At 42.7% G+C, this 288,358-nt stretch overlaps 3 protein-coding genes across 10 annotated transcripts in view; 1 reads left to right on the top strand and 2 right to left on the bottom strand.

The window, feature by feature from the left end:
- Positions 1 to 61,520: 61,520 nt before the first annotated feature.
- MCFD2 (multiple coagulation factor deficiency 2, ER cargo receptor complex subunit) lies at positions 61,521 to 66,038 on the bottom strand. 2 transcript variants are annotated; one of them, XM_054821194.1, is made up of 4 exons: positions 65,897 to 66,038; positions 64,990 to 65,138; positions 64,116 to 64,275; positions 61,521 to 62,955 (listed from the first exon to the last, which is right to left on the bottom strand). In XM_054821194.1, the coding sequence occupies exons 2-4, from the start codon at positions 65,130 to 65,132 to the stop codon at positions 62,824 to 62,826; spliced, it is 435 nt and encodes a 144-aa protein (XP_054677169.1). In that variant the 5' UTR covers positions 65,133 to 65,138; positions 65,897 to 66,038; the 3' UTR covers positions 61,521 to 62,823. The 2 variants fall into 2 exon arrangements, with proteins under 2 accessions (XP_054677169.1, XP_054677168.1); XM_054821193.1 differs by lacking the exon at positions 65,897 to 66,038 and adding an exon at positions 65,401 to 65,711.
- A 1,279-nt stretch (positions 66,039 to 67,317) lies between these two features.
- On the top strand, positions 67,318 to 241,090 carry TTC7A (tetratricopeptide repeat domain 7A). Of its 6 annotated transcripts, none has more exons than XM_054821187.1 (21): positions 67,318 to 67,483; positions 70,202 to 70,365; positions 72,012 to 72,180; positions 89,063 to 89,193; positions 90,886 to 91,007; positions 98,041 to 98,119; positions 101,428 to 101,588; positions 102,027 to 102,090; positions 112,071 to 112,208; positions 112,608 to 112,691; positions 124,075 to 124,179; positions 135,001 to 135,118; positions 137,797 to 137,868; positions 140,307 to 140,364; positions 143,724 to 143,796; positions 150,378 to 150,538; positions 181,567 to 181,683; positions 185,608 to 185,705; positions 191,876 to 192,010; positions 203,523 to 203,725; positions 238,773 to 241,090. In XM_054821187.1, the coding sequence occupies exons 1-21, from the start codon at positions 67,327 to 67,329 to the stop codon at positions 238,992 to 238,994; spliced, it is 2,631 nt and encodes an 876-aa protein (XP_054677162.1). In that variant the 5' UTR covers positions 67,318 to 67,326; the 3' UTR covers positions 238,995 to 241,090. The 6 variants fall into 6 exon arrangements, with proteins under 6 accessions (XP_054677162.1, XP_054677164.1, XP_054677163.1 ...); XM_054821188.1 differs by having other exon boundaries at positions 67,326 to 67,483; positions 137,797 to 137,829; XM_054821191.1 differs by lacking the exon at positions 67,318 to 67,483 and adding an exon at positions 67,976 to 68,074.
- A 41,892-nt stretch (positions 241,091 to 282,982) lies between these two features.
- The window catches only part of CALM2 (calmodulin 2), a 13,384-nt gene continuing 8,008 nt past the window's right edge, over positions 282,983 to 288,358 (bottom strand). The window contains exons 3-6 of one of the 2 annotated variants that reach the window (XM_054820163.1): positions 286,438 to 286,581; positions 286,254 to 286,360; positions 285,334 to 285,469; positions 282,983 to 283,909 (exon numbers count right to left, since the gene is read on the bottom strand). In XM_054820163.1, the coding sequence (XP_054676138.1) occupies positions 283,881 to 283,909; positions 285,334 to 285,469; positions 286,254 to 286,360; positions 286,438 to 286,581 (416 nt within the window). In that variant the 3' untranslated portion in view covers positions 282,983 to 283,880. Of the gene's footprint in view, positions 285,470 to 286,253; positions 286,361 to 286,437; positions 286,582 to 288,358 lie in introns of both variants that reach the window. The other variant, XM_054820162.1, reaches the window with a different exon arrangement.

Genomic DNA, 288,358 nt, shown 5'->3' with positions numbered 1-288,358 from the left:
TTGTACCATGTTTGAAAAGCCTGAAGTAGTACAATTTTTTTATTACTTCTTTTGTTTTCTTCCTCATATTCTCTCCAAGTCCAAATCACAGGGCACACGCATCTCTGTACCCTATTGTCTTACTGAACAACTCATCCCTGTTTTCAGCTCAGTCGCTGCCTGTTTAACTCCTGTGTTGCTGGAAATATGTTGTGGAACTGGGGAGAGTTAAACACTGCTAATTGCTTCATATCGTAATCATGGTACTAGCTTTACGTGTGCTTGTAAAAGCTGGTGAATACACATCTAGTGCATTTCTGCAGTGTGTGCGTATAGCAGTCTTATCTTCTGACAAGCAAAATCTCTCCCTCTCTCTTACCTTCTTTTCCACCTAGCTGTCTGTTGGCCACAGACCCCCTCCCCAGGGTCCTCTGTGTTTTTCCACCAGAAGAAGCAGGAACATGCCAAACGTGGATAAAATTTTGGGATGTGAAGCTTCTATGGATCGTGTATGAACTATTAAAGGAGGGGTTTGGTTTTGCAGTTGCTTCCCGCACCCTCCCCCCAAAAGGCTCACAGTTTTTTACAATAGTTTTTAGATGCAAAGGCTGTGTCAGTGACAAATATCAGGTCCTTCCTCCAGAGCATGTGGTTCGGCGATCTTATAAGGATTAAATCGCAAACAAGAGCTTCTTTTTTGGAAACAGACCAACTATTTTGCTGAAAATATTAAAAAAAAAAAAAAAATTCAAGCTGGACAGAGCCATTGTGGTTGATTCAAACCAAGTGGTTACAGCCTGGCAAAAGGAATAAAATGAAAGCAGGGGCTGAGAGCAGAAAGCGATGAGTATCAAGCTCCATGATATTAAAGAAATTGGTTGCGACAATGCTTATTCTGGAGTGCATGAAAACATTCAGCAGTAAGAATCCAGCTGGGCAGAGAGGCAAACATCCCCCACTCTTTTCTGGTAGTTTTGTTTCCTGAGGGACAAATCTATTGCCAACTGTGATGAGTTCAAATAAACTGCTCTTGTGGTAATACAGGTGGTATTTTTAGTGGGCACAAACCAGCCTGGCTGCAGTCAAAATAGCAGCTGCCCAAATTTTCTTTCCTGTGTTCATTGCAGCTGGTGTTGGTGACACTCCATGTTAAGGGGGAAAACCCAGAGGAGCGTAGCATGGCATTGCTTGTTTTCCTCGTCTCTTAATTTTCCAGGCTGATAAGTGTGGTGGAGGAGATGCACGTAACAATTAATACTAAGGTTTGTCGCTGGAGAAGCTCAGCTACAGAATTTCCCTGCAACCATGAGGACTCAATTCAGCCAGAAAATCCCAAGGCAGCCTCTGCATTGGTGTTTGAATCAGCACAGGCCCACTCTGGGGAATTCTCCTCTCTGGCAATGGTGTGTCCTGGGTTGATCCACCTCCAAACTCATGTTCACCAGTGTGGTTCTCAGGCCACCAGCCAGCACCTGTGAATCTTGCGTGGGCATGTCTCGGGGTACTCTTGTTGTGTCCAACAGCCTGACCTTCTTCTGTCTTCTTTTTTCTTCCACATAGCACTTTTGTTTTCTCTGACCATCACATTTCTTGCTTCTCTCCAAGCTATCAAACCTCTGCATCTCACTTTCCCCTCTTTGTCCTTCTCCATACCCAGATCCTGCTTACACTCACTTTGTTCCCACACAGAGAAAGGCAACGCAGGACAGGAGGCCCATGGAGCTGTGAAAATCACTATCAAAGTTGTTATCCAGGCTATGAACTCACCAGGTTTTAGAAGATAATGAAACATTTTAAATACAATGCTTGGATAGATCGGAGGTGAGTAGTCACATAATGGAGGTTTTTGACTTTATTTCAGGTAGTTTGCTTGGCTCTCAGCTATCACTTTTCCGATCCCCAGTAACGCCTACCTCTTACTTCATTCTCAAACTTTCCTATTTTGCCCATGCTGTTTGCTTGTTGGGTTGCTTCAGCTGGGAGAGGACCTATTTACACTCACACCCATTGGACAAGTTTGGTTTTTCCAGGAGATTTGCCAGTTGTGGCTGAAATGTCTCAACCCTGAGTTGAAAACCCATCAAAAGCCCTTCGAAGCTGGTAAACACAATGGCCTTATCCCACTCCCAGACTCTTCTACACGCATTGCACTTCAGTGAAACCATCTCTTGTCAGACCAGCGATCCAGCCTGCCCGTGTTTCTGTTCTGCAGACACAACCTGGGGCCTTTCTCCATGCTCAGGGTCACAGCTGACACGTCCTCCAGACCCTCTCCACAGAACCCTCCTGCCCTGCTGAATCCACTCGCACCCGTGTGATTGTAGTCGCTCAGAGATTCAAACTTCTGCTTTAACAAAAAAATGAGTTGATTCCTGGTGGAGAACAAAAAATTACCAAAGCTTTTCATTTTGACTCTGTCATCTTTTTCTGCCCTAAGCGCAGTCTTAAACCTGAAGCACCTCCAGTATTTAGGAGAGCGCTAGAAGCAGCAAGAGAATGCAGTGTGTGCCCTGAAAGCAACAGAAAAATGGATCAGACTGTTCTTAAATTGAAAAGACTGACCAAAACATCCCAAAGAGGCATGAAGGCACTAATGAGTCACACCCCAAGATGGGCTAAATAGTAATAGAAAAAAGTTTGTTTCAGTTCCCCGCTGGGGCGAGAAAGCTGATTCTTCACTACCAACTGCTTTCTTTTCCCTCTTCAGTGAGTTACTAGCTGTAATTTATGATGAAATAATTCCTTTGGGAAATTATTCCTTTTGGGGAAAGAATGATGAAAAGGAAAAGAGATCCTCCTCCCTCCCCATTCATCAAACCAATGAGAATAGCATTCAGAAAATTCTGATATCATGAGACAGACTAGCCTTTGCTTCAAATTTTGTTTGGCTGATTATCCTGGAAATGGATTGAGCAGCGTTCTCGAGTCTTTTTCTTCCTTTCCCAATGAACATTAGCAAAAAAGAAATTGTTTTACTATGAAAAACAGCTTACATTTCACAGGTGACCTTTTCTTTTTGGCAAAAAGATTTTTGCCACATCTTTTTGAGAAGGCAGCCTTGCGTTATTTATGGTAAGCAGTTTACCAGGACAAATTTAGTTTAAATCAAATTCTAGCAAAAAAGTCCAGCTTCTGTGGCCTGAATTCAGTGCTGTCATGGTTGGATATACCTTAGCCAAGTCAAAGGATTGAGATTTTGGAGCAAAATGTACCAAAAGATGAGGTGAGGACAGAGTTCTGGCATCCACAGTCAGAGTCTTCTATGTTGCAAGAAATGGTGGGACAAACTTGTTGAATCCTAATGCTACTGTGACTGTGTTTGTGCTGTTGTATGTACGTCAAGGGCAGAGTTAAAGCTGTATGGGTGAGTATTTTTACCAAGCAGTCGTTAGGAAAAAACACACAACAGCAACCATAACTCTGCTGAAGTTAAGGTTTCTTGGTAGGCAGGAATGTATTTGTGACTCTCATTAATAAGTTCAGCAATGAGTTCAGTGTACCTGCAAGATAAATTAGATGTCTTCCTCCATCATCCAATGTTATGGGAAGCTATTTTGCTGATACAATGCAGAGAATGGAAACTTGGCTAACTTCGGGTCTGAGGTCCCAGACTAGAGAGGCCGATTAGCGGCCCTGCAGCTGGCATGTTATTGTATGGTATTAGGGAAGATGAATGATGGCTGTGTTTGGGCAGATTTTTTCCATAACTTAAGAGAGAGAAAATCAGCTCATTGTTGATCCAGATTTTGTCATAAGTAATTTGAAAGTTCTCTGTGGGTTCATTTGGAGTCAAAGAGAAAATGCAGGTTGATGTACATTGGATTTTAGTGAGAAAGCGGTGTTTTACGATCATCCTGGTCCCATGGGCTCACCTAATAAAGCAGTTCACAATTAATTTGCAAGTTTGGGGGGAGTTCAATCACTCTTTTCTAGCTCATTAAAAAAATTATAAATTACGATATAATTACATGCACAGCAATAGTTCAGTCCAAGAGACTCCTTGAATGCCATTAGGAGACGTGTCGTATCCAAATGCTGCCAATGTTAGCTAAAAATTTAGAAGCCTGAGCCAAACTAAGACACAATTTTTCCTTCCTTCCTCCTTCTATTTTTCACTCCTTTCCTCATCACTGCAACTAAAAATAATGTGCCTGCTTGCCTCATTTGCTAACTAAAACATGTATACCTGCTTGTTAAGCTGTAATTTTAGCTTCACTTTGATTGATAGATCAAGTAGGAAAGGTTTGAATTTTCGTCTTGTACAGACACATTCAAATTGCTTGGCAAGGCTTGTTAGATGCATTGCCTTTGTAGTCATCATGCAGACTAGAGCTTCCCCAGTGACTGAAAAAAGTTTAAAATAATTTAATGAATTTTGGGTTCTTTCTCTTTTATTTCCCTTTTTGTAAAGTTCGTGCTTTAATAAAGCACTGGATGTTTTGGAATGGTGAATGCATACCTTCTGAGTGAAGTGCAGCCAGAGCTCCAGCTGCAGCTCCCTTCCTATATGTGTTGCTCAATAGGCTTGTGGGAACTGATGGAGCAGACTGCTGGGGCTGCCAGGCGCGATGGCTCCCCTGTTGTTGCTGGCTTGGGCCCAGTTTAATACCTTGCGTGTAGCTCAGTGTAGCAGAGATGTCGAAGTGGTGTAACTAGAAAAATGCTGCTTTGAGACGGGACCCCTAAAGCCCCATAATTATGTTAATGTTTGTTCTAATTGTACACTCTGGAGCATCACGTTAATACCTGAGGAAGCAGACACTTTCTATTTTTAATGGCTTCATGCCTACTTGAAGCCAGTGGGTCCAGTGCTTTGCCTGCCTTCTAGTCCATAAAGGGTCTGGACGCTTTGCCAACCATGTGCACTATTGCCCGTTGTGGGCATAGAAAGTACTCGCGTGACTTCTAATGAAGTACTAATACTGCTGTCACTGATGGCATTTCTTCTTTGGTAGAAGTGGTGGGGACTGTTTTTTGGAGCAGAGTTGCCTTGTGTTGAATTCAGCCTGGATAGGCGTGGGGGACTGTTTAGGTATGAATTCTTCCTGTATAAGACGACCAGAAAAAGGCAGAGAGAGAAAAGGCAAAAGCCAAGTGGTCCAGACTGAGTCTGAAGCCAGTGTTCACTTACCGGCACTTCTGAATAATTAATGCAGAGCAACTCTGGCAGGACAAAAATGTTCCTGCTGGGTCAGGGTAATGCCGTGTAGGTGACTGTGACTAGTAGCAAATGCTTAAAGAAGGCACATCAATGTACATCCTTTCAGCAGTCAGAGGCTCTAACCTCAGCATCTGGACCATCATGGCCCAGCAAACAATGGACCTACCCTCCATCACTGTATTTCATCTCTGGAATTCAACATAACCTTCTCACCACCATGACGTTTTGTGGCAATGAACACTAGGACTAATCCCATTCCCTTGGATACAGGAATGAGTTGCACATTTAATAGTTCATTGTATGAAAAATTATTTTCTTTGGCTTTTTTTTAGACTTGCAGCCAGAAAGTGTAACCAGACACTCAGTGTTTGTTTTACTAGGGGGATAATTTTTTAAAAAATCAGCTTCTCCATCAGAGGCAGACTTTCACCCAGCTCTGCTGATGAGAAATCTCAATCCACTTGAGATAAAATTAGCTGGGAGATTGTAACCTCTTGTTAGCAACGTGGGTAGTAATATCCTCAGAAGTTAAAACCAGATTTGGAAGAGAACATCTGCCCAAGCCTCATACTGTGAAAACCAGCTCTTAAAGTGAAAAAAGCTTTCAATGACTTTTACTGAACTGGTGCAGTTGAACTAGAGGGAGCATCTCTGTGTAAGCAAGACTAATTTGTTGCTTTTTTTTTTCTTTCATTAGGTTTTGTCCTCTTTGAGTATGCTTCTGTGGGTACACTTTAGTCCTCTCTGGGTACACAGCTGATGTCTCCTTGCATGTGTCTTTAAATGCAACAGTCATGCAAGTAAATAAATCCTGGTAATAAGTGGGTGAAATCACAAGTCAGATCATTTCCCTGCCCCTATTTCTTTGTAATCAGAAGATGAAGTCACTCCAGAAAATGCAGAGGAGGCTCTGCTATCTGTGGCATGCCGTGCCTGCAGTTAGCACACATTTTAAATCACAGTTCTAGAGCTTATTTATACAGCTAAATGTCATGTGTTTAAAAATAATGAGTTTATTCAGAAAGAAAAATTATCCGCAAAGTGATTAATTAATGGAAGGAGACTCATTCCCAGTGTAACAGCCAGCTAGAATTATTCCAGGCCTCCTCTTGAAGTCAATTACCTGTTGGAAAATCTGTTCACTCCACCAAGTTGGTCCAAGTTCAACAGCTAGAAATAATGAAGCAATGGTATATAGCAAGAAACAGTAAATTTTTCATAATTGTTTGTGCATCTCATCGTAACATGTCAATCGCATTTTAAGACAACAACCTGTTTTGGGAGCGTAAAGTTAAAAATAATAGGGTTTAGACAAACAGTGGCTTAGATGTTTTTCATAGTAAAACAGTTTTCTTTTTGCTAATGTGTGTAAGCCTTCCTGAAAAAGCAAGTGACAGTGACATTCTTAAAACCACATGTAGGATTTAACACTCGGTATCATAGTTGCTGACTTTTCAGCGTCTTACCTCAGAATGAATGTAATGTGAAAGAAAATGGCTGTGGCATAGAGTGCTATCACAAAATTGCAGTTGCTGCTCTTCAAAATCCTCACCTCGGCTTGCAGGCAGCTGTGATGGATGCTCTGGTCTCCCAGGAAAGATTCCGTATTGCTTCTTGCCTGGTCTTTCAACTGATACGTTTGCACAGGCCCCAAATGAGCAGGATGAGATGAACTATAACCACAGTGAACGGCTTTGCTGGACTGTGACAGCAGCTGGTTTTGCTCTTTGCTCCCTACTTCCAGAATTTCATAGTGGAGTTATAAAAACACATTTTACAGTGAAACTTGGCAAAGTGTCAGCCAAGAAAAGATTTTTCCCTAGTAATTTTAAAGGCATCAGCACCGTCACTGTTAAGATATTCTAAGAAACAGAGGATGGGGGAATAACAGTATTTAAAAAGCTTGATGTTTCATGTTGATGCTGATGGGGAGATGTCATTTGTCTTTTGTTCATAAAAAGATCCGAGATCCAATAATTTCAAAATATTAATGGCATGCTACATAAGCATCAAATGAATATATTGACTAGGGCTGGGACTGCTCTTTTCCATTGGATTCATAACATGTCTTGTGTAGTAAAAAGAAAAAAAATAATCTAATTGCAGTTATTTATGCAGTTGACAGACCAGAAGGGCTCCAGTGGAGTTGCTCTTCCCTCTGAAGTAAATGAAATGCACCTTGTAAAACTTTGTAATTACAAACTTACCCAAGGAACTGTTCTGATCTTCAGGGTAAGTACTACAAGATTTGTAGGAAATGCGATGAAAGGGGATTTTTTGGGGGGGGTTGGGTCTTGTTTACAAATATACTGAATTTCTGACACAAGCTAGCAACAGTTCAGCCAGGAAATTCAAAGCCACACTTGACTGTGCATTATCAGCTCATTGTCATGATTTGTCTTTCCACTTAAAACAGTAAAAGCCATGTCAGACATACAGTAACTGAAAATTGCTTGGGAAGGTTTCTTTAGGTTTTACCATGAGGTTATTTGAAAGATGTTTGGGTGGGAGTGTTGATCTTGTGCAGGAGGAGTGTTGATCTGCTTGAGGGTAGGAAGGCTCTACAGAGGGATCTGGACAGGCTGGATCGATGGGCCGAGGCCAACTGTGTGAGTTTCAACAAGGCTCAGTGCCGGGTCCTGCACTTGGGTCACAACAACCCCACGCAATGCTACAGGCTTGGGGAAGAGTGGCTGGAAAACTGCCCGGCAGAAAAGGACCTGGGGGTGTTGGTCAACAGCCAGCTGAATATGAGCCAGCAGTGTGCCCAGGTGGCCAAGAAGGCCAACAGCATCCTGGCTTGTATCAGAAAGAGTGTGGCCAGCAGGACCAGGGCAGTGATCGTCCCCCTGTACTCGGCACTGGTGAGGCCGCACCTCGAGTACTGTGTTCAGTTTTGGGCCCCTCACTACCAGACAGACGTTGAGGTGCTGGAGTGTGTCCAGAGAAGGGCAACGAAGCTGGTGAAGGGTCTAGAGCACAAGTCTTACGAGGAGCGGCTGAGGGAACTGGGGTTGTTTAGCCTGGAGAAAAGGAGGCCAAGGGGAGACCTTATCGCTCTCTGCAACTACCTGAAAGGAGGTTGTAGCCAGGTGGGTGTTGGTTTCTTCTCCCAAGTTACAAGTGATAGGACAAGAGGAAATGGCCTCAAGTTGTGCCGGGGAGGTTTAGATTGGGTATTAGGAAAACCTTCTTCACCAAAAGGGTTATCGAGTGCTGGAACAAGCTGCCCGGGGAAGTGGTTGAGTCACCATCCCTGGAGGTATTTAAAACTTATAAAAGACACATAGATGTGGTGCTTAAGGACATGGTTTAGTGGTGGGCTTGGCAGCGCTAGGTTAACGGTTGGACTTGATGATCTTAAAGGTCTTTTCCAACCTAAATGGTTCTATGATTCTATGTTTTCAGTATTAATTCGGGGTTGGGGCAAATATACCAATTATGTTTTCTAGCTTTCCTTTGGAGGAGAGAGGTCCCGTAGTTATATAACATCAAGTAAAGATCTCCTGAATTGTGTGTGACCAGGGAAAATGAGGCAAAGAGATGCCAGAGAATAGGTGGTAACTAAGAGGCAGCTGTTGGTTTGGAAAAGCATCAAGTGGGAGCCAGTGGGGTCTGGGCTGGCGGTGGGGCAGTGCAGGGAAAAGATGGAAGTGGAGGGAGATTCATACATATTTAATATCTTCAGAGGACCAAAATCCTCACTTCTGCTATGGGACATAAAGAATAATTGCCTACTGTTCTGTGGAACCACTCCTCCTTCATGCTTTTCCTAAGATCAGAATCCACCCCTGTGTGACAAAGTTGTTTGTTTTGAGATATTTTTAACTTATGTTAAAAAAAAAAAAAAATATTGGTGCCATTTTTTCTTTTCTGGTTGTGCCTGGAAGATTGGAAGAACCCTACTGATTCACACTGAGGTGATGCACAGCAGCGTTTGTATTCTGAGGAGGGGGAAGCGAAACAATCACACATTCAAAAGAAAACACGCTTAATGAATCCACTTACATTAATTTGCCACCAATAGAGATCCTTAGTGACAAAATGGATCATTACTCATGCAGAGATTGTGACTAAAAACTGTAAAACACATGTTCTCTGCAGTAAGCATCAAGTGAGACAATGCCACGCAGGCTCCTGTGATTTATGGTGCACCATTTTATTGTTTTCTAGGCTTGTACCTGATGAGAAAGGAAAGACCCAAGAGATGGCAAAGACCACCTTCTGTTTCATCTCCCAGATTTTTTTGGTAATGTTTGAAAGAAAATTTCTGGGGCAGATGTTATTTGTTTTGCAGCCATGTGTTTCTTAAAATATACAAGAAATATACAATGAAGAACAGCAGTGAAAAAAAAAAAAAAGACTACAGAATGCACTTGAATATACAACTTACTAACTGCTTTTCCAATAGGACTGTGCTTTTAATAATAGTCTGCTTTTGTAAAGCATCTCTCAGATGTGGACTTCAGAATGTGGTAGACAAATTGTCTCAACATGTCTGTGGGATAGATAAGTACTATTAATCCCTTTTTAAAGAGGGAGAAAGCTGAAGATCAGAGAGCTGAGAACAGTTTTCCAGCTTTGGTGTTACAAAAGGACTGTCAGAGGAGAGAGTATTGTCTTAAATTCCACCCCCTAAGTCCGATTTAGTCTTTTGCCTTTCCAGCAGAAAGTTTGGTATAACTTTATCTTTTCTGGTCACGGGTTATAAAATGGGCAAAGGCAGGGATGGGTGTGAGATATGGCTGGTCATTCCTGAGAGGTACAACATATATCTGAAGTTATTTGTACGCTCCTAAGTTAAACATTTCATAAATATGTCAGAATGTATGCAGCCTTTCTTAAAGTTCCTCAGTCTGAAACTGTTTAACCTACCACCATGTCGCTTGTCTAAGTTTACCGAGTGTGGGCAAACTCCCCAAGAATGTACGGCTCTCTTAATGTTAGTGGGGTTTTTAAATATCACAGGCATGCTAGGTATTGATTGCTGGGCACGTGTAGTCAGCAACCTTACTTCGTCCGGGTTCTCCAACGGAGACTTCAGAAATACAAGGGACTAGTAAGAAAGTTAAGTTCATGATGAAAAGAGAAACCACGGCAGTCTATGAAGGCTAAAAGTCTAAAAGCAATTTTCAGTCCTACTAAGTCTTAGTCCTTGTATAAAATTGCCTATATTGACAATTCTTTTCTCTGCCCACACGTCACTCTTCTGTAGAGCTGAACAGAGAAGCTGGGCAACAGGACACAGTAGTTTTGAGTGTTCATTCTCCAATTCTGGATGCCTAAAAAAGAAACTGAACATGTTGCAAGTTAGTGGGAGGAGTTGCCTTGTCTTCAGGAGTTGTCAAAGCTCAGGAGGTGAAGAGAGAATAACTTGATTTTGAGTGTGTGGTCTCTTTCATAACTAGTTTAGGTCTCTCTAGCGCTTTTTAGGAGCTATGTAGTTCCTTCCAAAGAATGCTAAAGCAGAGGCACCAGAAATATGAAGATGAGCCATCAGGTCATTAATATCACTAAGAGAAAAATAAAAGAATTAGCAAACTCTGTGATGGGCAGCCACAGCCAAACCAAATACCACCTCTCTGGAATTAGATGTGCTGCAAACACCAACAGCCTGCGATAATATGACCTTTAAAAACCCATATGTTTCATAAATGGAAAAATGAACTAAAGAGGCTGCTGGTGAAGCTTTCAAGAAGCTTAACTGCTCAATCATACATTAACATCGCACGAACTTTGCCAGACGAGCCAGGAGGCAATGCTGACAGGGGCTACATGTTTTCCTTTTTGTATAAACCTGCAGAAAAGCTGGTAGCCGTGAGGAATGCCCACTGTAGGGCACGATAAGTGATCTTTCTGGTGCTTGTCAGAATTGCTTTTTACAGTATCACGTCGCCTTCGGTGCCAGCCCCAACTGTCGGCAGCCGGTCCGGTCGCAGCGCCGGTGTTTGCCACCACAGGGTGCGGGCATGGGTGGAAAAGCCCAACCAGGGAAACGGAGCTGTGCCCGTGGAAAATGGGCAGCAGGAGGGGAGAGCAGACTGCCGGCCTTTCTTTGCTGCGGAGAGGGTTATCTTATGCAGGTACATCTCAGCAAAGCAGGTGGGCAGGTGAGAAGAGGTGAGGCGCGGGTAATAGGTTTTGGGGAAGGGGGACGTGAGCCATGTGGCAATATTCAGTGCGTGGCTTTGCTGTGCCTGCCGGTGAGGCTGGGGGCTTTGCACGCAGGAGCAGGGACCACGAGTTGCAGCGGCTGCAACGTCGCTCTGACAAGCCGTGATAAATGCCAGCTTTGTCAGCGTGCGTGGCGAGTTACCAGGAGCTCGGCGAATTCCTGCACTTGGAGAGCCTTGCGCTAGGAAGGAAAAATGAGCTGCGAAGTAATAATGATAATAACAGGACTCAATGAGGCAGATGTAATCCACGTTTCTTCAGCTGAGCCTGGCTTGCAGCACCAACGCTGCTTGACAGAATTGTATTCGCGGGGATCTTGTCAAAAGTTCATTTTGACACACAAGCTATGGTGTGGCTCAGACTGATCTACAGCTAAAATATAGCATCTTTTCCTCAAAAGTCATATTTACAGAGTACTTAAGTGAGGCAAGTACCTCAAAACAATTGTCCCTGAGAATTAGTAGTTTGGGGAGGGTTCTCACTCATTTTTAAAATCTCTGAGTACATTTTCGCTCTTCTGGCTTACTGTCAAGAAACCTTGGTAGTGCTGAGCTTCCCGCAAATACGCATTTGTGGCAAGCCCACTGGAGCCAAAGAATAGCAAATATTGACCCTCTTGTGTCAACAGAAAAGCAAGTGCAAAACTGTCTGTGGGCAGATCAAGTTTCATTTTCAAAATAAACATTTGGTGTATTCTTTCTGCTTTCAGCTCAACTCGACATGTTGATGCTAAGAGGCTGAAATCCCTCCTGCTGCAGCTTGTCTCTCTGCAAGGCATTGCTGACATGTCGTTCTCTGGGATTCTCAGGGTCCAGCCAGGCACTGGACACATTTCTTCTTCTGACCCACAATGCCATCTCTCAAACCATCTCATGCAGCTTCTTTGGGGCACATTCCTGTACCCTTTGGATATTTTGGAAAACACCCTTGCAGGGCTTGGGCATTTCTCAAAGTGATCTGAAGCTGGCAGATTCGCTACGCTTCACTACACCCTTTGAAAAAGAAATGTCTGTAAGCTACGGTGAAATCTCTTTTATTTCAGTAAGATTAAGGTAGAACACAAGCAGAAGTATTTATTTACAGCATGCACAGTAGGAAAGTGGCCACAGATTTTCATGTGAGTCTTAAACGGAAAAAACCGTACACGTGCTTGGACCTTTGAGAATTCATCTCGACGTGCTGCCTGGCTGGTCATCTCCTGACTCATCCTTTGCGGGGGCTTTGCCCGTCTTCTCCGGCTGTGGCCACAGCTCTCCAACAGTTCTCCCTCGCATTAGCTGTCACCACAATGAGCAATCCTACCACCTTCCTGCCCCTACCCACAGAGTCCTGCCCTGCCACCTCCTCCATGGTGGCCTTGGACATGCTGGTTGGGTTGCACAGTGGTGGGTGTTAGACCACCCATCTATGCTGAGACTTACCTTTATTTTTTGTTGTTGTCAGGTTACCTTTCACTGGATCACTTCTTTCACCCTGTGGATTGTGAGGCTGCAGGAGTACTTGGGTCGACACCAGCAAAAGGGCAGGTGAGGGGCAGGAAGGAGCGGTGGCCACTGGGCTGGGGAGGGGACCACTGGTGCATCCTGGCTTAAAAGTCTCTCTGAAATCATGGCTTCACTGTGAGTGTTTCTGCCTGAAGCATCTCCTTGTTCGGAGCCAAATATTTGGTGTCCATCCGTCAACAGAGATACTTGATACAATTGTCTAAATGAGTTAGATGCGTGTAATCCCTGACTGGCTCTTGACTGAGAGCAGACGTGACAGTGATTAGCCACTTTGGGACAACTTCTCATCTGAGGAAAGATGGATATGATATGATAGATGGAAATCTCAGAGGTGTGGGAGCCAGCTGCAGGGTGAGGTTCAAACTAAATGTGTGGCTTGAACTCTCTGCCTAATCCCAGAGACCTTCCCCTCCAAATAAATGTGAAGCGCATTGGCAGCTGCCACGTGCCAAAGCTTGCACAGACTTATACTGCTGTCTACTGAGCAGTGTATGTACAAACACAAGCATCAAATCCTCACAAGATATAAATTACAGTTCAGCACATATAATTCCATTGCCAGTCACCTAACCAGCACATCTTTCAATGCTCGCTTTGTTTTCCCACTGGACAAAGGCACTGCATTGATTTTTACTATATAATTATAAAATGCCAAAGCAGGTTATTCTTCTGATGGTCTTTCCATGGGTAGCTGAAGTCACATGGGCTCCTAAATCCTGTTCTTATGGAAATCTGGTAAATCTGCTTTAGTTTTTGCCATCTAGACAGTACCCACCAACATCGTAGACAAGATTTGCCAGTGAAGCCTAGGGAACTATGATGTGCATCATGATTTTTTTTTCGCCTGAGAAAATGCGTGCTTTGAACCCAAAAGATGAAATAAAAAATATTAAGGGTAGTGTGAAGATGGCAATTTAAACTAATTCCACATAAAGTGATTGACCACAATAAGGTTTGATCAGAAACAGAGCTACCCTAGCATTTTGTTTCAAACGTGTTGGATTCACAGACCCTGGCAGGAAAGATCTGGAGAGGAGTTTTCCAGGAATCGCAGCCCTCAGGAGGCTTGTTCAGGTTCACAGCAAATTAGCAGATGCAGACGTCTGCTCCGTTTCCCCAAATTACGCAGGCTAGGAAGCTACTGGGGTAATGGCTCACGTAAGGCAATGCAAGTCAGAGGTCTAAACTAGCAATAACCTCTCAAACAATGGAACTTATATGCACAGGGAGACAAGTGCATCTCGGTGACATATGTGTTGTTGAGGCTTTGGAAAATAAATATGAAATGCCCAGAGCATGTGAAATGGAAGATGATGATCAGAAATTTCTGGGTACATAACTTTTTCTATCTTAAATAAGTCAAAGTGAAAAGGCAAATGCTGACCCAAAGGATGCTACTGGATAAATGAAATACTAAAAAAATAGGGAAGTCACAGGGAATTAAATCAAAATTCTGGTGAAGCCGTAACCTGCGTTGCTATAACAGACAAAAGAGACCTGAACATTTGTTGAAAAAAAACCCCTTATTTTCTTCTTTCTTTGCAAAGCTTCAGCTAATGAGTGACTCAGCCTTATATAAAAGTCTGGATGGGGCAAAATAAACGTGAGTCACTATAGCAGATTTGCAGATTTTCCTTGGGACTCTTCCTTACAGGATCTTTGTATTGGGAAGAGAAAAGGGATAGGGAAAGACTTGCATCAAAATTCATATAGCTATAAATATGGATGAGATTATGCAAACCACAAGGAAATGTCATTTGCTTCCTTTCGCATAAATGTGTGGCAAGAGCACATACAAGGCAGTCTTCACAGGAGAAGCAAAGTGTAAGACTGTGGTAAAGAGAAAGACCAGAAATACTACCGACATGAGGTGTGTGAAGGTATGACAACTGGACAGTGAATTTCATTGTTTCAGCCATTTGGCAAACGATCGATTCTGCAGTTGTTCAACGTCTGATGCGCACAGAGACCAGGCGTGGAACGGGTGGCCTTTGCGCTCTGCTGGAATAGCCACCCATGTCTGAGAGCTGGGTAATAAAACTAATGCTCCCAACCAAGGCGTATTTTATGAAGCCAGGATAGACACTGAATTTATACTGCTTTTGAAGCTTGTTTACCTATCTGAAAGCTTTGGAGAGTGACAAACCTCTCGTTTCCTTTGTTCTGGTGCTCTCCAAAAGTTTTCCAATTAAACAGTTGTCCTTTCCCTTCCAGTCCCCATGTTTGGGACTTGGAATATCTCTTTATATTGGAAAATAATCATAAAATGGCTTGAGCCACAACTGAGACATTCTCTAAAGCTTCTTGGTAAAGGAAAAAAAAAAAAAAAAAGGCAAAAAAAAAAGCGCCAAACCCAAAAAAGGAAGGGACCTTTAGGAGGGTCTCTCCTCACTGCCCAGCTGATGCAAATCTGTTCTCCTTGAATTGGGTGATTCCCATTTAGCTTCATATGAAATCTATTTAGTGAATAAATAGATGTTACTTTTATATCTCAACGCTGATGGCAAATTTTACTTGTTTCCTACTGAAAATCACAGTCTCCTAGGGCCAAATGGCTGGTGCTTTTGTCTTTGCCTCCAAATTAAAAACGATGGTCTTATTCTTTCCAGGAGAGCTATCAGGCCTGCTGGGACTCTGCACAAATCACCTCAAATTAAAATTCCTTGTCAGAAAACAGCTATGGAAAGGCAACATCAAATCAATCTGTCATGAAGATAAACACCTGGCAACAAAATTAGACAGAAGAGGGTAGCAGTCAAATAGGAAGTGCCATTTGGAGGATCCTGGAACAGACTTCACTCTTGGTTTTCATTTGCTTTCTGACTCTGAAGAGCAAATGAAAATGTAACTGGTAAAATGAAGTTCCTAGAAAGAAGCTCAAATTCCAGATGGCTGATACCACCCAGGCACCAGCTGTGAGGAGGTAATAAACTGCTTTTAAAAAGAAATAGGCAGTGCCAAGCTGCTATTGCTGCACTTGGGGTTTTGTGTCTGCTGAATTCATCTGGTTTTAAGGGCCACACACATCCAGGGTCTGCACCATCCCTGGTATGAGTATCCTCCTTCTGATCGCCATCAGACTATGTAGCACGTACCAAAAGAAATGTGATTGTGGTAGGAGTGAAACTTTTGTCAAGCAATACCAAGGAGCAGCCAAAAGTCATTTGGGTACCAGATATGTTTTCCCTGGAGGCAAGAGCTCACAACGCTGCAAGAGAGAATCCACAGCAGTCTCCACAAGGTGAGAGGTTGTTTTATCCAAATTTCGCCTCATTTTAAACAATTGCAGTTGTTGGGGTTTTTTATATTGACAAACTGTATTGAGTGTGATGTATAGGGATATCCTATCCTTTGGATGGTAGTTGATGGAGGCAAAGAGCAGGGAAGGCGGGGACTGAGGAGCAGGCAGGAGCTGGTTGTGCAGAAGCATCTGGCTGTGGCCCAAGGAGGTGCGTGGGCAGCGGGGGGAAGATGGGTACAGTGAACCACATTGGCTGTGGCACAGGGGAGAGGAGACGGCAGAAGCTGAGAGCATGGCACACCGCAGGTAGGCTGGACTGGGAATGGCTGCGATTCCAACAGCTGAACTTTTCAAAGGCCTCCTCTCTCAGGAGCAGCACCTTATCTCTGGCTGTCAGGCGTCAGAAACAGATGAAAGAGCCAGACATTCAGATCCCTCTCAGCTAATAAAAGGTTTTGGATAGCCTTTAGCTCACAGTGGGTACAACAGTCTGTTCCTGATGCTGCTGAACCATAAGGAGTCTGTTTCGGTGCTGGTTGGACCTGTACCTCCACGTAACTTAGTCTGGAGACTGAGCTACAGGCTCAGTGCCGGCTGCACACCACTGTGCCAAGGGTCCTACGTCCTGTGGTCGCATTTGGAGCAGTGCATGCAAGTACCTGGTGACGCAACTGGTGACATAGGAGATGAGTGCAACAGCTAAGCATGCACAATTCTATGCAATTGCACATGAACGGGTCTATCTCTTGTGTCTTTATCAACCACAGCTGGCTGTAGAAAATCAGGTCTCTCTGAGTTCCTGGATTTGCTAATGTTAGGTTGCTATGAGACTATGTCATGCTACCAAGGGATCAAAGGTATGGGACAGAATCTAAGAGCAGCTGAGATGAACAAGATGGTGAGGTTTCCTTGCTGATGCTGTTGTCACAAAAAATACAAAACTAGCTACTGCTTGAAAGGATGCATTTCTGCCCCTCTGGCCAGGTCATATGGAGCCTGAAAAAAGTAAGGTTTTGAATAATTATACATCACATAGAGTAGAACTTGCTCTGTTGTTCTTTTAAAAAGGTTTTCTTTGTTGTTCCCTAAATTAAATAATTAATGTCAGTGTTTTCAAAATAAAACTTTGCCTTTCCATTTTGACACAGCACTGTTAAGCATAGAGACTCGTGTCCGTCCGTCCCGTCCTTCCCCCCCCCCATTTACTGGGGGGTTTTTGAAGAAATTTTTTAACTTTTGTTTTGCATTTGTAAGTCTAACCCTTTTCATTTTAATTTGAACTAAATGTTTCAGGCTGACCTGAAATATTGTCTGGTTTTCCTTTTTGCATTATCTAGAAAAAGTATTTTTCTGTTCAGCTCCCCTCTGTCTTTCCTTGGAAACTTAAAGCTAACAATGTTTGCCAGCTTTAAGTGAAAATGAGTAAATATTCATTAGTCATTGGGTGAGATCTTTAACTGGCTTTAAGCATTATAATCCTACTGAAGTCAAACAAATCGGACTCATTTATACCAGATGGTTATCTGGACCTCCAAGGCGAATGAAATCAGTATCATGGATTAAAGTTACCATCAATACAAGAAGATCTGTTTGCAAAATTACATTTGTGCTTCCTCATAGATAAACTTTGTCCAAGTCTCCATTAGTAATGTTGTCACCTTCATGCTGCAGATTATGGTTCAAACTAGCAATAGAAGGCCAGGAGGTTTTTGCTGGAGCAATACTTCAGCCTTTGAGCCCAAGATGTGCACCAGTATTCATGTGACCCTGGATTTTAAGTAGTTTGTTATCATCTGTTCATTTTGTGTGTTGGTGCCAGAAATGTGTATGAAGAGCCGAATGAAACAAATTGGGGATGGATACAATAGCAAAGAAAAATAACTGGTTTTTTGCCAAGGAAGTTTATATAGCAGGGGTACTTTGTATGGCCACCAGAATGACCGCTGGTATGAACAAACTGGTGAGGAAAGACTTCCTGAGGTATTGCATTTGCATAAGCAAGGAAACTGTTGCAGCTTGGAAAATGAAACTTACAACTTATGAGCACAAAGGACTTGAAGTCAATATTTTGTTCTCCTTAGTTATTTAATAATGTCTTTGACAGTTCCTCTGGGTTTGAGGAGATACAGATTTTCGGGCTGGCAGGATGCAATGGACTAGCTGATTTCCAAAGCTGTCACTGATCTTTGATTTATCTTCTATATTTTCCTTTTTGGATCATCTAGTACCATCAAGCTCTTGCCTGCCTTGGCTCGGTATACAGCAGCCTGTCTCCAGGGTAATTCCAGGATGGCTTGTCCTGCATCATCTTAAAAGAGGCTGCAGCCCTGCTTCTGTCTTGCCCTGTTATGAGTGAGTTTTAAAACCTAGAAGGACATTAGAGTTGTGCCTGGACCTTGTGCTGGTGCACATGTTGAGCCCCACGCACTCTTCCTAAACTTCTGTTCAACCTGTGTCTGTAGCAGATGAGGCACTGACTTCGTGTCACTTCGAGTTGGTGGTACTGGTGAGGACGGTTCTTGCCTGTTTGAGTCGTGTGAGCCTTTCTTTCACTGCACCATTCAGCCCTTTTCTGAATCTATGATGTCAGTTATTTACATGCTTGAAATAATTTAAAATGACAAGCACAGTGGAAACTGCCTAGGATGTATAATTTGCTGTGAATTATTTCAAATCAGAGAAGAAAGCGAAGAATGAGGACTCTTGGCTGTCGTATCAGCATGGTCTCCATATGCCTGTGTGAATTTCATGGACAAATCCCTTCATAAAGACAGAGTCCTGTGCTGCACTGAGGATCCCTTACCCCTTCTCTTCCAAGGAGCACAGTAGAAGTCCTTTTAGCAGGGTCACATGGAAGCATCCTGGTGGTTTCAGGCATCCATGAAACAAGTGTAATCACACTTGCCTGTCTTCCAGGGAGATCCTCATGTGAGAAGAACTAACTGTAGCACAGCTATAGCATATAGCTATACAGCTGACATAGAAAAGTGGGTGAATAGTTGTGGGGCAGATTTTATTTGAACATTTTGGAGCTGTGTTTGTTAAAGACAATGACAACTTCTTGAAGCGCGCAGCAAAAGCAAGAAGGATTTGAGGTCTTGTTGTCGTTGCTGTTCTGAAGTGCTACTGCTTCCTTATTCTTGGGGAACGACAGAGCCAGCTGGCATAAATATCCTTCACATCCCAGGTTTTTTTTCTATTTTTTTTTCCCATTTCCTCATTTCACTATACCATCCATCTACGCTGAGCAAGCTGAGTAATGAGACTCTACCAAAGCACACCAGAGAGTGAAAAGCAGCTCTACTGGCTTTGGAATTATTTAATGTTAAGCTGTTATCAGGATATGTTTTTTAAAAAGAGTGTTTTCCTAACAGGCCTGGTACATAAAGAATTTCTGGCTGAATCTGTAAATTCCTGCGGGGAGATGTTGATCCTTTATCTAATGTTTGTTTTATCTGCTCCCTACCAGAGCATATTGCTGGTAAGTAAGTAGATTGCTGTCATATGGCCCTAAATAGTTGCTTCATAGAGGAGTTCTGCAGCTCTTTGATAGGGAAAAAGTATTTATTTGTTTCTAATAACATCTATGATCCTTGTAACTTGTTTGAGGGAGGTTGTTTTACCTGTAAAGCCACTTACACAGGTACTGTTTTTCCACTTTCCAAATTCTTCAGCTATATAAAGGGAGCCAAATTTTGTCATGTTCACTTTCTTTTCTTAGGTAAAGCACTTGCTGAGATAAAGGAAATAGTGATACCAATCTGGAGTAACTTTGGGGAATTTTTTTTTTGTAGTAACACAAATTTTGAGAAACACGTGTTAGAAGTGCAACATTACTCTGCCTGCTTCACCTTGCTTAAAAATCAGCAAAGAAGAGTGTAAGACAAAGGAGCACTGCTTCCAGTGGGATGGCGAGCAGAAGTTTTCCTGTGGGGGTGGATAACTCTGGGTCCGTAGCACTAGCATAGATACTGGATGAAATACAATTTTAGTCAGCTTTGTAAATATTCTTGTAATTCCTGCAGCCCACATGGAGTCATGAGCCTGAATTTGGGAATGGCTGGACCAGTGCGTGGTGCAGGGGAAACAGAAGTGTCTCATGCCATCCTGGGCCAGCCCTTCCCGACTTGAAGGTGACCTGGCAAAAGTCACTTTTTGTTGTTGTTGTTGTTGTTGTTGTTGTTGTTGTTGTTGTTGTTGTTGTTGTTGTGATACAGGCAGGTCTAGAACACTTTTGCTGCTCTGCTCGCAGAGTTACAAAGCTCAACCGGCCCAAGGAGCAGACAGCGTGGGTGAAGGTGCTGTTCCTGATGCAGGCAGCCCTTTGATTTTTAGAAGCTGCTGCTCAACCCCTACTTGTGGTCAAGAGCGTTCTCTGGAACATGTAGGATAAACAATGCTTTTCTTAACTTTACTGGTTTACCAGCTGTGCTTGTGTTATGGTCTCCCCCCAGGACGGGCAGAGTATCCCCAGAGGACTGGCATATCTGTACTGTACCTCCTGAAGGGGAATCTTGGGCAAGTGATGATGGCATGCTCTGCAGCCTCATAGCTTCTCCTCCTTGAAGAGATCTTCAGGTGCTAATTTTCAGGTAAAAGACTGCATTGTGTGGTTTTTGCTGAACCAGGCTTCAAGCAGAAAATATCAGAGTGATACTTTGACAGCGAGAGTGACAAAAAGACAAAGACATTCTATAAAATGTCTGTGAAATTGTCTGGTGGGGGCAAGGGGATTATAGCTGTAATATTTGGCTAATTTTGCTATGCTACTTCTCTGCTTGCTGGCTCCCCAGTTCCCCTGGGAAGCCACAGTTGTCACAGGAGGACCCTGAACGCCTGGACCCGGGCTGATCCTGCTCTGTGGAGCAGGGGGAGCAGAAGGGCTTTGCAAGGTGTGCACCCTCTGGGATCAGTCCTGCTGAGGTCAGGGGAAATTATGTCCATGGCAAGAAGACTAGATCTTAATGTGTTTCAGAGGTGTTATCTTGTACAATTATTTCCTTACAGAAACTGGTCTTAGTCAGTGCTCTGCTGTGTGTGCCAATTAACCTAAGGCTTGCTCTTGACAGGGCATGCTGGCTTGTACAAGTCTCACTACCTTTCTGCTCTAAGTGGCTGATTTCACAAAGGAGAGCTTTTGAAGCATTAATAGCATTTTTTAAGAAGATCTTGACGAAGAAAGAGTAGTCTCTTAAATATCTGCCTTCCCAGTATCCTCCAGCAATGAGGACACAATCTTAGGAGTTATTTAAACTTATATATTTTTAATTGCATCTTCTAGCTGAGATCTTCAGTACAATTCCTTTCAAGGTGACCTTTGCACAGCTGTGTTGTCTGGACAAGCCATGGTGTCACTGTTAATAAGGGCACTCATTGGAAAAATAGTATCACCCATGTTAGGTCTGCTGGCATCTTGTTAAAACTGCAGTGGCTGGGAAGGTGTTAGTATAGCTGTGCAATGAAATTTTGCTCCCATGGAAGGCACTGGTAAAGTTCCTACTGTGCTTAAATTAGCCAGGGCTTCCTTGTTTAGTCTTTGATTGAGGCACATGATGTGAACATCGCAAGTGAAGGCTACTGGTCTTCCTTTGCGTCACGCAATTTAGATACCGTGCTTGTTACTCTCCTTTTGTCTTTGACCAGAAAATCACCTACAAAGTTCCTGGGTGTAAAATTAATGTGTTTGTTGCTCCAGAGTCTACCATACAATCTTAAAGATTGATATGGACGCAGAACTAGTCTTCTGTATTGAATGATTTTATGTACCAAAACTACCTCAGAGCTGGTGTGTACCAGGTGGGGAGCCTGCTTTCCCTCAGCTGCTGTTTTTGGCCGGCCATTTACCTCTAGGTAAGGCCAGTGGCTATTGGAGAGGTTACCAAATCAGAATAGTACCTTCCCATGCTTTGTATTCCCATTGACAGAAAAAAGTCAATATCAGGAAAAGTTTTTGCCCCATAGGTTCCTGGTGGCTCTCCGAAATGGTTGCCAGCTGATGGCTGCTTCAGAAGCCGCTGTGAAATGAATCGGTGATTATGGTTCAGTTCCTGTTGACAAGCGTCCACCTTACAACCTCCGCAGCTGGCAGCCTCGGTGGCAGGCACAGCAGAGAGGTCCAGGGCTGAAGGAGCAGGAAAAATAAACAGCCTGCTCATAACAGGATGTGACCGCCCTGCTTCCATGATTCATATCCTGAGCAGCATCCCCTGGACCGCCGCAGCCCAGCGACCGGGTCCTTGGCCCACTGGTTTCTCTTTGAGGTCCAGGAGACTTTCTGATATTACTGCTATTTATGAGGAAACTGCTTTTGGCCTGGTTCTTCAGGAACTCCTGCTCCTGGCTCTCCCGTGAAATGAAAATTTCTGCCTCAGCGAGGGCTCTCAAAGAGGCTTTGTAGTGCTGCTGGCATTACCTGGGATTTTGATGTAAGTCATTTAAAGTTGGAGACTGCCTCATCTTACAGTATTTCCTGTAGAGCTGGACTGAGCATTCATCAAGGAGAAATGTGGCGAAGTTTCTGGTGAAATGTTTATCCAGTGTCCACTTGCCCACTTGTGCAAATGTCTCCTTCCCCCTACGCCACCTTCTCCCTCAGCTTTTCAGTTTAGTGTTTTCTGGCTGCTGAATCATTAGGGAGGTTTGTTGGGGTGCGTTTGGGATGGCACACCTCTGGGAGCACCGGGCTCCCCTCTAGCTCACTGACACGTCTTGCTTTCCTTTTCAGCATCTGGGTGCCTTCTGGGTAAATTTAGGTTCCTTCTGAACAACCAGAAAATTTCCAGCTGCTACTACACAAATTTGTCTGCCATCTCCATACTCTTCCTGAATAGCTGTGCTCACTATTTACAACCTAGGGAATGTGCTGAGAAGGAGGAAGGTGGAAGACATTGTAACTGATGCCCAAAGAAAATAAGTGTTTATGGTATCCTCAGTGTCAGAAAAAAGCAACTTTCTCTGGTGCATAACTGCCAAAACACAAGTTCTGAAAACATACAGTTGTCTTCTTCCCAGGTCTCTGCAACCTGGAAAACTGAGGTTTCATCCATTTCCCTGAACATAAATAATATTGTGGTTATTTTTCTAACTGCTTGCACTTCTCCTTTTAGAAAGACCAAACCCTTGCAGCTCCCAAGAGGATTCTCTGCACCTGACAACAGTGTTTATAGCCTGTTTCCTTTTCCATAGCTAAGTTTAGCTCTTGATTTTCCTTCGTCTCATCCCTCGGGCAGGTCTCACAAGTAGTTAAGCTGTTTGTGTTTTCTTCCTGCTTGCATCAAGAAGTTTGTAGAAATAAAGCGCAAGCATTTATATCAGACTGATGGGCAAAGTATCAAAAGATAAGAGAAAACCAAAACTCCTTTCTGAAGCTATCGTGCCGTTGAAATAGTCACAGCAGAAAGTGACTCTGTTGAGGTTGAATTTATTCATCATCACAGAAACCTCTGCAAGAACTTGAATTTCTCACGTATCTCACGAAAGCTCCTTTCCCAACCAGTTCCGTGCCTCTGACTTGGCTGCTGACCTGAATTCATATCACTGTGGTGTCTGTGTGCACTGAAGATCTGCAAATAGCCAACAAGAAGGCAGGCCTGCCTTCAAAATTTCACACTCTGAATATATGACAAGGTGTAGCAGTCAATGAAACTAACAGCTGTGGAAAGGCCAAACTGACTGTAATAGAGCAAGAGGGAGTGAGGAAGGAGAAATTAAAGCCGTTGATTGTCAGTCATGGGCTGACCTTGACATCTATCTGTCCATTCCTTCCCCATAGGCAATGTTTTGCAGGAGAAGCAGCAGAGAGGAAGCTTTGAAGAACACTGCTTTGAGGTACATTGGGAACGGATGGGGGTGCTGGTGCATGAGAGCAGGAGGCGACTGTTTGCTTCTGGAGCGTTTGGCAGGGTGCTAACCCAAACCGATGAGGCTGCAAGGGTGAATCTCACGGTCTCTGCAGGGCTGCGGGGTCTGCCCAGACCCTTGGGGAAGGCTAGGGCCCTTGTAAAGTGATTGCATCTGCAAAACCAAATAATGGGACAGATTCTAGGGTCATGAAAAGTTCACGAACTCCTCGGTGTTGTTGCGCTGTGTGGGTTGAAAAAAAGCCTGCCTGGAGCAGAGCAGCAGGTCAAGAAAGAGTTGAGCTCTCCCAGCAGTATCCTATCTCCGATAATCTTTTTCTATGACATTAATTTCCTTGGGTGGAAGATTAAGCACTTTTAAAAGAATTACAGTGATTTTAGTTTCTGCTGTCCTTGCATATTGCTGCAGTTATCAGCGCAGTCTCTCAGTTGCCCTACCTGCCCTCACAGAGCCAAAAAGGTTAATAACAGTTCAACCAAAAATTTCTAGATCTGTGTATGTGTGTGATACGTCAGTATCCCATAGAATGAGCATGTCTGATATTTAGATGGAATTAATTTCATACCCCTGTCTGAACAAGGTCTGGTCACCACTTATCAAAGACCTTTCAAGGTGAATTTTAGATGGGACTTGTACTGGCTTTTTCCATTGGGTAAATTCCACTTCACTCGGACAGGTTTCTCTAGTGGGTTATTTAATAGGCAAGGAAGTGTCTTAAAGGCTGTGTCGAATTACTGAAGAAAAATGTATCTGATCTGTGGTCAAGGTGCTAAAAATCCAAGGCAGCATTCAGACAGACATCCTAGCTACCACCTGAGCTAAATGGATAAACCCAGGAACTTTAATCCCAAAAGCAGAGATTGAGCAAAGGAGGATTTTTATTAATTTTTGTGATATCAAGGCATATACCCTTTTTAGACTGTATTCCTTGAAAGCAGGGGCACCACAGCCTGCACTAGTGCTAGAAACACCCCTAACAGCTGTATTGCTAGAGGCCCTTAGGTTAGCGTTCCTGCAAGTCACTGCATTGTGCCACGTGGATCTTACTCCGCTTGCCTCCAGCACACAAAGGGTGGCCCAGCTGAGCTGCCTGGAGGACCTCAGTCACATGAGATGCTCTGACGCTTTCTCACCAAGAGTTTTGAAGCTCTATTAGCTGACACTCCGAACTGATTGAGTTTAATGAGAGTCTTTCCACTGACATCATGGCTTTGATTTATACCCTTAATACATAACGCATTGTTTCAAATGTGAGTCTTAATATCCTTATCCAGTCTGCAGCTCTTCCAAGTTAAATAGGAATAAACAGAGAGAAGGGAAAAAAAACCCACAAGACAAATTTAAGAGATTTCTGTGTGTCTGCTAGAGGCAACTCTTGACTAATGCCAAGGAACAGCGGGAAAGGGTGTCTTTTGCCTAGGAACTCAGAGTCCATGGGACTCCGCAGCCAGAACGTTTTGACGATGAGTTATTTTCTATCAGAAAAGGCAACTGAACCTCTCATGCAATAGTTAGACCACTAAGAAGGTTAATGGACTAAAAACCTGGTGTGTTTATGTTAATGGAGTCTGTCAGCCACTGTATTTTTCTTCTATTTTTAGTCTGGTTTTCTAAGGAAATGAGGCTTATACATTGCAGTGGCTGTTTGTCCATCTGTTGGTCCCCCCCGCAACTTTCAAACTGTCAGCAAATTTCAGCTTTTTTTCTGGGAAGAAGGGACAGCATCTCAAAGACATTACCTTTTTTTATGAATTTCATGAAGACTGGTGGAAATTTTCCAAAAGCTTGATTAACGTCCCCTGAAGGCAAAGCTGAGATCATTCAGCCATTGCCCTTTCTGTTTGCCCCGACATACAAAAACCATCTGCCCTGTCGTCATGTGAGTGGCTTTAAACCAGCTACAGCACGGGCTGTTTCTTGCTCACCCCAAAGCAATGGAGAAGTAAAGGTTTTGTGGGAGCCAGAGATGTCACTGGGGACTTGCAAGAGATTGGAGGGGGAGCTGCAGGGTGTCAGATGGGAAACAGAAATAAGCGAGACCAACGTGGTGAATAGGTGATGGCAACGTGGGAGGGATGGATACCTAGAAGGTATCATGCGCTGACGGTTTTTCAGGGACGTGACTATTTTTGAAGGACGAGCAAACATCAGAAAATCTGACAATATTGTGGCGTGGAGGAGGACTGAGGGGTGCAGAGTAAGCCCAAAGGTGTAACGTGGAGGGGACACTGGGCTGTAGTAGGCTAATTTCAGTGGTAGTGTGGGGGTATGTAACAGAAATCCATAGGAAACTGTTTCATTAGTTCAGCTGCTCACAGAAGAACTTGTTTTATCAAGCTCTTTGTTGGCAAGGTTAGACTAGGGAATGACTGAAGTTATTCAGAAAACATGCTCTCATGATTTCTTTGGGGCTGTGCAATTGTACTGATGGAGATAGCGACTCTTTTTCATGATAAATTATGGCCAGAAAGCATACCTACCCTCTGCCGCCTGCGTTCCTCGCAGCACCCACTGGGTTTCTTTGATTCCAGGACTTAGTTTTTCTTAAAAGGATGATTGTTTTGCTGTGCCCACGCCACTAAGATGGAGCTGCGCTGATTAAATAGAGCCTTTGTGAGCAATTCCTTGGACTACGTGAGGAGGATCCTTCTTTACAGCTATGTGAAAGCTTATACTTACTTGGATGGCAATCAACACGCCTTGGTGGATGAAGCATTGGCCGTCTGTGTATCATTAAGGAGCTCGAAGAGTCAATTCAGTCCAGACAGTAAACAATGAATTGCTGACACTTTCAGCTCTGCTGGGGCTCAAAAATACCAGCGCGCACATCTGAGCCGTATCAGTGGAAACACACAAGGATTAGATTCTTTTGGTGACGGCTGCATTTTTATTGTGAATAATCTGATGGGAGCCTGATGGTGTCCAACGCATCCATTCTTGCCTTGTGATTCTTTTGCCATCTGAAATGTTGTTAATTTTAATGACATAATTATCCTTTATATATTCAGTTAGACATGTGGGTTTGGGTTTTTTTCCTTCTTTTTTTTTTTTTTTTTTTTTTGAGTTATAATTAGTTTGCCTGAGAGGCAGCAGCTTTAATGCTTGGGTAGTTTTCTGAGAAGCTGGGACTGAAAGAAGCTTTTGGGAAATGACAATTATATGTCCATGGTTTTTATTTGGTATGCTTTATTTTAGTCTTTGTCTAGGCTGAAAGCTCTTGTTGACTGGCAGAAGATGGAGTGAATCAGTGAAATTAGGCAATTTCAGTCGTCCCGTGTCCATCCCCCCCGTTCCCCCCCCCATTACCCCCCCAAACAAAAAACATACGAAGAACTTGTATACTGACTAAAAGTGAAGTGTAGTTATTTTGCTGGATTTATACAAAGTACTGGCAGGAAAAAAATTAATACCCCTTCCCCCCTATCCTCCAGGGCATTGATTGAATTCACATGAAATTTTTTGTTGAACTTTTACAGAAGTTTATCTCAACAGAAAATTTTATAATAGATGTTTGTATCAAGGTAATTCTAACAAGATGAAACTATTTAGTCAGTGTATCCTGGAAAACCGAGGGGAAAAACTGAAATGGCTGTTGGCTTGTAAATGACCTTGAAACCTTCTTCTTTATTCCCCTTTCTGTGGTCAGCCCAAGGTGGCCCATGCCTGTCTCAGTGACCTTGCGGTACCTCACCAAATCCCCCTGGGGACCGGTGCATGTACACGGATGCATAAGGACTCTGCAGTGACTTAAAGCACTAGTAAAAGAGAACATCTATGGAAACTTCTCAGAAATCACACAAGTTGTTACCTTTTGAAGCTTGATACATGCGGTTAGTTACTGATTATTGCATTATGCCCTGGCTTCACATCATCATTAGGAAAAAACCAACAGAGAATGATTTTCACAGGGTTTGTAAAGCTCTGGTGGGGCTGCACCGAGGTAAGGGCTCTCCCAGCACCAGCAGAAAAATCCTGTGGGTTTGCCTGTAGTTTACAATGCCATTCTGCAGCAGCAAATCTGAGGAAGATGCTTAGTTTTGAGAGCATCTGAGAGGTCTCTTATGTTCTGCCTGAGAGGCAAGTTTCATTATTATACTGAAATGATTAAGAAAAGCATTTGCCTTCGGAGTCAGGCTGGGGGCACAACTCCCCCCCGCCCCCCCATCTTCTCGCAGTGCAGGGAGGAGCACTGGCTCCTGCAACGCTGGAGAAAGGGGTCTTCCCTCCCTCACCTGGGGCGGGCTGCTTGCCTGCCTGCTGTGCTCCTGCAAGAGAATCGAGGAGGATAATGTGCAGCTTTGCTTCTCCCCAGCAGCTGGTGCGGCCACTGCGGGACCCTGGGGGGAGTCAAGCACTGGCCCCCGACTCTGCTCCCCTCACTGCTCTCCCCGCTGGGCTCTGGCTGCTGGGGAGTAGCAAAGGGGGCCCCCGAGGCAGCTGGGGGAGCATCTTGCTTGAAATAAGAGGGAAAGGAATCAGTACTTGTTCTAAGTTATTTTGCTCATCCAGTGTCTCCCAGCTTCAAGCTACACCAGGGCAAAGCCAGGGTTTCCATCACTTCTGGGAGACGGTAACTAGTTTCTCTCCCAGAAAGCCCATAGCAGCTAGAGTTGGAAAAGCCCTTGTCGGTCCCATTGTTTGTCTGTCTCTCTCTCTCTCTCTTTTTTTTTTTTTTTTTTAAATAGTATATTTGAGAATGATGTGTCCATGCTAGTTTTGCTTGTCTTTTCAAAGGATTTCTAATCCCTTAGTTTAAATGGAATATTATTCCCAGATGGAAAAGCTCATGTACTGGCAAAGTCAGTGATACAATTTGTTTATATAGTTTCAGTGCAACTAAAAGGAGGGGGGGGAGGGGAAAAAAAGAGAGAGAAGAAAATTCCTTCACCATCTCATACTTGTTACTTATCAAGTTGTGTGCTCTGTCAGTAAAGCTGTGCTCTTGAATGGTCAGGGTTGGTGTGGTCTCAAAAGGCTGTTGGTAGGGAAGAGGAGACACTCCGGCTTGGAGGGAGGGTGCTACATAGTTTTCATTTTCTGCATGCATGATTAAAATTAAAGGAAAAAAAAAAAAGATCTTGGCTTTAGCAGTGGGAACCACACAGATGTGAACTGAATGGAAAGCTGATTTTTTTTGCTTGTATGGTCACCGCTTCCTGTGACCTGAAGGATAGATTTGTCTCAGAGTTTTCTGCAGCACAAGCAAAGACATTAATTACCCTTTTCAGAAATAATGGAAGAAAAGTACCATGTTCAGTGTTTCACGGTATGCTTTACTTTAGATGAGTGTAGCAGCTTTCCAGAATCTCAGATCTGTTGGAGATTTTCTCCCTTCCTTCCTTCCTTTGAAGCTGAGGATCCCAAGCACTTTCCCAAACTGACCCGTGCAGCCTCTCATAAGGCCAGGTAAGGCACACGCTCGGACCGTGAGCCCTGCGTGTCAAGGGGAGGAAAGCACGTAGGAGCCATGTGTGCGTTTACATACTTCATTTGGTAATGAGATTCACATAAGCCATCTTCCTCCCCAGTCAGGGGGCTCGATACACATACGTGTGTAGCCAGATATATTTCTGTTGCGTGATCAAACGCACATCAGGTCTCTATGTATTTCCTGGGGAGGAAAGTGGGCAGCCAGGCAAGGGTCCTTCTGGGGACCCAAAGGCCCTGCCAGCTGCGGTGGGTGCCGCAGGGCAGGTATCCTTGCCGCAGGGCTACACCTGCCAGAGGGTATTTCTGTAGCTGTCTGTGCCTCGTTAGCCCACAGCCCCTCCTTGTGTGCGTGGGCTCGTATTCTATTCACGCTACCTGGCTTTTCCCCCTCACAGGCTGTGCAGGCATCAGCAGGCATCAGCTTGCTGCTAATTGCCTCCTTCAGAGACCTCCCCGCTCCTCCGCACGGGCACCGTCCGTGTTGCGGCACGGAAAGTCTTAGCCTGAAAAGCCAGGCGCCTCACATGGTGCCTTAGCATGAGGCTGCCGGGGTGAATAGACCAGAGTTTCACTTCCAAAGAGCTAAGTTCAAATTTTGGGTTCGGTCATAGAGGGATTTATGTTTAAAGATCTTTTAATCCCTTGGGAAACTTTTCAGTTCCCGGGGATATCACTCCGTAATCACACCCTCAACCTGGTGCCGGGTCATTCTCTCGCAAGACAGGGCTTGTTCAGGGACTTTTATGGATTTTTGTTTGCTTGCTCCCTTTTTAAGTGGCACTATTTTCCAGCTTAATTTGGGGTTGTTTGTGAAAGGTGTCTGCTTTCAGAAGGTTGCTGAGAGTTTTTTGGTGTAGAAGTTGAACATCCTTCCTTCTGGTTAAAAGGCACCCTGCACAGGAAACTGTAACTGGGAGAGGCAGCAAGGTGTGCAAAGGAGAACAGGGAGCATGGGCGGCCTGAGCCACAGTTATCGTAAGACAGTCAGAGGAATTTCCAAATCAAAATATTTTGGATTTTGCTTTTTACATGAAGTATCACATTTTCCTTTCTGGAAGGAGGGAGGAAAGTATCTGGTGGTGTGGGCCAGAGCTGATGTAGTTACCTCTTTGCTTGCTTTTGCGTATCTCCCATGCTCAGGAGTACAACTATGCTTTGAAAGAGGAGTTCACCCAGAAATGTAAGGGATCGCAAATGCATCAGCTGCTGCCTGCACCTTTACATTTCAGTTCTGGACTCAGCACTCCCCTGTTTATGATACAACAAGAATACATTTTGTTCTGCTCCGGTAGCAGCACTCGATTGAGTGTTACTGGCTTGTTAGGAAATTAGATGATCTGTCTGAAGCTTTAGGCAAGGGACACATCTTTTGAGCAAGCATGGAGTGTTTGAGTGATGCCAGCAATAACAATCTGTAAATTACAGATGAGGTGCACTGAACGAGCAGTGTGTTATCTCTCTGAATGCTTAAATTTTTGCATATTTTCATAACTTCTTTAAAGAAGGCAAGAGCTGGACTGTCAGCACTGATTTTAGTTTCGCAGTGCTATGGCTTTCTATTTATAATGGACATGAAAGAGGTCCTGAAGGCAGCGTGTCTTGTCAGTAAATTAAAAATTCCCTCATATCTGCAGTGTTTGCTTTAGTTTAAATATTTGTCATGGTTAATGAAAGATAGCTTGAGAAAGCGGGAGAAAAGCAAGTTTCCCGGGTCACATCAATTTATTTGTGTTGTCTTCCTATCTGTGGCCAAAAATACAGTCCTGTATGAATGGCTGTGATGCTCTATGGATGGCAAAGTGGGTAGCGGTCCATTGCTAACGGGGATTTCACTTCGTGTGGTTATCTAGCAGCCTTGGATGTCAGTGTGGAGGGTCTGGCCTATCTCATTCATAGCAACTGATAAAATGTAAAATGCCTACCTCGTATATGCTGATTCTGTGCTGAGGTAGTTTCCTGATGTCGTCTTTAGGTGGACAGGGAGACATGCCCCGTGTGCAGAAAGGTGCAGGGTCGAGCTCTGACCGTGCTTCCAGCTGCAGAACTGCCCACAGTTCCCTGGTGCAGGAGGTGTGTTGTTGCAAATAAAAACCAGACAAGCTCAAATCACGTAATAAGCATTATAGGCTTCTCTTATTTAGTTCATAATGTATACCTTTGGGCAACATTCAGACTCTCCAGTGCCTGCTAATTAATTTGTTTTCTTATACTTTACTGAGATTTGGATTGGCACCAAAGCCCAAAAGGGATCAATCTAGCTGTCAAAAAGTGAATGTCTGTAATGAGCGTAAGGTGTGGATGGAAACCACACAGTTGTCACACAGCAGCTATGACATAAAAGATGCTATTTCTTCCATACTGTTTCCCATAAGGGACAGAGATATTCTGGGAGGGCAGAAGATGTGATTACAGGAGACAGCTACATGGAAACTGTCATCGTATGCTCCCCGCACTGAAATGGAGGACCGTGCAGGAACAAGGCTGTTTTAGAAATATTTTAATAAATATTAAGTTCATGGATGAGTAACAAAGATATGTAAGCATTAATTAAACATGGCTGGCTAGCCTGTGCAGCATTGTCCACTTGAGGAACACAGGATTCAGAGTGGGAAGCTGAGGCTTTTCTGCTGGCCCTGAAACTGGTTTTCTCTAACATCTCAGCAAAGTCATATTTTTCCACTGACTTTATACACTTTGGACGAGCAACATGTGCCTCATCTCAAAACACTGTTGTTTGCTAACATAACCTCCAGACCATTGTCAGATATTGGTTATAAGTTATAATAGGACCCTGGGGTGAATAACTATGAAAGTCTCAGATATTAATTCATCATCATTGGTTTTAGGCTCCTGGCCCTTTGCTGCGTGACAGCGGATTTTATAGCCCTGTAAAGAGCCCTGTATAGAGACTGGCCTTCCCTTTCTGTGTCTGGGACTTCTCCTGCCAGCCTCGGGCAAGCCCCGGTGCTGAGGGCTTGCCTGCCTGCCTGCTGCGGCGCTGCCCTGGCTGCCCCCACTGCTCCCAGGCACGCGCTCCCGCCTGGTGCCGGGCTCCCGCAGGCAGCATCGGCTGTTCAAATAGCTTGGTAATGAACTCGGGGGCAGCCACTCTGTAATAAATTAATCTTCATGAAGTCTGATGACTGTAGAGAGTAATCCTAATGCGTAGCATCTCTCTCCGTAACAGCGCAGCACCACGGGGGGCCTGTGTCTCAGGAACCCTTCCTGCTCCCTGTGGCCAGTTCACATCGTGAGCTCTGCTCAGTTGCTCTTGCAACATCCCATCTTCCCCGTGACGCTTCAGGGGTTCTGTGACATCTTCAGAAATGCCTTTGAAAAGGTTGAAGAGAAGTAAGTAAAAGATTGAAGAGAAGTAAGTAAATCTATGCTTTAAATAGGTTGCATTCCTGAAAATGGCTTGAACAATAAAGCAAATGAAGAGAGTGCGCAGGTGACTAGTAGATGGTGAAGGACAAAAAGTAGGAGGCTGATGGACAGCCCATTCAGCTCCTGCGAGTCCTCCGGCTGTGTTGAGCAAAGGGTTGTACTGCTCATTAAGTCCTGCAAACTCTAGCGAGGCAGGCACAGAAACCAACACCTCAAAGCTCCTTGCAGCCAGTGGAGTCGCAGGGAGGTGGTGACGGTCATTTGCGTGATTGATTTTTTTTTTTCCAGTCCCCATTGTGTAACTGCAGAAATACCAAGCTGTAGTCTTGAGGCCTGCACTGGAAATACAGAGACAGCCCTTCCCTGGGATGCAGTGGGAGGTGTGGGGGCTGCCTCCTGCTCCCTTTTAGTAAGAGAACATCTCTACAGCTCCCCATACCACCTTCTGCAGAATGACAACCAACATATGACTTGGGTTTGAAATCTCTGCAGCTGATGGAAAAACAATTAAGATCTCATTAAAATTCTATGTAGAGCGCCAAGAAAAGGAAGATAATGTCAGAGGAAAGGTGATACGTAGGACAGTACGAAGAATTCTCTTAAGTTAAGCCTGTCATTAGGCAGGAGCACAGAAGGTGCTAATTGTACAGTGCATTTCATTCATCCCACAAAGTATAATTAACACTTTCCCTTCTGCCTTCCCCGTCACTGAAATGAATGGATTCAATACATATGCTCTCTTGTTAAGGCAGGAGTGGTTGTGTCCTGGAGCCGTATGTGCAGAAGAATTTTACTGCTGGGTTTCTTCACCTCCTGATTGTTCAACAGGAATCATTATTAGTCATGTGAGGGCATGCTGATTTCGTTAATCTCTTTGTGTGTCTTCATCTGTTGCTGTTACAGAAATTATGGACCCAAGATGGGGAAGATTGGAACAAGCATTGGAAATGGTTTTCAGGTAAGCACATGCTTAAATACTGTAGGGAAGGACTTACCAGGGATCGTTCTTACCCTGAGAGTGTGTGTGTAGATGTGCTGGCGGGGAGGGAGCACAGTGCAAACAAGCACTGCTTGGTCCCGTGTGGGCTGCCAGCAGCCTGGCAGGGTACTGAGCATTTTTCCTCAAGATTTATTTCCAGGCTGATCCCGCCGTTGACAGAGAAACCAAAGCTCTTGCAATGTGTGGACTCTGACCTGCGTTGCTGCCCTGATCGCTATCAGTCCTGAGCAATATTATTGTGACAGAGCGACAGCTGCTTTGCAAAGCAAATCGTAGCCTCGCCAGGTCCAGTTTGAGTGTTTGCACACAGCTTCCCGGCCTCCCACACTCCTCATAAAATTTAACTAGAGGTGAGAGTCTTCACTTCCTTTTAAACTGGAGAAGATAACGTTACATGATACTACGCAGCTGATGCTCTCTACTCCAGTGGTGACTGCATTTCAAGGCTGGGGTGAAGTGATCCATGTCCACGTGGCCTTTCTACTTCAGAGAAATAATTCAGATTAATTAGTTAAAGATTACAAAGCACTCTGACGTTCCTGGCTGAAAATGCTATTTCTAAGTATAATGATAATGACACTTTACTGTATCTGATACTTTTGCAGAAGTCTCTGTAAGAGAAGCTATGCTTGTACAAGCTGGTGTGCTTGATGTTCAGCTGAAGTTCTTCATCCCAATTCATGTCAGAGACAGCCCAGAGAAACTCTTTCCCTCAGTCAAGGCATCTTCAAAATTTTGGGCAGTTTGCCTTAGGACACTGTGCTCATGATGCCTATAAATGGCTCTGAGGCTTGCTATAGCTATGATGCGAATGAGGGAGCTGCACAGTTACACAGCCACTTCACTGCCCTGCTACCCCACTGTTCGCATTACACCGTGCGTACGGCTGAAGGGGGCCCTTTCATCCCTACAGTAGATTTGCTTCTCGTTGGCGCCTTGGGCATACAAGAGTAGGCAGTTGCAAAATGCCAGCTTATTTTCAGCATTGTAGACACCTGCTACCATTTCCATAGCATGTGGGCTCTGAAAGTGCCGAGTCAAATTCCTCCCAAATGTTTGCATGGGCTCTTGAGACAAAGGTTTAAGATGTCTTTGTCTCTCTTTGTCCTTTGACGCAGCCTGAGACAGCAGCATCCTGTCCTCAGTCCCACCATTTCCACTGAGGTGTGAGCAGCCTTAGCTGCTGGTGACCGGGGGACACCTGTATACTCACACCTCTCCTGTCTTGCCCAGTCCTCGGTTCACCTGTCAGTCCCATCACTAATGTTTTTGGGTCGTGCATTGTTTCCATATGCCCCCTTCTGACCCGCTATTGTGTCCAGTCCAAGTTGGCACACGAGTAATCTGTGACTGAAATTGGGCTTGAGGGAGAAAGAAAAGAATTCACAGGGCTAAAAAGGGTTATGTCAGAAGCAAGGTCTCACGTTTCTTGAAGCACTGAGACTATTCCCAACCTAAGCATGACGAGCTGTACATGAAGTAACGTAGGAAGGGTTGTCATCTTTGAGCCCATCTACCTGTGGCTGCATGGTCATTACTTGGACTTCACCCAACCTATTTTCATTCACAGATTCTTCACCACCCATCTATGAAGCTTATGTTCCTCTGAATGAACCAGAAGCTGAAAGGTAACCAAATACAATAATCAAGCAGGGGGAAGTAGGGAAGGAGATTCCTTTGGCACTTTGCTGAAAGCTAAAATGGATATGATTGCTGATGGTAAGAGTAATTGGTGTACCAGTAGGCCCAGTGGGACGTGTGTGAGGTGTGAGCAGGGAGATGTAAAAGCACGCAGGCTGCCACTGTAGGAGATGTGAATGCAACTCAGTCACCAGTGAGGATCTCTGTTGTTTTAGGGACAGGACACCATCCGCTTCCAAAGTTTTGGAAGCATTACTGATTTCGCATGCCTAACAGAAAAAATTTCTCATCCTGGGCACCTGAATCCAGAGGCCTCTTTTAAACCTTGTTTTGTTTTTCCTGGTTGAAATGGAAGAAACATTTCTAACATGCAGTCCATTCTTACAGGCACATTGACTTGAAAGTTAATCATAGTTCTGGCCCCAGATGGTTACAGTGCATCTGCTTCTCCATCTGTGGGAGTCTTAAAGGATACTTGATAGCTGTCCAAATAAGTGCTTAGAAATCATATCATATAAAGGCAAAATAACAAGATGGCATAATCCAGAATGATCCCAGAAGAAATGGAGGTGGAGTAAGTGTTTCAAGCCCTCACATGTGCTCTAGAGATTTCACCTAAGACATAGATTATTGTATGGCATGCATAAAGTGTTACTCATAGTAGATATGCACTGAAGATATACATACCTATTTCCATCGGGAAAATGTTATAGAATGTCCTGCTTTGCCGTGGACAGGAATCTTACAATTAAGTAACATGAAAACAAATGTAAGCAAAACATTCTTCAGCCATATTCTATTCTATTCTGTATTTCAGTGTATTGAAACTTGATGTGGCTGTCTGTAAGTAAGCTTGTTTTGCAAATTGGTTTCAAAGCAGCCAGCACTCTTTTCCATACCAGAAGCCTTTGATAAGTCAAGAAGAATGGTGCAAACTATTTACAGTCTCCTTCTGTCTTCTCTGTAATCCCAGGCAGGATAAATATAGAAATCTCTAGGGCTGAGATGTGAGATGCAGTATTGATGAGTAAATGTGGAACAGGACTCACTCAAAACATCATTAGGTCAACTGGTGAATTAAGATGGAGATGGAGCTAATTGAAATCCTGTTTGGGGAGGGGGGAGCTGCTGGGTCCCTTGCAGGCTTGTAGAGAGGCCAATAACGATGAGGTCTGAGACTGTGGGAGGTATAAAGTGACGTGAAACTTGATCCAAAGCTCAGTGAAGCTGAAGAAAATTCCCCATGGTGCATGAATATTGCATGTGTTATAGGACTTTCTTTTTTTTGAAGAACAATTATCTCGAATGCAGAGACATAAGAATTCCACTAAACCTCAGTCTTGTTCTGCATGAGGATTACAGAGGATAAGAGGGGGGGGAAGGAGGTACTTTTCCTCACAAGATGAATATGATGATAAAGATAATTTCTGGATCATTCCCCAGAGTCATATCCTAGGGGCCAGAGAAGTTGTAAGGCACTCTACATTGAGTCGCAAGATGTGAAGAAGGAAGAGAGCCGGTGTGCCACACCTGCCATGAGGAAGCAGAGGAAGAATGAGGGAAACAGGCATGAACCCTTGCCTCATCCTCACCACGTCTGCTCAGGAGAAGCAAGCCATCGTAGGGGAGTCAGCAAACTGCGTGTCTGTCACGGATGCAACATGCTCCCTCTCTCCTCGAACAAGCCATGAGCACGAAGTATCGTGGTGTAAGTAAAACTTTTAATGAAGGGTGAGCTTTGTACAATTACACATATTAAGGCCCTATAATAATAGTTAATAAACAGGAATCGTTTGTTTTGCTTTGTCATAATAATAATCAGTGGCACTTGGGAGTGGTTCTACTGTCACGGAAACTCACTGCTGCAGCCTGGAAAACTTTCGCTTTCTGATAAGACTCAAAGAAGAGCTGCTAACTGTGTATATGATCCCCGGGCAAATGATACAGCAGAAGTTCATTGAGCAATATGCCAAGTAGGTGCATGGAAATCAGCAAGTAGTAATACACTGCCATGGGAATAAACACCACAGTATGCAACACCACTGGGGACAAAACGTTAGTGCAAAATGCGTGTGTAATACTGTGAGCAACCCTAAGGGATAAGCATCAGTATTTACAACACTCCTTAAATTACTAATGCCACAGCAATTCTGTATTAAAATTGGTATTTGTTGTTTAACACATGGCTGAGCACTTATTTACAGTTTGTTTCCAACTCCTAAATGAATTGCAATTATTCTGGCAGTTATTAATTGTGTAAATTGACATGCAGGAGTTTATCTCTCAGTATCCGATCTGGTTTTTATGGCTGCTATTTTACTGCACTGTGATTGCTCTAGGATTGGCTTTGCTTGCCAATACTTACCATTTAAAAACAAATTTTAATATATTTGTTGGCTTAAATGTAATGTCGGGGCAGGGTTTTTTTAATTTGTGATTTGGGGATTTTCCCTCTTCATCTTCCTGAGTTTTTTCTATTACTTTCTAATGTGGTTGCTCCAAGTCCATGGTATATTGATCTGTTTCATATAAAAGGAATAACAGCAATTTTCCCTGACTAAGTGACACCACTTGGTGATGTGTCTTCTGTTTAGGCAAGAAGGAAGAATCCAAGCAGGAACAACACTTCCCAGTGAGGGGGGGAAGTGTCTGTAGTACATCATCGTAGCACTGCTATGAGTATCTCAGCCTAATGGGTCTGGGGGATAGGAAGAGCTTGCTCTTTGCTAGCATTGTGTATCCTCCTCCCTCAAATCACTTTTTTTCCTGGAGGGATGCCCCCACTGTGGAGGGCAGTAGTCAGAGCCAGAATCAATACCGGAGATCAAGGAAACAACAGGAAATGGGGTATTACTAGTCTGCCTCCAGCAGAGTGAGATGGTTGGGATTAGCTGCCTAACTCAAGGTCAGATGCTGAGAGAACATTAGAGGCATAATTTCTGGGGAGGAAAAAAACCCAACTTTTTAAGCAAAGGGCACAAACCCAAATGGAATACATTCACATTGCCAATTAGAAAGTTTCTAATTGTCAAAGCAGTGACAATCTAGATCCAGTAAGATAAATGGGAGGAAGATACCTGGCTTTAAAGTGGAGCTGGAGCAGATAATCTCAAACCTTTGTGGACACTGTGTCTCTGATAGAGCCTGGACTCAATAACTTGCCCACACTGCCACATGAAGGCTCCCCTGCGGCATGATGAGGACCCGGCGCTTTGTGCAGTTTCCCACCATCTTGCGGTGACAATGTCTGGCAGAAAGGATTACCCAGATCCTACCTTGCAAGGGTCTTGGGCCTTTCCAAAGGGCTCTGACATGTCTTGGTCAAGAGCAGGCTGAATTTATAGTCAGCCCAAGTTGAGGTTGAGAAAATCTGGCAGTCAGATGCTGGAGATCTTCAACCTCAAAGCACCCTTGGGAGCACGCTAGCAGGTAAAGCATGGACAGACCGTGACCCCCAATCCTTTGTGACCTTTGCAGTGGTTAGTTGTGGTGAGCTGATGTTTTGTGACCTGCTGGTTTCTATGTACTTTCCAGTTTAAAGACTCTGAACTCTGTTCAGCAAAGCACATAAATGGCCTTGGGCTTTGCTGAAGTGTGAAAAACCTCAGACTACATTTCTGCAATGCTGTGTGAGTGTTGCTTTACTCCTGGGCCTCTATCCAGCCACGCGCCAAAAATTCTGTGAGAAACGGGATCTTGATGTCAGGGTAGAGTGGCTGGTGATTGCCTTATGATTTGGGGTGAGCTGGAGCTTTGATCATGAAACCTCACACATTTGAACGGTGAGGAGAAAGGAGAACATGCAACATTCTTTTAAAAGGTTGCGGAGTTCCTTAATATCTATTCCCGGGAACCATGTGGAAATCTTACTAAGCTACCCAAATGCTTTCCAGAGCTTTTGCTGCACAGAAGCATCCTCAAAGCTATATTACAGGCTTTTGCTTATAGCCAAAATTGTTATTATTTCCAATAATAATGAGCTGATTGATTACTGCCATCAATTTCTGGCTGCTAGAAATGACAAAGAAAAAAATATTTCAATTATTTTTCTAATGACAAGATAGAAAATAAATAAGCCCTGCCATTCTGAGACCAAAACATGGGTTAGGCTACTCCTGAAAACTACAGCATGGAAAATTATACTTTCAGATACTGAAAAATTACTTAAAAAATATGAATTCGCTGTGTAAAATTTAATAGAGTAAGTGAACATAATCCTAGTGGCTTAGAGATACAGAACAAGCCTGTGATATAGTGACTAGTAGCAGCCCTTTGGGTAGATATTGCTTATCTCACAGTATGTTGATGTCTCCACTAGGCCTGAACTTGTTAGACATGACACTTCAATCTCAGAGTAGATTACTGGTAGTAACTTTTTACCTCAGGACATACAAACTCCATCCTACTAACTTCACCATAGATAAATTTTCATGATACGTATGAATTCCCTATTGTGTACATCAAAACCTGATCATGACTGGAGCATCAATAAGCAGAATGCAAGAATGTTTTGTAATTCTTTCATACTGTTGGGCATGCTTTTCTTTCTCCGCATTTATATATATACTTTTTATAAGGGAAGGAAATAGGTAGAAGTCTCATACTATGCTGGAAGACAAGAAGACATGAGAATTTTTGATCTAATGTGGTGCAGAATAGCCTTTGAGTCTTGAATAGGGCCGTACTCTTTTGCCTTGAGCAGAGGCAGACTCAACAAAGGAGCACTGGCATTGCAGAAATGATTCCCACCAGCACGAGCTGCCTAGGAAACATGGGCTGAGGAAAAGTGTTACAGAGAGAGCAAGAGAGAAAAGAGGGAATTTTAAATGCCTGGAGGAAAAAATATCAAGAGAGCAATATGCCCTCTTCTGCTGAAGGTTTAATCAAGTCCGACCTGAGCCTTTTAGCCTGAGGAACTTTGGATCCTGCTACCCAAATGACCAGTCGTGTGCATTTGTTTCAGAAAAGCTTGCCTAGTTGTAGAGCACTGCTGATTGCTTGGCGGCTTTAAAAAAGAAAGGCTCTGTTTCAGCGTTGAACTCCTTCACTGGTCAGTCAGTGTGGCTCCAATGAGGGATGAAGGTGCAAATCATGAATAAGGATGGCAGCAAGGAGGAACCTGGTCATCTTCACTGAGTGTTTTAGAGAGAGAGTGGTTTGTCTGAGGATGGAGAATGTGAGGTGACTTGGAGGCAGCAAGAGAAACTAGCCCATGTATAAAGCTGATTCCAGATTCTTCTGAGAGGAACAGAGTGGCAGGGCAGGAGGAACCAAACACAGGTGGCAGTGTTGGAAATTCTCATTTGTTATAATGAATTTTTTTCTCACTGGGAGGGTGGTGCAGCACTGGGATTGATGACCAGAGGGTCTGTGGGATCTCCAACCTTGGAGATACCCAAATCTTGACTGGATGAGGCCCTGAACAAACATGACCTCAGCAGGCCCAACTCTAGGCAAGTGGTTGTCACAAATAACCTACAGAAGTCCCTTCCAGCCTGAATTATTCTGTGATTCTGAGTCAGATCCTACAGCTGGCAATGGAAGGACCTTGGCTATCATGCTTGAGGATGGGGCAGTGTGAGTCTCTGACTCATGACTAGGCTGGAGTCGCTGATGAATTCAGTGTATTTCATGACTTTATGTCAAATTTTATGGGGAGCTGGACAGCTGCAACCTTTTTGACTCTGCAGGGTGAGAAATTATTTGCTGACTCATATCACTAATAAATGCTGGTATTGGTCCTGTCCAGCACTGGCAGCTGATCCCGTTGAACTTTTCATGATGTTTTTGGACCAGGAGAGGAGATTCCCTTGAAAATGCTTTTTCCATGCATGCTTTGACCCAAGCTTCCAAAGCCTCCAGTTCCCCAACTGAAACTTAGTCTGCATGAAAAAAGCTTCAAGCAAATGACAGCCGGGTGGATCAAAGTGAATGCTCTGGGCTACATGCTGCTCTTGAGGGATGCTCTGGGGATAAAGCTGTCTGTTGGTTCTTCATCGCAATGGTAATGCTCTAGGTTGCAGTAGATGAGTTGATGGATTGCTGTTTATATCAACATTCTCTGCTGGAAAGCAAAATTCAAGGATTCTGGTATTTTATTGGCTTTATGTGGGAACATGGTCACTGATGCCCATAATTCATGCTGTGGTATGACTGGGACTCTGGTATGTCACACAGCATTTCAAAGTTGAGAGCGACATCTTCAAGTATTAAGCTTAGCTGTAGACATGTTTTGTTAACCATATGATGTACCTGTAACAGCTTTTTATAACTGAAGAATAAGAAGCAGACTTCTCATTAGCTAGCTGGACAAGTGCCACTAACAAAGGGGCAGACGTACTTTAATTCGGACAAAAATCCCTATTTCAGTTATATACAAAATACGGAATTTCATGGAGGTGTGTTCTCCTTTGCATTTCCATAGCACAGGAAGGAGGTTGGAGGCACTAACAACAGTACCTCAGATTGCTGCTGCAGCAGCTGCTTCTATGTTTGTGCCCCAAAATCTTCTCCTTGTCATGAACGAGTGCATGTGTGCGCACTGCGTGCAGACTGTTTGATCACTCCTGTCATGCATAGCCTGGCAGAGACGTGGTGTTTCCTACACGAACTGCCATCTCTTCCCAGCTTGTGAGTGAAAGGCTAAACATTAAGCAGAGACTAACAAGATTCCAGTTCTGCAGCACATTTTAATTTTCAGCAGTTTGTATTCTGCCATATACCCAACACTCTCTCCTAAGGGAAAAAAGCAACATAATTAACAAGATAGAAGGAAACAGAGTACACTGAACAAAATCTATTATTGTATTTGTCAGAGGAACTATTTAGAAAGAAGGCTTTTCACAGTATTATGTATAGTCCAAGTTTTTTTTAGTTGGTTAGGGGTTTTTTTGTGTTTGTTTTTTTCTTTTTTTTAAGAAAGCACTATTTTAGAGGTTACATTTTCAGAAGCCATTGGCTTTTAGCCATTTCAGATACATAGTGAGAAGGGAGGAGACAGTAAGAACTAAAAAAAGATTATTATTTTTCCCTTTACCAGCAGGAACATCCTCATCTGAGTCCCATTAGAGAGGTAACTGCCTACATTAATAAAATAAACCAATATATAATCACTACCAGTCTTAATGCGGGGGTTGAATGACCTAATTTAGTAACTTATTTATGCTGTGTTTTAGTAGCGTGGCCTCTCTCGTTTTATCTGAGTAAATAGAAGAGATGCAGATGCTTGCCAGAGGTTCTGAGTCTCATAAACTTGTCTCTACGGACTATGCCTTATAAATTCACCGATCTTCACTTACTGGACTCAAGCTTCAAAGCCAGCATGAAAGCTCGAAATGCAATATTTATACTTACAGATCCAGTTGCTGTAACTCAGATCAGTCAAACAGCAAGAATGAGCTAGAGGGAGAAACAAGAGTAGCACATAAAGCACCTCTTTTATTAATAATTTTCCACTGGTTTACTGAACCTGTCTTCCTTCAGCGTCTGAGACATGGTGAAGACAGTTATCTCACTATCCTTGTAGAGGCATTTTCAGTCTCTTACAGACCTAATTACCTAATTGATGGACAGCTAGTTCAGAGATGAACAGGACTTTTGCTCTGTGGTTTGCCTGTCTTTCTGTGGTTCCCTTTCAGATTTCTGTATTTTTCCTGTACGGGGGAATCCATCTCCAGTGAAAGGTGCCTGTGTGCTTTGGAGTGCGTTTGCTGAGGATGATGAGCAATAGCTGCTGTGTGTCAATAGTTGTAAATAAAAGCAAATCCGTGAGAAAATCCAGTAGCTAATCCAGTTCTCCAAAAACAACCGATGGAAGTAAATAAGGCAAAGCATGTCACCCTTCAGCCCCTGCCCCGGGAGGGTTCTTGGGTGAGGGCAGGTAACGTTTGTGTCTTGAGCAAACCCCGGAGCATGCCGATGGCTGGTCCGGACTCATGCTGAAGCAACTGGGCACGGGCCACCAGCAACTTGGAGGTCAGCACGGCACCTGCGTGAAAGGTAGCCGGGATGCTGGGGGAGGCAGAGACACCACAGCATCCTCCTGTGCCTGACAGCAGTCACAAAGCTTGTCAGGGGAGTGGGACCCACCGAGGGCGACTGTTCTCACCACTGCTCGGCACCAGCTCTGTGCCAGTGGAAGAAGTGATGACATCTGTCTCAAGACTTGTCTTTTTAACACCCGCACTATAATTTCTTCCTCTTCCAAAATGGATTCATCTGAAGCTCTAACTTTCAGCTGGTTTTCCATGAGCTTATTAATTTTTTGAGAATGAACTCATTTTTTCCAGTTGCCTTCTTGATTAGTCTAATGAATTTTCCTCCTTCTCTTCCCATCATCAAATACACTTTCCCAGATCGTGGGGAGGTTCTTCTCTGACACAGAAGAGGTTTTAAATGAAGAATTTAAAAGTGCCTGCTGATTTAGGGGTTCTCAATATTTCAAGTACTAGGTTTGAAACATTGAAAAGTGACAGAAAATGCTGGGTACCTGCCCTCTGATCCTGATACTATTTATTTGAGGTATCCTAAATTGGCATACAATAGCATCACTCTTTTTTTGGCCCAAAATTTCTCTCAAACATTCAAAAATTTCATTCCCAAACTTCTGCCCCAGATCAGAAGATTGACTGAAAGTTGCCAACTATCAGGTTTAAAACAAACAAACAAACAAATACTTGGATCTTTTTAATTAGTTCCTGTTTCTTGAACTTTCATGGTTCGTGTTTTCAATCTGATTCTTTCTGGCTTTTGGAGAGAGATTTCCTTTTTGCCTTGCTTCCTAACTAGGCAGGTTGAGGAGTTAAAAAAAAATAAATGCACAACTGAAGGAGGTTTCCAGAATGGGTTGTATCTACCTGCAGCCCAGGTCTGAGCACAGAGCCTGGATCCTTGACTCACCTTGACTCTCTACATCCAAGCTAACACCAACAAGTCACTGTACAGGCACGTTGGCAGATCTTCTTCTGTGCTTACCTAATGCAGATCTTCTTCTCCCTTTCTTTCTTCACAGCATCTCCTGTGATCACACGTGAGACCCTGTGGTGCCCAGCTGCTGCTTTTTGCCCAGCCGTTCTGCAGGTCTCCATCATCTGCCTTGGCATCCCATTGCAAAAGGACTGGGGGAGGTAACTGCCATGCTTCGCATACGAGGTACGAATCGTGTTACTTTTTACCTGTCCTGCTTAATATAATTCACGTATTTCTAGCTTTTAGATTTATTATTTACTCTTGCTAGAAACCAAGGATGTTGATGCAGACTTCCTTGCTCCCTAAACCTGCACACCCAAAGGCACGGTGAGTTTTTACCAAGCGTTCCTTAACGAACACCCCAATATGAGAAATCCTCCTACAAATCCCACGCGAATCCATATAATCAGCCCTGCCAATTCACTGCAGACTTCAAACAGCCATAGACAGGATTCAAAACAGTTAATTTCAAGTAGCTCATTTTCTCTCATCTCCGCACAAATTTCTGTCATGTTGCATTACATGTAAACAACTCAGAAACTTAATGACATGCCTTTCAGTCAAAAACTAGTATGGCTTTTCAGTCTGAGCAGATTAATTGCAGTTTTTAACAATATAAAGTGATGCAGTCTGATTAGAGTTTCTATTGTTCTTTGGGATAAAATATTTTATGTGAATGTAAAGCCAAGTTTTCTGCTGGCACGACTGTATTGACTTCTGTGGAAATTAAAATACACATGTAAAATCCATTGCACGTCATTGTTTGTGTGCTGTTATAGTAAATACATTTTATAAGCTTCTGTAAATTAGATGTGCTAGATCAGATTTCAGACCCTATGGAAATGGCATTGTCAAAGAAATGAGACAATAGAAATATTTTGCTTTGGAGGAGATATTTCTGAGTGACTCTTTTAGCATTTTATGGTTTTGAAGGGGTTTCCTACTTCCATTCTTTTTTCACTGCCCTTGTTTTCTTCCCAATATATTGCTCTTAAAACCTGCTTGTCATTCTCTTTAGTTTCATTCCTACGTACTCTAAGAGTTGTTTTTCTGTTCTTGCTACAGGCCTTGCTCTGCTGGGTCTCCAGTAGACCCAAGCCCAGAAGCCCTGCAACACAAGTCCTGCTAGTTGCCAACAGAATTAATGTGAGGAACTGCCATGAAACCTCTCTGAATACATCCCTCACTGAGCGGAGCATCCCTCAACACTTCAGGAGGGGATTTTCCTGTTCCCTTTTTTTTTTTTTTTTTTTAATCTCCAACTCCTCTCCTCTCATTTTTTAAAGCAAAACATCGCAGAAAAGGAATTCAGGTGGATAATTAATGCATGGTTTGCTTGGGGTTTTTTTGGGGATGTGTGGAAAATCTCTCTGAGGCAGATATACTAAGGCATAGCTGCTTGGCTCAGTCGCTTCCTTTGAAATGTTTTTTGTTTGTCTGTTGTTTTGTATAAAACCAGTTTAGTTTAGTTTTCTTTGTTTATTTTTTCAGTTTGCAGAATGCCGTGATTGGGGGTGATCACTGCTCAGTGAGGTCAGAAGTTGTTTATGGTGTTCTGAATCCCATATAACTGCACTGGGGGGGGGAAACTGAAATTTTTTTGACAGGTGTGTGGGCTTGGCAATGCAATGCTACCCTGTCTGTGCTGCTGGACTAATAATGAAGGTCACAAATAGTCTACAGAAACTGCCAATGTCTCATTGTTTTGTTTCCTGTTGAGTAATCAGGAGTCCAACAGGGTTTCAGCTTTTACAGGACTAGCGTGTTTTGTAGGAGACATTTTTAATGCAATATTTGCAATATTACATTACGCTATTGCACTACTGCCTGACACTGGGGACCAAAGCAAAAGCACTAGATGGAAAAGTACAAGCTGCTGCACTTTGAACTAAAGCTGTGCGTATTGGCACAGGGGAGCATGTACTTCACATCACCAGTGGGACCTGTTACATATAGATCACGTTAAACCAGGCTGCAGAATTGGAGATGTTTAAATCAGCATTGTAAAATCCTGAAAAAGTGTAAAAATGAGGAAGAACCCCTACATTATCAAAATATGGAGTCATTACTTTGACATGTGTAGAAAACCTTTCTATAGAAATAGATTCTTTATCCCTGTCCATTTCTGTAAGGCATCCTCTTCATTTCATGTATCCACTCTGAGAGGGTAGAGGCTTTTAGTTTTTGGTAGGAGGGGTTTTGAAAGAAGCTGTTTTCACTCTGCATGTAAGAGTATGGTTGGAAGGACAATTGCTGCAAATTCTTCCATTTCTGGGTATGAAGATCCCCAAAGGCAGCAGCAACCACTATTGCTACCCTTGTGGTTTGTCACTTGGGGGTTGTTTTTTTTCAGTTTTATTTATCAAGCCTATCTGCTGTAAGCCATCGCTCCTTAGGCAAGTACCTGGAGTTTCGATCTCAGATTGCATGCTTGCACATAGTTTTTGCTTACTATAAACACCTTCAGATGAAATATTACTTAATTGTTCAATAATTATATGCAATTTTAGGACCAATTAATTCCTGTTTGGGTGACTTTAATTACTTTGATGAAAATTGAGGCATGGTACAATATGTTCCTCCCATGAGAATGTTTAACTGTTCTTAAGCCAGAGGCAGTTGGGAATAAAACAAAGTCTCTGACAGAATCACATTTTCATAAAAAATAATAAAAAAAAAAAAAAAGGCACCCCTCATAAAGACTTTTTAAAGGGAAACTTCAATGTTGGCTGAACATTACTGATCATTTGTGCAGCTGGATAAACACAATTCTTTTACAACTGTGGTAGGCAGAGCATGAGGGTACTGGGAAAAAATGTGACTGGATATTGAATTTTCCTTAACTGAGCTTTCTCAAAGCAATGTGGGTTAACAGGTCATGAGGTGACTGCATAGGCAGAAAAGATCAGACAGAAATCAAAACTAAGATGGATGGGTTTTTTTAAAGCCACTGTGGTCATCTCCAAATCTTGCCAGTCAGGAATTGTTCCTGGTAGTATAAGCCAGACTGAACCAGAACATTCACTTGTCGCAATCAGTAGCTTGAAGTATCAGTAACTCTGAAAACAAGGGATTATATTTTCTTCTTTCTTCACATTCTGTTTTGTCTACTGAATGGGGAGTGGATCATTAGAGGAGCACAGGTACCTCTGCCTCTGGCTTACCCACAGCCTCCACCAGTGGTGACCAAAAGCTGTGGTCACCTAACCACCCTCTGAAGTCCTGCATGAGGTACCCATGAGTGCATGTCTGCAATGTGAAAACCCTGCTGGTGGGCAGCACTCAGAGCTGTCATCAGCAATCGGTCCTTTAGGACTTCTTCAGGCAAGCGGTGCAAGCACAGTGAGGATGGGCACTGTTCCCCTGCCTGTGCTGTAGAAGTAATGCAGATACATGGGTGAGCTCAGTTACCCCACGTTTCAGGCCAACATCTCTCACAAGCAATTCAGGATCAGCTGCAAAGACATGCAACTCAGACTAATGAGGAGATGTGTACAGGAAGCCAGACTTACTGTCTAGTCTTGGAAAAATCAGAATATAATTTTCTTTTTTTTTAATCAAGCATTTTTCTTTAAAAATAGATAAGAAACATTTTTTGTAAGAAACATGGGAATTATTGCTTAAAGTCATCATAATAATATCTAATATTTGTAAGTCTCAGTAGAAGTTACCTGTTGACCATGTTAATATATTTATCTCGTTCTAGCACAGTAAAAGATGGAGTTGCAATTCCAATGAGTATGAGAAGGGCCTGTTTGGAGCAGTTGGGTTTATACCCTCAAGGAAGAAGTTGATGAAAGGAAAAGGAAGAAACAGGAGTACTTTATTGTTTCTGTACAGATTCACAGATCTGTTTGCCATCAAATCTAGTATTGTAGTGGTGACATGGACTTGTTACAGCCAAAAGCAAAGAATGCAGAAAGGGGGTTTGACCCTAAAGCTTGAAATACTCAAAGTTTTAATGTTTTGAGTAAGGTGATGATCCAAAGCCTATAAAGGCAGAAGAAAAACATTCTGTGGCTTCAGTGGGCATTGCATCAGGCCTTCAGATGACTAGCAATCAGCAGACTTCATTCTGTAATTCTGTATGAAAGAAGCGTTGGTTCTCCAATGTACAGTCAGCTGAGGAGAAACAAGACACTCTGTGTCTTTGCAACTTGCCCTTCTGGTCAGCAGACATCCCCGTCACTGAAGGCGATGGAGATGTTCTTGCACAACTGGTGGAAAGGCATCTAGCTGTGCTTTGCAACTCTGCTTCCCACTAAGCCATCACCAGAGAGAGAATTAGTGGAGACCCCATTATCACATACCCCAAATCTGAACCCTGTGTTCTATTTAAATGAGCACAGGAAAGAGTCTGAAGACTCTATGACCCCGGTGAATTGGGGGATCGGTTTTTCTAAACTGGAAGGCAAATGTCGGAAGATCAGATTACAAGTGTCTACCCGCGTGTTTTCACTGCATGGTGGGTCAGCTGGAGTTCAAGCTCTGCAAATACCAAGGAGGTGGTTCCAGAGCAGTAAGCACTTCAGCAATGCCTAGCACTGGTGGTCTCAACTTGTGAAGCATTTCATAACATGTCTGAAAGCCAAAAGCTTCTTTGACTGCTAATTTAATAAAGAGCGAACCACTGGGTAAGTTCCTGAAAGATAGACGAAATCAGGCTAATTTGTTATATAATCCCTTTTTAACGTGGAGAATTAAGGTGATGGCAAGATGACTACATGTTTAATTCTCCAAATAATTACTGGCGGGTATTGACATTAAAGATGGGAGAGAGCAAGTTAATTTCTGCTTGTTGTTTTCAACACGTGCCAAACTCTTACTTCACACCAGTGAGGAAAGGCTGGAAGTTGTGTGTGTTTCATATGCATGAAGTAACAGTTGGCACAAATCGCTGAGGGAAGAAAAATAAAAACCACTAAAGCCCAGAAACCCAAACTGTCACTTGCTGACAATTTTTTGACACTCTCTGACAAAAAAAATAGTAGTAAATGAAGGCCTCATAAAGAGCATTCCATGTGAGTAAACCCAGGTGTCTGGTCCTCCTGAAGGCAAGTGATGTGCTGAGAAGGCAACGATAGCCTCAGTTTTCCAACCTCCTCTTCTCCCTCTCTTGGGAAGCACTGTCATGGGCAGTCCCAGCGTGGGACAAGAGCAGAGCAGGGGAGGATGACAGCGCTTGACTCAAGTCAGTCCTTTCCCAGCCATGAAAAATCTGTTCTTCCCCATTGCTAGGAATGGAGGCGCTGGGGTTCTTCATGGCTGCAGCGTCTGCCCTGCTTGGGACAACTCCACCATGTGGATCAGGATAACGGAGCTTACATCTCTTTACCAACACTGCTGGGTTTGCCCCAGAACAGCTGGAGGTAGCTATATCTGCACAACCTGCCTGTAACTCATGTGTCTCCACATAGGGCAGGGATATCTTTGGCATTTGGGCCATGGCTGCCAGGGTCCTGGGGGCACTAAGGGGCACTAATGTCCCTGTCCAGCCCATGTCAGCCCCCCGGGCCCGTCAGCCCCTGTCCCAGCAATGCCGCGGCAGGGCTGGGCTCCAGCTCCTACAGCCCTGCCTGGCCATGGGCCCTGCTGAGCCAGGTGTACCCATGGGCCCATATCCCATCCTGTCACTGGCCCACATGGCACCCTGGTAATGGCCATGGGTTACATGAGTTTTCTCATGTATTTTCTGTTTGAGACGATGTCCTGTCATCGCAGGACTAGATGACCATCTAAATCTTCTTTGTCACTTATTTAAGTAAATATGTAAGTAAGTATATTTAGAGTTATAATATGTATAAGATATATGGGATATAACGTACAGAAAATGTACTGTTCCTCTGTGGTTTCCTCCCACATCACTGTCCTGTGATATCCCTTTCTCCTCATTCTCTCTACCTTGATGTCTACAGGTAAGAAGAGGAGATGAGGATAAAGTCACGCAGCCTGGAAAGCAAGGGATGACACTGGACAAATTAATATCAAGAGTTAATTTCAGCATGTTTCCTATTAAATCACTCTGGAATCACACAAATAGATACTTTCCTCCTATTTTGTTGATGACTAGAATATTACTCGTAAGTCAAAGCTTGCTTGTTCAAATCACTCCCTTATTTTATTTTTAAAGAAAGAAACTGTTTTTGCAGTTTGACATGTTTCTTGTTTTCAGACCGTGTTGATTTTCTGTGTGGTTCACTCTAGGCTTCTTACGAGTGACAGCTTATTATCTCGCCTTATGAAAATCATGCATGACTTCTGGGAGCCGTCTATCAAAAGGAGAGAATGCACTGAGAAGCTGGTAACTTCTCTCTAATTATCCGGGTCGATGGTTGTTCAATGAACCTATTAACTGCCTGAAGTGACTTCCATCTTTACAGGTACCCTTCTGCATGGTCTTTCTCTGCAATGTTTAAATGGCAAATGCTTCCTCTATGTAGTGTCCCAGTCTAACTTCACCTCTGGTCTGATGGTTCCTAAATGCAGCTGGATTCACTCACGTTGGACCCCTTCCTGTGCTGTTGGTGAATGTAATTAAGCAATGGCTGTAGGTGAACGTTCCCTCCTCCCCTTATCTCCTGTCCTCTGACAACTGCCTTGGTTCAAGGTTTATGCCTTTCAGTGAAGCACTTAAGCACATGCTTAGCTTTAAGCACATCGTTCTTGTCATTTCAGTGCACAGGGATGGATTTAAGTGCCTACTCATAGTTCATGGCTTGCCAGCACTTCAACAGTTTCCTTTGCAGTGGCCGGATAAGATAAAAGTTAGGAGCCGGCTCTGACAGTCCTGAGCTTGGGGAAATGGTTTGCTTTCTGGTAGTGATGGGCAACACCATTCAAACCTTTCATGATACTCCAAACTAGAGATTGATAGCTGCAGGTCCAGCTCCTCACTGAGGATGGAGGAAAGGTTCTCTCCAGAAACCTAGGTCTGACCTGCAGGAAAATGGGAGAGGGAAAGATCCTCCCACTTACTCTGTGGCCCACTGGTAGCACCATGCTCTGCTGGGGCAGGACAACCCAGCAGGGAGTCGAGCCTTTGTGCTGTGGCCATATCATCTCAGTTCCCCAGCACAGATCTGGTGGAGGCAGCTGTGCCCTATCCCTTCCAAATCCTATTCCACCATCCCCAGTCACCCACACAGACCTCTCCTCTGCTGTGCCTCCTCCCAGGATCAGGTCACCCTTAAGAGTCAAGAGTACATATCTTTAAGGGCAGCTCAGGAAGCAAAAAGAGAGAGGAAAAACATCATACATGTTGTTTAGGGTCTGACTGAGCTAACAAAGTCTGAGCACCTTGTTCACACTGGGATTAAGTGCTAAGAAATAACTGATCACAAGAATAGGAGAAAAATAAATAGGCCATATTCATCTGAATGGTAGAAATCATCTTTGGGAGTGGTGCCAAAATGAAATGGGATGTGTTGAAGTGTGGCCAGTGATAGACTCCAGTTTTCCATACAAGTTACAACACAGATGAGTTCAGATGCTGTACCTATTCTGGGAGGAGGGGTTGTAGGGGCAGCGTGTATTAATCTGTCTCAAACTGAGACTTTTCAGAGAGTTTTTAGTTGGCATTTGGAAATATCTGTGGAAGCTTTACAATCATCTCATTTTGCTTGAATTGGTGAGCATTAGCATTTGTATTTATGGCAATCAAGAAGGAGTTTGGCTTAGGACTAGTTGCCACTGGCTTCCCACGGATTAGAAAAGCCAAGCTAATAAATGACCTTGACCAGATGGCAAACCTCACTCTTGTCCCCCTGTGGCTCTATTCCCCAGGGGATTATATCCAGCCAGTTTCCAGCCCAGGCAGCTGCTGGGAAAGAGTGGACCACTATGTCCACCAGAGCTTAGAAGAGCTGTAACCAGCTTTATTTAAAGGGATTTTTTTGAACATATGATAGGCCACACTCTGCTCTCAGTTATACCAGGTAAAAACATGACATGAGTTGCTGGCCCTGCTCTGGTCCTTTTGTGCTGCTGTAGCAACAAAAAGAGTCAGAAAACTGCACTCACCAATGAAGCGTGAAGTCATTCTGCAAAGGAGTCATTTGGCTTGGGCAGCCCTGTGCCCTTGCTCTGCTCCCCATGCTGCCAGCACAGCTGAGCACCTCTGGGAGTGCAGTCACCCAAAAAAGTCTGGGTCGTTAGCATGGCCCTGGCAGGTCTAAGTGGCATGGCTCTGCATGCTCTGTGCTACCTTGTGCTGGCAGCCATGAACAAGCTGCATTTGTGCCCCTATGCCACCCTGATTATTAGTGTAGCCATCAAGAATGGCTAAAACCAAGGAAAAAACTGGGCAACTTTGACATGGGGCTTTTAAGTTAAGTAAGTAACGATGGACAAGTTAAGTTGAGGTGGAAGGACACTAGTCCTTGGGAATCTCCCTTTCTGAACGTGGATGGTATCTTTTGTGGCACTGCTTTGGATAGCCATGTTGTACAAGCTCCCGGCTCTTTCGACATCCAGTGGACCATCAGACAAAAAAACCCCCACATTGTATGTCATTCTGGGTATGTACTTGCTGTGAATTAATACAAAGACCTATTCATCATGCCTAGTGCTCACATAACTGACAGATTAAATCACTCTCTGGCTGTGAAGATGACAGTGGCCCAATAGCTAATGCTGTCTAATAGTTTCCATTAGAAAGGCTTATTTCTGATTGTTTATAATTTTGCCAGGCTTCAGCTGCTTGAGCTGAAATTTCCCATGCCGTATGTCACCACAAACTGAAGTTTTGTGTGTGGAAGAGGGCCTAGATGAATAGTCATGGCATTTCCAAGCTCATGTATCACTGAAAAGTCACTTGAACGCAAATTTTCAGAGAGTAACTGTACATTTCTCCTTTCTTGAGGGAGCAGGAAAAACATCTGGAGTTAGATGCTCCCCAGTGGTTGGTGCTCAGGCTGAAGTTGGAGTCACAGTTAAATAGCCTGAGTGCAAGACGTTCCATGTCCAAGGCTCTCATCTTGGTTAGCATTCTTGACGGTTTTAACCTTTTCCAAAATGACCAATGTCTTTTGAGACTGTACTTTGGTTAACTGACATACTTAGTCCCATATTGCAACCCATGTTGTTGACAGAAGTTGTTTTAAGCAGACTGAGATCACGCTACCAGGGAGCAAAATTTGGGAAGATGGCATCTAATGGCTTAAGTCTGAGTACATCTCGGGTTTGGGTATGTATGATGGCTTCATAGCTCTCCTCTGCTCACCCTTTACCTATTCCACTGCTGTCCAGTTGTCGTATTTCTGACCTGCATTCCTTGTCATATAGGATCAGGACCAGTTTTTCAGATCTCCTTGCTGGTCTGAGCACCAGGCTGAAGTTGCTAGTTCCTGGAGATCAGTTAGTCTGGCAGCTTTTAGAATTAATTTAATTTGGTCCACTGAGTGTTTTTTTTTTTTTCTCCACATTTCCAAACAATACTGGGAAGAGCTTTCAGGCTGAACTGAGTTGTCCCCAGGTGAGGTGGTTGTCTTGAGAGGCCATTTGGTGACCAGAAATAAGTGGCATGATTGCAGGTCAGGAGTGGGATGGGGTTTAGCAGATCTAAAGTAACTTTGAATATAATACGCTGTTTCTGGGAGTAGTATCCGCAAATGACAGCTCAATTGCACATTGGGTGGAAATGTGGTCTCTGATCTGCAGCCTGTATAACCCTTTCCCTTTCCCTACAGATATTTTTATTACAGTGAGCTTTACAAGCCCCTAGAAAGGACTTCTAACTGCCACAGGAATCTGAGAAGGCTTGTGTAAGGTCTTTAGAGGAGTTTTTCCTTAACTATTGCACAACCCAGAAAATTTCCAGATCACAGTAAAAACTGTGTGCACTATGTTTTCCCAAACTGGGCATCAATGTGGATTGTAGCAGCTATTGGATAGGAACTATCTGGAGGCAGACTTCATAACCACCCAGACTATTTTCATCTAACTACCCCCACTACTGGACCTTCAGATGATTTAGAGCTCTGACAAACCTGAGTTCCCATTAAACTAGATAGCTTGGGTCCAATTAGTAACATTATCCCAGGAAGACAGCGTCCAGGATGGCCTGCAAAAAATATCTGACCATTTACGGTACTCTGCTTTTAGAGTGGGTTTTGCAGTTGTGCTGTACTCTGTAATGGCATTGCCGTGGTTTTAGCAGCACCTTAGCTGGCTAATTTAAAGCTAGTTCGGGATGTCAATGCCATACTGCAATTTTATTAAGGTCTGTGGTAGAGACACATCTGCAGTCAGAAATTGTCATCATTCTGCAGTGCCAACGTGGTGTAATGCTCTGCACAAATGCTCCAGCCAGACCTTAGGAAATGAATCTGGATCCTATAAACGTTTTAGTGGGACAAAGCAAAAATACTTGCATGGCCTGCCAGGTCTTTTTAGGTAGTACTTCATGTGGAGGAAGTGGTCTTTTTCCCTTGGCGATAATAAAAGCACTTTTTATTTTTGCTACAATGGAAACATGCATTATATAGATCACACTGAACAGTATTCAGTAAACTGCAGATGTCCTTAAGTTTCCATTATAAACTTGATTTTATTCCTATTCCTCACTTTGCCAAAATTAGCCCTATACACCTACAACTTCACAGGCATAATCTTATTCTGGGACAGATTTTTTGGAAGAGTTGAAGGAAACTGGTCAAGGTGTTTAAGAGAGATGATGGCTAAAAAAATGAGATCATCTGCTTGGAGAGTTTCCTAAAGACTTTTTGGCTTGTCATATCCTGAAAATTCATTTGCCTAGAGATTCAAAAAACATTTCAAATCTGTTGGTCTTGGCTAGAAATGGTGCCTTTGAATAGTTTTAGGCTGTCTGGTGACAGAATTATTTGGTTACTGAAAGTGGTTCCTGCCTCAGTGTGTGTACGTATATGTGTTATGTGTTCTTTGGAGATCTTAACTATTCAGTGCCAATGTGCACATAGATTTATGGTGGCATATGTAAGGCTTCTAAACAGCTCTGCGTGTATCCTAAACAGACATGTTCCTTCTCTGAGACTCGTCCTATCTGCATGTACTGCTGTCTAAAATCCTCACCCGTATGTTTCCTGACTCCCACTGCAATCCATGCTGAAGCTGGCAGCATGGCTTTACAGTCCCTTCTGCTCAGTCCCTGGAGACCTCTCCCAAAGCGAACATCATTCAAATCTCATTCTACTCATCCCAGTGCTCTTTCCTGGGTCAAAAAAGTCATACTTGCCATGATTTGTGCCAATATGTCAGTCTCTGATGGCTGTGAGCCACACATGATGAGACTTAAGTCAATATTATTTTTCAGCATATATGTTTTGTGGCTTATTTCTGGCTTTATGACAAAATAAGTTCTGAGGCATAACGTTACTATTCTTAAAGAGGATTTATTTCAAAATATGTGCTTTGGGCTTTCTCATAATTAGGTCATTTTTTAAAGACAGTTCTTGAAGTGTGACCAAAACCAGAGGCAAACAGATTCAGTAGACAATTTTCAGTGTCTCTCACTTCAAGAAGAATGTGACATCTGGAAACGGTATAGTTGCGCTATACCACCGCATTAATGCGGTCTCCTGGGATCACTACTTACCCACTGCATCATCCCCTTAGCTTGTACTGAAGGTTATAGTGTAGCAATGTCAACAGTAAAGTCTGCCCAGCATGTACCATTGACCATGGGACATTGTCCATGTCCCATGAGTCCTTGTTTTTAGTTAATAATGTTGCCAGACTTTGATCATATTTAAGCCTTGATCTTTCTGAGCTCCTGACTTTAGTCAGTTTTGTTGTTGTTGAAGTCAAGTCCCTGACCTACAAATTGCTGGAGACTGCGTGTGTATTTGGGAGAAGTATAACACCATACATTCTCTGTTTATTATTCCATCAGCATCTGTTCTTGGCCACTATTTGAAGCAAGCTCTTGGGTTAGATGGACCTTTGTTTTGACTCAGTGTGGATACTCTTACACTATATTCCCAGTGTAAACAAAAATAGTTGACTATTTGCTGAAAACAGGGCTAGGAATTCACTTTGTTGTTGTAAAAACTCTTACCAGTCTTTTTACTATTGCTCTTTTTTGTGGAGAAGCTTTGGTATCTCTGTGCTCTGGAGCTAGGACTTGAATCCTAGGGAAAGCATTATCTTGGAGTCAGGGATATACTTTTTATACTGGTTCAAAGTGTTCACTTCTGGCTCTTGACAATCACATTTTGAATGTTCTCAGTAGATATTTGGTAGGGTTTTGCAGTTAGGTGCTGTTGACCGTGAGCATACCCTGACAGGACTGAGGAGGACATTGCTGGTTGCAGACTGCTCTGCCACGCAGCACAGAACTGAGTGCAGCGGGACTGTTCAAATGGGCATTGTCTTCTGGGACTGAAGAACTGCCTGATTGGAAGGCAGAAGTGATGAACAAGTTTTCAGGGGCTTTCAGGAGGAAAAATGGGTTGATAAGAAGATGAGATGTAAAACTGATATCTAGATGGATTAGGGGAAAACTGGAATATGGCTGGCTCAGTAAGAGTCTACAGAGATGATAAGGAGAAGAGGAAAGGCTTTCAGCAGGGAGAGAGAAGGATGGTCTGTGATCTTAGAGAAGACTTCTCGGAGCTCTGGAGCTGTGGAAACCACCATGAGGGACTTCTCCTCCCGATACAAGTCCACACAGATGGTTGACAGTCAGACTCACTGTCTTTCACTGGAGGGGATCTGGAGAAGTCATTAGCTCCACCTTCCTACCCCAAGACCAAGTTACAATCACATAACCCCAAGCTAAGGTATCTTATCGTTGATATTGAAGTTTTGTCCAATGTCTAAATCTCCCAGGCTGTTTGGTTTATGTTTTTTAATGTTTTCTTCTTCCTGATCTTTCCACCAAGTACATATTATTTCCTTATTCTTTGCAACGGCTTTTAAGTTGAAGACTATTAACCTTCCTTCTTCTCAGTTGTTACTTCTTCAGCAAAAACCCCCACATTTCTTGCAATCTTCCCTCACGTTTTCTGGACCTCTGTCCATTTTTGCTGATCTCCTCTGGCCTCTTGCCAACTAGTTAATATCTTTCTTGAAGTGCAGCGCACTAAACAGTGCACGGTCTTCCAGGTGAATCTTTAACAGTGTGGATCAGCCCACATGGACTCTTTCAGCAGTCTTTAAGACCCGTTAGACATCCCAATGTGAGGGCTTTGCCATTCATGTTCAGCTTGTTCCAGCGTAGTCCTTGGATTTTTCTCTTGTGAACTGGTACCTAGACAGTTATGCAAGTACAGACGAGTATTTCTGTGTCAGCATGGTATTTTGCACTATTGCATTCCATCCATTTTATATGACTTCTCTAAATATATCAAGAACATTTTAAATTCAGATCTTTTAGCATTTATAACATCTGCAGTCCTTCCTTGCTCCATCTGCAAGTTTAATAATCATACTTCATATTCCATCTTCTATGCCTTCAATGAAAACATCAAATAAAACTTGATAGGGGATCGAGGCCCACAGAATTCCTTGCAAAATGTGTATTTTGATAGGTTTTGATGGAATTACCCCGTGGACACAATTATCCAACCAGACCTGACCTCCTGCCCCTTCCCACAGCAGTTTCATTTAGATTCACTTCATTATAGGAAGTACTGCTAAAGGCCTTGCAAAAAATTAAATAAAATAAATAAATTCAAGCTCTGTGATATCTGCAGCCATTACTTCAGCCTCCCTTTAAGACTCCTAGAGTGAAGTTGATCAGGCTCAGGCAACTGGAAAACATCTAACTTAACTGGTTACTCTCTAAGCAGGTTTTGCATATTTTAGGCTGACACTTTACTCCTTTTTCCTGGTAGTAATTGCACTGTCTGCCTGCTGTTGACCTTTTGAGTAAAGATTGATGAAAAGGGGAGGAAAAAAAGGACATTAAACTCTTTGGCTTCCTTAATGTCCTCTGCTGATAGCACCCCCCATCTTTGAGTAGTGGTCCAAACTTCCCTTTGTTTTTCTCTTACAATCTTACCTGTAAAATTTCTATTACTTTTGGTAAGTTTTGCTAGTTGAATCTTGTGCTTTTTGTCTTTACTAACTGTATACAACCCTCACCTCCCCCCCATGAATGAAGTATTGTGCTGCGGTCTCTACCAGCTGACCTAGTTTCTACTTTACAGATATCGTGCTCTCTCTCATGCGAGCGGTCAATTAAAAGGTTGGGAATTAGCTGGCTTCTGCTGAATTTCCTTACTTTCCTCTAAAATGGCATAGGTTGCGCTTGGTTTCTTATTAGCATTTCTTGAAGGAACTGACAGCTCTCCATAATTTGTTTTTCCCTTAGATTTGCCTCTTATGAGATCTTCCCTATCCATTCTCTGAGTTTATTGACATCTGCCTTCTTGAAATCTAGTTTTGTCAGTCACTCAGTTGGATCAAGTGGCAGAAGTTGACACTATGTTCGCAGCAGTACTTATTTCTTGTAAAATGTCATATCTGGCAGTAGGCTTTGAGTCAGATGTTACACTGCCCTCTACCTACGTGTAAAACTGCCGCTCAGCTGAGGAAAGTAGTGACAATTGCAATATGTGTTAGCCCGTAAGATTTAGGCTGCTGTTCAGAATTTAGCATGAAGAACGGGAAGAAAAATGTAACTTCAGAGAAACCTTCTGTAAGACATTAATAACTGCCCTTATAACTGATCTCATTCAACGTGGACAGAGGATCTGTGCTGGTGAAATATTTAGAACACAAATTACTTGTTATAACAAATAATCCAGACTAAGGTATGCAATGATCCTTGCCCTAATTTGTGTACTAAAAACTTAGAACATTATGCAGCTGTTTCATGGTGCAATGGGCAAACAGTGACACTGTAATGGGAAAGAGGAAGAAAAACCACTAGCCTCCACCTTGAGCAAAAGTGGCTGATCAGACCACGCTGGACCTATGCCTCACAACAACAGTGAGAGCAGCTCTTACTGAGAAAAACCAGTAAGATTTCAGGTCCTACTAAAATGCATTAGTATTCTTTAATGTTGGTTGAGACCACTGTAGATACCTCATGGACCCTCTCATAGGTCAACTAGACATGGTCAAGAAGTTAGGCCAAGCCTGGTGCTTGTATTAGAAAGCCTTCCTGTTACACAGTTATTTTTACTGACACTATTACAATCTTCAGGTCAAGTTGGATTACCTAAACAATTAAAATTAATTACCAGTAACGAGTCCCAGCTATGGTCAATTGTTATAGCAGGTGTAGACTCATGAAAATGTGGCCATCATACCAGTGGTGTAAGACATGAGCAAGTATTGCCTATAATCAGTGTAGGGGGTGATGGTATAGAGAAATCCAGGTTGTTGAATCACTCCGTTACATACCACAGGGAACGAATGTGCAGTGTCAATACGCTATCTAGTGGCTGTATCGATTATGGCATTATTCCTGAATTCCTGTTCTGCTTGTGAATTGTAGTATTAAAAAAAAAACAACCCACTTTAGATGAAATCAGGGTTTGTATTCTGTAACCATTGTTCAATAAATCTAAGACAGTTTGAGGTTATAGGTGATTAATTAAAAAAAAAAGTAGTAAAGTCTGCATGACTGCAGACAAAGCCATTGCTGGGAAGCTCTAGGTGGTCATTCTGGTCATTAACAGCATTCTCACAGGGACTGGACAAGTCATTAAGATTTTTCTCCTTCATATACAGACTATGTTCTAGATTAGTAAACAAAAACCAGCTCAGTTTAGGAGTGTTTCAAGAACAAGTTTATGTTATTTTCTTTAGCTGCTAGATTACGCACTATTTTGTGAGCAGATAATCCAGGTACTTTAAACTGGGCACACAGTATACAGTAAGTATACAGTAATGCAAGGCCAGATGTGTTCTCTAACGGGGAAAACTAATCCCCATCCCAAGATCATAGACTAGGAAGAGGTGAAGATCACACACAACAGCATTCTCCCAGTTTTCCATTTCTGCCAGGGACATGATGGACCTTCAGTAAATCATAAACCCCTTCTGCTTTGTTGTTTATTTATTATCTGTGAAATGGAGATAGTGCTGTTCTACAGAAGCTAAACCAGCTTTATAGTTGATGAGTACTGCTGTTTTAAAGGCCTTATTTTCTGTATTATATATATGACATATATACATACAGTATTTTCTATGACCTGTACCAGCATATTTAGGGTACTGCATGAGCTACAACTAGCACACAAATTAGTTGTGTGTGTTTGTTTTTTTTTTTAAAGTCTGACTCACCATCGTTCTCAGCCATTTTGCACTTTTCTACTTACTAACAGAGAAAGTTCCCTAGACAGCTGTTAAACCATTTATCTTTAAGTGCGCTTAATTAAGTATGTGTATTTGTTTTAGGAGGCTGAGTAAAGGCATGATGATGCAGGTTTCAGCTTGAGTAGTATTTCTCAAATTGTTCTTTCTAGTAAAGAAGAAATTTTGTTTTGATCTTTCTTCATGCATCCTGAAAGGTGCCACTTTTGTTCTCCATTTTTGGTAAATAATCTCTGTTTATACATACTTCTGACGCCTTAAAAACAAATTTAAAATAATTGGTAAAAAATGTCATTCCCATTATCTACATTCATCATAATTTTTCCTGATACAAAGCTTCCATGGTGCATGCCATTTGCCATATACAATAGCAGTTAATAACTGTGTATATAAATGTAACATATGTATATAGATGTGCCCCATAGGTGGATGCTGGACTAAGTTTATGGACTGCACTTGATAAGAAAACCATGATTTTTAAGAGCAGTGCATAGAAGTTAGTTCCTTGTTTTTGCTCCTTCATCCAACATAAATCCCAAACTGAGAAGCTTATGCAATAAGCACGTAAGAGTTGGCAGGTCTATGGGCAACCTGCTTTAAAAGCTCTTCTCCCCTCTTACCCGCAAGCATTTTCTACACTACTTATTCAACATTCACTCTAGATTAATTATCCTCTAAACAGGTTTAAAAAAAAAAAAAAAGCTTTAACTGAAAGAATAAGGTTTTTTTGGATGACTGCTAGCAAGAGCCAGGCTTAAAAATACATCAGAAAAATTAGGTACATTTCTCACTAGGACTTCCAACCTTGCGTGTCTAGCTCCAGAGTGAATGAACCCAAACTTCTTTTTATTGCTTGTACAACCAGCACAACCCTGGCTGCAAAGGTATCAAAATAAATAACTGGTAAAGAAAAAAGTCCGACACTCAGGATTCATTGCACAAACATTTAAACAGAGGAAATAACTTTTTACAAATGTGTTTCTCTTGTATAAGAATAATTTTGTACAGAAAATAGCTCTTTATACATTTTACAGAAATACAGTAACATTTAGATTCTCTATTAATGGATAAGGATTTAATGCAATTTAAGATCTCAGTTATGTTTTAGAGTCACCAAATATCAATAACACAGCAATACATCACTTCTCTATGATCCTTAAACTGCTTGACTTATGAAGTACTGAGTCAAGACAGTGAAAACATTCCTAGAACCACGTTAATTTGCACACACTCAAGTATCTTGAAACTGTTAGTTATGAAATACCTCCTGAAAGTAATACCATAATTTAAGTGTCAAGGAATATGAACTTAAACCTTCACAAGGCAGCATTACTTGCTCACTTAGATCATCCTGCTGGCTAATACTGTAAAAACCAAATTGAACAGAAGCTAGTTTACTGTTAATGTGACCTTCAAAACGAGATAGCAGAAGCTACTCTAGTAAATACTATACAGCATTAATGCAACATATAAATGTAATAAAAATACTTTCATTTTCTTAAGAAAACACCACAGAAGGTAGAGGGGAAAAAAAAATCAGTAAATTAGGATATAAAAAGTAAATCTGTGAAGGATGAGAAGAAATTGAAAAACACATGTATATATACTTTATGAAAAACGTAAGGGTATGCTAGGAAGTACATGTATTTTAAAATACTCAGTTTCTTCAAAGACCGTGTTGAAGTCCATATGGTATCAAACATAAGCCACATTCGAACACTTTTCCTCTACAATTGCTGTTTCAAGCACCTGTACTTATATGCGTATTTCCTTTGAAATTAGTGGGAAGATAAGGACATTTATCCTTGAAATACAACTGTATGTAGTAATCTTTTCTTGCTTTCCAGGTATTTTATAAGTTTAAATAGAAGACGTAAGCAAACAAGTACTATCTATAACCCAATCAATGACAGAAAAACTGGAATTTAGATTGTTTATGATCTATTTAGTATTCATACACAGCTGCTTAAGAGTTTGTCAGCTGTACCCAGTGTGAGTACTGTTGACCCTTCCATGCTTCAAGATTCACATGTATAGCTTCGTTTAGTCAAACATGGCTCTCGCTCTGAGTTAGCCAGTCTCTTAACACATACAACTTTCAAATAATTTCAGCTGGAACTGGTACGCCTCTCCTTCTCACAGCACAGAGGTTGATATGAGACAGTAATGAATCACATTATACTGGTTCACATTTCCATGTAGTTAGAAGGAGAAACAAGCCCCCTGCAAAACCTTATTCCAGTGATTTTGCAAATTCTGCATAGTCAATGTATCCATCATTGTTCTTATCATCATCTCTTAAGACATCATCTATTAGACTAATCAGCTCTTCTTCTTTCATTGCCTGGGTATGCTCACCACCTTCCTACAAAAACAAAACCACATTGAACAGTTTAGCAGGGTTTCCCATCCAGTAACACATATGACACATTACTGACCACGAATTTTTTGTTAAGATATTCATGTTTTATGCCTAATTTGGCACTATGTTTTATGTAATCATTTATACCAATGTAAGCAACTTTTACCAGGTGCAAGCTATGAAGTCCAAGTTGTCTGGACTTCAAAACAAGCACTCTGTATCTAGTTAATATTCTTAGCGAAAAGTTCTAAAAGATAAATAGCACAGTGTATAATAATGGATAATAATCTAACAGATGTATTCTTAATTTGGATCTTGATGCAGTATAGACACTATAGTTTCTATCGAGTACAGAAACATCTTCCTGTGCATCAGAACATACAAAATGCAGAGCTTGACAGTAACAGAGTAGTGAAAAAATCCAGCACGGTAGCTTAAAGTCAGTAAAATTCTTACTATCGCCCCTTGTGACCAAAGGGGAATACAAACAGGTGCCTTTGCACAAGAAAGAGCAAGTCATTATTCTGTTCTCGGCTAGGTAATTTTTGCCACAGGTGTATGCTATTCTGAATTCTAACTTCCAAAAGGTCAGTCTGAGATAATGTGTTGGCATGGCCTTCCTAAGGATTGTATCTTTCTACTTTGTCCTTAAATGGAAAGAGAATTTGTGTTTATAAAAAGAAGGCAGAAGAAAACAAAGGCAGACCATGACTGGTTCCGCTAATACTAAGTTTGTGCAAGAGGTCTCTTAGAGTTTGTGTATCCTTGGCAGTAACAGTTTGGAGTTGAAAACAGCAGCTTTAAAACCTCAAACAGCATCGCATCATATGTTACTTCTGTGAACCCTCATCAGCATTATCCCACTTTGGATGATTTCCCCGTCCCCCTATCCCTGCCTAGGGAAGTATCCCCTCTGTCAAATCACTTTCACTTTACAGTCCTTCCTCACTCTAGAGTTTAAAGTACAATGGAGACTTCTTGAAAACTGCCATATGACATGAAAAGCTGTGACAAAAGTTAACACATTTATGAATCAAACCAAAAAAGAGGGAAAAATAATCTTTTCAGACAAAACCATAACTGCACTGAAGTTGTGTTGTAAGCTGCTTTTAGAGAATCACAACTGTTCCCAAACACACATGCCGTTAAAAAATTCCACCTACCTCTTTGTGGACATGTGATATAGCAGTAGCAAGCTCTAACCCATCTAGCAAATTATTGCCATCGTAATCATGCATTTTGAAGTAATGAAGCTGCAACTCTTGTGGAGACATCTCAGATTCTGGTTTCTCAATAACACCTTCCAAATGTTCCATGATGTGGCTAAGAAAAAAAAAAATCACCAAAATCCGCACCACATCCATTAGTTAATATTTAATGCTCTGTTGACATCAGATTTAGTCTTTGATCAGGCAGTGAAGAACACACATAATATTGTATCTCTAAAAGCACCCTAGACAACTGAAAGGTATTTTTTTTACTGAGATGAAGCAGGTACAAAGGTTGGTTGTTACAGGTGCTGCACCGGCCTCTAGTACGTCATATAGCTATTTCTCTTCCTTCTGGCCTACTTAGCAGGTTATCAAAACAACTGCAGCAGTGCCCAAAATCTCCTTTTGGCTGTCTTCCAAAGCACAGGAACTGGAGGAAGATATTTCCCAGTCAAACATGAAGTATTCTAGGGAGTTTTATTTGCTGCTACCACTGTTTTGTCTCTATAAAGAAACAAATGAAAAAAAAACCAAAACCTCTACCTGTTCAGAATATGATTTTGTACGTTGATCTAGGTAAGCAGGATTTCTGTATGAAATTCTTTATAGTGTGAGTAGGGCTAAAGGCTCCAGAGAGAACTTCCTAGGTCTCGTATCTCTACAAACTTATCAAGTGAGCATGTATCGTATCTGACTCCAGCTAGTCATACAGCATCCTAAGAAAAGAGGGTGCCCTAGGCTTAAGTCCAACTCACGTAACAAGACTTAAGAGATAAGCAAATCATTAAGAAGTAAAGTTTACATTTTTAGAACATTGAACACATACTCTTTATCTTGTACCAAGTTCTTATCAAGGCGAATATTTGGATGTTGACTCTCTCCTACGTGTTCCTCAGCTAGGGCAGAGATGAAGAATGCAGCCAGAAAGCAGAACAGCAGACGCATTCTAAAAATCCTCATGGACATCATGTTCTCCTACAAAAAGTAAAACACACACCCCCCCAAAAAAACAAACCAAAACAAACAAAAAAACCAAACCAAAACAGATGAAAAATGCAATCAACTTTCATGAGATTTACAGATTGCTTAGAAATAACCCCACTAAGTTAGAAGAACTTTTTTCATTTTGAGGACTTAGCATGCAGAAAGCCAAAGAGCTCCAATTAAGAATTTCAATGAGGGTGTCTATTTCAAGGAAGTACGCAGTAACTTTCCAAGAATTACTTTTTTTCCTTACAGTGAACGTGCACAGTTTAGCCATGCTTGTGTGTCCATGTAGCTTACAGTCAGCCAACGCAGACCTGCCCCACAGCTGTGGGAACAAAGGTCGCTAACGGTATCAAAGGGGCTACCTCTAATTAGCAGATCAGCTATTCAGGGCTGTGCATGCCCTAAATAACACGCAGCTTTACAAACGCAACGCGCATGTCACAGGCAAGTGAAACGCCAAAGCGCTTCAGTGGGGTGGGGGGCGCAGAGCGCCCTACCGAGGGGCGCACAGGAGCCGTTTGTTGGCTTCGGCTTCTCACGTTTTCTCCCACGTCCAGCAGCGCCCGCTGAAGCAAAGTCCGGTTTGCAGCCGGTTCGGCACAGAGCGGTGCCGCGCTGTCCGCCCGCCTCCCGCCCGGCAGGGCCCCCGGGGAACCCCCCTCCGCCGCCCCCCGCCCAGGCCGCAGCACATCCCGCTCCGGCCTCGGCTGCCGGAGAGGCCCCGCCGCCGCCAGGCTACGCACCCTCCGGCGGATGGCCGCCGCGCCGTCCCTCCCGCGGGCTCCGGGTGCCGGGCAGGTGGAGTCGAGCTCGGGGCAGGCCGGCCACCATCCCCGGCGTCACCTCTGACCCGACGCACCCGCCGCGCTCTCGCCCCGCCCCCCTTCACCATTCATTGGCTGCACCTTTCGGGCGGGCCGGGGCTACGTCACCGTTCCTGAAATTCCACGTGGAGCCCCGGGACAGGTGGAGCGCCCCGCCCACCGTGGGGCGGGGCCGTCGGCGCGGCCCCTGAGGTGGGCACGCGGCGGCTGCGGGGGTGCCGGTCACCGCCCGGAGCGGGCAGCCTCGGGCCCTGCCCTTCCCGCCGCCCCTCAACGCTCTCCGGTGAGGAGAACCCGCCGCCGAAGGGCGTACCGTTAGGGCCCGGGCGGCCCCCCGCGGAGCCGAGAGGAAGAGGGACAGTGGTGCCAGCGCCGGGAGGGTGGGAAGGGGCAGCCTAAGCCCGGTGTGTGGCCGCTCGTGAGGCCGGCCCCGGCCTCTCCTACTCTGCGCCTTTCCCGTGGGGCCTCCCAGCAGCCCCTTCCACTAACGACCCGCTGCGCTTTCCCCGCCCTGCTGCCGTTTTGGGAACGGCAGCGTCCTGTCGCCATTACCCTCTGTAGTTTATAAACTGTTTGTTCTCTGTGCTTCCCCCTCTCACCAAATGTCGTTTTTATACTTGACGCCTAAACGGCAGTTGCTTTTGCCTCTCAAGGTTACAACCCTCTGAGCAGACTCCAACCCTGAGAAGCAGCGTGGGCTTTTGGCCCGTTCCCCATGTTCCCGCACTAGTGGGTTACTCGCGTGCTGCAATGGCTATTGAAGGGGGGCTGTGGCCGTTGGGAACAGCTGATGGAAGAGATATGGGGTTCAGGTGACTTCCAATGGCCACAGGAAGGGAGCAGCGCCTCCGGCCCTTCCTGCCGAGGAAGGGAGCCCCGGGGCCCCAGTGGCGGGGCGCGTTGGCTCTTTGACTAGGACATTGCAGAGGCAAGGCTGGTGTTCCTCAGGCTGCAGTTCGGCTGGACTTGATGATCTTAAGGGTCTTTCCAACCTAAACGATTCCATGACTCCCTGGTTCTGGGAGGCCCGTGGACCTGCTGCGTGTGGCGGGATGAGGGCAGTTGGGTTGGTGCAGTGCCCCTGCCATAAGTGCCCTTGGCGGGGCTGGTACGATGGCTGCCCCTGCGGGGGCACGGCTCTCTGGCCCAGGCGTCAAGTGAAAGGTGGCAGGGAGGGGTTACCCGTGAAGGAGCCGCCGTCCCCGTCGCAGGCCTGGGGCGGGTAGCCGTCACACCCGGCTGCCCGCCCGGAACCGCGGTCCCACGCACGCTGCAGGCGCCTGCCGGGCGCTGCTGCCGGGGACTCCCTGCCGGGCCGGCGGGCGGGGCGGGGCGGGCCCGGCGCTAAGATGGCGGCCAAGGGCTCCCACTCGCACGTGAAGCTGGAGGGGGAGATCGAGCGGTGCCGCGCGGAGGGGCAGTGGGGGCAGCTCCGGCACCTGGCTCAGCAGCTGCTCCCGCCGGCACGGCCCCCGCGCAAGGCGGCGGGGGGCGCACAGGACGCGGGTAAGCGGTGGCGAGCAGGGTGGGGCAGAGCTGCGGGGCGGCCGCCGTTACCGGACCGCCCGGACGTGGGGCAGCGGCGGGGACGGCTTGTCGCTTCGTGCCGCCGCCCGGGGCTCGGCAGCCCGAGCCCGGTGGGCTGATGTGGGCGGGAGCTGCGGCTGTCCAGTCTCCCGGAGCTGCGGGAAGAGGGCTGAGGAGCGCCGGGGTGCTGGCGGAGGGAGCGGGATGTCGCCCGGTGTCCCCTGTAGGCGCCCTGGCCCCGCTGCGGGAGGGAGGGCGGGAGAGATGCCTCTGCTGCGGCGGGAGCCCGGGAGACGGCGTTCAGGAAGATAACTCGCTGCTTCCTCTTCATGTCAGCGCTTCCGAGCCCGTCGGGCTGCGAGGGGAAATGCGGTGCTTGGGGCTGTCGGTGGGAGTAAGGGGCAGCAGCGCTTGCTCGGTGGCAGCTGTCCGGTCGGGATGCTGCCCTCACCTCCCTAAGCGCCTGGAGGCAGGTGGCGGCGGCGCTCGGTGCCTGCCTTGGATTTGGGCCGTGGGCAGGCTACCGACCGAAACTCTCGGTGCTTGGAAATGTCCCTTTTCAACTTCCCGGTACGGGCGGTGCTGATTCCCTCTTGTTCCCTCCCCACCCCTATATGGATGTCCCGAAATTATCCCTCTACTTTTGTGAAGGGGGCTGCTTTATTTAAAGGCTTGGGCTCATCCAGGTATCCTTTCACATGTAAGACAGGTTTCATAAATAGCGATGTGTTCTTACCTTTTTTCCTGCTACAACACACTGCCCATTTTTAAATGAAATGAGCAAGGTAGCCTAACTTAGAAATGTAAAATTCCGTGTCCGTAGTCAGCAGCAGTAAGTTGTGAAGAGGACCTGATCCTAGCCACAGCGCTGGTACAAGAGGGTCTGCTGTTGAGGTCAGACGAGCTATTTCCTATGAATAAACCCACTTCTTTAGATGAGTGGGTTTAGGATATGGCCCTAGAGTTAATTGAAGCTGGTTGGACTGCAATCAACTTCACAGTAGGAAAGTATGGTGGGGGGAGATGTTGGCAGCCTAATACATGCTTATTTATGAGGCTTTCCAAGCATATAGGTGATGCAGATTGAACCCCATGTTGAGAACCACACGGCCAACCTTTGAACTTTAGTCAGGTTTCAGCAGCACTTCCCAAGTGCAGAGATCATCATGCAGTTTGGGGGCATTAATAGTTGAAGAGTTCATATTAGTTTGTTCCCTTGTAATTAAGAGGCATGACAACAGTATAATTGCTGTAAAAACATTATTTGTTAATTTGGTGTTATGTCATCATAACTTGCTAGTTATGAAAAAGTAATGCTTTTGTTGTTGCTACAGAACTTTTCTTCCAGCAAGGGACTAGTTACAGTTTTGTGTTTCTAGAAACAATAATGTGTCTGGATGGGATTTTTTTAATACTAGTATTTGCTTTGAGCGATTGTGTATATTTATTTCTTAATTGTATATGATTTTATCTAATTCCTTAAGTTTGGTTAAGAGATTAGTGACTACCCGAAAGCTCTTCAGTGTTGTGTAGAAATGACTGCTTTTAAGGTTGAGGGGGGAAATATACTTGAACATTTAAACTTCCAATTTTATGTGCATAGACTCTGTTCATGCAAGTTAGTTGTAGACCTGCAATCAAGCAGGAGGAGCTAGGGCTATAATTTGATATGCAGCTGAACACTTAAGCCACAAAAAAAAAAAAAATCTACAACAAAAAAACCCCCACAAGTTGATTATTAATGCCATATGTAATGTATAGGTAGTAAATGGGGATAAGTTGTCCCATGGACTGGAAATACAGAAATAGATACACTATCATGTTTCCTGTATTCTAGAATTTCAGACTTTGAAACGTGAAGTATATATGAAATGTAGGGCTTCGCTCTTTGATTTGCAAAGATTTTCTTACCCTGCTTGACCCACTACGCAGCTGATTGAGATACTACTTTTATGAATAAATTAACTGCAGAACTGGACCCATCTTGCAAGAACTCCAAATACACTGGCAGATGAAACTTTTTTTTTTCCAGCACATGATGCTTCATGCTGTATGCAGTGCTACTATGTATGTTTGAGTTTCTTTTCTGTGGAACTGTGAGCAGGAATAGATTTTAATGCAGAAGTAATTTTATGTGACATGTCAGTTATGTCACTGGATCAAGCCTTGTGTGCCTTCAGTAATGGATGTGTAAAATGTGTGTAAACTTTCTTTTTTTTTCTGTGAACTTTCAGGAAAATCTTAAAAGTTTCTGATGTGGTTACTGTTCTGCAGTGAAATCCATAGCTTATCTAGTCTGAAGCATGCATTTCATGCTTGTACATTTGTAAATCTGAAGCATGCACTTAAATGTTTGCAAAGATTGGTCTTATACTTTTGAAAGTGAGTTTTGTGATGAAAATTCTTAACTGGTATATTAGTGACAACACAAGAATGAACTGTGCTGTCAAAATTAAAGGATTCATTAAGGAAAATCTTCAAGTTAAAAGGAAATGTTTCATTTTTTCATAGGAAACATACTGCTTCCAATAGCTAGTAGTTAATAGAACTTTTTTTCCTGTCTGCTAGTTCTCCCTTCCCCCCTCATTTGAGTTACTGTTTGTGTGTCTCAAAGGTGTGTTGTTTTGTTTTTGCAATGTTATTTATCAACAGTACAGCACTAAGTGATGTTTCTTGTTGGTTGGTATGTGCTTTCAGAGGACTACGGGAGCATGCTGCTTGCAGAGGCTCTGCTAGAAGAATGTTTGAAGGAAAACTTTGCCAAACTGAAGGACTCCATTCCACTGACAGAGAAGAATGAGCCAAAACTGAGTGAAGTTAAACAGTATCTGACCAGTATCTTAACCAGAGGAAAGCTACGAGTAAGTGGGCTCTGTTGTCATAATTCCTGCTAACTGGATGCTTCTTTCCTATGATTATTAGCCTGATACAAGGTGTTGGTGTTGCCTGGTCATGTCCCTGTATGTGCAGTGCCATATTGGAGGCATTACTAATGGACTGGTAGTTCAATACCCCTTTGCAGCGTCTTCTGTTGGGAAACTTGCTTTTTTGTACACAAACGAATTATGTGATACAAGTGTATATCCTGTTTGGGTTTTTATTAGAAAGAAGCAGGATAAATATTTAGGAATTCTCTGGGTTGCTGTCAGGCTAGCACAGCTGAGTGACCTACTGCTACTCCTGGTCTGAGGGAATTGTGTACACCTGGTCAGCTCCAGATCAGAGGTAAAATGTGCCGCAAGCTGCTGTCGGGCACTTAAGGTTGTGGTGTGAGTCCAGGGTTACAACCTTGCATTGCTTTTAGTCTCTGCCAGAGAAGTTAGGCAAAGTTATGCTTTTATTTTATTTTGTGGTCTGGATGCATGGTTGGTAGCTGCCTGTCAACTCAGCTGCAGAGCTTTAGGAGCGTTTTAAGACTCTGCCTTGATCGCTGCTGCTGTGTTGGTGTCCTTGGACACACAGCTGCATAACTGGCTTTAAAAAGATGATGAATTACAACTGTCTGTTCTAGACTTGTATTACTTTTGGTCCTTAAACTAACAGGCTAGTTAACTTGGAAGCGTATGTTATACTTTTATCACGTTAATTTGCAGGGAGCAAGTGTGCAGTGGCTTTTCTGGGGGAGTTCCTTGTTCTTAACTTCTTGAAAGTCAGCATGTTTAAAAAGTAAAAAGGAGAGGGAGAGGAAGGGGAGTCCATCCAACCCTCTTTCTTCATAGTTTAGCCCCAGTAACAGCCAGAACCACTGAATTCTTCCAAGTCTTGGTGTTAAGTTTGGCTGTGTGAATTTCCATTACTATTTCTTTGTTAGTGGTGACTTGGCTAGTCATGCAGCGTTGACCTTGTGTTGACTGTATGTATTAAAAAAACTAGTAGGAAGGCTTAGGAACCTTTTCATGCTTTCCAAAGCATAAAAAGGGTCTGAACGTACGTATTTTACTGAGGTGTTTTTTGTTACACAGATTTGTATGCATGTTTTCAATCCTTAAGAAACCAAACAAATCTTAGAAATAGCAGGCGTGCCTTCTGTTTTTTCTCCTGTTGCCTGAAAATTTTTTGATAGCTTAAGAAAATTTGGGAGCTTTCTTGCTTTTAAATTAAATGTACAGAGGAGAGGGGAGCATTTGACTAAAAAGCGATGCTTTCTGCCTTTTAAGCAGGGGAGTTTCTTGGTGTGTATGTAGGTAGTTCTGACAATGCCAGGCTTTTATGTGCTATGTGAGGCTGGTGAATCAATAGAGTAGGTCAGCTGAAACCAGAGAGGTGGCTTGTAAGCTGGGTATTTCCAAAGTAGCTGCCTGACCTTTGTTGCCTGCTGCTCTCATCAGAGTAGCCCTAAGATCTCTAGACAATTAAATCCTTCCTACTCTGGCTTGCAGAGCTAGCAATATTGAGAGGAAGGCATTATGAATCTGCTTAATTTGTTCTGAAGTACCTCATTCTCGCTGTCTGTTTTTTTTTTACCATGTAAACACTCTTTTCCTCTCCCCCCCCGCCTCTGTTTCAGCCTAAGTATATGACAGAAGCTATGCTGATCCTAGGAAAGCTTCATTATGTGGAGGGATCCTACAGAGATGCCATCAGCATGTATGCAAGAGCAGGAATTGATGACTTCTCAACAAAAGATGAACCTCTGTACGTGCTGCGTTTGGTAACTGAAGCTTTCGTTATTAAAGGTAAAGGACCACGTATGCATATGTGAAGTGTGCTGTGTTTAGGCTGAAGTTGAAGGTGTTTCTCCAAGTGATTTGATTGGAGCAGAGTTGGGGCAATGTTGTACGATTTAGAAAATCCTACTGGGTATGGTCTATGTAGTTTAAACTTAAAGGCATTATGGAGTCTTAGTCCATGGTTTTTAAACTTGGCTGGCTTGTAAAGAAAAGCTTGAAATTTGAAATCTTGTGGTAACTGTTGGCTGTAAGTCAGCAACACACTTGAGCTTGTGCATCCATTTTGGGAAAATCTAAATCAAGCACTCAGCTGAATTGAGGCCTATGCTTTCTCTTAGAAAGAGTTCATCTACTTGTAAATTTAAATGATTCCTGTGATTAAATCAAGGATGATGTTTCCAAGTTTTAAACTCTGGACTAACAGAATATGTGCTTTCAAAGCAGGTAGTATATTTTTGCAATGCATGTCACACAGTATCTATCAGACCTTATGTACAAACAGGAATCTCTCCGTCCCCCCCTTGTAATTCTACAGACATTGCACTGTTTGAGAGATCCTAATACAAACTGCCTCTACAGGTAGTGAAATTGCATTTCCTTTTCTAGTGGGGGGGAAAGGAAGACCCTAGTCAGTTTCTGACTTGGGGGGAAAAAAGATCGGTAATCTTCTCCTTCATGTGCTTTCAGTTCCTTTATAAATGTTGCTCAAGTACTGCTACCTATCTACTGCTTTCTACTCTTTTCAGCATGTCCACCAGCTAATTAGGTGAATGAGAACTCTGATGATCAGATACCTTCAACTGGTATGTAAAAGAGTGAAACCAAATCAACCCAAAATACTGTTTGACTGGGCTGCTAGTATTACTGATAATTATTTGGATGTTTCGTGATCTCACACAGTCACTCTGCTTTTTTGAAAACCTGTTTGTGCTGCTTTGCTTGCTTTGATTTTGTTTTCTGTGGCACTGGCTGAATCTGCTTCATTAATGAGCTTTTGTGGAGCAGAACTAATTTACTTGTAAGTTGCACTAACACTTGCATGGTGCAGAGGAGCGAGTAACTGCCAGTGCATTCACAGCAGCGTATCTGAGAGCAACTACTGGTGCGCTCCAGAGTCTGAAGGAGATGCACTATCCTCACTGGGAAATGGACTGGATAAGGCCCTTGGTGAGGTGTGAATGTAATGATAAGGTGTGCATGAACACTGATGGAATGACACTGTTCCCGTAAGGCCTCTTCTATGGTGTTGACTACCTCACTTGCATATGAAGATGTTGGGGGTGGAGGTGTTTGCTGCAGAGGATCAGGCCATCATTTTTTTTCCCCATGTGGTTTAGTGTGGAACCTAAATATTATGTTGCCCATGTGTTTGTGTGTAAACCATAAGGAGTCCCTGCCATTGCAGAGCAACCTCTGTGTTATTACTCTTCCATGTTTTTTTTATCCTCCATGATAATTATTTTCAGATTGGCCAAGATGTCAAGGGTATAGTAAGTCACTCAGTGTTCTACCAAAGTTTCTGACAGAGATAAGTCCAGCAGAGTGGAGCTTGTCCAGCTGAGTTTGGAGAGGGCAGTCACTGCTAGGATCACTATTCCCTCTGCCGTGTGCTCGACCTTCCAGTCTTAGAGAAATTAGCCCTTACATGTTAGAAATTTGTACAGGTAACTATGGCAACAGCAGTGTGGATTTTAAATTTTCATTTAAAAACATGTCTGTCCAGGTTACCTCTGCAGGGCAAGTAACAGCATGGAGTTCAATTCTTTAAAATGAATTTAAAATTAATTTATACTTTATGCTAAAGATTTTTCTTATTCCCCTTTTTCATTTGTTATTGCTGCAGAAATTTTGTTGATCCATACCATATTATTGCCTTTGGTTGAACTACTGTTAGCTTGTGCAAGTTGAAACTGTCCTTAAAGACACTCTTGAACATTGCTGGTAGTAAAATTTTTGCAGGGATCATCTAGGCAACAATCCAGAAAAGCCACAGTCATTTCTTCATTTCAGGGCAGAACTTAGGTTCCCCGCTTAATTTTTTTTATTCAGATTTTCAGTAATGAGAGAAAGCAATTGGTTTAATAGAATATCCCTGTTCATCCAGCATTAGTTAAACACCAGAACTTTGTATCACTTCTTAGTATGAACCTGAAACCACCTTATTTTTGTGTAGCTAGGACTGCTGGCTTGTGCCTATATGCAGAATGGCGGTGTAGGCTCTCAAGCAGTCAGGATTATGCTGGAAAGGTCACGGAAGAAAGAAAAGTCAAATCAAACACGCTCACACTTATCCTTTTACTGTTGGAAACAAACGAAAATGTAATGAGAAAGAGATGGGATACACTGGGAGGAGCTGCATAGATGAAGTCAGTGGTAGAAAGGAAATATGAACCAGCAAAACTGAGTTTGCTTTTTTTTTTAGAGCACTGCTTGAGCTCCAAAACACTGAAGGTTGGACATTGAGCTAAATCTCTGGGGTCTTCCTCTGAAGGTCCATAGCATGTAGTAGGTTGATAGCATGGTAAGAAGCAATATGGATTTGCGCCTTTGTGATTGGACTGTAGAAGTTGAACAGGGAAAAATTTTCTTGCTTGCCTTGCTCAGTAGACTTCCAACCCAGGTGAGTATCAAGCAGTAAATGTTGCAGTTCTTCATAAATGCAGGGACTTGAGCAGTTGACAAGTCACAGGAGAAGTGGCAGAGAGGGCAAGACTTCCAGTTTCTCAAATGACTGCTTCTGCTTGCCCTGTTTCTAAATCCACATGTTGTGAGGAGAGGATAAGTTCTGTGGGCACTGTGAGCGTAGCTCTGACAACAGTTTGATTTTTCACGATGACTAATTTCAACCTTTGTAGTTAGTTAATAGGTGGTTGGTCTGTACTTGTCTTCTTCCTCCCATCCTCTCTGAAGTTAATTCTTCCTTAAAACCTCTGCTCAGTTCACAGTACTGCAGGTAATCTCTGACGCAAGCAGTTCTGTCTGTTGCATAAAACAGTATTGTGTAAGGAAGCTTGCTCTCATTGTGCTTCTAATTCACTTGGGACATATTGTGGCTTCATTAACTGGCATTGTCCATTCAAAACAAGCAAGCAAAAAATACTTCAGAACAACATGTATAACTGCTGGAACCCATTGGTTTCCCTCTGGCTGTGCTTGCTGCAGAAACCCTGCTAGAGATCTCTCTCTGCTTCCAGTGGATAAAACTTCCTGGTAGTAGGGTAGCCCTTTACAAAGCAAATAATAGCTCTAGCCAGGGCTTCAGCATACCTAAACTCCAAGTTCTTAGAAAGGCTTCTGTGTCATTGCAATGTTTGTCACGCAGCCTTTCTTGCTGTGCTGTGTGAGAGCATGGCCAGAGCTGTGTTAACAGGAGAAGACTGTTGCCAGCCTGTGTGATGAAAGGCAGGGCTGATGTGGCGTGCGGGTCTTGTGTTTGTAATGCCTGAGAGTCCCTTTGGCTTGCCGCAGCGCTTGTGGGCAGGACGTGTGGTATCAGAGCTGCTGCAAGGGGAGTCAGCCCCGTGCGGAGGAGCTCCCTGTGTCTGTCAGACCAGCTGTCAGGCCAGGCTCTGGACTTCCTCCACCTGGAGGGGGGTACCCTGGAGATAGGTAGCTAGCTAAACCTGTGCAGTGATGACACAGGATTGCAAATGGTACCTAGCTGGTTTTCTAGTGAGTTAAAGCTGTAATAGTCCCACTGCCTTTTTTTTTCCTTTTCTCCCAGTCCATCCTGCAGTAATTTTTGTACTGTTATTGGCCATTTTCAGCTTAGGGTGGGTTTGATTTGTGCAGCTCCACTCTGAACATTCTGTACAGTCAGAAGTTGGCGGTTCTGGGGTGATTCATCACTTCTTCAAATAGCGTCTGACATGGATGAAGTGCATGGTATTGTACAATACGGCCTCCTCTTTGGTGACTAAATACAATTCACAGGGCAGGCTGTGGACTAACTTGTTCGTGGGTGTCTAAAGATGGATGAGATGAATCCCTTGTAAATCTGTTTCTAAAATTGTTTTTGAAAACTTTAGAACAGAGATCTATTGTATCAAAAGGCTGCAGCGTGAGCTCGGCCTTTTTAGATTTTAGAAAAATCCATGTGGAAGAGAACAAGGTGATACTGTGTCTGTAAGCAGCCTTGATCATAGTCTGTGTTTTGTTATAACAAGTCCAACCACAAGTTACGTGTACAAGGAAACAAGACTTCATTAGTTCAGTAGCTCAGAGCAATCTGTATTTTATTCGTGAACCCATTTAAGTAATTTAAAGATGTTTAAGATCTGTAGTGTGACACTTCTGAAAAACTGTAAGATCATGAGACAAACACTGCTGGATTGAGTCACTGGTCTGGAGAGCCTTCCTAAGAGCTGTCTGTGAGTGCTATTGCTGAAAGCAAAACCCCAAATCTACTACATGAGGGTTTTTCCTGAACTGGATAATGCTAAACAGCCTGGAGCCTGCATCCAGGGTTCTGGGTTCAGTCCAGCTCTTTGTGGGTTTTTAAGGGTTTTTGTTTGTTCGTTTTTAGGACAAACTGCTGATCTTACGTGTGTTCTTGTTTCTCTTATGGTTGTATCCTTTAAAACCTCAATGATAATGAGGTCAGTATTGCTTAGAAGTATATTGTTCTGCTTTCTCCCCATGTGAAATCTTTGTCTTGGGTTTGTAATACTGGAAGTGGTTGTTTGGAGGTTATGGTGGTGTCCTGAGAGGAAAGTGCTGATATCACACAGAGATAATAAACAGAAAAACTGACCTTTTACTCAACTAGTTTGAAAACTACCCATTTGGTTTTAATCATGATTTTAAATTGACTAGCTGAAGCCTCGGAATTTGAATAATCTATTTTAAACTTCCTTTGTGCTTGTGCCACTTAATTTCTTATTTTGTTGGTTTGCAGAACTATTAAAACCATGTAGGTTTGCATTCAGTAAACATAAGTCTGGTATTAAAATTGTTCATTCTAGCTAATCAGAGGATATATCACCCACTTGTTCATACACCTCATTGGAGTCTTTAATTTTGACATTCGCTCGTGTGTCATTCATTTTCTAATATAGTTTTCTACAGGATGATTAATTTCCTAGGTGAGATTTGTATTCAGCTGCATTTGTTTGGAAATTAGAACAAAATGTACAGTTAAAAATAGCTTTATTGCAAAGCTAAGTTCTGATAAATCTACGTTTTCCTCCTCTCTCTAAAGAATTTGATTAAGAAAATCTTTTCAGTTAAACAAATGAATTTCACTTGCTACAGACAGTTTTAACTCAGTGTTTCTGGCAAGTGTTCAAACTGGTAAATTTCTTGTCATGTGTGCTTTGTTTTTAATTTGTAGATTAAAATGGGAAAAATAAGCTTTCCTGTTTGGTTTTATTGAGTCGAAGCTTTGTTGGTTCATCAGCTTTGAAAAGATAATCATTGAACTAAACTAGTGGAGAGAACTGAAAGGGAGAAAGAAACGTGGGATTTTTTTCTTTTTTCTTTTTTTTGTTTTCCCTGGAAGAGAGCGCCTCTATTTTAATGACTCATTTCAGTACTTCATCAAACTCTTATTTCAGATCCTAAGTCAATAATGTCTCTGTTCAATTTTTTTACTAAATGGTCCCAGCCCTATACTGCAAGGATATATTCCATTCAAGCAATGTTAATGGGTTATTGTGTGTTATGGGCTTAACCTAAGCAGCCTTACTTTTAAATAGAGTCCTTCTGAAAACAGAATTTCCAGTTAGCTTCTCTTGGATGAGATTTTTGTCCACTTAGTTTTTGACAAATGCGATGGCAATATCAAAGCTATTGAGTGTACTGGAATACAGACTGTGGAACGATTTTAAGTGCCAGTAGTTTGAACAACGTCAACTACAGATAAACTGAGTTTGGAAACATTATGTAGCTTTGTAGGATCATAATTTATTTAATAATCTTCTTTTGAATGTGAATTTACACTTCTAACTTGTTTTTGCAGGAAGCATTTTTTACAAACCTGTTAACAGGCTATATGTGCACTTTCTGAGCCTGCCCCTCTTTTCAGAGGGCATAATGTTTTGCAAGGTGCGTTCTCCTTTTTCCAGACAAGTATTTGGAATACTGTTCTGCCTCTTGGATGCCAATTCCCACCCCGTGGTTATGCATACTCTTATGCTTAGGATATTTTCCACAGGCTGATTTTTTTAAGGGCTCTTGAAGGTCACTAAGAAACACTTTACTGTAATACCTAAAAAGAGATAGGGTGGAGAGATCTTACTATGTAAGGACATACCTTGTCTTATCAACTGAGACAAGTGTAGGAAATGGATTAATGGAAGGTTGATGGCTTTTTTTCCATGTTCAAATAAATAATTTTCTTTATGTCCTCTCTGGGCACTAATGGGGCAAAGTAAAAGCATGTTGTAATTGCACATGTCAAGATAAAGATGATCCATTTCTGTATTATTGTTCCGTAGCCACATGGCTGCAAGGAAAATATCCAGATCTGCTAGTGGTAAAAAAAGAGGAAACCCAACTCTTTTCCCCCTCCCTCCCAGCAACACCCGACCTGCCCCCCCCTCCCCCCCCCAAAAAAAAAAAAAAGCTGAGTTTTCATCCTGCCTGCATTGCTACTACTGACTGACACAGGGGCAATGTGCTATAATGCACCATTTAGCTGAAATGGGCAGTAGGTTGTAAGGGACAGGGAAAATCCTAAGAGCCTGAATTTTCTCCCTACCTCCCCTCATTAGTTTCAGTGTCAATCATGATGTCAGTTAGGTACTGTTGACATCATGGCATGCTTACTGTAGGCTTTTACCTGAGAGTCTAAATCTTCTCTACCCTAATCATCCTGTTTAAACCAGGAGGGTTGTTATTTTAAAGTATGCTGACTTCCCTGGGGCCCCAACTCACTGCTGTCTGGAACCTGCCCACCTTGGAAGCTACAATGCTGGCTGAGGCACTTGAATTCCTTGTAGTGTTCAGGAGGGCAGCTAAGACTTTCCGAAAGACACCACCAGTGTTCATCATAGTCTTTAGGGAAATTTGTTGATCGTGAAGAGCCAGAATTTTACTAGGCACAAAGTTATTATGAGAAAAGCATAGGTTTGTGTGAAAATTGAAGGAAAAATTATCTAAAACTTTTCTTTTACTTTATTTGTGCAATTATATTGCTCTCAGTGATAATGAGCTTCATGAAGATGATTGACACTTGGCAGTAGGCAGCTGTGTTAACCTATATGTTGCTTTTGAGATGATACACTGGCTTGCAGTAGTCTCCTATTCCTTAACTGCTGTTTCTTCTACTGGCAGCTACTCGGTGAGGTTACTTTTGTCAGTATTTTCAGCTGCTGCTGTGACTAAGTAGAACTGCAATGGAAGAAAAAATCTGTTTGTTTTTTCTTTTTTTTTAATTTTTTTTTAAATTTTTTTAAAAATTTTTTAAAGGGTCTGTCAGGGACAGGGCACAAATTCCTGTATTGGAATCCTTCTCTGTTGACTAAAATGGGTGAGATTCGTATCTCTGAGCATTGAGATCTGTGGGGAGATGGGTTCCTTTAAACATATCCTAAACAACAAATCTAGTTTTCTTGCTTGACCATTAGGAAAACTGAGTTCCAGCCACAAGGATGTATGATGCAATATGACTTTAAAAAACTGAGTAACTGAGGGTAAGTCATTTTGTTGGCAGAACTTATTTTCACTTTTGCTTGACAAAACCTGCATCTTTCAAATGTTAATCCACATCAGAAAGAGAGAGAGGCTTTGTTCTATACCTGGTATACACTTCAAAGTGCTAGTGTTCGTAATTCTGCCAGCTAGACAGGAAGCATGCTGTTTATTCATGTTGGCATCAGAGTAGCTGTCTGATAGGCAAAAACCCCGGTTTGTAGATGCTGATGTCTTGATAAAAGGGCCTAGTATTAGTATGTCTTACTTGGGTTTTCAGAATAGAAAATTAAGAGTTTGAAGTTCCTCTTATGTTGTGACAGTGATGACTTGAAGCTGTTGCATGTTGGTGAATTGTGTGCCTTGGTGCCACTGCTTTCCAGCTTGGATATGAAAGAGTTGCCGAGCCCAGCCTTGATGTTCTTGGTGCACTTAGGCTTTACTGTTGTGCTCCATGAGCTCTTCTCTGGTGTTGGATAGGCTAGTTTTCTGTTGGCATTTTAGAATTAGTGTTTAGCACGATCTGCTATGCACAAATGCAGCATGGGTGTGGGTTTTTAGACTTCTGAGGAGAGTTAGCTGGAGGCCACTAAATGCAAATAACTGAAATCTAGAAAGTGGAAAAAGAAAATAACTTCTTGTTCCATTTGTTCATTTGATTTGGTTTCTGTGATGGTAAAGTTTTGTTAGTGTTCCGCTCCCTTCTCCACACACAATTGCAGGTGCTGGTTGCACACACGCACTAAACCTTCTCCACCTCCTGCACTATGATTCAGTTCTCTAAAGTTGTGGGCACAGCAGCATCAGGAGACACAAGAATAGTTGCATGTGTTTTTCTGAGGAAACAGAACAAGGAATGCACAATGTTTGTGTGCTAACATGAGACAATAGGGCTACACTCTTATTTCACTAGAAGACAAATATACTCTCAGATGGCCTAAGCTAATGGTAGCTTTTAAATGGCTATGATGCTGTCCCCATGCGGGCACTGTGTTGTGTTACGTGATATGTATCCAGTGGCTATGGGAAGATTTCAATGTTCTGGTTTACCCTGGAGTAAGCTCCAAATGTCTTTGACCATCTTTTAAATGACAGGACAACAAGCCTGTTAGTCCTCGCAGGCTATGTCTGTTCTAACAAATTTTGAATAGAATTGGCTGGAGTGCTTGATATGAATGAGCATAGTAAACCCTGAATTACCCTCCCTTCCCTCCTGCTCCCAAAGTACACATGAAGGTGGAGCAGTCTGGTTCAGTGACTGTAGCTAGAAGAGAACTTTCTCATTGGTCATGCCACCTGGCGGTGATGCAGATGAGCTCAAGGTAAATAAATCCCAATGCTTGGTCATCAGCACCATCTTTCCCTCTTGTGGCCCATCCACTTTTCTGCTTCTGCCTGTTGTATTTAGACCAGGGGAAAAAATGTAATTCTTGCAGCATGCCGTGGAAGTTTATGCATGTGGATGGTGTTGACAAAGTCCTTTAGATGTGGGACTGTGAGAGAATGCTCTTCTCGCCTGTGTTTGCTGTGCCCCAGAGCACTGCTCCAGCAGAGGTATCTCCTTAAGTGCAATCAGGTATGTCATGGAATGGAGGTGGCCTCTTGTACCAGGACATTTAATATGTTACAGCAGTGGTCCCCAAAGTGGGCTGCGTGTGCCCCAGGGGGTGTACAAGATGATCCACTGGGGTGCAGGAGTAAAATATGAGAACCTTTATTAATGATTTTTTTTAAGAAAAAAAAATATTAAAATTAAGCTTTACTGATGTATTGGATTGTTAGTGGTGCCGTTGCTCAGTCTGTATGTCAGAGAGTCCCATGTCATATACAGCCCACAGAGTGTCTTGTGAAAGGGTGGGTGTTCCACAGTGCAGAGGGGCTCACAGGGGCGCCCTCCCTTGCTTGTTCACTTCTAGTGTATTGCAGTTCATGTGTGCCTGGATAAGTGGATTTACGTATTATCTCAGTTTAACTAAACTGACCCTCGTGAGATAGACAAGTAGCTTAAAGATTCCCTCAAAGAAACTGCGGCTTGCAGGTAATGCTAGTAACACAAGTACATGTGAACAATAAGAAAATGTCAGAGCTGACGCTACTCCTAGCATGAGCTCTTCATCAGCCATGTTACGAGGTAAAAGCAATGAAGGTGTAATCAGATCTAATCAGTGATACTCAATTCAGTACTTGATCATTAAATGTAAAGATTTTTTTTAACCTTTTGGAAGCTTCTTTCAAGGTTTCTTACGTGAGAGCAAAAGATGAAAAACCACATACCATTGGGGAAACACTTGTTCTTCCTGCTGCAGCAAAATGGCTGAAATAATACACAGAAGGCAATATGGCAACAAACTAAAATGCATTCCTTTGGAAGACACATGGAAGACATTGCCAAAGACTTGAAGAAACAAGTATTAGAACAAATTACGCAGTGTAGGAGGTTTGCTGTACAGCTGCACAAAAGTACAAATGTTTCTAGTATGTGTCAGCTTAAGGAGTTTGCTAGATTCTGGTTCCGTAATGAAATGCACTAAGAACTGCTTAGCAGCAAAGTGGGACCGAGAAGTGCACAAAGTGCTGTACGATATCATCAATGGGGTTAACTTTATAAACACAAGCCTTTTAAATAGAATATTTACAATACTTTGTAATGAGATGGGGAGCGACCATGAGAATCTCTTGTACCATGCCAAAGCTCACTGGCTGTCTCATGACAAAGTGCTTGAAGAAAAGTTGTCACACTTAAAGATGAATTATGCCTTTTTGCTTTTACAAAAAGTCTAGTGTTCTGAATTTGCTGACCTTTTCTGTGATGACAGGTGGCTGTCAGTAGCATGCTACCTAGCAGGTATTTTTGAAAAAAATAGACACATAAATATGTAATACATTGTAAAGCAGTGTATGTATAAAACTATATACATAAGTTGGGTGTGTATGCTCAATTTTTTTACTGATGGGGTGTATGATCAAAAAAGTTTGGAGACCAGTGTATTACAGGTTAATGCTAAGGTTCAAAGGTCTACCATGAAGCTTAGGAGCAGCCAGCTTACAGGCAGCAGGTCTTGATATGCTGAGAAACACGAGGTCTTTGGATTAAGGTTGCTGATTACTATTATGCAGTAAGATATGCAGCGTGATGCAGAGCCTGCATGGCATTGATCAGCGGTAGGTGACTGAGGTTGCATCTCAGGGGAGTGCTTGCCACCTTCGGGCTTCACAGCAACTCAATCAAAAAGCTGTCCTAGTTTTAACAGTCAGCTTTGGCTGTAATTACAAGCCTAACCAGATAGAGTACATAATTTCAAAATAATGGGAGTAACATTGTTGGCATTGGTTTATTGCATCTAGTGGGAAGGCTGGGAGTAGGGGTCTTGAACTCTGCTTTGATGCAACTAAGGAGCCTTGCACAGGTTACTTAGATTTTCCAGCTTCATTCCCCACTTATGGACAAAATGGTCTTCAGATAATTTTATTAAGCTTACTGGAATTTTCTACCTTTCTACCTTTGAGACTTTTACATGAAAAATACCCCAAGATTATAATGGATTTCAGTGAATATACAGGCCTGTTGTGTAGCAATAATCCTGTATAACAGGAAGCAATGGTGAAAAAAATTTGTGCAGCTTTCTTACAAAACCTCCCCCTCACCTTTCATGATGTGCAGTATGAATGAATGTGTTCAAAATTAAGGGCTTCTAGGCCTTTCTTCCCCCTCTTCTTTTATTTGCATTGCAAATAAATCCTGCTGAAAAGTCATAACTTAATTGCTGAGTAGATGAGTGTCAAGACCCATGATGTGAATTATTTAAACTGCTGTGAATTGAGGCAGAAGTAATGCACAGTGCTGGGTTTTGCCTATGTCAACCTAATTCTGACTGCTGCTTTGGCTTGTTGAGGTTCAGGCTATTTTGCTTTCCGAGACACTGTAATGTAATAGGTTGATTGAGGGCTGGGCTCTTGAGTTCAAACCTTAGCTGGCAGGGCAGGCTGGTCATAATACCATCTTTAAAATGGTTTTGTTGTGCTTTTGAATTTTGTCTTTGAAAAGTGTTAGTATTCTGCTGAACTTTGATTAGTCAGCGTGCATAAGTCGGAAGAGCTAGTCTTAAAAATAGTCTTGTTTCGATGCTAATAGATTTTCTAGAGCCACACTTCTGAACTAGGCTGATGGCTGCATGCTAGAAATAAAGTGCACCCTCCCCTTGAGGATGGCTACCCGGAATGACCTGGTGTTCACCACAGAGTGAGAACGTGCACACAACCAGTTTCCTTGCAGCAGTTGCTATGCAATACGTTCACACCTGACTTGCCTCAAGACAGATTACTTATCTTCCTGTAGCTAGAGTAAAACTATTGCGAGCACTTAGCTTAGCAGCACACTGGCTTCTGGCCTGCATGACCTGTCTGTGTGGCACTGGAGCGTAGGTGCTGTAACCTTACTCTGCAGACTGGGGCTGATGCTGTTGGCAGGGCTGTAAGTTCTACCCTAAGCTGTCTTTTGCTTCAAGTTGCAATAGCCATGTTCAACACGAGTGTAGTACCAGGACACAACATGAGAGGTAGGCTTCATGCTCTGTGTGCTGTTGTGTTTCTTTGATTCCTTCCTTAGATTGCCTGGTAGCTCTGATGCTCCTGGGCTATTGGGTTTTAGCAGCTGCAGGCTAAAACTGTTGGTGAAAGTAGTGTATTGCTGCTGACCCTGAATTCTTGGACCTATGAACCCGCCATTCCCCAGTTGTGTAAATTCATCCAAATACAAGAGGCTGGAAGCCTGTGTAAAAAGGAAAATGAAAAGAACCTGTGAGTGGATTGGTATATTCCTCCTACTCAGAAGGAGGAATGCTGCTATTTGGTGAACTAGTTTATGAACTGGAGGAACAGAAGAAAGCCACCATAGGCTCCTCTTCTTCCTGGTGGTTGTGCAGTCTCCATCTATGCACTGAGGCTTTCAAGACTGGGCCAGTTAACACCCTGAGTTGGCCCTGCTTTGCACAGAAAGCTGGACCATGGACCTCCTGGGGTCCCTTTCAGCATGAATTTTTGTCTCGCTTATGTTGCTGAGAATCTGATACCACATGTCCATGTGCACATGTATGTTCCAGTTCTGATAACATCACCTCAGAGCATTGGAGCTACATGATACGTTGTCTTCTTTTGGCAAGGACTGAGTGAGGTGAAAGTGGAAATAAGCCTTCATAAAATCTCCCTGTTCAGGTTTCTATAAAAGAGAGCAGTGCATGTTGGCTCTAGGAAGAAATTAGTTCATGACACGTCTTACAAACCATATGGATTTGGTGGGTTTTTTTCTGACATAAAGGCAGATTAGTGTTAGCAAGGGGAGAAGGCGGCACAAAGATTATAGAGAGATCGAGAGCCAGAGATGAATCTTTGGGAGAACTAAAGGAGGTGAATGGAACCCTTATCTTTATGCTGGAAAGAAAAGCAGTGTTTCTATACATAGAAAGTTTGTTCTTTTGAAAGGGATAATCTGGAAGCATGTGTCCCTCTTTAAATCTTGAGCTTGGGCCATACTCTATTAGAAATCTGTATCTTCACTATATAAAATGTTCTTATGGTATATATGTATGTATATATTTAAATTTAGGCACCCAATTCATATGAGGAAAATCTTAGCTTAGATTAAGTTACAAGTTGGTATTATCTTACCTTAACTGGTTGTGAAAAATACCCAAGTCCCTTTACCTTAACCAGCTACCAAGAAAGCATATGGCTTTATGCTTTACTCAGAAGCTAATTCTGTTTTAGCAAGAGCTACACTTTTCTTGCTAAATCCAGTGTGGAAGTAGCATGCATTTTCACGGCTTTCTGACGCTTTTTGGGAACTGAGTTGAATTTAAAATGTATGTTGTGCTACAAAATTATTTCTGTGCTTATAACAAGGCAGGGAGGTGGGGTGGAGAAGAGTTAGTGGAATCTGCGTTCTCAGGACTGGAGGAGTTGTAAACAGTCTTGTACAACTGCACCTTGAGCAAATCTGTAATTGGGGCTTTGCACTGCGAGAACTGAATTGGTGGCTGCAAGAGTAGGGAACTTTTGTTGTTGTTCTGTTCTTCACTTTGTCTACTGGATTTGCAGTCTGCTTGCTCTAATTTTTCTTCTCATTGCGTTTCTGTGGTAGGGAAGAATAGCCCTGTTTGGATTCTGTAGAAGATTTTATACTCTGATGACATCAGGTCAGTGCATATGGTATTAGCAGAAAGAACCATGACTAATGTCACGTCATGTGGGTCATTTTTCCTTTTTGGCCTTTACAAGTAGAGAAATGTGTGCAATGTAGCATAGTATCTGTTCTGATACACTGTCTATTGCTCTGTACTTACTGTGGCAAGAAACCTTTTTGGAGATGTTCATTCCGCTGTCTCTAATCAGCCCCAGCTCTGTTTTTCTGACCCCATGGATGGGCATGTTTGTTGTCAGTACTTGGTGCTGGCAAAGGCTGCTTGCTTTCCTCCCCCATGTCAGAGCGGAGATAGTAGCTCCTTGCAGTGGGCTGTAGCATGTATGTAAATGGCTTTTTATCAGCCCGTTCTCTCTGTGTGACATCTCCCACGATAACCACCCCCACACAGACTGCTAGGATGACTCTTGCAGTTTGATTAAATGCTGCATGTATATGAATGTCAGTGGACTGTACTGGATTTCTTTCAGTGCCCTCAGCCCCACTTTGCACTCAAGGGGATGGTGACTCTGAAATGCAACACTTGTTAACATTTATTTTCAGTTAAGGGGAATGACTAGAAATTCAGAGGTAGATGAAACAGAGACAGATCTTAGGAGAATATTTGTAGGCTGTTCTGGCTTCAGCACTGGATGGTTTCTTTTTCTGTATAGAGAATTAACATCTTCTTTTCCCCTTCATTACATAGCAACAGGGTTAAGAAATAGAAGGTTTGAAATAATAGGAAAACAACCCATGATATAAAGCCAGGGACTTTGTAGAGAGACTGGAAGACAAAATATGTTATATGTTGGATGCTGTACAAGGTGTATGTCAGTAGAAAGGAGAGAACACAAAATGGGCATTGGTTAAAAGCAGCAAAATGATCATCATCCCTGTCCCCCTGCCCCCAGTGTCAGTTTGAAGTAAATCCACTCCTCCTGCTCTACTCGGGTCAGGATTTTCAAAGGTGACAGATACTTATGCATGTTCCTCCAAGATACAGGTTCTGGAGAGAATGTGCTGTGCACTGCTGACTTGGGAGAGGGCGGAAGGAGTGGGGAGCCACCTCCCAAGCTTGCACCAGTGGGGCATAGAATCATCGAATGGGTTGGGTTGGAGGGGACCTTCAAGACCACCTAGTTCCAACACCCCTGCCGTGGGCAGGGACACCCTCCACTAGACCAGGCTGCCCAATGCCCCATCCAGCCTGGCCTTGAACACTTCCAGGGATGGGGCATCCACAACTCCTCTGGGCAGCCTGTTCCAGTGCCTTACCACCCTCATAGTGAAGATTTTCTTCCTTACATCTAATTGAAATCTACCCTCTTTCAGCTTAAGGCCATTACCCCGTGTCCTATCACTACATGCCCTTGTAAACAGCCCCTCTTCAGCTTTCCTGTAGGCCCCCTTTAGGTACTGGAAGGCTGCTGTAAGGTCTCCCTGGAGACTTCTCTTCTCCAGGCTGAACAAGCCGAACTCTCTCAGCCTGTCCTCATAGGAGAGGTGCTCCAGTCCTCTGATCATCTTTGTGGCCCTCCTCTGGACTTGCTCCAACAGTTCCATGTCCTTCTTGTATTGGGGGCCCCAGTGCAGGACACAGTCTTCTTCTCTCAACTGACTGAACTAACTGCTTGTGTCTGGCCCAAATGTAAGACATGAGATAGGGAAACTCCTAGCAGAGTAACCAAGGGGACAAAACAGAAACGTTGAACATGAGAAGTAAACAAAGCTAAGACTGCCTAGGAACCTCAGTACCGCATCGTTCATCATGCGGAAACCTGGCTCCCCATTGCTGCCTCACAGTGGTTTGTTGTCAGACTCCTGAAACAAGCTGTGCTGAGGTGCTGTGCCTTCTGGGACTGTGGGAGCCCAGGAAAGTGTGGCTCCTGGTGTGTGCGGTGGCTCCTCACGTTGAAGAGAATCCTTTGCTGTATGCGACAGCAGTCTAAATAGCTTCCCTGGAGAGGCTGTCCAGACAGCTGAACTCTTTCTTCTTTTGTCACCTCTGTGGGTATGTGTCAGGAACACTAGGATTTTGTGTTACATCTTACACATTTTTCATTGGCATTAGGGAGTGTTGTTATATACAAAATGTATTGGGAAGTACATGCTGAACTGTTTACAACCTGTGTTGGGCTACTGGGCATCAGTACAATTTTGTTTGGTGTAGAAGACCTGAGTTTCCAAGCAATGCTGTATTGTAGAGAACCGGTGTGGCACAAGAACCTATGCTGATCAGAGTAAAACTGGTATGTGGATGTGTAGTCTCTCCACGTAGATGTAGAAGTATAAAGGGTGTCATAGTGTGATGCCAGACAAGGATCTGATAATAAAAGATTTTCATGTAGGGAGAATAGCTGTGGGTCTTCAATTAACATGCTCTTTATTTGTAAGTGGAGTTGGATGATGATACAAGAAAGAGTTTTAGTAGTATAAAACCCAGGGTTTTTTCCTTTCTTTGGAAAAGAAGGTGATCTTGTGATTAAGAGTCTCTTGTGCCTTGCCAAGAGCTTGCTGTGTATCCATGTGCAATTTGCATGTGCTCAGATTTTCCAAGAGAGGCCTTAGATTTTTCCAACTTTGTTTTAGTATCACTTTCCAGTAGGTTGATTTTTGGGTTTTGTTGTTGTGTTTTTTTTTTTCCCCTCAAACCTGCTGCTTATTGAAAGCTTCACTTGGAATGGTGGATGCTTAGAAATTCTCAAATCCAGTGCCAGAGCGTTTCCAAAACAACACTTGCATTGAAGCACCCAAAGTCTATAGCTGTCTCTGGAAATACAGGCCTTAATTTCTCTGCGTGTTCATCCCTACCAGAGGGATTGTAATGTTCTTTCTTTGTAAAGTGCTTGAAAGGCACGATAGAAGTGTGCAGTGGCACTGTGTGTTAGAGCAGCATGACAGAAATGCCTTGCATATGTAGGAATTATATTTTCCTGGGGGTCTTTTCCTGAAAGTCACTAAAACAAGGGGGAAACCCATGTACGGAAAAGAATTCCTGTCAGCTGGTAAATGAAGGAATAACATGGCTGTACTGCTGTTGGTGGGCTCCAGTTAAAGAAGATGTTGCCATTTTTGCAGGTCTGTCACTGGAGCGCTCAACCAACTCAATTGCCTCGCGTGCTCGACTGTGTGAAAGGGAGGAAGAAGTCATGGCTTGTTTTGAGACAGCGTGTGTCATTGCCCAGGTGTACTTGCAGGAGCTTGAAAAGGTAAGAAGAAATGCGCTCAGGGTGTTACCTGGTGGCCTGGGTGGAATTTCCAGGGTTTTGACAGCAGAAATGATGGGGAAATGCCAAGTGGTCATAGACAATAAGAAGTACGAGGACAAGTTGGAAGGTGCGAGGTGTCTCGGTATAAGCCGTTGCAAAACAGCAGTTTATCTGGTCTCTGTCTGTTTCCTCTGAGAATGAGGTCTGGAAACCAGTTTTGCCTGTGGTAATGCACTCAATACTTCAGATATGCTCAGGTTGTATCTCAAGTTTAACTTACTAGAGAGAGACTACAAACTTTGCATAGCAAGTGCCAGCATGAAGGAACCCAAGACGTTTTACGTATCTGCCCTGTAAATGATACACAGCAGAGGATATTGAGATTCCTAATGCTGAAAGTAATAAACTTTTTGGGTCAGCATAGCAGTTTAACTGTCAGTGCTTCACCTCCTCCAAGTGAAACTGGAGGAACCTAGATCATTAGTAGCAAGTAACTGCTTGGTCAGAGTTGGCTAGGATGCTGAGTGAGATGAGTACTCTGAGCCCTCCACTGAGCTGTAGTATGTGCCACTGATTTGCTGAGCACGTGCTTAGAGATCTCTATCTCTGTAACTTTGCCCAGCTGAGTTTAACAGGGCACACTGTGTGCTTCCAGCGCCCTTCCTTTGCCACATGGTATGCTTGACACCAGCAGCGCTGATGGCAATGCATGTTACCTGTTCTTCTGTAACTTAATGGCCTTTGGCCTTCTGACCAGATATTTCTACTCTTCCCAGCAGCACAGGTGTGTACCTGTTCCAAGTTTTGTTTTTAATTTAAAACAAGAATGAATTTTTGTATGTGCACTAAGCTCATCTTTTGAGAATGCCAGCTACCAAGTTGTCTGGTCTGTTTCTTTGTAGGAAAAAGCTGAATGGCATTTTTTATTTAAAATTAAGTACTGTGCTTCCCTTGTGGAAGGACGAGTTCCTGCCAGTACTGGGCACTGTAAGTGTTTTTACTGACAGCTTGTATCTTCAAAGAAGGGAAAGAGTTTGAACTGTAATTCATTCATCTTCTGGACACAGAGACAAGGATGCAGGATTAGTGATACATGTATTAAAAGTCCATAGGCCTTCTCCAGTCCTGGATGTAAAACACTGCTTTGGGGAGTCCACACAGAGCAACTTTCAGCAATGAAAGCTGTTTGTTACCAGTAAGGAAGCAAAAGCAAGAAGGGTTTAATAGGAGAAACAGAGGAAAGGCTAAGGTTGTTCCATCAGGATGCCTGATAGCTTACTAACTCTTAACAAGTATTTATGTTATGTTAAACTAGACTTACCTACTCAAACATTGCATTAATATTTCTGTGCAAGATGCTGGATCTGTGTGATTGGAGTAGTACTTCTGAAGCCGTTGGTATTAATGTGTAGCTTTCTACTTACTTTGTTAAAGGTTGGAAGGTAATAAGGGATGGTGTTTCAAAACTCAATTGCATGCAGAATATTTCGTAGAAGCCACTGTATAGTTTATTTTCAAGTTGACTTTGAAAGGTTTTTGAATAGCTGATGAAGGTAAGTTTTCAAGTAGTCTGAGCAGGAATCCGATGGCAGAAGCTAACATTTTATTGCTGGAGATGTCTCTGGCTTATGAGGAACTGGCTAGTTTAAACAGTTGTCTGTAATCCCAGATATTTCTTTCCTCACCTCACAGACCTTAAACAACACGCATTCAAGGAGTATCAAGGGCAGCAACATTACCTACTCTGAGTTTGAACTTTCCTTCTTCCTGGAAGCAGCTCTACAGAGTGCCTACGTGACTCATTTAAAGAAGGGGTAGGTGGATGCAGCTGTTAATAAAAATAGATCATGTTGCATGTCTTGTCCCAGAACAGATGAAGTCTTACTTTTGTGTATGTGTTCTGTTGTGATTTTTTTTTTTTGCTGCTGGCTCACCTCAGGTCCCCTCAGTGTCCTTCACTCCCTCCCATTTGTCTCTCTCTGTCTCTCAAGAGTCCTAAACCTCGTTTTTCCAGACCCACAAGTAGGGTGGAGTAGAACAGTTTTGTTGTCTTGACTCATCTCTGTTCCCTGTGGAGATGAGGAGAGGTTGACTGTAAGAGAGTGTGGAATTTATACTGCTGTGTACTTTTAAAATGTTCAGCCACAGGGCCTGGTTTAGAGCTCTGTGAAGTGTGAAGGGTAGTTTCTTTCATTTATTTATTTGTTTGTTTTATTTAAGGTCTTAAATGTCCCAGTCAATACCCCAAATCTGTGTGGTTTTACTAGAGAGAATGCATGTGGGAGCGGTGCTGCTCCAGGGTATTTATTATGCCTCTGAAATACAGCTCCCAGTGAACCTTGGAAGGGCAAGAGGTATCTGCAAGCCTATAGTGAATTTCACCTGAGGAGAACCTTCTTAAGAACAATAAAAAAAGACATTGTAAATGCCCACTTCCAAAAGCTATTGGTGAGGGCACACTGTTCCCTAAAACAGGCCGTGTCTTCAAACCATAATCACTTCTGTTTAGCTGATGAAGAGATTGCCATGTAGGAAGAGTGTCTCTTCACCATGTGTAAACAGTACTTGTAAGAATCTGTCCTTCCCTAGCCCTGTTCTTGCACTATATTACCTCATTTATTCTCAAGTAATCAGATACTGAATTTTTCACTACTCTATGTAATATTGCTGGTCAAAGTTTTAAAAACTTTAAGCAAATGGTCTTTGAAAGTATTTAATTTTGGCTGGTTTTTTTACCTTCACCCCCAAAGATGTTTTTATCTCATTTTCTTCACTCTTCCTGCTGAGTAAGATGGAGAAGAAAGCAACAAATGAGGGGAGATTGAAAGGAAGAAAACTAGAAGAAAAGAATCCCAGCAAAAATCAATTTAAATCCTTCTGGGGAAAATTGATAGCATTTTTTTTACTTTGGAGGAGAGGTTCTTGTTGTTTAGGGCTTTTTTTGCTAGTTTTTCATCCCCCAAGAATGACTTTAAATGCAACTGTGAATAGCCTCTATGTTCCACGTTCTTTCATTAAAAGCCTGCATGTACAGTGAAGCTGTACTCGTAAGCATATCCATGAGAGGTGCCTTCAGGTAAGCCTTGTTTAACCCAAAGGCTTACAAATACACAAAGCCCAAATATTGTGAAATGACCCCTTTAGTCCGGTGAGTACAAGTTTATGTGTAAAGAAAGTATGGACTTATAAGTATGAGGCGTAGTCTCAGTATCACCTCGTCAGCAGGGGACAGGTATGTGGTTTTCCCAGGTGAGTTAGTGGTTGACCAGCTGTGGTACAGTGTGTACTTTCCTAGCCTTTTGCCATTCTCATGGCGAACAAAAAGCTCAGGTCTTGACAGTAAGCTCATTAACTATGTAATAAAATAAAATCTCATTTAGAACATATGGCACTGATGTTCTCTAGGCACTTTTTGAATATCACACTCACTCACGTTCATTTTGTTCAGCAACGTTTTAAATTCAGTTTTCATCAGTTCAATATATCCAGTGGGTTGTTTTAGCTATTACTGTGGGCTCTGCTTGCTCCCTTCCCACGTTATTTTAATGACAGCCTTAAAAAAAACCCCAAACCCAAAACCACAGTAAAAAACCGCAAACTACCACAAATCCAACCACAAAAAACCCTACAGGAAAACAATTAGGAATCAAAATACATGTGTGAATTAAGCAGCGCTTTGATAATAAGCTGAATTGCTTCAGTAGCAGTGAAATGTTCTTTGTGGCTGTCTCCTGATGAAAGAGCATCCCAGTTGGTGCGATGGAGCTCCCGTGGCTGGGATGGGAGCAGAGCCCCGTGTGCTCCTCCCCTCCTGCAGCGCAAGTGAGAAACACCAGCCGGGGAAATGAAAGTTCCTGTGGGACTCCACAGCTTGTCTCTGCCCCCCCCCCAGCTGGGATTAATGTGTGGTTTCTGCCACGAGAGGGCATAAGCAGCATTGGGATATATTAAGGAAAAAGGAGGGAAGTGGGAAGAAGCTTTTTAGGATGCATCATGTGTATAATAAATTTCTCCACCTGATATCGAACAGCTCAAAGAAATGCTTTTGTTCTCCTTATTGCTTCTAGCGTGTTCAGGTAGGAAATAAGCCTTGGATGATGAATGCTCAAGCCGGCAAGTGGGAGGGTAGGTCCTTTCTGGTGGGATGTCCTTCCCCAGCAGCACACGTGTACAAAAGAAATAGCGAATGCTTTATTCTTGCCTTGCCAGGCAGAAGAGCTGAGGGATATGAGTGGTGTTGTCATGCTTTTGTTCCTGCTGGCAGGAACAGGCATATTTCTTTCGGAGCATGGTCAGGGATGCCCTTTTCTCTTGCAGCGTGCAAAGGAAAGGAGGCACCAGTACAAAACAAAGGTCCAGTCTCCCTTTCAGATGTTGAGCCGCCAGCTGTAAGGACCAGCAAGTCTTGCAGCTGTGGAAGTCCCAGATGCTTTTAATAAGATGTTTACTTAAAAATACTGTGTTGCTGAAGGCACGTTTCCTGCGGTTGTTTGGCCTGCTGCACCTCAAAAAGGTTGAGCAACGTTGGTGCTGTGGATGCAGAATATAGGCAGGCAGATACTATCGTACTGTAGGAGGCAGCCAGTTGTCTTTCATGTTAGCATCTGCACTGGCTTTTCTGGGTTTTTTCCTGTTGTGGATGTGTGAAGATTAGGCTCATTCCTTACTGCCTTTCCTTTCAGAGTGTTGACCAGGTATTACTACTTTATACTGTTAGAGGGGCTTTGGTCAAGATACTCTTAGTATTTTCTTAGGGCAAACAGGCTTCACTTGTGTGAAGTAGTGGTTATATGTATGCTGCTTTCTTAATGGCATTTGAAGTATGTGTGGAGTTTCACAGGCAAGACAAAGCTTTCAAGAGGATGTGGTTGGTTTTGGAAGGTCTATGTGGGAAACTTTTGAAGAAAGTTAATTTCTGAAAAATAAATATTAAGCACTTATTAGAAATCAGATTTCGTTATGATCCCTCGAATTAGGACCTAAATTACTTTGGAAAACCCTGATGAAAATGCCTGCTAGGGAAAATTTACACAATTGTTTCTCTTCCCTTCTATCAGTTTTCTAGAGTGCTCAGTTCCCTTTTGAAACTTTGCAGGCTTCTGTTGCAAGGGCGCTTTGAAAGAGTAACTTCACGTGTGTCGTCTTTTACAGTAGAATCTAATGGACAGAGGCAGGTAGGACAGTCTCTGCCAGAGTATTCATCTTATCCGAGAAATTTATGTGGGCTTTCTTGTCATTTATCTCCTCTTCAGTCCTCCCAATCTAGCACTTTACCCAGGACACCAGGAGACTACAGCCGGTAATCTGGGAGTGAGGCTTACTGCCTACTGGATGGATCTAGATAAGTGCTAAGCTTTTGGTTTGTATTGGGGTTTTTTTGGTTTTTTGGGTTGTTTTTTTTTTTTTTTTTGTTCAGCACCCAACTTCTCTTAGGCTGCTATTAGACTTTAATGTGCTTTGTTGTAGTTACTTGTCTCATATCTTCCTTCATAGGAGTCTGAGAATCTAAGGCTTACTTCTTCAGGTGTGTTTTGTGCCTGTGCATGAACAGCTGTTTAAGGAGAGAGTATGAATTTTTACAAACCTGAGCGAAATGCAAAGGTACAAAAGGAGCTGGGCAGAGGCAATGGTGTTGCTGCTGTTTGTGTGCCTTCAGGTACAGCTTTCCCCTGGAGAGGTGGTTCTGCAAACTGCTGTGCAGTTATCTTAAGGTGGTCTCTTCCAGAAAGCTGGAGAGGAACTTTTTACAAGGGCATATAGTAATAGGATGAGGGGTAATGGTCTTAAGCTGAAAGAGGGTAGATTTGGATTACATATTTAGATTACATATTAGGAAGAAAGTGCCTCACCACCCTCACAGTAAAGAATTTCTTCCTAATATCTCATCTGAATCTACCCTCTTTTTTTTTTTTTAACGAGTTTAATGATCATGTGCTTTTCCCTTCCTGTTCTTTCTCATTTCTTTCTCTGGCATTTTAGCAGTGCTGTAGGGGCCTATGGACTCTTCCAATCTGATGTTCACTTACGATGCCGTGGCTTGAGGCAACAGTACCTGGGATTTCCAGATAGTCTTCAATCCAAGTCCTGCAGAGGCTTAAGATTGCTTAGTTTCTGATCTAGACAAGATCAAATGGATTCACCATGGATTGCCAGAGGCTTTCGCTTTGTATCCTCATCCACTCATCTACGTACACGTATTTGTGTTCAAGCATGTACTTTTCTATTTGTTAACTTCTTCAGGTCCTAATTTAAAAAAATCTCTTCAAGTGCACGTGTTAATGGAACAGTAAGTTCCTTATTGTTATGAGTAGAGCAATTCATGTGCTTAAAATGAAATGTGTGGTCAGATGGCCTCCTGGCTTGGAACAGTAGAGTGGAAAGACAAACTCCTGTGGTGAGGTATGTTTGCAGACTGCTGGCAGGTGTGCTCTGTCTCCTGTCACGGCTCAATAATGTTCGATAAAGTTCAAAATATAAAAGCTGCCAAACCAAATCCTCAGTCCTGTAGAACTGGTATTGTTGTCAGATGCTTTGCATGTTTCGGACAGAGCCCGGAGCAGGTGTTCTCTGAGAGACCCTGACCACACAAACACTTGTCTGGGAGGTGGTGGGTGCTAGGTGCTCCCCCCGTACTATTTGTGCTCCTACCTTCAGTTGAAGGTGTTCCCAGGCGTTTGTCATGCAGCTCATGGTTTCAACCCTGAGTGCTTGCAGATGGGCAGCAATTTGCTATTTATTCTTTCATTCACTTCAGTGTGTCAATACTCATTCCTTCCTTTTCCTCTCCCCTTCCCCCCAGAACAAGGTGTTTCTGCCATGAAGCTTAACTTGGTGTATGACCTTGTCTAAGAAGTGGAACTGAAATGTTGTTTCAGTTCTCTGGGAAGAAAGCTGTCTCTTTTTAGCACATTCTCTAGGTTTTTTTTCTCTCTTAAGTATGTGCCAAATGTGGAATTAATTGGCTTTGCACATGGTCACTAATCTTCTTTCTGTTGCTAGTTAATGGAATTCATTGATACTTTATTAAGACAAATACCATTATCCTAACAAGAAATCTAAACATATGCGTTTTTGAAAATGTTGTAGAATTGTTATACAACATAACTCTTCTGTCCAGCCTCTTAAGGATCCCAAGGAAGCACAAGAAATGCCAGTAGTTTTCAGTAACTGAGGAGAGCAGTTGGGCAGGTGCATTTTGTTTAGATGGGGGAACTTACTGATTTTTTTGACTCTCTGATAATAAATAGCATGTGAACAATTCTGTTGGATTTGGTGTGACTACTCATGCATAACGATCACCACATGCTTTATTGCTTTCCTTAGTTTAAGGTTCAGAACTGCATCTTTGTGGGTATAGTCTTTCCTAGACCCACAGAAAAGCACTAGATGTCTTGGCTTTGTAATTGGAGAGCTTGCTGAAGCATTAAAGTCCAACTTATAAAAACTTCTTTGAGCTTTTTGCCTGTGATAAATTCAAAGCACATCTTTTACTTAGGAGAAGAAGACAGCATCTGACTTTCTCCACAGGGGCAAGTCTCCAGTGTTTTTGCTCTTGCCTTGCTTTGTGGCTTCTCTGTAGATTGCCCACAACTAGATAATCTACAGATTAGCTCAAAGTTTAAAATCTTGAGATAAGCATTGATTGGAAGTAAGGCCACATTCATTTGCATTCTGTGACTTGGTGACCAGAAACTTTAAGGGTGGCATTTTACGTAGCGAATATTCATGGTAAACATGATTGACTACCCCTTTCCCAAAAATAATTACTTTTTTTATTTCTTCAGATGTTTGTCATTGATTCTGGAGTGCAAGAAGGCTTGCAGTGCATGAAAGTGGGCACAAGCACAGTCTGTACTGCTTGCCTTCAAAATTTAATTAGATTGACAGAAAAGGTTGTTATGGCTTTTTCTAATGAAATCTAGGTTTTGTCTGCACAGAAAATTCTTCTGGAATAAGCTGAAGTGGCAGTTAATGTACCAGTACAACTGCTTATCTGGTTGTCTTTATTTCAGTAGAGCATTGCTCCTTTTCTGATAGCTTGTATTTCTTTGGGTAGCTTCTACCCTGCAATGAAGTGAGCTGAACCATTTTGTAGTTACTGTGGTTGTATGGCCATGTCCTTAGCCTTGAAGAGCTTACAGGCTGCAAGTGTGTTAACTAGTGTGTCCAGTGTTTAATCTTCCCTCTCCGCATCTCTCTTAGTGCTCAGACACATGATTAAGATTCCGTTTGACAACTAGTCTGCTTTAATTGCTCATGGTGTATGCAGAGTAATGTGATTTAATTTTTTTTAAGCCTAACCCTCTTTTATTGCAGGTTAAACGTGCTTGCAGACAGTTACTGCAACTTAGCTGCCTGATAATAAACTGTTTAAACCACTGTAATTTCATCATGTGTCTGGACCATCAGGCACAAGGTGTTGAAGCACCACCTAAAAGGAATTGTCATTTAAAAGCATTGCATAAGCTCAGTATAATTCAAACAAGTACAATCTGTGTATATGAAGAGGAGATGTGGATGCTTGTAAGAAGAAGCATCTGCTTTATAAATACGAGCTATGAAAGGCTTCCAAATGTCCCCTCTGTTCGTCAAATGTGAATGTGATCTTCTCCTAGGAAGCCATCTGGAGTAGGCATGCTACAGTTGCTGCCTCGCTCGGTGCCATTGTCCTATCTGTGCCTCAGAGGGACTTGTCTCGCTAGTGCGCACTCAGTATTAGTGACTATTTCATGGGTTTGTTTGAATGTTAATTTTGTCGCCAAGCTTTGGTACATCATAAAAATATTTTGTCTCCAATGTGCTGTTTTTTTTATGATGGGTGGGGGTTTTTTTCTGCCTTCCCCATAGAAATATTGTGAAAGGAGTGAGGAGTCTGCGAGAAATGCTACGGACTGTGGAAACAAAAGCTACTCAGACCTTCAAAATGGTAAGGGGAATGAATGGGAGATTGGAAGGTGGGTAATCTACTATGCAGGAATTCTGTTTATTAACCAGTGCAGCAGGACAAAAATGTCCTCAGGTGATTGATTGCTGCCTTTTTTGTTTTGTTTTGTTTTTAAACTTTTGAAGTGATGTGTCAAGTGATGCACTTAATTCAAAGACCCGCCCAATTGAAACCTCAGACCCTTCAGACCTGGGTGTGTGAGTTATCTTTGGGTTTTGGGTTTGTTTTTTGTTTGGGGTTTTTTTTCAGTGGGTTTTCTAGTCCTGGTAGAAATGAGGATGTATTTAATTTGACAGTGCTGTCCTCAGGTGAAAATGTCTTGTTTTCTTTCTCGCTTTTCAGTGTATGCACACCTTTTTGCATTTGCATATAGAAGCATTAAGTACTTCTGGCTCTTGCAACCAGCAGTGCTTTTTTAGACTCAAATGCTTCAGTGTTCTTCCTGTAAAACTCCCTTCAATACAGTACAGAGTGATTTTAATTTTTTAATTTTTTTTTTCAATGTTGGCATTCTGCATCCTGTTATCCTGAGTGCCTCTGGTAAAGAAATAATGGAGAAAGTTATTTATGTGCCTGTTTAACTTCTTAGACCTTTAACTAGTTCTTCCCTGTCTTCCCTTTAAGAGATCTTGTCCTGAAGTTACTCGGGAGGTAACAAGGTCGACAGCATGGAGAATAGCAGTCTTGAGTACATGAATGAAAACTTTGCAGCCCTAAAAACATTGATGTTGTTGTGACTAACTGTGTTTTGTGCTTTGTTCAGCTTTGTGTTTTGTGTAATTACAGAGAAGTTTGGTAAGGGAGGTGAGCATAGCATGGGTTTTTGCATAGCGTTTTGGAGATGGAGAGTCCAGGTTCCAGTGGATGGACTGACTGTGTGCCTAACTCACATGCAAATGCAGAGCTAAAATGAAAGAGCGAGCAGAAAGGGTGTCCTGGGTGCTTTTTTTGCCTAGGTTCCTCATATGTCTGTATTTTAGAACTTCTCTTCTGGAAATGAATCTTCTCATTGCCTTGTGCTCACCTTATATGCCTAATTGAGAATACAGATGCATGTGGAAGTTTCTGCAGGGAATTAGAAAAGGTGACTTAAATAATTGTCCCACTCAAAAGGTTGCATCCTTTTCCAGATTGAGATCAGGGTTCAGGGGATTTTTCTTGCTCACCTGTTTTATCATTTGAGTCTAACCATCTGCTCTTCCTGTACTATGACAGAACGTGGCACTCGCATGCTTCTGTCCCTGTGCAACTGGGGAGAGCTGTACAGCACTCCTGGGGGATTTATCCCTAAGGGGAAATCTGAAGGTGTTCATCCAATAGGTTTTTCCTGGGATTTCCATGTTACTGGAAGTTGCATTTTCATTTTCTTACTTATTTTTAAAGAGCTGTCAAGAGGGCAAAGGGAGGAATGTGCTTAATTAAACAAGTTTTTCAAGCATGAAAGTAAAACACATAATTTTTTTTTTTTCCCCTAATTTGTGGGATCACAGTGTTCTTCAAGCATAATGATGCTTTTTTTAGCCAAAGGCAGTAATAACATAAATCAGAGTCTTGGCCTGTTCTGGTTTGTTTGGTCTTATTCAAAACAAGAGTGAAGCTAATTTACACAGCTACTGTACTGTATGTTAAAATCAAAGATACTAAAAGTATTTGGTGCTTGCCTTTTGAAAGGCTTATCACAAACTGTACTCCTACTTCTGTGTGAACCAGTAGAGATCTTTCTGTTGCTGGCATATTATTTTTCCCTCCCCGCTAAGACTATAGGAAAAAAATATAGGAGAGTTGACTCCTCAGGGTAAAACTGACTAAATAATTACACACCGAGATGATAAAATGATACTGGCTAATGTCGCAGACCCCTAGGCCGTTTTGCTCATGGTTATTTGCTATAAAAAGCATAGAAAAGCCTAGTTAGAAACAGAAGGCTTTCTGTAACTTGTCAGTAAGAGTGCATGGAAGGTCTTGGGGTTTCCAGGGAGTTGTATGTGAGAATATTTTTGAGGCACCGTCAATACATTCAGATCACTTTGCCATTTGCTAGGTACACCTATGAAACCTCCCTTTCTGGTGTTTAAGAAACAGTGCATGCTACTGTGGTTGTATTTTAGACTAATTCAATGAATTTATGTGTGGTGAGGTGGATAAAAATAAAGAACCTTGCACCAAAATAAGTTATTTTTCTGAATCTGGTAACAGGAACTGTAACCTCAGTATGGTTTTTTTGGTCCTATAGATGTCATACCTCAAATGGAGTAATGCTTCAGTTTATCAATCATAGCTATCCTGGTATTTGAAAGAAAATTACTCTTTGTGGCCTCATAACACATCTCAAAGTGTAAATTGTATATAAAATACATATACAGGAGTCAGAGAAGTTCCAAAATAATACTTACAGGTATTAGGACAGAAGGGCTGAAGTTTCTGCCTGCCTCCATTCTGGGCAGTATTAACTCTGCAACTCAGAGTGCTATGCTGCTTAAAATTCACAGAAGATACCACCCATTTTCATGTCTCTGGGCTTGTTTGTGTGTTCATCTATTTACAATGCAAACAGTAGATTTTTTTTTTTTTTTGAGTGGGGGACAAGGACAAATGCCAAAGATAGTTTTGCAAAGTCAAATGAACTTGCCTGCTTTTGGGCACAGCTTGCCAGCCATGCTATGAACTGGAAGGCAAGTATTTAAGAAACCTTGGCTGCTCGATGGTTAAAAAAGTGCATGTGATGTTGCTGATTCAATATAAAGTTCCTAACTCTCTTCTCTCCTCCCTCTATTATTGCAACAAAAAGAGAGCAGCAGTACTGAGATGAAGCTATAAAAGGCTGCAGGAAGAGTGATACTAACAGATAAAAGGTTGATCTCTTAAACCTAATACAAAAGTAGCCTCTGGGCTGAGACTTGCATACAAAATTCCAAGGCTGAGAAAGCAGTGGAGTGCCATCATACTCTAATAACATTTGTGAGTTTGTCTCAGTGGTCCGCGTGGCAATCAGTTGTCTTCATGCACCAAAGCGTCCCTTGCTGTCAGGCCTTTTTGATGCTTTTTTCTTACAGCATTGCAACAAGACCATGTAAATGCAGAAGGCTGGCCTTTTCGGGGGGGATGGGGGAGGTGAAGAAACTGCCACTGCTGTAGACTTTTCAGCAACTGTTTTAGCTTTCTGAAAAGCGGTACTGTCATGTTGTTGGTCCATCTCCTTCCCAAGGTGGAATATGGGGAGGGGTGAATCTTTTGTGCTGGAGAAGGCTTCACTGATGGGTCTTTTTCCTGTACTGTTCCCTGATCTCTAGACTGCAGCCAAACAGCTAGCCCAAGTACTTCTCCATTCCCTCAGTGAAGACTGTTACTGGAACCCTTTATCTGATCCGCTTCCTGAGTTCATGAACAAGGAAGATCAGTCTTATGTTAGCAATCTTCTTTGTCGGAGGCCTGAGCTGTATACAGAAGAGAAGTAAGCGGTTTTTTTTATTTCAGTTTATTGGCAGGAGGAAGGAGAGTGTTCTAACACTCTTCAATACTGCTAATTCTGTCACTTGATTCAGGTAGTAGTTTTGTGTGTTCTTGTTTTTAACTTTGCACCAAAAAGCCTGCTGGAAAAATAAAACACTAAACCTTGAGTGTTTGAATTCCGCCCCCGCCCCATGAAGGAAGAAAATCTAGCCAAATAGCTGTCTTTGCTATGAGATGGAAATAATCTATTTATGGTTCGGGATAGCTCATGTAGGATATATTGCAGAGCTTTTAATTGTATGAACCTGCAAAAGAAGGTATTGCCTAGCAAATGAATTATGCATGAGATGTTTCAAGTTACTGCTGCTCTTGTGAAATGAGAAAGAGACTGACAGGATAATTCTTGACCTTCCTCAGAAAAATGTGTTCTGTCTTTCAGTGCGTACTGCCCTCAAGACAACGTAGAAGAGGCTCTTCTTCTCCTCTTAATCAGTGAATCCATGGTAAGCCAAAAATGAGTTTGTAATACTAACAGCACAAAGGAATATCTAGTGTTTCTATGTCAGGTCTTCGGTTGGTTTTGTTTACAGAATCTTCCCTAGATAAACAGAAGCAAGGATTCGGCTGCTGAACAGGAAATGCTATTTATTCCTTTATTAGTGACACCACTTTCATTAAATGGAAGATCAGTGAAGGGTTTGGAGGATTGTCAAGAAGAGGAAGTGACTGCATTCGGCATAGCTGCATGCAGGTTCTGACATCCAGATACATTGTCAGTAGACAGATGTTTCCATTCAAAACATCTGTGTGGATTTATAGCTCAAGAGTGAGAGGAAAGGAGCCTCGCCTAAAGCGAGGCATGATGGTGGTACCCGCTGTTTGGCATTTGCAGTGTACAATATCCTGCTTACATTCCTTAGTCTTCAGGGCTAGTATTTTAGCTGCTTCAGTCCTGAGTGATCTTTGGCAGTTTCTGATGCTGATGATACAGGGGGTTTTTGTTATATGCAGAACCATGCCATAATGAACTACAGTGAAAGAATTAGATTTCTTCTATTTATAACATCAGTTGCTTTAAAAAAAAAATCCCTTTAAGAGGAAGGGGAAAAGGTGGAGAAAAACAACTGCATGGAAAACTGCTCAGTAACCTTTGATCACTTTCATGTTCTGAGAAGAGGCAAACATACAGAAAATGTGTAAGGAATGTTTTCTGAAAATGTGTAAGGAAAGTTACTTTGTTTTAAATACTGAGTGGTCACTTGTAGCTCAGAGTGAGATTTGAAAACCTTGGACCATCAATGACCCTCTTAAGAACTTTTAAACATCTTTCAGGGAAGTTGAAAAGAGATACTGTGGAAACTTTGTTTTCGTTTGGTTTTTGCTTCCTTCAGTTTTAATTTGTATGGTTCTTCTGGCTCAAGTTCTTCCTCTTTCCCGCAGACTTCTTCAGAACACGGCAATTTAACATTGTTTGCTTTTAAAATGTGGGGGAAAATTGAAGAGGTGGAACCACCCCAAAATATTAAATTGACTTAAAAATCACTAACATCTGAGTGTTACTATACTTTGTGCTGTTTAGTGCTTTCTAGATCAAGCTTGTACAGTACATCTGCTTTGTGTTTTCAAGGGCTTTTCTGCAGTTAGAAGGGCTTTTAGTAATTGGAAGTGGAGACTCCAGGAGTGAGGGCTTGTAGAACATCACATGCACTTTTATTAAAATCAGAAGAACTCATGTCAGCGTGGCTTGTCACGGCTGATGCAAGCGGGGAGGAGGATCAGGGGTCTGGAGCAGCAGCAGTACTGGCTGCCTCAGCCCTTTCTGGGGCTGGGCTTGCAGTCAGAAAGGCCTTGTGGGACCCTGGGCTCTATAGAGGTGAAGGAAAGTTATCTCTGTTTCATCCAATATTGCGTAAGATGGCAAACTGATTCTATAACTAAATTAGGGGTGAAGCAGTGTGAAAATGCTATCGATAGGAACTGGACTGCTGTGCTGAATTCAAGGCTAAATATGTAAGCTTGTGTTTGCTGAAGTGCTGTCTTCTACATACAGGAACTTTCTGGAGGTAGATGGAGTGCATTTTGATCTGCTGCATATAAAGCACTCTACTACAGGATCTTTGATTATTTGAGTGCTGCAGGAACCATAACTGTCTGTCTGGTTTTTGGGAAATGGAACATCTGAGCCTTCCTCTTGCATTAGCAATAGGCTTGCTATGAGTTTGTTTTAACAAAAATAGGGGACAAGTGTATAGAAATACTGCTGGGTATAGAAATGCACTTAGCAACCACAGAAATGTGCTTCTGAAGTGAAGGGACAGAGGGAGCAATCTGATTCTTACATATGTTTGCAATCCATAAATATTTTCCTGTAGTTTTACTGTTATGGTACTAAGAAGGGGAAATTTTGTTTAATTTATGACATGAGACATCTTTTCCATGACAGCTTTGTTGTAGGCTAGTGAGTTTTCTCATGTACAGGTTTGTGGTTGGTTTGTTTGAAGTTTTTTGTTTGGTTTTTTAAAACTTGCTGAAGCTCATGGAAAATGAGTTAACAAGAAGCAGATTTCCAATTCAGGTCTCCCTAACAATATAATGTTAACAACTGAATAAAACATATTTTCCTTCCTGGAGAGAGTGTCAGTGGCAAGTGATCATGATGTGTTTCTGTAGGCCAGTAAGCAACATAGTTGGTGTTCCAGGATTTTGGCTGGATTAGGCATTCTTTCAGTATTTACAATTATGAACCCCTTAAAATGAAACGGAAGTATACAATTAGGTTGGCTTGCTGGATGCTGTCCAGCTTCTCTGACACTTTGATTGCTCTGTCTGAGCAAAACTCAACAGAAAGGTACTTTCCCTGTCTGACTTTTTAACAAGACGAAAAAGCAACCATGCCATTATAACTCTCTTGCAGGACTGTAAAGCCAAACAGCTGCTCCACATGCCTGTTCCTGACTTTTGCCACTCCAAAATGAGCTCAAGGGGGACAAAACTTGAGGGGAAGAGGGACAGAAGAATTGTCAGCATGTGGAGGGGACACAGAGCAAAGATGTGCTGGGGAGGAGCATAAATCATCACAGTACCTCAAAGTAAATATGTGATAAATTTGATGAAAAGGAGACATGGTAGCTTTTTCAAGAAGCATACATCTGGAACACCTTCCCTCCCCCCCCCCCCCCCGCCCAAGCCATACAGGGAGGGAGTAGATCAGTGCTAGGTAGTTTGCTGCTGAAATTCACTCTATTTTTCTGTTTATCTTGCCTTCCTACAGTGACGCTAACACGTACTTCACCAGGATCTGTGCAACTCCCCAGAAGATGTTACAGGGTTAAAAGAACTGTTACTGTAAGGGGGAAAGGATAAAAGAAATCACTTTTAAGGTGTTGTGAGCTCTCTGGCTCTTAGTGGTGCTGGGTTCTGGCTTGTGATGCTGCCCCAGCTTTTCTTCTTATCCCTTTACCTTGCATTGGAAGGGAACCACTTTGTGTGTTTTGGTGGGATGAAATGAGAATATTTCTAAAGGGGTAATTAAGGGTTCCTTCAGTATTTCACTCACTCTGTCTCTGAGCCTAAGTATGTGAAAGTTTTTCAGGTGGCCAAATAACACGGTAGCCTCTGTCATAGCTTTGAAGATGCTTCTGTGGATATATTAAGACTTACAGTGAAAGTTGAGGCCTCTTTGCTCATGGCATTCTCCTCAGTTGCCTCCTGTATTCTTTCTGTCCTGTTGAAAATGGGAACTTGTTTTCATAAGCTCAGGCATCTCAGTAAACAATGAAAAGCATCCCAGTTGTTGAGTTTGGCAAGTGCTCCTCCTCCATGCCAGCTGTTACTTAGTCACGGTGGTTGGCTGTGGAGTTCTCACGAAGGAATCTAGTGAAACAAATCAGGCAGCCTGAAGATTACCACAGTCAGGGCTGTCTTTAGGGGGTTTGTGGCCTCCTGGCTAAATTTTCATTCCTTATGCACAGTCTGAGTTATGGTACGGATGGGCTGCGTTTGTGAGAGGAGGAAAATGCTCTCCTTCAGACCAAGGAGAAGGCCAGTTGGTGACAGCCTTTACAAGCTCAGGCTGTGCTAGAATGATGTGTTCCTACCACATGTTGGAAAAAGTGGACTGACCTATTTTTAAACCACTAGTCCTCTTATTGCATTTAACCCATGAAGACCAGTGGTGCTGTGTTTGTGGGGAGAACTGAGGGCATATTGTGACTTAATGTGGTGTGGTTTCTCTGCATCGTGCTACCAGTGGGAATGGCACTGGTTCTACCATCAGGGACTCTGGTGCTTTGTACCACGGGGTGAAGGCAAGGGAGATCTGGCAGGACTAACCCTTAGCTGCAGTTTTGTTTATTTGAATAGCCGTTCTTGGGAATATTCTGAGTTGACTGCACTGCCCCTTAAAGTCAGCCAGAAGTTTCTCAGAGCCAGAATGGAACACTTTCTATTACATTTTGTGTTTACTTTTGAGGTGTTAAAAAAAAAAAAAAAAAAAAAAGTTGTTCTTTGTTTGCCCTTAGAAACCTTGTCTTCTTGAATCTGAGGTCCAAGGTACAGTAAAATCCCTTTATTCAGCCCTTGGCAATGCTGGCTTTTACAACTGGGGATTCTGGCTGGTGCAGTTCACCAAACATACCAGGTAACATGGATTATTTTTTTTGGCTCTGTGTTCCCTTCACTCATACTGAAAATGAAGCTCCTTGTATCCAAAACTAATAAATTCTGTGCCTGTGTAACAAAGATTAGAAATGTCATCCACATCTTATCTCTGATTTGAATCCCTAAAGGCGATTTGACCTTGGAGAGCCTGAGAGCACAGAACAGATGGTGAGGGGGGAAGTAAGATATTGGGACTTGTCCTGTTCTTTTTGCTGGTGAGAGCAAACTCATGGCTGTGAGCATGCCTTTAACAGAGTAAGATTAAACCCATGTATTTTTAAGCACAGAAATAATTAAGACCTGTTAACTCTACAGTTCCTAGCTTTATAAAATAATGCTGTCCAACAAATGGGTTGGCAAGGGAGAAGAATATCTTGTTGCTTTTGTAGGATACTTTTTTTTTGAATGACACCAAGCCCAGTGATACATAACAGCTGGATGACCATCATGAGTATTTTCTTGAGGGCTATCGGACTATGGCAGCTGAAAGAGACAACTGGGAACAGGATTGCCTGCTCTGTTGGTTCCTGCCAAATCGTGGCCGTGTGCTTACAATAGCAAGCCTGACAGTCTCTTTAACTGGTCTACAAGGCAAAGCTATGTGTTTGGGACCTGCAAGGGTGGATTGCAGGTTGTTTCGAGTGGGAAATACATCACCTCTGTTAATTGCCTCTTGAATAAATAGTTCTAATGTGAGTTGCTGGAGACAGGATAGAGCTTTTTTCTTCTGCTTTGCAGTAGGAAGTCTTGTTTCTGAACTTGCAAGGAGGATGCAAATTCTTGGAAGATAGCTTTCTTGCATGCAGATTACTGATAGCAAATATATGACTTTGTTTACTGGTACTGTCTTGGGTAACAAACTTAGTGCTTTCTCCTTCTCTCTTTCTTTTGTGTAGGGTTGTTGGGCTGTTTTGGCTGGGGGGGTATGTCTGTCTTGCTTTCAGCGATGTTTCCAGAATTAGTTCTGCTACAGTACAAGATGTTAAAATATACCTGTGGAGAGATAAGATATAACTATATGTTCGTATTTGATAGCCAATAATAAAGGGCTGTTTTGCCGAGACATCTGAATGGGATACCAGTAAGTTGTGATCTGTTGCCTACCAGAAATGAGACACATGCCACACAGTTGACAAGGCAGTAAGTTTCCATTTGCTGTGTTTCTGGTCTGAAGTGGAGCAAGTTATGGTATCTCTGTAAGAGCAGTTTTGGGAGTAGTTGGAGTACGGTGTTTCCTCTCTGTTCCACCTGCTTCCCATTTTCACAGCAGCTTTGCAGTCAACCCTGAATATTTTCTTTTTATGTGTTAGATCATCAATAACTTAGGTGAAAAGTCAGTAGCCTCTTCCATGTGACTTGGTTCTTGCCATTGCAAAGAATTCATTCATTTTGTTGGCAGTACAGGCAAAACAGCCAGAATGGAGATCCAGAGGACATGGGCTAAATATTTCCCAGCTCTTAGCAGTAGAGGCATCAATTGCGTGATTTCAAAGGCTTGTTGTCAATCTTACACACATAGCATTTGTTTTTCTCTCTTAATGCTAGTATTGAATCACACCAATTACATTATTACAGTACACTGTGTAAAACATGCTGCTGTTCTGTATAGATGGGTTGCAGTGGATCTGGCAATTATGTCTATTATGAAAAGACACAAGTTGAACATTAGAATGCCCATGAATTAGGGGGCAGGCAGCAGGCACTCATTAAAGATTTTAATTGCTTTCTTTTTCTTCTTTGAAAAAAAGCAGGGGGAGCCATGTTTCAAAGTGAGCAATTAAAGGATACTTCATAGCTAATTGCTGTGAGAAGGGGCTGCTACGTGGAATATGCTCTATTGTAATTCATATGATTGCTTGACGTTTTATTAAGAAGCACATCTTTGTACTGTGGTAGAATTTAATTTTCTGCAGCGTAACTGCGTGCGTAATAACTGCTGAAGTAATGGCTGTTTGGATTTGCTGTGGCTCTCTTCCTTTCTACATGTAATAAACATGCCATAAATAAGCCATAATTACCAGGGTCATTGATGTACAGCAAATCCTCCATGTATCGGTGGCTTATCTAGTTTGCAGGTAAGTATATCGTATATGTGGATAGGAAGGCACAAGCTGTCTGTAGCTCAGCAGGGTCGTTAGTTAAATTGCAGATCCCCAGAAAGGCAGATCTCTTCCCTGCTGTCAGAGCCAGCATGGGTCTGAAAGTCCCATACTGATGTATCGCTGCGTGGTTTGGAGCAGGACCCAAAAGCCCCCCTGCACACCAGCCTGTTCTGTGTCTGGTCAGGTTGAACGCCTGAGTTGGGCTTCAGGCATGATACAGAGACACCAGCATGGCTGAGCGCTGGGTCGGCTCAGGGTACCAGCTTGCGCCGGAGCCTTCTGAATCAGGGTGGCCTGCAGACAGTCTGTGTCCCTGGGCTGCAGAGAGGGAAGGCTGAAGCCACCTGCTTGCACAACTAATTGTGTCTAATGTCCCAAAATATGCAAATGCAATGCATGTCTGGGTTGCTTCGTTACCTAGGAGTACCTCAAACAAAGGAGCATTGACTGTATATTTTTTATTTGTATAATGCAAGTTAACGCTAACTCCTGATGGTAGAACTCGTGTTGGTAGCGTTAGTGACCTTCTCCATTCCACACAACGGCCTCGAACAGAGGTTCTCTTTTAATGGTGTGATTCACCATGTCTCTCCATCCGGCTTGTGTGCTGTGAGGTATGTCTGTGTGCCAATGGGAACAGCTTAAAGGGAAGAGTCATGCTGGGAGTGTTTGAAAATGTATTTGTAGCTGTGTTTTACTGCTGCTTGTAGTGGAGGAGGAAGTAATGCAGTAGGACAAATTGGGAATTGCTGCTTATGTTATTGATACACTGGAGATCAGTGTTCTACAAATAACCCTTTACTTATTTGTGTTCAGGAAAACTAGTGGTCTGAAACAACAGAAACACAGGCATTGAAAAAACGTTGGTATAAGTGGCTTAGAATTTATGCGTTCTCAAATGCAAAATGAAATCTCTCTACGTTTCAGTAAATAAAATTCCCCATCCAATAGAATCGGTGTATGCCATGTTGCAGTAACTCTGCTATTTTGCACCTGTACTTAACCAGCGACTGTCAGGATTTCTGAAGTTTACAAAAACATAAACAAGGGTAAAGATAAAAAAGTTGGCTAATGGTGATGTGGGTCACAGCACCCTTCCTTCTGAGGGAGGCATGCCACAGAAACATGCCAGTTTCCCTGAGTGGATTTCAAGAAATAGCGATTCACATTCCCTTCTCTGCCCTCCTGTATGTAACACTGCAGTAGTAAATGATACCTTGAGCCTTGGGATGATGATTTATGTTATTGTGTTAGACATGCTCTGTGTTCTTGCTACTGTTCAGTCAGTTTGTTATGAGATTCACACCTTTTGGTTTGGTGATTTGTTTGTGGGTTGGTTTTTTTTTTTAATATCTCTGTGATAATGCAGGAACTACTTCTTTTAGCAACTGGAATTAGCAATTGGAAATAGGTTCAGTATTTAAAAATGTTGGGATAGAGACAATGAATTTTCTCAGTAGCAACTTTTATGTGTGCAAGTATAGTGAGAGATTGCAGAGATCTATGGCTTTGAAATTTGAAAGCTGGAACAAAATAAGCAAGTTTATGACCTTCTTGGAAAGAATATTAGTCATGCCTATGCATATGTTGTTTTTAACTGCTGTCTGCTGAGGTAAAGTACGGTATGTTCTATGTGACTGCAAATTTAGAATGTTGCATCCTTGTAATATGTCTCATATTCCTGCTTATTGCAGGATTTGGGCATGTTCTTGCCTCTAGTACCAATATCTATTAGTAGACGTTAATGGGCACTCACTAGTTCTGACTAATTTTCTATCTGTGCTAATGCATCACCTTAAAAATCATAGCTTGGTACTAGATGGTTACCTAAAAAACCATCAGGCTATAGCTGACTTTAATGGGAGGTTGATGATGAAATTACAGAACATGAGGGTGCTATCTCAGTAGCTATTTTCTACAAAAAATTGTCATAACAATGTAACCGGTGCAGAAAAAAATTGTTAATACTATTGTATGCATGTAGGAGGATTTACTTGGCAATAAGGATGGTTCTGTATATGCTTTGTCTTTAACTCTCTGAAGTAGCAGTCTCAGAATCGTTCTGTATATCCCTTAGCTTTACCTCCTTTTCCCTTTTAAAGTAGCAGTCTTGGGTTAAATCCAAACAGAACTTAAACATCTATTTAGTTTTTTATTCTTGTTTGTTTAGTTCTGCTAATAAAGATAGAAGAGCTATGCTTCTGTATTCTGGTTGCAGGATTTTCACTTTGAAGTTGGTTTCATTCTCTCATGCAACCTTTTGTTCTGAACTATTGTTTTTTAAAATCACAAATTATGAAAAACACTTTTATTGCTACAAGAGTTGGTGTAAGTTTATTTGTGCAAACACTAGACTGAGTCTGACCTGTCAGTTTGCCTTTAACTGCAGTTGCCGTTTAGCTCTTGGTTGTGATTGTGTTAGTTGTCAGTAATTGTGTTTGCTGTCTCGGCTGGAGGCTGTGATGAAGAGTACTTGGAACTGGGGCATTACACAGATAATATGATGAAACAGCTGCAGCTTAATCATAATGAAATATGCGTGGGCTTTAAGGGCTGCATATTCTGGAAATTTTTATTACACTTAATTCCTGTGTTTAACCTTTTTAGGAAAAAAAAAAATCTCCCTGCAATTAGAAAGAAATGGGTGTAAGATTATAGTAGTAAGTATAAAATAAATCCCATAACCTCCCTGCTTCAGGGAGGGAATATTTTGTTTGTCTTTGCCCCAGGTGAAGCTGCTGGCAATCTTCTAATTTTTCTGATCTTTTAGATGTCTAGACCTGAATGTCTGATGTTGCACCCCTTTCAGCTGAGAAGCCCGGGGCAGCATATCTGTGCTGTCGGTCAGTGCTAGCGCTCCGTGCCAACCAGCACTGCCCCTCTCAGAGCTTAGGCACTCTGGGTGACGTCCTCTGCCTTCGGAAATCAGAAGGACTTTTCCGTTTACTCTGGGATTGAAATTTCCCTCTTTGTGCTCAGAAAACAGAGAGGCTGGGATCTTGAGGGAAATCTGAGTCTATGGCATATGGTATTTTGGGACATCCTTGCAAATTGCTAGACTGATCATTTTCTGTCAAAAGTAATGTGTTTGTTTTTTTTATCTAGGCTGAGCAATGCACTGATAGATTATGCAAAATTAACACTTATATTTTTTTAAAAAAATTGTTTGGCATTGGGTTGTCCAGACTTCTGATTGCATTAAATTGATGACAGGCAAATCTTATTACTAAGGCAACCTGCTCAAACTAAAAACCAAAAAGTGAGTAGCAGACAAGAAGAACAAAAACACATGCTGTTGGGAAGAAATCAAGTGCAGACACAGAAGATAAAATACCAACCATGGAAGCAGTTATCACAGTTGCAGGCAATTGAAGTAATGAGGAATGTAGTTCAAGGATGGCCTTGAATTTCTAATTATTGAGGAAATGGGATCTGGTAGGTCTGTTTCCTAATGCTCTAATTCTGTGAAGCAAATCCAGATGAGGTATTCCTAGCAGTTCCTTTCTGTATGTACAGCTGTCGTCTCCGGTTTGCCTGATGTGGATAAAATGTAACTACATCTGTACGGAAACACCTTCCTTATGTTGGAATAAGTTAAAAAAAAAAAAGTCTCAAGATGATTTTAAACAAAATGCCACAGATGATGGGTGGGACTTCCTATGGAGGACTTGTTTCTCTCTTGCTCTTTTGGGGTCTAATGCTTCATTTGTGTCTGTGCCCAGGCAAACCGCGACGCAGTGATCAGCCGAGCCCCAGACCAGCAGGATGACCGAGCTGTCAGCCTCCGGGATGCTTCTGCAGTCTACGACCTCCTCAGTATCACGCTGGGCAGAAGAGGGCAGTATGTCATGCTTTCTGAGGTACCTCCTCCTGGCTTCTGAAACTTCCACCTGAAACCTGCTGCAAGCACAGCCCCTCTTTGCAGTAGCTTGTCCAGGAAGGTGAAAATGAAGCACACGAGTTGGCAATTAGTGGAAACAGCTACAAACCTGTGGCAGCACAGGCCAGAAATGTACACAGAACTGTTTGAGACATTAAAATAATTTACATGTAGGCATTTGAACAAAGTGATGGTGTATGCTAGCAAGCCCCTTTAACTGAGAAGAGGAAAATGATGTCCAAAACCAATCACCTGGGCCTTGGGCCACAACAGATTGTTTCCCCTGATTTGATTACACAGCCATGCAGCAGTCTTAACAAAAGGTATATATTTTTAAAAAAATAAAAATCTGATATTTCTCCCAATGTTTCTTTCTCAGTGCTTGGAGAGAGCCATGAAGTTTGCGTTTGATGAATTTCACCTCTGGTACCAGCTTGCCCTCTCCATGGTGGCTTGTGGAAAGGTGAGGTTCAAATCAAAGGGCTCAGAAAGGGAACGTTTTCCTCTGGCAGAGTGTATTTAGCTTACTTGTTTGAATGCGTGCAGTGATGTATTTTGTGGGGGTAGGTGCCATCAGACAGCGATGTTGGAAGGACAGTGCTCTCCTTTTAGACTCTGATTGCACTTTATGATCAGGTGTGTACATTTGGTGTTGAGTACTGGTCTTTCCATGTAATGTTTGCTTCTAATTATCAAAGAGAATATGGATTTTGTGCATACCCGTGGATTGAAAAGCATTGCATTATACAGCTGTCCATCCTCTGCAGGTTCAACATAAATGTGCTTAGTATAAAAAAAAATACTGATGTCTAAAACTATCATCAACTCTTTGGGCAGTTGACTTAACCTCTCTTTAAGCTGTGGTTTCTCCATCTGATCAAGGAAATGTTAATACATTTTCATAGAGAGCTTGCAAGGATTAATATTTTTGAAGTGCTTGGTGCAAAAGATACTGTAGAAAAAGAAATTATGAGTGAACGTTTGCATAGACATGTGTTTTAGCGAAAGGTTTTTTTTGAAATTAGTGTGGTATTTGTCAAAGTTACCAGTTAACCACTGAGATGGCTGAAGTCTGCTTGTGAAAAGTAGGCAGAGGCAGCAGGAGCTTTTCTTTATTAGTCTTAAGAGAGTAGAATTCCTGCAGAAAATATGGACGGTACAATATTTAGCCTGTTCATTCTGGGGGTCCTCACCTACACTTTTAGAAGGTGTGAGCAAATTAATGCTGTGCGGTAGTAGACCACTTAATATGGTCCTATGTTCTGTGCCCATGGGGTGTCGGGGAATCCATATGGAACTGGGCAGAGACCACCAACTAGCAGTCATCTGCCAAATGATAACTACTACTGGCCTTTTATGGCTATAAGCTGAGTTGGAAACAGTAGCTTTGGCATGGAAATGGGAGATGAATATACAGTGGCATGCTTTTGCAAAGAAGTTGTCATCTTGTGATGCATAAGTGGCAGCAAAGCTTGGAAGATGTATGAAGGGATTCCCTCGCTTCTGTGAGCATAGGCAAAGCCTTATCTTCAAAGACTTGTTATGCATTATACTTCAAGAAAAAGGCAGAACAGCAATAGAAAGTCTAATAAAAGAGCATTAAGGATGGCTAAGGGTATAGTAAGCAGGACTGTGGAAAGATTGAAAGAATTGAATATTTTTTTACCTTAAAGGGGAGAAAAAAGGCCAAGAGAGAAACAAAACTTCAAGAGCCCTTAGAAGAAGGGGCTAATCCTGCCTATTGCAGGTAGGACAAGATGTGATGGCTTCCAGTTGTGGCAACACAAGTTCATGTTTCCTATTAAGAGGCAAAAAAATAAGGATAGTGGTACACTGGAAAAAAGATTGCCCTTGGAGGTTGAGTGAAGACTGCGTCACTGGTGATCTGTGGAACACCACAAATATCGGTCAGTAGTTACCTCACTGCGAGGCACCGGGGATGTACTTGGTGGCACCTTGCATACTCTGGCTCTGTTCTGGGACTCCAGAGTTATCTCATAGATCGGCTAGATCTATTATAATCAAAAGGAGACATCAAAAGTTTGACAAAGCGTATTATATCAGCAGGGAGCTGAAGGGAGATGTTTAGTGAGAAAGAGGCTCACAGATTCCTAGAGGAGTTCAGTATAAGCATTTCAAAATCCAATTCCAGGTATGAAAATGATGGCTAGACTCAGTCACGTCTAAGTATGTTTAAGTATTCCACCAGTGGCTTTGGGTGGAATACTTAAACAATGAGCTTGGTGCCATGGTGCTAATACCTTGCACTGGCCTATGTCAGGTGGGGGGTTTACAGGTCAGGTCCAGCTCCCCTTGGCATTCAGCTGGAGTTAGCACGTTGCTGCCCTCTGTGCCTTTGCAAATCCTCCAGATACCCGATCTCTTGATCCTGAGGACAACAATGACTAGATAGGCTATGATGGAAAGGCACAGTATCTTCCCATAAACACTCACAGGACTTGTCTAGGAGCTCTGTTGGCTTTACAGGTTGTGTAACCTCTTTCTCAACAGCAGACAATGCTGTAGATCTGGTAATCTGCCAGAGAGCAAATCTAGATTTAACTGCTGATGGTTGACAGAGTGAGTGTATCCAGAGAGTAACTGTGGTTCAATCTTAGGTTAGTATGGAGGAGACAAATGGGGCCTGATCTATTGCTTCTAACAATTTGCATGAGAACTCTGAACTTCTCCTTATATGTTTGCAGACCTCTTCACCTTCCCTAGAAGTTACTAAATATTTGGTACTTAAGAAAAAAAAGAGCAACACAAGTATCTGTATCTCTATAACTGTCCTATCTTTTCAGATTTTCAATTGTCATGTCTTTTTGTCTGTGCTTTAAATATTTACAAGATAAAATGGCCTGATCTTGCCTATTGATGTAAAAGCTCTAAATGTTCTGAGCCCTATATGGGGCAGAGGGAATTCCCTTACCCAACAATCCCATCTGTGCAGTATTTCACTTCTAATCCCAAAGTATTCCCTGAGGATTCCTGTCGTATACTCTGCAATGCGTCATCTTGCTAATGGGAGATGTGGCATACATTTTTATAGTGCTTCACAGCTTGATAGCAGGACAGAGTTCATTTAAAAGTAAGTGCTCCAGTGTAGCAGAAAAAACTGATGAGAAAACAGTGTGGTCTGTCTAGACTGCAGAATGCAGAATACACTTGAGCTTTTATAGGTAAAAGATCTGTTTTCACCTGTCTCAGTCACAGCCAATTCCTGATCTTATTTCTTGGTAATGAAATCTCACATCCTGCAGTGTTACTTGTTCTTCAGTACAGCAAATCATGCTCATAAGTCCTGGGTATGACAGGAACAGTTTTATCAACCTGTAAATGCTGGAAACTTTGTGTCTTTTTTATAACACGTTTTTAGGATTTTTAACTCTGACCTTCTTGAAAGTGCTGTAAAATCCTCTCTCGCCCTCTATTCTACATCGCATTTAACTGATGTTACTTTTATTTTGTATATTCATCTTCAGGTTAAGTCAATTGAGTTGCATTTCAAACTATTTTCTTCCTCTGCCAACCAAAAAATTGCCAAATGGCGACTGTCATTTTTCACAAGTGATCAGTCTGAATGTCAAGCCAGCCACCTAGGCTCATTACTGTATGTAGGCTTGAGTTTACACATTATTCTAGAAAGCATGTGTCTTAACAAAAATAGGCACATCACTTCAGTAAGTTCTTACAGAGCAAGCGAGGCCTTAGGGCTTCATAAAACAGTGAATGAAAAAGCTCAGAGAAGCATAACCTTCCTGTCTGTCTTCTATCCACTTAAGCGGTGGAAATAATGGAAGGACAGCAATTTCACTTTCCTGTGCTTCTCAATAACTTGCGTAATGAGAAAGATGGTGTGGTCTGGTTGTTTTTTAACCCGTTCTTGGGAATGCATGTATACAGAGCTGTATATTTTCTGAACAGAAGGAGCATTTTTATTTAAATTATTAAAATCCACCATGATATTTGAAAGACTTTTGTAGGCAATTTTAGATGAAGTGCTGGGAAAGAAACACATAGTGAGACATGTCCTGTGTCACCAGGTGTAGCTCTGGATAGGCAAGAGAAAGGTTTAAATCAGTCTAATGCAGCACCCCTGTTCTTCTGAACTGGTGCTGGAAAACTGAATGCAGAACTCTTCACAGCTGCCTTAAGTTGCTTCTGCTGGTAATAACCTTTGCAATGTGGTAATACGACAGCCAGAGGCTGAGTGGGCATAGCAGCTCCCTGGCTCTGCTGCAATGCATAGACAGGCTGGAGTCTGAGTGGCGAGTGGTATGATAGCCAGATGCCATCTGGCAGAGTCCTCGGGCAATGACATGAGCCACCGTCCTGCTGCCAGAGTAAAACGAGTGCAGTAGGTTGCATCTGCTTGTCTCAAGATTTTGAAAAAGTGACCTGTATTCAGCAGAATGGGGAAAGGAAGGACCAAACTCTTATTTACAGAGTAGAGAAGACTTAGTAGTCTTCACAGTAGTGAAGAGAGACACAGCTGTTTGGGGCAGACGTGTTGTCTGCTGCTGCTTTTCAGCTGAACAATTTCCCCTGGAGGTCGTGGAGATTGCCAGCACACAGCACCCCTGCGGACTAGGGTGGCTCTACTGACGTATCTGAGGTCGAAGAAAAAATTGTTGTAGTGTCTAGATGATGTATTACAAGCACAGGGGATGTGAAATAGAGTCCCTGTGCACTTGCAAGCATTTCCCTGGCTTTGGACCAGTTGGATCAGTTACATGTTCCCTTGTTCAGATTTCTGTCCCCTTCCACACCTAACAGCCTCACACGGGACCCAGCCTCAGTGTCCCAAAGTGTCACTGGAGCTCTCTGGGAGTAGAGACTCAGAAGTGCATCGTGGGATTGGGCTGTAGCTTAAATTGACAGTACTTCAGAAAGTCTTCTAGATCTGCATCGTGTCTGTCTTACCTGTCACACTGCTTAAGGGAAAGATAAACTGATAAAATATATGTCTTGAACAATGCAAGGCAACATTGATGCCTCTCTTCTACCTACCAAGCAAGGAGACAAGATTTGTATTTAGTGACAATGATGTGCCATTTTCCTGAGGGTAATGAGGGAGGATTCTTCAGGGATAGCTGTGAAATTATTCTGTGAACGCTGAGTCTACTTAGTCTAAAAGTGCTGGGTACTGAGCCATTCCAATCGCAGCAATCTTACACTGATCTCTCATGTCCAGTGGATGTTTATTACTAATGTACACAGTGCATAAAACCATTTTCATGCTCATATTTAAAAAAAAGAAAACCACCAAACCCAAGACACAACACAACTTGGTTAGTGAATTAAAAGCTTTAGGATGTGTGTTTCTTGAGAGGGGTGGGGAGTGATACAGTCTCAGGCCAGCTGAGGGAAGTCTGGAGCATCTGCTAGGAGAGGATAATCTGCTCTTACCCATCACCCCTTATTCTCATTTAGGAGATGAAGTGCAGCAAAATGTGCGTAAAGAGGGAGATCAGGAGCAATTGAAGGGGCTGTGGGGAAGAGCCTCTGTGAGAGCCCAGTGGAGCTGGAGGCAAGGAGACAAGCAGGCCTTGTGCTGGGATTGCTGATGGTGGTTATGTGTTCCTGGGGTGCCTGGCACACAGCTGTCCAGCCCCTCTCGTCCAGCGTTGACAGAACACCACCAGCCCAGTGCTCGCCTTTAGGACAGCAATGGCATGAGTTTAGAAACAACTGCGTTGTTGCTGATCCTCGCCAGCCCCTCCTAGACTGTGCTGAGGACACCCTAGGGACAATGGTCAACTTTACCATATAGATAAGATAGGCTGGCAGTACGGGAATTTAAGCACCAGGCGTGACACCCTGCAAAACGAGGCAAATAAAGCTGCTTTTAACTACACAAAATGCTCCTCTGTGCTCTTACCCTTCATATTTAAGGAAAAATGGAAGAAAGAGTTATGCTTGTCTACCTGAAAGGTTTTCTTAATAACATAACGCTTCAGGAGGTGTCTGGTGTTACACAAAAGGAAATAATCACATCCTTCTTGGCATCTGTCATTCAGCTGTTTTTCTGGGGGAGCAGGCTCCAGCTTTTCCAGAGCCAATCTTGCAGTGTCACTGCGCTCCCCTTGGCTGCTCAGCAGTTGGAGATACTGCAGCCCTGCCCGGGGCTTGTGCTGGCAGCATTTTTAGTTTTGAAACCAGACTTACACAGACGTGAACTCTGATTTTTTTGGAGCCCTTTGCAAGTTGCTGATACATACTGGTCATAGCCAAATAATGACAAGCTGATGTCTGAGCTGCTCATATCTGTGTTACACTCGGGGGGGGGGGGGGGGGGGGGGGGGAAGGAATACTTCCCCTTATTTCAACAGTGCAGGAAAAGCAGATGTCTCTTACAGCTTCGTGGAGCTTTCAGTTTGACTCAGCCATGCCTGTACTGCCAACATACAGCTTTCCAGAAGGTTAGAAGGAAAGTTATAAATATATTTGATACATAATTCTGCAGCAACAGCAGACGAATTTTATGATTTAGGCTGTTCCTTCTGTTGGTTTCCTTGCAAAAGCTTAGACTGGTTGCTAGGCAACTGCCATAAAAAAAGTACATTTCTCTTTGCATTGCAGGCAGGAACCTTGGGAGCAGCAGAGGCCTCGGATGGCTCCTTAAATAGCATTGCTGGGGAATGAAAGTTAAAATATTGAACGTTCATTGGTTAAAGATCCTGTTACAAAGATCAGCCATCTAGGGGATATTCAATAGTTTGGTTTCCTTTGGTGCAAAAGAAACATTAGAAGGGGGTGTGCCTGTGTGCTGTAGATAGTACGAAAAATGGAAATTTCCAAAGATGCCTGACTGTCGAGCAGAATACCTAGGTGGGCTATATAATTGCCTTCAGGCTTAACACTCTTTTCTTGACAAAGCGTGAAGTGGGGCGTTTGTCACATTAGCAAGGACAAATTTATGCTTCTGGATCTTAGAATTTAAGAGGCACTTTTAAAATTGAATATTTGAAGCTACTTAATTCCAGTGCTCTAATTTGCTAAACACAGGGTACAAGAAAAGGAGGAGAATTGGTCCCTGTGTTGAGAGAAGTAGGGGGAATAATGTTCATGCTGAGAGATTTGCAGAAATCTAGACATTCACTGGAAAGCTAACATCAGAACAACTAATTCCAGAGTTCTCAATTGCTGGCTCACTCTGTCATCTTTCCGTGTTGGTTCAAGGTCATTTATAGCTAGATGGCTGTGAATCCCCATATACAGGGAATACTAATTCTTGCATAATGATGAAAGATTCTCTCTCCCCCCTCCTGCGACAATCCCTTTGAGATAGTGCAGTTTTTAAAATCAGACAGGATGATGCTAGAAATAAAGCGGTGCTAGCTGTGGAGATTAATCTGTGTACTAAACTGCCAGGTGAATTGGGAATGAGGCTGTCTACCAAGACCACCACCTTGAAGAACATTTTTTTTCTCTGACTGAAAAGTATTACCAAAGAAGCAAAAACATAGAGAGGTTTTTAGAACCTTTGCAAGAGAGGAGCAACTGTTTATGGTGCGTCAAGCCTGCCTGGCATGATTTACTGGAAATTCTTCTTTCTTTTACTTACCTTTATGGTTTCTTTATCTTCTAAATATGAAATGAATCTCTGACATCCTTCTTGTGTTGCTTTGGTGTGTTGGGAGAGGAGGGGAAAGAATGAAAATTATCTTGACGTGAGCTAGGAAAACCAGCATTTGGGCAGCATCTATGTGTTTAACTTAATTGATGGCAACATTTCACGAGCCTTTTGGAAAACTAAGAGAATTAACTGCAGACTGTTCTTCATTCTCTGCTGTTCATTTGCAAGTATCTCTGAGGAGTATGCTTGCATGCTTCATTATATAATTAGTAAATGGGGAATGGGAGTTGTGTTTAGTGTTTGGATAGAAGTTTTTCTTTACATTTTACTCCCTTTTAGGATTCAAAACCGTGGCTGCCCTAATTACTTAGGGGGAGGTGTCCTCTCCATGCTGCTTCTTCCCCATAGCTTCCTTGTGATTTCTCACTGCAAATGAACTGGCCCCCCCTGCCCTGGATGTGATACATAGAGCTCTTTCAGAAGTCTGTATTGAAAGCAGCCATTTGTCAGTATTGTTTGTTAATTCCCAGAAACTGCCTTTCCTAATTTTCTTTTCATAAATTATTGTGAAGCATGTTTGTGATCTCAGCAGAAGAAAAATATTGTATGCAAGTAGATTAGATGAGGAAAAAATTGACAGGAAAACCAGCTTACTATAGATACTGGATTTAAATATGGATCAGTAGTGCCATGTCCTTCCCTGTCTCCATTGCCAGAAAACCACAAAGTTGTCGGTGTGTGAAGTGTGGAGATGCCCAATTCAGGTAATTGAAGTTCTTTAGTCCCTTAGAGAGTTCACCTTTTTTTTATTTTATGGCTGAATGTTCCCATTAAAGCGGTGTGTTCATTCCATAACCTGATTTGAGCTCTGTGCTTTGTTAGTCATAACAAAGGGAGAATGGTCATGAATCTCCTTAAACCTGATGAGGATCCCAAGGCTGAGAACTCCTATATTAGACCTCCCATAAACAAAGTTGAAACCCCCATGAGGCAGCTGTTGGCAAGCTTGCCATTTCTTTAAACTGTGTCTGTTTAATGGGTTTGTGTGCATTTAGGGGAACTTAAAAACCTTTTCCCAGAGAGACGCCAAATGAGGCCCAGAGGCAAATCCCTAGTTTTCTGCAATCCTTGGGAACTGGTTCCTGTGCAGTCGTTATAATCCAGCAATTAGCAAGCTAAACAGAAAGAACTTAAACCCTGGCTTGAATTTTGATGTGAGCCCCTCTGAAACTCAGAGTTTTGAGTAGGAATCATGCACTCACTTGAAGTTCAAGTTCTGCTCTCTCAAAACATGCCTCACCAATAAATCTAATTATTCTTGCCTTGCAGTGAATCTCACAAACAATGCGCTTGGCTGCCTGGTCCACCCACGCTAAGTGAAAGAATATGTACATTTTAATTATCAGATTATTTCAATGTTACACAAACACTGTTTCATATTAAATATTTTTACAAACCAATGACATCTGTATTCAATACTTAGTGGATGATATTTGTTCCTTGCCTATAAATTGTCTGTAATTAATATCTTTAAAACACCTTGATGTTATATGTCATGCCAGCCTCCCCTAAGCAAGGTCACTCTGGGAGCGGGGTATTCTTTCTGCCGTCGTTCCTTGGCTAACATTTTCATCATCTGTATATAATTTCTGCTGAGTAAAGTTTTCAAGGTGAAATTATATAGATCTCTTGAATTTTTAAAATGCAGCTGGGGAGAAAGGCTTCATGCCACCCTGTTTCTAAAACCACTTCTGATCCATATTTTTAATTGCAAATGTTATAAAGTTTTTTAAAGTGATGTAACTTTTTACATGTTTTAGAAGCAGTGTGGAAACTGCGGCTCTCGCTCTGTAAATGAACGTTCAGAAATTCCTGAGTGCATGTGATACAGTGACTCCGCATGTGAAGTGCAGGCACAGGGTAGGATTTTCTGCTTTGCAGGATTCAGTAGGAACTGTTTTGCTGTTGCCTCTTGAACAGACCCAGGACAGCCATGAGAAGCGCTCTGCGGTTTCTGGCTATTGGAGCCTGCAGGTTTGGCTTGTCCTGAGGACCAGTCTTACTCGATGGACAGGTTGTGGATGGGGAGGGAGCGGAGTTCAAGAGGAACTGTCAAGGAGCCGGGTTGTATCGCTTCTCTTCTGGTGTAGACCCTGGAAGTTCCTACAATTATGGCCCAAGTTAGGACAGGCGTCTCACTGCTCTGGTTTGTGCTAGTGCTGGCTGTCACCAGCTCCCAGGTGCCTCCTGCACCAGGAGGGCAGGAAGATGATGTGCGAGGCTGGGACCTGTGTGGGGTTATGTTGCATTTCCAATGCATCCAGCAGTGCTACTGGAATACCAGCTGCCTGCAGTGCAGGTAGCATTCTGTGAGAGAGAGGAAGGAGATGTCATTAAAACCCGAGACACTACTTGTTCTGAACAAATAGGTGTCAGGGAGGTTCATTCTGAGGGATGCTAGTCACCTCGTGGCAGCAGAGTGCAGTGATGTGTTTCTTCCTGTACCTCAGGGTTGAATTACCCAAGTCTTTGTTTCCGAGAGGGGTGAGGTAACAGTTTAAGCTCTAGGATGAAGTTTATTGATTTCCATCTTTCCTCTGAGACAAGCTTCCTTCTGGCTTTAGGCAAATTGTATATTTTGAATTGTAAAACAGCAAATACTTCCTTGCTTTTATTGATGGTGCCTGATGCTCTAGGTAGGTGGGAGCAGCCTGGAGAACGTAGGGCATGCTGTTGCTCCTCTTCAGACCATGCAGCAGGTTCCCAAGCTTTTCAAGCAGGAGGGTTTGCTCTGCGCTGCTGCGGAGCTCGTGTCTTTGGTTATGAAACCCATCTTTGCCTTGGCACGGGCAGGGCTGCTGTGCATCTGTTTTTGCCTTTTCCCAGGCGCCCTTCCAAGCAAATTCCTATCCAGGCTTTTGAATCCCCTAGCAAGAAGTGGACCTTCAGTTCTGTGGAGAAAGGAGGTGGCAGTGGTGTGAGGGAGGGGAAGAGCTGATGGCCAGTGGGAGTGCGAAGCTGCAGTGCAGGGCTGCCCGGGATTCAAGCAGATGCCAGACCAGCTGCCTGTGCTGCCCGGAGGTCTGGTGGGGAGAGCCCCACGGGGTCCAGGGTCAGGAGGAGATGGCCAGGATCTGGTAGGAATAGCGATTAGTTTGACTCTGCAAGCTTTTCTTGCTGCTTTCCTGCAAGGTGGAAAGGCCATGACTGTTTAATGTGCTCCTGAGAGAGGTGCCTGTGTGTGTCTCTTGGGACTGCGGGGAAGAGTTTGGGAGGAATGGGGCATGTAAGGAGAAATTCTGAGAGAAGAACTTACTCTTGAACTCAAGGATGAGAGAATTTTGGGGGATAAGGGGTCAGTGTGAGAAGGGTTGCAAACGTAAAGAAACTGTGGTTGAGGTGGGGTGGGCTAGGAGACCGCGGCGGGGCAACTTCTGTTGCCTCCTCATTGGCTGGTGAGACCTTCTCACCCGCATCTCAGACCAGAGATTTCCTCATTCCGCTTTTAAACCTTCTGAAATGTGGCAGCCGTGAATATGTGCTGTAAAAAGGAATGTTTGTAGAGCACATTGACTCAAAAGGGAGATGTAACTGCTAATCTTAATAAACATCATTCATTAATGGTAACCTAACACCAGAAAGACAGCAAGTGTTTTATGGGCTTTCTTTCTAACACATGCTGGTTGGACTGCCTGCTGAACAGTGTATTGCTCTGCAGTTGCCTGCTCCACCCTTTGCATGGTGGGATCCCAGTTATATTCTTATATCTTCTGGAACTGGAGAAGACACAAAACAATCTACAGAGCAGATTACTTTAGCTGCACAAACCTCTTGCTGAGTAGAGTTGGCCTAAAATGTTGACATACTGAAAGATAAGCTCTTTATGCTCTTTTCTGGCTTACTGGGAGATGGTGGTGTGCAAGAAAAATCATCACAGAATTCTTGTGAATTGTGAGGGCAGAGTTAAAATAACCAGTGCGTTAATGGCCGAGGAAAACGGTTTCTTGTAATGTGCACAGCCAGGGCTGGTTCTTTGGCATGTTTCCTCTGAGCGGGAAGAGTGTGTGTTTGCGTGCGCATGCACGCACACATGTGTCTGTGTGTATGGAGGTGAAAATAAAGGTGCTAACTTGTTGCTGACGTGGTTCTTGCCTTCATAGTACTACTTTGTACATTTCACTGAAATATCTTGCTTGGACTCTGTAACAGCATTGTCTAATCAACCTTTTTTATTTCCTCCTTCTCTCTCCCCCTCCTCCTCCAGTCAGCATATGCTGTGTCAGTGCTCAAAGAGTGCGCTAAACTGCGACCTACAGATCCCACCGTTCCCCTTCTGGCTGCCAAGGTCTGCATTGGGTCGCTGCACTGGGTAAGCAAGCTGATGCAATTCTTATTATGTAATGGATCAGGTGCTGCAGTGACAGTGCCATGGTGTAGTTGCAGTGGGGAGAAAGGGAATCCCTGTTAAAAATCATACGCTCATGCGTGCCTTCTAAAAAAAAAAAAAATCCCAGGAAGAAATTTTGTGGTGAGTCACTGAAATGTGTTTTGCTGGCACATTAAACAAAGGAGGAGGGGGGAAAGCCAAAACAGCCATTCTGGGGACTGCTGCTTCAACTGAGTGTTGAGTTGAATCTGCCACTCTTGTAGCCCATGGAAGACAAAAGCTAATAATTATTAAGTGGACTGTTAGACAGTTCAGGTCTGCTGGACGACTCAGTCCTTTGTTCCTGAAGTTGCTGTGTCAGTGTATTCTATTCTGGATGTGTTAATGTATGCCCCATAAGCAGAGTGGGAGTGGAAGTCTGTGCCTGTGAAATTCTGATTATCCCAAGGAGCAGAAACATCTGTCAGTCTTTTGCTGCTTGGTGTAATTAATTGAATGGAAGCCTGCTGTTTTCACCTGTCCTCACCACGAGGTGTCCCTGCAGTCAGTGAAGGATTATAATTGCTAGTATAAGTAAAACAAAGATGCAAGAAAGCATGAAAGAAAATACCAGAAGAATCTGCCCAGATTTTGGTGAAAAGTTGTAGGGGCTACCTTTGGTGCTGTTGCGTCCCCCTACTCCCCCACCTCCCCATCCTCTGCATCCCTGTGATTGAGTTGTATCAGTTTACACCACCATCAGTGACGAGATCTGGTTGTGTATGGTTTTGAACAAACTAGACTGTTCAGACTATAATGGTTAAACTTATGTGAGTCAGCAAAAACTGCAAAGTATCTTGTTCTAGGAAAAATCTTTCAGGTCTGAGGGCCTTGAGGGAATCCTTGCTGAACTACCAGCCTACCTCTGTTCTCTAAATAGAACAATTTAACTCTCTTGTACCCTTAGCTCAGTATCTAAATTTTGAGGGTTGAAAGTCATTCAGTGATATAAAATAACATTCACGGTGAATGTTATTTTTTTTAATAAAGCAAATAAGGTTTTTTTCTGATTCTTTGAGATGTTAAAACAATATGAAAGCCAGACATTACAAGTGTGGTGAACACTTATTAATATCTCTGATGAAGATTCCAAAGCAAGATCAGCTTGTCATTAGTCTGAAACATCAGCAAGTATATTGATAACTTTTACTCTGTAGACTCTGAAGCTAAAGGCGCTTCATGGGCTAAATTCCTGCATTCATTTGGCACCATAGTGGGGAACTACAAGACCCCGACAGCTTCCCCTGGCAATTCTGATGTCTCAATCATTGCCAAGAGTCAAAAAAAAAAAATTAAAACCCAGCAGAACAGTCATGTTAAATGTGAGGAAAAACTTTCTCTGAGATCAGGCTCAGGAGAGCCTGAACTTTGCCTAGGAGTCTGAATTTTAGTGTAGGAGACAAACTTGGGATCTCCATATTGCAAATAAATCTTTTATTCTTCTGCCTTCCTGCTCTGTGAACACGAATCCAACAAGGAGAAGGCACTGGAGTTGTCAAGCCAATGAGGGAAGCCACTCTCTTGGATGTGATACTTAGAAACAAGGAAGAACTGGTTGGGACTGTGAAGTGTGAGGGCAGCCTTGACTGCAGTGACTAGCCATAGAATCCCTTTTCTCACAGTACAGAAACCTTGTCCTTTCACCTCAACACACATCAATGACCCAGTTTTTGGTGGAGTGCTTCCATTAAAACTTCACTGCTCCTGTTAAAGATAAGAACATCCCATGGATCTTGATTTTTAGCGTGCAGTTTCACACGATGCATTCCCTGTATTTCAATTTTGTCTGAAGGCTAGTTATGGCAGAGGTCACATGTTCAGCAAGGATCAAGAGACCGTAGAGGCCTTGAAGTCATTATTTGTGTTTAGCAGTGGTCAAAGTCAGTCAAAACACAATCTTAGTGGACCATTCTGCTATTTTGCTTGTTGCCTTCTCTCAAGATCCGTTTTCTTTCCTGTGTTACGCTGGTGTTTATGCAGCTCTCGCTATTGAGGACTATATTTCAAATGGTGCAATTAAAGTCTGCTGAGTGTGATGGATGAGGAGTTGAATGTGAAATTATGAGCCCAAATTGAAGATGCTGCTATGCCAGGAAATGGGCAGAGTCAGGATTTGTCCTTCTCATTGGTGCTTCCCCCCAAAATCTCTTTGGATCGGCTAGCACAGCTCACGTATAAAGAATACCTTGTTACAGAGACACTTAGAGAAGATGGTGAGACTAATTCAGTCCCAGCTTTGTCCTCAGGCAATCCAGTATCTCCAGACTTCTCATACATGGCAGAGCTGATAAAGCAACAGTCTAACCCTAAAATATAGGAGAAAGAAGGGAAAAATGAGCTGGGTTTGATTATTGCAAAGAAAGAGGGTTTTTACCTCTATCTACTGCTTTTTCATTGTGTGAAACACTTTTCAGTGTTAGTCAGACCTTGGCTCAGAACTGGGGTGCAGTATGAAATACAAACATGATTTCACAAGAGGGTAATTTTACCGCAGTTATCTAGAGTGCAACCTTATGAACTAAAACCAAATTAAAACTATTCCTCTCCCCTCTTCCTTTCATTCAGTGGCCTATGCTCTACCCTGATACCAAACTTGATGGTATAGAAGAGTTTTAAGTAAGAGGAGTCAGAGGGAAATGGGAGCATCTTTTAAAATAACTGAAATGATAGGTTCCCACATCTCATAGTCAAAGGGATGCTTCTGATACTACTGGCAAACTCCTGTGCTTAATAAAGGCCTTCCTGCTTAGCAGAGCTGCTTTTCTAAATGTCATCCTTACAGTAATTATTTGCATTTAAATTACACGGCAATCAAATCAGAATTGGATCATTTAAACTGGAAGTGAACAAACTGATCAATGCCAGTATAAATAGAAAGGAAGATAGACATGGAATGGGAACAGTCTAATGGACAAATATTAACAGTTACAAATACTCAAATATGCCTTGCTTTTCAGAACATATGAAATATGGTTAATTTCTCAATTAGGAAATATATCTATGTACTTGATTGCTGGCTAGGCAGAAAAAGGGTGAAATCAGATCATCATTTATCAAATGAAACAGCTAATTTATATGTTCTGCATCTGTCTACTATGTGCTTTTGGTGCAGTATTGTACTTGGTTTGTTTATGGTCTGTGGACAAGCAGTGCTTCAGTCTTATTTCAGTTACTAGCAATAAAAAACCCAAAAACATTTATGCAGCTGGATAATTATAGAATGTCATGAGGAGCACAGAATAGTTTCTTTCCTGATTAATCTAGTGGTCATTTAACTCGTTTTGCTGGCTTTGTACATGGTGTCTCAACACACTTTTTAAGAAGCAGGGAAAACAAAAAAAATGAATTGAAATGTACCATGGTGATTTACAGCATTGAGGATGCCTAGATCACATCTATGAAATAATCTTTCAATGCAGAAGAAATCAAGGTAAAAACATGCGTACATTCATACTGTGCCATGCAAATTAATATGTAACAGAGCCTGATGTGGAAAAGAACTAAATGCCCTCACCTTCTCTTCTGACAGTATAACCAGATTATTAGCTGATGTAAATTGGCACTACTCCACTGGCATATTACTGGCACCATGCTGGCTTACGTCAGCAGATGATCTGTCCCATCAACCACTAGCTTTCAGGATTGGGCCTGCAGTAAACAACTGAGTGATATAAGCAATGTTTTGGTTGCCTTTTCCAGACTTACAGGTTTTTTAAAAAAACAAACAATCAAAAATACCCCCACAAAACAGAGTGAACAGTAAATCAGCATTTCATTAATTCTAAAGCTTATGTCAGTTGACTCGGAGGACCAGGAAAGCTCCAAACCTATTGCATCTATATAGACCACACTTGTCTGGTCAGGATGCAGGTGGACCTTTACTTAATAAAGCTCATGAGATACAAAAGTTTTCAGCAAAATCAGAACTTTTACACTATATCTAGCCCATTAGACATGTGTTTTAAATGTCTTTGTAGTGGGCTCAAAATTACTTTTGAGGCATCATGCTGCCTAGCCTTCCAGTTTGCTGGGGTTTCAGCACAACAGTTTGCTGAACTCAGATGTGAATGATTCTAGCAAGCGAACACAAAGCCCATTTGTGTTTAGCCAGCTGTCTTTTAGCTTTCCAGAATGCACTATGAAGTTCTTGACTATTGAAGTTCAGAGTATTGTTTTAAATTTTCATAGGAAAGCTGATGTAGCTTACAGCGGAATGTGTCCATACTGAAGTTGTCCTGCCTTGATCCACTATAAATTCAGAGTGCCATTTACTAAAAGGCTTGCTGCAATTTCCTCTTTCACTCAGCCTTCCCTGGCACGGCCTCAGCTGAATGCTCACTTGCCTATTTTGGCAGCAACTTTGAGTTGCAGTGTGAGTTGTTGTTTTTAATATTTTAATAGTACAGCACTGTTAATTTCACTACTAATCTAGATTCTCCAGGACCCTGTTATGGCAGGTGTTGTGAAAATACTAAAACCAGAACTTCTGCCCACAGGCGAGTGTTAAATACCAAATTTCTCCATTTTAGGAGCCTTATTTAAAGGCATTAAGGGTTACTCTGATGCTTTCTTGTGCGTTTTACTCCATTGACTTCAATGGAGGCATGTTGAATACTTTGTAAATATACATAGAGACAAATGGGCTATAGTCCGAGGATAGGCTTGAATCTTCTAAGACTCTGGTTTGACAGAGAGTAGGAAGACATGAGGCATGTTCTTTTTTTCTTTTTTCCTTTTTTCCCATTTTCCTTTTTTCCCATTTTCCATAATTTCCATAATTTCCATAATTTCCATAATTTCCATAATTTCCAGTGCTCCACAGTCTATACCACAGAAATAGTATTGTTGTGCTAAACTTGTGTAGTACCAAATGATGCTAGTATTATCAGCTAGTATCAACTTTTGGGGAGACTTCACCCCGTGGCAAAAGCTGTAGCACAAGACGGTGCTGTGCCTCACAGACGTTTCCCTCATTTCTTTTACTTCGCTAATCCTAGTGCACGCAGTGAAGAGCTCTGCTCCAGCGCTTTACTGGGAAGGCAGAGATCGTGCCATCAGTCTGGGAAAGGGAGAAGAGTGTGGGGTCGGGCCAGGCCAGACCGTGCATGGAGTCATAAAAAGTGTGTAAGACATACCGTGAGGTCAGTATGGTCGGTGGGTGGGTGGGAGGTTGGCAGGATGTAGATTTAGAGCTGCATACTTCTGAGGTAGCAGCTTATCATTCATTACTTTTACAGACCACTTAATCCGAGAGTGCTTCTCTCTCCTTCTGTCCGTTGTTGACCCTGTCACTATAGATAATAAATGCTGTGCATGTGCTTGTACCTAGTTGCCTAGAAGCCCTGGAGTTGCCTTGAAATGCTTAGGTCTTACTGCAGTAGGAATAATACTGAAAGATCAAATCTAGTCCTGTTATCGGAGTTATTCTGCCTGCTGAGCGGACAGTCTAGAGGACTGACGTCGCTAGGGTTAGAGGCTACTGAGAAAGCAGTGAATGGTAAGGAGCTACTAGAGATTTCTTACATCTTTTTAAAAGACATTCTTGCCTACATCACAGCTACTATTATTGGGGCAATCCCCAGGGTTTTAGACATCAGAATGACCAAGAATTTTGTCTTCTGTACATCTCCCTTGCGAACAAACCACACTTGCTACAGGGGAGGAAAGGCTCAAGTACTCCTAAGTGCTGGGGGCTGAGCTTACATACAGAGTAAGTTGGTGGGCTTAGTACTGGTGACATATGGAGAAAACGCTGACTAGACCAACAATAGAAAGCACAGGAATTTTTTTTTCCTGACATATGTAACATGATTTGCTTTGTATGCTGTAAATAGCTGTAGGACAAAACCTTTCCATTATACTACACCTTATTGGCCATGTTCTTCCTATGCATTTTTCCTCTTCTCATTCTGTTTTCTCAATATTTTTTTTTCTCCTCTTTGAATTAGTCTCTATACCTACAACCTAGTATAACAAAAATATTAAGAGGAGGTCAATCCAACCAGTTAATATAATACATAATTTTGTGTAGATACCCTTTCTGTAGGATTTGGGTCTCTTATGTGCTTGAGTATCACTCAGTCTGACTGGCGTCCAGACTCCCCTGCTTCACTAACCTTGTCTGCTGTCCTAAGTCCAGTGTCACTTGACGTGTTTCCTGCCTCCTCCCTTGTGCATTCCTCTCTTTCGGCACGGTAAGGTGCTGTTTCCATGCTGCTGTACATCATCAATTTGCTTGTCCCCAATTGTTCTAAATCCATACTGCTGAGAACTGCAGCTCCCACTTACAGTCCTGGAGGGTATTGATTCAGTGGGGTAGGGCTTGAGCTTTTCTGGAAACAAGCTGGGTGGCAGTTGGAAGCCAGCTGGGTGGCGATAGGCCAGGAGACAGCACCTGCTGTTCCCCACTCCCTTGTCAGTATGCCCCTGGGCTTGGCTCGAGCACACACCAAAACCTGTGGTCAAATAACAGGGGTGGCTGGAACAGCTACTCTCTGTTTCAGGGAAAACATCCCTCAGGTTACATAGCTTACCAACTGTTCCTTTTCCATCAAAAATGATGGAGGGGGTGGAAGGGGAAAAACAACCCTACAGTATTACAGTCTTATCAGTGTCAGCTCACAGTTTGGCAGCCTGTCTCTCTCCAGGTGCCAGGTGTGTGCTTGTTTCTGGTGAGGTGGAGAGGTTGCTTAGCTAGTGCTTCCAGGTGCCTCCTGACAGTTTATACAGCTTGAGTTCAAAATACAAAAAAGTTCCTTTGTTTTTCCCCCACATCTGTTCTCTGAGCTTTCTTCCATGCAGGTCTTGGAGGCAGGGAACCTCTCCCTGCAACCTGTGGTGCTGCCCTTCTCTCCACCAGCTATTCAGTGCAAAGTATGCAGAAGAACGTAAGAACAGAAACAGTAAGGGCCAAATCGGAGGTATATCTGTGTGGCTTTGAGACTTTGGTTTTGCTTGCTTCTGAGAGAATAACAAGCAGATATCTAAGGAAACTGAATTCAAGATGTTACCGGCACTCTTGATGCCCAAAGAAATATCTGTTCCGTGGTGTTGGAAGATCCCATTGGTACTGCTAGCAACCAGGTAACAGCAGTATGCTGTGTGTTTCCTAATCACAAAGTGATGCTGTGCTGTGCTCGCTGTAGGGGAGGACATGTGGCATCTTGTGGCTTAGAGCTTACTACAAGGGCCTACAAGTTGCAACAAGAAGTTTTGATCCATGTTCCTTGCCCTTCCAGTGCAGTGTTGTGTCACCTTAAGATTGGAGTCCTCCTCTGAAGTGAATGAACCATTTAGGTTCCCTTCGTATTGAGGCTGGCCCCTGGCTGTGCAGTAAGAGTAGGAATGGACATCTTGATTCTCCTGATAAGCATTCTGCCGCTTAGCTCACTCCTGTGTACGCCAAGCTCACAACTTCTGGGAGTGCCACAGGGTGAAACTTCACTTACCTGGCACCATGTGGGAAGAAGAGAAAGAGGAGCAGCTCCTGCTGCTTCAGGTAACATGGGAGGATGTAGGAGCTGCAGCTGGGAATGGTTGTATCTAGTGGGACTCCAAAGGGGTTGATGCCTCATTTGGAGGCCTTCCCCCCTTCCTTTCCCATTGCTACAGCACAGAGTGGAGACATCTCATATGCTTAAGGACCCCCACGGACACAGCTTTACTGGCAGACCACAGCTCAGGCTCACTACTGGTCCCTCACTTGGGTGTATGGAAGGGGAGTTTTCATCCAGACTGCAATCCAGTGAGGGCACTTTGCACTGGAGAGTTGAAACCTCACAGTGGGTGACATGAGTGAAAGGTTTGGCTTTTCACACTTGCCCGGAATGATTGAAGAGTAGGAGAATGGGAGAAGAGGGGGCAGATGGCAGCCACAGCAGGGCTGGCAGGGGAAGTGGCTGAGTGCTGTCAGAAGGAAAAGTAAATGCTCTCATAAACAGAACCAGCTGTTCTGGAGTTTGCAAGGCCACTTATTTTCAAAGCAGCCTTCAGCTGACCCAAGTTTGCATTCATGAGACTCTTAGTGGCTGGTCAAAGTGCCATTAGTGTTTAGTATGAATAAATGTTTCCAAGAATGTTTGTGCTAGAGGTGTTCTTTCAGCCATTCTGAAAAGTTATAGGTTTAATTATTCATACAATAGATTAATCTGACACTTGCAGGTGGCCCTGGATAACTGGCAGGCAAGAAAGCTGAATGGTGTGCTGCTGACTTATGCAGCGTACGCCATCAGTCAGAGACTGGAAACACCATCAGGTGACCATTCAGAGAAACAATGGATCAAAATCTCTCCAATTTTAAATGTCTCCATTTCAACTCCAAACCTTTCATTTAATCTCTTTTTTCATACACTCTACCCACCCCTACACTTGTTCGCTAGTCATTAGAATTCCTTGTATAGCTCTTTTCTTCATCTAATGGAGACTTCTTGGACCAAAGTGTGTGTGGGGAGAAGAGGAGAAACAATGAAGAAAGAGAGTGGGAATATAGCTGTTTATGGTGGTAAGAGGTGCATAATTAATTTTCTGGCTGCAGAGATTTTGTGTTACATAAAAGTTCCTGAGAGCTGAAGAATTTAGTTACTGTTTCATGGCAAGGGGTTTTTATTGTTGTGCTTTTTTTCTTGCCTCTTTTTTTTTTTTTTTTTTCTCTGTGTGGCAAGTCATGGGACTTTTTCTTCTTCCATTGTCCTAGGCTCTGGTCCAGAACACACTTTAGTATGTGGCCGAGAAGTCAGTAGGGCTACTGACAGGATTAAGAAATCTCCTGGAACAAATCTGAGACTGATGTGATCAGAGTTTAAAGAGTCTCTTACCTGAGCATCATTGAATAGTAGGACTATTTCTAGTGTTCTCAGTAAACTTTGGATTGTGCCATTAAAGACAGCCCTTGCAATTTAGTTGGTAGCCCCAAGTATGCCCCAAGAGGGGTATTCCTGTTTCAATTAGTAGTTTCTAGATTCAGAGCTGACTAGGCAATCAGCAAGACCATAATGCTGTCATAGTGCTTGCAGGGGAAAGTTTGATGAGAAAATATACATTGGTCATTGGGCTGACTGATCTGAGGTTTCAGAAATTTGGGAACTATTGGTCTACATCTGGTTTGAATTGTATGGCCTCAGGGAGCTGTATGAGTGAGGAAGAGACCCAAGCATAGGAGATTGCTTCTTCAGTTGCACTTTTCAGCCTTTCTTCATGCTTACATTAACAGTAATTTTTTTCTTATGTTTGATATCATCTCATAAATACCAAGTCCTTTGTTTATGAAGCTGTTAGTTAATGTTGTCACCTGAATGTCTTCAAATGATGTAACTAGGAGGCCCATTGACAGGATAGTATATCAAGTCAAGCAGTTTCTGCTTAGAAGTAGCGTATTAACACATCACTGCAGAAGGGAAGTTTCTGGTCTGCTGTTATGTTTTGGTTCCAGTTCATTATGAGTGACTCCTTTTAGATGGTAAGGAATTATGAGATGCTGAAGTCTGACAAAGCTGAATGTTAAGAGAGCACATTTCAGTTACATCTGCAGTACTTGCGTTTAAAACAGTTGGATTTCAGACAAAAATGTATTTCCTCAAAATTAAACAACCCCATCCCAGAAAGTCAGTTGTCATGTAATAAAAGTTTCCAAAAGGAGGATTTTTCAGATAGTGCAGTGCTGGTCTGGTTCTTGATTAGAGATGATTATGGTTGACAGGATCTGCAGACTATCTTGTACAGAAATGAGGTCTTCATGTAGGCTCTGTGTCTTTCAAGCATTACTTAACAGCTTTTGCCTGTACCTCTTCAACCTACGTCTTTCCAGATATGTACAGTCTACAGGTCTTAGTATTTTCTACTTACAATGGGTGAGTGATGTTAATGAGAGCTTAAGGTTAGAAATGAGGAATGCTCTGTTCTGTAATAAAATATTCAAATTATTTTTTGTTTAAAATTTCCATTAACTCAGACTTTAAAGATACTAAACCTTTGTATTTTCCTTAGACTTAGGTCTGTGTGGTCAGCTGGAAAGGAAGGTTGAGGGGAGCAGTCTGTATTGTAGTAGAAGAGACCAACTTGGATATTTCGCCATTTTGGAGGCTGATCCTGAGAGGTCATGACTGCTTTCTCTTCCCATTACAATCTGTAATATAAAATGCATTTTCAAGGAAATTGTGTCTTTGCAAAAGATGCAAAATGTGGCGAGTGCAACATGAGCTGCTAAGGTATTTCAGATCAAAATTTGTGCCCCGAATTTGCTGCCTCCTCCGTGTGGCAGCAGAATTGCAAGCAGCAGCTGAACTTAGCTTGCATTGAAGTGCTCTTGTTTTACTCTTACAATGTTTTAAAAGGAAGTAAAATTTTCTAAGGTTTAAAAACATCGTGTAGCAAAATTAGATGGTCTTCCTTTGAAGGAAGAAACTTGTTAGACCTTTCAATGTACTGCTAGGATAGCATATAAGTAGTCAGTTGGTCCAACATTTGTATTTAAGGATGCATGATTGAAGTGTGCCAGAGGGAAATATAAAAATAAGATAGTGTCCTTCATTAACCTTAAACATCTGGAAATAGTTTGGGGTGGATGCTTAAAACTTTTCTCAGAACTGTGTGTGTGCACCAAGGTCTGCTAATCTGACCTTCTATGTCCTCCTCTCTATGAGTGTGTACTGTGATGACTGAAAGCCCTTGCATGAATGGCTCTCGGGTCACTTACCTGTAAGTTTAATGAGATGATCTTATTGAAGCAAGTATAGAGGAAACATAAGTTTCAACCTACCTCTTTTGCAGCTGGAAGAAGGAGAATACTTTGCTAAAATGGTGATAGACCTGGGTGAGGATGCTGGAGAGTCCCTAGCAAAGGGTTACCTGGCACTGGGCCTGACATACAGTCTTCAAGCTACTGATGGTGAGTTATCCTGTTTGACAAGTATGTTGTATAGAAAGCATCTGCTCAAAGACTTCAGTGCAAGCAATGGAAATTTATTAGAAACTCTGCTTTTAGTGCTGACTGGACATGGAAAACAATCAGATTGCAAGACAAATGGGGACTGTTCACTTGCTCAGAGAACTGTCTTCTGTGGTAATAAAAGTGAAGTTTTTAGGTAAAGGAAGAAATGCAAATCATTACTTAGGAGATGATAATATGACTGTAGCCAGCAATGCTTGGTGTGCTTTACTTGGATATTTGTAACACATCTCTTTCGCTTATTTACACAATAAGAAGTCAAACTTTCCATCTATTTTCATATTTTTGTCACCCGCTTATAAATCACATAAAGAAATACAATCCAAGAACTGGAGTCAGAAATGCCTGACTTCAGTTCCTGGCGTGATACTGATTCCCCACAGAGATTCAACCTCTCTGTGATGTCGTTTCTTTCTCTGCTTAGAAGTAAACAAGATAAAAATATCTGCCTCAGTGGTACATGTGGAAGTTGACTAGATACAGACCACTGAATGTAAGAAGGTTTTTTTGGCTTTTTTTTTTTAATGCTGTTTGCTTGAGTTTTGAATGACTGGACAATGGGCTCCTGCAGATTTGGTGCTTGGTAGCCAGAAAGACCTAAAGTCTCAGTGTTTGGGAGAGTTCTAGCTCTGCCCTTCATCAAGCTCACAGGTGGAAACAGACTTTGTTTCTTCTATGACTTCTAACCTAGATAAAAGGCCTTCTAATATAGTTTCTTTGAATAATGGCTGAGCTAGTGTGTTTCCTAATCAATTTGGCAGTCTTGCCCACATGCAAGCAATGGCTTTTCTGTCAGATGGGTCCCGTAGAAACGAACCAACTTCCAGCAAATGAGCCTGAAACAAAGCTTAAATGACTGTATGGTATCATGGACGTATGGCGGCCTTGCAAGTTACACCAGAATTCTGCAAGGCACATGTATGAGGAAGTGGCTTGCGCTCTTCGGTACTGCAAATTGGTGTAATTTTTCAGCTAGCCATATCTGATAAGCTGAGAACTGCTTTCCAACGTGGAGGCTAACACGCACTGTAGCTCTCTTCAAGTCTTCATTTCTCTGCCTCAGAACAGTTTTCCCTAGAAAAATTATGCCAAGAAACATATGTCCTTCCTACCCTGAACTTCCTCATATATGTTTTTTTAAAAGTTTATTAAACATTAAGTTCTGCTTAACAGCCTAGCTTTTTAGGGCATTTTGCCTAGATTTTCTTTAAACTGTCCCTAAAGATATACAAGATCCCAGAGACTATTTTCAGAAATAGAAAGTTTTCTGTGTTAGCCCATTACAATCTATTTGTTATCCTCAGTACGAAGAGAAGGTGGTTTCTAAAGAATGGGGTTGTAGAGGCATGTGCTGTACTCTGACTCTAAAAATACTTTGGTGCAGCAAAATGTAAGTTGCAAACTTTTCTTTTGGAAGAGAAGTCTTCTCTGAGTTTTCAAGAGATTAGTTCAGATGTTGTAAAATAATGTAAAGAAACAGCCTTCACAACAACTGCCTTGGATTTTTTTTTTTCCAGATTAGCGTTTGATTCATGTTGTGAAACAGTGGAATATCTGCCTTCTTGTATCTCTAGCCTTTAAGTCAATAGGGCCAGTCACTCATTTAAGGGAAATTTGAAGAGTTAAGGGAAATCCAAAGAGTATATTTCTGTCTTTCAGGTTATATTTTAATAAAATGTATTAAGTATTTCAAAAGCATACTTATGATGATCATGAATACAGAACAGCATTTTACTAGAAATTGTCAAATTTGCACTAATGAGACATTTTTCATTAGCATTGTTAAAAAAAAAAGCTTATCACAGCGAGGAAGCAAGAGTAGAACATGCTGAAAGGAAGATAGCAACTCCCCTATGTCCCCTTCTCATACTGTCAGTCTTGTTTATCAGTGTTCATACCAGTTCATAGTGATGTATGCAGACACATAATCAAATGTCTGTGTATATATATGATTTCCATAATTTTCCACTTGACCTGATTTTCAGTGAGTCAGCATTTTCAATTGTAGCTAAGTGTTTCAGAGGCATTTGACCGATATAATGCCTTCTAAAGCTTACAGCATTATATCAAGATGTCTTCCATCTAAGGTTAAGCTTTCTCTTTTTAATATATCCTTTTAGTAAATATTTCTCCTCCTGTGTGACAAAGGCACTGAGGAGTTGTATTAAAGCCTTTCCTTTGTGACCTGCAAGAAGCATTTGCTAAAAAGAATCAGAAGAGAGAATCCTACTGAATGACAATTCAAAGAACTTGGGGGAGCATTTGATAAAAAGTCACTTTACAACTTTTAGATTTACTCCTGAATGAAATAAGATTTCCTGAAACTTATGCTATGTAGCAGTATATGTAGCTTCCTTGTTCTTAATGTCTAATTACGTGTTTCTTGAATTAAGTCTCATTAAAGTAGCTGAAAGATGTGTCCTCAGAGGAAGTCATTGCCACTTTTGCCTCTCTCTTAGAAGCACAAATCCCTTGTTTGTACAGAATGTCCACCTTTGCTATGCTAAATTTTCTGCAGATCTGTGCCCAGTGGGTCAATGTCAACAGCAAACCTTTCTTTTCCCTCTTGTAGTTCCAGTTTTGAGTTTAAGCTGTATTGTCAACTTTGCCTCCCTTAGGTCTGGTGAAGAATCTGTTGAAGACAGGGGAAGGTGAGATGAATATAACAAAGGCTAAAGAGGAAAGACCAGGTTGAAAATGCATTGTGAAATACAAATTCTCTTCTTATCTAACACCACCACCTCACATTTTGTTAAATCTTTGTAGATTTAACAGACCCTCTTTCAGACATGAGAGAGTGTGCTGTATCTCTGTGTTCATTTGAATTTTGGTATAAGGCCATGGATCAGGGACTGAATTGGAAAGTCTTTCTGTCGGTCCTCACGGATTTTTATAAATAAGCAGTGTACTGATAGCACTGGTTAATGTTAAAAAAATAAATAATTTAGACATTGTTTATTAGTGAACAAACCCATCATTTTTGCTTCTGGAGATAACAGTCAACACATGCAATCTTTAATTATAATTCTGGGTGCTAAAACTGTACACCTTGCCGTATTAGATGTCTTAACACAAGGGGATGTTTTTTGAAACTTCTTGATATGTGCAAAAGGGTGCACGTGCATTGGTGTTTTAGTTTGGATCAGAAATGTACTTTTGAAGTTCATCTCTCCGTCATCCCCACTTCTTGTGTTGTGATTCACATAATTGAACAGTTTTGCACAAGACAAACTTAACTCTTTCCCATAAAACTTTCCCATAAATAGACCTGATTATGCTGCAGCTGCTAATGGGTGTTAAGTCCAGGGACAAGACTAGAACAAGACCCCTGTCCCCGTGTTTATAGTGTTGCTGCTGGTCCTCAGCATTAAGTGCTTCATTCCATGCATTCACACCTGCTGTGCTGCACCTGCTTACTAACACAGAACCTGCCCTCCTCTGTTTTCAAATGTGACTTTGGAGCTGCTTATTTAGGTACCAAAATGTTGCTGAAGATCCTGTTGACTTTTGGTAAGACTTAAGCTCCTTTAAAAACCCAGAATGTTTTAGAAAATAAATCTTGGGCTCCTAAGGTGGCATTTGCATAAGTAGTGTGTTTTGCAGAAATAACTGCTGAAGTTTCAGAAACTTAAACTGCCCTGCGCTCTCTGCCTTACTCTGGTCAGACTCAGCTTTCACGTTATTTTAATCTAAGTAATGAATGAGTCATGCTGCATTTTAGTTGGTAGAACTGTAACAGCCATGCTCGCAGCGGGTAGAGTTGGGTAGAGGCTGAAGAATTCATTAGTGCTGTCAGCCTTGGAGAATGGAGCACAACTTTTAGAAATTTAGTCAGACCCGCCTAATTCTGTCTCCTTGGTGCAAGCTTTTCTTTGTCTGAAGTGAGAGCTTTTCAGTGATACAAGGTTGCTGTTACTCCCAAATGAACCTGATGTTTTGAAGAACTGTAGGAAGATGGAGGAATAAAAAAGGTCTGATCACTGTAACTACTTCAGCAAAATAAATTACTTCCAAAGTTTCACTCACCAGCATGCTGCAGAATCCAAAAAAACCTGATTACCGTTCTATATCTTGTAGAACAACACAACTCTTTCCTCTTAATAACTTTTAAGAATACTTGAATTTTATCTGGTTTTGTTGCTTAAGTATATACTATTTACTAACTTTCTGTTCTGGAGCTTACACTGCCTTGATGTATGAAGTCAAATATATTCAAAGGTGGATGTTTGCTGACAGATTAACTACTCATCGTTTCTTGGTGCTGTTGATTAGTAGCTCTCAAGTTCAGGATAGGTAGAACAACAAACAACTGCTATGCAAAATCTGAAAACTAAGAACCAGAACAAGACAGCCGATGTACTTCTGAAAATTATCACTAGCTTTCCAGATATTGTGGATCCGAGAAAGCCATGCTTCTCTAAGCTCTTCCTCCATTCTCCTTGCTCTTGATGATGATACCCTGGCATAACAACAACTTGATTCTTCTTCTTTCATGGTTTTGGCTAGGAATCAATTCACGCATGGAGAAGTGAGCGTAGTGGGCAGGATCCTTTAGTCAAGCAGTTAGAGGCACCAAGGAGGGCATTAGTGGCTAACGCCACACCTGAAGTAGCCTAAAAGTCTCTCAAGGGAGGTGGTGTGTTGTCATGGGACCAGTCACAGAGCTGTAAATTTGGCTCCTAGTGTTCCCTCTTCAACCTGCAACACCCTCCTACACAAAGATGGTGGTGGAGATGGTCTGTATCTGAGTCAGAACATGCTGCTAGTTACTGCTTTAGCATATACACCAGTCTGGCAGAAGGCCTGTGACACTCTTAATATCTAGTCCCCTTCTCCTCCCAGACCCCTTTAGTGGCATATGTAAATAAGAAATTCTCCAGCATTTCAGACAAGGGAGTAGGAAGAATCCTTAATAAAAATGAAATTGAGAATTCAGGTTAAAATACTGGGTTTGTGCTGTTCTTTAAAAACAAAATGGCATGTTTTACAGCCACAAACACAGGCACTGCCAGATGTCCACACTTCCTGTGCTCCTACTTTGAAATACTCTGTGCATGTGTAACTACTTATTTATTTAATCTGAAACATTGAGTTCAACTCTTAAATGGCATTGTATCTTGTCCCACAGCTACTCTGAGAGGCACTCAGGATGAATTAAACAAGAAAGCACTTCAAACTTTGGAGAGGTGAGTAGGAATATTGCAGATTGTGTATTTCTTTGGACAAATTCAGAATAATTGTTGGTTTTAATGTGTGGGGTTTCTTTTGTTCTGTGTAAGGCTTCCTTGCCTGAAAGTTTCAAAACGGCTCAGTAGATTTCAGCAATAGTTTGTCAAAACCATTCCTGTGATGGCTAAACGCAGTGATTATTTGGTGGAATAGCTAAGGTAAGAATACCTGTTCTGCCACTAAACAGAAACAGCCTTAGCCCCAAATTAGCTGCAATGAGATCTACCGTGCTGGGAGATGCAGCTTTCTCATGTGATGCCAGCAGGAAAGACAGTTTTGTCTCCATTTCCGTGTGAAGCAGGCTTAAACTCCTGTTTCCCTCATGGTGGGAAAGTACCTTCACCACCGGGGCGTAGGCTGCTATGGGGTCACCTGGCATCAGTGGGCTTACCAGGGAGGGGATGATTGCTGTCCTAATGAGTGTTTACATGAGCTGTTGTATGAAAAGTGGCTATGGAGCTAGTGGTACAAAGTAGTTAACACTCACCTGTTTTTCACCACTGTATTTTGTGGGGGCGTCTGATCCAATGGCTCTGCCCTGAAAGTACCTGTGAATTAAACTCCTTTGCAACTACAGTTACCTCAAGTAAAACTGCTTGGGTTAAAAACCCTTTTGTCAATTCTGTTGTCATAGAGAGGTGAGGTGTGAGCTTCCTGAGTCTTTTACAACTAAGTTACACCACCCAAAATACACTAGGTGGTGTTTGGGCAGTTAAGGTTGTAAATGTAGATGCCTATAGGTGTTGGATGGCAACTACATGGAAGCTTATATGGTCTAAGTCTTGCGCTGAGATATCTAATTCTGGGTTTGGCATGGTCATAAATATATTACAAAAATGAAGAAAATTTGAGATCTCTGGTGTCTCAAATTACACATGTAGCAGGTTGAACATGTTACTGATCTTAGCTGTTTTTCTGATGCTGAGCAAGGAGCATGTTTGTCTTGCACTGTTTTGCAGTGGTTGCAAGAGCATGTAGTAAGCTGCAACCACAGATGTAATTCTGGATATTTACCCTATGGAGATCTGAAAGATAAAATTTTAAAAAGCCACTTATTCAGTCACTTTTTAGATTAGGAGTATACTTTAAGTCACACTAGTTCCTGGACTCCTATGTAATACTTTACTGCCCAGTTTTGATGTAATGGCAGTGCTGCAGTGCTTTTAAACTGCATTGATTTTTATTCTTTGACCTTTCCCACTGGCTGTGGCTTGTTTTCACGGTGTCTTAGCTCTACAAAGGAAGCAGAAGAGCCTCTAGCCAAACATTAGGTACTCAAACTTCAGCCAACAGGGATGTTGTGACAGTGAGCTGGTTACTAGTGTCTTCCTAAATGACTGAGTTTGGTTTCTTTTTTTTTTTTTTTTCCCCCTCCTCTTCCTTGTTTTTCACCTGTTCTTAAAGTACGCGTATGATCTCTCAGGTCATAGTTTGGCCTGTAGCTATCTTTATAAGTGGCCCTTTCAGCTGGAAGCTTGGATCAAATGTTTTTCTAATACCATTTGAGGAAACTAAACAGTAAAGTAAGAACCCTTTGTTTCTTTCCAAAAGCAGCATTAATCTCTTCTTCCATATGCCCATGTGAACTTTCCCCTGTTCTTTATTGTTGGAGAAGCTACGGAAGGTTTCACGGGATCTGCTTGCTAAAGAGGCAGCTCACCCTGCTTCAGTAGCTTAAGGCAAAGCTGGGTTCTATCTTGTGGAGTCTTGTTGTTTGGTTTTGGTTTTGCTTTAGTTTTGTTGTTGGGTTTGGGGGGTTTTTTGTTTGTTTTGTTTAAAGTGAGGGGAGAAATTAGTGACTTGCCTGTACTAATTGCACTTTGATGTCTTTGCCATTGCTTCAGAATCCTTGAGCGCTACCTTGACTTGCAGAGTTACAGGATACATTCAGTCAATACTAAATTAATTAGTTCTAGAGACATTAGTTTTGAAAGTCAATCCAACAGCTTCTTGCTCACAGGCCAAGACGGCATTTGAGAGGTGGCTGCCATTAAAATGGTGTGTGGTTTGTTTCCTGAAGTAATTCTTTGATTTGTGTTTATTTGTTTGTTTATTATTAGCAAATGAATAGATTTGGCAGGGTTTTTAACCACCAGCCTTGTCAGCCTGTCTTTCTCCCTCACAAGGATGTTAATCATGCTTGTTTTGGGCAGGGCAATGCAGGTGCAGGCTTCCTTGGTGTCCTGGAGCGCAGCCCAGAAAGAGGTCAGGAACATTGGCTGGCTACGAGGGACTCCTCTTCCCCATGTCTCCCACATGAAATGACTTCCCTGTGCCGCAGAGCTAGGAGTGAGCTCTGTGGGTCAGTGAGGGGATAATCCACTGGTCCCTGGGCTGGGCTGCCAATGTGGCATGAGCCAGTGCCCAGTGTTGCTCCTGGATTAGGTCCCCAGAACATTATCTTCACATTGCCTTGGTTAGTGGCTTTTCCACAGGCTAGCAAGCTCAGACTGCAGTTTTGTTCTTAGCACAGTCTGAGAGGGACAGTTCTGCCCTGGTTGTCCATCCCTGTTCCTTGCCTTGCACAAGCCTGTGTGAAGTGCCTCCACATCTGGGTCTGGAGACACTGCAGCCTTCACTAGCCAAGGGATCACTGCAGTGCACGCTGCCTGCTGTGGACTAGAAGGTAATATCAAAGAGGCCCAAGCTTGAGAAGCAAGGGCCTTGGTTGTGGTCCAGGCTCAGCTCCTGCCATCAAATCCTCACTCCTCCCTCAGTGTCTTCCCTTTCCAAATTAGGAGTCTACTGTCAACGATTAGACTAGAAACTGCAGGGTGGAGGATGTTTTGTGTGTTTCAGCATCAGCTCACGTCATGGGCTCCTGATCTTTAGTTCTCTACATGCTTATAGTCACAACAATAACAGAAACAATTATTACTTTTTCAGTGCTAACCTAACACACTCCTATTGTTTGAAAAGTGGCAATGTAGGAACAAGTTGGACAACTATCTCCTTCACCTAAATTACTTAAAACAATGCTTTAATGGGTTTGTCACGAGTTAAGAGCTACTTTCTCCATAGCAGTTATCCAAGTTCCAAAACATTAAGTGTCGTTTAATGAAGGAGTATGCAACTTGTATAACATCCTGGTAGTTGAGTTTCTCATACCTGTGCCTGCGAGCCTGGCTTAGCCAGGCCAGCATTGATCTGCTTTTTGTCTAGTGTCGGTGTGCTCCCCCGTTACTGGACGAGTTTTCTGTAGGAGAGGACTGGGTTTTGTTCTGTGCTTGTGTGTGACTCATGGCAAAGGAGTTCTGCAAAGTACAATCTAACAATCGCTTTTTTTTTTTTTTGTATTGTGTGGTCGTCCATAAAGAGCACGTGACTTGGCCCCAGAAGATCACCAAATCATCCTCTACCTGTCACTGCAGCTGGCTTTTGTCAGACAGGTATGTGCAATAATTGGCAACCACTGGGTCATGAGAGGGTGGGAGAAGGACAGTCCAATTAAGATGCAGCCTTGCTAGACAGGGTTCCTTCCTTCCTACATTGTAATCAATAACAATCAATCAGAATATGTTTGTGTAAGATATTTTTTTATTATTATGTTTTAAATAGCAATTCTGTAGCGCATGGAATGACCTTCCCTAAGGCATGCATTCAGCTCTAACTCCTGCGCAGTGCTCTTCCCACTCGGAGCAACTTTGTCTGGGTGGGGCAAGCGAGGTGTGTTTATTCCTGTTCCCTGGGTATCATGCTGTGTCCCGTGGCAGGCCGCTCCAAAGGCTCTCTTGTTACTGCCCGGTTCTGTATCACGCCAGAACGCACGCTCTCTGCGCTGGGGATTGGTTTATTCCATACTTGGGCACGTTCGGTGTTAGGCTTTGACGGGTGCTGGAGCTCTGCAGCGAGTGGGATTAGTTGGCATTTGAATGCTGCTGCAGGTGTTAACTCATAAAAATTAAGCTGATCAGAAAATACACTGCAGTGCCTTTCAGAAAAAAAACCAACAAACCAACACGTTTTGGCTGTGCTTTATTTTTCTGTCCCTTTTTTTTTATACTTGGGATGTGTTTTGTTTCTCTGTCCCTTCTGTTTAAAAGCCAAAGTCTTTATTGGAGCAGCCCCTATTTTTTAAATGTTTCTCTAGCTAGATTTGAAATTTCATCATCATCATTTCCTTCTTTGGCAGGCTTTCTGCTTGCTGCAGTTTTCTGTCCTTGGTCTACACTACAGAGTCAAACAGCTGGATCTTTCTTACTTTCCTGAGCTAATTAGGGGAGCTGTGTGTTCATTAGGTTAAACTAATTCTTCCAAGGGAGCACACTTTTGATAATGTCACTTTTGTAACCCTTTCATAATGAGAGCAGTGTGTTGTGAGGAAGCCTGCGATAGGAAAGGATAATTGAAGTGGCTTATTTAACTTCCTCATCTGGCTACTGGCTGCTTTAGGAGGCAGTTTGCTCAGGGTCTTTCATTTAAAAAATAGCCAGCTACTCTTCTTTTTCTCACAACTTTTGCCTCTTAGGGAGGTTGTCTGATCTGCTGCCTCTTCTGCTTTTTGCCATGAGTAAAAACATTACAGCTTTTCAGCTGCTATCCTTAAAAATCAGATTTTTGTGGTCATTGGTTCTTTGTTGTTTTCACTGCTGCTGGTCCACTGCATTTTAAGTCATTACCCTTTCTTTTTCTGCAGTTGTAGCCTGTCTGTGCAGTATTGTTTCCTATGTCTCGTTTCATCATTTCCCTTCCCTCCTGTTCTTTCCATTCAGTCTCTTGTCCTCATGTTCACTTTCTCTTTTGTCTGCCTCACCTGTGTATTTTCATCCTTGATGTTCTGTCAGTTGCCTCAGCTACCATAGATGTGTGATCTAAGTGTGTTATGGAGTGTCAGCCTGACCCCTGCGATGCTGCTCCTGTTCTCCTCCATCTAGTGAGATATAAATCTTTAACGCGTGCTAGGAGAGAGAGGAGATACCTGAGACATCTTTATTTTTAGACTGCTGTAAAATATCCTACTCTTCTTTTGCCAGTTTACTTAATAATAAACATTTGGTAATGCATTTTTAATATCCTTAATTATTTAAAGTATCTAATATATTCTCTTTCTGATTAACTGAAAGATAAATGATATCTTTATTTGATAGATTGCATTAACTATTGAACGTCACAGTTAGGGCTTTCATCAGGCGATGCTACAGTAACAACAAATCCGGCCATTCCTACACAGTAGATTATAATATAATACCTGAATGTTATTCTCAACAAACAGACCTTTTCGTTTCCATAGTCAAGGTCAATAAATGAAGTAACCTTACCCAACGCTGAAAATCCTAGGTATCAGCTTGCATAGATAAGAGAGCGTTTTCATGGAACAAAGCAAGAGAGGCAGCTGACCGGTAGAGTGCCAAGCAAAGTTGGAGCAATTCATCTTCCTTGGAAGACTCTGTAAAGTATTTCCAATAGCACTTGTCTCTGTCAGCACTGGGCAAGGGAGAGGGGAAATGGAAAAGCATAAGCTTCCCTCTGACACACAATGAGGACATGACAAGAAGAGGAATGGTTATAAAAGGTTTTTGCAAAGCTGGCGATTGAAAACCACCAGCAACAAAAATGGAAGATGATGATGTGCTTCATGCTTGTGTTTGTGTGTGTAGCTCTGTGTCTTAAAGTCACTGGGAGGACTCCAGGGACTCCTGGAGGGTCTAGGTCAGCCCCACAGCATTTTAGGATGGATTTTGCAGCAAAATACAGAGTAGAATATCCTTCTCTGTAAGGAGGGTCTCAGTCTGGTTTCCCCCCAACCGGAGGTGTTGCAGGGCCAAGGTCAGTATTTGCTGTGGCAGTTATCTCCACCTGCGGCACCTGGCTGCCAGCCGGCCGGGCTGATTGACAAATGAGACTTGTAGCTCCCAACTCCTGGCGGCTGCTTCTCCTGTTTCTGTGGTAACAGCAGTTGGATCAGCAAAAACAAGGTAGAATGAACATTTTAAAGCTCACTGATTTTAATGCCTTGCCTTGTTTTTTAGCAGGGCAGTTTCTATGGAAATGACTCTAGAGAGTCAGCGCTCTTGATAATTTTAAGTGCTGATTCCCTTCTCGTTTTGGGTGGTGTTGTTCTTTTTGACCTTGAAGGCCATGTAAATCAGTATCGGATAGATAAAAACAACATATGGGGGCTTCGTACCATTTTAATACTTGATTTGATTTGACCTTTCTTTGCATGAAAATAGGAAGGGAAAGATAGCCACGGGCCAGCAGCTGAGAATTAGACATCTTGCTTACCAATTTCATCTGTGGGCTGCCATCAGACCTGAAGTTTCAAGTGGCAATATCCAGAAAACACCTACTGCCTTCCAGAGTGTCTGGATGTAAAAATAAGATAAACATTGGTTAAGACACAAGAGAAAATATTTCAGCTGTTTTCTCAACAGTTTTTATTCTGGTCTCAAGAAGGTGAGACTGCTGTCTTGTCTTTGCCCAGGAGGGGAGCTCTGTTTCAGTAGGTACCAAGAAGTGCTTCTTACAGCAACTGCTGGATGTGGGTAGTTCTGGTCTGTGCTCCTCCCAGACGGGCTAGTGCCTCCTCTGCTGAACAGCAGCATGCTGATTTTCTGTCTAGGGCCTGGCCTAGATTATTTTGGTGATCGAAAGCATCTTGTGGTAAGAATTAAGTAATAACTTAACTCACAGATATATCCACACCAGCTTTCCTGAAGTTCCGGTGAACTGTAGCAAGTCTGTTTTAAATGGAGGCTTTTGCCAGTCAAAGTTTTCTCTTTTCTGTAATACCCATGCTATAAAAAGTGATGGTGAGGATAGTTTTAATGGTTAATTAACTGTAACTCACAACTGATGGGAAATTATAAGGCCTGAAAACTCCTCTTATGAGATTCTGTTTCATTAACCATTCTAAATATGTAAGTGCAGTCTACTGTTGGGAATTATTTTTAACATTCATACTGTTTTCCTTTTTATGCCTACAATTGTAGCATCCCAGCGTTGTTTCTAAAGAAGCATATAGCATTATTTAAATAAATCCTATTATATAAGAGGCAGCCTAAACAATCCATATTATGGCATTATTTTGGTAGTGCTGCAAAATGCTATTTCTGGCTTACTGCAGTATCTTCACTTCCTAATCAGTGTGATCTGAATATACCTGTGTGCCATGCAGAACACGTGTGGTACATTTATTAACAGAAAGATGAATCAGAAAAGGGTAGCATCTTCTAATTGCAGGCCCACTCTGACTTGCAGTCCAGCTGAGGTAAGATTACTTTAAAGTGCAGCACTTGTAGGGAATTTAAACTGGCAGACTACCTCTCATACAGCCCTAAAGTTTCAGGGTGCCATCTGGGCTGCCAGCTTCCATCTTTCTCATATTACATAGTTACTTAAATAAATAAGCTGTGGCATCTGTCAGTAGATTGATGATCTCTGCTTTTCAAAAGAAGGTTGTGTTGACTACTGCCAAATATCTTGCTTTTATTGTTCTAGAAATTTAGTTTGTATTTTGTTGCATCTGGTCTGTTGCAGGTTGTTGTTTTGTATTATGCTTCCCATAAAGGAATAGAGTTCATATTATTAAAGGATATTTTTTCTGTGTTTTGTCCACTGTTTCTAATAATGCAGCAGTACTGTGTAAGCCACTAGTGGTGTAACAGCACTAAGGAATCTTTTTCGGCTCGAGTTAAACAATCGGGTGTCAGGGAAGCATGATTAACTTCCAAAAGCAGCCATTGCTGGTGACTCTGATGGTACTAGAGGGAAGCACTGCAATGAGATGTAACCGTTGCAAGCCCTATGCTACAGAACAGGGGAAAATTATTTTAGATTATGTCTATTTTGACAGTATGTGACTGCCTGTTCAGCAGGCACAGGTTTGCAGGAGCGACTACAACTGACGTTTGTGCTGCTGTGTTTCATGTATGTTGCAACAGAGTCAGAGAGCTTCTTTGCTACTTGGCCTCTGTTAGGCTGTGAACTTGCAGTTGCATGATCGTTGGACACTTGCACATATAAAGCAAAGTCTCAGTGACTTTGCACATTCACGTGCAAGTAAGGTCAAATATCCTTACAATTTCAAAGTCCCTCGGTGAAGACACTAGTTGCAAGTATTATTCTTTGTCTGATTCATACTAGCAAATTAGGATCACCTTCCCCTTGAACAGAATCACAGAATAGTTGAGTTTGGAGGGGACCTCTGCAGATCACCCACTTCAATCCCTGTTAAAAGGAGGGTCAGCTGGAACAGGGTGTTCAAAGTCCCCTCCAGTTTGGTTTACAGTTTTTCTTTTTCTTCTAAGGAACTTATTTTTCCCAAAACTTGGAGTTACCTTATGACTACTTGTGCAGGTCTGAGACAGAGGAATAGAAAAAATAAGAGGTGTTTTTTAATCCTAAAGAGTCTTGACAGCAGCTTTGTTTTAGCAAGTTAAATTTATATACTTCTGGTATACCTACTGAAGAACTTTGTGGACAGGCAGGTCTGGGCCCACCAGAGTCTCATGCCTATTGACCTGGTTCCAAGTTGTCTTGTCATTGCTAGTTTTTTTACATTGTAAGAAAATGTGTCTTAGTAAGCTGCTAAGGGAACATTGGTGATTTAAGCCAATGTGTTTACCTTTGCAGTAGGCTGTAATAACACGTGGTTAAAGTAGCTCCACTGACAAGCAGTAATTCACTAAAGCTGAGCACTCAGTCGTATATCCCAACCTGAATCTAGGCCAGGACATTCAGCAGTTTTGAAGGTGTGGGCCAGATGCCAATTTGGGGTTATGTCTGTGGAGCAGCCATACTGATCTCCAGGCTTGCATGGAGTCACCAGTGATAGAGTAGTTAAGTACTTGGATTGCACATGCACAGTAAGAGTGAAATGTCATTGGACATTAGGATGAAGTTGTCCCATGAACAGAATATGTACCACACTCCAGAAGTATACCTGGGATCTAGATAATCAGGAACCTCTGTTGTAGTTGCAGGCAGTGTAATTGTTGCTTTCCTTAGTTATGTACTACCCATTGTCCTGAGCGGCCTGTGGAGGCGGTGGGAATTTGACACTGGTGGTATGCCAAAGCAGGAGAACGTCTGCAGAGCTTGGTAGGTGGAAAGTTCTCGTAGTAGGAAAGAAGGAACTACATTCTCCATCTCTTAAGGGAAAGAGAGGGAAGGTATATATGAGGAAAAGAAATTTATACATTTTTGCTTTATTTGCTGCAGGCTTCCAGGGTCAAATACAGATCTGGAATAAGATAAGTAACAGTAATTTCAGACACTAGAGAATCTTAAAGAAAATTCTCCATATAAAGCTTACTAGTAACTAAAGGAAAGAAAATCTAGTAAGAGGTTCCCTTTTGAACAGATAGCCTAAAATAGGGTATTGGATCACAAAGAGCATGTGTTATACCTGCATTCGTTACAGATGTTAAGCTTTCTGCCAAGTGAGACTTGATTCTAATGACATGCTGCTGCTGTGAGTGTCAGGCCTGCTCTTTACATTGCTGCTTGCAAAGATATTTCTTTCTGACAGCATTTTGAATCTTGACTTTTACCCTTGAACATTCAAACTCAGTTTTTACATTCTTGATCCAAATCATGAAAAGCCTTGTACAGCCATCACAAAGGACAAAATGCAGCAGAGATGTGTAATGCTCTGACCCAGGTGAAGAGCCAGCCACCCATCCTAGAAAATGGAGTTGAGAATTGGGCCTCTGTAGTGTACCTGTTTACAACATACAAGCACCATGCCAAAGAAAGAAGGGGTTGATTGAATCAGGTATGCTGCTCCTGTTTATAAGCAGTGATTTAGTAATGCTGCAGACTTCTTTCTCTAGAATGCATGGGTTTTTTTCAAGCAGTCCAGTCTGTTAATTTTGGCAAACTGTTCAGATAGTAGAAGCCGTTCTCATAAGGTGCCTAAGTAGGATTTCTTAAGGATTTCTGATGACTGTGTTCTTACCTTTGGGATATAACGTAGGACTGAAGGAGAAATGTGTTCTCTTTTTATTTCTACCCCATCTCCTCCCAGATTTCTGATGCTATAGAACATCTTCAAGAAGCACTGCAACTGTGCAAAGATGACATGAATTCACTTCATCTACTGGCCCTCCTCTTTTCAGCTCAGAAGCACTATCAGCATGCGCTGGATGTCATCAACATGGCTGTCGTTGAATACCCGGAAAGCTTTAGGTAAGAGTTATTGCACGATGCAATACATGCAATCAGGAATGATCTCCTCGCTAGTTCTCTTGTTCTCAGTTATACACAAAGAGCCTGTTAAATCAGGTGTGCTGCTAGTGTGTTACTCTCGTCTTAGGTGTACTGTGAAGCTAAAACATGTGAGGCTCAAGATATTCTTTTGCTTTTCTGTCTTCATGGTTTTTCTAGTTTTAAAACTAATCCTTGTGCTTGTTTGCTTTTCCAGTATTTGTCTCTCTGTATTGTGCTCCCACATATCTCCCTGTACTTTTTCATATGTCACTTTACATGTGGAGAAATAAGTGTGAGAGAACTATGATGATGTCTGTCTATATCACAAATAACTTTCTATTTGGTAAACTTCCTGGTTAAAAAGAAACAAATTCTTTGTGCATTGACCGTTCTTTTGATGCTCATGTATGACACAACTTGCTGCAATAGCACAGCTGGGGAAAAAGATCAGCTGAAAATCACAAACTGTAATAATGTATAGCTGAAAGGATGGTTTGGCCGCCTAAAAACAGGTTTGAACCTGCACAGACTTCTTGGAGCCAGAGGTTTCCACTGTTCTATGTTTGACTTGGTCCTTCATCCATCTGAGGGAGATAAATTGAATTCCTTGCTATTTACTGTCGTGACCTTTCAAAACAATGAATTTGTCTGTTCTGTGCAAGAAATAAAGCTACTGTAATGCTTTCTGGTGATTGCATACTAGCTGAGTTTCTCAGCTAAACTGCAGAAAATGCTGTTGCATTGCTGGAAGCCCAACTTCCATTCCGAATTGCCTGTATTTAACGGCTATTTTAAACCCACACAGCATTGTCTTTTAGACAGCCTGCTTTCTCAGTGGAGAGCGGGAGCAGCCTCCAAAGGTGTAGGCCAGCAGCTGAGTGGGACGTTGTCTAAACCAGAGCAAAGGAAGGTCACAAGTGAGACTGAGGCTATCTAAATGTGAGCTTAAATGCTTTAGGGTCTTTTAGAATTATGGTGCTATATCAGCCTGTAACGCTCTTCATTATAAGCTGCATGTTGCTATTTAAAATTGCTCTACTGCCTGTGGTTTTGAGGTTAGTTACTTTGTATATGTGAGGAACTAAGACTGCCGGTGCACATCTTTGAGAACGAAGTGAAAATTGGAAATGGAAAAGCTCTTAAAATGATGCCAGCATCTCTTCAGAGTGTGAACATGGGTATGACTGAAACAGGAAATACTCCAGTGGCTGCTAAATTGTACTTCGCAGTTTGAAAGTAATAAGCACAGTAAAAAACCTCGTCATGCAGTCAAAGGTGGCATCATACAGTAAAAGGTCAGATAATCATTGCAAACAGTCAAAGATAGATAAGACAGAGGTGGAAGAGGAACAAGAAACTGGTTGTTCACGTGAGGACCAGAGCATTTGCTGTGTCAGATCAATCAGCTGGTCCATCAAGTCCTGGATCTTTCCTCCAGCACTTACAGATGATTTATGTTTCAGGGGAGGACCAACCAAAGAAAACATGGTGTGCAAAGCAGCTTGGAGGGCTGCTGGGTGGATTCCTTTGTGCTGTCTGGCAATCTGATTTCCCCAAAGCGGGAAAGGTTGTTATGTCCTGTGCTTCTATCAGTGCCAGTCTTCACGTGTGGAAAGACCTTGCAAGGAGTAGCAGAACAGGTGGTTTCTGGTAGAAGCGATTAATACTGGTAGTGAAAGCCACAGGTTCCTGCTTACTCCTTGACATAGACTTGCTAGGGTCTGTGCTCGCGGAAGAACTCCCCTTTGCTCCCTGTGTGCGCAGTGGTACGTAACGCAGCTGGCAGTGAGACTCATCCACAGGTACGCTGGGATGCAGGAGTAGGGGCTGGCTTCTTGCGTCTGCTGCTGTGACTAGCCTGTCTCAGTGTGGGTCTTTAAACCAGCCAGCAAATAACTGATGAGTGAGGCAATGGAGGAAGAGTATTGGAGTTGCAAGACAGGAGAAAAAAAATTGAAAAAAATTCTGAAGAAAAAGAACAACAGAAATCCAGTGAGGGGGGGAAGGAAGAAAAGTAACAGAATACACCTGTAGTGTGTACCAAATCTGAAACTGTTCCAGACTTTCTAGAGGTCTAAAGTGCAGTTTGTGGTAGGAGGGATTTACTGCTTTGCAAAACCTCTTTGAAAGGAGAAAGACCTGATGCTATTTTGTATCTCCAGTTGTTATTGCCTTCTAGAAAAATTGTAGTAAACTTTAATACTGCATGGAATGACTACAGAATACTTCGTGTAAATAGTATAGGCATGATTTCAAAGCTGTGTTTAAAAGTGGTTGATTATTTTTCCCAATTCACATTGATATGAACCAGGCAACTGTGTAATGTGGTGCCTGGGGGCTCCCTTCCTAATGACAACTCTTTTTGGAAGCATAGTTTGATGGCATGTATCAAGAAAAAAAAGATGAAAGCTGCATTAAGGGACTGTAGGGTTCCGTAGATGGCAAAAAATTGTAAGCATTAACTGGATGTATGTCCTAAACAAAAGAAAGAATCATGCATAAAAAGTTAAGGTCTTAGCTGGCCCAAACTACAGATGTCTCATACTGTTTCATTGATCTCTTGCTGTATGTAATTGAGTTTGTTCCTGCTTTTTTATTTTCACATTAAATTCTTTCATTATATATTTTAAAGAAGTCATCATTCAGGATGTCACATAGTTGGTTAGTGGTTGAAGCAACTGGAAAAATATACTGCAGTGCTCAGCTAACACACAATGTCCTTTGGCATGAGCCCCATAAGACTGACCCAAATGTGTCTAGAAGTGCCCCTTCTTGGAATGTTCAAACTTACACATTTACTTGACGTTTCAGTGGTCTCTCTGGTGCATAGGGAGGGGTGATATGAAAGCTAGGCACCGAATACTCAGAAAGATGAACTGGAATGTTTTGGATCTAGCTGTTGGAGAACAACAGCCTCAAAAGGCTGCCTATAGTAACAAATGCATTACATTATAGTCAGTGAATGACGGAATTTGAGCACTTGGATATACTTTCAAGCAATGACAGAGGAAGACTGGATAGAGGAAGAATGAGAGCTAGCTATGTTGGACATAAGAAGAAAGAAATAATAGCAACCTTTACAGGGGAGGTATCACCTGAAAAATCATTGACTCCTATGGAGGCAGACTGCCCAGGGTAAAACTTAGTGGGTTTACATCCTGTCAACATTGGTATGCTTTTGAAAGAAGTTAATGAATGCAGTACCAACAGTCGGTTTTGGTATGTACTTCAAAGCACTAGCTCCAGCACATTTGAGAGAGAAGACTCCTGATAGCATCAGGTATCTCCCCTCCAGGTCAATGATGCTGATCATTGATCTTTCTTAAGATGGATTCCTTCAATTTTTTTCCAACTCAAAGGCCAGCCTTTTGGGCAGTGTTCTACCTGGGATCAGCTGTGATTACCTCCCCAGGCTTGTCTCAGGAATAGATCTTTTACATGGAAGAAATAATATTAGTGAGCACCCCTCTTGCCTCCCAGGTGATCTTCTTAAAATAATACATTGTTTATTTAGAAAGAAGGTATTTCCCTTTTTAAAGCCTGTATTCATACCTCACAAAATCTTCCATGCAGAAGTCCCATAGGTCTGGCAGCCTGTAGAACCCACCACAGAGCCTGGCTGATGTGGTTCTTTATCTTCAGCTGGTAATATTTCCTCCTTCCTGTTTTGCTCGTGTAAGATTGACTTTGTCGTCCTGACTCGCCCACTCTTCCAGAGACTGTTTTGTTCTCTGGTCATCTTTTAGCTCTAATTGGTTAGCTCCCAGCACTGGAAAAAAAAACAAGGTCTCTACCTAGCCTGAGGTTGGAAATAGGATATCAATTTTATGGATACTGTATTGCTTTATAATTGCTCCCAGACTGCTTATCAAAACCTATTCTGTTGTTTGCCAGCTTGTTTTTTGTCTCCTGGACGGCTCCCCATTCAGTTAAAACAATACATTCTTCTGGCATAACATACAACAATTTCTAATCACTGCCCAATGAGACAGTGAATGTTTTGTTAAATGATCATGTCTTTATATCTGTAGCAGTTCTGCATCTGGCACAGGAGTCGTAACTCTTCTAAATGAATAGCTGCTAATATTCCTTCTCTTGCTAAACTGTAAGTCCCTATTCTGTTGCTTTCAGAATCTCAAAACTAGTTTTAAAGAGAAGTAACAGAAAACTTTTGGGAAGTGCTGCTATTCCACACATAAAAGACTCAGTAAGAAGTAGGTGGGTTGGTGTTTCGGAGAAATGTAGCTGTCAAATGCAGATGCTTTTGTTCTACCCAGATATTTGCTATCTCAAAAGTAATTACTGTAATATTACTTTTTACAAGAAATACTAAATGTGTATCTTGGAGATCATCAGTAAAGCAGCAAGTAAATTTCTCATGGGACATTGTGTGTGTTGTCTTGGTGGTATTTTAGCAGAATGTATTTTGAGGGCTGTCTGTAGCAAAAAAAACCCGAAGTCCTCTTCTAGATTAGAAGTGGTTTACTGACAGCAAATGTCCTTGACTTCATCACTAGTTTCATTAAGGACGTGTGAAGTAATCGTCTGGCAAGATTTGTCATAGTCTGGTGCAGACGTACTGTGGGGAGAACTATTCCGGGGTATAGAAGCGATGTCATTTACCAAGTGGTTCCACTTGCTACAAAAAAACCCCAATGTAAAATCCAGATCTCAAGACGCATGATTAAACTGGCATTCCTAGTTTGAGTTCTTTTTCCATTACTTGTCAGGCTGTTTCTTGTATGTTGAAAGTAAACAACTCATACCTTCTTTGAGCAATATCTTTATGGGCACTATCGGAGTACTATAGTAATGTTAACAGCCATAAAGTAGAACTATCCTTTTGCCTGTAATTTCATGGGAGATAAGGAGTCAGTTGTGTCTCAGTGGATAGTTTGCAAACCTTTGTGTTATGCCTAGTCTAAACTACAATTTTTGTGTCAAGATGGTTGTACCTCCCACCTCACCCTCAAGTAATAGGATTGTGTGTGCTGTAGAATGGGTTTACCACTTATCTCGTGAAAGTGGTGGTGACCTCACTTAGCTTTAGAAGTATGGCTTTAGAGAATCAGATCAGCCTGCGTATATGATTCCAGTTCATCACTAGGAAAAGGCAAGGAAGCCTGGTGCATCTTGTGAGCAGACACAGTGATAAAACAGCTTGTTAAAATTCTCAGAATATTGGGTTGGGATTTTTTTGCTGAATTTATCAAGGGTGCAAGGTCTGAGGGTCTAAAGCAGGGGTAAGTTATTATTTTGGCTGTAGCATTTGATCATGCTAGACAACTTTTATAAATAGGATATTCAAAACTCTTAAGGGTAGAGCTTTTCTAAGTTGACTTCTTGTTGTGTTCAGAACAACAGTGTGGTCACGCTCTGGCTGGGGAGTGTGACCCACAAGTGTTGATATCGTTGTATTGATGCCCCAGACAATAATACAAAGTAATAAAAAATGGAAGCATGTATTTGGGTGATATGACAGTACTGTGCTGCAAGAATACAAAACATACATTAGGCTTCTGTGATTCACTTAAACAAAAGAGATGTATTATGTGGATTTAGAAGGGTTGAGCTGGGTTTTTTCTGTAGTAGCCATGAATATTTGCTTTTGTTGGCATGTCATGATCCCTTGTTGGTTTTATAAAATTAGCCTAAAAACCCCTTGGTGATATATTGCAATAATCAGGACTCTATACTCTGTGGAACTAGTAATGATATTGAGTATTCGTATACCAAATATGTGAAGGGAAAGCTTTAAGCTAGTCTCCTGACTCTTATTAATGATAACACAGATACTTAAAGCTAAAAGAGTTTTAGAAATAGAAATCGAACTGATTTTTTTCTGATTTGGATTTATTGCCACATTTTTTAGCTTCTTTTTTTTTCTTTTTTTTTTTCTTTTTTGCCCTGGATGTTGGGGAGACAGAATGAATTCTTGAGTTACAGTATCCAAGATCAGATTCCCATTTTGGCAGGTTCAAACAGATGTATGCACCCCTTTCTAAGGATCACAGTCTGATCTAAGACAAAGATTCAGCAGAGTGTGATAGCCTTCTATCCACCATCTTAATGCAGGGGGAAGAAATATCCCCCTAGCTGGTTCATGTCTGTGTATGCCAGAAATGGATTTGTGCTAGTGTGCGTATCAATTCATCTTAAAATTATATGGATGGATTCAGTGGTACCTGGGGAGAATTCCATTCCTTTGTGGCACAGGGTTCAGAATATGAATAAAAGGAGTTAAACGGAGCTTAGAGAGGAAAACTACTGCAGACTTATTTTCGTGGTACAGTATGAAGAGAAGAAACAGCCATGTGGTTTTCATACCTTTAGCAGCAATGGTCTTTCCTCTGGATGAAAAAGCATCACAAAAAAGTTTTGTAAAAACTTCTTTTTTTCTACCATCTGAGTAAATGGCTACTGCCTCCATTCATTTAAGACCTTTACAGTGAGCAGCAGTGCTTCTACATGCTGGTTTTGGCATTGGAGAGGTAACACAAGTTCTGCAAATCCACAGGCTTCAGAAATTTAGGAATAAATTCCAAAATGCAGGAATAGCATGGCTGATTTGAGATGGTTACCACCCACAGGTTCTGTACTTAAGAGCAATTTATTTGTGTAAAAGTGCGAAGTTCCATAAGGGAATGTCAGTAACTCTGTGTTTGAGGCTTCAAGCTTAGATTTTGCAGGTTTTCTAGTCAAGTCCTGCTGTGTGTTTGTTGGAGCTGCTAGCTTGGTTTGAAAACGACATTTAAGTCATACTTCATGACTACTGATAAGCTAGAGGAAAATGAAACCTGCAGAGCACTTTGTGGTAGTAATAACTGGCTGAGTTACTTGTTGATCTTTAAAATTTGTGGTTTTTTTGATGTGTCAGGCCTTAATAGAATAAACTCTGACCGCTCAGCACAGCTGCTTTTTGAAACAAAAATGTCAATTTTATATTCCTCCACTTGCATTTATCTTATGCAATTAACTTCTTGCCAGTACTTTCTCACCTGGATGGAGAAATGGACGCTTTCTGGTTCCTGCACTTCAGTGCATTGTATATATCTGCCATATGAGTGAGTTAGTCCCCCAAAACACACTTTTCTCCCAGTTAAGTGTCATTTTCTTTTGAGAGGCTGCAGGATGTTCTGCTTTATATTCAGAGGAAGTGTTTAGGAGCCCTGACTGCCTACGTTGAATGCCAGAATGTATTGAAAAATAGCATGTGTGTATTATCTGGGCAGCAGAGTCAAGTTGCCAGTAGGAACTTTGCGGTCTGGAGTTTTGCCGTAGTATGTGCATGTGGGGGTTATCCAAGGTGAGGAGGGACTTGGTGATTGGGATCACTCTGTTTCTACCAGGCAGTTTTGTGAACTCCGATGGTAGACCTGGGTTATGGAGATCAGAAGGAGGACATGAGGCATGCTTGCTGCCTGGAGATCAAAAAGAGAACCAAGGGCGAAAGCTGGTGTTGGTGTGGCAAGCCCAGCTCTAAACCTTCCCTTCCTGCTTTGGGGCTACACGCATATACAGGGGGGCTGCATAGTGTGCCATCATTTATTAGCAGCTTCAGATATCAGTTTTTGCTGGAAAACATAGTTAGAACCTTCTTGAACTGAACTTCTTCAAGGCTGTCTTACTATATGGATGAAGGAGGAAACAAAATGTCCTGCTTGGCTATTTTTCATCTTTGTACGTTTAGTGAAGGTGAAGGCTGTGGAAAGTCTGCTGTCAAACATACAGATCTGATAATCTGAAATTGTTTCCTGAGGTTCTCAGAAGCTGTTCACTAGAGGAGTAGAGAAAGATATGTTGGGGTTTTTTTTTTTCCTTATAAGGCATTCCTGGATTTTCTGAAACCTTTAAAAAGCTTCAAATGCAGGCATGATCAAGAGTCTCATTTTAGGATTGGGATTTTATTTTTCAGAAGAAGGAACATCAGCTTTATTAGCATTCACTGAGAATTACTGTTGATAATCATTTCTGGAAAACACAGGTCCTGAAACACAGAGAGGCATGGATGTTATGCTTAGAAAATTGTTTTTCAGTGCAGTAGATGACTTTCCAAGAAGTTTGCAGTGCAGTCAAGCCATGTTGTCTCCCAGATGAGTATCGTGCTCTGATCACTCAATAAAAGGCCTGTTTTATTCATCTCCAGCTGGAAATTTCAGACTCGAGTGACTTCTACTCTAAGGTCCTAGGAATATTTATTTATCTAATGAGAAGAGCACAAAATGTTGTGGGGTTTATTATTTTCTTCAAAAAGAAGAGGTAGGGGGAAGTATTCAGACTTTCTGAAGAACTCACCAGGGAACAGAAACTAAGTATGGCAATTTTTCAGCCACAAATGTGGTTTTTATCTTCTAACAACAGGGAAAGCCCTTGCCCTTTGCGCTCTCAGAAACACTGCTAATAATTGTGTCTTAGATGGTAAGTCTACTTCTGTCGCCATTGTCATTAATGTCTGCAGAACCGAGGGTGTAAGCAGGCACAGTCGTACTATTTGATACTAGTCAGTATTCATGTTACTTAATATTTTAGTCTCTCTTAGGAAAGGAAAGAGAATGATGACTGGAGACGTTATCATCGAGAGACTGTGACGTAGAAGTTCTGTATTACCAACATGACTTTAAAAACATCCAGACATATTCCTTAACATATTAACATTTTTACAACACAAAACAGATAATATGAAACATGTTACTCTCTGCTTTATTAATTCTTACCTTGGCTTGAAGCTTTCTGTTAGGTATGTAGTTCAGCAGTAAATTTGTCATAAGACTGTATTTTAGGAGAAAGGGTGAACATGAGGATGGAGAGCTAAATAGTCTAATCAAGTGTCACGGTCATTAGCAGAGTTCTTCCTATGTACACCAACAGAAAATTTGACCCAAAACTATGTAAGTATGATGTAGAATTGTGTTTCTCAGCACTGTGGCTGGAAATGTGAACTGCTGGAGATCTAGCAGGTTAGGAATTGAACACAGTGACCTCCACTCTGTAAGTTTGTATCAGCTGGAGAAGTGGCAGGAGGCTGATAACTAGGACCTTGAATGAAGATCATACAAGTAAGCAGTTGCACTAAAATTCATAGTGAAAAGACTCCTGGATATATTATATTTTTTCCTGGAATCTGGCCATTTGGGTCTACTATCTGAGCACTTACAATGAGCTGAGATTATTCTGTAGTTTTTCTTCTATTTTCTCAGGGTGAGGTCAATGTCTTTCCCGTGGTAGTAGAATATATAGTGCAGTGGGGCTCTGAACCCAGCTGAGAATATAGCATGGCACTGTAGTCCATGTAATGAGCCGGAGAGATGGCCAGTTGGTCCTTCCACAGGTGGGCAAGGGAGCTGCAGGAAGCTGTGCTACAGAGGGAGGGAGGGAGCCGTACCTCCTGCCCGCGAGTTACAGCAAACAGTCATTTGGTCTGATTCTTAAAAAATTAGGCATTTGCTGTGTTGGGGAGGAAAGGAAAACAATCTTTTGCTTGGTTTAATAAATTTCAGTAGTGTTTAAGTGGGGCAAATAGCAAAGTGGGAATGACATAACTCAGTGTTAAACAAAGGGATACGATACAGGCCTGAGGATCATCTTTAGACTCTTCTCCCGCCCTCCCCTAGACCATTGCAGCGGAAGTGCTTGGAGAGCATTGCAAAAATGGCACTTGAGGAATGTGCGGCATCTGCCCACCCTGCCAGGAGGGGTGCTGCTCCCCCCCAAATAAGGATGCAGAACCGATAGATAGATGCCGGCGGCTAAACCCTCCTCACCGGGAGAAAGAAGCAGCTGGGGCGTGTGAGGGAGCACCAGTTGCAAAGGGTATGTCCACACTGCCGGGGCTGCTCCTCGCAGGGATGTGGGCGGGCCGGCTTCAGCCCAGCTCCTTGGAGCGCTGCTGACGGTCTCCATAGAGATGGAGATCTGTGTGGGCGAGCTGCCCAGCTGTTTGCGCTCGCGCTCTTGAGCCCTGTGGACCCTCGTGGGTTGCCTTCAACTGCGCAGCAGCTTTTCAGCTAGGCATCGACTAGCCTGAACGTATCAAGCTGCAGCAACTGCCGGCAAGGCGGGCAAAGCATCGGTGGTGACCAGCGCTAGGTAGCAGGCAGAGACTGAGAGCAGAAGGGTCAGAGATTTTCCTGGCCTGCAAAAACCAAGCATGTGCTAACACACAGAGCAGATCCCAAAGGTTAGATGTCCCATGTACTGGTTAAAACAAAACTACCAGGAACGCACGCCTTAGGAAGCCACTGGTAAGTGGCATGGGCCAGTGTTCATTTGGGGTAGTTCATGCCACTGCCAGTCAGCAGTGCTGATCTCACTCATGGGGGATTTTTAATCTACCTGGGATTGCTTTAATCTGTGCTCTTCCTATGCCTCCAGAAGGAATGGCTCCTGAGAAGGGAGAGCACACAGACTTCCTCTGCCTTTCTGAGCCACCGCTATAGTGCTGTTCTGTAGAAAGACTTGTTCGGAGCTGCACACGGTAGTATTGGGAGTTTATTGTCTCACTAGCTGTGATAGTAACATTAGAAAGCATGCAGAGAATTCTAGTACAGATTTTTGATGTTCTAGAGGTCAAACTGGTCTTGAAAGAATGAAATAACTTCTGTGGATGCCATACCAGCTCAGACTATACCTAATACTTACAATATTTTTTTTTTCAGATGTGCATCAGGTATTAATTTAGACTTTGTTCATTTCTCCACCTAGATCTCCTGCAAAAACTATACTTTTAGATACGGCAATATCGGCTTCTGACCTCATCTAATTGGCCCCTGCACATGGCAAAGCCGGTGTCTCATTTTACAAGGTATAGCAATATGTGCCTTGAATCTGGGAATTCTGGATGTAAGCCATATCGTACCTGAACAATAATTTATTTTTTCTGTAACACAGTATAAGTAACGGTATAGTGTAAAGTTGCAGTGCCATGAAAAGCTGGAATCAGCACTCACAAATTATGTATTCCAGCAGGTACTCATTATTTGCCTACATAGACTAGGCCATTAGTCTGGGATTAGTTGCAAGACGGGGGAGAGACAGAAATCATGGTTTTAGGTGTCACTGCGAGCACTGTTATTACAGGGAAGAACCGATGAAGCAATTCAGTATCCAAACAGCACCTTAAGGAAATCATGTTTCTTACAGGGTAGGGCAGATTTGCTCTTCAGCACTTAGGAGACTGTAATAAGCTGTAAGACTGGCTGCAAATAATATCACAGCTAAAAAAAAAAAAAAAAGTGTTGCTCTTTCATTAAGGACAAAGCCATATACAGGTTCTCACAAATGAATGAATAAATTCTAAATGCTTCCTCTGATGTGTGAACTCCGAAATTAACACCACTGATTTCTGCATGCTAAGAATAGTACAGGGTATCAGCACCAAGGGAGGAAGGGAAAGGAAAGAGAAAAAGATACCCTTCCAGTCTTCAGCATTCCGATTGCTTAAAGCTTAAGCTATGTAGCATAAATGGTTACATCTGCCATTTCAGAAGTTACCTGAATAGCCCCGCATCAGAGCTGTAGTAGAAAAATCCCTAGTAATAGGCCTGGCCCAACCTGAGCGATGCTTACATCCATTTGTACGCTTGTTGTCCTGCAGGATTTTCTGACCTTGGCACTTGTAAGTACTTACCTTCGCTTGCGAGCAGGTTCTGGTTGGGTTGTTGGCCTTTTAAGAAAAAGCTTAGTGTCTAGATTTCAAGCCGAAGAGAAGGAAAGCCACACTGTTTTACCCTACCCAAGTAGGGGAAAAAATACAGCTGAGAACGGTGCACATGGCCTGAATCAGACTGGCACATAGTACTGGAGTATCAGCATCAGCTGACTACCTTAAAAAGTGAGGTCCTGTCATCTCCCTGTTTTTGTTGGGCATCTCATAAGCCACTTTTCCAAGATACGCCTAAGAGCAGTTTGTCTGACTGAAAATATCCCCCAGAAGAACAAGAAAAAAATTGTGTGAAACCACAATACATTAAAGGCCAAGGAAATGAGGATATTTTTTTTTTCTAGCTGATGTTAAACTTTATTAAACTAAGGTGATAAAAATGTAACAAAACAAAAAAATCTCAGTGCTGCAGGATATGTGTTTTCCACCTGGTGCTCTTCTAACTGGCTCTGCGCATTTTTTCAATCAAATTCAACAGCCTCCCAGGAAATTTTACTAAACTTGATTGCCAGTTTCTCTTGTACATGACAGCCACTGCTGGGAGGAGGGAGTCTGGGGAGGAAGTCACTGCTCCTCGTGCTCAGTGCACAGTCCATCTAAATTCCTTCATGGTTTTAGTATATATCGTCAACAATGTTGATTATGTTTTCAGCACTTAAATAGTACCATTAAGCTGTTGCTCAAGAGTACGCCCTAATCGGTGTGAAAGCATTTTGAGTTTGGGCTTGGAATAGAATTTGCAAGCGGGACTGAGCGCAGAGCTGGTGCTTTCTGAAGTTTAAGGCTGCAGTTGCGTTGAGGTTTTATATAACAAATACCTCATGCCTTAGTCAGGGCCACTTGTAGTGAGAGTAACTATAGTAACAAAACAAAGTTTCTAGCTAGTGGAGGAATATTTCCAATGAGCAGGACATCAGTCTCTGATCCAGCCTCTGAAATATGCTTATTTATCAGTTTTGTGTGCAATGCTATTTTAATAGCTACTACTGTATTTTCAAAGCTATTTAGAAATTTTCAATTGCTTTCTTTTGGTGTTGGGGTTTGGTTTGGGTTTTTTTGCCTGAAACCTATGGAGGGACTTGCTCCTTTTGCCTTCAAATGGAAATGTTCTAATTATATTCCTGCTTTTTAAATGTGTTTTTTCTAAAGAAATGGGGATTGTGCAGTTGGACTTTTTATACCTTGAACACTTTTGAAAATACTGGCTGATTTTTAAAACAAGTTTTGACAGTGTTAGACATCCTGGAGATGATTTATGTTTCTGCAAGTTTCCTAAAAGCAGCTGGCTGAGTGGAGACCGGAGGGAGCAGGGAGAGCCGAGCCGTGCCAGCAGGACGGCGAGCACACGTGCAGCGGGTACGACCTGCAGGGACACGGCAGCAGCACCGTCACGAGGTCTCCCAGAGGGCTCTGAGAGAAGGGCTGGCAGCGGGGAACAGGGACAGATTGCAATGGGGGACAGGGGCAGAGGGTGCAAATCCGTAGGAAGTCGCATACCACCTGGGAAGGGACAGTCTGTGGCATTTAAGTGAAGAGTCTATAAATACATACTGTTTGTTTTGGTGTCTGATATGCTCATTTGCATGTGGAAAAAGTGGTAGCAGAATGAATAAGAAAGGTAATGAGGGATGCCGCAAGTGGTGAGCGGCACAGCTTAACCAAATCGGCACGTGTTGGAGGTGCAGGAACAGGAATCGACCCCCCTTGGAAACCAGGGAATCACACCTCTTTTAGGTTGTCACAGGAATCTTAACCTAAAAGTGACAGCCTGGTTAAATAACAGCAGAAAGAATTATTATTCCATTAATAAAAAGGTCTCATAAAACTTCAGTAGAGAGCTTTTCTCTTGCCAAACCGATGTTTTATGAGGAGCAGGAAGACATGTTTAAAGGTAGCATGGCATTTGCTGGAGCACGCTGAAAGCACAGTGCTGGACCCTGGCTCTGTCTCCTCAAAGCTGTGACTGGTGTTTGGACAGTCTACGTGTGAGTTTCCTTATCCTGGCTTCATAAACCAAAAAACCACTAGTTTTTAAAGAGATCCCTGACTCTCTTTTCTGTTGTCTGTGAATAATTGTCTTTTCTAAAGTTCAGTACCTTTCTGTTCAAATGGATGAGACCATAAATTCACATTATTAGCCTCCAATAAAACTTAAATGCATTGCTGCACCGGAGTGGATTCTCCCATTCCATGTATTTCCTCCTTCAAGTCACAATTTCATGCTCCTACTAATTCTCTCGCCATTTGGTGGTGGAGTATTTGGAGTGCCAGGCAAGGAAACAGAGGTGTGGAAAATAGAAAGGAAAACAGAGTGAGAGAAAGCCAAAATCTGTTCTTTGGACTGGAGGGAAGGTAGAAAATCCATCTGAAGCTTTTATGTAGTTTTATGGGGTGGTTCCTGCAAATCAGAAAATCTAGCAATTCGCCTCTTTTCCATAATGAGATGCAGTTTGTCCACCAGTAGACAGGAAGCAAATACCTGTTCTTCTGCAAAACCCTGTTTCCTACAGGCGTAGAACTGTAGTAAGCCCTTTCAGCCCCAGACTCCTTGCAATGATGCCCTGTTTGAATTTTCCACCAGCCCTGTGATGCATCAAACATTTTGTAATCATTTTGTACTCCAGTCAAATGCAGCTGTGACTGGGGAAGAGTAGAACAGCTTTTTAACAGGGAATAACAATAGCACATATCAGATTAGGCTGGGAAGTTAGGAAGAATACTCTACCTAGTTGAAGTTGGCGAGATGGTTGTAGAGAGGCAGAATGTAAGAGAGCAGAGCTGGAGTTTTACTGTATCATATGAGCTAACACCTGCGTTCCAGTAAAAATGTGACTTCAGCTCCTTAATATCTTCAGTTAATTCAAACTTGGGTTTTACATTTCATTTAAAATGACTTAATGATACTAACAAGGGATGGGGCAGGTATTAAAAAAGATGAATCTTAAGGGGCCAAATGTAATCTTAAAGACCCAAATAAAAGAATTTAGTTCAAAATGTTAAGGAAATCTGGCCAGATATAACTGAATCCATCTCTTTTATTTAATGGTTGGAAAGATTTTTTTTTTACTCCCCCTAAATAAGCTACAGCCCTAAATCCCATAATAGAAACATTCTAAAATTAGTAGAACTGGCTGTGTTTTCTGTCTTTGCACAGTTCTGGTTAGGATTATTAATGAAAACCTCAACTTTTGCCTTCCTGTTTTAATAAATTAATAATAGGATGAGTCAATGTAGGCAGTAAGTCTCAGGCTTCATTCTACATCACTTCAGTTAGTGGTGTTTTCCCAAGAGCATTTAACTTTGTGGTGGTGTATAGCAGCTGTAAGAGTACAGCAGTTTCTGCCTGGTGTCTCCTGCCATAACTGTGCTCGTGATTTGTGGTCCACAAACTAGTGCTTGTGGATTGGACAGGTTCATCCCTTGGATTTTCTAGAACAAAATTCCCAGAACCTTAGATTGCAATTCCATGCAGGATGGGAGTAGTGTTCAAAACATTGCAATACAGCAGCCAGCATAGCTCAGTTCTGTGGATACAGGGGCCTGAGACGCAGCTGTAATCACTGCTGCTAAGGTTGTCCCTTCCTTCTTCTGCCAGTCCACCATGCTCACAAAAAGTGGTCATAGGTGCTTTGGGACTGTGCTGCACTCTAAAACTTAAGAAAAATTAGCTGAGGACCCAAGCAGAGACACAACTTAGAGCAGTCAAAGTATTTCTTTCACTCTTGTAATTTAGTCCTGCTTCCTGAGTAGCAATAATAAACCATGGAATGACTCATTTGACAAGGTAAGTTGCAGTTTAACTTTTATTTATGGCAGCAAAAGAAAAATTTGTCACACAGCTGTGTCCTGAGGCACAACCCATGAGAGAGGAGAGGGAAGGATGAGTCCAGTGCCCTGTGTTTTCTCAGTTACACAGGGAGTCTCGCAGTTACGCAGTGTAGGCAAGGAGGGCTGGTATATCTGAACAGAGCATCTCCTGTCTGCTGCTGCAGATGCTGCCTGCAGTGAAGCACCGTATCAGAAGTCGGGCTGGAGTGGTTCGCAGTGGTACAGAGCTGTACCAAGCCGTGCCAGGCTATACCATCAATGCAATTAGCTGGTTTAACAAGAGGGAGCGCACAGTTTACACGGAGAGGGGAAATGTTTCAGTGGTTTAATCCATTTCCCAGGGTAGTCTTTGCTGGGTTAACTCCTACAGAACTGTATTACGGAGCAAACCAAGTAGATGATGTGTTCCACAGCTTAAGGTAGTGTCTAGATGATAGCTTTTATGGACTTGGGAATTTATGTGCTACAGTGGTTGTGATGCAGTGGCTTTGCAAAGGTGGTGGTTTTGTACTTGAGGCTTCAATTGTCCGTTGGTTGTAATCCTGAATATAAATAGCAGAACTTGTATCCATTGGAAACAGCAAACTGCTCAGAAGAGATGGCAATCTGCAGGGTTTACTGAAGCAGACTTCACCAGATTTGAATGAATCAAGCACGTTACACTATTATTTACAGTTTTCAGTGGAGAAATGAAACTGGGTAACGGGTATCACACTAAAAATTCTGCATTGAGGCTGACTGAATGACGTGTATTACCTGAAAAATAAATTTATACCTGGAGAGACCTGACAGAGCTGTGATCTTGGTGTAGAGTGGGAGGAAGAGGGGATTTGGGAAAACTTAATGGAAAGGCCCGTATCAATATCAATTCTGCCAAATGTAACTACTGTAGAACCTCATTATAAATAAGGAACAAAGTGGAAGAAAAACACACAGGAAAAAAAAAATTAGTCATGCCATAAGCAATCACAAATCTGATGCATTAAGGAATCTGTCAGCTTCCAGCAGAGCTGATGTTTCTCCAAATTAATTAATTCTCTGTCTCATTCATGCTAAAAGTGCACTGCAGCTCACATGTCTGTGCTTTTACCAACTTCTCTAGGGCCTCCAGGAAAAAGATGCCCAAGAAGTTTATTGACTGCTGTCCTGAATACTCTGTACAGGAACTGACCTCAAGGATGTAATTTGCAGTACTTACTTAGTCAGCATGTTGGATTTTATGTTGCCATTTCTGTTGGAGAGAGTCATTTGTGCAAGCTGATGCAGGGTTTCCGTGAGCACTGGGTAGCAAACACTATAGTTATCCTGAGTAAGGATATAGTTGCACTGTCCTGGAATTGCACGAGTGAAGTATTTGTACGTGCCTCCTGAGGCGGGGTAGCAGTAAGCTGTGCCATCTCTTTGTCAGCCACTAACTTTCCCTTCTCTACAAGCTCGTTTCCCTGGGTAGACACACAGAACAGCTCATGGCTGAGTCAAGACCACAGGTTGTGTGTGTGAAAGCGTTCATTCACTGCTGTAGCTTTGAGGAGCTACCTCACCCAGTCAGCATCCCTACCCACCCTCCCTGGTTGGTTTGTTGTTTTTTTTCTCCAAAGACCCTTTTATATGGTAGACGGACCTGATACTTTCACATGCTCTTGCCCTTCCCTCGCAGTTCTAATTTTAGTGTAATTCAGGCCTGTGACTTGACAAATGCCTGCAAAGTGCTCTCATCACCGTTCAGCTTGGTACGTGTATATACTGAGGCTTTCATAGCCGGTCTCTCCATTTCTCTTCTGCTTGGAGTCATCTTGTGCTGAAGCCTGATGAACAGGGTAATTATTTGAAAAACGATTACAGCTCTGAATCTTTTCCAGTAAGGCTGAAGGAAGCTATTACTTCATCTTATATTAAATGGCACATGGTAATTTTAAACACCTTCTGGATTTCTAATGAATTAAATCAAATCTGTTCAAGAACAAAGAACACTGATTTTTATCTGTATGTTTCAACAGTTTTTAAGCCAGTCTCTTTATGACAGGATTTAGTTTATGCCATGTATCTGCAGTGGAGGAAAATAAAAATGTCAGATTTTCCATGGATGCATCTTGGTGTTGGGAATCTGATTCAAAACGTCAAATTTCAGGTATTGTGTATTTGAACCACGCTTACTCTGGATGTCATTCCCTGAGGGAATTAATTATGGTAGGATATATCACATACATAATGACAGACTCTGTTAAGCCTTCTGGAGGCAAAACTACCAATCAGGTCAGCAGAGAGCCTGAGCGCTTTTGATTGCCTTGGGAGTAAGGAGTTCTGCACAGTGACTTTGGATATCCTTTCAGTAAGGTACTTCAGAAAAGGTGTGGACATCATAATGCAAGTACAGTGCCTTCAGTGTGGTGGGAATGGAGAGGAACACTATACCCGTGTTTGGTTATATTGGTTTAGAAAGAAAAGGAAATAGAAATTAGATTGTGCACTCTGAATTACAGCTGGCTTGCACAATGGCCTTTGAAGAGGGAAAGTAGAGGCGTATATAAATGCAAAGTGTTTTTTATGCCTAATGGTAAAACACAGGACAGTTGTAATACTCTTATGCTTTCAGGTTGACATCTGTTCCTCCCCTTCAGACTTATTTCAAGGAAAAACTGGTACATGCTGCTAACTTATCAGAAGGCAGAGATTATAAATACACACTTCTGCTTTATCCTAGTGTGCTCTCATCTCTTATTCTGCAGAGAGCTCTGTACTGAATTAACGGGATATGTGAAACAGAATAAACATGGGGATTTCATTGTGTCCTGTCAGCAGGAGCGGTGCGAAGGAGTTCAGTCCAGCCTCTTCTGTCCCCTCCTTGGCTGAGATGCAGAGTTTGACCTTGGGCCCTTTGCAGCTCCGCTGCAGGGCTGGTCTGCTAACCTGCGCCGGCAGCCCTGCGCGACTGGCAGCCCCGCAGAAGCCAGGCATTTCTGCACGGGGTTTCTCTCCACAAAGGAGAGGGGAAGGAATAAAGCTTTTCCCTATGAAAGGCTGGGGCTTGCTATTCATCATTGCTTGCGTTCATTTCTTCAGTTGCAGGGCCCTTAGAACTGAATGCTTTTTTTAAATTTTTTTTTCTTTTGGTGAGTCACTGGGAAGGTTTCAAGCAACCAATTTCTTCTTTTTTTTTTTTTTTTTTTTTTTTTTTAAATTTGCAGGCTAGAATTCTGCAAATGAATGGTTTACTTAAAGGGATAAAGTAGGAAGTCAGCTGTTACAAGCTGGTCAGACTGCACTAACCCTGCACTTCATTTCTGTGTTTATCTGATGCATGCTCATTTTTAGGGAGTTGAAGACAGCCTGTATGAGCTTTTCTTACTTGAAGCTTGAGTGCCAGATCCCCAGCTAGTTTAAAAAGGCAAAAATCTATTAATTTCAGCTGGACAGAGCTGATTCCCTTCAGCTGACTGTCTGGCCCTGATTTCTTAGTTCCTTTTACCTGTTTCATTGCAGCTGTTAGCTCTAAATTTTGGAACAGAGTTCAGTTTTAGAAAGCACTGTGGCATTAAAAATAGGTAAAGGTCAGTGGTTGCTAAGTGCTGGACTGTTTCAAAAAATAATAAAAAAAAAAAAAAGCCTTCCAGTAGTCTGTGGGTGAAGAACTCAAAAATAAATCCAAACCTGCTAATCCTGTCACCTGCACTGTACTGTATGAATGAGACTGTTTTTCAACAGTCAAGCCTGTTTTATTGTGTTCAGCATTTAAACTGTATTTGCAGTTTTACACTGAGGTGTGTTTTCAGGCTATTATTGAAAGAAGGCCAAATATTGCTATTTTTGAATGTTTAAAATGTAATAACTGTGCATGTTTTCCCAAAGGATTTTCTTTAATCACACATGCAGTGCTTGGAATCTATGATATTGTGTCAACTTTTCTCAGCACATCTGGAAGATCTGTCACATTGGAGTGTAATAGATATTGCAGAAGAATAATCCATTAATCTGATTTTAGGCTCAATCTGCCATGGATTCTCTTTTTATTTTTTAAATTTTTTTAACCATGCATATATTTCTCACCTTTTTCTTGAGGCTTTTAGGTTTTGTTGGCAGTTCTAATTGACATTTGTTAGGTATTTCTGACAGGTTGAGAGACTGGTGATTTTTCTTTGTTACTCATGAGCAGTGACGCAGCTTATTTGTACAGTGTAAGGTGCACCTGCTGCACTCCTACGTGCAACAGTGAAGTTACAGTTTCCAGTAAGGCTAAGAAATGAAGCTTCACTTTTAAAATACAGCTTGCAAGATCCTGAACTGTATCAGTGTTCAGCTGAACTGGGCACAGCTCTCTGCTGGGAAAACCTTGTGCTGAAATGGTCCAGAATGCAAGCTATGGAACTGGGTTCTGTAAGTAGGCAGTATCCCTGGGTTTAGTTGGGAAATTTGTAGGAAGAAAATCTAAAAAATTGTTTTATTTTTAATTATATTTGTGCCAAGAAAACAATATTTACATTAAACTGAAATGTGTAAGTGGCTACACACATACTTGAAGTCAGAGAAGAGTGTCTCCACATATATTGAAGAAGCTGCATTTATTAAAAAAATGCACTCAGTTGGACTGTGCTTCCAGTGTGTATTTGAATCACAACGACCCCTTTCAGTATGACTGGAAACATACAGAGCTGTTCACTGTTACATCCTGGGTTTGATTTTGTCTCAGAGTAATGGTTAAGGAGAGCTATCATGATATTAGTTCATCCAGCTGGCCTGAGATCTGTGGGAAACCCATACTGTGTGGGAGGGTAACAACATGACAAAAAGTGCTGTCGTTGCCAAAGCCAGTCTGCATGGTCTCAGACCTGTAGGGATTAAGGGCTACAAGTCCTGACCCTGCAATTAGCTTTGTACAGGAGAAAGGAACTGTAAAGGAACTTTATAAGGAAACTTAGTGCATCTCCAAAAAAACACTTGTTTATGTGAAAAAGCAACCCAGCACTACCACAAATGCGATTTTGCCCGTCTAATTTTTGTAAGTCAGTGTGCTGTGTCGAGCCAAATGCTAAGCGCAGGTTTTGTTAGGTTAACTTAATTGTGCCAGTGAAGGATCAAGTGAAACTGCAGTAGTGCGATCTTTAGCACATCTAGCTGCTGAAGTTCAGACCCGTGTCTGTACACTGATTGCTAGCTCTGAGTTAAAGGTCATGCTCCTGTGTTTTCCTGCTGCTGTTACTGCGCTAACTGTTCAGCTGGCGCTGGTGCTAACATAGACTGCAATTACATCATGGTTTTGCTTTGCAGACGTAGACAAATATGATTCCTGCTGGTAGCAAAATATCCATCTCTTTCTCTAGGATTTTCTTTGGTGAAGCTAGCAGTTTTCTGTCTACTTATTGCAACACGGGTTTTTTTTTCTAGATTATATGGGGGTTTTTTTCTGAAATGAAGGAGCTTTTGTCTCTCCTTGCTTCTGTTGCTTCTTTGACCTTATAAGCATGTCTTTCCCCATTTTTTCAGGCTGGCATAGAAACCTGCTCCTTTGTACCTCACTGAGCAAACTCATCTTATAAAAAGCCTCTGCCTGTGAACTGTCAAAACTATATGGTGGGTTGTCTTAGCCAGAATGTAAGTTGAAACATGCCCGCATGTGCCCCAGAACCAGTATCCTGTAGTGAAACTCAGTGGTGTTTGGCAGATGGATTTCCATCTTTCACCTCTGCTGAGACATGCAGATAGCACTAAATATTGGCAGACTCTGGCCCTTCTTGTGTTACTCATGTTTATGCTTTGTCCTCTGCAAAGTTATGCAGTTAGAAGAGACTCTCATAATCCTTCTCCTCATAAAGAGCTGAATCTACCAAGGTTCTTATGCACGTGCTTAGTTTTAAGTAGAGGAATAATTGACTTCTTGTTGACTTCAGCAGGACTACTCATATGCTTAAAGATGAAGACCTTTTCTAAGTGCTTTGCTGGAGTAGTGCCAAAGTGGCATAAATTATATTGCCCTAAAATAAAATGATAGAAAGAGTGATGTCTGTTTAACAACATTGTGTAATGCATTTCAAAAAAGAAAAGCTTATTTTACACTAAGCCTATTGTTTCTATACCAAAGCCAAATTTTGTGTGGTTCTAATTTACTAATACAGTGGGGGTGTGATGCAGTTTCAGCCTGTTGGCTCCAGTATCAGTAACATGCAAGATTTCATAAATGTGGCAAGTTGGGTAGAAATGCTTTATTAATCCTGAGGGGGGTTTCTGCTTTACTGTATTTTGTTGCATAATTTATACAACCATAATTTGGCTATGCTATCACTTTTTATTACCTTGACACTGGGTTAATTAGAAGGTATTTCACTCTATTTTAAATATGTGAATCAGGATTCTGATACATCTTTCCAGACAGAAGGTGTGTTCTTGGTTGCACATTGAGGTGACTTGGAGGTTGATGTCAAATGTTACTTTATTAGCCAGAGTCCTGGTATTCTATCCTGTAAAAGCTACCTAAATTGTATGTCCTAGAGACTTTTCTGAAAAACACAACGGTTTAGAAGTGAAGCATCCATTTCTGCAGTCTTTGGGGATAGGAAGTATTGGCAACATTTTAAGTACTTCAGCTTTGTCCTGTTAATGCTCTTTTTTTGTCTGGCAGGATCTCAGCTCAGCAATTAGCGACCCTATGCCTGGTTTCCTTTTCCATTTCTGTATATCAAGAGTTAATCCAGTGTTTGCGAACAGCATGGTAGTTCTTGACTCTGCCTTTCCGAATGAATTCCTATTTAATCAGGACTGGCTGGATTTACCCAGGGGCACATCTGATGAAATTCTGAAGAATCAGGCCCAACAGATGAGAAAATCTTTTTAAAGTGATGTCGGTCACAGAGGAGCTCAACCTGCTTTCCTTCCTGTCCACAAGTAACTCTGAAGTTGAGAGCAGCAGTATTAAGAGATTAAATGTAAAGGATATGGGGAAGGCGTTGATGAAGAATCTAGTTCTCCAAGTGCTTTGCAAAGGTCATTGCCCTTATTGGCTCTGCAATTAGAAGAATTGAAGCACAGGGAGCTGAAGTGTCTTGCCCAAGACTGGCCAAGAGGCCGTGCAAGAGCAAGAAATGGAGCACGGCTCTCCCATCTCCACAACCCAGGCTATAGGATGTCAGCCACACTGTCACCATGGGCGAAAGACAGTGGACCACGGTTTGCAGTACACTCCTGAGATTGCACATTGCCATGTAGGTGTCCGCTTCCACCCACAAATGAGATACTGTACCACAGTAACCTGAATTTCAGTGTCAGGGTTCAGATCCATTGGGAGAAGCTATGCACTGAACTCCTACTGAATTCATGATTGAAATTAGATAGGAGGTAGACCTCTAGGCTCCTAGCTTTGGATGCTTGAGACCTGGTCCTAGTCTTCAAATGTGCTTGTGCAGTGTCCGGTGCAATGGGGAGTACTCTGCGTAGTTGGAGCCTGTCAGAGAAAAAACAATTCACAAAATGCGGGGAGGGGACACTTGCAAATTAAACTTCACTTTAACATCTTCTGAAGTGTTGTAAGGAAAAGTCTAATGCACTGTCCTTACAGAGGGAAATTATGTATAAAAAGTTGATGTAAACACTCTGTGTAGCAAAACTGGAAACTTTTTTTCCAGATTTTGCTGTAAAACTTATAATTGTGAAAATTACTTTTGTCTTTCCTCAGGTGAGGTATGGACTGAAATGCCTATGACTTGTGATGGCACAAAATAATTTTGTTGCCAGTTCTTCATCAGGCTGAGAAGAAGATAAAACCTCTTTTTGGGTGTATCAACCAAAGGATCCTATGTTACACAGGGTGAGATAAAAGGGGTTTTATCACCTCTGCTGACAATTAGCTTGATTCCTACATTGTTAACAAAAAGCAAAATACCACAAGTCTGGGATTCAAAATTAATGATCTAACTAAAAGGAAAGGAGAAGTAATTCTGATCACCCTTTTTTTGTGCCTTCTTTTCTTGGATGTGACTAGATATGGCTTGATTCTGAAGGAAGGTTAAGACAAGGAAGAATTTTAGTGCTGCTTTTTTTATTTTCTTTTTTTCTTTTTCCAGCAAATCTGGGTGCTTTTTCTTTCAGCAGACTATTACTTAGTTGTTTTTCCTTCAAGTCACAACCTGCCTGGGTTTAGCAGATAAAGTGGGTTTGTTCCAAGACCTTCTTGAATGTAAGTGGCAGTTTCTGGATGGGCCGCATCAATATTGACTCATATTTGCCCTCTGCATCACAAGTGACTGATGGAACTGAATGCTGAAATAGATGCATGAAGTTGCTGGACTGGCTGCAGACATGTTTGTCTTGGGAAGTGATGTTTGAATCCGTGCAGAGATATGCAACGTAGTCCATCAGCAGAACCTTCACCTGACTCACAGGAGGCCCTTCTGCCATCAGGCACATGCCGCAGCTAACAGGAGGAGGCAGTCCATCCAAGAAAAAACACCCAGCGCTGAGGCCTGCCGGTGGCCGCTTACTTGTTTTTGCTGTGCAGTCTCTGATAGGTTAGGCTGCAATATTAGCTTTTCTGGTCACCTCTTCTTCTGTTTCCCTCCTATTCCATGTGCAGGAGCCTTCTGGGTGCCTTGTGTCATGAGGCTAAGCCCAGCAAATTTTCTTCATCATGTAAACTTAAATAGCCAAGAATCTACCTTTCTGAAAGCTGTCCTCACCCTGTGTTGTGCTGTTGCAGTCGTAGTTCATGGAGCAACATTAGCTGAATTGCCGTTGTCATGTAGGGCTGGGGCTCTGAGCAGGACATTTTTCTAAACGAGATGTCAGCTCTAAATCTGCTAGTTTTCCTGGGCTGGGAAGATGAAGTCAACAGTTCTTTGGACATCCTACCAGGCTGCTTGGTTTTATTTTTTTGTTCATATTGGGGGATAAATGGGCAGGGAGCCATAAAAAAAAGGACTGTATGTCTGTAAAAGTATATGATCAATTTATTTTTGTAGGGAAAGTGATAGATAACATGGCACAGCATGAAGTTATAAAAGGAGGTTGCAGTCAGCACTGCTGGCATTAATTTAACTAGAGAATGTGCCCTTAAATGTCAGGAGACTGCAAGAAGCACTGAGTTATTTGAGAAGACAGCAACTTTGATGTTGATTTTTTTTTTCCCCAACAAAAATGCAGGAGATTAAAAGCAGCTTTCCAATTTTGCCAACTTCCTTATTGATAACGTGACTAGGGCTTTAGCAGGTGCCCTACGAAGGTTAATGAAACCGTAATGGTTATGGTGAAAGAGTATATGTGAAGTAATTGGCTTGTACAGGTGACTCACCACTGAAGCTAAACTCAGCAACTGATAAACTGAGCAGCTAATTTGCTGTGAAGATACTACAGTTCCAGATACACCGTCCTCTTGTACTGGCAGATAAAACAAGACCAGACAATCTGGGTTATAAAAAGAACATGGGCTGCAATCATATTTCTTCCGTATCAAAATATAAGAATGGCCATTCTTGATCAAACTAAGGGCTTGTCTGTCTTTAGCAGAGCGTCTGGAGAGTGCACAGGGAAAAGCATGTAGAAACGTGGCAGTAGGATGATCCTACCCCTCATATGTCATCCTCGCTTCTGTCAGCTGAGTGGTTCAGAGGCTTTCGGAGCCAGAGGTTGCATTAGGTTGTGTTTAATGCCCCTGATGGGCCTGTCATCTGTGAATTTATCTAATCCCTTTTTGAACCTATTTATGTGTCTGCTCCAGAACATCCTGTAGCAATGGGTTTTGCACTTCACTTTTGTCTTGTATGAAAAAGCACTTCATTTGCTCATTTTAAATCCACTGCTTGATTGCTTTATTGGATATTCCTTCTTTCATTTGAAACAACGCAGGCTGCTTTGATTTCCTGATCTTCTTCATGCTATTCATGATTTTATAAATCTGTCATCTCTTCTCTCAGCCTCTTTTCCAGGCTGAGAAGTCTATTTACTATCTCCATATATTAAAAGTGTTCCAAAACTTTGATCATTCTTCTTATCTCTTCCATCCTCTTTCCAGCTCTTAGATCAGTCTATATCCTGTCTTCACCTATATCCTCCTTTTGCATCTGCTACCTTAAAGAGGAAGAAACTAATGCAAGAGTTCAATGATCAAAGCGTTGAGGGTTTGAATCCATGCCTCCCAGTTCCTCAGAGAGCATCCTCGGGCCGTCTACCGATCCAGGTCGTGGCATTCTCCTACTTTTCATTGGAGCTTATGTGGAGTATTTGTCTGGGCTTGAAAGAGGTAGGAGGGTGAGCTGGACTCTGCTGTCCAGTGGCACTTGCATGCTGCTCCAGCACCCCGTTGGTCAGTCTGTGGATAAGGTGCATTTGCTGTCCTTGGAGCTGTGACTAGGATTCCAGTTTCTTTCCCCAGGCAAATGTCTGTAAACACACAAACAAACAGGCGCCTGCGTCCTGTCATTTAATGAAAGAAAGAAACAAAGAACAAGTTGCAGAAGTTGTTTCCCTACGCTAATACACACAATCGTTTCTGTGAATTGGGGCATATTGCTGCTGGTTTTGGTGTTTTGTTTTGTTTCCTTTTGTATTCAAAGTCCAAAATAGCCCAGCAGCTGTGTGTGTAGGTAGGCAAATCTGGGTCAATAACGAAAGACTTTGGGGAATGATGGCCCTGATTTGGTAAGGCTTGAAGACATGTAGATCTTTGAGCAGCTGCTGACAAGCTCTGAAAAAGTGGAGGGGTTACAAGCAGCCAGTGAATGGCAAAACATACAGATAAATAACTACATAATACTCATTATTCCTAATTTAGTCTTTCAACCTTGAAATGAGTAGAATGCGTTACTGTTTGTTATAGTACTAGCATTATTTATTCCTTTTCGGATGGTAGGACACAGAGATCCCATTGTGATGCTATATAAACGTGTAGTTAAAGGACTACATTTGACAGGAAAAAATTTTAAAGCAGCTTTTTAAAGTCCCAATAATTAACTGATTAATAAATCTTTATCTATACCTATAGCATCCATAAAGTAGTCAATAGGTCATTACTAAACATAGCAACTTAGAACTTCTTCCACAGATGTGCTTATAAGCATGCACATGTGAAACCTTCTGATAATAAGTATTAACTATTAAACCTCAGTAATTAGATTGTCAATGATAGGAAAGAACTGCCTTTTTTCTTCATGGATAGTATTAAAGAAGTTAAAGGCTGGGCATTTCGCCATGTAGGATTAGAGGACTTTCAGGAGGACAAGGTAGGTGGTTTTGGCTAGGCCTTGAGATACGGTATCAGCAGCTGAAATCAGTCTTTATGAAGACAAATATTAAATACTTCCTGAAATCAACTGAATTAGCTTGCTTTCTGCTGAAAATTTTCATAGGCCTTCCAGTATTCCAGTCCCTAATTTTTTGTCAATGCATGGCATATTATAGTGATATTTTTGTCATTTATACTACTGAAATTTTGATACTTGGGAAACCTAATTTTGAATTTTCAGAGCTTCATATTGCAGCAAAGTCAACTGTATACTGATTTTAATTTGCCAGAGTTAACGTTACTCTGATAGATATGTATGTGTGCTTGTGGCAGTAACCCGATGTTACATCAGGGAATAGAAGCCTTTGCGTACTATCAACGTAGATGATAAAAGAAAACCCTATGAGAGGGAGCTTACAGTCCAGTATCAAGAGTAAGCGCTGGTTATTTTCCATTGTTACTGTCCCTAAAATTATACATGTTACAAGAATGATTTGTGGATTTTTTGCTCCCTTTTCCTATGCTTATGTAGTAGCAATTTATATGTTTGCTTTAGCCCAAATCACTTTGATTTCATTTTCAGAGGCTAACAGAATTACCAATGACTGTATTGATAATCTAGGGGCTATTTATGTATGCTGAATCTCTTTAAGAGTCTGCTCTGCTTAATATTACAAGCATCATACAAAAGTACAGTAATATGATATTAAGAAAATATAATAAGGTGAGATCTGTGCATATGTAATTTTTATTTATGCCCCTGAGAGTTGTGCGCAGACACCGATATGACACGATACCCATTAGATTTATTTGTAGCAAGAGTCCTATCTCAGTAATAAAATGATAAGCTCAAGAGCAAGCGATACTGTCACCTACTTCAGTGTTTTCCCTATATTTTTATTTATCTGGTTTTGCTGTTACAAAACTTACTAGAAGCTGAGAAATACAAACAGCATATAGCACATACAACCTAATGTACTGATTTTATTTCCACCTTTTAATTATCAGATTTAATTGCATTGTTTACTACTGTTGTGAATATGATTTAATTCCTTTTGCCACTTACGTTCTTCCCATTTACCTTTTGGTTTGGTTCATTGTATTATTGCACAGTAATGAGAATAGCACTGTTCCAAAGGTGAATTAACACAACAGCTAACAGCGTGTGGTACCTCTGAAATCTGGTAAAGTTGCACTGCAGACAGTTGCTAAAGTTGCATGATTATTTTTTTTTTTTTTTAAAGAACCTTTGTGTGCCTGTGCTTTATGACTGGTGATAATATGCTGCTGAGACTTTGTTATGTTTTTGTGAGAGATTTGCTTTTTCCCTGTTTCACTAGTTGTTCTCTCTCCTGAGAGAACATTGCATCTTCATCCAAAGAAGTTGATGTATACTCACTGTAAACAGTAAGCATCAGAGTGATGGAGAGAACTTAATGTGTTTGTCTTTTTACTGTTTAACTGCAATGTTTAAATATACTACGTAATGACTTTATTTGCCTGCAGATGACTAAGCCATCTATATCCCTACTAATGTGAAAGGGTGGAGGAACCTTTGATATATCACTCCTGTATAGTAGTTTGACTGGTAACAGATTCTTCTTTCCTATATTCTTCTATTTCATTATGTTAAGAGTGGTATCTCACGGCATTAAAAATTGTGGAGTTATTCAGGGATGTAATATGACTATTTTCCTCTCTAGGCCTTATGCTCCTTGACCACCACTCTTCTGCTGTAATGAGGGTCATAGAGTGCTTTAGAAGGTCTTTCATTTTGAAAGTTTGTAGTGGTTTAACCAATATCCTGTATGCTTAAGACTGCATAGATTGTTCAATGTGGTAGTTTCTTGGGCTAGTAGAATATTTTTAATAGATTAATTACCAGAAGGAAGGTGATAATGCAGTCTCACCCCTCTGCACGGCGCAGTCCAAAGAAGCTTGCTTATAAGCCTGTGCATCAAACCCATAGCTTCTATCTGTGCATTAGCATTGCTTCCCAGATGTTACCCTGTCTCTTGCTGAAAAGGCTTTAAAGACTACAGAATTCACTGTGCACACCAGGTAGTTGCTGCAAAGATTATTTGCTCTGATAGTTTTGTGTCTGCATTTACTTACAAATCTCCATTTGACTAGTTTCAGCTTCCAAGAAATCCTTGGATTTTCTGATACCTTTTCTTTTAGATCAAAGACTCACAATTATGTACTTCTCCATGTAGGTACTTGCAGGCTGGGGCAAAATAATTTCTTGGCTGCTTCTCGGTTAAACCAAATAAACTGAGCTTCTGAAGCCTCTGATGAAATACTATTTTCTAGCCCTCAGATCACTTGCATAACCTTTTTCTGAACCTCATCCCATTTTTAGTCGTCTTCTGGAGTTTAAAGAGTAAGAACAAGAAATAGGATTGTAGTAAGTGTCCTGCTGATGCTGTGTACAGGAATAACCACATCTTCCAGCTCCTACTTGATTGTGCTTTTGTATATGGATGCTAAGGATTGCTTGACCTCTTGACTGCATTGCTGTTCAGGGACTTCACGTTCATGAAGCTGTCTCTTATAGTACCGCTACACCCCAGGGTATAACCTCCCATCTTTCTAGTGCAATATCTATTCCTTGCTTCTAAGTGATTAATTCTATATTCTGTTGTATTAAAACAAGCTTTGTTCTTCCAAGCCCAGTTAACTAAGGGATACAGAGCAGCCTGCACCACTGGCCAGTGCCCGTTGTTAACCCCTCCTTCAAATTCAGTCTTATTTTTATTTTCTTAAGAGTGTGTCCATTGTCATGTTCTTTGTCCTAGCAAAATTTTTGATCAGTCTATGGATCTGGCCCAAAAATAACTACCTGAATCATGAGGGCGCTTCCTTTCAGTTAGGCGGTCAGCATCTCCAAGAGCGGGGGATGTTTTTATTAGCATTTGTTTGCTCAGATCAGTAACAAGAAAAGCAAAGGTAAACATAGAGTAAGGATATGAAATAGTAAAGGACAAAGACAAATTCCCTTGATTATGAGTCTTGATCTTCCTTTCCTAGCTTAAGTTTGTACCTGGGGAGCTTAGTTGGATGCTTGTCCTGTGAGGTTAGACTGTAGCAGTGGCCATGAGCAGACTTCCCTATAACAGTTGATATAGTTGGGCTACATTTTGGTGACTTTCCCCCCCACACCCCTCAAAAAACAAAACAACAAACAGTAGTGCAGAATGGGACTGCCATTTCAGCACATTAATGTAGATACTTACCGCAGAGTCTTGGCTGCAAATTTCAAATTATTGCAAGAGAAGGATCTCTTATTCAGCTGCAAAGTCTTCTCTGACATCATCTATGCAGTTGCTGTTGTCTCTTTCTGAAGTTGTTTGGATTCCCTGGGAGCCTGTAGATCACGTTCACAAAACTGGTTTTAGGATTTCTAACATTCAGCTGTTAATGTTGTATGCATGTATGTACATATATGTGCATCCAGTGGATTAATCACTTGCCGTATTGAGCTAATTCAAAATGTGTAGATCTTGGACATTATGAAAACACTGAAAGCAGAGAACCAAATTTACATCAGTAAATAAGAAATAAATTCAATCATCTTGGCAATTAAAAACAAATAAAATGGGTGTTGTGAAGGATGGTGTTAAAAGCCATGCTAGCAGCAAGTAGTAGGTTGTGTCATTGCCGAGCCTGTCTTCTAACCTCTGCTTGACCTAATTCTGCTGAATTCCAGCGGTCTGTGCAAGTATGTATTCTCTAGGTATAAGAATAGCAGCAGCAGTTATACTACCTAGAACAAGAATGTACAAGGGCTATCAGCTGTCTTGCCTAGGGGCATGAGATGATAGCCAGCTGAGGTTAAGAAAAAGCGTTTCCTTCCTGTGAGGCATTACATAATTGTCTGTGTGTATTAAGTATGTTGGGGTTTTTGTCTGAAATTTATTATATAAGCCAGTGCTATAGGAAGATGCCAGACTAAGAGACCAGTCTGGCATATGTATTATGGCAATTCCCTTTTATTCTGTTTTTAATGCTGTCCAAAATAACATGAGAGTCACTGTATGTTTCACCTTGTTAGCTTTGCAATGCATTGCTTAAACACTGTCCTGCCAGCATTGCTATGCAAATTTGACTGCAGCTGAGGAATATTGCTAATCCTCTCATCTCCTTGTGGGGAATCAAGGTTGAGCCAAATGAAATGTTTTGTGCTATGGTGTTTTCTTTTATTGCTGTACATACAAAGCAAGTAAAAGTGCTGGCTGCCAGGATCTCGCTAGAGTAATACTGATTCTCCACGTTTACGAGATGCCAATAAAACAGAAGTTATTCTTTTTCATCTTGCAGCTTACTCTTCACCAAAGTCAAACTGGAATGGATACATAAAGGACCTGAAGAAGCTCTGGTGACATGCAGACATATGTTGCAGATGTGGCAGATGGTATATAACGTTTTACAGCACAGGTAGGCTTTCTCCACTGTCTTAACAAGTTCAGATTTCATAATGGAGATGCAGTTATCTTCTTTATTTGTTTAGAGACTTAAGTTATTTTGCAAAAAGGGTAATAAACAGACTGTTTAAAAAGAAACATAAGTAATATTTCCAACTGTGATTTTTTAAAAAAAGCAAGATTTTAATAGTCATGATTTAAAATAAAATAAAATAAAATAAAACCCTCAAGATTTTAAGATTGAAGAAGCAGTTTGAACCAAGACTTTCTGATCTGAATGCCTAAACATCTCCTTCCATATTCAGGTGTTCAGAATGCAGGGCAGATTTTTCCCCCCCCAATAGTCTGAGCCTCCATCAGCTATTGTTCACAGCCTGCAGTAGTTGGCACCACCCAGGAATGTGTGTGGGTGACACAGTCCTGAACTGAGTAAACCAAGCAAAGGCATGCAGCCAAGACTCTATCATATGCTGTGGTTGCATGCCAGTTGCATAGCCTGGTGTTAACTGGGCAAGGAAAGGAGTGAAGGATGTAGCATCTTTCTGCCTTCCCTAGTCCTAGTAAATCTGCACTTAAACAGTGCTAGGTTCTCTTTTTGTTCCCTCCCTCTCATCTGCTTACCCTCCAAAAGGAACAGTTTAGAAAGTGTGACAGTTGCCAGGTTGGGTTTTCTTCCTACCCACGCCCTTTGGGTATTGTCCCAGGCATGCTACTGCTGTCCAGCTGCCTTGGGAATGTAATCCCAGGGCTGTACTGATCTCCCACCTGTAATGTCCACAGAGGTTGTGTTTGATGGGAAGGACAGCCTGCTTGATGGCAACAGTCACAACGGCAGACTGATGAAGCTTGTATTGTTCCCCAATTTCTGTGTGCATTTATGTAAGCTTTATAAACACCAGAAGTATATGTACAGAATGATGCATGTCTATATACAAGTTGTCCTTGAAGGATTATTAGTAATTCCTTGTTGGTTTAGCTAATGAGCAGCAGACCAAACACAAAAATCAAGATACATACATAGCAGCAGAGAAACGGTCTCGTACATGCCGGAATTACTGATTTCCTTAGGCCTTAGTCTCTTTACCTAAGGATTCAATCATGTACCTCTCACATGAGTAATCTTTATACCCGTGAGTAGTCCTCATGAAGCTGATCAAATCCATGCTGAACAATTAGGACTGAGTAAGATTTACTTTTGCAAGGGAGGGCTGCAAGCCTGAGACTGAAGAGAGTACATTGGAAAACAGACAAATAAATTTGGACTGCATTCGGATCCCAAGCTGTGCTTTGGCTGTTATACTTAAAAACCCAAGATGCGATAGCTTTTAGAGGCTTTTGATAAGCTTTAGCCATAGAAGCCTGAACAAAACAAATTGCTTTGCTTTTGCTGTTAGGAACTCTAATGTCTATTTTACTGCTATTCCCAGTGGGACTTTTTGGCTTTCTCAGAAAATACTCCATAACGAATTTTGTATCAGGAAGTACTGCTTGAACAGTAACGAGAATGAACTTGGCGCCTGCAGTTTTAAACTGGATTCAGTGACCCAGGAAGCCTCTTGTATTAAGCAAATTGCAGCAGTGTCAGCTAACAAATACATGAAATATTCCAGGATGAGCTTGCAAAGGAACTTAAGGGGAATTCTTATCAGTGAGACTTGGACACAGACATTTTTTAGGGACTCTTGGAAAAGAGAAGCCTGTATTTACATGAAGTTGAGAGCTGTTGCACCCAATACTCTTTACTAGTTCAATCAGTAGCTAATCACCCACACAATTAAATTGCATTTTAGTTACATTTGGTTGCATTTGTCTGACCTAAGTTTCCTGGCTTTGCAGTCTTACTATGACTCTGCTAGACTAAAGAGTCTCTCAGGGCCCAGTATCTTCTCCTCGGGCAGCTATTTCAAATGCCATGCTCAAGTCCTCTCTTCTCTCTGATAAACCGGTGCCTCTGCAGTCTCTTACAACCAAGTGTTTCCTTCAGCGATTTTTGTGACCATTTTATGCACTGTCTCTCTCTCCTTTTAAAAACATGGGCAGTGGAGTGGCAACGCGTCCCACAGTCAGCCTTTCCAGTGTCGTATGCAGAAGGCAAATCATCTGGCTACTGTCCCTTCTGCGGTGCATGGAAAAGCTTTCTTGGCTGAAGGCCTTGCTCTGCAGCTTTGAAGGAACAGTTTATTTTCAGCCCTTCTCCAGCATAAGGCGTAAAGCTTTGGGAGTGGCTGTTTTGCACAATGCAGTCCACTTGGCTTTCGGGCTGGGGTTTCAGTCTCTCTTCCCAGTTAAAAGGCCATGCTGTTGGTGCATTTTTGTTAACTGAGGCCACCTCATCAAGCCTTCTCTGAACGCTGCTCTCCTATGGTCAGTTTTTACTGTGGCCAAGCTTCTGCCGTCCACTGATCCCCTCACCTGCCCTTTGTGTAGGAGTATAGCATAGAAGCCAGTGTTCAGCTGTGAGCCTGAACAGTGACTTCATGGTGATGGCTGCTGCATCAAAGCAGTGCTTGCCTCATGGGAGTAATGTTTTGACGTGCAGCTGCCATGTTCCTGCATATGCAACGCACCAGCAAGACAGAAATGCCCCTACGGTTCCACCAGCAGCCCCCAGTCAGGGTAATGACACTTGGGCTTATGCTGGCTGGGCAAGGCAGAGGCACAGGACAGAGAATTTAATTTTCCCTTGTATCTGTCACCACATGATAGTTTCAAATGAGATCTCAGCGTGGAAACCAGTATGGAAGACAGGGAGGCCCGGTCAAGGCTGCAGATTTGTGCAAACAGTCAAATGCCCAAGAATTCAGGGTCCGTTAACAGAAACTGTATTGTTTGATCCCAAAGCCTAAGTAAAAGGTTAATTAGCCATTGTAAATATGATTACCACTATGATAAACAACAGTAAGTAGCTTTCAATCCTAGATTGTTAGCTGGGAAGGAGAAGACTTGGTTTATCTCTTGCTACTGTTTTCTGTGATAACAGAATAATCATGTTTAAAACCAAATAGCAGTCCCAAGCTAATTCTTCTGCTAGATTAAAGCAAATTCAAGGGAATCCTGTGCAATCCCTACCAAAGGACTGATCAGACTGGAAGACGGGGCATCCACAGCAAATCGTGACTGTGTGACAGCTTGTTTCCTGGGAGGAACGTTGTCCAAAGGCCGAGCTGCAGGCCTGGAGGTGTGCCAGAAAAAGTAGCCAGGGCAGTCACTTTTCCATTCGATATTTGTTCCTTAATGGATGATGAGAGGACATATCATCACCATCTGATCCTGGGGGGATGGCAGACTATGTGGTGACAGAAAGGCTCAGGAGATCTTCGTTAAGTGATTTTTTTGTTAGGCACATGATGATTTTTTTGGGGCGGGGGGGACACGACTTTCCCTTTGTAAGACCTCTCCTGTGAGGACAGAAATCTAATAGAAGAGCAGACCAGACAGTGTCCCTTTCATAAAGCAGTGCTATGTGGTAGCTTTTAGCTTCCTTCTCTGTTTGAACATTACAAAGGTAGAAGAGGAGAAAATAATCCCTTTGAAATGAAGAAATTAGCACCTGGATGGAAGGTGGTAATTGGCCTGTGAACAAATCCTCCTGCAGACAAGCCCAAGTGATGGTGGCCCTTCCTGGGCATGGGGCTGCCGGTTAACCTCCTCTGGTCTGGTGTCTAGCTGCCAACATGTTCCTCGTCCGGTAGCTTGCAAAGACTCCCAACAGCCAAATAAACTGATAGCGGCATGTGCCCTGGAGCCCTTGTTGGGCACTGTGTCTCTGAGCTTCCTGACCATTGGCAGGGTGCAGGTGTTAAAATAACACATGCAAGAAGTTGATTGCCTGCAACTGGAAAGCTTCAGTTTTCAGTGCCAGTGAAAGCTAGATGACACTATTGCCTGCTCTCTCCACTGAAAGGTGGCCAGGTAACATGATTTTGTTTCTTTACAGTGCCTCTGAGAAAGGAAGTAGTGTGACCGAAACACCAGTGATCAAAAAGCATAATGGACTGCATCTCACGCTCCCAGATGCTCACGATACCGATTCTGGTGAGGAATCAAAATTTGTACTTTCCCATCCTAAATGCATGCTTTTGCGAGAGAGGAATGTTTCATTTTATTTGGCGAGGTGAGGGGCGGGGGGCTGCATGCGCATGCATTGCTGGGCAGGTGGTTAGGAGGTCCAGATCTGTCTCCAGGGCCATCTCTGCTGCAGAATGTGTCACTGTGGTTTGTCTTTGTACCTTGGCTTCCCTGTGCATAGAACAAAGATATGGGTTCCTGCTTTCTTTCACAAAGCTCTCCAAGACAAGCATGAAAGGTATTAGATGGGAGTTCACTATAATTCTGCAAGAACTGTATTATTCAGTCCATTTTTTTTTTCCTTCTTCCCCCACCCCTTAGCCCTCCCCTAAATTTAATCCTTTTTAGATATCCTGATCAAGCCAGCTATTATTGTGGTTTTGGTAAGCTGAGTGAGACTGTGAATTCCTATTAGAAGGTGATTTGGTTTGGGATTTGTACATAAACCTTGTGATACTTTATTATATGGTAAATACACATTCAGAGTAACAGATAAAATCAGGTGGAAATAACTGAGACATCAAAGCTAATCTTGGCAGCAGGGGGAAAGGAGGCTTTCAGAGTGCTGCTGACTTGTGATTTTATCATAAGTCTCATGATAGTTGGCGCTTCCTTTAAAACCCTAACCCTCAAAATCAGATGATTATGTGAGAAATTTGCCTTTTAATTTGTTTTTCTTTTTTTTAGGGAAGCAACTTTCTACCCTTGTGTATGTAGAGAAACACTTGCAAAAAAATAATCCTCACAGACTCAGAAACGGGACAAGAATAATATAAAAGCTTATTTTAAAAAAAAAAACCACTGAAACAAGCCTCATGCTTTGGGGCTAGGGAATTAGGGTTTGTCTGAGTCTTAATCTTGTACATCTGGAATTGGTAAAACTGAAGTCACATGCTCAGCACATATGGCTGAGACGGAGGATGAGTTCTTATGTGTTAAGTACATGATTTGTATTGAATTATGTATATTTAACCCCTCCATACACCCACCAATGGTTAAAAAGCATTGCAAGCTTACGTGCTGAGCATACAAGCATTCAAACATCAAAACGTTATTCAGCGTGTCTGCTCTTTTGTTTGTAGTTTTAAACCCTTAGGGTCTATATTTATGACATTGTAATATTACTGATTCTGTACACACATATTTATGTAATTTTTAATCTGTTTATTCCATTTCTCTTTTATTACCCTTTGCTGAGATGAGTCTCTGTTTTGTATAGGTCCTTTTTTCTCATCGTTTATATGACAGTGTTCTATAGTCTTTGGCTTAATTAAAGAGAACAGGCCAAATTCAACACAGGTAGATGAAGAGGATATACTAAATGAATATGTGCTGTTTGGCATATTAAAGATTCTCTGGAACAGGGAGAGGCTATGACATGAAAGTTTCCTGGTGATACAAAATCATTCAGGATAGTCATCACTTTGATAATTGTGAAGACTTGTGAAATATCCCCTATCATCCCTGATGCTGGGCAGTAAAATGGACTTTCAGCTTCAGTGAATATATGAAAATGGCTTGGAAGACACTGTAGTTAGTTTGCAGAATCCATCAGCCATTAGGCATTACTAGAAAAGCAATAAAAACAAAAAAATTATTTGCCACGTACTTCTGTTATCCACCCAGTTCCCACTCTGCTGCGGAAAGTGAGTGGCTTATGGTGCCTCGACTGTGCGGCTGAGCCTGGACTGATCCTTGCCCCTTCAGCTCTAGCTGGTGCTTAATGGGATGTAAAAGGCCTCCTGGGTGTGGATCCCATGGTCTTCTGGACATCTCTTGCCTTGCTTTGTAACTGTCTGGAGAAAGGAGCGCAGCCAGGTTTGGGCTGCACCCACTTCACAGTTTGGTTTGAGATTTTGAGTCCAAGGTGGCATGAGCAGAGCCTATAATACACTGTGCTAGGGTGCCAGCCTTCTAAGACCTCACTCCTGCCTCCTGCTCGCTCCTCTGCTGCAGACCTGCAGCACCTCCTCCAGAGCCACAGCAAAGCTCAGGCACATTTGGTTTTGGTGTAGTGCCCTTTCCTCAAAAAGCACCTGGATTGGGTACCTGTTCCAGCCTGCTCTTAGCCCAGTTTTAGCAGCCAGGGTGCAATGGAGCAGCTGTAGTTCAGCAGAAAGTGCTGGATGTCATGGTACTGCCTGCCAGAAAGAGCAAATTAATGTAAAGTACAAGCTTTAAACCAGCTTTTCATGCACATAAAGTGATTTGCACTGAATGCAGTTTGGTTTTAGCCAAGAAATATATTCCTCCTCCACTTTGAGAATCTAGGTTTCCATGCTAACATGGTTGCACCCACGATGGACGTAAGGAAGGGGCTTGTACTGAAATTACACCATCCGCCTTAGCGCAGGGCTGGCGCTGGTTGTTTTCAGCAAGGGTCTGTGGCTCACTGCTCTGCAGGCTTTAGGTGCTGCTGTTCTCCATCTGCAGAAAGGAGGCAGCTGGGTCTACTGTCCGGGTTGGGAGCCTCTCTGAAGACACTAGGAGGTGAGATTGGAGAGTACAGCACTAGCCCCTCTCACCCTTGTGCCTCCTCAGAGCTGCGGCTTTGGCTGGCTGCTTTGAAGGAGGGAGGAGGTCTGATTTTTTTTTTTTTTTTTTTTCCATCATTCTGGAACAGGCTCTTGTTTCCATCCTGAAATCCCCCGGGAGGATGCGGCAGTATCACTGTAATGCACAAGCACTCTGTGATCTCTGGATTCATCACTGAAGGGGGGATTACTGCGGCCGGGTTTGACACCAGCCTCTCCCTCAGTTAGATCACAATGAGATTATTTGCTGTGCCAGAATTTGAGGTTTGCTGCCAGGAAGATTAATTCCTCTTTATTTTCTTCATCTTCTCCTAACTGAAGCAGTGTTCCTAACTAAATTCACTGATATCAGTCAGCTGCCTTGCTGTTTCATTCTTTTTGTGATTTAGTCTTATCTTATAATGCTCTTGCCTGAAGTGATTTAGGCTAGGGAATTCTGTGTTTCTTATAAGCCTAGTAAATCTACTGAGGTACATTTCTATTTTGATAGCAGTTTTTTCATAGATGCAAAATATTAAACTTGGTCCTTCTTGGTCTTGTAACAACCCTAGAACAGTGCTTTAAAATTATTTAGATATATTTTGTATGGCACTTATGCAGAGCTCATCACGACAAAAATCAATTTTGTTATTTTTATGATTTCTTTCCAAAATGTGTGGAGGGCTTTATTGTAAAATGTGAAGTTTATATTCTGTCTAGTGGAGCTGTTAAAAAGAGAAAGAGACTGCACTAAAATAACAAATTGATATGATATCTTCTTATGCCAACATTTGCATATATTTTGAGGCATGACATTAAAGTTCTGTGAGACAGGTTTTGTGGGTTTTTTTAGCATATGAAGATCTACATTTCTTTAGGAAGAGATATTTTATGAGACGTTCAGAGACATTTTTTTAATGTCGCTTGAAGTTTTTCTGATTTCCCCTGCCGCCCTGAGGTCAGAGCGATACCAGTGTGATACGTGCCTACCTCCTCTCTCAGGAGACAGCACGTGTTAGAGATATACTCTTTTCTGGCTCCAGCAGCCCTCAGCCCACCCGCAGGGTTACCGTATTGCTTGTCAGAGGTTCGGATCTGGGGCTGAGCCCCCTTCAGTCCAGAAGGGCCAGGCTGGCAAAGACCTTCTTTTACAGAGTGTATTGGGACAGACAAGCCTTAAGGTGCATTCCTCTGAGCGGTCCAGCAGAAATGGGCAAGAACAGCAGTAGCAAACGTGTGGGTATGAGTTGAGATGGAGAGCGCCTTATCTGGCGTGTGTTGTTTAGAACAAGGAACGTATCTGTGTCTGAGGCTGGGCAGGGATGGGAAGGGATCGGCTGATCCCTGCCTGGTGTGGTTTGCTTCCTTGTGTAGGCTGGAACGGAAGAGAAAATAAACATCAAAGGACTGGAATGCCAAAGGCTGTTAAATGCAAAGAGCCTCCGCTGTAAACTGCTAAATAACTTGGGTTCCCTTTTTATGGCTGTGCTCACAGCACTGGGCAAGATCAGTCTCAAATCGCGGGCTTTCCCCTCTTGGCAACTACTCGGCTAATGAAGAGAAGGAGAAAAGGAGCAGCTAACTCGTGTTCCATCGAGTGCAACTAGCTCATAGTGGTATTCCTATAAAGACTGCTTTGTGAGGGAAAGACATTTTAGTAGATCCTAAGAGGCTGTCCAGCCTCACAGCAGTGTGCAAACCTCTCCAAAATCCAGAAGGGTGCCTTACAGTGACATAGCCTCCTTGGCTTGACTTGCAAGGAAAAGAGGATTTCACTGAGCTCTGCGAGGATGTGAACAAAACACCAGCTCATTTGCCCACCTAACGCAATCAGATCAGCATTACGTGTGGGTGCTTGCAAGAGACACAGCTCCAGAAAGCCTCTCTGAAAGAGGGCAGTCTTGACAGAGAAATGTAATACTGAAAGGTGCTTTCAAAGCATACAAACATGATGAGGAGTGCTGATATAAGACTCCGGTTAGGCTGACTGCAAAATGCCCAAAGCCTATGTAGTTTTTTCCAAGTTTGCCAATCTAGAAGGTAAGAGGTCTGCCCTAGCTTTAAAGTGCTCCTAATAACATCACTAGCTGTTCACATGGCCGTTTTCTTGGTGCCTCTGCACTGCAAAGAAGCTGTGGGTGTTTGGGTGGCTGGGGGTGAGTGCCTGGTCATTTTCCCTGCGTTAAACAACCCTTCTCTGACTTAAATTCCTGGGATTTTCAGTGAAATTTCTCCCAGGTGGAGGGAGGGATGGGGGGAGAGGAGTGTGAGTGGGCAGGGCAGGGGGAGGAATCCTGTGCAGTGAAACAGGCTGGAGATGGATCTGCTAAATAAACTGTTAAATATAATAAATTCTCTGTGCAAAGCAGAATGGCTTTTACTGTACCATTAAGGCTGTAATTGCTACATTACTGCACTGTCATCTCTTGGAACATTAGATCAGGAATGTCTTTGAAAATATGTAGGAATTTAAGAAATGCATCTAGGAAGAGCACATTTGCATTTTCCAAGGGAGCCGTGGGAGGCGCCTGTGCTGCAGGGCTGTTTTGAAGTTCTCCTGCTTAAAATGAATGACATTCGTTAGCGGTGAGATAATAGGACAGCTATTTCTCATAGCAGTTTTAGGCTTCGAGTGTCACTTGCGGCCTCTCCCTAGCCATAGCACTCTGAAGCAGGCAGCGCTGCCTCGGGTTAGGTACAAGCTGTGGCTGTCTCCCACCCTGTGCAGGTGTCAGAGGAGCATGGGGTGGAAATGTGCCTCCCCTCACGCCTGGCAGAAGGCTGGGTCCCATTAAAGTCACATTAAACCTATGTCTATTAAACTGTTTATTTCCCAAAGCTTTACAAAGCCAACTCTGAAATCTCATTTTGTAGCTTCTTTTTTTGTTACCATCCCCTCGGTACCCCTCTGAGAGGTCGGCTCACCAGTATAATACCACTTGCTGTACTGGAGAACGTGGTCTCTGCCCATGCATTCTTCCTGGGAGTAGCTTTTGATGTGATGTTTTGTCCCAGAGATGTGGGTGCAAAATACTTTATTCTTGCGTAAATGTTACAGCACATACTAAAGGTTAATATAGTCAAAGCACTGAGCTCTCTGCTCCCCAAGGTCAAATGAAAAGCCACGCTGCCTCTAAACCAGTAGAACAATATTGATGTCACTTGAAGTGTGTGTGCTGCGTAAATGGTGCCAAGCTACTCTGTAATGCTGTACTAAGATTTTACATTAGTGGGCTGTATTTTGTAAGTGTATGGTGACAGTGTGCTTGTAAAATGGGCTACTAATAAGTGGGAAATATTTGATGGTAGAGTTCTGCTTTCCAAATGAGCAAAATACGGTTGCTTCCTTGATGAATGCTAAGCAGACCTTTATATAATTACTGTCTGTCTCTTAATTCGCTTGTTTGAGCTGCAGCCCTTGGGTAATTTAGTGGGGTTTTTTTCAGTAAATTAACCTTTTCTAAAACATGGTTCTCCAGTTGGTCACGCCAGAATTCAATGGAGTTTTTACTACATAAAACTGATGCAGAGAGTGGAGAATCAGACCTACTGTCTTAATGAGTTAAAGAAATATCCCAAAGAAGTATAGAAATGCGTTATTGTTCTTGTTTCTTTGGTCCATAGGATCACAGCGAGCCTCTTCCCTTGCTGCATCAAGACTGGAACAGGCCATGTCTGAGATAACTATGCAGAGCAGTGCAATGAAGCAAGGACCTATGCAGCTGTGGACAGCTCTTGAACAAATTTGGCTACAAGCAGGTAAGGCCTGGACCACCTGGAGTTCCTTTTTCCCTCCAGGGGTGAATGAGATGACATAAGTATTAATGGAGTAGTTGAAAATCACTTTATTCAAGCAGCAAATCTGCCTATCTATCCCAGCCAGTTTTTGAAATACCGCTTATTTGATTCAGTATAACAAAAAAAAATAATACTGGAGCAGTGCAATTTTTCAGCTCACCTCTATTTTTTCATAATACACGGAAAACTTCAGTCATGCTTTTAGAAAAAGAGGGTAGACTGTTGTTCATTAACAAATGGTAGTTGGTAGAGGCAATTATTTTCATTCTCCTTTTTCTGCATGCTTCCCTGTAATAAGACTGGGCAAACCATGTATTGAATGTTATTTGGACTGGGAACTTCCAATCTATGCTGAGGTTTAAGTGAAAATTATTAAAAAGAGCGAGTCCTCCATTCATTTTATCCTTGACTGTTTGAATCTCCCAAGGACTTGTAGGTTGCATGTCAGTTTGAGACACTCGTGTAGAGATCCTACTGCAGAGCGCATAAAGGGAAAAGAACAGTGAGAAGGAACTCTACCCAGAGGCAATCTCCAAACTTAGGAAAGGGTTTTATGTAGGACACTCAGTGAGGAACGGAGCTGTACAGCACATTCTACCATTTGCATTCCAGGACTGATAGAGTTCTGATCCTGCAATTTTGCTCTTGAGACACAGCTTTTCTTCCACAACTGGGCTCACATTTGTGCACCTGAAATTACATGAGTGCTGTGATTGCTTCTTAGATGTCTCTGCTACCATTTGCAACGGGAAAGAAAAGCAGACCCCACTGGAACCTTGCTGATTATTTGCTATTCTGTATGCAGGAGAACCTTGCAAATTCTCATTTAGCTAATCTGTACAATTGACAATTCTCACATAAAACGTGGCAGTCTCACCCTACTTCTCAGTAAAGATTTTTATAGCTGTTTTTGTGGGCCATTTCCTACCAATTAGGCTTCACTTCTGGTACAAAATATGTGACATTCTTTTTGTTACAGTTTGACTAACTGTTAAAGAACAAAAGTAGTTACCTTATGGAATGCATCATCCTTTAAGTTAATCACATGTGTTAACTTAATGGATTGTGTATGTAAATTTCGATGATGTGCTGTGGGCTTCAAAATCACTAGCAAGATTTTGCTTTATTCGGTTTATGCTCCTGATTTAAGGCTGCAGAGGAGGCTGGTGGGGAGCAGAGAAAAAAACAGAGTTTATTGTGATGAGAAGTCAGGTGTCTGTTGTCCGTCATCCTGCAGATAGCTCTAGGCACTTTACATTTTTACTACTGTGTGAAAAGACAAAAGCAATAAAGACCTGGTACTTGCTGTGACCGAGCTGTGAATTGCTATGATTACTTTTCAGTGTAAATCGAGTGCCTTTCTCAAAGGTGTTAATTAATTCTTTTAGATAGAATTTATTTTTACACGCTGTAACTTTTCTGTCCTATCACTTTGAAAATCTTTGTTTTGTTTCCTCCTTACTTTTAACTGGACTTGAATCAGGATTGATATTCTGAAAATACATACTGTGACTGCTTTGTAATTTCGTTACTGAAGTCAGTTATTGTTATGGATGCAGCTTAATGAGCTCTTGGTGACATACTGCCCATTCTCTTCTCCCAGTAGTGTGGAAGTCACTGCATTCTGGTATCCTCAGGGATGAGGAGAGGTGCAGGTATTTTGGGGTAGTCTTTAGTCTGTGCACAGAAGTACTGTGCCAGCACTTGAATAATTAGAGGACTTCTTTGAAGTGAGTCAGATCTTACACTGGACTCAGCGAGTCGAATAGTCCAAAAGGGTGTCACTGACCCTCTGTCCTTCCCACCTGAAAGGAGGGGAAAGGAATAACATGTGTACTCATAAGAAATTAGTAACTTCCAAAACAGAGATATTTCACAGACAACAAATTAAACAGAAATGTGTGGTTAAAAACAGTTGAGGTAGTCACATGCTTTTGCGTTACAGCTCACCCCAAAATTAACAGCTGTGGAAAGCAACAGGCAATTAGCATAACATTCTGATGCCTGCATCCAGAGTCCCTTCATATTCATGATAGAGCCACACCAGTATGCTGTAGATTTCTATCAGGTTTAGCTTTCACTTGTCCTTTTTCAGTCAATGATTCTAGGCAAGTTGCCTAACTTTTTCATACCTCAGTGTCCTGCTCTAAAGGGAAAAAATGTTAATCTGCCTTTGGGAAATGCCTTGTGTATTGTTGTTTTTGTTGTCGTTAACACTTTAACCTTTTTAGTATGAATCATAAATCTTTAGAAAAAATTATTACAATTTCCTAACCTCATACTACAGTAAATTTATAACAAAGCATCCGTCCTTTTCAGACGCTAACAGGATGCAGCTGGCCATGTCTCTGTGTGTGGGTATGGGTTTAGACGCCAGGCTGCAATCGTGTCTGAGTTCCATTAGAGCCACTACAGGTCCCATGCCTCTTCATATCCCAACGCATGAAAACTAGCGGTACCAACCAACTGATGCAATTAGAGCTTTCTGCAGTTAGACTGGAAAGAGGCATAGAAAACCAGCTACCCAGAGCTGCGTGAGGCAGTTCTTACAGCCCTCCACAGCCAGGCCAGGCCGCAAAGCCAGCACATATGCTTGCAAGGGGACGGTTAGGGGGTGGTAGCTCTCAGATGGTGCTTAGGTAGGGGAATTGTTACGGTATCACCCTCCACCTGCAGCTACAATAGGAGTTCCTGCCTTGTGCAGAAGCATCCTCAGTCCCCTGGAGCTGGAGAGCCCTCGCTGCGCTCCTGACGGGTCTCACAATTAGTGGGTGAGAACATGTGCATTCTTTTAACACTGGCTGAAGGCGAGCAGGGCTGTGAACTCTATGCAAAAAGTTAAGCTCTGTTGTCCCATGATAAAGATACTTATCTCACATACAAGAGGGCATAGACTTAGTGTGTTTATCTGTAGCTTTTCTGGGTTTATGACCAGCAGTTATGTGGGGAAGATAATAAAGCAGCAGCTTTGGAAGTGCAGCTGCTAAGTCCAAATGTGCTGCACTATAATGGATGCTGCACCTTGGCTTTCCCTGCAGCAGTGCCTAGTGAACTTTGGCAAGCTAATTTTTTGTAGCTTACAGTAAGCAACTAAAGAGCTACTTGATGGATCTGTGGTCTCCAGAGTGAGTCGTCTTCTCTTTCACATATCCAAATAAAACTGTGAATTCTCACTGTTAATCTTATGTCCAGCCATCTCTTGTAGGACCAGCTGGGAGTACAGCCATCTGCAGCAGGGAACTTAGCACATTTCTTCAGTGGGCTTCCATATCTTATAGAATCATAGAATGGTTTGGGTTGGAAGGGACTTCAAAGATCATCTAGTTCCAACCCCCCTGCTATGGGCAGGGACACCCTCCACTAGACCACGTTGCCCAAAGCCTCATCCAACCTGGCATTGAACACTTCCAGGGATGGGGCATCCGCAACCTCTCAAAGCTTTTCCTGTTTTCCCTGCAGGTAGTCACAGTTAGCTTTGGAAGAGTACAAGGTCTGCTGTCCCCAAAGACTAGAGGTTGTCCACTCCCTGCAGCAGACAAGCTTAGAGGAATACTAATAGGCATACTCTGTTTTCAAGTGTCCTGCAGCAAAGGCTGTGATTAACATAGCTTGCCTGGTCCCTTTTAACAATAACCTCCCAGCCCTCTTGAAATGTAATGGCTTCTTAAAAGGAGAGAGTTGTCTCATTAGGCTTTAGCATTAATAAGCCTAAACATTATTCTTGGGCTCCAAGTCTGAGAAACAGGTCATTGCAAGGAGTACTCAGGAAGGGTGCTGCAGTGCCCGTGCTGCTGTGGTGCAGCTCCAGGAGAGGTGGTCTTTATGCGATCCATGTGCCCGTTTTTTCCTCTTTGTTCTACTTTTCGTGACTGAGAGCTTGAATTCAACTTTGAGAGGAGAGAAGGAACTTCCACGGCATTGGTAAATCTTGTTAACTCCTTCCACCTCTTGTTGCAGGAGGAGCTGCAAGGGGAACCCTAGAGATTTCTGGTGATAATACTGCTTGTGTTACCAAGAGAAATGTCTGGCCAAGGAACTATTTCTACCCCTTATTTCCTTTCTAAAATCATGCCAGTACTCCTTTCTGTTTAGAAAATACAATCCTGCTGTTTGGCTAAGGAAAATGTACTTGAAATGGTTCAAATTTCTGACAAAAATTTACCTTCATTTGAAATTTTTGTAATATCACTTTTGACCCAGAGAGCAAAGCATGTCAGTACTGAAAAGAAATAGTTTTAATAGGTTTAAGCTCTTTGGGTAACTAGGGTGATTTCTTATCTGAAGTATGTGTGATTATATTTCCAGGCAGTAATAACTGTATGCTCTATTTATACAGAGCATTTTAGAATGCTGCAAGCCAGTTTTAATAAGAGTTCTAATATTCCAGCTCCTGTTGCTATATTATTTTAAGCTTTACTTTTAACTACAGTGTCCACTTTGTTTGCCTTTACTAGTGCTTTATATCTGACAATTTAGCTTCTTGACTAACCCAATACTTTACCAAATATGGCCACTCACAGCAAAGTAGGTCTGGTAATTTGATCTAAGATTGGCTAAATGCCTGCTAAGCACAGTCTGCAAACCTCACCAGGTAGACCTAAGGCTAATTTAAAGGAGCATTTAAAGAAAAAATGCCTAGGATAACTATTCCGTGTACTCACAGTGGGGCCAGAGTGGGCTACCTGCTGTCTCAGTAACGTGCTAAAGTTTACTCCAGGAAAAAAATATTATAATGAACATGCCATGAACAAGAAATGCAAAGAGAGCCAGTGTAGCAGAGAACACTGAGCTAATGGAAAAACATCTGCTCCCCAGGGTTATGTACAGCAGGAACTTTTTTTTTTCCCCTTCACAAATGCTTACGATTTATTTACTTTACTCCATATGGGCCAATTCCTGGGAAAAAGCTGCGCTAGAGGAGATGAGCTCTGTTCCACGAGAACGTGTCGCCGGGACAGTGGGCTGGAATCTTCAACCCGAGCTGGCCCGCGGCCGTGCAGTGGGTGCCCCAGCAGCAGCCAAGGGCATGGCTGGGCCCTCCCCTGCTGCCCCTCAGCTCACCCAGCACAGCTTGTATTTGCACAGCTCGTGCAAGGGTATTTAAGTGTTCTTCCTTCCCGAAGCTTTCAGCGATCCTAAGCCCCCATCAAGTTATTAGCTCTGATATTAAAGGTATTTATCAGGTTTGGGAGACATCTTTACTGACATTGCCAGAATAGGTGGGATCAGATATTGTCCTGTGATGCAACACTGGTTGTTGAAGCAATTCTAATGTTTTTCTTTATTTTTTGCTTAAAAAAAAAGTGCTTTCAAATTTTAGAATTTCAAATTTAGAACTTCCCCATGCACTGCTTGAGTTCTTGAGCTCCATAAGCGCTGCTGATTTTTGTGGCTCTTTGCGGTGACACAAAGCAGTACGAAAAGCTTGAGCCTGGCAAGGGGGAGCAGGAGGGAGTCCTTTATTACACAGCTATTACTGAGGAGAAGAAAGGTGTACTGCAAAGATGGCTGCCCTGCAGTGTTTACTTACTAGGAGGGATTAGGAATGCTTCACACTGGAGATAGAAATGGCAGTGCGAGCCGATTTGGTCCCCTTTGAAATGTTACTAGTGAAGTTAAGAAGCCAGCAGTGGTTCTGCTAAGCCTCCTGGTTTAGCAAGCTCTGACCTAGGCTTTTCTGATGCAGGCTAAGGATCACCAAATTCTCTGTTTCTCTTCATCCAAATGCCCTCGGGGGATACTGGGTTTTGATCTACTCTTTGCAGCATGGTTTATTTTATTTTCTGTCAATGATGAATTTAAAAAGTCAAAACGAGTCTTGGCCTTCTATCAGTACTGGGCACTTTGGATTGCTTCCCCTATTCCTGAGTCTTCTGGATATTTCTCATTGCTGGAGCAGGACGTGAAACTTTGTGGACTGATAATCCGTTGGCATGGACGGTCTTCAAAGAGCACATGCCATTTCTCGAAATCTGGGACGTGTGAATGTGCACATGTGTGTGAAGACTCGCTTGTGAAGGATACAGGCAGCAGCCAGCAGTGTCTCTGTTAAGCAGCCCAAAGCTCCTTTGCCGAGAGATAGAGAGAAACCTGTTGCCCTGCCAGTGGTACCCAGAGAACGACAGAGGGTACCAAATACTGGCATTTTCTCAGCTGCTCAGTAACTTTTGGGCAAGCGATAAAGTGTGCACAGTCATGAAGAAGGAAACAGGACATTTATTCATACCAGAGACAGAAAATAGGAATTTATACTTGACTGGGCTGGAACATGAAGACTTAGAAGTCTTTTCTTTGACTATAGCCAGTAATGTGTGTTTTGAGAGAGGGTACAAGAAAACCCAAAAAGTGCCCTTCCAACAGAAGAATTTTTATGTCACCCTTAGCAGTGGTGGCCTTATTGCCTAGAAGATGGTGGCTTGCTTCACCCAGCTGGGAAAGAGCTGCTTCCTCACCAGTGAGCAGGGCCCCACTTCACATAAAGGAACCAGCTATCTTGTAGTATTCAAGCAATGTTTTGACTGCGCTATTTACTATAGAAGGTAGCTTGTGGTAGTTCTGTGTTGCTTCCAGAAATTTTCACTCTAATGCTGCATTTGTAAATAAGCTTAGTGGCCATTTCAGCCCCTGTGAGACCTGAATTTGGAAATTTAAATTGAGTCCCTGGACTCCAGTTAACTACCAGTTTGCATGCAAAGGCAGCCTTTGAGGATCTGTTGCCTCATTCAAAGGAGGAAGGGACTTAGGTGGATGGGAACAAGTGGCAGTTTCTGTTCTCCTTCATTTCTGTATGGAAGGTTTGCATCAAATGAAATTATTGTAGTCAGGATACGGCTTGAGGAATCTTCCATCTAATCTGCCCGCTAATTGTCAAGCTACTGCATGCAGGGTGGTGTCATAATATAGAACAATGACAAAACGTCACCTGCCAGAAAGGAAAGGCAGCGGGGGAACCCTTTGTCACAGTAATAGCTCTGTATTCACTGCTGAAGGCAGAGCTGTCTCAGAGGAGTGGGTCTTTCCAGCTGGCTAAGGGCTGCTGCAGTAACAAGCATTAATAGCTCCTGAAGGCAGATGACGTGAAACAGAAATCGCCTCCCTACGCATCCTTGCAGGTGCTCTCACCTTCTTAAAGTGTGAAGGGCTGCTCCCCACTGTACCATCCTGCTGATCATCTGGCTGCATTGCGCTGGCTGTGTCGCTATGCAGTAGCATTTTGGGGGTAGATGAGAGTAGACAAGTGCTTTAGATCCAGCGGGCGCACACAACCGAGTGATGTGGAGCAGTCTTCTTGTGGGAGTTAAGTGCTGCCTCTTGGATAACACTGAACGTGATTCACAAGGAATGAAATTTTAACTCTTGGGTCGTTCACACCGCAGAAATACATTTTAAATCCATTTTATTTTTTGGCTAGAATTACAGTTGTTGCTGCTTCTGTGGTGACAAGCACAATCATTCTTGACACTGCTTTGAAACACTTAGGAAACAGGGAGTGGAGTCAGCGTTCAAGGTGATGGCAGGCAACTCTGTTCCTCAGACTAGCACTGTAACGCAGACAGGACTAGATGACACTGTTGTTACTCCTCTGATGGACTCCCTAACAGAGGTCTGTCAAATAATTTACCTTGGAGATGAAAAAGGGAGTCTGACCACAGGAGACCCGGCTTTGTCAGTGTTCTGGGAAGTGCACTCGGTCTCTGTGTTTGTAACCAGTCCTTGGAGAGTGAGTAGCTGCTGGCAATTTCTCCCTTGATGAAGGATCTTCACTCTAGATGAGTTTAAATGCTAGCAGAAACAGCTGGAAGAACTAGGAGCTCATATTAGGAGTTGATGATGATGTGAGTGGAGATAAGTGCTGCTCTCAGGGACTGCGCCCGACATTAAGACTGGTGTATCAGTGGAAGTCCAGTTGCAAAGCCAAGACAGAGGCAGCTATAGCCACAAGAGAAGATGACAGTTGTTTGGAAGAACAGCAGAGCAGGCTGGACAGTACTGCAGGAGAGCACAGATGGGAGCATAAGGTGGATACGGGAAAGAAATGAATCAAGCTAGGCTGGACCTTGGAGTCAGCTGGATTGCTGCTCATGGTCTCAGTGGGTGCAGGCTCAAGCTTCAGTTAGTGAATGAAAGGAAGCAATGCACGATTCATCCTGTCTTTGCCCATCTGTGCAGTGCACTGTCTCTGCCCATACTTCTAGATAAAAATGCTGAAATATTTCCTAATAAACATTCACACTCAGAATTTCTAGCATTACTCCAGAGATGCTAATAGAGGAGGCAGTACATCCAGGATGGTCATCCCTTTTTGCTCAGTAGGATTCAGAGAGCCTTTGGTGGTACTTAGTTCAAAACAGAACGTGAATTTAAGTTTTTATGAAGATGGTGTTAAGTGACTGAGAGCAAGGAAGCTTGCAAACATGGCCTTTGGATTCAAAGCTGCAAAGAATGTCAGTACCGAGAACAATGTAGTCCAGTAGCTGGAGGTTCATAAATGGTTTCCCTGAAGCATTGAACCTTTCACAGGATAAGAATTACAGATCTTCTCTACCTCTGTCAGCCTGAGTCTCCTCAGGCTCGTCTTTGGCGTGGAATCAGGTGCCATGTCTCTGTAACAGAACTTTCTTGCGAGGGCTGCTAATTTGGTTAGGTGTTTACTTACAGCATGATTAGGTGATGTAAGGAGATACGCTGAATAATCCAGTGGGCAGGAAGCTGCTAACCCAGGTAATGCAAAGGCAGGTGTTTCAGTATTTTCAGTACCATTGAGGAGGCAGTAGTATTACCATGATAAATTTAATGAGTCCTTGTTTTTTGGGTTTGATTTCTGCCTCTAGCTGTGTTTTTATTCCATGTTGCGTAAGCGTATCTTGTTAATCTCTAAACAAAATGAGTATGTAATAGAAGTGAAAAATGAGTTTACAGAAAACACCTTTTAATGCAGGTCTAAACAATTTCCCTTAATGTCTATTTTTAGCTGGGTGGGGGCACTTCTTTCCAAACCCAAAGGCACCTCTCTCATTCTTTTTTTATGCAAATTAGGCCTCCCACACCATTAAATCATTTTTTATTGACTATTGAGCCTGCAAAGAAATGGACTGAACCTTAATATGCTACATTACCATACCATAAAACACAATTTGTAGATCTTATTTAGGTTCTGTGTTGCTGCACTTCTTCTAAATAATTGTTATTACTGAAGAAGATTTACAGGCACCGTTGAAATAAGGAATAAGTACTCTCTATTCTGTATGCATTGAAACACCGGCTGTGCGTGATTTCACATCTAAACCCCCTTGCTCCCGATTCTTTTCTGAAATTAAACAAGTCACGTTATGCTGTTAGTTGCTAATAGAGCTTTTAATATGGCAGTACCCAGAACTTCTGCTGACTTCAAACAGTGCCAGGTTTTCACCCCTTCTTTTGTGCTGCTAAGTTTGTGTGAACTTTGCAAATGAAGTGTTTATCTTCAGGCTGTGAATCGTCACTTTGTACATCCCCATCCTCATTATTGCCACATGCACAGCATCACCTGCTACGCAGCACTTGGCAGGAAAATGCTCTGTTCCTGGGAAGTGCAAGTAAAATACCGTCCTCCCACAAACTTGAATAAGGCTGCACACACACTCAGATTGACAAGATACATGGCCTTGCTTTCTGTTATTACAGATAGCTGCAGCCTCTTGGAGCCAAGGGAAGGGATGCATGCTGAGATTTTATAATGATTAACCAGAAAGAAATGTATGTGAGTCACTCCTAAAGAGTATAGCTCTTACCAAGGAACTAATGTTTTGCTCATGTTGACAGCCTTGGAGATTGACATTTATCTGTAGCACAACCTAGAGATGCTTAAGAAATATTCGAGCATTTTCTCAATGATGTCTCACCTTCCTTCTAGACGGATCACTTCAGAAGTGGAAGGGTGTTCACCACAGTACATGATCGTTTTCAGTGTGCCAACAGAAGTGCTATTTGTGGTCCCAGTCTCAAGGGAGAGCCCTTCCATGGTCAAGCTGGACTGCCTTTGAGATGCTTTCCTTGCTCACCTCTACCCAGCAAGCTCCATGTTGGCATGTCAAGTCCCCATGGTCATCTGTCTGGGTCTCCCAGCATTTTGAAACTCACAGAGTTTCAGAGCTATTTATGAGGATTTTTCAGGCTAATTTCCACCCTCACAGAGACTTCCTGAGAATATTCACTACCTTTAAAAGTCAGGGCATTTAAGGTTGTGTCTAATTTCAGAATTATTTATCTAAATCTGGAGCCTGAATTAGTCATTTTGAATTGGACTCTTGAACTGTCAATACTTGCAGCATTATCATGTCAGTTAAAAAGAAAAAAAAAGACTTTGGGCTTTTGCAGTGATGACGTGTAGAACACAAGCAGGTCACGGACCAAAGAGCAATGGCTGCTGTATGAAGAGAGAGAATTATTTTATATACATACATGCATACATACATACATATATCTAAAAACATTGTTTCCCTTTTAAGTTATGCATGGCAGTGAAAATTGAGTATCGCTTTTGAAGCTTTTTGCAAGGATTTAATGCATAATAAATCTAGAATTAGACTATTTCAGTTGGAAGAGACCTACAATGATCATCTAGTCCAAAACAATGATCCTCTAGTCCAATGATGATCTAGTCCAAATCCTGAGAAATGTTAAAGTTTAACCATGAGATATGTTACAAAATTTAACATGAGAAATTTTTTGATTAACAAATTGACAGTCAAGCACATTAGTATACCTGTTACTATTTTTTTTTTCTAAGAAAATCACTAAGAGAGTTGCTGATAGTTGAAGAAAGTAAATGACTGAGCAGTCTCTTCCAAGGGCTCTCTCTTCTTTTCCTGTAGAGTATGTATGAGGAAGTAAATGTGTGAATATACAATATAAATAAGTCTCTGCGATAAAAGCCTTTTGATTTTAATAGTGTCTGAAAAGTTAAGAGACAGCTATCTCATAAACTAGACAATAAGCAGAGATAAATACTTTTAATCATCTTTTAAAATGTCGAAATACTCTTTTAAAAAAGTTAGCTAATGTCCAGCTCAGTCAGATGTATCCTATTACTCTGACATGTTTAAAGTTCTCAGTAGACAGTGATGGCTTATTCTGTTCTTTTCCCCCAGATTATTTGGAAATACATATGATGGCTCCAAGTGGCTACCAGCCCTGCTTCCTTAGGGCTCAGTTCAGTCCTGTTTACATTCCTGACTGAGGAATCCTTAAGGCACCTAAAGATGTCCATGAACATCTATATAGGGCCCTTAGCATTAAAAAAGGATCCATTCAGTCAATCCACTTGTGATAGTAAGCACTAACCATAGTAGTAAGCACTGTGCAGGATCATGGCCTCATGTTTTAATACGCTTAAGGGAGATGATATGTAATTAATGTGAAGAAAGGTTTCTAACTTATTTCAACTAACGGTAGGGTGGTTTTTTGGTTCTTGTTTTTGTTTTTTTTTTTTTAGCTGAACTCTTCATGGAACAACAGCATCTCAAAGAAGCAGGCTTTTGTATCCAGGAGGCAGCTAGTCTTTTCCCCACATCTCATGCTGTACTGTACATGCGTGGGAGGCTTGCAGAGATGAAAGGCAATTTGGAGGAGGCTAGGCAATTGTATGATGAAGCGCTCACAGTGAATCCAGCTGGAGTGGAAATTATGCACAGCCTGGTGAGTTTGCAGGGGCTCAGCTCCATTATAGTATTTATGTTCCTGATTAACTGTAATAAGAGGGGAGAGGGCTCATGCTTGCTCTGGATGCCATTGTCTTCTTAATCCTGACAGCCAGTGACTGTTCCAAGAATAAATTGGGTAGCTTGAACCTCTATTTTAAGACTGGATTCAATGTTTTTAACTAATTAGGACTTGTGTCAAAAGTAAATATTTTAATTGACAAAGGCTGATAGTTTTGGAAGTCGATTCACTGTTTTGTCTTTGCTGCTTTTCCTACTAACCATTAGGCACTTTAAATAAGCAATACACTGATGTTTGAAAGATTTGAACTAAATAAATATCGAATATAGATATATATGGGGTTTGTAAACCTTGGTCTGGAGTCTTGTGTCTACTCAAATCAAGATAAACTATAAGTTTACAATAAAATTAATTTGTTATTATCTTAAGCTGTGGCTTAGCTCCAACCTTGTGTAGGGGCAGTGACTCCACCTTTGTGGGGTTTTTTGGTAACACCCCTATCCAGCAAGTATTTTTTCTGTTGCACCATCCCTAAAGCAAACTTACATACATGGGGCCTAAAGCTTAAAAACAGCAACAAAACAAGCAGCAACAACAATAATAATACAGGGAACTTTACGGAAGACCAAGACCCACTTCTCTTACGAAATCAGAACAGTTAATCATATTTCATCAATCATGTGTCTTGTTAACTGTAGCCCTTACTAGGTCTCTCTGGGATTTTAAAAGTCTTTCTTGACTAATTTAATTTTTACAGGAATTCTGTATCCATGTGACCACTTTGTGTCTTTGTTAGCAGATTTGTATTTTGTGGCATAACTTTGGTCCTGATGAGGTTTGCAGGCAACTCCAAAGCTGAAGGGGTATCAGTGCAGAAGAGGACAAACGTAAAGTGAAGTTATAATTGAGAGAAAACAGTAGAACCTACAGGCAAGGGATGAGATGTTTGATAATAATGAATGTTCAGTGCAAAACCAGCAAATGAATAGCTGGTGCATACGTCAGGAGAAGGTTACAAAACACCTATGCATATATCTGGCTTATAGGGGGCAATAATATTACTTTGTTGCTGTGATCCAACCTTTACAAAATCAGTCGGTAAAAACTTCGCAAGATAGAATGATGTTTTTTGTTCTGTTATTGTCATGATTGCAGACAAGTTACTGATATCAGAGCAGCCATCAAGTTAGATGCCAACATGATACTAATAGCTTTCATTTTTGTCTTATTTTATGGGCAGAACCACATACTGTGTCTTCCCATTTCAGTTGCTTGCAATTTTCTGAAACTACAGTCATTTGGAATAAAATTTTCTGAGATGCACATCTGCTCTGGCCCAGTTTACTTTGGCAAATGTCACCCAATATGGCTTAACTGTTTCTGAAAATGAGGCTAAAGAAGAGACCTTAAAGGCTTCTGTGACATCTTCTTTACTGTGCTATAGTGTCTCCAGGTTTTGTCAGGAATGGGTTGTCTTTGTAACATACTAATGTGCTTTTGACCTTCCCTAAGAAAATCCTTCCTAGGTTGTCCAAGTGATAACCATTAAAAAACATGTTTTATACATGCTTAGTAGATCTGTATTTCTGAAACCTCTAAAGAGTTTGTGAATGCTCATTCCCCTCAAACCCCAATAAGCTCTGTCATCTCTTAGTCAGTGATGGGAGTAAAATTTAGGTGAGGTGAAAAAGTGAGGTGGGGAATTTGGGGACAGAGATTCAATTCATAAGTAAGTAGGGAAGAGGAAAGATAAACTCAATAAAAAGTGAGAGAAATAAGGATAAATAGAAAATAATATACAATAAGATAAGGTAAAACTGGATAGGTAAGAAGAATTAAGACTGGGTTAATGAACCAGGCCAAGACACATGGGTTGAGGGGTGGGCATGTTGGAAAGGATGAATTAAAGGAGTCAGTCTTATCAGAGAGACAAAGGAGCGTGAACCTCTAAGTACTTCTACTCCATAGCCTTCAGTCTCCTTAAAATGCTGAATCTTCCCATCCTGGTGCCAGCAAATATCAGTGAAAATCACTTGCTTAAGCATGTGCCTCATCTCCTTTAGCTTGGCCATGCTGGCAGCCTGTGGTTTACACCTGTTAGCTAAGATAGCAAAGGTTTGGTCTATGGCAGTAGTTAGAGGATGGCACGTAATGGCACTGCTTTGTATGCTTTTCCAAAAGCTGGGAAATTGCACATAACAAGTTAGAAGCATCTGATGAGCACTATAGAAAAGCCTGTAAAGAAATTAATCATTCTGCCTTCAGAACAGAGCTGGAATATTATGCAGTAAACAAGACTTTTAGGGCTACGCATCAAATAAAAAGGGCAAAAAAAAATATTGAATGGCTGCTAGCTGTGCGCTGAATGAGACAGTGTCCCCATGGAGAACTTAAGACTGGGTTTATGCAATTGAGGATATAATGTACCAAGTGGTAAATTGTGCATCTCCTCAAGGCCATCAGAAGAATACTGGATGCCTTTCTGAAATGTATGTATTAGCCAAGTACTAGCTGTACTGTTATTAAAAATACAAGTTCTTGAGCACAGTATGTTCAGTCCCCTACCAGAGGGAAATGTATGTCTTGGATTATGCAAGAAGCAAAACTAGATTATCAGCTAGTTCCAAGTGGCTTGAAACTATGCAAGGCACATACACAGGCAGCTGAAATTAAATTCACGCGCGCTGTTTCAGTGTTGGTCTCCCCAAACATGTGAGTGCATAGTTTTCCCACTCTAGTAATACTGTTGTGGATGTGTAATAATTTAGGGAAAGAGGGTCTAGTTATGAGAATTACTGTTAGACTTAGTGCAATTGGCATCCAACTGACCTAGTCCACTTTAAGGGAAAACTGTGCTGTAGACAGTGCCGATTCTCCCTGGTGTATCAGCATCAATTAGCAAAGTAGTCGTGTCTCTTCCCCTGGGTTCTCAGAACTGGGTTGTCAAAGCTATATTTGGAAAATTCCAACCTGAAGAGCGTTGCTGGCTTTAAATGAAGGGCACAGATCTAGCAATGAATGAGTCCATCGGGTGTCAATAACTTTTACACAGGGTAGAGTCACCACCATAATAAACACAAGCTCTTTCTCAGCGTAGCTGAAAACGGCTGTGTTTTACTGTGACTGTAGGGTGTTTACAATAGCTGTCAAATCGGTGTGCTTGCCATATAAAGCACGCTGCTGCGTGGAAGAGCAGCACCGTACAGCAGGACTGCCGTGCTGAGTGCATCTGATGGGGTGGGTGGCACGCTCCGCTTCATAGCCGGGGCTGTTGGCAGTTGGTGGCCGATACTGTGGTAAGCAAACCACAGGCACACTGAAAATACCGTGTAGTTGTGCTGCTTCTTGCTTGCACCTGCAGTTTCTAAGTGATGCCACAGGATCCTTCGGCCTGTATTAAGAATCCACCAATGGCCTTTACGAAGTAAATACTACTGGCTAATATCTCATCTAAGGAAGCACATTTGTTGCGCAGTTCTGTTTTCATTTGGAAAAAAAGCATAGAATCAGTTTTTGGAGCCGTTGGGAACATACTTAAGTACCAAAGTACTCCTGGTGAGGTGTGGAGCTACTCCTTTGGTTGAACAACTGTTCAACTGCTGTCAGAAACAATTGGCTTGGCCCTTAGAAACTGTACATACTGTAAGACCACAGGTCTCTTTAGGAAATATGACTTGCTAGGGTGGTTTTTTTTTCCACATTTCTCCTCATTCTATCTCACACGTTTCTGTCTTCCCTCCCTTTACTAGAACAACCCTGTTTGTTCCTCCTCCTTCCCTTTCACAGGCTCCTTCTGGGGCCTGCTTGCAAAGATCATAGAGCACTTCTCCCTTCCAGGGGTGCTGATGAAGTTTCCACTGAGTAGGTATCTTCACTGGTCCAGAAACAAGAGCTTAGCCCATATCCCCTTGTCTTGCACTGTGACTAGTCAGCCATGCCAGATGCTAATCTCTGACAGCACATTTCTAAACCAAATAACTACCGGCTTACTTCTTTCAGTATGTACCAAATTTGGTTATATAACGTCATGATATACGCAGCTTTGGGACGGTGGTAGCCAAACTGACATGTGCCCAACCAAGTCAGAAAATAGAACATAAGCCGGGGCAGATGACATCTCCTTGAAAAGCGATACACAAATCCACCTACCTGTATGTCACTAGAGAAAGACGTTGAAATTTGCTAGTTCCCAGCCACAGTGCGTTCAGTACCAGTCTCCCTTTTGATTCAGAGGAGGAGAAAATCAAAGCCAACATGTTGGATTTGCGTCCTAAAGCTCCATATGTAATATTGCAAGATAAACTAAAAACAAGCATGCTGAGATACTCAGAAAACTCCTGCCCAGCACACATCTCACATAGCACTTTGTCGAGTTAGAGCAATTTTCAACGCGTTTTAGTTCAGGGAAGAAGAAAAATAATCATTTATTTAAAAGGGAAGGAAATGGGCACCCTCATCTCTGTCAGTGTGCTAGATTTAATGAAAACAACAACAAAGTACCATCAAAACAAAGAAAAAAAATTGCTTGACTCATACTCGAGTCTTATTGATTGCAGTGGAAGATTGTTATGATTCCTCACTTTTCTTGAAGGCTGGGGCGAGGATGATAAGGTTGTTATCAGAATGCCACATAGCTGTCTGCACTGCCCCATCCCTATGCTTGATAGCAAAACAAAGTGAAATATATATTGGTTTTTGTTTGGTGAATTTGTACAGAGGTGAAAATGGAAAGCAGTCTTCATAATGTATTTCTGTGTTCTGTTGTGACCACGTAAATGGGTGGAAAACATAATCTAGTGAAAATGTATTTGATTTGTTCCATAATCAAGTCAAGTAGAATATACAGGTAACACTGGTTGTGCTAATCATGAGTTCTGCTTTTTCTTAGAGAGGCTGTCATCTGCACCACAAAACATAAGATTGGCAGCCACACCAAGGGCTTTACAGTCGTATAGTACCCTCCAACTGAAGCTGGAAAAACAAGCTTCCCCCTCACCTGACTTTAAGTCACCTAAGCTGGCCCAACAAATTGACTGTAGGCTGGTTTGTGACCCTTGTTTTCTGAGATTAGTGTAGATTTTGACCTTTCCTCAGGAATGCCTGGTTATTTTTTGGAGAAGTTCCTACGGTAAGTGCAGTTTTGGAGGTATCAGTCATGTAGCAGAATCATGGAGTGGTTGGGGTTGGAAAGGATCTTAGGAGATCATGTAGTCCAACTCCCTGCTCAAGCAGGTTCAGCTACAGCAGGGTACTCAGGACCATGTCCAGCTGGGATTGAATATCTTCAAGGATAGAGACTCCACAACCTCTCTAGGCAACTTGTTCCAGTGTTTGATCACCCTTACAATAAACAAAGCTTTTTCTCATGTTTAAATGGAATTTCTTTTATTTCCGTTTGTGCCCATCCAGTCACTCGATACCACTGAGAAGAGTCTGGTTCCATCTTCTTTACACCTTACCATCAGATATTTAACCATATTGATAAGGTTCCTCTTCTACAGGCTGAACAGTCCCAGCTTTCTCAGCCTCTCCTCAGTCCCTTAATCATCTTTATGGCTCTTTGTTGGACTCTCTCTAGTATCTCCATGTCACCCTTGTACTGGGGAGCCCAGAGGTGGACCCTGTACTCCAGGTGTGGCCTCACCAGTGCTGAGTAGAGGGGAAGGATCACCTCCCTCGACCTGCTGGCAGCACTCCTCCTAATGCAGCCCAGGATACTGTTAGCTGCTTTTGCTGCAAGGGCACATTGCTGGCTCGTGGCCAGCTTCTTGTCCACCAGGTCCTTTTCTGCAAAGCTGCTTTCCATTCAGTCATCACCCCAAAGTGAATCTGAAGCTAATACCAGGAGGGTTTTTAGCAAGTAGATCCTAAGCGTAACACTGGCGTGATTGTGCTGGGTCAGACCAGAGATTCAACTCGTCCTTCTCTCCAACAGCAGCATAAGGAAGTGCCTAGGAAAGAATGAGAGCAGGGCAGTCGTATATGGTATTTCTAAGGTTATGACTTAGCTCAGGGACATCCTGAAGTAGACGCAGATTCTACTTGCTTAGTAATTCACAGTGGATTTTTCCTTTGTGAACTTGTCTTGAGCGTATGTTAGCTTTCAGTGTTCACAGTACCGTTCGGGAAGGAGACCCACAGGCCTGCTTTCTGCTGTATAAAGAGTTACCAAATTTTGTATGTTCTTGATGCAGCTCTTCCTAGCCACACTGATGCATATTGTTCTTATTTTGGAAGACATAACACACCACTGATTCTTATTTATCTGCCCTCTCATTACTGATTATATAGATATCTATCACCGAACCAGTCCCATTCCTTTCATTATTGCCATTGCCTGTCTCTGAACTTCTTACAGTTCTTTTTAAGATGAGAAGGCTAGAGCAAATAATGCACTTACAAAAAATTGGCTTCGCTTTAAATGTAGTGTTGTAGACTCAGTGTTAAGGAAAAAACCTCACTGTCCCGTGGTCTTCTAGTCATACAATTACTACCTATATATATTTTTATACAAATGTTTTCTATTTCAAATGTTTTGTATTAACCCACTCTCGTTACCACAGCTCTGTTTCCATCTCCTCCTGCCTGTAGGGGCTAGATTTTTTTCCGAACAGTCAGCATCTCGAATGAATGGATTGTGATTTATCATGGCGGTGAGCAGGGTAACAGTGTTGTCTCTGGTCCTTGTAGAGGTGTCAGTGTCCTAGTCTGTGAATACAACACAGCCAGCAAGCCTGCAGTTCTAGTCTTTGAGGTAGATATATATATATTGATAGATAGATAGATTCTTCATTCTGCTTGCCAGAGGCATCCTTTTAGCTGGTGGAACACAAATTTTTCTCTGCTGGTAATGCTAGAAGCCGAAGAGCTTGTTTGAGAATAGGTTTTTGTATAGATTATGTTCCTTTTCGCCAAGATAAGTACATTGCTTTTGATTATATTTGAGCGTTTAAAAACTATATGATGCTTTGTTTAAATCCTCTACTCTTAATTGTTCAGTTGGATGCAAGGGATGAATAAAAAGAGCGAGCCTTTACAAAGAGTCTTGGACTGTTTAATTTGGCCTTCATTGTGTACTTAGGATGCAATTTCATGTTCATTTTAGTGGAAGAGTCAACCTATTGTCTCCAGACTCACATTTGGTAGCATCAGAATAATTTGAAGACTACAGTTTCCACTGATTAGAACATGGAAATGAATTATTTCTGTTCATTTATTTCATTTTACCTCACAGTATGGTGCATGCATCCTTGTTTTCAAAGGCATCCATTCACATAATAAAAACATGGCTTGATTGCTTAATATTTTTAAGGATGACATGCATTACTTCCTTGGGGATTTGTTTCATGCTGCCATGAAGTAATCATATAAATCATGGGGCAGATTCTCAGCATGGGTAAATTATCATAGCTCCATCATACCAAGGTCTGTATGTCTTGTAATGTAGCTAGGACCCTAATTAAAAACATTATTACCTTGAAAGCTGAAGTTAGAATGCTTTGTATGCTTAAATGTGGGAACAAAAGAGCATAGTTTTCACATTAATAGAGTTATTTATCATCTAAAGAGCTGCTTTATGTCCGTAGTTTATCCAATTTGTTTGCTATTTTGTAGATAAGCAAGCCATGGTCTGTTTCCATTTTCTAGTGACATTTCGTGCTCAGTTTTTTATATTTGTGTACAGAGACTTGAACATCACAATTAAACTACATCTCCCTGTAGTTTGGAAAACTGTGCATTTGTCCTAAGTGTAATTAGGTGGATAATTGTACCTGGAGACACAATGAGCGACCTGGTTTTATCTGTTCTGGAGATACTTCTTCCCAGCTGCATTTGATGCTCCCCTGCTCTTGTTTTCGCAAAGGTGATGAGCAGAGTTAGGGGCTGGGTAATTTTGATTAAGTGGACAGTTGTACTACTTTTGTGATACTGAGAATATTTTTCATTACCACAGCTACTACTTAAAGGGAATCTTTAAGAAATTGCTGTCACAAGAACTTGTATTTCAGCAGATAATGACAGAAAAGTGAATTTCTAACTGTTGACATACAAAAATTTTTACTAGTAACACTTTTTAAAGGGTGTTTTTTTTTCTTAAGTACATACATACATTAAGTTTATTACTTTATTTTTGGATGGTATCAGATGTGTTTACTATTTATATTTATTATCCAGAATTTCTATATGTAAAACATGCTTCAAGAAAGGGTTATTTTAAGGTTTCAATATATCTATAGACTATAGTTTTTAATTACATTGTGTCTGTGTGATTCTAGGTCAGTGTGGCTCCTGAGTTACCATATAGTAAAATGCATAGAAATAGAAAAGAAAAAAAAAAAAACCCACACCACAACATCGCTGATTAAAGTACTTGAGATATTACGTATGCCGTGTTCTCCAAACCTGAGAAGCCACGAGCCATGTTATTAGGACTGTTTGCGGGGGATGCTGACGCAGAGGCAATCTCTTGGCGTTTTAGAAAAGAGCAAGATAGAGCACCCGAAGCAAATGTATGAGAGCGAGTGAGCTCCTGGTTTCCCTTCCCAAGCTGAGCACCGTTTCATGGTTTTTATCAAAACGCTTCTGGGGCTTTGCTACTGTTGTGCAACAGGGTGGGTCCTTCCTCTTCCAGAGAGCAAAGAACTGCAACTCCCTCATTTTCCATTGAAGGCAATTCACTGAGGAGGGCTGGGGAGGAGGTGGAGCCCTGGCTCTCCCCATCGCGGCCAGCTCCGCTCCGCTTTCGGCTGTGATTGTGTGTCACACTTTACTCTAAACCTCTGTAAAACAGGGATGAAGCTACTAATCTGCTTCATCTGGGGTTTGTGCAGCTTAATTAATATCTGCACGTACTTTCAGATGACAAGCGCTCTGTAAGCACAAAATCTTATTTATTGTAATTATGTCTTGATTCCTATGGTGCTTTATTCATTTGGGCTTTTGGACCACAGATTATTTTGGGCAAAGTGCTGCGACTGTTCAGCACAAATGATGTGCTTTACAGCTCCGAGTACCCTTATGTCCCCAAATGCAAGCAGTGATGAAAAGATTATTGCGGTAGGAGTGGGATTTAGGAGGCAGATCTGTGAACTATTTCTTCCTCTCGCAAGGATTTGTTTTCATTAGAGGAGCCTGCCTTGCCTGTGCGGTGTGCCTTGCCTTCCATTGTGCTGATAAATTGTTACAGCGGTGCTGTGAAGGACAGAGTAAACGGCGGAAGCAAATGTGAATCTGCCGACTTTCTAGCGCAGCCCTCTTCTCTTCCTGGGGATAAGCTATGACAACGCCTGCAAAAAATAGCTTTTTGCAGGGGGGGAGGGAGGGTGCTTCCTTTCTCTGACAGTGAATGTATCCTTCTGCTCTGCAAATTCAGTGCAAGCAGAACGTCTTTGTACCAGTGCAGTTCTGCGGTTTCCCCTGGTGAGAAGGCGGTTGGATTTTTAAGAGAGGGATGGCAGACCTAAAGGTGGAAAAAGCATTCGAGTAGACAGTCATTACAAGCCTTCCCAAAAATGGAGCAACCTTGAACAAAGTGCCTTTTTTTAATTTTTTTCCTTTCTTAATTAAGTAATAGTGACAGTCAACAGGAGATTCTAGCAACCCAAAGGAAGACCAGTGATGTCTTCTGTGATGCAGCTCGGAGAGCTGCAGACTCTGGGACTCTCCTAGGTCTACCTAATATGGAGTGCTCAAGAAAACACTGGAAGGGTGAATTTGCTAAGTCCTAGTATCCAGCAGGATATTTTTGGATGACTCGGATAATACAAAACATTTAAACAGTTTAGCCCACCCCATAAGTTTTCCCTCAATGTGGGGAAATCCCTATATGTTGTTGACAATTTTTCACACAATTTTTTTTCTGGTCAACGCACTGCATTTCTCCAATACATTTGAAGAACAGGCAAATGGGGATACATAAGAGAGAAGGGGGGAGGAAAGAATTGGAAGGGACATAGAAGAGACAGCAAAAAGAACAGACTGATGCTGTAAAATACTGAGGTAAAACATTGACCACTCAGAGACAGTTAAAATCACTTCTTTTCTCTTCTATTAGCCATTCAACAGGTTGTTTCTTCCTTTTTCATCCCTCTCTGCCTTGCAGATTTCTGCAGATGAGCCCAACCTTGATTTGCCCCAGAAGGCTCTTTCAATGCTATTTATTTGCTATTTTATCCAAGAAAGGTAAAATTCACTACAAAGAATCTGAAACTGCTCTTAGGTCAGAAGATTGTTCCAGTGATGTTGAAGGAGTGTCTGAAAACAACAGAATAAACAATCAAGGACCAAGAAATTGGGAGGAACTCCTCAGCACTTTGGAAAATTTGACTCCTGAGGCAGGAACTTAATACATGTTTCCTGTTTGTTCTTTGTGACATCTAAACTTGTGCATTTTTTACATGTCATAAACACTCCTGTTGCTCTTTTCCTCTCGTCCTTCCCCATGCTTAAAGCTCCAGTCTATCAATGAGCTGCTGTTTAATACTGCTAATGTGACTTTTGCCTATGTTTTTGTGAAAGTGCTCAAGAGAGAGAAGAGCGGGGGAAAAAACCCCAAACTTCCTGTGATGGTCAGGGATGGGCAAGAAAGAGCTTGGCTTGTCAGGGTAGCAAAACAAAGACTGGGAAGGGATACATCTGCTCTCTGCAGGTACATGTGGAAACAAATAGTGAATGCTGTGGGGAAAGAAAAGCTGAATCAACTGAAGGATGCAGCTTTATGTGCTATAAATTGGCGCTGGAGATTGAAGAAGGTTCCCAGCCATCAGTGCAGAGAGGTTCTGGAGCAACGTTCCAGGACGAGATGTGGGAAGAACAATCTGATCCCTCTGATACTGGAGCTTGATCAGTTTATGCGGGAGGGGGCAGCCCCAAAGGTCCCCATAAGTAGGACTTAACCAAAACCAGAACAGCGCTTGCCCATTCGGGCATGCAGGCTGCCCTGCCCAGACCACCAGTGACCAAATTCATGTTGTCCTCATGTGTGACCTGAAACCCAGAGTGGCCAGCTAAAAATGTCCTTCAGGCCTACCTGCTGTCCTGCCTTCCTATTTCCTTTTTCTGTTGAAGAAATTCTATTCCCAAAGCCATTTTGTAATTATTTTGAGGTTTATTATTTTTTAAATTAGAGGTGGAGTTTGAATGTTAGTAGGGCTTCCCTGGAACACAGCCCTGACCTGCATTTTTTATATATATTTTTAATGAGTTGTCAAGAGGCTTGTGTGTATCATGGAGCAGAATGGTGGATGTAGCTGGACTCAGGAGAGTTGCATTGAAATTCTCTTAAAAATAAGCAGCATTGTGGCAGCTCAGCGCTATTGACAATAACGTCAGGTCAGGTTTAATAGCGTAGTTCCTTATTGAATGAATCCACCCTGTAGGAAACAGTATGACCTTCCTGTGTGTGCGCAAGACAAAAAAAATCAATGTTAATCCCTTGGGAGGAAAAAATACAAGATTAACGGAACAGTTGAGTGAGTCTAATGAGAATCAGATGGCAGGAATGTTAATTTGGAAAGAGATACTCATATAAGCTGTCTGAAGGTATAATACAGTAGTTTCCATGTATCACTAAATGCCATGTATTCTCCTTAGATACATATCTGCAAGATGTAATTTAATGGATTTGCAACTCTTCTGTATGGCTTCCTGACAGAACAACAGGGGCTTTTCAAGCTAATCACCTTTCAGTGGGGAGATTTATGACCAGTATAGTTAGTCAAGCCTTTCCTCCATCAGGAAGGGCACGGACTGGAGACAGTCGTTGGGCGCAGCATACCAACTGGGAACTGCTTAATCAGAAACAGGCTTGAGCATCTCTGTCTTGCGGTTGCTCTCTGGAGTCATGCAGTTTACTGGCATTGTTGAATATAATGTTTGCCTAAATCAGTCCTCATTACTAGTATTTTTGGAAGTTGGGTGGGTAGTAACTTTGCTGTCGTGCTTTACTTAATAGCCATCGGCTTTGTAAGAAATAAACAAAGCGATGGGCTTTTATACTTCCTCAACGCTTCTGAGAGTCTAAGGTGGCAATTCCATTTTAAGTGCTTTTAAGTCGTAGGTGAAAATTCACATTACCTAGTTCTCAGCCTTTATTTTAGGAAGATGCGTTGGTCACTCTCTGCATCTGTTGCCCAGAGAGAGGGACTTCTCCAAGGTTGGTGCAGAGCCCCTTTTGTTAGGCTCCTGCTCTGCATCGCCTTGTGGAAGAGTGTACCTCTGTTCTTCTCCTGAAATACAGGAATACTGTACAATTCAACTGCATGCCTGTGTTTGTATAGATCACATACCTCTTTAAATTAGTCACATGAGGTAGCTGAGTATGTGGTGCACAGCCTAAGGCAGGAAATGAGGTGAAATTACATTGACTTGTTCCGGAGAAATTACTGCACTGATGTTTTCATATTTAGCCCGGTTCTCTCATTGCTTGTGTTCACCTGTTCAGCATTCATTTTAATACAAAGAGTAGGCTCATAAAAACATCAGGTTTACAGTTGCATCACTTACCGGGCTGTATCTGCTTTCCAAGATTGTCACCAGCATAAGAGACTGCAAATAAAAATCAACTGGAACACACATGGCAGCATCTCAGTAGTGCCAAGCTGTACAGTGGAGATTATTTGTTTATGCTTTTATTTGCCAGCATTGACTAAACAAAGATAAGAATGTAAATGCTGTAGCAGAGCTTCCCAAACAGGATTACGGGGGTGATAGGAGCTAGCACTTAGCATTACAATAATAGATGCCCATGTGGGAGAGACGTCACTGCCTGCTGCACCTCTTAGATCCTAAGAGCAGAGCGATAAAAGAAGAGGCAGATCTGTGGAGCTCTGTGAGGTTTGCTGCTTTATTCAGGAACATTAATCTTTTAGCGTTTGATTCATTAGGCTTGTACTGCGTGAGCTTTGCTTTGACTCCCCCAAAATCCAAATTGTGGTTAATGTGGCTCTGAAGGAGTGCCTTACTTGGAATCTTAGTAAGTTTTACAACAAACCAGGCAAGCTCAATATAAGCTCTGAATTGAGTGGGGAACAGGCCTCCAAAACAGCTAATTTTGAATGTCAACGTGCATGGTACAAGGCTAATTGAGATACACAGAAACTGCCATGTGCCTTCTTAATTGCATTTAGACAAGATGTACAGTATTTGAGTCAGCTTGGCAGTGTTCCAGCTGATGAAAGCATTGATGATACCTGACACCAGTGATGATATATTAAGTGCACTTAATATCTTAGCGCACATGTCATGAGGCACATTAGAATCATAAAAGAATTTAGGTGAGAAAGGGCCTTTCCTCTGGAGGTCATCTGGTCCCACCTCCTGCTCACAGCAAGGCCAACGTCAAATACAGAGCAGGTTGCTCAGGGCCATGTCCAGCTGAGCTTTGAATATTTCCAAGGATGATGTGGTGGGCTGACCTTGGCTGGAGGCCAGGTGCCCACCAGAGCCGCTCTCTCACTCCCCTCATTCACTAGACAGGGGAGAAAAGGTATAACGAAAGGCTTGTGGGTCAAGATAAGGACAGGGAGAGATCACTCACTAATTGTTGTCACGAGCAAAACAGACCGAACTTAGAGAGGGAATTCATCTAATTTATTACTAGGCAAAACAGAGTAGAGGAATGAGAAATAAAATCAACTCTTAAAACACCTCCCCCCACCCCTCCCATCTTCCCAGGCTCGACTTCACTCCCGGCTTCAACCTTCCGCCCCGTCAGCAGCACAGGGGGACAGGGAATGGGGGTTACGGTCAGTTCATCTCACGGTGTTTCTGCCACTTCTTCATCCTCAGGGGGAGGACTCTTCTCATCCTTCCTCTGCTCCAGCATGGAGTCCCTCTCACGGGGTCACAAGTCCTGCCAGCAAACCTGCCCTGGCGTGGGCTCCCCTCTCCACAGGTCCACCGGTCCGGCCAGGAACTTGCTCCAGCGTGGGCTTCCCACGGGCCACAGCCTCCTTCGGGTGCCTCCACCTGCTCCGGCATGGGGTCCTCCACGGGCTGCAGGTGGAATCTCTACACCCCCTCATCCTTCCTCCATGGGCTGCAGGGGGACAGCCTGCTTCACCATGGCCTTCACCACGGGCTGCAGGGGGATCTCTGCTCCGGCGCCTGGAGCACCTCCTGACCCTCCTTCTGCACTGACCTTGGTGTCTGCAGAGTTTCTTACATCTTCTCACCCCTCTCTCCGGCTGCAAAAGCTCTCTCTAACTGTTTTTTTTCCCTTCTTAAATATGTTATCACAGAGGTGCTGATTGGCTTGGCCTTGGCCAGCGGCGGGTCCATCTTGGAGCCGGCTGGCATTGGCTCTATCAGACACAGGGGAAGCTTCTAGCAGCTTCTCACAGAAGCCACCCCTGTAGCCCCCCCGCTACCAAAACCTTGCCACGCAAACCCAACACAGATGGATATTCCATCACCTCTCTAGGCCTGTGTTCTCATGCTGCACCACTCCTTGAGAAGAATTTTTTCTTGATAGCTAATCAACCAGAATTTCCTTTGCTGGACCTTAATCTGTTGCAACTGAGCACCACTGAGAAAAGTTTAGTCCCATCTTTTTTTCCCCATTAGGTTGCTGAAGATGGCAATCGGATACTTCCTTAGCCTGGAGAGGGAAAGGCTGAATTAACTGCTCCTCTCTCAGACTCTTCATAATATTATGGTCCCCCCAGCCATCTCAGTGGCCCTCCACCTGCCCTTCTCCACTTTGTCATCATCTCTCTGGTACTGGGGAACCCAAAACTGGTGGCAGCACTCCACATCCTGTCTCGCAAATGCCAAATAGAAGGGAATAATTCCTTCAGTCTGCTGTGATGCATTACCCAGTGCAGCGCAGTATGCCATTAGCCTTCAGCACTGCGTGGGCACCCTGCTGACTCTTGCTCAGTTATTGTCCACCAGCATCCTTAACTCCTTTTCTGCAGAGCTGCTTCTCCCCAGTTGGTGTCCAGCCTGTAGAGTTGCATGGGGTTATTGTATCCCAGGTGTGAGATGTCACTGTTCAGCAAATGAGATTCCTCAAAGCTCCAGCAAGGCTCAGGCACTGAAGTGGCAAGCAAGATGCACATCGTTAAGGGCCAGAGGCCAATCACAGATAATGACTTTTACACTCAGAATAAGTAAAAGATTAAGTTTGGTCAGTGCTTAAATAAAATATAGAGCTGCCCTCTCTAAGTTCTGCTGAGGTTTTGGTATCAACTCTGAATTTTTCAGTAACCCACAGTTCCCTTTGTGCAGAAAGTCACACAGCAGTCAGTATTTTTTTCCACGTTGTAGACAGTAAGGAATGGTATTGCCCAAGGCAACAGGAACAGAAGCAGAAAAATGTGATAGTGTTAGGCCTGTTGGGAAATCACTAGTTGGTGGAAAGCTGATGGAGTAAGTCACCTTTGGTAGGAGGGACCCTGGCGTGACCTTGTGATTTTGCGCTTTCAGTGTTTGTGTGTAAACAGCAAGGTGCTGGAATGGTTCTGGTATCCTCTGTGGCCTACAGCAGGGAAGTAAATGCATGCGTGTGTGTGTATACACACCCGTTTGTATACCTCAGAGCTACAAGAAATCTACTGTCAGCTGGTTTAACAGGCGCAAATCTGGTATGAAGCCCTAGATGGAAGGAGCATCTCCTGTGTCCCTTGTTTGGTCTCTTCTGGTGTGGGTCTGGTGCTTTGGAAAGGGGACAGGTCCCCAATGCCATTTGGTAGGTGGGCTGTGCTCCGGGGTTGAGCAGAGTAAGAAAATGAAGAGCCATATTCTCAAGAGGACTTTCTTTGCAGAACTAGCCAGGTCAGGGCAGGAGGAGTCTATAATTTATTGAAAGAGGGAAGCTTTGTTTGTAAGCAGTTAGTGATCCTGAAATGAGTAGATCGGGAGGCTGAGTGAGGGCAACGCTGGATACCTGAAATGGAGAGCCACTGGGAAACCACTACCCCTGCGTTGGCTCTCATGTATCTGGGGCTGTTAACCCCAGGGGTGATGAAAAACTGCTACTCCATTTATTAGCAAGGCAAACACCGTTGCTGTTCAGCGGTAAACTTATCCTTGTGGTCTCTGTCTCTCCTTGTGTTACAAGCAACAGCTCCTCGTTCTTCTCTGCAGCCTGTCAAGGCAATCTACGTATTGCAGATCTTAACACCTGCATTGAACATGACATAAACCAGCACTAAGGAGACAGTGTACAGCTGAAATATAGCACTTGTTCAGCACATTTATGCATAGCATACCAACCCAGCCAAACCTAATTGGTAGCGAAGGATGAACTACGAATTGCATTTCAAATAAATTCTCAAGCAGCTCTGATTATTTTTTTAAACAAGGAGAAAGGTTAGCTTCATCCTTCTGTAAATATTCCCCAGGGCAGTGTTTCCCAAAGCGGCTAATGGCGAGCGCGTTTGGCACTTCTGTGGAATTGTATGGTTTTTTAATAAGAGCAGTATTATTCTCTTGCATCTAAACAAAATCTCTAGAATTTCTGAACTTCTAGTTATAGTAATTGTTGTGCCAGATTGGCAGGCAGTGGTATTTTCTCTTTGGGGCTGTCACTTCCAGCTCAGCAGAGCACAGGAGTGACTAATACTGACAAATGAAGCTAGGTCAAATTAAACAAATGCTGCAGTAAAGCATTTCTAAAGTCATATATGATCCCTTACTGCATTGTGAGGCTCAAAGCTTGATATGTTGTAGGAGAGTGTGTAATCTTCTTAACATACAGCCAGACCCCACAGCTTTTAAATCTTTTCTGAACTGAGATTATGTACATGAGGATAGTTCAGGATGGGCTTCTGCAGGTACAAGCAGATGTAAGTTCTCCTTCTGGCTGCAGTGAGAGTAAGAGATTCTGCACATATTTCATGCACATTAAGAGCAAAACTGCCTGGAGTATCTTCAGCACTGGGGTCATGGACCATTTGGTATCCTGTTTGCCTGAAAAGTGTCTTGCTTTGAGAGCAAGAAACGTAAATAAACATAGAGAGACTGATAAAACCCACAAGCCCTGGAGATTTCTAGGCTTCAGGAGCAGAAACCCTCACTTTAGGATTCCTTGCTGCTGTTCCTAGAATACCACAAATAGGTCAAACAAGCAACCTTGAAAGCTCACAACTGCTTTTCACTAATGATAAAGGATTGTGCAGGTATTTGCGATAAATATTAATTTCACATGTCTGCAGCTTTTAATTATTTTTCTTTGAATATCACCATAGTCAACAGTGGCTAGAAGACTTCTCATGTCATAGATTTTGCATGCTCTGAGAAACTCTCTGTTCTATATTATTTGCTGGCTGACACAGCAAATCAGACAGACTGGAAGCATATACCATTTTTAACTAGTCTCTTTCTTTGAATAGCGAATGAAAAACAATCAAAGGAAATAGTTTGGAAGTAACCCATTGTTTGAAAGCAGCTTTCCCAAACCAGCAAATATAAAATAGCAGCATCGAAAATAGCAGCGTCACAAAGTAAAAACGGCGTATATGTGAGATCCTTGAGCCAAAAGACAGCCTATTTTTTATAAATTTATTTTTAGCTTGATCAGCTGTACTAAGTGATTTTGTCAATGTAGCTAGTCTCTGGAATAAGAATGCTCACATAATGTAGTGTCAATGCAGACAGCTATGACACGTCATGATATATACGCATAGCGCAAAATCCTTTCAAATCAAATTCATACATCTGAAATTCTGTAAATGGATTAAATCTTGATAGTCTTGCACTACTCAATTTCACACTCACAAGCTGGCATCAGACAGGGACAGAAGAGCAGCCTCGTTGGAAGTGCAGTCCTGCTATTTTTGCATACTTTGAACTAGACGACTTGCAAACTTTTTCCATCTCAGTGGTCATGGAGCCTGTCACAGATTGAGAAGAACCAGAGGGACTGCTTCTCTGCATCTCCTATTAGAAGAGAGCTCCTTTTAGAAGAGACTTCCCTTGCTCAGATACTGCAGAGCTGATGGTGAAAGGTGAAACCTTTAAACGAAAAGGAATTATGATGGCTTTTAGGTTTCTATGGCAGCACATCCCAGTGCTCGGGGCAAAGAGGAAAAGCCTGTACTGTGCCTTTTACACTACCTAGGCTTGAGATGTTAGATAGGATTTGTTGTTCCTCTCAAGGAAGGGGGTTAGGGAAGCAGCTGTGTAGGTGTGGATGCCACCCCCTTCCCCAGGTGGCTCGCACTGCTACATACAGCTTTCACAAGCCTAAGTAACTTGAGCACTACCATCCCTCACTTAACTGTATCCATCACAAGAACCTGATGCTTCCACAGCTCCTCCAGGATGTTGGGAGATCAGCACTTGAAGAGGTAAGCCAGGGAAGCGATAAAATTATCCCAAACAAAGCCGCTGTGCTTCCAGTAATCCCCATCTGAAGGAGAAGAGGCAAGAAGGCCTGGAAAGCAACTGGCTTTCTGCAGTATTGTACATCTTAAGTGCTGCTGCTGGTGCTCTTACACTGCACGCAACCAACTAACAGCAGTTGTGGTCAGCAGCCCTGGCCTCACAACAAAGGATGAGGGATGGCCAAGGTTAACAGAACAAAGTATTTGATAAGCAACAAGTCTAACGCCTTAAAGAGGGTGAGGGTTGGCCATGGGAGAATTTTTTTTAGATATTACTGTCCAAACAAAAACTTGAGAGTGGTTTCAACACCCAGCCAGCGTACAGACTTGAGAGCAAACAAACTTCAACTGCAATAAAGCAGGTGAGCAGTGCATAGCAGGTATAAAGTTAATTCAAAAATAAAAGAGAAGGTTTTTTAAAAAATGGAATCAAACTGTGCAGGAGGTACGATCTGAACATGACCTGCTGTGGCCTCCTTATGCATTGTGATGCACTGCATTCTGGGGCTGTTTATCAGCAACAGAGCACGGGCTCGTATGCAACATTTCCCTGTTCTCCTCCATACCACCGGCACCCTTAATTCAATACTCGGATCATGTGTTTGGCACAAGCAGCTTATGCTAGCTCTGTCTGGAGTTATTTTGCCTTGCGAGTGATCTTGTGAATGAGTTTGCCCAGCCTTTAAAAACCAAACCCTCAAGTATACGTTTGCAGAGTGTTTTTCAGCCTGAGCAAAGCTAGTGCCTAAACAGGAGTGAGGAAAGAGAAAAAAGCCTATTTTCAGACTTTTCCTAAGCGCAGCAGTGTCACATAGATTTCCCCTTAAGAAGCTCCTGCAGCTGTCCATCAGAGCTAGCCAGCAGCAAAGGCTGGAAGCAGAACGGGGGCTGGGGGAGGGATTTCATTCTCATACTGGGCCAGATCCTCTGAACAATAAAGCCAAGTGGGTAAAAGCAAAAGACATGTTAACTGAAGCAAGCTGAACTGTTCCTTCGTCAGTGCCTGAGGCTTGCTCAGTTTATCCTGCATTCTGTCATTTTGGGGCCAAATCCTGCACTAATGAGAGGAGGGTGACTTTCTCCAACCATGCCTTACTCCATCAAAAAACCTAGACCTTAACATCATGAAAACCAACCCAGCTACTCTGAATTTTTGTTTAAACCAAGCCTGAACAAAGGTATTGTTATTTAACTTAAAGCTCCAGTTTAAAAAATAGCTAAAATCCAGTATTGCACGTGATAAGCTCTAGATTTTACTTAAGCTATACCCTAAAAACCACAAAATGGAGATGGTGTTGAAAATCCTCAACCAGTCTCACCCCATTAAAGCTACTGAGGTTTTGCCAACATATCCTCGCCAGAGCTATAGCCAAGGATTTAAGAGGTCCGTGTTTGTTTAAAATTGTCTCCAGACTACCTGAAACTAGAGGCCCAGGATCTCTGCAGAGCCATTGGGCATTGTTTTTATTTGTTTTCATCTGTGCATGAATTTCTTTGAAAATACCCAGCAGAGCAATAAGAAGGGATTGTTTTTAATCTTTAGAGATGATAGCATGCTGTTATGCATCAAGGACACTCAAAAACAAAGCATCAGATAAACTGTACCAGGAGATTTTTTTTTTTTTTAAACTCCAGGCTTTTCCGAAAATAAAATGCATTCTGCATGGAGCTTGCTGTTGATGAGACATCTATAGGTTCGTTCTGTCATCCCAGAAGCATTAACACCACCGTGTTCAGACAATTTACATGCGTGCGTGTGTGAAAACACAGCTGGATTCTGACAGTGCTCAGCACCCCGAGGGAGGGCGGTCATTATCACTACAGGGACAGCTGGGACCTGGCCTTGAGCCAAGACCTTGCTTAGTGCAATCAGATGATTTTGGTGATACAGAGTGGATTTTACATCCCCTTCTCTGGGAGAGGGTAGCTGAAGTTGGTGTTTTATACCCTACTGCTGCCTGAGTTTAAAACTAGTCTGTGCATTTTTTGTGTTAGGCTGGACAGCACAGTGGACAAAAGAGCACCTTCTGCCATCCAGGCTTCAAATCATATTAACAGCAACTATTTATATAGCTGCAAACACATCATTTCTCTTGTTTGAGATCTCTTCAGCAGTATCCTTCCCTGCCTGAATGAACGAGGTTATAAAACACGGTAATTATAAATCTCATTGACTGCCTTGCATTCAAGGGCGTGTTCCCCCCGAGCGTTGCTGTGAAGCATGTTACCCAGGAGACTGTCCTGTACAATCCGAAACAGAATTATTCTGACCCAGCAAGCTTGTTGGAGGGGAGAACATTTGGGATGCTGACCTGCTACCATGGCACAGTAAATGCATTTTTCTCATTTCACAGCAGGGCAACGCCACAGTACAACAAGGCCAATACATTCAGCTATTCTTCTGAGGCATGACTTAGATCTCACTGACAAGTGCTGGCTCCGTAAAGATGCAGAAAGGGAGCACAGGACAGCAGTCACAACCCAGAAGTCCTGCTGACTGTCCACACAATTTCAGCAGCTTTCTCTGAAAGGTTTGGTTGTCTTGGACCTTTCCGGGCAAAACCATAAATACCTCGAGACAATGTAACACGGTATCAATAAAACCCTTTCTTAAAACGTGGCTGTGCTCGTAAGAAAGGCTAGAAAGTGTTTAATGAGTGACAGCTGGCTGTTCTGCCTTGCACTACTAACCATGGCATGCTTCAATACCATCCTTTCCCCATCGATCTGATCATAGTCAGGATCTGTACAGGTACTTTCCTCAGTCCTGAGGGGTTTATTATTGGCATCAATCATGATGCCCTACAGTCGGGAAACTACACAAAGCCCTGTCAATCCCTCGCTCTTGCAAAAGGTCTGTAAAACCTGAGCAGGCTTATGCTCTGGGGAAAAAAAAAAAAAAAGCGCTTCCTAGAACCATAGCAAACACAAAACACGGCTGTTGCCATCCATTTTCTCAATTACTGTCAGTGCACAAAAGGAACACAGTGGTAGCCTAGGCAGTTGCATCCTCTTTGTGCTCAAGTAGGAGAGGGAGATGAGGTGCAGAGCAGTCACTCCCAGCAGGTGTACAAACCAATTGAGTTTAATTAGAAACATCCTGCTGAAAATGTAAATGTTTTACAAGTACCTCATCCCCATCAGGGGCTGATGCTGGAGCCTGTATTGTGTTGAGGCTTTGGCACAACAACAACAACAACAGCTGAAGATGCCCCTCTCCCTTGCTTGCTGTCTCCATTGCTCCCCAGACACATGAGCGCTGGACCCATGTCCTACTGCTACATGGCTGGTCTTTTCCACATTGCTGCCTTCCTGGGCATCTCAGAGATGCAGGCTGGTTCATTTAACGTACCCATGCCCGTCCCTCCTAGCACAAAGGCAGAGCAACCTCGTGAAAGTGCAAGGGCATTGCTAGACTCAGGAATGGATGCAATGCTAGGGGTTGTACTGCACCGTAAATGTCCTCTTCACTCCATATGGATTAAAAAGACTTCACCGTGTTTGTGATTTAATTGTCTTTTTTTTTTTTTTTTTTTTTTGCTTAGGTCTGTGGGCAGCACTGAAGTGCATCTTATGTCTATGTTTCGGTGTGATTGCAGGACTTACCTAGTTCATTATATTTAGGCAGTTGAGTTTTTTCACTGGTTTGCTGAAACTCATGAGAGATTGATTTTACCGTCTTTCTTGATGATCCAATTTTTTCTCCTCTGGCAGTTCTCAATAAAACTCATTTTTCCCTCCTCCAAATACAGTATCCATCTTTAGACTAGTGCCAAGCTATGCAACCAGCAAAATAACCGGTCTGTAGCGCAGACAGCTCTGGTGCCATCTAAACAAGAGATACTCTACAGAAGTTTTCAGTGAATTCAAACCTGGTTCAGGTTACTAGTCATCCTCTTACCTGATGTCTCTAGAGAGGTTGCAGCCATTTTTTCCATTCTCTTCAATTAAGTGACGGGCTGATGAGCCCATGCCTGCAGAGGAGGTATGCAGATGCTTTAGGAAATTAAATGTATGGTTTCTATAGATGGTAGGCTGTCTTAAATAAAAAGAGAATTAGCTATTCCTCGCCGCACATGGTTTTAGACAGCGCTGTGCTCCTGTAACATCATTCAGAGCTCATGTAGAGCCACGTACCTGCCAAACTGAGAGCTCCTATGGTGCTTCTGTAGGAGCGAGGACTTCTCTGAATGGTGAAGTGCAACGAGGTAGTTCTGCTGAACCAATTCTCTACAAATCCCATGTGCTTGTATTTATGTAACAAACCAGCACCTTTTCTCAGTATACCTACATTGCTTCTAAAACTAAAATGCAAATATTAGATTATAAAGCTAAATGTCTTAATCACATGCCAACAAAACCAATTACTGATTGCTGTATTTTGGCTAAATATTTTGATCTCAAGTATCCATCTATAAAAGACCATCATATCACTTTGGAGTTTTAAACAGTTACAGAAATGCAGCCAGATCTGGACAAATATGCTTAGTGCTTGGATGAGTAATAGGTTTTTCATGCTTGACTTCCAGAAAGATGACAGATATGGAAGTGTCTGGTGTGGTTATTACATGACAATTAGCAGTTGTTTCTCTTCTGACAGATGTCCACATCAAAAAGCACTGATTGTCTCTTTGGTTTGCAATTTTAGAGATACCATAATCAAGTAGCTTAGACCGTCTCCAGGAGATATTCTCCTTTGCACCAACAGTGCAGTCTCATTGCCTAGGTTCATGCTGGGGAAAGTCAGATTGTGAAATATTATAGCAGATGATTTATGTGGAAGTTTAAGTCCTTTCCTCCAGTACAGAATTAAAAATTGCAGTTATTTCTGTGGATAGATCTCTTATCCAGGATAGATGAGCAAGCTGTATTTCAGCATTTTGTTTACTAATGAACTGTTTCAACAATGAAGCAACATACAGCACGCACACATCACACTGGTGGCATTGCTCATCTGGGACTGCTAAGAAGCCAGAGAAGGGAAAGGAAGAATTTGTAAAGAAGGGGAGAGCGACTTCATACGAACACATTCTGGTAAAGAAAGTTCACAAATTCTCTTACTGCACAGTTGTAACACGGAACATGTCTCAAAAGAAAGCTTAAAATGTCACAGACAAAATAGTATTATTCAGATAATTCAGGGGAAAAATAGCTGGTTTACGTTAGTGCTGAAAAGAATGCAGTGCAAACTGTGACCTAAATGAGTATTTCTGCCTGTAATCGAGAGGCCTGTCCTCTCGCCTTTCCCTCCTGCAGCCCACTGAAGTTAAAAGGAGTCCTTGCGTGAGGGTTTTTTGCCTGAGGTGGGATTGCAGAACAATGTGCTGTGCCTGGCTGTGTAATTTTGAAACATTTGCTAACAGGCAAAGGTCTGTGGGAGCAGACATGAGAGTGGCAGGTGGGATTTGATAGCAGAGATTTTGTGCAGCTGCCAAAAAATCACAACCCAGATGCTGGAGCTGAACACATGCTGCCTGATAGGAATGATGTTCTGGGGAAAAGAGGAAGTCTGTCAGAGAGAAGAGTGATTCTGAGTCTAGCGCTGCCTTACCTTGTCTTTCTCCTGGGTCAGACAAGTCATAGCATCGTCTATGCATCAGTAACTGGCTGGGCATGGAGATGTACTGCATTTGTTCATTATGCTGCACCCAAAAAGTACCTCACCAAGTCAGACTCCTCTTTGCCTCTCCAGAAGCTTATTTAAAACCCCTACTTACCATCTGCTTTTCCTTCTATCTCCTCTCTCTCTCTTTCTTCTATGCATGAGCTATCTTCTCTGAGCTCCCTATTCCCCTCACACATTCGCTCTGCAAGGTACATTTTTATTGCTGCTCCTCAGAGACCATATTCTTCCCAAGACATTGATCTTCCTTGCTTTTTTCTCCATCCTTGCTCTGTTGGAGGTCAGTTCCCTCTCTGAAAAGCACCAGCAAAGAGAGAGAGCGCAAAAGTGCATGCATTGAAACAAAAAGCACAGGAGCAGACCAGGTATCTTTTACCCTTCCACAGCCACCCTGCTCAGTAGGTAACTGGGACTAGCGCTGTATCCAGGCACTAAGGGCATCCACAGACCGACTGGTGGCTAACATACTCCCACACCCTAGTATGAGAGATCTGGGCAAAGCCAGCAGCCTGCAAATCAGGCCAAGCACTTCACCCTTTCTGCCCAAAGGAGGAATTTCCTAAAAATACATGTCCTGACATACCACTGAGCCACATGGCACAGTGAGTGCAATCCTATTTTCAGCCTGCTCTGCAGGGTGACATAGCTAGTTACACCTCCTCCCAAAAATGGCACGTCAGCAGCGCAACACTTGCTGGTGGACCATCAGTGCAGCCTCCTGTGGGACGGTGCTCTCCACTGGAATTCCCCGTCAAGTGATCGCACACTCGTCGTGTGTTAAGGCTGTGGTTGCAGGAAGCATCCCCAGTCGTGCTGAGTGTAATAAGGACAGCTGCTTTCTGCCCGTCGGTACAGCAGTGGTACTCTGTGAGTCCCAGATAGGTGGGTTATGTGCTGGGGAGGAGAGAGCAATCAAAACTAATTCTAATCCTACCCTAAGAGAAGCTCTCCCGATGGATATTATGCCTGTCTGGCATGTACCTTTTGCAGCTCCACCAAGCAGGACAACAGTAAAGCAATGTTTGGCTTTTGGAGGTGGCTGGTAGCCTCCTTCCAAACCATGACTGGTTAGCAGATTCTGTTTTCCCAACTCTGAGGCTTATTGCAGAATTCCAGGAATGTTCCTGCGCTTCAGATATCCCAAAATAACTGCTCTAAGCTCTCCTTGGGGAAAAGCAATCCTTAGAGCAGCCTGTTAACTCAAATTTTTGTGTTGAAGCAGCTGAGCTTGAGGGAGAGAACTTGTCTTTACCCTAGTCGCTGGCTCCCACAGGAGAAATGACCATTTTGGATGCTCACATTAATAAGTTTGTGTGTTAGCTCACTCACTGTCCAAGGAATTGCAAACGCTTTGTTCTCATTTCTGTTTGCTGCAGAACCCCCCTTCCCCCACTGCCATCCTCCCTGCAAATCCACTGGTTAGCTGGCAGCTTCAGTAGCCCAGCCATCGGAGCAAATCCGTGGCTGTGCAGCAGGATCATAGCTGCTGAGCACCAGTTAGGAGTTGACACAGTTGTTTTGCAGGTTTGTTGCCCTCTCTCTTCCTCTGCAGTTGCCCGGCTTCCTTCCTCCATCCAGAGGAGACAGTGGAGCCATCACAAACAAGGTGATAAGTGATTCTCTGACACCGAAGCCATCACTTAGACGCTATGAGTGGCCCTTTCCTCTCTTGGGGGAACTGCGCATTTCCCTCATGAGCAGAGACCGGACCTGCTGGGTGTTTGGGGTTGGTGGAAGGAGCAAATCTGATCCACTGTACAGCACAGAGATTTCAGTCCATTAGAAGGAGGGCTGGTGCTCTGCTTCTCAGAGGTGGATTATCCTGGTTTCCAGGGAATCCGGAGCTCCTGTTTATCAGTGCCAATCACGTGCGTTCCTCTGTTGTGGTAAGTTATTCTCCATGTCCCTGAGGTGCTCATTACCACATTATTCAGGCTCTGTTTACGTAACTTTAGAAACCAAACTGAATTCCTGAAAGACAAAACTCCCCAGCTTTTCTCTGATCCCTTCTCTAAAATGTGCGTAACACCTTACAAGAGAAGAACCCAATACATTTCTTAAACCCCTTGAGTTCCTAGGGTGGTTCAGTCATCTCTGGAGAATAAAACTTGCATCCAGGCCTAAAGACATTGTCCTAGGTCTGTTTTCTCCCTGCAGAAGATGCCTGTCCACTGAGCTCCAATCTCATCTTCCAGGAGATTACTATCTTTAGTTGTGGTTTCCAATCCACAGCCCTCAAGATACCACTGCAGCTCTGCTAATCAGTATTGTCCTCATGCTGTGCTTTGCTCAGAGATCAAATTAAAGCCTGGAAATTGTTGTAGTCAAGTTGATCTACAGCTGAACTCATAAATGGTATTTCAGAAAGTGCTCAGGGCATTGTCAGAAGGGAGAAGGGGGGAATGACTATCCCCTTTATACTTCAACCTTCAAACACTTTTTCACAAACAAGGACAACAGTTATAATTAGTTTAAATTCTGTGCTATTTAGGCTGCCTGTTATCACACCAAAGACAGGACAGAGTAACAGACTATAGTAATACAGTATATAAAATAGCATGTAGCGCAATAACAGAATATATTGCCTCCCAGTACGTAAGACACAGCTGCACAAACAGGGGGGTGGGAACTAGCAAGACTTGCAGGTTTTCAGCATGCTGTCCCGATATGCTGAGCTGCCCACACTCAAGAGAAGGAGGCAGATCCCTTCTTGCCAAACAAATGGGAGACATGAAAACATCAGAGCTCTCCAGTGTCGCTAAGAGCTTCCATTTACACTAATGTTACGTGCAGTATTTATCAAAAGTCTTTAATTATTTATCTTCTCAATGAGTTTCTTCATTCATTCTCCTTTGAGCATGTAACAGAAAATGCTATCTGTAATTCAGCAGAATCTCATTGTGCATGGAGGTCCATGATTTATGAGAGATTTTATGTTAAGAGACAATAAAGAAACACGTTCCTCATGGGATCAGAGGCACGGGAGCAGAAGCCAGAGGCACTGGCTGGCCCACAGCAGCGCGTGCCTGCCCAGCTCGCTCTGTGATTCTCGGCAGCTCGGCTAGCTTAGCGCTCAGCTGCGATGTTGCACTCCGAGGCTCCGGCTGTAGCTGTGCGGAGGATGTCATTAATAACATGCTATCCCAGAGACTGCCAGTAGTGGAAAACTAAAGCAAATTAAGATTTTTTAAATGTCTCGGCTCTCCTTTCAGAAGACATCTGCTGTAATCTACATTGGCATGCTGTGTGCTTCTGTCAGCCCTGTTTTCGCTGCTCTACATCCCTCCTCAGAGACACACTAAATGCAGCGCTTGCTCTGGCGATTAGTTCTGTGAGACTGAGGTTCATAGAGACCCTTGGCAGAGCTGAAGCTGTTATCTAGGAGAACCTGTTCATGACTCATACGTTCAAACAAGATTTACTCCGTACAGAGAGGGGAAGAGAACATGCATGGGAAATGTTCACGTCAGCCCCTCCTTTGTTGCAAAGCAGTGCATTAAAAATTGGGGAAAGATCCAGCATTGGCACTGGAGGAAACCTAAGCAGGCAGAAATTCCCTGTTGATCAGCCACAGCACACTGCGGGCACTCAGATTAGTTGGATGTCCAAGTCTTAAGCCTAGACATTCCCCAGCTATATGCAGCAACATCTTGCTATGTGCAGCAGAACATAGGCACCTACTTACTATCAAAATAGAGGCAGAGAGCTGTGTCCCCGCCTGGAGGCGATGGGGGTGCTTAGCTGCTGCCCTAACTTCTTAAATGTATTTGCTAGAAGTTAACGCACACCCCCTGGGCACAAGAGAGGCAAGTTCTCAACCCTCCTCAGCCTGAGAACACTTAAACTCAGGACTTCTACCTCCCAAAGCTTGGCCCTTGACCCTGCTTTCTGCATTGTTCCTGAGTAACGGCAGGTTATTCAATGCGGAATGCATTAGCAGCCAATGAAGCACAGCAACCGCTTTCTAGTCGAGTGCATTAGCCAGCAGGTTACCTGCTGCTCTTCAGCATCCTGCACGTATGTTGCATGCCTTTTCTCTCATTGCTGGTGCTGAACAATCTGGATTCTGCATGTATTTTGAAATATTTGGATATATCTAGGCTGAATCTCACTCATTTCAACAAGGCTTTCTGCCAGGGAAGCAGGTACAGTGCATAACAGAATTGGGACCTTAAATTATAAATTATGTATTCTAAATTACTTTTTATTATCGGTTTTGGAATTTCTCTTAATGCATGTTTTTACAGATGACACCATGAGCTTGAGTCCTAGTTGAAGCTACTGTGCGCTCTACTGCAACATTACTATGACAACTGCTAAGATCAGGGCTGGGAGAAATCTTGCCTTCCCTAGAAAAAGAGAGTGTGAAACAAATACTGCATTTAGTTAGTCTCAAACATGTGGTTGAGGCATCCTGTTAGGTTTCCTTGCTTGCCGCTTCATCTCCACGTAGGTCTCAGCAAAGGAAGAGCTATCTAGAGAATATTCAGCATGCAGCAAACAATTCTGCTTTGAACGAAGCTTAAGTGACAACAATCCAACAAGGCAGAAAAACTCCTCGTTCTCCCTAGGCTTGTATGAGCCTCTCTATGAAGAGATCAGAGCCTCCTGGTTTGAAATGCTGCCTTAGGGTTTGCTTTTTATGTCAATAAATGTTTTATCACATTTAAGCTTCAAACACGGTACAAACATCCCTGCTAACATTTGATGAACTCAAGTAGAGACAGCAAGCCTGGGCAGAGGTGTGCAGCACGGCGCAGTGCTTCTCTTCTGCGGGGGGGGGCTTGCCTTGGCCTCATGGGGGGGCCTGGCTGAGATGGTGCCTTTGCAATTGTACACGGCCTTGAAAGCACATTGGCAAGCTAAGGAAGGGGATGTGCCTCTTTTCAGGTCTTCACCACTTCTGATCTTGTCTTTCTTTGGCTTTTTCTTCTCTCCCTGCCAAAGCTACCTCAGTAGGCTTGGTAAAGCATATCCGTGTGCCCAGGTCTGTGGTGGGCTTAAGATGTCTCTGTCTTCACGCTCAGCTAGTCTGCCTCTCCTGATAGCTCCTTGCAGTCTCATCGCTTCTCCTACCTCACACTCACCTGTAGCACACGAATATGGTGCAGTGAAGTTTTAAGCAGCGATCTGCTGCTAGGCTGACATTGGTGCCTGCAGTACCGGAGCTGAAATTTCCGGGTTGAGCCTATTGAGTTGAAACCCCCAGGCAGTGCACAAGTGCCACAAATCGTGATGCTAACTTGGACTTTTGCTTTTCCCAGCACTTGCCAGTTGCCCCCCCTCCGGTGCCGTTCCTTCCTTTTTCCATTCCACATGCTGGGTTTTGCAGCGGCCCTGCCTGCCTTCCCTCTCCTCCCCTCTCCTTCCCCTCCTCTGCTTTATCAAATGCAGCACTTCAGCGTCACTGACTGACAGGGGATGCAGCAGCTTCGGCGGAGGAGTTGGAGAGGGGGAAGGAAGAGAAGGAAAAGCTGCTCTCGACAAAAGAGGCAGCAGAAACACTGAAAGACAAGCTTTTCTCCAGAAGCAGATCCCAGCCACCCTTCCTTAGGGCAGCAAATTAAGATACGGTCTCTAATTCAGCATGTTTGGCAAGCGGACCCTGACTGGTCCATGTATTCCTACAGTGTATTTTCAGAAAACAAAGCTCAGATGTATAGCTCGGGTTTGCCACAATCTGGACTGAATCAGCAAAATGGATGATTAGCTACCCCGCACACTGCCAGCCGCTGCGCGGCTAACTGACAGCACAACAAAAACTCGCTTCACTGCTCGCAGCTTAAAAAAAAATCCTGGCTCCTCAGAAATGCAAAGGTCATGAATGTAGGGGGAAAGAATCACAGAGCAATTGGCTAGTTGCGTGTCTGTCTGTATTCTGGGAGACCTAGGGTTTCCAAGGTTAGTCTTTGCCATTTCCAAAAGGACTCTCTGATATTTCATGGTTTATGCAACAGATTTTGCTTACTACTTACTCTGATTGCTAAATAATTACAGAAGCGTATGTTGCCCTGTAGCAGTGCGGATTTTTCTGTTACATGAGACTGTTATCGCCGAGTGCTAAATGCATCTTGAAAGGCTTTTTGTAGGGTTCTGCTGAATAAGCACACTTTTGAACGAGCACTTCTCTGCAGCATGCCCTGATTTTACCAGCTGCTGATTACCCTCCTACTAACCACTAGTGACATGTCCGTATTACAGATTGGAGTAGACAGTGAGGATACCCCATTTACCTTTAAATTAATTAGCTAATGTACTAGCAGAAGCCCAACAGAAAGTCTGCAAAGTCTAAATTATTCTGGAAACTTCTTAGGATATTTAGACAATAATGGGCGAAAGTGCTCTGCTCAGTTGAGAAAAGCATCAAAGACAACCTCACTTTGGAATCTGAGATTCATGCAAAAAAAGATAACTTGCATTTAAAGTAATTATTAAAATAAATTTGTGAAGGATAGAGTCTAGTCCACCTATACAGCTTCTCCAAGAATGAGGTGACCGTGCAAACAAAACAAAAACCAGTCGTCCAGGAATGAAATAAAATGTTTTTCTGGACATGTCTTTTCAATGCAAGCCCCAAAGGAAACAACAAATAAATCTGTGCCACCTTATTGGAAGGAGAAAAGGATGCCAAGACTCAGGATAACTCCCTGCTGCTCATCAGGTGTTTGAACTAAACATTTGCAAAGGAAGTTTTGAGTTTCATTACTAAAAATAAACTCCAGCTTGTACGTGAGGCTTATTTTCTAGTCTTCCATAATGTCTTTTCTGCACTATTTTCTGCGAATTTTATGAGCTAACAACCTTTAAGGAGGCTTTGTCAAACTAAGGAAATAAAGGCACAGATCAGAAATTTCACGACCTTCTGAAGTGGAACTTCAGGCGGGGCTTTTGCATGCTTTCTTTATTAGTGGAAATTGAAAACAAGTCACTCTTTTGCTCATCTAACTTAAATTGAAATATGGCTCTCCTATTCTAAAACAAAAATAGCCTCACTCAAGTATCAATTACTAAGTATCACGTCACTGAAGGCAAGGGAGTCCAACCCATTGTCACTATAGAAGTGGTTTAGGTTTTTGTTTGTTTTGCATGCAGGCAAGGTCACAAATACCTTTGAAAAAGCTTCCCATGTACACCCCCTGTTCCCTGAAATTAAAAACGATAAAATCAGGAGTCCAGCTGCCAGCATAAGGCACCCTAAATCAGCAACCCAAATTCGCTGTCTCCCCTCTGCCTTCATGCACCGCTAGACTGTACCAGCTTCGCTGTGCTGCAGCGCTTCACCTCAAATGAATTTCTTCCAGTGCTTTCAGCGCCGTCTTTTACAGTCTGGCTGGAAAGTGCAAGCTTCACTACTCTGCCTTTGCGTACAAGATCTGAAGTATGTCTTCAGACCTAAAGAAGAAAATTAAATTAATCTGCACAAGTTACCCTTAGACCTCCTTGAGCGACTGAGTTAGCATCTGAGCACTATCCAGCTACATTAACGCGAGCAGCACCTGAAATGCCTGGTGCAAGCCCTAGCCACATGCTGCCCACAGGAGCTTGAAAGCAAAATGATTCCCACACACTTTTTGATTTGGTTTGGGGTTTTTTACTAGTTATAATATGCTTGAGTTTACAAAGAAGCCTGTCGTCATTGCTCCTTAGGGCCTGACTCGGTACCAACAACACTGAACAGAGAAGACTGTCTTAGCGGTACTCACCATCCCTGGGAGGAAAATGACCGGGCAAAACCAGAAGTGCCGGTGCTAGCCAGGAGGTGGCAGAGGAGCGAGGCCACCTTGTACACGGGTTTCTGCATTAATTTGGCAAATGCACAAATACAAACCAAGGAAAGACAACAAAATCCAGCCCCACCCTCCATCTTCAGGAATAAGAGGATGAAACCCTTAATCACATTCCTGCTTGTATTTATACTAATTGCTCATCTTCCTGAGATCTGACTTTATGAAATTATGCATGCACACCAAGCAGATGAGTTTCCATAGAAACTCAGGAACTGAACTTTCATTAGAAAAATCTTTTTAAAAAAAAATCTTCCAGATAAAAATGCAAATTGCCTGTCAGTGGGTGGCTTTCTGAATTTATATATAATTTTTTTCTTTTGCACTGTAGGCAGATTCCAGCTGGACCTACATAGCAACAACACACAGGCATTGTTTATAGCAAGCCAGACTCCATGGGGAAATAAGAAATTCAGTAGCAAGGAGAAGCTCTGAAGTGCAAATACCTCAGGGAAACAAAAAAACTGAAGTGCTCAGTGCTGCATCTTCATGAGGCTTGGGGATTGTGCAGCCTCCAGCTCTCACAAAACGCTTGTGGTTTGCAAGGAGCGGGGTGAGGAGGAGGGGAAAGAGGAAACCCAAAGCAAGAAACTCTCCTGCACGCAGAATTAATGATTTTGAACCTGTCCTTTAAACATCCAGCAGCGTATTTCTGCCGGTTCAGTTAAGCCTCACTGGAAAGGCTGACACCATCTGTCGCAGCTCACTCTGGGTGAAGGAGTAGGTCTCGTGCTGGGGTTTGGGAACATTGGCAGGGCCAGGGTTGGGGAGCGCATTGGCCATACCCCGACCTCCGCTTAGGCTGAGACTTGAAGCACAGCGTCTTCTGCCCATACCACACAGACATCCAGGCACATGGGCAAGCAGGGGCCATGGGGCAGGTCGTGGTCAGAACAAGTGGGAAGCAGGACGGTGGGCATGCCTGGGAAGGGCCATGGACCTGGGCTGCCTTTGGCATGAACAGTTGTGTGCGAAAGCAAGGAGGAAGCGAGAAATCTTTACCTCCTTTAGCAAATGTTTCCTCCTGTGTTTCTCCTGGAAAACATAGCAGTTTTTCACTCCTGCAGCATACTGCAGCGTCAACAAGAGGCTTTCCCATGGCTTTGGGGAGCCTGAGATCACCCTTTCTGAGGGTTCACAGATTTTTTTTCAGCTAAACTGGCATGCTTGAAAGCACTGAATAGCGACAAGCAAATGTTCACATGTGCTGCCCTTACTGGTGGGCTACGCTTGAGCATCTCCCCGAGGTGAACACAGTACCTGGGGTTTGCATGCTGCCTCCTCCCAGTGCTGCAAAACAGCTGCAGGGGCCATTAGATGCAAAACTCTGTTCTCCTCAAGCACAGGCAACATGAAGTACAGCGGCTTCACACTGGGGAGCCATGGAGGGCGGAAGCCATGCCAGCCGCTGGTCCTTGACTGACAAGGGTGCTGGGGCGGAGAAGGGAGCAGGGCCGCACGAGCGGTTTACGATGAGGTGGATTTCACTGCGGCATTGTTGAGAGGCGCGAGATGTCAGCCAGGGAGGGAATTCCCCTCCTCGTTGGAAAGGGATGACAGGCAGCAGCTGCACAGGCTCACTGGCCCCTGTGCCTCTGGGGCCAGCGGCCCTCCGGGAGCGTCGAGAGGCTTGATGTCGCTTAGTGTCAGGGTGAGGAGAGCGATGGGTCCCCGGCCACCAGAGAGCACAATCTGCTCTGCTCGGTCAGCGCAACATGAAGAGTTCTGAGGAAGAGTGGTTTTGTGGTTGAGGACAAACTTGAGCTGAGATAGCTCCCATCTATTCTTGGCTCGGCAGCAGATTTGCTATGGCCACACTACTTGCCCTTTCTGTGCCTCATTATCCCTGTCAAGCGGGTTACTCAAATTGTAATTGCACAGATTCCTTCCAGTCTGTCATTACATGCCCGCGGTCGTCTCCAAGCAGCTACCTCCAGAGAAACCAGCCTCTCCCATCGGGTACCTCTGTGCCACCTGTGCCTGCTCGCAAGGGGACGGGAAGATTAGGGCCACTGCCTCGCCATTTTCCAACAGAGAGAGAAACCTGAAGGAAAAACACACCCACTGCGTCTTTAGATGATCAAATTTGATACTGAGTTGATTATTCAGGTCAAGGTTACGGGCAGGAAAGAGGCAGTGAAACTTTTCACAGTACCGCCGATACTTGATTAAATGGGTGCTTCCTAATTTTTCTCTCAGGCAAAGTAGGTAGTCCCAAGAAAAGCATGATGTCAGGCAGTCATCTCACTTTCCAGCATTTCTGCGGGCGAGTGCAGGCGGAGGCCATGCAGAGCTTGGCAGGTGACGTGAAAGTGTTGGCTGCTTCTTCCACGGGCCACACCTGGATGAAAGTGGCGGGAAGTTCATCCCGGTGCGTGCACCTTCAGGAGGGAGCAGAAAAATGCCACTAACGCCTCGTGGCCTGCAAAGCCCACGTGACCATCTGGGCTCAGCGTGGCTGACTGCTGTATAATTAAAAGGGAGTCTGGCTCATTAGATGCTTTGTGGGTTCAGACGCATCCATGCGAGCCCTATAGGAAAACATGTTCTTCCTACCACTTCTTTCATCCTCCCCCTCCTGTTCCTTCCAGATGGTTACACCCACTTGTGTCTTTTCTTACCCTAAGGACAGCTTTTTAAACAAGGTTCCTCCATCCTTCTCCTCCCCCATGCTGCTTTAGGATCTGCATTGGAGCGCAAATAGCAGGAGGACAAAGAGCCCCATGCTGTCACATACAGCTGCCCCTAGAAGGCTGGAAGGGGCCGCGTCCCTCTAGCCCCATTTGGTAAGAGGAAAAGTCTTTCTATATGGTCAAGATGTAGGAGCTGAGATACTTTACCTCAGCCTCAGCTGGGTGTTCTAGATGTGCAAGAGTTATTTAGATACTCAGTGTAAGTGAACCTGGGTATGTTTTCCTGGGGATTAGAAGCCAGTGTAACCTACTCAAGGAGAGAGGGATGCTTGAATGGCCTGTAGCCTTTCTCTGTAGCACCAGTATACACTCTCCCAGTAACACGCAGCAGGAGTAGTTGCAGAGCTGAATCAGTCTCTGCTTAAAAAAAATATTTTCACAATTGTTTTTTTAAATTACACATCACAAAAAAAAGCAGAGCTTAAGAGCTGATTAATACTCTTCTCCAGAAACAGGTGGAGATCCTCCCCATAGGATTCCAGTGCCTGCGCTCTTAGGTCTGCCCAGCTTGCTGGGAGCTCGGGGCACTCCATCACTCCATTTCTTCCTCTGTTCTGTGCCGTTGTTAACTGCTCATCACTTGTCTGTTGACAGGGCCTGGTGCTGAACAGACTTGGGCGGAGGGACCTGGCCCAGAAAGTCCTCAGAGATGCCATCCGGATCCAGACCACCAGTCACAGGGCCTGGAACAGCCTTGGAGAGGTCTTGCAAGCCCAGGGGAAAAACGAAGCAGCCATCGAATGTTTCCTCACCGCTCTGGACCTCGAATCCAGCAGTCCTGTCATCCCATTCACTGTCATTCCCAGGGAGCTCTGAAGCTTTGCCCTGCAGCTAAGCACCTTCATTCCGTGGACAGACATCAGATCCAAATAAAGAAAGAAAATGCCCAACAGAAATGTGCCATTGTAACCCAGAACTGGGCAAAATAATTCCAGGACGGGGCTCAGGTCTACACACTCAGCTGAGACAAGCCTAACTGTAGAAGAATTTGCAACAGGCAGAAACAGAGAATGCCTTTTTCTTCACAGGTGCCTGGCTCACCTCCTGTTCGTGTTAACAGCAAGGCTTATTTCAAAGTGTTAGTTCAAGGTGACTGTCTGTAGAATAGATCATGCTAGGGTACAGCTGTTCTAAGCACTTGCACCTTTCAATTTTCATTAAAGATAAAAACCCCAAGCTCTGAATTAAAGCCCAGACCTGCTCTAAATGGGTAAGCAAATGCACCAACTAACTCGACCAAGTTGTCCTTATTAAGCATGTGGTTGCCTCCACGCAGATCTGACAGGATAGGAATGGCAATTAAACCATATAGACACGCAGTATATGCTGTTTACAAAATTATTTTAGCTATTTTGATAATTGTTTTTCCTGTCTTGCTCTTATATACTGCAGATGCTCACTATATTTAGCGTGGCGTTTGCTTAGACCAATTTAAATTAAAAATACTTTTTTTTTTTAAAGCTGCTATTGCAGTATGATTCACAAACGCAGAAAGACCAAAGACCAAATCAGTTCACACTTGAACTAGTATTAAAAACATGTATGTATCTCCAATTACCTATTTACTGAAAGGCCTTACATGAAGTAACTAATTATAAAATCTGAGCTTCATTCTTATTAATCACCTATCGCATCACTTTTAGTGAGGAATGTAGTGTTTACCAGTATATAGTGACTGAACTCTGTGCTTTACTGCATTACCATTCCTGGCACAGAACGTTTTCATATCCGTCTTTTCATGATATAAAAGATGGCAGCAGTCTTTTAAGGGAAAGTCTGCTGAAGGCAGTATGTGTGTATATGAATTGCTTCTTTCCTAGAACCAAATCTTTGGATTGTCTGTAGAAATTTGACATTAGAGGTACGGAGCTGAGCCTTCAGCGGAGCGGGATCATTTTGTGTGTGGTATCAGATGTTAAAAGCGATCTCCAGAGCCAGCTGAAGAGCTCCTAATCCGCACAACCTCCCTGCGGCTGGCACGGCCGGGACAGGGGGTGCAGCTGGCGTACCCCCTGCTAAGCTGCTCCGTAGCTCAGCGTCACCTCCCCAGGACCTCGGCAGCGCGGTGGAGCTGTACCGTGCTGTCACACGACGCACCAGAGCCAGCCCCGTCCAGACCGGTCCCGAGATGAAGATGATGCAGAATGAGCTGCGGGCACTTTTCTATACAAAAGGTTGGGGCTCTGTGCCCATTTCTGCCCAAAGAAGATTTGTGACTGTTTCGTAAGTGGGTTTGCACTAAAACACACTTTGTACTATAGTTCTGCCCAGTATTGTGATCTGCAACTAGTTTGTTCCGGAAATAATAATATCCTCAGGCAATAAACGAGTAGGGGTTATTTCTTAAAGAGCCTGAGGCTCTGGCAGCAGACTTGAAGTCAGCGTTGTTTACAATTATTTGGAAACCTGCAGGCTAATGGAGAGGTGGGCTCCTCACGCCGCTCCCAGACCACACCAGGACAGAGCCCCTGCCCCCAGAGTCCCCTCGAGGTGCCCGCACCGAGGGAAGCGCCCTGCCCACCGCGGGCTGCTCTCAGCAGCCTGTTGCACTCCCAGGCCAATACATTGCTTTTTTTTTTTTCCATTAAATCTTGCCGGTGCAACAGCCCAGCTTATTCCTCTGTTCACTGAGGGATCTGGAGTGAAAGCAGCTCAGCCATGATAGGTCCTCGGCCCGTAAGGCCTCTCGTTTTCCAGTGCCACACAGGCACCAAACGGGGCTTTTTAGGCCAGAGGCAGGTTTCCAAGGAGACCGTGTTACCCGGCCGCGTTTCTTGTTTGCAATAGCACCAGCAGCAGAGGAAGGAGTAGGTGTTAAAGTACCAGAATTAAATGAGTTTCATGAAGACAGAAAGACGCAGCAGAGACCCATTTTGCTGTGAAGGATGCTATGGAGTCAGCTTGCTCTGCACTGCGGGTGGGGAAGGGGGAAGGGGAGGGGGGCAGATGTTGTTGTTAACATAATATGTAAATTGTTACCCAAGTGTTTTAAACCCAGTTCCACAGTCAGATGCAATCTGACAATAGACTTAAATATATATATATAAAAAAAAATAGGTATTATATTCTGGTATTTGTTCTGTTCCACGGTTCCCAGGGTGGGAGCGAGCCTTCTGTATAAGACAAAAAAAGAGTCAGTGTGGTCTGACATCACCGCTTTCTTGTGCAACGTGTATCTGTAAAGCACTGCCATAGCAACTTCTGTGTACCAGACAGCAGATAGCTGTGTACAAGCTACGCATCCACCGCTGTGACAGAGGAACTGCTTTAAGAGGTCTGTAACAAAGCCGGTCGGTGACCTGGCAGCAGGGTGCCTGTTTCCCAGCAGCCGCTGAGAAGCAAACACTCACAGGCCCATTTACTTCTGCATGCCTGGCTTGTAAACAGCCACCAGCACATCACATTTGTTGCCATCAGGAACTTCATCTCTGCAACAATCGGACTCGCCACAGCAGTCATCTTCCTGGGAGAGCTGCAAACGTGCTTCGAGTCCATCGGCCAGTTAGATATTGCCTTGGTGGTCCCGTAGTAGTTGTGTGCATTAACAAGCGTTACTGGCATAGGAATTGCGGGTCTGAGAGTTTCTGCTTCAGGTGTGGCAAGGAAGGCATCTACGAGTAAATGCCATTGGCGTCGATAGGAACTACAGGAGTAAGGTGCACGCTACCAGCACAGCACAGCACACCACAGCCCCTACGTCAGTGGCAGACAGTGTACTTTGCAGGGAAACCGGATTCGATCCTGAGATTTGCTGCTTGCTTCCCAGAGGGTACAAAGCACCCGTTGGCTGGAGGGGTGTTACATTGACCTGAACTGCTCTGTACAGTGCAGGAAAGAGGGCGGTTGTTTCAGACGTGCCTGTATTTGGGAGGTGAATCCTCTAGCTACATTTGTTATTAGTGCTCACCAAAACGGAAGCCTTCCCAAGCTTACATGCTACCTCTGTTCTTCAAGGTGGATTTTGTTCATACTTCCAGGGTTAGAAAAACAAAGACAACTACTTCAGACAAGCATCTGTGTTGTAGAATTTATTTAAATAGCCACGTTGATAAATCTAATAGATCCACTTCCCTGAGCTCAGTAAGTAATACTTCTTTGTATAGCAGGGAGCCTGGCATGCTTAATGCTCAGGGTTTGAGACTAAGGACGTAAGATTTACTTTACATCCCAACCCTCAGGATTATTACAGATGATCATAAGTAACGGAAGTTTGGGGAACAATAAGTGAAATACCAGTTTTGTGAGTTGTAGCACTGACTTGAGTCTAGCAGAGTTTTCTCATTAGTTTAGAAAGAGGAAGAGAAAAAAGGCATCATTGCCTGAAGGATCCAGGTATACCCAGGTTCCTCTTGTTCCACCACAAGGTTATTTTCCTTTGTGTTGGCAGGGTGCATACAAAAGAAAAATAATTAGCTCCTATTTTTCTGTTGCACAGTAAAGGAGTAGTATTTGCCTTTGACCAACCAGAAGGTTGGTATATTGTAACAAAAATTACTTTGCCTCCAGGATAACAGGAGGAGAAGCCCAAAAGGCCAAGGAACAACCCCCCCTCCCTCCCTTACCCAGTGTAAACTGTCATTAGCTCCACTGGAGTTGTTGGTATTTATGAGCATTTCCTCCAGCTGAGGATCTGCCCACCGGTGTACTCATTCTGTACAAGGAGTACAATGGAGCTGCCATATTCCCGCGCTGCACAAGTACCCCAGTCTGTTTCTATTGGTAACAGTTCATGCTACTGATTATCACAATGCTTCAGAAGTGCTAATTATCTTTTCTTGGTAATGACTAATAAATCCAAATGGAGAACAGTCCTGGAGGGTGTTTACTTTAAAATTCACTGGCTGGGAACCAAAGTAGGCACAGCACTGACTGCTGCAGTTTGAATTACAGTTATTTTATCCAAAAAATGTTCCATTTTCGGAGAGTCTTGGTGAAGACAGAGTTTGGCTAGTTTATATTTCATTTTAATGGCAGCAGAGTCCTTTTTAGTGAAAAGACATCACTGCCATCATCTTTTTTCAGCCAAACCAACAGAGATTAGATAGTTGCAATTCGGCCTAGGAGAGGAGGGCTTCCCAGAGCGACTGTGCTGCAGCGATAATTGCCTCTGACGGAATTGTATTACAGGCGTATTTGACAATTATGCAACGAGCACGTGTAGCTGAGACGTCTCTCCCTCCTCCAGCACGTCACATATTTGGCTAAGGAGAGCTGCTTTATGCCCGAAGGGACCACTGCAGCGCCCACCTGGGTGCCCATCCGCGCTGCCCCGACGCCTGCTGTCACCTGCGAGGTGGCTGCTGCCACCAGCTGCACGGTCTTGTTGGCCAGCACCCCCGCGCTCCTGCTCGTTCAACCAACCCTCTGACTGTTCCCTAAGCTGGGCTCCAGGCGACCATCTGCGTGATGGTCTCAGAACCGAGCAGCTGAAATAGCCGTCAGTTCGGTGCCATTGGCAGGAGGGGAGGTAACCACTGACCCAGCAGCTGCCGAGATGCTTCCTCCAACTTGGACTTTAATGAACTGGCTCGCACCTTCAGCTCCAGCAAACTAAGGCAGGTTCCCGAGGAACTGGATGCTAACGGATCCAGCTCGTTTCCCCACAGAAACACAGGCCAGCCTGGAGCTAAAACCGCTGATAGGGACGCGACACCGCACGGTTGCAGAGTGGCCCGTGATGATGCGAGAACGAACCTCCCCCGAGCCAGTGCACAGAGGTGCTCAGCTTTCGCACGTGCGAGTGTTTCCTACCCGCCACTTGTGTGCTGTTAATGCGGTTGTCGGAATCGTGTTTCTGTGTAACTTAACTTTTTTTGTCATTGTAAGATGTTTTCACCAGATGAATAAAATTGACCCCGTGGAAAACAAAAAATGCTCCTCGTGTTTCCTGCCAGTTTCAGGATTTTTAATATATTCATGCCACAGATATTTCAAGCATTATGAAATGACCATTTGTTATATTAACTGGAACCCAGTGTGCCTAGCAAGTTACCGGTTGCAAAGGGTATTTTGGCCTACACCCTGTAGTTCATGGGAAAAACAAGAGTGAGCAAGCAAGCGGCGTGCTTTCAAGGAGGAACAGAGCCAGGAAAAAGGAGTAATGTAGCTTCAGATGTTTGGATTTATGGAGATTTAAGCGAGCATCATTCTTTTCTTGTGCTTCTTTCCAGTAAAAATAAACAAAGGTAGCGTGAGAAACTCTAACATCAAGGTAATATGCAAATACCGTGCCGTCAAGTTTAGGGACTCACCTTATTTTGGCCACAATGCCATTAATCATCTTTTTGCTACAAACAGTTACCCTGTGGTTATTTGCAAATAAAATGTCTCCATTCAAGAGCTTCCACAGCATTCTTCGCATTTACACATCAATCTTTTGGGCAAGCTTCAAGAGGGCCTTCTTAAAAAGCCAGCCCCTTAGTTTCATACTGAAACAAGATTAAGGACAGGGTTTTTGAAGAGCATTTCTTCATAACTGTGGCTGCTTTGGTTTACAAGGATATTCAGAATAACTCAAGCAGAACAAGGTTCCTCTGCGGCAGGAACAGAATTAAGTCCTTCAGCTGTTAGTACAAAGTCTTAAAACTGAAATTGAAGCGAACAAAACACTAGCTCTGACTTCTTCCCCCACAGTACAGTGAGGAAGTGAACCAGCGGTGGGGGGTTTCTGGGGGGGCGGAGGGAGGGAGAAGGCTGCCATGGCCCCTCCAAGCAGGAACCCAACTGGAGGCGGACGTACATCTGAACCCCGACAAAAACTGGGGACTTGCGTTGTTCCGTCCCCTCTGAGGGAGACCACTCGTCTGTGCTTCCATCCTAACGCTGGTACATTGCCTGCTAGCCTCTCTGCATCACACAGATGTTTAGTATTCCCTTCCTGTTTCAGTGGGAAGAACGTAAGCCTTCCTGCCCCTCATTTTTGCTGGGAGGAGCTCCAGATGTTTTGGGTACTCTCCACCCTCAATTCGGAATCACTTCTTCCCTTGCAGAGAACCAAGTTATATTTCAGTGGTAATTTTGACATGATACTCTTGAAAGGTCATTAAGAATAATAATTTTTAATAATATATTTTCTATAATTTTTAATAGTTGATTCATACCTCCGCTTCTCTCTTTCTGCTGCAGAATCGGTAAAACCAACTCAGATACATACAGTATATTCCTGCCTCGCGTGAAGCCCAGACATTTAGCAGTCCCACAAACAGCAAGGGAAGAGATGAGACACATCGCTGCTGCCCAGATGCTCTCTTCCATGACGGTGTCTTGCTGTCAGGTTTTTGCGGAGTCACCAAAGCAGCAGCGTTGACTTTCTGTTTCACCACATCCCTCGGGAGATGTCACATCCCAGTCAGATGTGCCTGAACCAGTCTTTGGAACATAGAAAAAATATACACGTAACCTACTGATCTTTAAAGAGTGGTGCTAGAGAAAGACAACCTGGGTATCACTGACCTATTCTATTCCCGTTAGCAGTCACTATAGCATTTAACTGAGCTGTGGCTGTCAAGCCAGTTTCCTCTCCTACATTGTCTCCAAAACGAAGAGAACATCTCAGAGCCAAAAACATCCCTGCAGGTCCACCAGCTGAAGGGCAAAAGATCCAAAGGTTTTCTCAATGCTCCAAGTTAAGTAAGTGTTGAATTATGGAGGGGAAAAAAAAAAGCCTCACAGGTCATTCCCCTGAATGTGCAGAGCTGCCGTTTTCAGGTCTGATCCCATTTAGAACTGATGTAGCCTCAGCGATCTCTGGCTGATGGAGGAAGAGAGGTAGAACACCTGGACTTTATACGGCAAAAATGGCAAGCATTGTAATATGTCCTAAAAAAGCAAAAGAGCAATGAAAACTGTAAAATAGGAGACATTTTAGTCACTGAAAAGCTCTCACAGAGGGAAAGCCCAGCTTCACCAGCTTTTCTGAGAGAAACACGCAAAAAGCCCCGGCTGTGAGAGTAAGAGCAAATGTAAAGCAGCCCCCCGCCAGCCTCCCGACTAGCAAAGGCCTCTCTGAACCTTAATTCTGCCTCTACCCTGTGCCGCAGCCAGAGACCCCGATCCAGCCCCAGAGCAGGGGGCCCGGGCTCGTGCTTACGGCAGATGCCAGTCCCGTGCCCAGCTCCCATTGCCCCTCCAAGGACAGCATGGTGGTCCTCGAAGCAAAAGATTCATTACATTAGGTATGACGAGTCGCCTATCTTCTTTATGATGCAGTTGCTTACAATACTGCAATAATTCAGTCTGGGAACAGGGATGTTTGTAAATTAATGAGCAATAAGTATTCCTGTATTTTGTTGTCCTGCGAGAGGAGCTGACACAAGCAGCCCAAGTCTGCAACGCCAGGTGCTGTTTCAGAAGGCTGGGAGTTCAAGGATGTAACGCTTTTCTGGTCAGCGGAGGTTACAGGTGATTCTGTGCCCAGTGTAAATGGCATTGTCTGGCAGAAACAATTAGCAAATGAAGCGCTGCCTCACCAGAGGCTCTGCAGCCTTGGGGTCTCTTCTCCTAGGCTGACAACAAACAGAAATTTGAGATGCTAGCTCAGGTTTCCAAAACAGGAAGCTGCTAAATCCAGCGAGCGAGCAATTCATTTCCCACTCACAATGATTCTGCTCTTATATCTCCTCGGAGGATACTGAAGTGTTTTTTGAAGGGTAGCAAGGGAGGTATTTCATCCTCATTTCTCACCAGATGGAAAACCAAGTCTGCCAGGAGTTGAGCCGAGAGGGGTGTTTTTCTGTGCAGAACTGGTTAAATTACTGTGACTCGGGTTTTTTCCCTTTCCGCAGTCTGCCTCCCACCCGCGACTACCAGTCGCAGCACGGCGCGGTCCTCCTTCAACCCTCTTTTTTTTCAGGTTTCTTCTGTGGAGGGCGAGCTAAGGGAAGTTTCCACTCACTTGTTACATGAATGCAATATATGTGACTTCTGTAAATCAGCAGAGCGGCCGCATTAGACACGTGTTTGTGCAACTACAAGGTACAGAAAGGTACGGGCACCTCTGTACAAGCGGTCCAGGTCTGGCCTTGGAGTGCTGCTGTGTCAAGGGGGTGACTTATCACAACCAAAGCTCTTATTTATGAATTTCCTCTGTTTTCCCATTGTCCCCTCTTGGGTATTTGCAAAGCGCTTTCTGTTCAGCCAGCTAACTGAGAAGTAATAAGCTGGAAAAAAATAAATTCGTTTCAAGCTATATTCTAAAGGAAAACTTCAGGGATTTTTCAACTGAATAAAGAACTTTAAAGAACTTCCAATTAAACAAAATATTGTTCTGACAGGAGTCCTCAAGTAGTATCTTCAATAACTCAGATTTATATGACCAGAAGTTTTGAGAGAATTGCCAGAAGGGAGAGCATTTTGAAACAACAATTCAAGATGTTTAATCCTGAAACAATCTACACAGAACATTTAAATTTTCCTTTTTGTCTTCCAGCCAAGAACTATTCACCAAAGTTATCCCAACTTTGTACATGGCTCCAGTTTTCTGGAACTTTGCTTTTCAGCAAATACCATACTCAAAAGAAGTGTTTTCCAGTCCCACTTTTTGTCCTCATACATGGCTAATGCTGGAGTTCCCGGCGTGAATGCGTTCTTAAGTGGTTCTGCACAACATCATTACCAAACATTGCACCCACAGTCCAGCAAGCGCAAGTTGTTTCCTGGAGATTAGCACGAGCTGCTGAGGAAACATCAGCACGCGCTGCTCCACACGCGCGCGTGCGCACGGTGGCACTGTATGCGATACATACAGAACAATCCCAAGTACTTTTGGAAATCCCACCCGTGTGTACACATCTGCAATTCAGGTGATGGGGATTAAAGTCTGTGGCTGGCTCAAAACACGCTCTGAGTTCTTAAATATTTTGGGTCTTGCTACCAAAACAAGTGTGCTTTTATATATAACGAAGCACTAGCAAAGTCCTGTGGCAGCAGCAGCACCTGCAGCGCCGGCGGAGCTCCCCTGCGCTGGGAGCCAGGCTGAGCACCTTACCCTGCCTGCGCTTGGAGCTTCCCAGGCAGACGCTGCTGCGTGCGCCCGCTTCCAACTCGCCGCTCTCTCGGTCGCTACTCGCTGCTCAACAGCAGCCTATTGCAGAGCTTTTCAGCTCTTGGTGATCCCTAGGAATTTTTGCCAGGGATGTCTACATCTGTAAGATTTACTTACGTGGATTTCTGCGTAGGGTATGCCCTTTCCGGAAAGGACGCGTTCGGGGTGCCGTACTGGTTGGGCATAGACACCCCTGGGATCTGGAGCTCACTGACTGAAGACAGGGGAGTTAGAAGTTTTCTCCTAGATTCTATTAGAGCTTCTTAATTAAAAGTCCTCTTTGGGGACCTGAATTGAATTGGAAACCATGGTGATCGCTTAGGTCAATCAGCACAGAGATGATTGCATTTGGGAGAGTGAGGTGGAAGATGAGAATGTGTGCGTGTTGAAGAGCTTTAGGAAAAAAACAAAAACCCCCAAACATCTGTAAAAACAAGGAGCATGCCTGTTTTGCAAAGAAACAGTTAGAAGATTCACGATCTAAGGCTCAACATTCACTGTTGAATTAGAGACTACTAGCTGTCTTACAGCATTGAAAAATGTCTTCAACTTTTATCTCTCTGAACATTTGATCAATGGATTTGACAGTCTGTCCACTTTCTCAAATCCATGTGTGCCCATTTTCGCTCATGCTGACAACTATACCAGGAAAACCAAAACACTAGCTAAGCAGCTCTGCTTCCAATCATCCCCACAGGAAAGAAAGACGTTGTTACTAACATACTATGAAAATAGAAATGTTCATCCCATACAGTGTGTCCCATAACTTAGTTATGCAAAAACTAAAATATAAAGTATCCAGGAAACATTTTTGTTTGAGTTGATTTCCACTGTTCTAGTTAGGAAACACTCATTTGTGATCAAGTAGTGCTGATAAGATATACAAAAAGTTATGGTTTAGTTTCAACTTACAAATCATTGTACTCTAGCTCCAGGGCAATGAAGTTGGTTTCAAAATTGGAGCTGTTTTGGTTTCAGTAGAAAGAACAGTTTTAAATTTCATTGTTTTTTCTTACAGAAAAGGATGACATACCACCACTAAGCTGCTTTAGTATCATCTTCTTCTCCCTCTCCTCTTATAGGGGAGAATCTAAATAGGTACAAGGTATGTTCTTCTTGTAAGTCTCCGCCAGAAATAAGTAACCTTGCTTCATTTGTCTTTGCAAATTACAGCGTTTGGATCAGGAGCTTTTACAGACTAGGCACGCTTCAGTTGTTCAGCCCCTGTGTGAAATACTTTGCATTGCTCTTGAGAAATCTTACAATCCCGATACACAGGGTTAACCTGTTCTAACCTCCAGCAATAAATAAGAACATTCACATAATTCATAGGAGACTGAAGTCTGTTGATCCATAACCTATCTAAATTAGCAGTTTCTGACAAGCTCCTTCCTTTTCTAAGGTGGAAGTGAAACACCAGAGCACAGAGGTTGCAGGAATTCAGATCTTCAGCAAAAATGGGATTTTTTTTTTTTTTTCCTTCTTACTCTACAGTTAAGTAAGTGCAAGACTCAGATATGCTGCCAGCTAAAGCACACTTGCCTTCAGGACCAGCCTGGCCCGATGGTAGCCTTCTCGGTCAGTGCAGGGCTTCAGACCTGTAAGGAGGCTGGAGTGTCAGTCAGGTTAATATTGCTTGTCAATTCATTTCAGGATAACATGGCTTGTACGATAAGTTTAATTATTCCAAGTAGCCTTTTGCTGAAGCTTTCCCCGCAAGGCCAAAGTTTTATTCTATTTGTATTAATATCATCTGGAACATATCCGTGGAAGTCAATAACCTTTCCTCTCTACTGACTTACTCTGCAGGGTTATAATTGCAGCTCTATATGACACAAACATGGTGTAGCACACATACAATGACATGTCTTTTTCCAGCAAAGGTAGAAGCAACTCTGTGCCACAGAAGCAGCATCGAACCCCACAAATCCCAAATACAATGCATTCAAGGAACATCGGTCTGCTCCAGTATGCATCAGAGCCACTGCCTGCTTTCATTTCTATTAGTACGTCCCTGAAGTAAAGGTTACAGACTTAAACCCGAGTGAACCAAATTTTTCCATTGCCTTTATTGCATAGTCCCATATGTCCATGCCACCAGCAGCACGATGGCAAGTGAGTCACCCTGACAGACACCTGCAACCGCTTCTCCTCAGTTCCCTGGGTCACAGCTCGCCAGTAAACAGGACAGGCCACAGAACGAGTCGGAAGTCAGGTTACCAAGGTCACTCAAAATTTTCAGTGACTAATCACTAGCTTTTGTTATCGCAAAAATACCATGTTAAGCTTCAGAGATGCTTCGCCACTGAAAATAATATCTACCGGTGCAGGTCTCCGCACACGCGTAGCTTCCTGCAGCAGCGCATTTCTGTGGGGGTGACTCTGTCCGAGCGTGCTATTCCTGATGCATCCTGTTTTTACTACTTGCAGAATTACTAGAGTTGCCGTATTCCTGCTAGCAGCCTTCCTGACAGAAACATGTGCATGTTGAGCATTGTTTTTTCTAACTGAAGTAGACCCTTTGCCAAAAAGTTAGTCTGCTTTTTTCCCCTCGTTTCCATTTGCTGCTGGAGAAATATTTTCCACGGCGAAAAAACGTTCGCCACTGAGCCCTGTGGGCAAATCCTGATAAAGGCTATTCAGTGAAGCTTTCCGCTTGTAATCAACATTTTCCCCATGGAAACCAAAGCCCTTTATTTTTTTTTTTCTTTTCCTCCTCCAAAGGAGTTTAGCCCTGCATCATTTGGTTCTGGTTTCGAAAGTCTCTGCACAGGAGGACACGTCCTTACTCTTTTGTACGCAGAGGCAGGAGAGCAGAACGGGACCTCGCTTTCTGCTTTCTATATAATTAGCATGTTCAGAGGAAACCTTAATGCCGTCCATTAATTTTCAAATCTGGAGCATGTTTTCAGATAACACAGAGATATTACTTCAAAACAAAGCAGGGGCATTAATAAACACAGTACCAGGAAATCCACAAAGGTTAAGTGATTTTTCTACAGAGTAATTCATTCTCCTAATGAGTTTGCAGCAGACAATGCTCTCTGTGAGCAGTTATTGCGTATGTATCTTTAATTTGTGTGTTTATATAATTCATGGTAGTGCAAAATAAATTTCCCTGTGAAGTGTCCTAATAGATGAAGTGAGGCTATAATACTCTTCCAGAGCTTGTTCATTACAATCTGCACTGGCACGGAGTCCAGAGGGAGAGGAAGCCATTAAACGGTAAGCAAAACAATTGCTGTCATCCTCCAGAGGGACCGGCTTTGTAAATGCTTGTGTTAACACCGTACAAAAGAGTCGAGTATTTGGGTAAAAATTAGAATGGCAAAGGGAGGCAAGCACCTCGTCCTCAATTTCGTGAGATTTGGTTGGATAACTAACGGTATTTGGATCTTTGTCCTAGACGAAGAGAGCTCATCCTCTCCCAGCCGCAGGGCACCCCTGAGAGCTAATTGTCACCAGCAAACGGAAAAGGCGAAACAAAAAAAACCCCACCACGTTTCCAGTGTTTTCTATCCACAAAGCTGAAACACTCCCCTGTGTGTGTTTTCAATTTAACTAAAATAGATCGCTGTGTGTAAACAGCCACTCCATCTGCATCATTCATATTTGATGGACTAGTCAGTACAACAGATACTTTTATCCATCCCGTAAGTGATGAGAAACCAGACACTTCAGTATCTTCTGCTCCTCTCAGTTAACATGAGTGGCAGCAGCTGCTATTCTAGGCTCCTTAACATGTAACGTTTGATGTGGAGACAGGAAAATTGGAGATGTATTTAGTGGAACTGGGTATAACAAAAGTCACTTCCATGATCAAAACCTCCCAGGAGAATACACAGGAAAGCTCTCCCCACGTTTGTTAACAGCAGCCCAGGCATTTGTGTTCTTGGGTTTTAGAGGCCGTATGATAACAGTATTCTTATCAGGTTAAAAAGCAACTAGCAGAAAAGGTAGGGCAGGATCTCAAGATGCCTTCATTCTCATTGGCAGCAAAGTGCAAAGGTGGTCCAGAACACCGTCACCAGAGACTGTAAAGTACATGCTAAGTAGATGAGCTTGTGTTTCAAATTAGGTTTTGCACATATGACTTCAGACGCCTGTAAGAAACATGTAAGTGGACTTTTAAATCTATTGGAAACCAAGAGGAGATATTGCCACTTCCTTCTGCTTGGAAGAGATGAGAGTAGCTAGTTCACATGGGAACAAATGTGGCATCCCCGAAACACCACACGAAGGAAGGCAATCTTTCCTTCTCTGAGCAGATACCTGACGGCAGGAACTCCTGGCCCGGCTCAGACGAGGGTATGCAATCTGCTCTGGCTGGCTGCTTGGAGAAGGGCGTTGGACTAGGTGGCTTCCAGAGGTGCCTTCAAACTTCACCCATGGTGTGATTCTGTGCCAGGGAAGTTGGCAAAGCAAGGCTACAGGCAGACAACGTCGTCGCCAGTGATTGGCAGCAGGCTTTGGAGGAACCGTGTAGATACACTGAAAGAAAAGCGCTGCTTCTCCTTCTCTCCTCCCACCCCAACACACACCTTCTGTGCTAGCGCGTCGGGAGCAGGGAGAGGAGGCGGCCGTCCCACGGCCAGAGCTTCAGAGCTCTCAGACCTGGAAAGAGCAGGTGAGAAGGAAGACCCCTCGCCTGCTTTGGGACATACCCCAGGGATGCTCACTAGACTTCTTGCCAGCTGGCATTTCAGTGACCCACCCTGCAGACGAAGGGGTTAACATCTCCTGAGCTGAAATGCAGTGGCTTCATTTGTGGCCTCACTAGAGAGGGCAGCTGCAGCCCGGTTTTTAAGCCTCTGCTCTGAAGCAAGATCTGATGGAAAGAAAACTGTAACTTCTGTCTTCTCCTCTGGGAAGAAGCTGGAGAAGGTTTGTGCGAAGGTCATTTTAATATTAAGCCAAAGGTCCAAGAAGCACCAGACAAACAGTTCTGTTTTTCCAAATAAAGAGTTAGTAACTACACAGATATAAAACTTTCTCCTCTCATTTTAGCCAGGCTGGTCCTTCCTTATTCCCAAGGGAACAGAGTCATTTCTTGGGCATGTTTTTATGTACGCCACCGAGAGCCAGGAACGGGAGATGGCATGTGGTCATCGTGGGCTCATGGCACAGGGCCTCCGCACGGAGCAGAGCTGCAGGGCGCAGGCTGGCTGTGCGGAGCGGGGACAGGGCCCTTGCAAACCCAGGCTTGGAGGTCTGCTGGAGCCAGGACTGCATCCAGCTGCTGACAGCAGTGGATGAACGGTGGGCGTTGTAATGTGCCTACAGCTAAGGTGGGAAGATCACTTCGTTACTAAGAATATAGTCAGGGAAACATTACCCTCCAAATCGCTTTAATATGCATCACACTGCCGCATATACTTCATGACTCTCTTTGCACCCTACGTCTCAGTTCAGCTGAAGCCCACCGCTGCTGCCAAGCTCCTGCAGCTACTAGCTTTTCCCTCACACATGCTGGAGAATCGGGGAGAACAGAAGACAAGGCAGCTTTCCACGAGGCTCTGCTGAGACGCAGGGATGGGGCTCTCCCCCGGCCCTGCAGCGTTGCTGGGACCCACCGAAGGCAGGCAGCAAACAGAGAAACCTGGAGGCACAAGTGGAAACCGGGTGACTTACAGCTATGGGGCAGGTAGAGAATGCAGAAACAGGTTCATTTGTAGAGTACATCAGCCCAAGTCTGCGACACGATGCCGACGTGAGCGGCACAGAACGGCCATTGGGGGGGGTCCCCTTTGCTCATGAAGTGACTCACTGGCTGACGGGCACAGGGCAACGTGGGTGACAGAAGTACAACCGAGGTGACCCCTGAGCTACGAGGGCCGCACAGATGCCATGCGCAGAAGCAGAAAGGGGGGATAAGAAGCGAAAGGCTCTGGCTCCCTCCCTGTCATCGCCCTGTGCAAAAGCCTGCCATAAATAAAGGCATAAGTAGAAGGAGTTGTCTTTTGTCTGTACCTTGTCACCTCAGATGGGCAGTACAGCTGGGTACGCATCCGACCTGCTTATTCTGCTGTGCGCTGCAGCTGGCTGCAGGAGGGGGAACATACTGCGGATCCTTACAATTTAATGCTGTTCCCAGGCTAACAAATATTAGCATTTCATTTAGGTGCTCCAGACAAAAGCAGGACATTGCTATACCTCTCTCTTATGAGTGTCTAAAGCCCTAAAAATTGAGCATTCGGGGATTTGTATATATTCCTTATCTTAAACTATTGCTTAGCAACAGACTTTAACCAAGGACATGTTCGTGAAACTGCCAGGCATATCTGTATCTGCTAAGTGCAAAGCAATAAACACACCTTTTCAAATTATCTCTGCTAGGATCACACATGTAGCAGATGATCAAACTGAGCAGAAGGTTATCAGCTGTATAGTCTCTTAGCATTTTTGCAATGCTAATAAAGTGATCTCGACCTGGGTGAATCAAAACCTTTTCACTGCAGAAAAGGTATCTTTGCATACCAAGTAGGTTGCAGACGGATGAGCACCCAGCACGACTCAGTGCGATGCAGTTCTGTGGCTGCTCCTCCCACGTGTACATGTTTATCTAGCAAGCGCTAGGTGTTCCCCTGACACGCTGCTACGTGTGCGCATACTAATGAAGAGCCTTGTTTTGGGAAAAAAAAAAAAAAAAAACCAACCCAAACCAAACCCACCACGCTTTCTTAAACATGACTTTAGATACCATCTTGGTATCTATCAACCCAGCTATTCTGTCAAGCAGTTAGTAGGGCAAAGCTGACCACCAGTGTTGTACCTCAGACTGGACTGCAGCTGACAGCCCAGGGTTATACTTCGCAGTTACGTCACAGAGGAATTTTTCCCCTTCCAGTTACCAGGCTGTACTTTGCCGCTATAAGCCACGACGTAAATATAACACACCTCTATATGACAAATGGGCCTGGAAAGAAAAGTGAACGCTCAGTCCCTTCTCACCTCCTCGTATCCTTGAGCGCCAGCGGCTGGCGACCGTGCGAGGACTGTCCTGCGGGGAGCTTCTGCAGGTAAGGGAGCCCCCTGCCCCTGGCTTGGGGGGGGAGAGCCACTTTCCTGCCTAGAGCAGGGATGAGCCGCACTGAATGAAGGGGGAGAGGCAGCTGCCAAACAGCCGGGCTTGGCGTGCAGGGAGGCAGCAGCCCCTCCTCTCACGTGCTCTGAGAAAAGACGGGTGCACGCACGGCACGCCACGGCGTAGTGACACGCGCATCGCTGTGCTTCTCTCCACCCTGCCCTCCGTGCACTGGCGTCACAGTGGTGCTCGCACCTCACGAAAGGGGCAGAGTTTGAGAGGCAGAGAGGCAGGTTGTTCGGCGTAGCGTTCTCCCACAGCTTCACAATAATTGCTGAACTGTATTTTACGGTGTTACTCCGAGGGCTTGGGGAGGCAGAAGGCAATCCCATGCGATCCTTAGCTTTGTTGGCACATGCCTGTAACACCATCGTTAATGCAAAGGCCAGGCACGCCGATGCTCTGGCTGCTGCGGTGCCAGCTACTTCCAAAGACACAATAAAACTCTTAACGCCTGGTCTGAGCTACAGCAAAGAAGAGAAGCCCTTCGGAGTGGAGGAACTACGAAGCACTAAGCAGTGATGAGCAGACGGCACGTTAAGGCAGTCCCTATGGAGAGCCGTATTGTAAACGGTATCATCTCGGCGCTGACTTAAAACTGAGCAGTATACCAGACTTGCAGCAGCTTTTAAGGTTTTAATCCAGGTTTTAAATGATTCATTTGAGACCCTCCATAAGCCATAAGCACTTAGAACAGAAGCTGCAGTCGGGTCTGTATTGTCTTAAGACATGCTGACATTAACGGCCATGCTGGCAGGAGTGAAATCGGTGCTCAGTTCTGGGATGTGCTGGACACCTACATCTTGCACTGGAGTCAGAATTGTACATCCTCCACCTTTACTCATTTTCTCATCAGGTAAAAGGGGGAGTGAAGGAATAGAGAAAAGAAAAAGAGGAGAAAGAGCAGGAGCCCCTATTAGAGCTCACTGATTGTACCCTATAGCCCAGAAAAGCAGATTCAGCCGAGTTTCCAAACCACAGATGCTTTCCTGGTACGCTGTCAGTCTGGGAAGGCCAAGTACCTCCCTGCTGAGGACAGAGGGAAAGAAGGAGAGATGGTCCTGTGCCAGCAAGGATCAAGCCACTTTTGTCAGGGCTCTGTGAGCAGAAGGAGCACAGGGGATTAAAACCCTTTCTGAAATTCTGACGACAAGAGGAAACACAGCTCTCCCATTATCCTCCTGCAGATAAATATTTGAAAACAACTATAAAGAAAACTCAGCCATGCATCCCCTGCTACCTACCCGGCAGCCACGTCAGTACAATGAGAGCCATGTTCAGACAAACGGCAACACAAGGAGGTTGAACGTACTGAGTTCACAGGCACCCATCTCTATCGATTTCTGCTGAGCGCTACTATAGGTACCTGTTTATTTTAAAGCCATCAGAGGATGTATTTTCACTGCACGGTAGGAATACTAGTATTGCAGACCATGAGGTTTGTTTTCAAAGGGGATATGAAGGAACAGCAGAACCACCTGCCTTACTCGAAGGAGAACCCCAGGGTTACACCAGCAGAAACAAAATTGGTGGCAAAACCCCCTGCAGCTCGGGTTGCAGGTTTGATATTCATCAGTCTTTTCCTTCCGTTCAGAGACTCATTAAATCAGGCACCGCAGATCCGTTCACAGTAAAGGTAACCCGAGAGTAAAGGCTAGCCCTTAACCTGACACGAGTCAAGAGCTGTCTTCGATGGACAATAGCTGAAGTGTTGGTGGCAAGGCACAAGTACATAAGCTACTGACTTCTCCACACTGGGGCAAGTCGGGGGGTGTGGGAAGGCTTCAGAATCAGGATCTTACTTAGGACCTTTCAAAGAAAACTAAGTCAAGCCCAAGGACACTTAGCAGGAAGGACAGCAGCTCACTGTCCCACCAAGCAGCAGGCAGGCAGCGTGTGGTTGGGGCTCCTCTCCACTCTCAATGGCTCTGCCGTGGTAGCACTCTGCTGACCACAGTGAAGGCACACATAATTAACACCACTGCAAGCAAGAAAAAGATCAGGTTGGCTACAGCATTCAGACTTCATTTTCTTTCCCGGGCCAGCATTTCCAAAAGCTCTCCCAAGTCCTCTGTGTGCTAGAGGAGCACAAGGTCTCCTGGACAGACCTGTCCTATCAGCAACTCAGTTGGCAGATCTGACATGGTGCAGTAAGGCAAGTCAGGAAACCTTTGTGCTTCCTGACACTAAGGAGTGGCATATAATTCATCTGCCCAGAAGGCCATGTAGGTATAATCAGATTGTTCTGTGTACACTTTGTCCCAGTCATTTAGATGGAGCACTAAGCAATCTATTACTTACAAAGATTGACAAAAAAAACCTGGTGTTAGGCAACCTGCACATTACGAGCGCTCACAACACAGAAGCAGATGGCTGCCTAAGCTCCCCCCATCCTTCGGGTGCACATTTCTCCCACCCTCCACGGGAGCAGCAACCTTTAGAATTATTCAAATTTCAAGAAACTCCGAAGTCTGATCCAAGATCGGATTCCCTCTGAGCTAGGCACTGTAAAGCTGCAGGGGCCCTTCTCCCAGTGTTTACAGCCTGGGCTTGCGAACAGAGGACGGGACTTGCAATTTGTCCATGGATAAGCACCAGGGCACCAAGGGGGAGGCTCAAATACAAGTCGTGCTTTTTTAATACCTAGGCAGAACTGCAGGCAAGCCAGGAAGCGTGCAGACCCCAGCAGCAAGTCTCTTCCCTTGCCCCTTTAGGAGCACTGTGCTGCAAAAATGGCAAGCAGGGCACAGGCAGAACTGGTTGATACGCAGTAGACCACGCTGTTTCCAGTATCTAAAATGGCTCCCATGTGCTTAAGTGCACTAAACCACTCTGTTTTATCTATCTTGTATCCTTAGCTAGTTACTGATTACCAGAGCCAATAACACCACTACAAATAAATCACAGGCTGCAAAGACATTGCTCAGCCTGGGGACCGGAACATTTACCAGTCCCACCTGATACTGGGGACAAGTCCGCTCTGGGTTGCCCCAATTCTTCTGAAGTCTTTCTGTAGCAAGAAATATCAGAAAATATTACAGCTTTTTCCTTTGATGTGTCTCAATCAGAGAGAGATCTATGATGCCTGATAAGGGTGGCTCTCCCACCCCTACATTTGTTTCTCCGTTTGTCCTTACTCTCCTTTGAGGCAGCTACGCCCATCTGCTCCACCCTCGCTCTGTGTCTTTCCATGAGGAAAAGAAAAACAAAACATTTGTTTTCCCTTGGGTGTATGGGGGACCCACCTCCACTCCTGGCTGGGTGGGAAGCACCACACCAGCCAAGAGGAACTTCACAGGGAAGAAGATTTAGGAAGGCTGTGTGATGTCAGCAGATGAGACAGTCGCACACAGGACACCAAAGCCACCAGACCAATTTGACCACCAAATTGAGAGTGGAATTTTTTACTGCCTTTCAAAAGCGGTTCAATGTTTCCCGAGTGAGTCTCAGCCACAGCACTTTGTGGAAAGCTTTTCCTGCCTGAGGATCACCAGAAACCATAAATACCTCCAGGAAGGTCTTGCTTGCCTTTGCTTGTCATCAGCAAAGACATTCCCTGTCCTACCGATCCCTCTCTGTTAATGCAAGGTTTTCCAAGACTTTGCTCAGCCTCACACAGAGAAGAATTACATAGATGTAACATTTTTCAACTTCAGCAAGAGCAATGGTGATGGATTTAATACATTGTGAGTTTATATATTGCATTTTAGAAGCTTATTCTACAGCTTCCCTTGTCCATGTCCCACTTCGCTTGTAGTATTAAAGCCTGTTATTTATTTCACTCATCTAAGTGGAAACCTAAATCTTCACCCACACTGGGAACACAGCACACTGTATCATCTTATGAACAATCCATTATGTATTTTTAGGAGTTCTTTAAAGAAAATGACAAAAACCCAAAAAAGGTAAGCCAAAAAAGGTAAACTTTACAGCCCGATGAAGTAAGTGGTCAGTCTTACAAGCGTCAGGAGAGAGGGTCCCTGCACCTTGCAAGGCTGACCTCTAATTTAAAACAACTGTATGGGTTAGAAAGCATTTCTGAAATATTTAAAGCCAGCACATGGAAATAAAGGCCATTCCCGATTTAAAACGGCTGAACTGGTTTCCCTCAAGCCCACATGCATGAAACCAGTTTCAAAAAGATACCATCTGGAAGAGTTCAGCTCGGTACATGAAGTTTCAGAAAGTTGTAAGCAATTGTAAGTGCTGGAGACAGAGCAAAAATAGCATTAAAACCACTTCAGCAACCTTAACCAGCACAGAGCACCACTCCTGCCAGAGCCCCTGGCTCCAACAGATACGTAACATGCACAGAGCTCTCAGGGCACAAGTATTCCCACTGAAGGCCTTTAAATTATACATTGACCTAAGTACAATCCTAAAATTGGGCCAGAAAATTAAACTTCCAGAGTTTGCACCTTCTTTTATTACTATCAATAAGGATATTCCCTTATGTTCAGAGCCTTCTTTTCTGATTAACATTTACTGAATCACGGTTTCTTGTCATCAAGTTTATTTCTACTTGTCCTGCCAGAGGGCTGTTTGGGTTTCTTAGAAAAAAAATTTTCGAATACCCCCCCCCGAATATTTTTTCTTCCCCCGAGCCTGATGGCCTGTGACTCCCTCTTCATTCGCAGTTACTTCCAAACCGCGTCCCAGCTTCTCCCACGTGAGAAATTGTGTCTGGCCAAGAGGGGCACCGCCTTCCCCCTTGTATTCCTGATGCTGGTTTGCGAGCTGAAGAAGATGCTGTGCTCCTGACCCCAGCCACCAAGAGCTCATGGCTGCTTGGGAAACCACCTCCTGGGTGTGTAGCTTCCAGGCCACGGCGTTGCCCACACAAACGGAAAACAGGAAATATCAGAAAAAGGAGGGAGGAACAAGCAGTAAACTCCCAGCGCTGTTAGACAAGGACTTCCTTTAGGAATACTGTGTTGCAAAAGGGTCTGAAAGCTCCAGACAAGAGCTGAGCCTCTTCCCTGCTGTGTATTGTTCAGCAACATTTAATGCCTTTGAATAGCTATCATCACCTGGAGATCTCAAAAGCAGTCTTCAAAGTGTCATTATCTCTATGGATGGGTAGGGAAGCCAAAATAGGAAAAGACGAAATGACTTGCCCGTGGTCACCACACCTCTTCAGTTGCCGCCTGAGAGCACTGCTGAGCCACCCTGCCCCAGTAACAGAAAGCCCACCAAAAGCTTTCAAGCGTATACAATCCAATTTCCAGTTCATTGACTCCTACACTTAGAGGGAAGGCACCAGTCTCTGCAAAATCAAGGGCTAAGGACAAGACACGGGATGAGAGCGTACCAATTTAAAAGAGCGAGCAGCCGCTTGTTACCTCCTTTGCAGAGCCAGCGACCGGACCGCGCCGCGTTCGTTGTGTGCCGCGGGCGCATGGCGAGCCGCTCTCCCTTACGCGAGTCGTGCACCAGTTTGAGATTCCCAGGCTCTTGGCTGACTCGGTACGGCCAAACTCTTATTTCAGTTACTTACATTTTAAAATCGATTTTATTTTAGTCATTCCTCACTCCTGGCACTCAATGGGGACAGGATTTAATTCTTTGGCATCGTAAGGATTTCCAAGCCAGTACCAGGGTCTCCGTGTTAACGAGTCTGTGATGAGGCCCAGCATCAAGCAGCAGGCAGCAGCAATTTAAACAAATTCCAAAAGAAATTCTGTCTTCCAACAAAGAAACAAACTTTCTCCCCACAGGATTTGCAGCCACTCAACCACTGAAGAGCTATGCTGGTGCGGAGGGAGCCTGGAGTGAAATTCAATGTGAAATAATCATAAACCATCTAATTGGTATTATCCAAGCTGAAAAGTAGTGCAAGTAAGCAAGCACAAATAAATGACACTGGATTTCTTTTTTAAACTGTTTGGCTTTAACTGTGCAAAGTCTTACATAAAACGCTTCTATATCTATATAGGTATATAAGGACTTTTCGTGTTGTTTTGAATTTTATAGGACTGTAATACAGAATGTAATTGGAATAGGACATTGAAATAAGATAATGATCTCCTGCAGCTTCAGAAATTAAGAAGAAAACAGGGCTCTTGTATATATTTTCTTCTCCAAGGAAGAAATAAATGTACTGTGATGATTCTTGTCTCCGGAGAAAGAATCATTATGTTGCGTTTTGTGGTTTTCTAAATAACATTCATCAAACGAAGGGCTATTCAGAGGTGCGGGGGACAGCATGAGCTAATTGGCCCCAGGGCTGGCTTGACTATCCAGACACCTCTGAGAATTTAAGCCATAGCTGATGAGGAAATCTTCATTATGCTTATTCTTGGGTAAACCAAAACCAGTCTTGTCCTTGTTCATATTTCCTTCTCACAACTGGCCCAAGCCTGTCGTCACCAAGGTTTATCATCTCTGGTCATCGAGTTGCTTGCCGTTCAGATACTTTACGTAGAAGAAAAGTTACATCAGACAAGTGGTGATGAGTAGAAAGTAGAGGAAATAGAGATCTTTTTTCTCCAATCTGCCATCTAGGCAGATGGGAATGACAGATTACAGGACTCACAAGTGCCAACCGCATCACACACCGCTCTGGAACTGAGATTCCATCATCCTAGTGGGGAATTCTTCATCCACTAAATGCACTAAATGCTTTCCTGGCAGACAGAAATTTCAAGGTACCATTCCAAGGTGGTGTGATATTTATAAACCTCAGCCAGCAGGATCTGCCCACAAGGAATGACGGTTGATGCCCTCTTGGTCTTTGCAGCTTATGATGGGTGTCATTTGACATTTTGTCTCTCGTAACAGCATGCCATATGTTTGAATTTTAGCACTTCTCCAGCACTCTCGTTGTGTGTCTCTCCCAAATTAGTGAGAGACCTGGAAGATGAGTGATTGTTTCTTCTGACTAATACAGTATCAGGATAAAAACAAACCAGATGCCTTTCAAGGGTTCTCAGATCCATTTTAGAGATGAGAGAGCTATTATCCCCATTTAGGAGGCAACAAAACTGAAGCACATCGATGTTAAGCAATCTGCTCACCTTTATGTATTTGGCCAAGAGGAAGAACACAACCCATTACTCAAACTGACGATCGTATTTCCTGCCCTCTGTGTTCTGGTGTCAACTGACCTTGGCAATATGGCACAACATTTTCTCACGTGTGATTTTGCTCTTTTTCTTTTCTTTTTTCTTTTCTTTCTTCTTCTTCTTTTTTTTTTTTTTTTTTTTTTTTTTTGCTTACTACCATAGTCATTTACTTGAAGTGTTTGGTCTTAATTACAGTAAACATTTCTCCATTTCTGTACAGATGGGAAATGCACTGGAATAGAACTGGATGGTTTAAGTTCATCATCTGTTCATCTCTTGATAGAGATCAATATAGATTAGAGGTAAGTCTGTTTATCCATATTCATTTTCAAAAACCAAAATGATATGCAACAGATTTATAATTAAGCAGAAGTGATGATGTTTTTGTACAGCTTAGTTAAATGGATTTGCCACCATGCATTAGAGTAGAAGCTATAAAAACAGACCAGATGTTGCATTTCCCCCCCCCCCCGTGCCACAAATTTGCACGAGAGTCCTACATCCTAAAATAAAACTTGAGGTCAAAGTTTTCTAACCTGGGGATCTAATATTAGTCTTCTAGAACCATACTGGCTACCCAAATAAGGTGGCTTAATTTATAGAGGGGATGAACAACCCCAGCTAGGCGTAAAATCTGGATTAAATTTACTCAGGGACTTATGTGCCCAAACACAGTGGCAGCTTCAGGTTCCTAAGCCTGCTGAACTCAAAGCTTCTCGCGTAGCTCCTGCCTTGTAGCCCAGACATTTACATTTCTGCCACAAATAAAGCCAGCTGAGTCGCAGCGCTGCGAGGCTTATCTTACAAGCGAGCTGCAGCAGGAATCCTGCACCGGGTGTTGCTCTGCCAAATTAATGCAAGCCCTCCTGCGAGCGCTGAGCACGCAGGGGAAAGTCAGCTAGGCAAAGCTTGGCACCTCTTCGGCACACCTCGGTGCAGTGGCTGCAAGATTTGCTTTCGTAACCCCATCCTGCCGGATTGGAAGCAGGGACTGGAGCTCCCGCTGGCTTTGTGGAAATACGCGGTTGAAAGCAGGGTTCCGCCTGAGGTGTACAAAAGACAGATTGCGTAAGCCAATACCAAGCACCTGAGACTCAAAGACATAAAGAAGCGCCTCTGCGTTGGAGACTGGTATCAGCTTGGCTGGCAAGCGTTTCCCCCGTTCGCTTAGCGAGGACATGAGAGGACGCTGGCCCCACGACCCTCATCTCTTGGTCGGCAGAGCTGGGCAGGGCGAGACCTTGCAGGTGAGATCTTGTCCTCGCCGCGCACAATGCGTGTTTTACCGCTGTCTTTGGTGGAGTCAGGCTTTCACAATACTCCTTGTTTGATTCACAATGAAGTCACCGGGGTTATTCATGAGGCAGAGACACGAGGATGTAGCCCTCGCACCATGGAAAAGGGTAGGCTTGGGCAAGGACCGATTAAAATCGACATTACACAACTGCTTCCATGGGGAGCTCCTTTTCTCCAATTATTAGCCAGGGTGATTGAGTGTGCTGGGTGACTCACACACCTTACGTTGCCCATCAACAGCAGAAGATGTTTGGAGTGAGATAAATGCCCTTAAAATGTATTCCTTAACATATGTAGCTCACGGTATTTGGAGCAACGGTAGCTACGATGCGATTCATCCCGATGTGCTGAAAGTTTGTTCCTACTTCGGTTTTTTAAAAAAAAGCATGCCTAATAGCTCTTAGAAACCACAACATCGCCCCAATCAAGCAATAAAGAATGAGCACTGGTGTCGACTGAGAGTTTTTGCTTCACGCATCCAGTTTCCAGCAGCCTGGCTTTACAGTGTGCCACGCATCCACCGCGTCCTCGGTGCAGCTCATACAGCGAGCACGTAACCAAGGAAAAAACGTCCTGCAGTGTGCGTGCCAAAGTATCATTTTTAGAAGTAAAAGGAGAGAGTTATTTCTCAGTTCAGAGGTCTCTTTAAAGAATATCTTAATTTTTGAGCCCTCTATACTGCTTACAGTACTTTTATTGATGCGAGCACTTTTAAAGAAACCAATGCACAAGGAAGAAACTTCTTAGGAGTACTGGTTTCAGAATAAGTGGGGATTTTGAAGAAATGCAGTTGCTCGCTGTATGCCAGGATTTTAACAAATACCTAAGAACATCATTAGCATCTCTAGGCAGCTAATTTTTTTTTTTTTTAAAAAAAACCTCTGTCCTTTAGTCTCTTGGATTGATTAATGGAACATTTCTTGTTGTGAATAATTCAATGCCTTGGAACAGTATTCCAATCACAGTTGATTATAAATTAACACTAATTTTAACTGATGCGGATAATCATGCCAATGTCACAGCAAATACATTATCAAGCATTACATATGGATGCTGTAATGTAAACAAGAAGCTGAGAACTCCATTATCTGGCGGTGCATCACTACCAAGTAATTTCTAAATATTTCATCATTGTTTAGACTGCATTCAGATTGCACAGCATAACTTGCTTCTTAGAAACAGCAAATGCAACTGTTTTCTTAGGTATAACTAGCAACAAAAAGGAGTAAAATTTCCTTTGTTACCAGGTGAAACACTTGCTCAGGATACTGGAAAAGAAAATATCTTCCCTGGACTCCCATGACAGGCCATACTTCCTGCCTAAGAAGTAACGAAGCTTGGTTGAGGGGAAAGGACTAACAAAAGACTGATAAATAAGCTCATGTTTTAACACAGACTCAAAGGAAAACATGACAGCTCACAGCACTGCGGACAACAACCCTTTGCCTCAGTTTCCCCTCCTTGGTGGTGTGAATGACCGGTAGAGATCCGGGCCATTTTCTGTTACTTCCTTGCTCTTCCCTCTCCAGGGACTCATGCTCACATTTCGTCCCAGAGTAAGGAAACGCATGCTGGCACATCCTTTTCCAGCCCTCAGAGCAAAATGCTGCCTGTCATCTTTTTTTTACCATAGTCCTCCTGCCTTTGTTCATTGAACAGCTAGAGCTGCTGTAGGGCTCAGCCAGGTTCTCCTCCTCCTTTCTTTAGAGCTTTTTAACCGATAGGCTTTTAATATGCAAATGAGATCTACACTTCCCAGAACAGAGCTACAAACAGATATTTCGTTCTCGAGACGCTCTGATCCCTGCTTTTCATTCACAGAAATAAAGGCAAGGTATAAAATAAATGTAGACTCATCCTGTTGAGCTAAAGTACTTTTGTATATATAACAGATTCTGGCGTTGCATTTTTTTTGGTCAGTGCCACATTAAAGGTTTATTTCTGATTAGACTTGATAGACACTGGGATAAAACTCAGAGTATTTCAGCATCTCTTGTTATTTTGGGGTGAAAGGAGAACTAACTAGGAGCAGTATTTAAGGAAGTTCCTCCTGATACGAAACTGAAGTCCTATCCGTATCACTTGTGCGCAGCCATAGAGAGTAAACTACTCTGTAACTCAAGTTTTCCTCTACCTGTTCCTGCATAATTTTAAGCCCAAACTTGAGACTTCTGCTGTCGAAGCGATCCAAAGCAATCCAGAAAAGGCATTTCCAGTTATATTTGGAAGTTGATCTCAGCTATTAAGAAAATATATAGCAACTCTGTGGAGAGGAAAAACAATGATGTTAAAATAGCCCTAGTGTATTATGTAATGCATTTTCTTTGTATTTATAGGTTTCTTTCTAATGGGCATGGGGGTTTTTTTGCCGGAGTCTACATTTTTGAACAGATTATTCAATCTTCAATCCTCTTCCAAGCCAAAATCAAATAATAATTTTATAGCCCTAGCAGATGTAGGTAATGTTGATCAATTATACCAGCTGTGCTTGCTTCTCCAGAAGTTTCAGGTTATGAGTCCCATCTTGAATGAAAACATATGTTTTGCTGTACAAACCAAGAGGACTTTGGAATACTCAACTGAAAAAAAATAAAAACAAAACCAACAACCCAACAACTTCCACTAGCCAATTTTGAGTTATAATCTTCCATAAAAAGGCTTTCATATTTGTTTCCAGAAAAAGAAAAAAAAAAAAACCAAAAACAAACCACAAAACCCACAACTTGGTCTTTAAAAGCTGTGGTCCAGCCTAAGCCTCTTCATAACCATTAGGCAAGGTAATGTATATTTTTTAATTTTCTCTGCTCCCCTCCCTTATTTTTGATTGTCAGGTTTAGTCAAGCATGACAAGGAAGCTTTTGTGCAGTCAGAACATCTCGTGATTTTTCATGTAGCACTGAATTTTGTTTGTCTACAGAAAGGGATCATGAAGTTAGGGTTTGTTCAGATAACAGGGCATTTCACTCAGCCATCACATTTTGACATTTGATAAGTAATTAACTGAAGGAAAGAACAGCTGGTAAGAAAATGCTTAGTGACAGCATGTAGATGATTTAAGGCCAATTCATGAACCATATAAGCCCCATTTAAATCTAAAATGTCACGAGATGCACAGTAAAAAAAAAAAAAATTGCATGCTGTCTGTCCTTTGCGGTCTAACAAAGAGTTAGCCTCCATCAGCTTGAATATCTGAATGTGCTGTCAAATACTCCTGTCATCTAGGATGGGCAGCTTAGGCTCCCGTATCCTAAAGACCAACTTTATGACAAATAGTAAACGTAAATTACAAGAAACAATTACAAGAGAAGGGAGCTTACTGGATTTCTTTCTTAAACTTAATCAGCATTTTCCCTAACTTCCATGTCATAATTTTTCTCATGTCAATCATTTAGCATTGATCAGATGGATTGAAGGTGATATGTTTGAAACAAAAAATGAGTAGTAAGCTAACAACACTACGGGCAAGACAGAGAAGAGGGAAAAAAAAAAAGTAAGCAACATGGGATAAGCATGACGGAGGGGGCAGGTGACAAAGGAAAGCAGGTTTGTGAATGAAAAGCATTCTGAAAAGTCAGCTCTCCAAAACAGACCAGAGTTTTGGAAGATCTCATGTACATGGTTACTGTTAATTGCACAGCAGATATACTACACTGATACTGGCCCGGTGACCATTTAAGGACTATCCATAAAAGCGGATTATTAGTTTTTATAACATAGATGGGAAATGAACAATTTTCCTTCTCTAGAGATGATACCTTCCTGAGGCTCTCCTTACCTGGATCTTTGCCACAGTACTTGGAATGATATTAATAGATTTCCCTTGGCTCTTGAAGCATTTTGACCTCAAAGGGCTGTGGTAGTAGGTAGAGTACGTGCCAACCTACAAGCTAACCAGCGGATGCTACACCAATTGTGACCAATACTGCCGTTCTCATTCTACAACTGCTTCATTGACGGGTTGTTATTCGAGGACAAGGATTCAATTGGTGGTGGTTAACAATAGCTGTTATGTATGCTTAAGAAGAGAAATAAGAAAGAAGGATACAGGCATCTTAACACCACTCCCAATAGCCCTCGATTGATACAGGCTTGCAGCAGCCTCCCAGAGAAGTGGCAAGGCTTGCCGCGGTTCTCCTGCGCTTGCAGACACATTCCTATATACATCTGGCACATTGGAAGATCCTGGTCAGAGGGAGATACGAACAAATCCATTTGGCTGGATGTTGTTATGCTACGTGGGAATGGTTCTTAAATTTTTTGCGTTTTTCTTCTTCATCAGAGAAAAGGCCAATTGGTCAGGCAAGGCCAGGTGGGAGAGAAATTCCTTTCTGCTTTTTGGAATGAGGAAGAGTAAGAAGGTTTCCTGCTAAACTCAAGTTTCGGGTCTGCTGGGCCAAGCGAGCAGCAGAGCTACTGGGGGAAGTCAGTCAGCCCTGGACGTAACCCACAGCAAGGCAGCACACCACTCAAGTGGCAAAACAAACGCTGCAGTGACCCAGCACTGCAAAAACAAACCTCAAAGCTTTGCAGAAGAGGACTAGAGTGCTCGAGGCAGAAGGCTCACAAGTATCACAGCCAGAACCGGACTGTGGAGAAGGGAAGAGGGTGCCGAAGGCAGGAGATCAAGCCCATAGCTGGATGGTGGCAGCTGGCACATCTGGGGCAGCGCTGGGTCTGACCCTCTTCAGCAACTGCAGGGCTGTCGCTTCACGGCTGGGTTGGGCTTTCAGCCCTCAGCAGCAGGGAAGGGGGAAAGCATAACCAACCTGGTTCTGGAGGCCTGTGTTCCTTCTCACTGAGCTAAACCAAAAAGTGCTGCAATTTCCTTGAGTAACAGCTAGCAAAAGATTGGGCCCTTAATTTATAAACTTAGCAAATTTGACGTGGGGATGATTAGTTAAGCAAAGGTGACTAATGGGAAAGGCATTTCCTGGCATGGTCAGGACCCCAGAAAAAAAAAACAAACCCCAAACAGGAGCCCTTAATCCTAACAGTCACAGACCCTCCAGATCATGACTGTTAAAAGACTGGGTTTTTTTTAAATTAAATGAATGTTGGAAATATATAAAATGCGGAAATGAGAAAAAAATATTCTTATATCTGGAGAAGCTGACATTTAGCAATAGACATGAGACTTTTAATAACATAGAGCTTTCTCCTGACAGTTAATACCAGGATAAAAAAAACATCCGGAAGGTAGGACTCGTATACATTCTGCTATGTTTATAATTCAGAATTAATATATAACACAGAGACATTGCTTTTACAAAATCCTTTTCCTGAGCGTAACTATATTTTAAGCCATTCACAGGATGTTGATATGCATTTATGAAATTGAAAAGCTAGCCCCCACAGATAGTGGCACTGCACTAGTGCATCAGTTTCTGTCATTATTATTATGACGAGATTTAGAAGGGGAGGAGTTGCTTATGAGATTACTTAGGGTATGCGATCAAAAAAACCTCAGCACGGGTGCCATTTGTAACTAGTTGTTAGCTCGAGGTCAAACGAGAAGGTTTCTGGCACGGAACAATTACACAGCAAAACAAACAGAAAGTGTAAAGCTCTTCTCCAAATCAGCCGCCAAGCAGAGCTAGTCTGTCAATAAAGCGCACCAGAATCAGGCTAAAATTCCGAGGCTGGAAGTACAATTTTAAAGGGTGTTACAGATCATTTGTTGGAAATTATTGTGTAACAGCAGTATCTAAAACTCATTTAAGAAGTTACTGTTTACTCGGAATGGCTCTCCAACCACAATAGGCCACCTGGCACGGAGCAGCTAATGAGATCCTAAAGGATTTTCAAATAAAAGGTTAGCATTTACTTAACTGAGAAAGTCTGTCCCTTGAGAATTTGTATTAATACAATCCTTTGCTATACTTTCAAATAAACCCTACGGAACTGTACTGATGTTTATTTTATTTCTTAAGGTACCGTTCCTTCTAAAACTATAAATGTGGCAGAGCATAGATAATTTGTTTTGCGGGATAAAAAAAATCTTCTCGTTTCCATCAGATACCTAGAAATTACTGGTACCTTGGGATTGCTGATCAGCAAATAGATTCAGCCCCAAAAGGGAAAAAGGCCTGTCTACCTACTGTAAGAAAGACAGCCAAGACCGTGGCTGAGTTAGCCATGAGTTCCAGACAGGCAAAGGACAAAATGTACCCAAGCATTATCGCTGCTGATTCTGGTTTTAAAGGAGTGAACTAGCAGCTGTAATAAATTGCCTTTTCCAGTAGAAGCTTCTATACTTACACGTGCGTATATATTTTCCCAGAGTCATTCCCAAGTATATGTCAAAGGCTCTCGGGAGGCATGCGTTAATAAATATTCTGCTTATAAATTATGAGAGGGGCGTCATCAGCTATAGCTGGAGTTCACCCCATCTCCAGCTACTGCAAACTTCTCCTAGTCAAAGCTGACAGATCCTCAGACCTCGTAAAAAGCCTTGGAAGGAACGTGTTGTCCTTGAGACGCACCTGGTTATGCCAAGTTTGAGGGGGTCCCAAAAAATGCAGATGTGTTGAGGGAAGCAACACCCACATGTTCACATTTCAGCTGACATCCAGCTGAGCGCTCTCAGCAGCGCTGTTTTTGCTTCTCGGTTGTGCTGGGGGAAGAGCAATCTGCCAGGGCTCAGCCTACTCGCTGCCGCCTTTCTGCCAAGCCTCCTCCGTGGGGAATACGCGGGCAGGAGCCCCTCAGCTCCCCGGGGGAGCGGGGCTGCAGCGCAGCCACCCCCCGCGTGCCCCTGCCCTCAACAAGCGGCTGCGTGCAGGGCACCCACGCCACGGTCAAACCATTGATAACTGTCCGTGCCCGGTTCTCAGCGGACCGTATTGATTTTTTGAAGCACAGTAAGTCTTTTCAGTTTAAGAGCAAAGACTGCCAGTTTGGGCTGCCCGATGTTAATCACGAGAAGATGTCCAGGCAGTTTTGACATTTCACCCGCTCCGTGAATTATCACCTTCCTTTGCTTCAAGCAGTCAGCCGGAATCGCTTGCTGTTGGGCCGATGGTTTTCCTTTTATGGTTTACAGATTTTGCAGCTAATTGTGAAGAAAGCCATTTTTGGAATGCCTGGGCAGTACACGCGTGAATCACAGCAGCAAGCCATTGCTTCTGTCTCCCAACATGTATCATGGAACTATTTTCTTCCATCCCTTTTGTAGTACAGTACATTCTACGTTGTGAATCATTTTCATGCAAAAATAGAAACCAGTGATGACTCTATATTCACTTCACAACAGAGAAGCAAGAACTGGCATCCCATAATTAAAGTGCCAGGTTTAGTGGTGGTGTAACAAATTGCTGCACAGACGGCCTTGAGTGGCAGCTGTAGAGAGATTGATAGACCCCTAAACACATATTTCCTAATAAAATAGGGTATTTTTAAAAAAATCAAATTCTGGTCCTCAGGGAAGATCCAAAATAACACATAGGTATTTAGTGCCATGTCCAAAAAGGGGCTTTGGATGTTGTAATGCTTAATAATGCCATACCTAAAAGCGAAATGAAATGCTGCCATTCACAACACCGAGGTAGGTGCCTGTCATCCCCGCGAAGTGAATGAGGGGAATTAAGCACCTGGGAATCAGACTGACAGTCTGCAGCGCGCTGGGGGGCGGGAGGTGAAATGCTTTAGGCCAGGCAATGTTTTGGCCGTCTCTTCCACAGGTCCTTCCTACGTCACGCATGGGTTCTGCTGAGCTGTGTCTCCCGGATGTGAGCCGCTTGGAGCCAGGAGCGTAGTCCTCATCAGCAGAGTGCCAAACCCGATCTAGTAATCCTGCTGGGAGTATTACCTCATGCTCATGGCCACCCGAGCGCGGCTGCTCAGCTTCTCTCCAGCCTGGAGCCTGCACCTGCTTGGGACGTGGGCAGAGAGCCTAAGCCTTCCTGCAGAAGATGGTGTAGGGATTCCCTTCGGTGCCTTGCTCGAGCCAGGACAGACGTTCATTCTGTGAAGCGCGGTACTGACGGCAGCTGCTCAGCGTGGCCCATCGTTTGGTTCTGCCGAAAGAAGAGACTGCAGTAATACTGCCATTCCCAGTTTAGCAAATTCAGTCAGGTGAACTTAAGACATCAGCTGTTTAATCTCAGGGACTCTGTCTGAAGCAGTTGCCTCTTCTGTAATACCCCAATGGTAGAGTTACTTGAGCGTTCTTCAGTGAGAATACATCAAACTGGCTTTTTTTTTTTTTTTTAAACTGGAAATTGTGTAACTAGAGGGCCATTCGGTCAGGTACAAAACCCACAGCTGGGAAGTATAGCTAGCTCAGAGTTACACGGGTTGGGATTGCCTGAGTAAGGGTAGCTGGCAATTTAATAAACAACATACAGGATATTTCGAGTGAAGCAGTAAAACGGAGCTGCAGTGACCCTGAGTTTGATCTCTTGCAGTAAATCAGGAATTGTATTACAGAGGCCAGAGAAGTCATGCTACTACTGAAGCAATTAGGATCAGCCTCAGTACTGCAAAGGCTGAAGGTATTTTAAATTTTATGGAATTGTAATTTAAGCAAGAAAGGAATGTTACAATAATTTTTCTGCCACATAGCCATAATATGCATCCAATCCACTCACTCCTGTTTTAAGCTGCAGAAATATTCATACTTTGGCTCATCTACAATCCAAATTTGTCCTAGCCACACCACCAAAATACACCTCCTTCTAAATCTGGCAGATGCTCTTAGTTCTTTTAAACCCTTAGAAGGGAAGAAGAAAAAAATACTGTTTATCTTGTCTATTTTTGTAGGATGGTTAACAATAGCAACAACATATAATACTTTTCCCTATGTGCACCATAAAGGGCCTTCGAGATAGTCACAAAGAGAAAGCTGAAGCGGTTTAGTAGCCTTCTTGAAGACATTTTAGCCAAAATCCTGTAAACGTGAGCTGATGTGTCACCTTTCTTCCAGCAGCAGTCTCATTGCCATTAAAAAGACAATTCCTGCGACGCAGTCCTTCACAAGCTGTGCTTAAAAGATCCGTGCCCCGGTGTGCTACAAAGGCCACAGCAATAAACGGCCATGAGGGTAACGGGATCTCATGCACCAGCTGAGGTGAAGTTACTGTTAATCGTTAGGGTGTTAATAGATGAGCTTATTATGTCTTTCTGCAATAATTTAAGGAGTTGCTGTCCCCATATTTGTGGTTGTCACGCTCACAGTGAAGTCAAAAGAAGAGAAGATGGTCAGTGCCTCAACAGCTTCAGTATGACGTCTACTGGTCTAGCTTAAATTTTGCTTGCCCTGCAGTTTAAAGTTTGGCTAGTTTTGCTATGGAAAGGGGCAACCGCCAAGCCAGGACTACAGTCAATAACCGGGGGAGGGAACTTAGGCCATGGCAGAGAGATTCACTGTGTGGCTAGTCTCTGGCACGTGTGAGTTTACTGAAATTAGGCAGCCCCTCCTGGCACTAGCTGGGCTGACTATCCGGAGGGCCGAGCTGATCCCAATTACTTCACACATGCTCAGGCCATACGTAGAGCTCCTGGGCCTCAGCCAACACATGGCCATTTATGTACACGTTTTGCATTTCAGATGTCCATGTATATTTTATTAGTGGAAATATTCATTTGCATAGTACTTACGGGAGTGAAGCACGTTTTTGAGGACCTCTGGACAGCAGAACAAAACATAAACTGCCCGGACTTTGACAAAGAAGCAATTATGATGAGTTGAGGCCCTGTTGTCACTGTTTCTGGTTTTTTTCAGCGGTTTCTATCAGGTTTTACTTCAAAATAACTGTTTTTCATTATGAATGCCCTCAGGCAGTGTAACCAAATTTGCTGTAAAATGAAGGACCTGTGTACACGACTGGGCACAAACAAGCCAGAGTGGATTTTTGCTTCAAAATGGTTGGATGTTTAGACAGCTCTGGTCTGAAATATCTGTAATCGCATCGCAGTGCTATCTACCGGGGCTGTGCGCCTGCAGAAGCCCTGTTCAGATGCTGAATGGGGATAGCCTCTAATGTTAATTACTATTTAAGTCCCAGTTCAGCAAAGTTCATGCTTGACTTTCAGCACAGGCTTCAACCTCGTACTCAAGTTAATCACACACTAATTTGCTTTATTAAATAGGGATGGAACTAAGCATGTCCTTAAAAATAATGCTGTATTAGGACCTACCCCACAGATGGTCAAGATACCACTGAAATTAACGGGAGTCTTCAGTGGCCTTTGGTTGAAGCATACAAATGGGAGTCACAGGTGCGCTTCAGTGTTGGAATACATAAATCAGTTTTCCTATCGTGTAATTTTCATCTGATTAACTTACTTGCATGCAAACCTGGGAGCTGGAGGAGAGCCGAGGGCTTGATGTCCTGGTGTGGTGTGAATATCCTGGAAGACAAAGTCAGCACAGACAGGAGGATGATAGGACCTTCAAGCTACTGATTCTTCCCAGACTTCCACACGACAGAAGAACAATATGGTGGAGCTGAAGGTAGAATCTGACTCACAAGTATGGCCCATCATTTTGCATCGGTATTTTTCAAGGTTCTGATCCTGCTTAAGCACAGCTCCCCATAAAGCTGAGGCTCCAATGCTTTTCTAAAGTGTTAGTCATAACTGAATAATCTTACAAAACTGCTCTGAATAATGGAAAAATATTTATTTTACTATACTCATCCTTTATTGGAGGATGTTTGGGAAAAAAACCTTAGGATAAAAATTAAATACTTACGTCTTCAAACAAAAATAGAAGAATTATAGATAGCAAAATCCAAAAACCTCTTCAGTAAGTTAATTTGAGCTGCGACTCAAACTCATTGCTGCAGGGTAGCTTGACTGAATGGCTCAAAAATCATATGCCACTTTTTTTTTTTTCCCCATCCCCACATTACTGAGATTGCTGTGCCAAAGAGCAAGTAAGTCTGGAAAAGGATTTCCTGGCTACGATCTGCTTTGGAGCTGTAAGTTAGCAGGGAAGACAGACCCTCCCCATGATGAGTGAATTAGAATAGACACATATCACGAGCAATATTAATGACCTGAACTGGGGCTGTTTTCTGCCTGGTAACAGGTTTATATAGGCTATATTCAACAGTCCTCTGTAGGTGCCCTGAACAGCCTTCCAAGCTTCACTGAAGAGGTAAAAACTCTGTTCAAGAGGTGAAGAGCTTCATTGCTGGGTACTCACCATACCAGATGGGCTCCTGTTCCCCATGCTACCTCAAGCACAGAGATTCAGGACAAAAGTATTGCCCAAGAGGATACAGCAAAGACAACTTTTGAGCAGTGGAGCTAAGAGCAGCTGAACGGAGTCCAAACAGGCCTCTGCTCTGTTGGCAAGATGAAATTTTCTCACAAGAATGACCGTAGACCAGACAAGTTCAGAATTGCTGGAGTTCAAACAATTCAACCCACCTGCTCTATATTTTGAACAGAAAAATAAGATGAGGAAGGAGCTGTGCTTTTCACAGAAAGCAGCTCAGAAGTTGAATATGCAGGTTTATTTTGGGATTGCTTGCATCCACAAAGGGCAGATTGGGGGTAAGAACTGAGGAAAGAGGGCAAGTATGCAAAAATGTGGACCTTTGACTACACCACTCAAATCTCTACCTAGGGAGAATAAGGCATACTTCTTGTACATTAAAATTGTGAAAACACAAAAGGAAAAATATTCTGAGGAACATATTTTAAAGCTCATATGAAATAGACAGTACAGGTCATGTATTATCTACTGAAGAGTGATCCCTAGAGCCTTCACCCACTTAAACTCTGAAAGCGAGCCACAACTATTGTTTCCCTTTCTCATACGTACGTAGCTAAATAAATGCTTACTTTGCCTTTGAAACATAAGGTGCTAGGATTGCTTTGTGGTGTTTTGAAGCGAGTATGTTGCTACCATTTTCCCTGTCACATCTACGAAAGTAGGAAGACAGTACACAGAAGCACTTGGTAGCAAGATACTAGCTTTTGGTTTACAGATATAGATACTCTCCTTCTGCCTCCTCCTCTAAAACTGTGTGTGGGCTTCACTCAGTTGAGATGGGCTTCTTGAAGAAAATCTCATACTGCATAACTACCTAGCATTGGCTGATTAAGCAGGTAAGTTGAGTTTCTTGTGCAGTTTATTCTCTGAAGGCATATTGGAAATGTAAACCTCTCATTTCCATTTGTCTTTAATTAAAAGCTAGTCAAAGACTGATGAAAGCACAAACTGATATTGGATCCTAATTGTTTCATCAGTGAAATGATCAGAAATGGAGGAGAGTGGATTCTTATGAAAATTATCGAAATAGCTAATCAATCCAGAGCTATGGATGTGTTTACAGGCTAAGAGAAGCCTCTTGTCTGGAAGGGCTCGAGAGCGTTCCCTCGAGGTACATACTAGGTCAGCAGTGAAATTTTGCCCTTCGGCATGATGGGCAAGGCAGGGTCTGCCTCTCCCCTTTCAGGGAAGAAAGGGCAACTGGAGAGCAGGACACCATTCATACGACTCCTTCGTCCCACTGTGCTAGCAGTGAATGGATATGCCCGTCAGCTGTTTTGGTGAAAACATCCTACTTTGGCTAGGTGCAGAAGAGAAGGCTGGATGAGCGCTGAAGGAAGAAACAAACACACATATTTGAATATTGGATGCATTTTCCCCACGCTTCTGATATAAAATGTAATTGCGTCAGATGTTCTCTGAAAACTGCCAGTTTGCTTAAGACTATTCAGCAAATTACCTCAATAGCTGCTGCCTACACTTCACAGACAGATTGCAAGGAGGTACTTTTCTCAGATGCAGATGCGGAGTAAAGTCTTGGGATTGATGTAGATGCTCCCAATCTGCTTCACTAGCAATGACTAATTTTTTTTTTAACTGCTATCATGGCAGGCAGACTTATCTTTAGACAGAGGCAACCAAAAGGAAGGATGGACCATGGATATGAAACCTTCCCCTCCATACAATTCTCCCCAATTTCATTGCTTTTGTAGTCAAGATTACTTTTTAATAATAGCAAAACAGCAAAAGCATTTTATACCTCTCTCCGGTACCCAAAGAGAATTTATCAGAACCTTGGCAATAAACCCCATCCTCAAATATTTAATTTATGCCAGAAATGATGAATTTACAGCACAGCAATTTGGGCCATTCTGTGAGGGACCTCCAACCGAGACTACATGGAGATTTCTTCAGGGTACATACAGATGTGTCTCCTTAGCTAATGCTTCCTTAAGGAAGGGTAGAACATGGGCAAATTCGAGGGGGAAAAAAAAAAGCTGCCAGAAGGAGATTTTTTTTTTTTTTTTGGTAGTATTTCTTCCAAAGCCCAGTAAAGAACCACAAAAGGATTTTTTGAATGTTTTAGGGGAAGCCACTGCCTGCAGAAACCCCCCAGCATCAATCCAGTTATGCTATAGTATGAGAGTGGAAGAGGATGGAAAAGCTAGCAGAGAGGTACACCTCCCTCCATGTTTAGCCTGGGCATCACAGCCCATTTCAAAAATGAAGAAAACTTGTCCTGCTGGTAGAATAATGAATGATTAAAACAGGAAGAATTGCAGAAGAGTGCTCATTTGCTCTTGCTTTCAGATATTCTTGCAGACTGGCCTGTTCATCTGGCTGGTGGGGATGGCTTCCTCATAGTAAAAGTCAAAAGACGACAATCCTCTAATAGTGGTTTGGGTTTGGTTTCTTTTGGCAGCCTTTTAAAATGTAACATATGTATCAATAAATGCCAATATTAATTCCATGGCAAAGTGTCTAGCATTCTCAGTGCTGACAATGCAAATCAATTACACAGTCTGTCTTAATTCTCCCATCTTAAAAAAAATTCTGGTGACCTACTACACTGCTTTGTGAATCAATTCCAAACTATTGGAAGTTTTCACACATCCTAATCCATTAAGCAGCTTTACTATTAAACATATTCAAGGCCTTCTGAATCAATGTAAAGACTACGCTGACCACAGAGCTTTTGAGTAGGTGCTGAATGAGTGTCTGAACTATGATTTTCCTATTCCGTGTAAATGATTTGGCAGCAAACAACTCTGCCTTTCCACTTCAGACACAGGGAGCTTCAAAGGTCTCAAAAGCTTCAAGTTGAGTTAGTATTAGAAAACCAGTGGCTATTTAAGAGGAAGAAAATGTTTATAGTAGTCAGAGGCTTAAACACCTTAGAAATAGAGGGAACTGAGAAACCCACAGCCTTCCTGGGGTTGCTAATCATCTAACGCTTCACAATTAATAACAGATTGGGAGGAGTGGGCAAGATCTGAACCTCTTTTTTTGGCCTTTTATTTCAACAGCAGTCTATTGTAGCTGTGTGAAAAAAAACCTCTTAAGTTAAAAAATAGCTCCTACTCCAGAAACAGACAACTCGTCTTTCTACAATCCTGGTAACATAGTAAGTGCCATCAGCTGCACTTTTCTGACTGCTAAAAAGCACATGCCTTTTAAGAGGCTGCCACAGGACCAGGGATATGTCGCCATGATGATGCAGTAGGTGACTAATCCGAACTCAGGGCTTGTCAGACCTGGGAGGAAGGGGAAGACTTGTCTGACCTCTGTAAGGCTCCCTGTCCTGAAAGGAACCAGCCAGCACCAGAGGAGGCTACCTAAGTGACTGAATGGAGAGCTGGTTTTGTTTGCTGATGGAGGTATCAATTACTACTGATAAAAGTACTGGTTTACTAATAGGGAAGTTTAACTTCTGAGCAAGTACATACCTACCCAAAGGTCTTATCTGCAAGGTGAGGATTATGCAATTGGAACAATCTAAGTACTCTATTCCAGCTGTGGGGCCACTAGAAATGGATCAAACTCAACTACCACCCTTGCCATTTGAGAACAGCCTGCAGGAGCAAGCCAGGGGCTCCAGCCCTCAGGTCTCAGTATTATTCAGAGACTAGTGCTGGACTTTGTCTTGCACCAGTTAGATGTTTGCGTCAAACATTTTTTTTTCCTCCTGCACTATTCTCCTAATTTTATATTCTTTCATCCTCTTTCACTCCTATTTCCAGTTCAGCTCCTCCTTAAAAAAGTCAGCCTGCAGTGCAGTGTCATTGCATGACACCACACGATACCTTGTTTGTATGGCAAGATCTTGGAGCAAGAACTATCTGCTACTCTGCATACCTAAAGCATCCAGTAAAATGCAGACCCATTCTTCAACACACCACTGAAACTCTGAATAATGTTATAAAGTTATTAAGAGTTATTGTATCATATTGTCCAGAGCTTTGCAGGGAATATGCCTCATATTTAGGCAATTACTGTGACAGTCATCTTCACCAAATCTTCCATGTCTTTTGAAAATCTCACCTTAAGGTATTCCAGTTGGACTAATCTTTGTGCAATTTCTTGAACAGCATCTCAGGACTCTCAAGTTTATGACACTGAAATAAATGCCCTCTTCTCCATAATTCATATTAAAAAAGCCATAGGAAGTGTTTTTCTAAGGAGCAGCTAGAAAAGAATCAAATACTGCTATTTACATCATCTGACACTATGTCATCAGACTTGCACTTTAGGGGAAACCAGAAAATTAAAGTCCCCATCCCCACTCCATATTTTATTCTGATTTTTTTCTTTGCAATCTTAAGTGTTAGTCCTTAAAAATCCATTTTTTTAGTGTATATACAGCTATCAGACTCAATTCTTCAAAAACAGAGTAAATAGATAACATGACAAACTGTGACTGTTCTTGTAGGAGAGCATGACCTTTTTTCAAAACCAGAAATTGGAGTAGATGCAGTATGGTTGATCTCACTCCAGTCATGAATCTGTACTAATGATACAGTAGGAGAAAAAGAGATAGCTGAGGAGATACTATGATATAAAAATACACTAACAAACTCTCCATCAGCTCTCTTTCAAGGTTCTGTTAAGCATAGATTATCCATTACCCAAGTTTTTTCAGCATTGTCCATTTTGGCTGAACATGACACTTTTTTTTTTACACTTAGACCGCACACCCCAGTGTATTCATATATATTGTCAAATACCTATTATTTTCACTTAGAAAAAAATTGCTTTTCAAGATTCATTTTTACAGAAGGTCTTTGCTAAAAACATTTTTAACCGAAAAGTCTCTCTCGACAGACTAACTCAGTATTAGAATGAAACTTCCTTAAGTATCCATTACAACATGAAGACTTCAATGGAAAAGCCATTTTTAAATGCAGCATTTCAAGGAGAATTTTGAAAGCCTCTCTGGTATTTCCCACCAACCCCCACCAGAAGTGGCCGGCAATGACGATTAATCATGAACTCCCTTATACAGCAAATCAGTTTAACACAGCTACTCTTTAGTTGGACTGTGTTACTGTCTAAGAAACACGGTGTAGTCATAGAACAGAAGTGATATACATAAACATCAGCAGTCATTTTGCTACTCATTGTGTCCAGGTTATTACCAAGCAATTCCTGAAAGGGACCACTCTGACACAGCAGATTGAACTACCTTACTCCACCAGAGTCAAGTCTTTAGACACCAATGGCCCCATTCAAAAGAACAAATACCCAGTCTGCATTACCTCCAGTGGGTCCATCAGCTGTACTCCTGCATTACATGCTCATCTACCTTCTGAGCTAGTCTCCCTCAAATAATTAGACTGATCTTATTAGCAGGCTTCTAATCCTCACTTACTGCCTCCTTTACCTATTAGCTGTCCCTTAACAGGCTGCAAGCTTACCAGTTACTGTTCCTTATCCAGTGATACACTCCCCCACCAAAAATGCACAGCTACAAGTGAGGAGGGAAGTAGTTATTTTCAGGACAGCTCACAGCCTTGAGGTACAGTGTCTTCTATAGTCTCACTTGGTGATTCCTAACACTACTAGAGTGAGTTATAGACATACTCTAAAATTTATCAGGCTGTAGCGAGCACTTACACCATCTTCCTTCACTGGGAAAGGCCACCATACAAAGATAGGGTTGCACACCATAGTAAGCTTAGGAAGCTAGCAGGGACACTTTCACTGCAGAATCATTTAGACTGGAAGGGACCTCTTGAGATCACCCAATCCAACTTGCTGCTCAAGCAGGGTCATCTAGAGACTCTTGCTGACCTGGGTTTGGAATCTGCACAGAGACTCCACAACCTGTGTTTGACCACCCTCATAGTAAAAAAGTGTTTTCTCCTGTTTAGATAAACTTAATCTTTTTAAATTTGTGCCCATTGCCTGTTGTCCTGCCAGTGGGCAACACAGAAATCAATCTGTCTCTCCATTCTCTCTCATCAGGTTTTTTATACTCATTGTACAGGTTTAGGAGGAGATCCTATCATTAAGGGAAGAGCAGTCTTTAAGCATAAGATCTCTTGCCTCACCCCCCCCCCCCCAATTTGTAAAACCTGATAGTGTTTTTTTCTTGCAGTGTTATACCACAGAAGTTTTTGTTCTTGCTATCATAGTATAGAATTAAGAGCCTCCACCATATTTAACAGACAAGATGAAGGATCATATCTTAGCAAGCTACTAGAAGCCAAACTTGAAGTTTCAGTATTCCTACATCCACACATATCCAGAAACCTGCCTAGTGACCTGAGGACTACCTGATTCACAAAAAAGCACCTGCAAAAGCACCTCAGCCAAAAGGTTTAAGTTCCAGTCATCAATGCCATTAGCTGCCACACTTTACTGACTGTACCTCATTCTTCCATTAGCAGAAAGCACTGGAAAGTATTACCCCCAATTCTGCAGTTGAAGTATGATGTAAACAGGCCTACAAGACTTCAATATTGACCTGGAAATCAGGCATTTCATTTAGGTAACAGCAACACAGGTACTTACACTGAACAAACCCAGAAGCTTTGATTCCTATAACTAAACATTCTGAACATGGAACAGCTAAAATGAGGGTGGCCACCATCACATATTTTTCACCCATCCATTTTATGAAAGGCAATTATCTCAGCCAAGGCAGTCTTTCATAAAAGAGGGGACCCTCTCCTTTTCACCTGTGAGATGCTTCCAAATGCATGCCCAGTTGTAGAAGACAACTGTGGGTCAAAGTGTGATTCCCAGCCTACTGAAAGTCAAGACGCCAGACTGGCAAATTCAAATTCTTGTCAGATCCTTGTTTACATTACTTACCTCTAAAAATAAGACTTCCAGTACTCCTGCAAGTCAGAATCTCAAGTGGTTGTTCTGATGGGTCCGTCAAATTCTCCTCATCCTGTGCCAGTTTAAGCACCTTTGTCTTGTCCTCAGGCTCCTAGGCCACAGGATGAAGACTGGATAGGAAGTGTTTGTTCGGTCACTCATTTTGTAAAGAGGAAACCTTAACTGCTAGAATATTTAGACTGCATAAGCTTCCTGAATCAGATTGCCAGTGCACAAGCAACAATTCTAAGGAATTCTGATGCTGGCCATTTAAACACTTTTGACAAGCTTCCTTTGGAAAACCAGTAGAGCTGCTTATAGTCCTTAGGGAGTAGGGTTTTAAGATCAGTAACCATCAACTCAAGTCTAGTGTTTCTGAAATCAGGTTGATCAGCTGTCCCAATTGCATTTTCACTGTAATTACAAATATTTCAAAGATGATTAAAACAGTAAATAAAACATTAGGTGACTGCTCTGCTGGGACCAGTGAGGGTAACCAGATGCAGGGGCCAATGCTTTGTTTAAAGGCAACCAGAATCCCCAAACAAGATAACTGTATAGCATATGTAAGATCAGTCAGTTCTTGACAAGGGGAGTACAGAGGCAAGAGGCACAAAGAGCCTCTGGCATTCTTTTGAGGTCTTGAATTTGTCCTTGGTCAAAACCAGGTTTGTTTTCTGCTTTAAAAAACCCCCAACTTTAAACCTTGACAAAAAATTAGTGCTAGAAGCACAATCATGCTCATTAGCAGATGAGTAAGAGAATGTCTTCCTTTTGTACTCCGAGCTAACTGCACCCTGAATGGCAACTCAGGCATGGCAGTTTCAGAAAAGTCCATGGCAGTGAGACTAAGTTACCCCGATGTAGCAGCTGACAGGGAATAAACTCCAAAATAATTAAAAGAAAGCAAACAGGTTTAGTTGTCTGAACAAGGAATTTTAATTTTAGGTCAACTATTGAACTAGGTCAACATCCAGTTCACAATGTCTACAGATAGTGGGCATAGCCAGTCACTACGGTAAGTTTATTGAAGCACCAAGCTCCACACAAGACTGTAAAATACATTTTAAACTACTAGTAAGAAAGCTTCTTCAAGTCAACAATACTATTAAGGGCCAGAGTTTAAGGACTAAGTTTTCACCTTCCAAGCTATTGTAAGACAGCCAATCCATTGCATAAGCAAACCAAACTGCTACATACTCAAACACATAGAGCAGCAACTGTATTGAACAATTCCTGTAAATAATTCAAGGATACATTGAAACAGTATGGGTAAATTGTAATTTTTTATTGGAAAACAAATATACAACTTGGAATGGATTTGAGGCAAATCGTGCCATAAGCAGATTTTTTTGAAAATAAGTGGCTAAACAAAGTTTAAAAAGCATAGTAACAAGAGGAGAAAATGTTTTCTGGTACAGGACCAGCAGTACAAAAAAAACCTTGTGTACGAGTACCTGGATAAATCACCCGTTTTGCATTAGTGCAACTTAAGTTTCATATTGTTGACTGTCAATCGTCCACAACGTTAAGACTCCACATTTCAACAACATGTTACAGGTATGGCCACAAACAAGTTACTGAAGTAAGCTAGGAGAATGATTACAGTGCATTAGCCATATACTATACATATGTATATATGTATATATACATATATATACTATTGACATGGTCTTATCCTGCAGTTAGCTGCATGAGTCCTTATCCTCCATCACAGAAAGCGGAATAAACTCCTTTATGTACTGGAGAACTAGAGCCAACATGTTGCTTTAACTAAGGAATTGCTAATGCATGGTAAACCCTAGCTTACTTTATGTAATTTGTTACACTAGTCATACCTAAGTCTCCTAAGAAAGCTACTTTTTTTTTAAACAGACAACCCAGATGTTCCCTCAGTTAACCAACTCCATCTAACTTTAGATGTGCAGAAGGGCTTAAATATCCAGAGTAAGCCACATGCAACATTTGTTACTTAGATCAATTTTCCAAAAATCAGAACAATGACAGTAAGATAAAGGAGAAAAACATGGAGGAATGGCCTTCTAATTACTATACATGCATATTCTTTTGACAGTAAGGGAAAAACCTTTTACAGATAAGTTACAAACAGAGAAAAGGCAAATAAACAATTTTGTACAAGAAATTTAACACATTCTGTACAACGTCTTCACTTCGCTGTCATCATTTGTACAAACTCTGTAAAAGGAAAGAGTTGCATAAGAGTTACTCAGAGAAAAATCTGAATTGAAAGATCTGAGATGTGACCTGCCTTACTAGTGCTGAACACTTTCAAAACTGTTTTCAGTTACATTCAAAAAAGCATCTTAAAGACAGCCCCATTTTTCCACCAATCCCACCTAAAAACCTCCTATTTTTAAAGGCAAAAAGCCTCCACTTTTATAAAAAAGTTCATCCCTCAGTGAACTGGAGAACAGCCTTGCTTCCAAACTAAAACATTGCAGGGTCCTCATGTTCACTGACTTACAGATAGGGACAAGGTATCGAAGAATGATTGAGATCAGCAGAAATTGTGCTTAAGCAATGATTGGTTAAGTAGGTGTACAAGCAAAACACTCTGTTGGTTTGAATTTTTTTCAAAGCAGAATAGTTCAAGTCTTGCTATTTTATCTGACCATCTTTAAGCATCTGAATCACTGCTTATTCACAGCACATTGGAAGTTAGATCCCACAAAATAGGATTCTTCACTTATCTTGCTGAACCAGTTTCAGGTGCAATAATAAAAAGAAACCAGGAACCTAAAAGCAGTTAACTGGTTGCTCGAGTTACAAAAGAGCAACTGGAAACAAGAGGGATGTCTACCCTCTCTAGTGCCAGCCTCTAAACAGTCTACTCCTAAGCAGAGTTATGGAGCACCAGCCTTGTTCATAAAAACACCTTTTCACTCACAGATGACTGCTCATCCTGAGGCCACAACTAAAAAGGCCTTAAAGGGAAGCCATACCTACACCTCAGAAACAGTAAGGGTATTATCTGAAAATACCCTAGTTCTGTTCTATAAAAATGTTCAGAAAGTTACAAAGTGAAAACAAGCTTAACACTTCTGAGCTGCAAGCAATTGTCTAACAGAACTCCTCCTGCTCACATGACTTTAAGTTTCAATGCCAGGAAGAAAGAAAGAAAATAAGCTACTGCTGCAGCTGATTTGTGTGAAGTTATTTAAGAGGTCTTCTAAAGGTCTTTAAATTTATGTGTATTTTAGAGGCTTTCCCCCTTTAATTAGTAATTTTAAAAGCATTAATAAAAGATGAGTGACTTGCTACAGTCAGATCAACCTTTATTAGTGAACAGAATAGTATGAACAGTATGTTAACATCTCAGCTAGCTTCCTTATTCTAATGGTCATTAGACATCATTAGATTTAGAAAGTTATCCTTACAGTGCACAGTTGAATAGTCATTTTTTGCCTTTGGCACAAAGGTAGCAATAACCCACTCAACCCTATTTAGAGGTACATGATGTACATACTAAAAGTCCATAGCTTAAAGGAACACTAACTGTTGAGAAGATCTCACCTTAACACTGCCCTATTTAAACTTGGTGTGGCTATCAGCATCTACACAACCACCAGCATTAGAAGAATCTGTTAACAACTCCTTACCTTCATAGTTTACTTGACCATCACCATCAATGTCTGCTTCCCTAATCATTTCGTCAACTTCTTCATCTGTTAGCTTCTCACCAAGATTTGTCATCACATGACGGAGTTCTGCAGCACTAATGTAACCGTTACCATCCTGGGAGAGGAAAAAAGGAACACTGGAACAGACTTGTCTAAGGCTTAGTGACTTAACTAGAACTTAATACTGCAGAGTAAGCTGAACATTGAGAAGTTAGCATACCTTTAACCACTAGCATTTGCACAAGACAAATGAAAGCTATAAGCGTATCTTCAGTATTGTCCAGGATCTTAAGTCTTAAAAAGATGTTTTAAAACCAGCTTCTCCAATACAGTCTACTTTGGTTGTCCTAACTTGAGACATTTTTTAATCACTGACAAAGCAATCAGCACCTTTTGCAATCTTTTTAGGTGACAGATGCCTATTCAGTCATGTGACTGTCTGGTTCAAGTGTCTATTTCTTAGAACAGAAGCTACTTATCACATTCACCTATTTCATGGGAGTCCAGCACAAAGCCACAAGGCCTTCAGAGCCCACTTTTACATATTCCATCCCAGTTGAGACACTGGGTATTGAAACATTAGTCTGTACTAAGTAAATTGCTAAATGAGTCCAAGTGAAAGATTTAACAGATTACCATTTGAAATATTTAAGCAATTTGCCTGCCAGCCTTGTAGAAGTATTTTAGTATCATAGCAAGTGATAGCTTAATCACCTGCTACTATCACAATGACTCATCTGACTTTCAGGTTCAGTACCACAGAAGACTGAACTTTGGGGTGACTAGTTAACCTAGAGGTTCTAGAAGACAGGACTGCAGATACCCCTCAATTCAGTGAGGAAGCTCATTAGAAGTCAGAGTGAGTTTTCCAAACAGAAGTATTTAAGGTATTTTAGTACCTTGTCAAACACACGGAACGCTTCTCTAATTTCTTCTTCGCTATCTGTATCTTTCATTTTTCTTGCCATCATTGTCAGAAACTCTGGAAAGTCAATTGTGCCATTACCTGCAAGACAGTTACTGTGTTAGTAAGAGACCCATGGTTTAGGTACTTTATTAAATTACTTATTAGTAAAATCTTACCATCAGCATCTACTTCATTGATCATATCCTGTAGCTCTGCTTCTGTGGGGTTTTGACCAAGCGATCTCATCACTGTCCCCAACTCCTTTGTAGTTATAGTACCATCACCATCCTTGTCAAATAGTGAAAAAGCTTCTTTGAATTCTGTAGAACAGCAAAAAAGGAGTTAATGCCTTCAGCTTTGAAATGTTAAGTTTACTTAATCACGTAAGAATCTATTGCTGCTTACTGTTGTAAATTACTAAACTTGATTTCATTCTCTTAAGAAAATGTCAGTATATTGCTCAGTCTGCTATAACCGTAATGCCTATATGAAAGCACCAGCATCTGGAAAACAACCCACCAGTCTACCAGTCAACCACACTCTGACCTAAATAAGGTGGAAGGTCATCCATTTCAGGAGTGTGTAGATGTTTGCTACTATCTATTTTGAACAAAGATCCCTAATACAGAGCTGAAAGGAATAGCTATCTGCAACTAGAATGATCCACATCCTTGGATGTCATAAGAAAATATGCAGTTACTTTGAGAAAGCTAAAAAAATAATACTCAAAATACAAATGCTACAGCATAATAGTACTTCTATTACTAATGGAGGAGACCAATCAATGGAAAAAGGTATAATCAGATCAAACTAAAAATAGTTGCTCATAACTCATTTCTGCTGGACATGCAAGTCTTAACAGTATATGCTACATGAAGTTGCATGTACACCTAGCACCACAGGTCTTAACATTTGGCCATATCTAGCTAAGAAGGAACTCTTCCCAGCTCTCTCCCACTGGACTTCTTTATAGTCATTCAGCTTATGTATATACACAACTCCAGTCAGCTGTTCAAGGAGGAAGTCACTGGAGTCTTACTTTCCAAAAAGCTGCTTAGAAAATTCCTTCAGCCCTACTCTATCCTGAAACAGCCTCCATAAAACTAGTCAAAAACATTTGTAAGACTGCTTAACTGTGTTTCAATGCTGCCTCTTAACCCCCTACAATGGCTGTATTGTAGCCAGCAATACTAATACAAGCATAACATGTTTAATTGTCCAGTCCAAAAATGGAGTTGGTTTTAATCCATGCCATCTGTTCATCTTTGGCCACAGACCTTAAACTAGCTCACTGGACTGTAGTAGCTCATACACAAATTACAGTTAAACATGAAAAACTTATCTATTCCCTTGTATAGTTCAGATTCTTTTACAGCTTTTAAGGCACCTTGAAAGACTTTGGACAACTCTTTAGCTCAAGGGTACTCCTGCATCAGAAATACTTCCAAGAATTAATTTTTCAACATGTCCAAGCAGCCAGCTTTCCAGATGGTGGGTTTCCCAGACCAGAATTAGCCACAGTAAAATTTGTGTTTTCACATGAACTGCATAAAGTCTTACTTCATCCATTTTGTACTCCGAAACACTCAAGGTGAGTACAAGCTGGCAAGTGTTAAAAACACAACTACAAAAATAGGCTTTTCATAGTTCATGAATGCAGCTATAATACCAGAGCCACAGTTGAGTCTCATCCAGGAAAAAAGACTCTTCTACATCTAGCAGTTTGAAGTGTTCCAAAAGCCAACTCCCACTGTTTAGCATGTAAAAATCAGAGCAAGACTACCACAGGACCAGACAACAGTTACAAGCCAGCACTGTATAATCACGAAGTAGAAACAGGCCTACTCTACCTGGCAGCTATAAGCTGTATCTACAGTAACTTACAACCAGTCTTTGGGGCTAGTTTCAGTTAGCTTGGAGGCAACAAATAGGTTTTAGGAGGAAAGTTTTACACCACTTTAGAAAAGGCTTTTGGTTCAAGCCTAGTAGAAAAGTTCACACTATCAAGTAAGGACCTCAAAAGGGGAACATTGAATCTTCATCAAGAATCAGGTACTCAAACATTATTCAAAATGTTTGGCCAAACCACTTCATCCT

This window comes from Grus americana, chromosome 3 (genome assembly GCF_028858705.1).
Source record: "Grus americana isolate bGruAme1 chromosome 3, bGruAme1.mat, whole genome shotgun sequence".
Lineage (NCBI taxonomy): Eukaryota > Metazoa > Chordata > Aves > Gruiformes > Gruidae > Grus > Grus americana.
The sequence above is the reverse complement of the archived record's forward strand: the minus strand, read 5'-3'. Positions and strand labels throughout refer to the sequence as shown.

Coding starts and splice junctions, on each gene's coding strand:
- MCFD2 (XM_054821193.1), bottom strand. CDS start 65,424: ATGGCTAAACTGTGCACGTTCACT. Junction 65,139..65,400: donor CTAAACTGTGCACGTTCACT/GTAAGGAAAAAA, acceptor TACTTTTTGTAG/GAGAACATGATGTCCATGAG. Junction 64,276..64,989: donor AACTTGGTACAAGATAAAGA/GTATGTGTTCAA, acceptor TTTTTTTCTTAG/CCACATCATGGAACATTTGG.
- TTC7A (XM_054821187.1), top strand. CDS start 67,327: ATGGCGGCCAAGGGCTCCCACTCGCACGTGAAGCTGGAGGGGGAGATC. Junction 70,366..72,011: donor TAACCAGAGGAAAGCTACGA/GTAAGTGGGCTC, acceptor CCTCTGTTTCAG/CCTAAGTATATGACAGAAGC. Junction 101,589..102,026: donor GAGCTGTATACAGAAGAGAA/GTAAGCGGTTTT, acceptor TCTGTCTTTCAG/TGCGTACTGCCCTCAAGACA.